The following is a 221317-nucleotide window of genomic DNA, read 5'->3' on the forward strand; positions in this document are numbered from 1 at the left end:
TGGTACAGCCACACAATAGACTACTACTCAGCTGTAAAAAAGAGCGAGCTACTGATACACGTAACAACATGAATTTCCATGTTGTTCCCTCTATCTCACTAATTAGGCTGAGTGAAAGAAGCCAGGTTAAAAAAAGAGTACCTATCGAATGGTTCCATGTAAAATTCTGGGAAATACAAACTGATCTATAGGAACAGAAAGCAGATCAGTATCAGTGGTTCCTTGGTGTTGGAAGTAGGGAGATGTGAGGAGGTTGTGGGGAGAGAACAAGGGAAGGGTTTACAGGAGGCAAAGATAAATTTCATTATCTTGACTGCGATGGTTTCATGAATGTATACGTGTCAACATTTATGAAATTGTACATTTGAAATAGATGCAGTTTGAGTTACATCTCAATAAAGCAGGCTTTTTTTTTTTTAAGCATAGGTCCATTTTCTTGTAGTCAGAATTTATCTTTCACCAATGTACCTGATGGAGGTAAACACTAAAATGGACTCAACGCACAATCTGTGCAAGGAACTGGGCAATGTAACAGAAGGCAAGTTATCTGCTTTTGTTGGGAAACTTCCAGTTTGGTTAAAATGTTTTGAAAAAAAAAATTCCACTGATTTTGTTTTCTTGAAAGACTTATTTTCCTTGGAAAATAAAGGCTAGTATTCTTTTTAAAGATTTATTTATTTATTTATTTGAAAGAGAGAGAATGAGAGAGAGAGAGAGAGAGCACATGAGATGGGGGAGGGTCAGAGGGAGAAGCAGACTCCCTGCTGAGCAGGGAGCCCGACGTGGGACTCGATCCCGGGACTCCAGGATCATGACCTGAGCTGAAGGCAGTCGCTTAGCCAACTGAGCCACCCAGGCACCCAATAAAGGCTAGTATTACAACTGAAGAGCTCACGCATCTTTTACTACTTTCAGGAATATCTTGGTATGGCAAAGGAAAGGATATTGGAACTAAGATTCCAGGGGCTCCTGGGTGGCTCAGCCAGTTCAGCGTCTGACTCTTGATTTTGGCATGGGCCATGATCTTAGGGTTGTGGGATCCAGCCCCATGTTGGGCTCTGCACTCAGCACGGAGTCTGAGATCCTCTTTCTGCCCCTCTCCCTCTGCCCCTTCCCCTGCTCGCTCTCTAAAAAAATAAAATTTTTAAAAAGAACAAGATTCCATGAAAAAAAACACACACCAAGATTCCATGAATGAGAGGGAGTCTATGTAAGATTGTCTTTTTCTTTTTAAGATTTTATTTATTTGAGAGAGAGCGCGAGAGAGTACGAGCAGGGGGAGGGAGAGGGAGCAGCAGACTCCCCACTGAACAAGGAGCCAGACATGGGCTTGATCCCAGGACCCCGGGATCATGACCTGAGCCAAAGGCAGACGCCCCACCGACTGAGCCACCCAAGCGCCCCTATGTAAGATTGTCTTATTAAATGATTTGTCAATGGTCAAATATGGGTGGTTTTTGAGACAATGAAGTTTGAGTTCTGTCATGCTTAACTAGCAAAGTGTGCCTACATACTGGGGAAACGTAAGTCTCATCATTTTTACATCTCAAAACAAAGGCCAGGAAACATTGTAAATGTAAGTAATGACATGTATGTGGCTTCCCCCCCCTTTTTTTAAGATTTTGTTTATTTGACAGAGAGAGAGCACAAGAGCAGGAACACAAGCAGGGGGAGTGGGAGAGGGAGAAGCAGGCTTCCTGCCGAGCAGGGAGCCCGATATGGGACTCAATCCCAGGACCCTGGGATCATGACCTGAGCTGAAGGCAGACTCTTAACTATTGAGCCACCCAGGCACCCATATGTGGCTATTTTTTAAGTTTCTTGTTTCCCAATCATAACCGAATAAAATCTGTAAGAGAGAAGCCAAGGTCTTGTACCATAATATGCTTATGTGACCAAGTGAAACGAAAATAATTTATCTCCGTTTTGCTCTTGTGATAGATTTCAAGTCTATGTTGGGAAGCTGAAGGAAAGGTTATGAAACCCCCTGTGGGCAATGGGAGGAACTACATAGTGAAATGGGGTGGAGATGAGAAATGCAGAGGCAGAATGATAGGGATATGGAACATACTGAACAATCTCAAGGTTGCTTACGGAGTGAGAGTTCCAGAATTGGGATGGGGTTTGAAGGGAGTGGAAAAGACTAAGGAAGGATTGGTAGGGGAGGCGACAAGGAGTTTTTAGAGAACACAATGGCAAGCAACAGAGAGGGCTGGGTGAGACCGGGTAACTCATATTACTTTCTTCTCCTGTCAATTAGTCCAGGTGGACAGTTTTCTCCAGTGACACTGAGAAGCTCCAGAGTCAGAGGTGTAAAAGTGTCCAGACAGAAAAGGGTTTTGAAGAAAGGCAGAAAAGAGTGAACAAGAAGTTGGGCAAACTGAGGCAGCTGAAGAGGGCTGCTCCAAGGATGAGTTTTTGTTAACAAAAAGAAACAATTTTTTGCAACAATAACAAATCTAAAATCTTAACTCCCTAACAAAAGGCTTTTTTTTCCTATGTTCCCTTCCACTTTTTGTCTATACCAAAGAAACCCAAGCTTGTCTCTTTTGATTCTCAATTACCCTGTCAACGTTGCTCTCTAAAGGGTTTTATTAATTCACATTGTCTGTACCAGTTTCCCCAGCACCAGCGGGTTAATTAACAGCTTACTTTCATTTGCAAGAGTTAATTGCCAGCAACAGTCAACACTTTTCTCATCTGGTATTTCATCTCCTTTTGTGTGAGATATGATATCGTTTGCCAAGGTAAAATTTTAGTAACAAGTATGGAAACTCAATACAAGAAATCTGCGTCCCTCTCTTCCCTCCAATTCTACTTCAAGATGATTTAGTGTGTCTCCATGTTACCCTATTTTTCTGCCCCACAGCACCTGTCAGCTTACTGCCATGCTCCTTCCCCCCAACGCCACCATCTGGCCCACACTCCACCCCTGATGCTTAGTAGTATCACAAACCTAGGGTCAACACCACTTGTCAAAGCTGAAACCCTGTACTCTTTCTTAGCTTCCTTACAGTTTGTCACAGCATCTTACTACCCCCCAATCTTGGAATTCTCCCTCAGCGCCAAGTCCCACCCCCCGCAAATGAAGAGGTTGGTCTGTGTTCAGTTTGCTCTCCTTGTGCATTATATCTATTAAATAATGGATTTCTAATCAGTCTTCCACTTGAGTTTGGAAGCTTGTTTAGTTCCAACCACTTAATGAATGTCCACCCAGTGCCAAGAGTTGTACAGATAACTAAGATATGTGTACTTGTCCAGAAATAGATGAATGTTGAACATATACCTGAATGCATAACACCAGAAAATAGAGAATTCGCCAGATCCCAAATTCCAAATAAAATATTGACAGTTTCAACTCAGCCCTTGCTATCTTCCAATCCCACAGAGCAGCTGACAACAGGGGACCCCTCCGGATCTTTAAGCACACCTGTGTTCTGGTAAGGGTGGAAATGAGTGTGTGAGATAGCAGGAAGGACACGTTCAATGATTTTTAAATAGTGTGAGGTGAAAGGGCCAAGGCTGGAGAGGGCCCAGAGGCAGCTCCCCAACTCTTCAGATCATGGTTTGGGAAACCCATCCCCTCACACAGGAAGATGCCACTCTGTTCTTCCATGCCTTTATTAGTGACAGCAATGGACAAGAACAATGCCAGGCATAACAGACACCCTGACCCAGCACCGGGGGTGGCAAGCAGGCCCTGTAGGGCCACTGGCACATCCAGCCCCAGTCCAAGATCCAGTCTACCCAGGCCATGTCCCCGAATGGGCAGGAGGCTGTCTGTCCAGTTTGTTTGTGTGGATCAGTCTGTCTGAGTGTCTGAGCCGCTGCCTGCAGGGCCCCCCCATCCTCGGCACGTGGTAGGGGCTGTTGGGAGCACAGCGTGGCATCCCCCGGTGGACCACTGGGCCCCGGTGCTGACCATGGGGGATAGGGCCAGGGACTGGAGGTGGCAGGGGGCCAGGCACAAAGTTCACTCCAGGGCCACATCCTACAAAAGAACCAGCCATTATCAGAGAGCGGGCTTCTGACCAGGTGAGCCCAGCTCTGCCTCCGGGCAGCTTCAATCCTCCAGGCTGAGCTTCTCTGGGCTTCTGTTTCCCCATCTACGAAATGGCAACACCGCTTCCCCTACCACCAAACCAGCAAATTATGACAATCAATGAGTTAATTAACGAGTCTACAGACGTTGTTGTAGATCCAGCAGTGACTGGACCCAACCCTGGGGCACAAGGAGCTATCCAACTCTTCTCGGTCCGCTTGGGCACGTTGGGGCAGGCGCACAGGGAGGCTGGGAGAGGTGGGAGGGGAGGCTGCGGAGGCACCTACCTAAGTGGGATGACATCGAGAAGTCTTCTGTTGAATTATAATTGAAGAATTCGTGGGGTGGGAAAGGCTGGCCTGGGAAAAAAGGGGTGTCCTGGGGCAGGGGTGGAAACAGGGGAGGTGGCGAGGGCTGAGGAATGGGGTAGGGGAAAGGCATGGGAGGGGGCAGGGGAGAGAGCTGGGGTGGGGGCAAGGCCAGCTGCTCCCCGAAGTCTGGGGGCTGCCCATGGCTCCCCTGGAACGGATGATCCGGCTCTCGCCAGTCCTCAATCCACGGGTCTAAGAACGGGATGGTTGTTTGTTTTAGGCCTGAGAGCCAGGCCGCCCAGAATTCTGGTTGTCCACACTCTTAAACCTCTCTTCCCTCCTCCTGGAGAAAAGGGCCACCAGGCGGGGGCACCCTCTGCTTCCTACCCCGTCTTCTTCATTCTCTCTCATCTCAGGCCAAGCCCAGGGTACGTTCCTTCTTCCTGGCCTTTCTCAAAGTCACAGATCTGCCTCTGCCCTGACCTCATGCTTCCCTCTAGAGCCTTCTCCCTTTGTATGCCCGGTTCCTCTATCTGTAGCCTTTTCCTCTCCTAGCTCCTCCCCAAGGACCAACAAATGAGCCTGAGAAGTCTTCTCTCTAGACACCATGACACCCTCTCATGTTGTGGGTCTCACAACCCACAGCACCTCAGAGGTCTGCCAGAACCAAATTCACCAATCACATCCTCCCACCTAATTCCTCCTTTTCACATCCCTATTCCTGGACCTCCAAACTGAGTTCAGAAGACCGAAGTCACCACAAACTAGCCTTACAACCGTTAGAGCACCCCTCTCTTTGCTAGGGATTAGTTCTCATCTAAAAAACAAGGAAACCTAACCATTATATAGTCAAAGTCCTAATCCACCTCCTCACGGCTCCAACTCCTGGCTACCAAGTCCTTGTTTACCTCCGTGACATTCCTGGCCTCTTTGTGCCCTCACACCCTCTGGTGCTGCTATAAACAGCCTTCTGACATGACTTGTGCCCCCAACTCAACAAACACTACCCTGTAGGTACCATGTACAGAGCAATTGTGCTAGACACCAACGTCAAAAGGGATGAGCTGGCAACAAGGTAGGAACCTCGCCCTTTGTGGACATGATCCAGGGGGAAAGCAGACATGGAAACAATCAGCCACCATGCTCCTTTTGAGAGCAAGCAGGAACTGAGAGGCTTGACAGCACCAGCTGAGGGGCTTCTTTGCTTCTGCAACATCGCATGACTGCCCTTCCTCCATTTCCATCGTTCCACCCCCCCACCCCATGCCTGGCTAGAAGTCCCCGCATTTCTTCCCTACTCATCTGTGGGATAGGGGTCTTTTGACACACTGCCTTATGTGCTCAAAGCTTACATAAACTCACTCACATACAGAGATGACTATAAGCTAGACCATACGGAACCAGAACTTAGATCAAAACGTTGCTCCCGTGATCTCACCCCCCCCAGGGGATGAGAAAGGTGCACTCAGGAGCTACAACAATCCTTCAATAGGCCTCTACTCCGAGGACTCTGTCCTATTCTGTTTCTGAGCCCTATGCTCTAAGAACCCCCTCTGCATCACTCTCCTACTCCCTTGTGGTAGGGCTCACCAGAGGGATAGTCACGCTTGGGCAGCTCCACGCCCCAGGCGTCGGCCACGTGGGTCAGAAGCAAGTGTGAGAGGTGGCGGTGCGCATGTTGGTCCCAGTGGACACCGTCCCGGTGACGGTGCTGTACCGCATGCCGAAAATGAAAGTGGAGGTCGAGGACATCAAAGCAGTGGTCCCCGGCCAGTGTTGCACTGTAGAAGTTCCCTTCAACCACATCCCGCCGCAGAGACCCTGCCAGGGGCTGGAGCTGAGTAAGAAAGTGCAGCATCTAAGAGCCGCACAATGAAGCAGGGTCGGGAGGGAAGGCTCTCTGTCTACCAGTCAGCTGCCTCCTCCCCCATCCTGAAGGGCCTCAGTCACTTGCCTCTGGCAGAAGGAAACCCCCAGTGACACGCTCCCCCAAGGGCATGGCCATGTTCCACACCAGCAGGCACGAGTCTGGCAACACCTGGTCCATGCGCACAAACACCCGCTCCAGGTTCTCCCGGTAGCTCTCCATCGAGCAGCGGCCATACCTGTCGGACAGCACAGAGGGTGGGCAAGAGGACAGGGCGGATAGCCTCTGAGCCATACCTCCACCCCCAACCAGTATTTCCCTCTCCCCCCGCCCCAACCTGGAGAGATCCCAGAGGCAGGAGTTGATGATCACCAGGTCCGGGGCAGGCCCATATGTCAGCTCCTCCAGGACGCCCTCGAGGTACTCGGAGTAAACGCGGGTGAGGAAGTAGAAGCGCACAAGGTGGTGGCCAGAACCCGAGCAGAACTGGCGGACCTCCCGGTACTGCGTCCCGTTGTGTAGCTCGCCCAGCTGACCCCCAGCCACCAGCTGGTCCTGTTCAAAGCTCAGCTCCCCCTGCCCACCCCCCCCACCCAGCTGGTCAGACCCTGCCAGGGAGGAAGACCCTGCCAGGCCAGGGTCTGTGCCCACCCACCACTGGCGTGGCTACCAAGCTTCCCTCACCTTGGCTTTCAACTGGGCGGCTGTGAGCAGTGAGTCCCTCTGGAGCAAGAGCACCAGGTCCTTGTACACAGCCCGCTGGACTGCAGGGAGACAGAGATCCTGAGGCTAAAACAAGCCTCACCCCACCCTAGCTCCTCCCAAGTCCAGGCCTCCCATCTTCCCAAGGTTGGGGCTGCCCAACACCACCTCTATGGAGTTCATTAGAGAGGCAGGAGAAAAGGTGAGGTTAAAAAAATCCTGGTACTACCTCTGCCTTCTGACAGTGCACGACCCCCAACTTAGTACACAGTGGCCCAATCACCTGGCAGAAGTAAGTCGGCCAAGTCACCCAGGAGACAGACAACACAGTCCACTGCTCCCATGAAGGAAAGTATGGGAGGCTGTCAGGGAGGAAAATGCTGAGCAAGGATGGGGTAAAAAATGTGACAGACTACATTGGTCAGGACACCTGTGGACGGTTGCATGGGGAAATAAAAAACAGAAAATCTACTGGACTGGAACAGACTAGGGGTCAGAAAGGAGGTTTCGGATGGTGACAAAGGGTCCAGTCATAGAAAACAGACTGAAGGTGCGAGGCTGGGTAGTGTGAACCTAGAGGGGCACTCACTTGAGTCCCCCAAGATGACCACGAACTTGTTGTGTAGCAGCTGCTGGACTTCCGAGGCCTGGAGGTGGACCATGGCGCTTCGCAGGGGGAGGCGCGGCTCCTCGTTCTCCAGACAGAAGACCATGCCGCCGCTGCCAATGACGGGCTGCGGGGAGAGGCCACTAAGCCGTGCGCGGGCGGGGACTCAGGACAGGTCGGCCCCAGGGCCCGCCCCGGGATAAATGAGACCTGCGCCGGCCCCTCCCGGGCTGCTCAGGGCTACGGAGGCGAGGTGGCGGCGGCAGAGCGGGACCCATGGTGGGGACCGGAGGCGGGGGGTCGTCAGCCCGCGGGCCACCAGGGCACCAAGGCGCTTCCCGCGCGGCGCCGCCCTGAGCCCCGCCACGTGCCCGCCGCCGCCCCGCGCATGCGCGCGCCCGCTAGCGCCAATTACCGAGTCCCGGGGCTCCGCACTGTTCACCCACGCCCGGGGCAGGCCCGCGCACCGCGCGCCTCGCCCTCTGGGGGCTCCGGGCCTAGCCTCATGTTCCCGCGCCCCGGGAGGCCAGTCGGTTCTGCACAGCCCGCGCCCGGCGGAACCCGTGCGTCCCGGTTAGCCGTCGGTGCGCAGCCCGGAGCCCAGCGCTCTCCATGCGTGCGTCGCGGCGGCCCCGACGGCGCCTCGGGCCTTGGGGCCCCGGGCGGCGACGCTCACAGCTTCCACTTCCGGTCACCCATGTCCCGCCCTGCGCGACCCCCGGCGCCCGAGGAGACAGGAAGGTGGCGGGGGTGGCCGCGGCGGCGGGCAGGGGCCAGGGCCGGGCCCACCCGGGCGGGCACGAGGCCCGGGTGTGGGCGGGGGCGCGGCGGCGGCCGAGTGCAGCTGCCCACAGTGGTGATGGCCGTGGCGGCAGCCTCGCCACGTGACCCGGACGGGCGGAAGCGGAAGTGTCGGCCCGGAGCCCGTGCTAGGCGGGTGTCCCCTCGGCGCTCCCCAGCCGCCGCCTGCACTAGCCATGGACTGCTACACGGCGAACTGGAACCCGCTCGGGGACTCTGCCTTTTACCGGTGAGCCGCCCCGCCCTGCCGCCCACGGCCCGGCTTACCCAGCTCGCCCGCCGGCTTGAGTCTTCGGGCGGAGCCGGCGGCGCGCGCCCCCGTCACTGTGGGCGCTGGGGTCCGCCCCTAGCCGGCTCTCCCCCGGCGTCTACCACTTAACGCACAGCGGCCTAATGACCAGGGGGCCGGGCCTTCCCCAGCTCCAGGAAGGAAACTGAGGCAATCACACCGCGGTCACACGAGTAGGGGCAGAGCCCAGAGCTGAAGCTCAGATCTGTCAGCCTCCGAAAGGATGCTCAGATCACGTTGAGGGAGACGGCCTGCGGGTGACAGCGAGTGTCCAGTCTCCTGCGGGGTAGTGCTGCCAAAGTCGGACTACAGGGGCGCTCCGCGGGAGGCGGGATCGCACGGCGGGTGGGGTAACAGCAAACTAGGAGAAGGGGGCGAATCCGGGGGCCCCGCGAGTGAGGATACTCAGCCCTCTCACGGGACTCGTAGAGTCCTAAACGATTGAAGTGAAGTGTAAACCGATCACATCATTACCCTGATAAGGATTTTTCAGTGGCGTCACTTCTTTGTAGGGTAACATACAAACTCCTATTGGAACATCTGTAAGTCAGCCTCTATTTGTCTCCAGCTCCTTCTGCCCCCCTCCTACCCAAGTCTTGCATTCTAGTTGCACAGAATTATAGGACCCCAGTACACCACAGTGTTTCATGGCTTCCCGTGTTTGCAACCAGCCTGCAGTTCCTTCTGTAGGTACTGCCATTGCCCTCTATCTCACTGAAGAATTTTTGCTCATCTTTCAGGGCTTAGTTCAAGGGTTCTTTCTAAAATCTTCCCTGACCCATTTCCGGTGGAATCAGCTGACTTTCCTTTGGGCCTCATGGGCCCAGTGTTATGGTCTGTTATGAATAGCACAGTAGGGCAATATTTGCATAGGATTCTTCTGCTAAACTAAGTTCCTCGAGGGCCAAGACTATGTTTATCTATGTTCAATGCATCTTTAGAACAGTGCCTGTTATGTAGTAGTTGCCCAATAGTTTTAAAAATACTTTATTGGTTTCGACTAAAGGTTATGAAGATATTGCACTGGGGTCGTATTTCAATACAAAGTACTCTTTTGTGTTAGTGAAACTATACCGTTGTTACTCACATATTAAAACTTTTCAGTGTAATTTTTGATACACAGAATGTCAGCTCTTAACACTTCCAAGAAGGACAAATGCTTTGTGGCAATTTTTAGAGATCTGTTGCATTTGCTGTTTATTCATAATTCTTATCTCTTATAAATATGCATATGAAATATGCAGTATGAAAAAAATGCCAAAATTTAATTAAAAAGCAGTAAGGTCAGTAGGAAGTAACAACGATTTCAACTGTTTTTGTGGAGAAGGTATGCCATTTGACAAAAGTAGCCATGTAACTTAGTGTTTCATACATCATACACTTTTAAAAATATGACCTTATATTACTTTGGAAAATACATGTTGCCTACAAAAGTTTGTTAAGCCAGAGAATGCTAAAGACAATTACCTCGTTACCACAGAACTCCTGTTTTTCACATGCAGTCTTAGCTTTGTTGATACACCAGAAAAGATTTAAATGCGAGTAAGTGTTGAGTGCATGCCATAGACATGACCTGTCTGGCTAGCCATCTTTCCTGTCCTGTGCTGACAGGAAGAGTAGAGGTCTAAGCCTTGCTGTGGAGGGAGGATGTGTGATTTTTGATAATGGCTGTTGAGCCGTTCTGTGTGCTAGACACTATGTTAAGTATTTTATATGTATTAACTTGTTTGTCTCACGACAAACCTCCTAGTCTATTATACTCCCTTAGGACCTTATAGCTCTCCTTTTACAGGAGAGGTAGGTATCGTTATTAGCCCCATCTTACTAAATAGGGAAACTGAGGCACAGAGAGGTTAGGTGGCCAGGTTACACAGCTGGTAAGTGGTGGAGCCAGGCTTTGAATCCAGTGTTCTTCTAGAACCTGTGTTAAACCGTAGGGTTTTTGGTTGTTGTTGCTGTTTTTAACAGGAAAATATAGCATATTCTAGCTTCACCAGAGTGGAAATATTTTAAATGCAGGTATTTGGTTTTATTCCTATTTGTGCATAGCTTTATGCCAGGACGTGTTCCAGTAAGTAAATGAATGATACAGGCATTGCATTTCGAGTCCTGTCTGCAGGACGGGATTCTTTTGTGTTGGAAGTAATGTTCTGGAAAGCTCACTGAATTTGGGAAGGAAACGAGCGGGCATGGTTACTAGTTCTGATAGGGCTCCAGAATTTAAGCCATTTTTATCTTGAAAACCAAACTTGGATTAATCCTGTTTATTAATTTTGCCCAACCCTTTGCAGGGCTGAATGTGTATCAACCAATAAAAAGACATGGACCCTGTCTGCTCTCATAGAGCTTATAGCCAGCAGGAGAGACAGTTGATAAACATTAATGACTCAGTATTTGTTTAATCATAATCACTGTAAAGGAGAGCTATAAGGTCCTAAGAGAGTATAATAGACTAGGAGGTTAGAGGTAAAGAAGACTTAATGAAGGAAACAATAATGCCTCGTCCAGGAGATGAGTCAATGTAGGTGCAGGGAGTGTGTTGGAAAAGAGCATATACAAAGGTCCTGAGGCTGGAAAGACTAGGACACTCTCAATCATCTAAACAAAGAGAGCCAGTGTGGCTGGATTGCCAGGGGTGTATGTGTTTGTGTGTGTGTATGTGTGTGTAAATAAGGAAGTTCCTTTTGGAAAGAGCAAGCAACAGGCCAGGGAGAAGTTGAAGATGGGGAACACTGGGGCAGTGATGTTGGAAATAGAAGGGGATGCGTCAGAAGAGTATTTAGGGAACAAAATCAAAGGAGATTGTCATGGGTTGCACTGGGTAAGAAGGAGGTAGAGCAAGGAATTGAGGATGACTGGATTTTTGGCTTAAGATGAGAAAGGAGAGTGAGTTTTGTGGGGAAGGGGTTAGCTTGGTTTTGGACACATTGCTTCAGGTGCTTTAGTAGAAACATCCCTTATGTTAAGGGAAAGGAGACAAGATACATTATGTACTCCTGAAACTCTTCTTAGAAGAGAGATTTGACTATTTTAGTAGGGTTTTTTTGGGGGGGGGCACATATAAGTACAAACATTTTTTTAAGATTTTATTTTTAAATAATCTCTACACCCAACGTGGGGCTCAAACTTACACCCCCAAAAGCAGGAGTCACACGTTCTACTAACTGAGCCAGCCAGGTGTCTCTAAACGTGAACATTTAAAAAAAGTTGTGGTTAGGGGCGCCTGGGTGGCTCAGTCAGTTGGGCATCCGACTCTTGATTTCGCCTCAGGTCATGATCTCAGGGTTGTGAGATCAAGCCCCGCGTCAGGCTCCCTGCTCAGTGGGGAGTCTGCTTGAGAGTCTCTCTCTCCCTCTCCCTCTGCCTCTCCCCCAGAAATAAAAAATAAGTCTTTAAAGATGGTGGTTAAATATACATAACGTAAAATTTACTACCTTAACCTTCTAAAGAATAGTCCAGTAGTGTTAAGTATATTCATGTTGTACAATGAAATCTCTAGAACTTTTTCATCTTGCAAAATTGAAATTCTATAACCATTAAATAATAACTCCCCATGTTCCGCCTCCCCCAGCCACCATTCTGTTTTCTGTTTCTATGAATGTGACTATGGTAGAGAGTGGAAGCATACAGTATTTGTCTTTTTGTGACTGGTTTATTTCACTTAGCATACTGTCCTGTCCTCAAGGCTTATCCATATTGTAGCCTGTATCAAAATTTCATTCCTTCTTAAGGCTAAATAATATTGTACATATATAACACATTTTATTTATGCAATATTCCATGAATGGATACTTGGGTTACTTCTATCTCATGGCTATTATGAATAATGCTGCTATGAACATGGGTGTACAAATGTCCCTTTGAGACTATTTTCAGTTTATTGGATATATACCCTGAATAGAATTGCTGGATCACATGTAATTCTGTGTTTATTTATTTGAAGAACCATCAGACTCTTCCTTGGCAGCTACACCATTTTACATTCCACCAACAATGTACAGGAGTTCTTTAGTAGTATTTATTTTTATTTTTTAAAGACTTTATTTTTAAGTAATGTCTGCACCCAATGTGGGGCTCGAACTCACAACCTTAAGATCAAGAGTTGCACGCTCCACCAGCTGAGCCAGCCAGGCGCCCCAATAGTATTTATTTATTCATTTATTTTTGAAGATTTTATTTATTTATTTGACAGAGACAGCGAGAGCAGGAACACAAGCAGGGGGAGCGGGAGAGGGAGAAGCAGGCTTCCCGCGGAGCAGGGAGCCCGATGCGGGGCTCGATCCCTAGACCCTGGGACCACGACCCGAGCCGAAGGCAGACGCTTAACGACTGAGCCCCCCAGGCGCCCCTGGGAGTGGTTTTTATTGGAGTTCTTATGCATTCATAGATCAATTTGGAATGTTTCTCCAGGTTTTCTGTATCTTTGAGTAAACTTTGATTTCATTTTTTTTAACTTTTTTTTTTAAGATTTTATTTATTTTTGAGAGAGAGAGAGAGAGAACGAGCACAAGTACAAGCAGGGGGAGGGATAGAGGGAGAAGCGACTCCCAGCTGAGCCGGGAACCCGATGAGGGACTCAATCCCAGGACCGTGAGATCATAACCTGAGCCACCTAGATGTCCCTCTTTCAAGTTTTTATTTAAATTCCAGTTCATTATCTTATAGTGTAATGTTAGTTTCAGGTGTAGAATTTAGCGATTCGTCACTACAGAAAACACCTGGTGCCCATCTCAGCGGTGCCCTCCTTAATTCCCATCACCTATTTAACCAACCCCCCCCACCCCAGCCCCACCCCCTGCCCACCCCCCTCCCGTCACCCTCAGTTTGTTCTCTATAGTTAAGAATCTGTTTCCTGGTTCACCTCTCTTTCCCCCCACCCCATGATTGTATTTTGTAAAAACTTTTGTTAGGTTTATTCTTGCATATCATCATTTTATTGCTGTCATGATTCGGGTCTTTTAAAGTCATATTCTAATTGATTCTTGCTATGATATATAAAATTTTTCAGTATAGGGCGCCTGGGTGGCTCAGTTGGTTAAGCGACTGCTTTCGGCTCAGGTCATGATCCTGGAGTCCCGGGATCGAGTCCCGCATCGGGCTCCCTGCTCAGCAGGGAGTCTGCTTCTCCCTCTGACGCTCTTCCCTCTCGTGCTCTCTGGCTCTCATTCTCTCTCTCTCTCAAATAAATAAATAAAATCTTTAAAAAAATAAAAAAATAAAATTTATCAGGATAGAAAATATGTAGATTTTTGTTGATCGCTCTTCTGAGCTCTTTTGTTCATTATTCCATAGCCTGCTTTGGATTTTCTGAGTAGACAATCACTTTATTTGTGAATAGCAGCAAACTCACTCCTTTTCCAAAATATAAACCTCTTTTTATTTTTTTTTCTTAAATTATTTTGCTAGAACCCCAAGAAGAATGTCAAATAGAAGATAATGGTAGGCATCTTTCGGATTCTTAATCAGGAAGGCCCCCGAAATGATACTGGAGGAAACACTCCCCTTAAATGCTGCCTTCTCTTGGCTTCCTGGGATAGGACCCACTCCTTTTCCATCCCTTGTCCCCACCTCCAGCCTTCAAATGATGGCATGCCTTAGGCCTGCTACTCCGTCTTCATGCCACACACACTCTTGGCGACCCACGCCCATCTCAGATTGCAGTCATCTCGTGCCAGCTTGTGATTTCTGTTACTCCCATAAGCTGAGCATTCAGAGATTGACATCTCTAGCCCAGGACTCTGTCCCCCCAGCTCTGGAGTCACCGAAGAGCTCCTCTGGGGTTTCTTTCAAGTACTTGCTAACTAACTCAGTGCCTCTAAAACGGAGATCGTTATCGACAAGCGTTGAGGGGGACCCCTGGCTGGACAACCTGCTTTGGTGTTAAAAACCAGAAATAGAAGAAAGCCTGCCTGCCCTGCGAGACCCTCCTTAGAGGATCTGATTTCCTCCTAATGCAGGCCCAAGCCAGCCACCCCACCCTAGTCCCACCTCAGTTTTAGCCCTGGATATTGACCACGTAGCCTGTCTCTTGTGCCAGGAGCTCCTGCCATCCTTGGACACTTGCCCAACGAACCACGTCCTGCCCTGCCAACACCCTCTGCTCCGTTACCTGCTGTCCCTAAGCATGCATGTGGTCAGTTGCCCGAGCTGTCTCTAGTCATCGCCCTCTCCCACCTGTGGGGGGCCTCGACTGCCCTGTGAAGGACAAATGGAAGCTTTAGGGGTTCCTGTGGGCTCACTCCATCTGGACACAGGGTCATGAGGAGGCTAATTTCTGCTTGCCTCTGTGTGGGCAGGAAGTATGAGCTGTACAGCATGGACTGGGACCTGAAGGAGGAACTCAGGGACTGCCTGGTAGCCGCTGCGCCCTATGGGGGCCCCATTGGTATGTCACCCCTCTGCCACTGCATGTTCTGGGACAATGGGGTGAACTCGAGGTGCACGACGCCTGGGGTCCTTGCTGTCAGGTGGTTCTTGCTAACGTGGCCACCCCTCTTCCCCCCCATTTCTCACCCCCTGCTGAGATGCTTTAAATTTTGGTTCTCCTGAAGCTTGCTTCATATGGGGTGGGCCTGGGGAGCTGGACAGAAAATCTCTTCTTCAACTACAGCACTGCTGAGGAACCCGTGGCGGAAGGAGAAGGTGGCCAGCGTACGGCCAGTGCTTGAGATCTACTCTGCTTCTGGCCTGCCTCTGGCCAGTCTGCTGGTGAGCACCCCTGATCCCCACTGGGGTTAGGCTGGGTCTGTGTCCCAAGGACAGCCTCAGGAACCTCCATCTCCTCTGCAGTGGAAGAGTGGGCCTGTGGTGTCCCTAGGCTGGTCAGCTGAGGAGGAGCTGCTCTGCGTGCAGGAAGATGGTGTAGTGCTGGTCTACGGGCTTCATGGCGACTTCCGGAGACACTTCAGCATGGGCAATGTAGGGGCTGCAGGGGGCTGGGGAAAGGGATGGAGTCTGGGACTCTGGCTCCCTCAACCCATGGCCCCTCTCCCCAGGAGGTGCTCCAGAACCGGGTTCTAGACGCCCGGATCTTCCATACTGAGTTTGGTTCGGGGGTGGCCATCCTCACTGGGGCCCACCGCTTTACGCTCAGCGCCAACGTGGGTGATCTTAAACTTCGCCGGATGCCGGAGGTGCCAGGTGAGCCCTGATATTCCTGAGACAGTCACTCAGCACCCACAGACGTGCCTCCAGACTGGGGGCGGGGGCGGGGGGGGCAAGAGAGGCAGAAGCTGTGGGCTCTGGTCATCCTGAAGTTGTCCCCTTCCCCGGCTGCAGGTCTGCAGAGCGCACCCTCATGCTGGACCACACTGTGCCAGGAGCGAGCTGCACACATTCTTCTGGCCGTGGGGCCTGATCTTTACCTCCTCGACCATGCAGCCTGCTCGGCAGTGGTGAGGGCCCTGAGTGGGTGTGAAATGGAAGGCAGGGAGTGGAGGAGGCAGTGGGGGAAGCTCCGAGAAAACATCTGGTGTCCTCCCTGGCCTGTCCCAGACGCCCCCTGGCCTGGCCCCCGGAGTGAGCAGCTTCCTGCAGATGGCAGTCTCCTTCACCTCCCGACACCTGGCACTCTTCACAGACACGGGCTACATCTGGATGGGGACGGCATCACTCAAGGTGTGATCCTGGGACAACATGGGGGCACCCTGCCTTACCCAGGAAAGATCTGTTAGCCGTAGGGGAAAGGGCTTTTTAACCAGACTGGTGACTACCGGGACAGGGCCGTGATGTTCCCTGCACCCTTTCAGGAGAAGCTGTGTGAGTTCAACTGCAACATCCGGGCCCCCCCCAAGCAGATGGTCTGGTGAGGATGGGGGTGTTGTGTTGGGGGCGGGCGCAGCCTTGTTTCCTGGGACACCTTGATTCATCTTGTCTACTGGCCAAGCCAGGTGGAGCTTGCATCTTATCATCTCTGCCAGTGCATGCTTGAGGGAAACCCCTGCCCCGCTGTGGGCCCCCGATGCCCCTGGGAGCTGACAGCACAGGGGGAGAGGGAAGCAGATGTTGGTCAGAGGAATGGGTTAAGGGGCAGCACGCATGTGCAGGGCTGTCCCAAGGCAAAGCAATGTAAGCAGTGATGTGGGAAGGTGGGAGAAGTGTCTGTGGGCCCAGGGTCCTGTATGTGTCCTGGATGTATGTGTGATGCTGCCCACAGGTGCAGCCGTCCTCGGAGCAAAGAGAGGGCTGTCGTGGTGGCCTGGGAGAGGCGGCTAATGGTGGTGGGTGATGCACCTGAGAGCATCCAGTATCCTTGGAGGGCTGCCTGCAGGGGGGTGGGAGGGGAAAGGAGGAGAGGGAGGGTCACCTCCCCCGCCGCATTTCCGTGTGCTCTTGGGAACCTTGACCAAGCTCAGGTTTGTGCTGGATGAAGATTCCTACCTGGTGCCTGAGCTGGATGGGGTCCGCATCTTCTCTTGTAGCACCCACGAGTTCCTGCATGAGGTTCCAGGTGAGGCCCTCACCGGGTACCATGGGACCCAGGGCAGGATCAGGGCATCGAGGCAGTGCTGAGGATTCCCTGCCTTCCCAGTACTCACCAACACTCTCTCCTAGTGGCCAGCGAGGAGATCTTCAAAATTGCCTCGATGGCCCCTGGAGCACTGTTGTTGGAGGCCCAGAAAGAGTACGAGGTAAAGCCCTAGGCTTCTCTCCCTGGATCCCAGGATGTTCTTCTCCTTCCCTTTTGTAATTGGCTCAGCCCCATGCCCCTGGCTGGGCAAGGCAGACTCAGCCAGGTGCCACTTGTCGAGAGGAGTCCAGGCAGGACACTGGGCTGGGGAGAGCCAGCTCAGGTAGACTGAAGTGACATGGTGTCCTCCATGTGGTGATGGGGAGATGCAGGGAACCCCTACTATCCCCAGCCCAGGCACCAATCAGGGCCACCATCAAGGCCCCTTGCCAGCAATTGTGGGCGGATATGGCGGGGGATGTATGGGTACCTCGGGTGGACTGTGGGCTAAGGGAGTTTGGGCTTTGGCCTCTGCAGCCCCTCCATACCAGCCCATTTGAACCACAGCCCAGAGGGGTGGGGGGACCAGACATGGGGGTGTTCTCTGTCATATTACCCCATCCCCGGCACCCCTCCCCCACCCCCTAGAAAGAGAGCCAGAAGGCAGATGAGTACCTACGGGAGATCCAGGAGCTGGGGCAGCTGACCCAGGCCGTGCAGCAGTGCATCGAGGCTGCGGGACATGAGCATCGGCCAGACATGCAGAAGAGTCTGCTCAGGGTTGGCCTGGCCAGTGGTGCTGGGGAGTGGGGTGCTGGGCAGGGGGGGTGCCCTAGCAGGAGGGGTGGGGCAAACGGTATGATCTCCTCTGTCACCCTGTGGCTCTTCTCAGGCGGCCTCCTTTGGAAAGTGTTTCCTCGACAGATTTCCACCTGACAGCTTTGTGCGCATGTGTCAGGACCTGCGCGTGCTCAATGCCATTCGGGACTACCACATCGGGATCCCCCTCACTTATAGCCAGTATCCTCAAACGAGCTGCAAGGATGTTTACAGTCAGTGGTGGTGGGGGAAGGGGAAGGGGCTGAAGATGCTGCCTGCAAGTCCTTGGCAAATAGGGCTCATACCCCAGCTGGATCCTTAACCAAGTAAAATGCAGATACAAGCAGCTCACCATCCAGGTGCTGTTGGACAGGTACAGCAAGCCCCAGGGTTGTGGGAGGAGGGCTCTATGTGGGCAGGTGTTATAGCCCCTGGTGGGTTCTTGTGGTCATTGCTCACCCATTTCTTTGAGAGCTGGGAGGCCTGAGTTACAGGCTGGGCCACTCTGCCCTCTCTTTCTATCCCACCTCACCCCCATACGTTTTATCCCTTTGCCTGCCAGGCTGGTGTTGAGGAGGCTTTACCCTCTGGCGATCCAGATCTGTGAGTACCTGCGCCTTCCTGAAGTACAGGGTGTCAGCAGGATCCTGGCCCACTGGGCCTGCTACAAGGTGAGGACGTAGGGTGGGCTTCAAAGTCATTTAGAGGATTCCAGGCCCCCATGGGATGTGGGAAATACAAAGTGTAGAGCTGAAGGGGGATGTCCTGATCCAGGGCCAGTGGGGTCAGGGGGGTGAAGGGTGAGATCCAGCTGTGTGTGACAACCCCCCCCATCTGCAGGTGCAACAGAAGGATGTGTCCGACGAGGATGTTGCTCGGGCCATTAACCAGAAGCTGGGGGACACGCCAGGCGTCTCTTACTCTGACATTGCTGCGCGGGCCTATGGCTGTGGCCGCACGGAGCTGGCCATCAAGGTGTGGGCGCCCAGCCCTCCCCAGATGCTCTGACACTGGTATTTGAGGCCCCCAGTCCAGCTCCTTCTCTCTGTGCCTTTCTCCCCACCCCACAGCTGCTGGAGTATGAGCCACGCTCTGGGGAGCAGGTACCCCTTCTCCTAAAGATGAAGAGAAGCAAATTGGCACTGAGCAAGGCCATCGAGAGTGGAGACACTGATCTGGGTAAGCAGGGTTTGAGAGAGGGCAAGGCTGGAGCCCCTGGGCTAAGCACGGGGCCGGGCCAGAGTCCCCACACCACCTTATCGTTCCTTAGTGTTCACGGTGTTGCTGCACCTGAAGAATGAGCTAAACCGAGGAGACTTTTTCATGACTCTTCGGAACCAGCCCATGGCCCTGAGTTTGTACCGACAGGTGTGTGCCCTGGGCAGGGGTGGGGCTGGAATCTCCTGAGCCCCTGAGCTGGCCTTGCTGACTGACTGCCTGTCCATGGCCCCAGTTCTGTAAGCATCAGGAGCTAGAGACATTGAAGGACCTTTACAATCAGGATGACAACCACCAGGAGTTGGGCAGCTTCCACGTCCGAGCCAGCTACGCTGCAGAGGAGGTCTGAGGTCCACAGAGTGGGTGGGGCCTGTGGGCTGGGCTGGCTGCTGGTCGGGCTCCTTCTCCAGGCATCTGGGCCTCCTCTCTGGTACACACCCCATCTGGTCCTCACTGTTGCGGGAGAGTCTGAGAAGATACGAGGCCAGGATGGTGGTCAGTCCCGGGGAGCTCGCGTCCCCTCTAGGGACACTGGGGTGGTGTTCCCAGCGGCTAAGGCTGGCCCTAGCGACCCCGGTCGCCCAGGGGGCAGGGATCGGGGAGAGAAGTGTAGCCCAAGTAGGGAAGGCTGATTTCCTTGGTGCCGTGAGCTCAGGCTTCCCTGCTTGCCCCTGTAGCGTATCGAGGGGCGAGTCGCGGCTCTGCAGACGGCAGCTGACGCCTTCTACAAGGCCAAGAATGAGTTCGCAGCCAAGGTTTGCCTTACTCTTTTCTGAGAACCTCCTCTGCTCCCAGTCTTGCCTCCTTGTCCCTGTTGGCCCCATCCGGCCCCATGTGGCCTCATCTCTGCCCCAGGCCACGGAGGATCAAATGCGGCTCCTGCGGCTGCAGCGGCGCCTGGAAGATGAGCTGGGGGGCCACTTCGTGGACCTGTCTCTGCATGACACGGTCACCACCCTTGTCCTTGGCGGCCACAGCAAGCGCGCGGAGCAGCTGGCACGTGACTTCCGCATTCCGGACAAGAGGTAAGTGAGGCTCGGGCGCGGGTAGGTCCTGGGACTGCCCACCCGCCCCGCAGCACCTGCGAGCCCAGCTTCCCTGCAGGCTCTGGTGGCTGAAGCTGACCGCCCTGGCAGATCTGGAAGACTGGGAGGAGCTAGAGAAGTTTTCTAAGAGCAAGAAATCGCCCATTGGCTACCTGGTGAGGCAGGGGCCCTGCGTCCACCCCACGCCCAGGGGGAGTAGCCCTGGGGAGGGGACCAGGCCCAGAGACGGGCAGATGGCCCTTTCCTGCATCTGTTCAGCCCTCCTGCATAGTTAGCACACTCGTGGGCCAGGTCTGTGGGCAGGTGGGCTCGGGTTAGCCCACAGATGTTGGCCGGAGAAGGAATGAGCTGCTCTCCCCAAGGAGGCCCACTGCCGGCACCGTGTGCCAAAGGGAAAGTCTTGTGGGAGCAGGGGGTGGAGGGGCACCAGGGGGGGCATGTTCGGGAGGCAGTGGACGAGACTGAGGGGGATTGTTTTCTGTGGCAGGTGGTTCAGTGGTGTGGCAGGTAGGTGGGATAAGGGCAGCCGTGAGAGAAAACACGGGCCCTGAGAAGGCAGGGGACTCCTATTGCGAGAGGGTAGCCTCGGATGATGGAGTGGCCGCATGGACAAGGCTCTAACAGATCTGTGGCATACGTGGCTCCTGCCCTGAGACTGCTGAGATCACAACTGTTGTACGTGTGTCGGGGCGGGGGTAGGACGAGGTTATGCACGCTGAAGGGCGAATGAAACACACAAGGACCATGCGTCCATGGGGCTTTTGCTCATAAGAGGACAGGAAGGCGCTGCCTTATCTTCTCCTTCTCCCCACCTTCTCCTAAGCCCTTTGTCGAGATCTGCATGAAGCAACACAACAAATATGAGGCCAAGAAGTATGCCTCCCGCGTGGGTCCTGAGCAGAAGGTCAAGGCCTTGCTTCTCGTTGGGTGCGTCGGCTGAGAGCCCTGTGGGTGCTGGGTGGCTGAACCAGGGGGCTGATGAGGGGCACGGTCTGTGCCCTCGGGCAGCCTGACACCATCTCCCCTCCTGCTCAAACCACAGGGATGTGGCTCAGGCCGCAGATGTGGCCATTGAGCACCGGAACGAAGCAGAGCTGACTCTTGTGTTGTCCCACTGCACTGGAACCGCAGACGCGGCCACAGCCGACAAGATTCAGCGGGCTAGGGCACAAGCCCAGAAGAAGTGAAGGGCTCACTCTGCACGTCACCCTGCACTCTAGGTCTGGCAGAAGCGTCACTGCTTATCCAGCTTCTTTAGAGCTGAGCTAAGCTGAGGAGCTGGGGTGGGGTGGGAGCCAGGGATCTGATTGTAAATAAAGTTGGGACATTTTAGAGCACTTGTTGCATGCAGTCCAGCCTAAGGGAAAGCATGCTGGAGGCAGAACCATCCAGACGCTTCGGCAAAACTCCGTGTGTTTGATTGTGTTGGGGCTGGAGGGGGAGCTCCTCAGCGATATTTACAAGAGACCTGCCCCTCTCCACAGTTACGGAAGACGGTCCTGTAACTAAGCTCCCAGCCCCTAGGAAGATTACGGGGAGCTGTGCAGAACTCCAGCAGCAGCCCCTCAAGAGCCAATCTGAAAAGCATTATACACATACACACAAGAACCATGCTAAACACTTCACCATTGCTATTTCATTTATTCCGTAAGACAGCCCTGTGAGATGGGTAACATCACCCCATGTTACAGAAGAGGAGATTGAGGACTGAGGAGGTGTGGTAACAGGGAGTATATGGCAAAACTGGGATTTGAAACCCGATGGCGCTTGTGGGGGTCTCAGAGCTTCTCAGCTATTGTGACAGAAGAGGCATGCCTGAAATCGGGCCCTCTGAGTGGAGGAGCCCGAGGAAGGCCCCTGTTCGCACTACAGTAAGGGTTGGAGGGCCGATGAGCGTGTGGCCAGTGTGTTGGAGGGTTAGAGAAAGAGCCTTCACGAACCACGCCCACCTAACAGTGGGGAGCAACTCCTACGTGGTCTCGGGGCTGACGAGAAAAGGAAGACGGAACATCTCAATTCTGCCAAGGAAGAACTACAAACGAGCGACGCCTGGCTCTACCTGACCCCGAACAGAGGCTCCATCCCCATCAGCAGCAGTGCTTTCTTGGCCCTGCAGACGCCCATCTCTGGCCTTCAGCATACAGTCCGGTTACGTGAGCTTCATGGCCTGTGCCCCCACCCAACACTGAGGGCATTTCCTTTTCCTCTTTTTGGGCCGTTCGTCTAGAAGGAGGACAAAGGAGGAAACCAAAGCCCAGAGGGAGGGCAGGCCTTCCTGGAGCTTCTGGTTTTCCCCTGTTAATGCCTTTACAGTTGACTTGCAATGAGTGCCTGAAAAGAGTGAGAGACTCGGGGCCTGGTAAGCTGTTTCTTTTTCTTCTTCTTCCTCCACCTGATTTGTAACTTTGAATTTGAAACTTTGAATACCTTCCAAGGGGATATACATCACATTGTAAAACAGCCATTTATTATGCTCACCTCTTACTACATGGTTCAAGAATCTGGACAGGATAAAATGGTGGTTTGTGTCTGCTCCACATAATTGGGACATCAGCTAGAAGACTCAAAGGTGGGGGGATGACCTGATAGCTGGGGGCCGAAATCATCGGAAGGATTGGCAACTCACAAGTCTGGCTGCTGAAGCTGGTTGTTGACTGGAACCTTAGCCGGGGTTGTCGGCCAGGCACCTACAACCCAGCAGAGCTCACAACATGGCGTTCAGCTTCCAAGGGCAGCATCCCAAGAGAGCTGGGCAGAACTGTACTGCCTTGCCCAACCTAGCTTTGAGTCGCACAGGGCCACTCAATACCTGCCACATTCTGTTGGTCAGGGCAGTCCCACCCCATTTCAAGTGGAGATCGACTCCATCTCTTGGTAGGGGAGAGGCGAGGCTCTGGAAGAGTGTATAGAACTGGCAATGTGGCCAGTTTTTGGAATCACAGATAGGCAAAGCCGCTCAGCCTTCTATCACAGAAATCAGCAGACCTCCAGGGAGAGGAAGAGAGATCCCAATAGTAGGTTCATTGTTTGGGACTCTTTTCCTCCCCAACCTTGCTTTCACAATTCCTCACTGCCCTGGCAGCGCTTTGATGCCTTTCAAAAATGTTATCTCCAGTTTTTCTAGCTGTTCTCAGTGGAAAAGGGTTGAGACTATAGAACCCAATGTGCCCTCTCTGGAAAGGGTGCCCTGAGTACTGCTTTGAGAATGTACACAATAAAAAGTCTGTACCCCCAAGTCACATGCCCCATATATACTCCTGCGATGTGCAAACATTAAGCACTGGACGTGGGAAGTTTTAGAAATACGTGAGAAAAAATAATGATGACATACAAATAAAGTGATTACAACTTCGTAAGAAGTGTGTATGTGGGGTAGAAGCACCAGAGTCCAACAGGAGAGTTGTCTGAAAAAGGCAGTGTACTTTTTTGTAAAGTTAAACCCTGATTTCCCCCCCAACATTTTATCACAAAAACTTTCAGACAAAAAAAAAAAACAAACTTTCAGACATACAGCTAAGTTGAAAGAATTTTATGGTGAACACCTGTATACCCACCACCTAGATTCCGCCATTAGTATTTTACTATATTACTTTATCACACATCTCTCCATCCCTCTATTCATCTTACTTATCCACCTTATTTTTGATGACTTCAAACTAAGTCGCAGTCCTTAATACACTTCCCTCTAAATACAGAATTTCAGTGACTAGAGGCTAGGATAAGGACTTGGGGACCTTTCTTCTAGTTGAGGATATCATCAGTAGCAGCCCTGGAGTGAGAGTCAGTCAAAGGCCTTCTCAAGATAAGGGGGCTGCAATCTCTTAGGTACAAAGCTCCAGCTAATGACCCTAGGAAGTAGAACAGTGGCTTGGAAAGACACTTGGCTTTCATTTACTCCAATTTTCTATCTTATTGTCTTGCTTTATTTTCATTACAGCATTTAGGACATTTTCTTTTCCCTTGTTTGTTTATTGTCTGTCTCCCATCCAGAATGTAAATTCCTGAGAGCAGAGACCTTTTCTGTCATTCCCTGCTGTGTCCAGCACACGGTTTGTACTCAATATTTGTTGAGCGAATGATTCATTGTTCCATTTACTACATGGAGAAAGAGGCCCAGAGAGGGGAAGTGATTACCTATGAAACAAGAGTCCTTTACCCCCATCCTCCAGCTCTTCTTCAGTCCAGTCCTTTTCTCAAACCCTGTGACTCCTTGGGGTGCTTGTGGCGTGGCTCACAAATGTCTACCTGTAGGTATATGCTCCAGTTAGCTGGACTTAAAGCAGGACTAGGAGCAGGGCTTCAGCCTCCCACATGGGTGGGCCTGAGTATAGAAAGCCTGCCTCCCCACTGCCTCGGTCCTCCTCTCTTATTCTGTCCTCTTCGAAGACAGCCCTTTGCCCTATGATGATGGGGCAAAAGTGTGGAAACCCTGGGCATCAGGTGAGGTGGGGAGGCTGGGCAGCTTTCCACACATGGGCAGATGAGGATGGGACTCTGTTCTCTCCCACGGGAAATGGTCTGCGTGGTTACCGAGCTGAACTCTCCTTCCCAGAGTCTCCAGGATGGGATACCCAAGACCTTGCCTCTCCTAGGTCTGAGGTTCTCTCACCGCCCCCCCACCACAAATGCTCTGACCACATTGCTGCTGTCTCATGAAGAGAAGGAACTGCATTTCCTGAGAATGGGTTACTTGCCAAGCTGTACATGCTTATAATTCTCAGTCCAGAGGCTGGGCGGTTCCAGGAAGAGTAGCAGAGGGAGATTCAGGTCACCCAGCCAATGGCAGAGCTTGAACCCCAGGCCTCTCTGACTCCCACACCCAACCTGCACTGTTTTTCCAAGTGTGGCCACATCAAGTATGGGGTGTGTGTGTGTGTGTGTGTGTGTGCATGCACGCGCACGGGGTGGGGATGTCCAGATGATCTTGAAGATGAACACTTATTATAATTTCTTTTTTTTTAAGATTTTATTTATTTGAGAGAGAGAGAATGAGAGAGAGCATTAGAGGGAAGAGGGTCAGAGGGAGAAGCAGACTCCCTGCTGAGCAGGGAGCCTGATATGGGACCCGATCCCAGGACCCTGGGATCATGACCCGAGCCGAAGGCAGTCGCTTAACCAACTGAGCCACCCAGGCGCCCTCATTATTATAATTTCTTAAGTAAACTCTACCCCCGACATGGGGCTCAAACTCACGACCCTGAGATCAGGTGTCCCATGCTCTACCCACTGAGCCAGCCAGGTGCCCCAACACTTTTTATGTTAATAGTTATTTTCACATATGTTAGAACATATAAGTAGCATGTCAAACATTTTTATGGTAATATAAGTAAAACTGTAAAGAAAGAACCAAAAGAGGCATACTAAGAGATAATAGGGCAGATGTACAGAGAGCAAAACTAAGCTGGTGGGGTTAGGTCTTAAGATGCCACGGCTACCCTAGGTACCCGGGTATCTCTTGCACATACAGTCATCATTTTTCAGGGTTTCTAAACGCTTTGAGTTCAGGCCTTTCCGTTTTCCTTTCGGTGTGCAGACAGATTGAGTTGGGACTTCCTGGGAAACGTGTGGAAGAACTTGTCCTCACTGGCTGCCCTTGGGGTCTAACAAGAGACTGGGCATGTGGCCTCTGGGCCTTTGGGCTGGAGTGTTTCTCGGGCAGCAGCGCCATGGGGTTTGGTCATTTTGTGACCCCTCTGGCGCTGCTGAGAGCAAGAGACACAACTCGGGCTAGAGAAGGAACTTCCCTGCCTGGGCAGGGCCAGCCTGAAGGAGGCCCACCGCTGCCTGTATTTCCAGGCCTTGGCTCAGCTCAGCACACACCCACTGATTGCACAAATGAGAAGGGAGAGTGCTAAATTGGCGCCCCAACTGCAGGCGGTGGTGGGTACGGGAGGTGATAGGGGCACCAACCCCGAGGAAATAGTTGCCAACGTGGGCTCCTTCTGCACCAAAATGTACCCCCAGGCACCCCTTGTCGTGAAGAAGAGTTGCCGCCGGCCACAGACTTCCCCTGGGGCGCACCACCCACCGCAGGCGGCGCGGACTCCGCGTCCGGGATTAAGGGTCCCCCCAGGAAACTCTGCTTTCACACTGCTGTGCAATCTGTCTCCGGCATGCACGCCCAACCACTCGCCCTGAGCCGGGCCCGAAGCGTCCGAGGGACCTCGTGTGGGGGCCACAACCAGGCAGAGTGTGTCACCAGCTACCCACCACGACCGTATAACCGGCCTTCAGCCGCGGACGCCCAAGTCCGGTAGCCTGGGAAGCCGCAGCTGCCGGACAGACTTAGGCATAGCTTTGGGGCACCACACGTAGGGCAGGGAGCCCTGGGGAAGAGGTCCGCGCGCAACCCCGACCCCGACACCGGCCCCAGGGGCGGGACGCATCTCCGGGTCCTCTCTGCGCTTTGAACCTCCCCTCCCCTCTGTCCTATCGCAAATAACACCCCCACCGCAGAGCACCATGTGTCGTATTTGATCTCGGCTCTATGGCAAGCCAGGCCCCTGTAGGCGCTTCTAGGAAGCGGGAGGGATTTCCCTGGGGGCTTGGGTGGGGATGGCGTGAGCTGACTTGATGTAAGACAACACCTACGGTGCCGGGATCATTCTAGGGGCTTCGCAGGTTCCTCTCCCCAAGAAAGCCTACATCCTTTGAATAACTTGCAGCAACTGGGCGGGGGGGGCGGCGGTTAGAGTCGGAATGGAATACATTTGGAGACAGCGGTGGAAAGACAGCTTTTGAGTTCCAGGCCGTCCTGGTCTCTAGACATTGGTGTAATTCGTATTTGGCCTCAGTTTCCTCATCTGTAAACTGGGAAGAAGGCCCACGTCCGGGGGGGGGGGTAGGACTGTAGAGAGTCGGAAAGCGCTGGTGCACGAGACGTCAGTGCTCCCGGGGTCCCGCTTCCCGAAGGTTCGGGCTGCCGCTGGGCGCACGCACACCGCCCACGCGGCGCAGGGGCCGAAGAGACCGTGGGACCCGGCTCAGCGCCCCAGGCGAGCGTGCGAACGCGAGCTCGGAGACGCGCAAGGGCGGGGCTCGCGAGGGCCGGGAGACGCCCGTTCGGTGTGGGCCAACCAGCGCCCGTCTCTGAACCGCCAATGAGGACGCACCTTACAGCCAAGGCCGGATCGGGAGCGAGGCTGCGGCGAGTGCGGCGCTGACAGAGACGCGCGCGCCAGCCACCTCGGACCCTGGGCCGCGGCCGCCATCACCGCCGCCCGCCCAGTCGCCCCTCAGCCGCTTCCCCTCGCCATGGAGGCGAGGCCGCCGCCGCCGCCGCGGAGCTCCGAGCCGCGGGCCGGGCGGCGGCCCTGAGGGCGTGTGGCGGGCCGAGACGCCGCCGCGGAGCCGCCGTCCTCGTTCCCAGCGGTCCCGCCCAGCGCCGGACTCGGTGAGTGCTCGCGACCGCCGCCGCCCCGGTGGGCTCCGCAAGGCGGGGGGGGGTGCGGGTGGCTCCCGGGAGCGGGTGGGAGGGGTCGCTGGCCGGAGCCCCAGGCCCTCTTTTCCGGGCAGAACCCATCAGGCGGCTCCAGTCCGACCCCGCGTCCTTGCGCTGTCCGTAGGGGGGTCCCCGGAAACGTGCCGGACAGGGCGCCGACCCTTCTCGACTGCCCGGGAACTTTGCGTGCGTCCTCCGGGGGCCAGGCCGGGGCGCTGCCATAGTTCATTCTGAAAGAAGAAACTTGCAACAGTGAGAACAGAATTTGCTCAGGTCCATTTAATGGGAAGAAAGAGGAAAACTCCTGGCATGAGAAAATTTGCTCTTGCGGAGACGAACTTTTCTTTCCTTTAACCAACACCCCCCCAGGCCCCTGGCCCAAGCGCCTCTCTTTTCCGCCCACTCCCAACTGTCGAGGCTGCTTAAGAAGGGAAATAGGGGCTCAGAGCCGCCCAGAATTCAAAATGAGCCAGTTGGGAATGCAGATCCCTTTCCTTTTTACTTCTGGTAAATAAAATAAAGAATATTGTTTTTTTGAAAATTGGTTCCTAATTGTATTTCCTGAAGATGAAAATAATAATGGCAGAGCTGAAGCTTTTTTGTTTTGTTTTGTTTTTGAGCTCGGTGATGATGTTTGTAAGATTGGAAAAGAGGAATGTTCAAAACCTCCTTGGGCGAGATGAATGTGTTCAGAAACCTTTACCTAGGGTAGGGATTCGTGCTCTAGAACCGGTCACATTTCCCAGGAGATGCCTTCATTGGCCACCTGCTTGCTCTTAAGGCAGCCTAGAACCAGAAGATGGTGGGCGAGGAGAGAACTGAGGGTGGAAGATGGGCGAACATCTTCCTGCCTGGCCACTCCTTCAAAAAACACAGATCTGATGCTGTCACTTGTTTACTTAAAAACTCCTCGCTCTCCCTTTTCCCGTGGGATGAATGAAGCCCAAAATGTCTTATCAAGTCATACAAGGCCCTGGACGATCTTGTCTCAATTTACTCTTAGCTTAATCCTTCGATTCTCCTTTCTCTCATCCCCAGCCATTCAGAGCTGCTTGACTGCCTCTTCACATGTTTGGATGCCTTTGCTTGTGTGATCCTTTTTCCTCCCCCACCCTTATCTGCCAAGCTCTACCTCTGTCTTTAAAGGCCTTCTGATTTGAGAAGCTTCTTGAGGCCAGGAGCTGTCTTGTTTACCTTTCCATCTCCCCTGCTAAGAGGATTCTTCCTCTCCATTGTCTTGTAGGTCCTATCCCGTCTCTTCCCCTGTATGTCTCTTCTCTGTTTACCAGGTATCCACTTGCTGAGAGAATCTTTTCCTGAGTGTTTCCTGAAGGCCTGCTTGGAGTCTTTGGCACATCTTGCACGTTTAATATCTCAGATTTCCCATCTCCCCGTGTCCATCTCACCCAGTCCCCATAAGTAGTCAGCGGGCAGGAGCCGGCAGGTCTCCTTTCACGATGGTTTCCAATCTGCTTGACTGTCTCTGAAAGCCTCAAAGCCCCGAGGTCTCTTTTCACCTCTGCCTGCCCCAAGTGACCTGGCTAATATATGCACTTTAAGGCATGTGGGATCCAGGAGGTTGTTCCTGGGTCCCTTGTAGCCACTTGTTTACCATCTGGATGAAATTCAGAACCAGAAAAGCCAATCATCTGATTTAAGTAAAGGCGTTCATGTGCTTCTATTTGCCAGGCGAAGTGCTTGGAATACAACATAAAAGCATGGAAGTCAAATCTTTACCTTTTAGGAGCTCACAGTCTAATGCAGGACAGGTGGATACAAATACCTCAAGTGCCATGGGAATGTAATAACGATAATAACTATTGTCTTTTATTTGCCTTGTTAGAGACCGTATAATAAATTCATTCCATGAATTATCTTATTTAATCCTTTGAACACCCAAGGCTTTTTCCTATTTGACAAGGGTGGAAACTGAGGCCATATAGGGGGCACATGAGGGAATAGTCAGGATTTGAATCTTGGCAGTCTAGTTCCACCACATCTGTCAGGCTGTATAGAGAGCATTCCTTTCCTGGGAAGGGGGCCTTTGGGTCACAGAGGATGCATATGAGTTTGTGTGTCACAGACAGAATATAGGAAAGAAGGAGCAGCACGTCAGGGCTTGGAGGTGGAAGGAGTCCATTGTCCTTGGGGAACCGGGAGAAGTTAAAACAACTGGATTGGGTAGAGGGGAGAAGGGTGGGAGATGAGAGTAGAGTGAGCTTGCAGGGCTGTATGTGCTGTTTTCGAGTTTGGGCAGTGGAGAGCCACTGGAGGATTTTAAAGACAGAAACCTTGGGCTGACTAGGCTTTGGAAAAGTCATTTAGGGGCAGTGTGGGGCCAGGAGCTGATGCCCCTGCAATTTGGAGGCAATGCTGAGGCCCTGCAGAGGTGGAATCGTAGCCTCAGACTCAGAGGGAGGCCTTGAGAGAATCCTCAGTTTCAAGAAAAGATAAATATATGTGAGAAAACACTCCAGTAGGAAAGGGGAGGGGGGAAGAAAGAGAACACACTCCAGCAGTATAAAAGGGAACATAGAGGAAAATAAGTCTCCCTCTTACTCTGAACTCTTTAGAGATGACTGGAGTTTCCAGTTTCAGTGGCCTTACATAGACACTGTTCCTTCATAAACATGAGTCTACCTATCCATATTCCTCGCCCCCCCCGTACATACCAGTCACACCTTTTTCCTTTTTAACATATTTAGGAAATCATTCCATATTAGTAGATATAAAGCTGTTCATTCTTTCTGTTGACATTTTTTACTTTTTTCATTGTGTGGTTGCACCATAATTTGTAACTAGTCTTCAGGTTAAACCATATTTAAGTTTCCAGGTTTTTCTATTACAGTGTTATAATGGATGTTTTTGTACATAGTATTTTGTAAGGAGCTCATATGTAAGGTTACCTGAACAATATATTTCTAGAAGTGAAATTACTGGGTTAAAGGTTATATGTGCATTTAAAATTTTCAGACCTCTAGCCAAATCACCGCCCTTTCAAGGTGTTTGTACTAAATCATTCTCCTCCCAAAAAATGTGAATGGGACTCAGTGGATCTTCATCAGAGTGTACATCAGGATCACCTGGGATGCTTTTTCGGCTATCATATGCCTACTTTTCTCTCACTAATCTTCTCCCATGTGATTTTAACTGATTTTTTTCAGTTTACAAAGGGAGACATTGAGGTTTAGAAGGATAAGTGACTTGTGTGACTTGTCAGTGTGGGTGGTGGTTTTTTAAGCAGTTGATATTTGTATTTGCCCAGCACCTTTCATTGGAGGCACTCAGTTGATTTGTAAACATTGTTACATTATTTTTCTCCACCTTCATGTGGAAAAAGTGAGATGCAGGTGAAGTTTGAATTTGAGTTATAAGCAGGAAGCTGGCCAAATACGGATCTTGTCTTTTTACTTCTAATGCAGTAACTAATAAATGTTCCCAAATACCAGAGCTGAAGAAATGTCTTTCCAGTGAGTCTGAGTACAACAAAAATAGCACTATATAACACTAACTTAATAAAACTGAACAGCAAACCCATAAATAACCCAACATTAAAATTTGTTTTATTTTTACTTATTTATTTTGTAGAGATTTATTTATTTTAGAGAAAGAGAATGCAAGCGCATGAGCCAGAGGGGCAGAGGGAGTGGGAGAGAGAATCTCAAGCACACGCCATGCTGAGTGTGGAGCATAACGTGAGGCTTGATCTCCATGACCCTGAGATCATGACCTGAGCCAAAACCAAGAGTCAGACGCTTAACCAACGGAGCCACCCAGGTGCCCCAGAATTTGTTTTACTATATTCTCTATAGGGACACCTGGCTGGCTCAGTCAGTAGAGCATGCAACTCTTGATCTTGGGGTCATGAGTTCATGTACCACATTGGGTGTAGAGTTTACTTAAAAAAAGAAATATGTGGGGCTCCTGGGTGGCTCAGTTGTTAAGCGTCTGCCTTCAGCTCAGGTCATGATCCCAGGGTCCTGGGATCGAGCCCCGCATTGGGCTCCCTGGTCTGCGGGAAGCCTGCTTCTCCGTCTCCCACTCCCCCTGCTTGTGTTCCCTCTCTTGCTGTGTCTCTGTCTCTCTCAAATAAATAAATAAAATCTTAAAAAAAATACGTATATATAGTCTCTATAGAAAGGAGAATTTACTAATGGAAAACTATATTTGCTTTTTTTTGTTTAAATTCCAGTTGACAGTTTCAGGTGTACAGTATAGTGATTTAGCACTTCCATACGTCACTTGGTGCTCCTCACGACAAGTGGACTCCTTAATCCCCATCACCTATTTAGCCTGTCTCCCTGCCCAAACTATATTTATTTATTTTTAAGTAGGCTCCACTCCCAAGGTGGGGCTTGAACTTAGAGACCTTGCGATTGAGAGTCACATATTCTACTGACTGAGCCAGACAGGTGCCCCTGTATTTACTTTAAATTCACATCCATTTGTGTCAGTATACAGGCATAGCTTTTTTTTTTTGTATTTATAATCAGTACATACAGAATATGATTGTCGTATTCTTGAATAGCGTAAAATATTTTTTTAAAAGATTTTATTCATTTATTTGACAGAGAGAGACACAGCGAGAGAGGGAACACAAGCAGGGGGAGTGGGAGAAGCAGGCTTCCCACGGAGCAGGGAGCCCAATGCGGGGCTCGATCCCAGGACCCTGGGACCACGACCTGAGCCGAAGGCAGACGCTTAACGACTGAGCCACCCAGGTGCCCCTAGCATAAAATATTTTATATTTACTCATTTATGTATCTAATTTAAATCACAGAATAGTAACTGTGCATTGATAACTAATTTGTACAGTCCTTTAAGTTTTTTCCTTTTTACTATTATACTTTTTTCTTTTTTTTTTTTTTTAAGATTTTATTTATTTGAGAGAGAGCATGAGAGGGGAGAGGGTCAGAGGGAGAAGCAGACTCCCTGCCGAGCAGGGAGCCCGATGCGGGACTCGATCCCAGGACTCCAGGATCATGACCTGAGCCGAAGGCAGTCGCTTAACCAACTGAGCCAGCCAGGCGCCCCTATACTTTTTTCTTAAGATTTATTTATTTGAGAGTTAGTAGGCATGTACTGGCATGAGAAGGGAGGGTGGAAGGGGTAGAGGGAGAGAGAGAATCTTAAGCAGCCTCCATGCCCAGCATGTGAGCCTAACCCAGGGCTTGATCCCGCGACCCATGAGATCATGACCTGAGCTGAAACCAAGAGTCAGGCACTTGACTGACTGTGCCACCCAGGTGTGTGTCTGTCCCCGCCAAATACTGCGTCAGTCTCACATGCTGGGCGTGGAGGCTGCTTAAGATTCTCTCTCCCTCTGCACAACCCCCCCACCCCACCCTCTGCCTTAAGAAAATAACTAAATAAAAAAAGAACTAAAAAAAAAAATTATTTTTAAGTAATCTCTACACCCACCGTGGGACTCAAACTCACAACCCTGAGATGAAGAGTTGCATACTCTACTTACTGAGCCATCTAGGTGCCCCATAAATGGTACTTTTGAGCATCCTTGCTCAGATACATCTTTTGGATTATTTTCTTGGACTCTTGCCCCTAAAATGGGTTCGCTGAGGTTACAGTTCCAGTGCCAAATTGCTATCTGGAAAGGTTGAACTAAGCTATAACACCATCAACAATTTATGTGGCCCTGTTTCCTAACAGTCCAGCCAGTACTATTACAAACACAACCTAATATTTTATTTTATTAATTCAACCGAAATATAATGGTACTTTGAATTAGGTTTAATTTATAGTATCCAAGAGTTATGTATCTAAAGGAAACTTGTTTTTGATGAAAGACATGGTTAATAGGTCAGAAATGTGGAAATTTAGGATAAGATCATATTGATACGAAATGTAAGACTGTAGATGTTCAACTGAAAATAGTAGACATTGTGCCAGGAGCTGGAGATATCCCAGAGTAACATGGATGTCATGTCTTTCCTTTCCCACTTGTGGGCTAATGCCAGAAAGGTTCGATGTTAGACAATACTTATGAAGTCCCTGAGCTGGAAAGGGGTTTGGTACCTTAGGGCATTGCTTCTCTAACTTAATGTTCACATGAACCATCTGGAGACCTTGTTAAAATGCCAAGTTCTGATTCAGTATGTCTGGGGTGGGACTTAGGAGTCTGCATTACTAACCAGCTCCCTGGTGAGGCAGATGCTGCTGGTGGGTGGATCACATTTGGAGTAACAAGGCCTAATTGAGACCTTGGTGAGTAAGAGGGGTAGTTCTCCGCACTGGCTGCACTTTAGATTTACCTGGGGAACTTAAAAAATCAGGGTTGCAAATACCCCACCTCCAGGTATTTTGATTTAATTGGTCTAAGGTGGGACCTGCGAATGTATAAATATTTTTAAGTCCCCAGGTGTTTCCCATATGCGTCCAGGGTTGAGAACCACTGGACTAGAGAGAGGCAGGAGCCAGAGTTGAGGGCCCTGTGTAAGATGCAGGGATTTTGGACTTTATCCTGAAGGTAGAGCTAAGTCATTATAGGATGATAAGGAGGAGAGTGAACTGATCTGATTTGCAGTTGTAAAAAGTTCACTGTGCCTGCAATCTAGAGCGGTAGTTTTCAAAGTGAGGTAGATAAGATGACTCACTGGGATGCTGGGGGAAATTTTAGAGCTTTTTATTTATCAAAAAAAAAAAGGTAAAACATTAAATTTAGGAATTGGGTCTGTAAGTCTGTGTTACTGTGAACTTTGGGTGTCCTGAAGGAAGAGAAGGGCGTTCTGCAGTGAGCAAGCACAGCCCTAATACATTTCCTTTCAGTGTATTGCAACATTGGTAACAGTTTATATCACCTAGTTTGTTGTTGTTGTTTATTTCATTAAACCTTCACAAAATGGACAAGTGGCTTAAAACAATTTCTGCAAAGAAGCCAGTGACTGAAGAAATGCAAGTGGAAACAAACAATGGCAGAGCTGACCCTTGTTCAACTCCTATTATAAACTGTCACTGAGCTATTAAATCAGTTTAAATAAGTCAGCTTTTATTACATTAGAAAGTATCAGGAAGCCTGTTTGAAACATGCATTTACGTCCTCTGTCATTAATAGGAATCTTATTTTAAGAGTGTGTAGAACCTTGTGATACAAAATAATAAAATACAAGGCTGTCATTAGTACCAGGACATTTGAAAACTAAGCATATGGAGCATAAAGAGGACCTCAGCATTTTTCTCTTTCCAGTGATGTTTAAAGTCATAGGCTATTCAATCAGATGCTATACACAATTTTACTAACCTAGTGATTAAAGTATATATTTTGAGGTTTCTTGTTTTTTTTTTTAAGATTTTATTTATTTATTTGACAGAATGACACAGTGAGAGAAGGAACACAAGCAGGGGGAGAGGGAGAGGGAGAAACAGGCTTCCCACGGAGCAGGGAGCCCCATGTGGGGCTCGATCACAGGACCCTGGGATCATGACCTGAGCTGAAGGCAGACGCTTAACTGACTGAGCCACCCAGGTGCCCTGAGGTTTCTTGTTCTTATGAAAGACAAAAAGGCACATACCATTGACAGGTTCTTCCTGTTGCACCCCACCCCCTAAAAGGCTTGCTTTAAAAAAAGACTGCAAAACAATATGTCAAGAAGCCAAAATGCATTCCTTTTTCAGCAAATACTCTTGCCTGGGGAATAGAAAATGTTGCTGAAGATTTGAACAATAATGGGACAAATTTTGCAGTGTGGGAGGTTTGCTACATATGTAGTTATAAAAGTATAGAAGCTTCTATCATGTCTTAGTATTTGCCAAATTTTCTTTTAATAACTAAATCCCCCCAAAATCACATCTTTTGTGAGCTACTGGAAGAAGGTTGTACTGGAGAAGATACATTCTTAATAGTAAATGACTGCCTCAATAACATTGCTTTGTGGAATAATTGTCTAAATGTGAACTACAGACAGACAGTTGCTTTGACTGAATAAAAGGATGAAATTCATTCACTGACACTTAATGGATTATTGAGGCAGATTATCATATGTTGGCTGTCTTGTAGTAAAGTAAAATTGATGTTATACATTTTTCTTTTATAAAAAATTTGACTTTTTCTGTGTGTGCTACTTGGCAAATATTATTTGAAAAATTAATATCCTTAATCTGTCTCTTCAAGTGAAGTTATTTTAACAGTGACTGAAAAGTAACTGCTTTTTTTCTTATAAAGAAATATGCTGTGCAGTAGTCTTTTCCTAGTAATTAAAAAATACCTTTATTGAAATATAATTTACATACCATAAATTCACCATTTAGGGGTGCCTGGGTGGCTCCGTTGGTTAAGTGACTCTTGGTTTTGGCTCAGGTCATGACCTCAGGGTCATGAGATTGTGGCCCCCCCAACTTGTGTGAGTGCGCTCGCTCACTCTGTCTCTCTCAGATGAATAAATCTTAAATAAATTCACTCTTTTAAAATGTACAGTTCAGTGGTTTTTAGTATATTCTTGAAGTTGTGCAATCATCACCACCATCTAATTTCAGAACATTTTCATTATCCCAAGAAGAAATTCACCCATTAGCTTCACTTCCCATTCAGCCCTCTCCCTAGCTTCTAGCGATCAGTTATCTTTCTGTCTATGGATGTGCCTATTCTGGACATGTCATATAAATGGAATCCTTCAATATGTGGCTTTTACTTAGCATAATGTTTTTGGGGTTCACCCGTGTTGTGGCATGTATCAGTACTTCATTGCTTTTTGTAGCTTAATAATATAATGTTCCATTGTATGAATGTACCAATTTTGTTACCCATTAATCAGTTAATGAACATTTGGGTTGTTTCCACCTTTTGCCTGTTATGAATAGTGCTGTCATGAACATGTACAAGTTCCTTTGTGGATGGACATATGTTTCCGTTTCTCTTGGGTATATACCTAGGTGTGGTACCTAGGAGGGTTGAATGGTAATAACTGTTTAATTTGTAGAGGAGCTGCCAAACTGTTTTCTAAAGCACCTGCATCGTTTTACAGTTCCCAACAGCAATGCACAAAAGTTCCAGTTTCTCCATATCATCATACTTGTCACTCTTTTTTTTTTTTTTAAGTAGGCTTCACGCCCAGTGTGGGGTTGGAACTCACAACCCCAAGATCAAGAGGCAAAAAGCACTCTCCACCTGTGAGCCAGCCAAGCTCCCCCTCTGTCTTTTTCATTATAGCTGTGGTAGTGGGTGTGAAGTGGTATCTCATTGTGGCTTTGATTTGCATTTCCCTGATGACTCATGATCTCATTGTTATTTTGTTACACCTATAAAAACTCTCATAATTATTTTACACACGAAAAACTTGGAAACATAAATTTGTTACCTGATAAAAATCTCCAGATGTATTTCTAAAAAAAATTCCAAGTGATCTAATGAAATAAAGTACCTAGACATTGATCATCAGTGGTTGCTAAAGTCATTAGGGAACTTTATAATAATAGAAGGATCAGACTAACAATCTTCTGATCAATCATGTTATCTCCAAAGTGGATACAGCCAAACCTTATATTCCTTTAGTGTGGTACAATAGGAAAAAATATAACACCATTTTGAAATACTCTCTCCCCTACAAAATCAAACCTGACTCTTAATTTAACCTCTAGATCTAACTATGAGTTTACAGAATGTAATTAGAAAATCATAATGTGAGAAATTCTACAGAAGAACAAACCCAGTTACTTCAAAATAAATGCACAAAAAATGGAGGAATTATTACAGATTAGAAAAGAGTAGAGACCTATTCACTCAATGTAATTAATGTGTAGACCTTGTTTAGATCCTGTTTCATACAAACCAACTGTAAAGAGATACTTATGAGAGGCGCCTGGCTGGCTCAGTCGGAAGAGTATCTGAATCTTGATCTTGGGGTCATGAGTTTGAGCCCCCTGTGGGGTGTAGAAATTACTTAAATAAATCTTTTTAAAAAAAGACATATATTTTTAAAGATTTTATTTATTTATTTGTCAGAGAGAAAGAGCGAGCGAGCACAAGGAGGGGTGCAGCAGGCAGAAGGAGAAGCTGGCTCTCCACTGAGCAAGGAGCTTGATATGGAACTCAATCCCAGGACCCAGGGATCATGACCTGGGCCGAAAGCAGACACTTAATCTACTGAGCCACCCAGGCGTCCCTTAAAAAAAAAACAACAAACATGAAACCATTGCGAATAATTTGAATATCATCTGTATATTAGGTGATTTTTTTAAAAAAAATTTTATTTATTTATTTGACAGAGAATGACACAGTGAGAGAAGGAACACAAGCAGGGGGAGTGGGAGAGGGAGAAGCAGGCTTCCCGTGGAGTAGGGAGCCCCATGTGGGGCTCGATCACAGGACCCTGGGATCATGACCTGAGCCGAAGGCAGACGCTTAATGACTGAGCCACCCAGGCGCCCTGTTTGGTGATTTTTAAACAACCACTTTAAAGTATGATTATATTAAAAGGAAAGATTCCTTTCTCTTAGAGATAAGTACTGAAGTATTTCTCTCTCTGAAAAAAAAATTCATTGTGTTTAGACGTTTATAGATACTTTATCATATATTGAGTTACTGAAGCTGGTTAATAGGCATAAAAGAGTTTATTATAGAGTTTGCACTTCTGTGTATGTTTCAAATTTTCCATAGTAAAAAGTTAAAATACTCCAAGTGAATAGTTTTAGTGGGTTTCAGATTCATTTGTTAGAAATAAATGTAATGTGTTGTTTAGTTTTCAAAAGTAATTACATCAGGGAAGATGGACATTTGCCACTCAGATTTTTTTTTTAAAAGATTTTTTATTTATTTATTTGAGAGAGAGAGAATGAGAGATAGAGAAGCACGAGAGGGAAGAGGGTCAGAGGGAGACGCAGACTCCCCGTCAAGCAGGGAGCCCGATGTGGGACTCGATCCCGGGACTCCGGGATTATGACCTGAGCCGAAGGCAGTCGCTTAACCAACTGAGCCACCCAGGCACCCTTGCCAGTCAGATTTAAAGGAAAATGTTTGGGGTTGGATATGGTTGGATATCCATATCCATAATGGTTGGGGTTGGAAAATCCCATAAATACCGCGATTTAGTAAGCACTGCCATAGCGTTCCTTCCTTTTGGTCCCATGTTTCTTTTTGACTATGCTAGCCATTAAAACCAAGTATTTTGACTATGATAGCCATTAAAACCAACTTTTAGATTGCTCTGTTACAAAGTATTAGAATGAGGTTTTTCAAGCATAGAGAGATATTTAATTATATGGGTCACACTAATATTTTAAAAATAAGTTTAATATTAATATATTAGTGATAACAGTAGTTTTTATACTTACCATATACTTAACCTATATGAAAACCATAATTGTGATCATTATTTTGTTACTTTTGAAAATGAATGTTTTGTAGCATTCACATGTATTAGTACCTTTGTCATATTTATAGGTGAACAGTTGTTGGGGTTGTGCACGTGGATTGATTGGCTGTTTTGTAGTCAAAACAGGTTTGTCATTACTGTGGAGAATGAACTAGACAGGGCATAGAGACTAATTTGGTGATTGTTAGAGCATATTTGGCCAGGAATGGTGGTGGTCTGGACTGGTTTGGGGTTGGGAGAGTGGGGATGGAGATAGGTGGTTAAGTATTTTTTTTTTTTTTAGAGATTTATTTATTTATTTTAGAGAGAGAATCTCAAGGAGAGTGCATGATGAACTTGGAACTTGACGCAGGGCTCAGTTTCATGACCCTGAGATCATGACCCAAGCCAAAATCAAGAGTCAGAAACTTAAGCGACTGCATCACCCAGGCAGCCCAGGTGGATAAGTATGATTTAAGCATTAGAAATGTTAATAGGGTTCCAGAACCCAGGCTTTTTAGGACCGATGATTGTTAATGAACTGAGCTGCTGTGTGTGGGAAGAACTTGGTAGCTCTGAATTGGTGCAGGGAGTTCTCAAACATTGATTGACAAGTAGCTTAACCAGCAATTAGCTTTCAAACATTGGTTGACCGGTGGCCTAATATAATACTGTAAATATTAAATACATTAATACTACCTGTTAATAAAGAGAATGTCTTCCATTGATGTACCAGCAGTACTGTTACCAGAGCAATGTGGAATAGTTCCAGGACTTCAACTGTTCTAAAAGGAACTGGGGGAGGGTTGCAGAGCTTTTATAGGGATGTTTCTGTTCTCCTGATGGTCCTTTCCATGTTTCCAGTGATGTGAATGCTCTACCCACCTTTCAGGCAGTGAGGCCAGTCCCTGATTCAGTGCCTCTCTCTGCTTTCTCTGTGAGACCACTGCTTTCCAGTGCTACTTACTGCCCGCCTCAACCTGCTTATATATTAACAGGAGCTAAATTCACAGTGACTTCCAGCTGGTGTTTCTCTCTTTTCTCAGTCTGGGGTGCTAGCCTGTCCAGGGTTTTGCTACGAGTTGATAGAAGTCATAGAAGATTCTTTTTCTTCTTGTAGTTCATACCCAGTTAGCAATAGTGCTGTTGGCAGCAGTTGTGAACCTCTAAGGCAGTGATTCTCAATAGTGGCTGTCTATGGTGGAGAGGAGGGAAGTCTGAAAAAGCATTTTTTTTAAAAAAGAAAAAAAGTTGGTTTTATATTTTTTAGTGTTTGTATTTTTAAATTTGGCTTCATTTAAAATCATGTATCATGCATTTGAATAATACATGTACATGTTAAAATATTCCAATATCTTTATTGTGTACTAAAAATATACAATAAAAGTTAATTCTCCCCCATCTTCTAAGTTCCCCTTTCCAGGGGGCATCCCCAAGTACTAGGAAACTTGTGAAACCTTCCAGAAATAAGACACACCCATACAATGTGTTTCTTTTCTAAGATTTATTTATTTTATTTTTTTTAAAGATTTTATTTATTTGAGAGATAGCACGAGAGGGAAGAGAGTCAGAGGGAGAAGCAGACTCCCCGCTGAGCAGGGAGCCCGATGTGGGACTTGATGCCGGGGCTCCAGGATCATGACCTGAGCCGAAGGCAGTCGCTTAACCAACTGAGCCACCCAGGCGCCCCAAGATTTATTTTAGAGAATGCCTGTGCCAGCGTGGGGGTGAGGAGGCAGAGGGGGAGAGAGAATCCTTAAGCAGACTCCCCACTGATCATGGAGCTTGACACTGAATTTGATCCCAGGACCTCGAGATCGTGACCTGAGCCCAAATCAAGAGTTAGTCACTCAACCATCTGAGCCACCCAGGTGCCCTCCCCTCCCCTTTTTTAAAGATTTTATTCTTTGAGAGAGAGAAGAGTACATGAGCAAGGGGAAGGACAGAGGGAGAGGGAGGGGGACAGAATCTTTTTTTTTTTTTTAATAGATTTTATTTATTTATTTGCCGGAGAGAGCAAAAGCAGGGGGAGCGGCAGGCCGAGGGAGAAGCAGACTCCCCACTGAGCAAGGAGCCTGACACAGGACTCCATCCCAGGACTCTGGGATCATGACCTGAGCCAAAGGCAGGTGCCCAACCAACTGAGCCACCCAGGCGTCTCAGGGGGAAAGAATCTTAAGCAGACTCCACACTGAGTGACAAACTGTCTTGGGGCCTGATCTCGTGACCCTGAGATCATGACCTGAGCTGAAACCGAGTCCAGTGCTTAACTGACTGAGCCATCCAGGTGCCCCCCCTTACAGTATTTGTTAAGTTTGACATTTCAGCTAACATTAAAGGAGGGTATGAGCATTTTATATTTATGAAAAAGGGTGTTATAGCAGATTGGGATGTGCTGTTCTTACCTTTGGGTAAGGGGTGGTGGGGGTTATGTGGAGTTCAGTTGTTTCTCCAGTGTTAGTGGGAGAGATTGCTTAAATAATATTTATTCAGTTGCACTTAGTTTTCAAAGGTTCTGTTTTGAAGGCTATTGTAGAACAGGTAGTGGTTAACAGCAGCTCACTTTTCTGTTTTTTAACATCTGACTGGGGCTTTTGTGCACAGAAAGGACTACTTAAAATTACTTGGGTTTAGGGGTGCCTGGGTGGTTCAGTCGTTGGGCATCTGCCTTCGGCTCGGGTCGTGATCCCGGGGTCCTGGGATCGAGCCCCGCATCGGGCTCCCTGCTCAGCGGGGAGCCTGCTTCTCCCTCTCCCACTCCCCTTGCTTGTGTTCCCTCTCTCGCTGTGTCTCTCTCCATCAGATAAATAAATAAAAATAAAATAAAATAAATTACTTGGGTTTAAATTAGTATTCAACTTATTTAAGTGCCAAATTAAAAATGTAGTTTTCCTTTAGTCTTGTTATTGTACTTGTAAACATTATAATTTTTTAAGAAGATTTTATTGAGAGGGAGGGAGGGCATGAACAGGGGGAGGGGCAGAGGGAGAAGGACAGGCAAACTCCCGACTGAGCTGGGAGCCTGATGCCAGGCTCCATTCCAGGACCCCGAGATTATGCCCTGAGCTGAAGTCAGACGCTTAACCTACTGAGCCACCCAGGCGCACCATAAGCATTGTAGTATTTGTATAGAAATAAGAGCAATAACTTGTACTATTTAATTAATGCTAATTCAAGTTTAACAGATTAAATTCCTCTGTATTCCTTTGTTAGTAAATTAAATTTCCTTAGATGTTGAAAGTACATTTATACTCAAGCACAACTAGTCCTTGATAGTTCAGAGTTACCATCTTAACGAGCAGAATCTCCTTAAACACTTGAGCAATACTGAGAAATTAAACTTACAAATTTGGTAATGCAGACTCTCTTAAGACTTCCAGTGCTTTTCATTAGCTGAATCTGAATTACCCACATGTAAAAACCACATATCCTAACTTAACCAAAAGTATCAGTACTGTGTGTTTGATATAGCTCTTCTTGTTGTTCATATCTTTTTCTTCCAGAGTTGTAATGTCATTTACCCAATAAAGGAGGAAATAGGAAAATGTAGAAGGGATGGGAGAGGGAAGAGAGAGGGAAAAGACTGTGTTATTATATAATGTTATTAACTGTACATTTACTCTCCGAACTATCTTTCCAGAAGTTCTGTGACACAGTGTCCTGGTTTTTCTCTACCTCTGTGGCCACTCCTCAGTTCCCTTAGGCCCTTCTTCTCTGATCACTTTTGGACTTACCAAATATTTCCATCCTCAGCCCTCTTGTGTTTCATCCTACATAATCTTCCTGGAGGCACATGCCTGTGCCCATGGTTTCAGCTTCCAGCTCCTTGCTAATTAGGAGAACATTTGTCCTCAGCACAGACTGGATGATAGCCAACAACCTACTACTGGTCATCTCTGTTGGGCTGTTTCCTAGGCACCAACAGGCTCAGAATTGCCCTCATCTTCTTTTAAATGTGTTATTTTTATATTCTCTATTTTGATGAGTTGTACAACCTAGTAACTCAGACCAGAAACTTGGATGATGATGTTCATCCGGTTAGTGATGCATTCCTGTTTTACCTTCAATATTTCTCAAATTTGCCTAATTTCTTCCATCCCTCCTGTCCCTGAGTTCAGGTTTTTTCTCACTTAGATGACTGCTGCAGGTTCCCTAGATGTCTACTCATCTTGTCTTCCTTGTTCCAGGTCATTTATCACATTGCTACTTTTTTGACTTCCTTATCTAATCACAGCACTCTCCAGTTTAAAATCCTCTGGGTAAAATCCAGATGCCTTATCAGACCAAACTTTTGTAGTCCAACCCCTCTTAGCCTTTTAATCTTACCTTTCTCCTGTGCCCACTGTGCTATACTCCTTCTCATCCTCTGCCTTCGGTTGGACTAACCATCTCCCACTTTTATTAAACTCTTTATATAAGGATCACCTGCTCCAGTGAGCATTATTTTACAGACTGCCCGATTCTGATGTATGTATAAATCCTATGCTTATTTCTGTCAAGTCACTTACCATGTTATGTGATAATCTATACATTTATATTGTATAATCACATATTAGCACATGCAGGTTAATGTTCTTAGAACGATGTTGGTGGTTCAAAATGTGTAGTAATATGTAATTTTGCTGAGGCACAAGTTCATATTTACTTGCACCTTGAGTTTGGCAGCAAGTGAGTTCACTTAGCTCTTCAATGAGCCTAAACTTGCTCAGCATCTAAAGCTGTCTTTTTATTATTTCCTGCTTTTTCCTGTTCATCTTTTCGTTTTGTAGGTATTATTTTTTGATTCAAAAACTGGAAAATAGTTTTAAACAAGAAGCTTTAAACCCCCATTATGCCCTTAAAACTCAGAAGGTTTTTGAGGTGCCTTTTTTTTTTTTTCCTCCTCCCATCCCTGTTATCATTGGCATTTAGTCAGGGGATGCAAACTCAAATATGTTTTTGGAGGCCAGGTAGGCAATGTGTGTGAGAGAAGTAGATAAACTGGGTCCTATACCACACTGGAGGTTCCATGGCCTATCTAAAACAGTTCACATTCAATTCTTTTTTTTAATACACTGTGCTACTAGTTTGTGACTGTCACTCTAACTGCCAAAGAGTGTACATATGATTCGGTTTATCTTTCTCCTTGAAATTGAATTCTTTAAACAAAAACTTTACCAACCATACCATTACTTATTCTTCTAGGCCCAGCTGGTGTATCACCTTAGTGAAGTTTCCTGAATTCACCCAGAGATCATATTTTTCTTTTAGGATTGACATAACAACTGTAATTTTTTTTTTTTTAAGATTTTATTTATTTGTTTGACAGAGAACACAGAGGGAGAGTGAGAGGGAGAAGCCAACTTCTTGCCGAGCAGGGAGCCCAATGCGGGGCTTGATCCCAGGAGTCTGGGATCACAACCTGAGCCGAAGGCAGATGCCTACCTAACCTACTGAGCCATCCAGGCACCCCACAACTGTACTGTTGATCACAGTATATTTTAATTACTTGTCTTCATGTCTAATTTCCTGGTAGTTTATTGAGGACAATTATTTATTGATGAGCATGTCTTATTTCTTTTTTAAAAATTAAAAAAAATTTTTTTTTTTTTTTATCATTTGAGAGAGAGAGCCAGTGAGAGTGAGAGCATGAGCAGGAGGGAGGGTCGGAGGGAGAGGGAGAAAGTGCTAGGCAACAGGTATTGATTAAAACCAAAATACGGAGGTCAAGAATATAATATTTTTTTCTTTTAATGATTTGTAGGGCTGTGTGTCTACGCTAAATATCAGCTTTGTTTCTTGGAAATTACCAAGAATATTAGTGATGATGTATCTGTATTATTGGATTTGATGTGGATAAATCTGTGTTTGTACAGATGGTGACTAAACAACTTACAAATAAACAGTGTTTTGTCCCCCTGAGAAAAGATCTATTGCAAGGGGAACTTCCTGCTTCCACTTTCGTATGGTTAAGAGAGATTAAACACCTGATGATTATGGAAAATGTGAAGGAATATGAGTACCCTTGGATGAAGAGGGACTTGGAATTGGCAGACCTCAGCTGTATTTCTGGCAATACTAATTAGCCATCTCTCTTTACGTAAGTCTCTCTGGGTCACAGTTTCTTCATCTGAAAAGTGATAAGGAACTTGACGGTTTAAGATCCTTCTATCTCTAAATTACTTAATTCTAAAACACTGTAATTTCTAAAATATTATGGCCAGGGAAGGAAGTACTTATGGTCTAGCTCATTCTGTCATTCTGAGGAGAATTTGAAGTAATTTGCTGAAATATACAAAAACGTGTGTGTGTGTGTGTGTGTGTGTGTGTGTGTAGAAGCTCTCTAGAAAGATACCAGAAAGATACCAGAGAAACTGGTAATAATAATAATTACCTCTGGGGGCTGGGGTAGTGGATGGCTGGTGGAAAGGATACCTTCTATTTTTTTTTTTTTTAAGATTTTATTTATTTATTTGACAGTGAGAGAGGGAACACAGGCAGGGGGAGTGGGAGAGGGAGAAGCAGGCTTCCCACTGAGCAGGGAGCCTGATGTGGGGCTCGATCCCAGGACCCTGAGATCATGACCTGAGCCGAAATCAAGAGTCAACTGCTTAACCAACTGAACCACCCAGGTGTCCCCTGAGCAGTCATTTAAAGAAGACTGTGGATTGAGCTCTCAAGTTAAAGTAGTCAAGGCTACTTAATTAAATAAATAGGCAAACAGAGAACAAAATATTCCGTTAAAAAAAATCACTACTGTAGGGTTTCTTGAATTTGAGAGATATAAATCCCTTTCAAAAGGAAAACAAGCCTTTTTTTTTTAAGATTTTATTTATTTATTAGAGAGAGGGAGACCACAGAGGGAGAAGCAGACTACCCACTGAGCAGAGAGCCCAGTGGGGGAATCCAAGAGATTCACTGGGCTTACATGCTATAAACCATCATCAGTAGTGAAAAACAACCTTTCCTTGGCACTAAGGTTTGTGGTATTTTCCTCTTAAAAGGGGCATTGCGTGATATGGTGGAGGATGTTTCCAGTAATACCTCTGCAGTCATACTGTAGTGCAGTATCTCAAATGGGGGTCCTTGGATATATTTTGGAGAGAAAGTTTTTTAAGTTTCAGTAATCTGAAATATAAGTGTATAATGATTACTTATCTTGTATCTGAGTATTGCCACACAATGTCAGTGCTTATGTTTGTTTGTATTTTTAAGATCATTGGTTATATACTTCTTAATTTGTAAGTAAGTAGTTTGTGGGACCAGTGGAAGGACAAGTTGTGCTGGGCACATAGGGCAACTTTATTGCAGTTGTTTGAGAAAGTGATGGAATTGATAGCATATGGCATGTTTAGGCATGCCAAGCTAAAAAAAACCTGTTATACCATATCCATGTTGTGAATGGTGATTTAATTTCAGAGTTAAATCTGTTGTTATCTATTAATGATTAATTTGAATTTCATTAGTTTATTTTTTATATTAAATTTGTAAATTTGTTTCAGTTATGTATCTTAGCTTTATGTTTATATTCATTAATTTAAAAATTTAACTTGCATCGGAGGTGTATTAAGAATTTTGTTTTCCAGGGCGCCTGGGTGGCTCAGTTGTTAAGCGTCTGCCTTCAGCTCAGGTCATGATCCTGGGATCCTGGGATCGAGCCCTATGTTGGGCTCTCTGCCCGGTGGGAAGCCTGCTTCTCCCTCTCCCACTCCCCCTGCTTGTGTTTCCTCTCTTGCTGTGTCTCTCTCTGTCAGATAAATAAAATCTTAAAAAAAAAAAGAATTTTGTTTTCCAGGGTGCCTGGGGGGCTCAGTTGGTTAAGTATCTGCCTTCCGTATCTGCCTTCCACTCATGTCATGATCTGAGGGTCCTGGGATCGAGCCCCACACTGGGCTCTCTGCTCAGTGGGGAGTCTGCTTCTCCCTCTGTGCTCTCCCTCTCTCAAATAAATAGATAAAATCTTAAAAAAAAAAAAGACTTGTTTTCCTTTTGAAAGGGATTTATATCTCTTAAATTCAAGAAACTCTACAGTAGTGATTTTTTTTAATGGAATATTTTGTTCTGTTTGCCTTTTTATTTATTTAAGATTTTATTTATTTATTTATTTGATGAGAGAGCACAAGCAGGGGGGGCGTGTCAGGGAGAGGGAGAAGCAGGCTCCCCGCTGAGCAAGGAGCCTGATACTGGACTCAGTCCCAGGACCCTGGGATCATGACCTGAGCTGAAGGCAGACCCTCAACCGACTGAGCCACCCAGTAGTGATTTTGTTATAGGTCTTGCTCTGCCTTTGTTCATTCTAACCAGAGTCCACAAATGCCCAAATTAAAGGCAGTTTTCTGTGCATCATTTCTCATTATTGACTTTTACTGATTTAGAAAAAGAAACTTTGAAATCATGAGTACAATTGCTTATTAATGGCAAATTCAACCTACTTTGAAAATGAAAGACTCTAAAGACAACACTGCTGGGGCGCCTGGGTGGTTCAGTCGATTAAGCATCTGACTTCAGCTCAAGTCATGATCTCAGAGTCCTGGGATCAAGCCCCACATCGGGCTCTCTGCTCAGCAGGGAGTCTGCTTCTTCCTCTCCCTCTGTGCCCTCTCTCTTGCTCTCTCTCTCACTCTCTCTCAAGCAAATAAGTTAAAAAAAAAATCTTAAAAACTTCAATAAAAAAAGTAAAGACAGCACTGCCTTGAATAGGTGGTGACTCTGTCTTGACATGGAGCAACTGTGGGCCTGACTGAGGTAGTTACCAGAAAGAGGTCAACTGTACCCACCTACAAATGAAAAGATAGACCAGACCCCAAACTTCTCTACAGTTGAAGAGAGGATGATTTGAATGAGTTTAGTCTGCAAAAATGTTAAAGATGAAGTACCCAGTTATTGTTAGTAAGTATAGTTATGGTATTACATCTTAACTGTGAAATGCTTAATTTCAAACAGCACGGTTTTCTCGTGAGTCTAACAAGACAACTCTTTTGGAAAAGGTAACTCTAGAAAACAGAATTCTGCTATTTAAAGAAATTGGTGCATATTAACTTCCTGCCCCAAATTATGATTTTGATTTTAAAGTTGTTGATCTTAAACCATTTTTTCTTTTTTTCTTTTTTTTTTTTTTTAAGATTTTATTGATTTATTTGAGACAGAGAGGATGAGAGAGAGAGAGAGAGTCCATGAGAGGGGGGAGGGTCAGAGGGAGAAGCAGACTCCCTGCTGAGCAGGGAGTCCGATGCGGGGCTCGATCCCGAGACTCCAGGATCATGACCTGAGCCGAAGGCAGTTGCTTAACCAACTGAGCCACCCAGGCGCCCTTAAACCATTTTTTCTAATAGTAGCTTAGAAGACCTGTTTTTCTGTTGAGGTCATTGTTCTTGACATCAAAACAATATTAGCACAGAGAAGATTTCTTTTTTTGTCTTTTACATTTCAAATAATTGTGATAGAGTTTTATTTTTTTTTTTTTATTGTTATGTTAATCACCATATATTACATCATTAGTTTTTGATGCAGTGTTCCATGATTCATTGTTCATAACACCCAGTGCTCCATGCAGAACGTGCCCTCCTCAATACCCATCACCAGGCTAACCCGTCCCCCCACCCCCCTGTGATAGAGTTTTAAAAGACGGGTGCAAGGTTTTATATTCCATGCAGTGTTACCTAATCTGGTAGTCTGTTGAATCCAACCCTGTGATTCTTAGGGTGGTTTGGCTGTAGATACCATATATCAGATTAAGGAAGTTCCATTCCTTTTCTGCAAAGAGTTTTTTATGAATGGTTGTTGGATTATATCCCATGCTTTTTCTGCATTTATTGATATTCATATGATTTTTAATTGTCAATTTGAGTTACCTTAATCAGTTTTTTAGGAGTAAACACTTTTTTTAATGTTCATTGTTTTATCTAATTTTTGCTTTTTTTAAAGATTTTATTTGTTTATTTGACAGAGTGAGAGAGCACAAGCAGGGGGAGCAGTAGAAGGAGAGGGGGAAGCAGCCTGATGTAGGGCACGATCCTAGGACCCTGGGATCACGACCTGAGCCAAAGACAGATGCTTAACCATCTGAGGCACCCAGGCACCCCTGTTTATCTAGTTTTTATTGTAAAATATACATAACAAAATTTACCATTTTAACTTTTTTTTAAAGAAATTTATTTACTCAACGGGGCCTTGAATTCATGACCCAGAAATCAAGAGTCGGATGCTCTACTGACTGAGCCAGCCAGGCGCCCCCATTTTAACTATTTATTTTATTATTATTTTTTTAGATTTTTAATTTGACAGAGCGAGCACAAGCAGGGGGAGTTGCAGGGAGAGGGAGAAGCAGGCTTCCCCTGGGGTTGTGACCTGAGCCACAGACAGACACTTAACTGACTGAACTACCCAGGCGCCCCCCATTTTAACTATTTTTAAGTGCATATTCACATTGATTGTTGTGCTACTGTCACCACTATCCATCTCCAGAACTTTTTCATCCTCCACAACTGAAACTCTGTACTGTTTAAATAATAACTTCCCATTCTCCCTCCCCTTTTCCCTGGTAACTACCTTTTACTAATTAATTCTTAACATTAAACACAGTTGGGTCCCAGTATGTACTGTATTATCTTTTTTATCTTATATGTTGATTGCATCAGATTACTAATATCTTGGTATGGATTTGGTAGGATTTTTTTTTAATACAGTTGAGACTTTTCTAACTTCTTTGTGGTTTCCTTCTTTGATCTGTGGGTTATTTATAAGTATGCCTTTTAGCTTTCAAACATGAGGTTTTTCTACTTATCTTTTTGTAATGGTTTTATAGTTTAATTGTACTGCGGTTAAAGATAGGACTTAGATGATTTCAGTCCTTTGGAAATTGTTAATATTTATTTGCTGTTTGGCCTAGTATATCCTTCCTCCAGATTCCACATTGGTGTTTTTTTTTTTTTTAAGATTTTATTTATTTATTTGACAGAGATACAGTGAGAGAGGGAACACAAGCAGGGGGAGTGGGAGAGGGAGAAGCAGGCTCCCCGCTGAGCAGAGAGGCCGATGTGGGGCTGGATCCAGGACCCTGGGATCATGACCTGAGCCGAAGGCAGCCACTTAACTGACTGAGCCATGCAGGCGCCCCCAGATTCCACACTGTTAATGTTAAGTTTGGCCACAGTTGCCTTATCTTTGCCACTTTATCCTTCTGTACAGTTTTTCTTTTTTCTTTTTAAAGATTTGAGTGTGTGTGCAAGTGAGCGAAGGTGGGGGAAGGGCAGAGGGGGAGAGAGAAAAATCCTTGAGCAGACTCCCCACTGAGTGAGGAGACCATCACAGGGCTTGATTGCAGAACCCTGAGGTCATGATTTGAGCCGAAATCAAGAGTCGGCCACCCAACCAACTGAGCCACCCAGATGCCTCTGTTTATACAGTTTTTCTGAATCATTTGAGAAATAAGTTGCAGACATAATGCTCTGTTACCTCTAAATCAGTGTGTATTTCCTAAAAACAAGGATACTCTCCTGTATAACCACACAGCACACCCATTAAAATCAGGAAATAAATATTGATATAATACTGCTGTCTAATTCACAGACACAACACCACTCACATTTCGCTGATCTCCCAATTATGTTCTTTATAGCAAAAACATAAATAAATAAATAAAAATAAAAAACTCCTCCCTCCAAAAACAAAAGCAGAAAAACCTCTTCCCTTTCTCCTTGTAACTCAGATTCAGAGACCATTCACAGCCATGCCTTTACTTGTCATGCCTCTTTAGTCTCCTTCAATTTTGAATAGTTCCTCAGTCTTGTTTTAGTTATCTTGGCAGTTTTGAAGAATAGGCCAGTTACTTTGTAAAATATTCCTCGGTTTAGGTTAGTCTGATGTTTCCTCATCAGTAGATTTAGGTTATGCATTTTTGGCGGGAACACCACAGCCCTGATGTTGTGTTCATTTCACTACATTGTATCAGGAGGCACGTGCCACCTTGTCCCATTACTGGTTATGTGAAATTTTATCACTTGGTTAAGATGACAGGTTTGTATACTGTAAGTTCAAAAGTATTTACCCTTACTAATAAGAAAATAATACACATTTTGTGGCATGATACTTTGAGGCTATATAAATAGCCCATTTCTCATCAAATTTTCACCTCCTAGTTTTTGCATCCATTGATGATTTGTGCCTGAATCAGTTACTAAGTGGTTGCCAGATGGTGAATTTAAAAAATTTCATCATTCCTTCCAGCATTCATAATTTGGCATTTCACTGTAAAGAAAAGCTTTCTCTCCCTGTTTTGTTTTTGTTTTTTAAGATTTTATTTATTTATTTGACACAGAGAGAGAGATAGGGAGAGAGAGATCACAAGCAGGGGGAGTGGGAGGGAGAGGGAGAAGCAGGCTCCCCGCAGAGCAAGGAGCCTGATGCAGGGCTCGATCCTGGGACTCTGGAATCATGACCTGAGCTGAAGGCAGCAGCTTAACCAACTGAGCCACCCAGGCGCCCCTCCCTGTTTTCTAAAAAAATCATTTAAACATATCAGCATGGACTCCTGGATTCCTGTTTTGCTAATCTTTCATTTGTTTTGATGCTCAAATTATCTCTGATTTGGTCAGTGGGAACTCTTTCAAGCTGGCTCCTATGCCTTTTCTTCATGTCCCCATCATTCTTTGATCACTTACTTTTCTTTTTTTTTTTAATTCTATTTATTTATTTATTTGAGAGAGAGACAGAGATAGCAACAGAGAGCAGGAGCTGGGAGGAGAAGGAGAAGCAAGTCCCCTGCTTAAGCAGGGAGCCCACCATGCGGGGCTCTATCCCAGGACACTGGGATCATGACCTGAGCCAAAGGCAGATGCTTAACCTACTGAGCCACCCAGGCATCCCAAATCACTTACTTTTCTTACTTTTTGGCACAAGGTTTTCTATGCCCAGGCCTAGAATCAACCATTTCATGAAGGAACTCTGATTTCTTTTGTTAGAGGTTGTATTTATTTATTTGTTTTTTTAAGATTTTATTTATTTGGGAGAGAGAACGTGTGAGAGAGAGCGAGCGAGCATGAGTGGTGGGAAGAGAGAGAAGCAGACTCCCTGCTGAACAGGAAACCCGTTATGGGGCTCGATCCCAGGACCCCGAGATCATGACCTGAACTGAAGGCAAATGCTTAACTGATTGAGCCACCCAGCTGCCCCGAGGATGTATTTAGAAAACAAGATCTGGACACCAGATGTGGTCCTTGCTACTGGGGTGTCATTGCTCTTAGGCTGTATTAGAAGTCAGACGTAGGATATTGTTTTTAAGTGTACCCAGCATTTAATTTACAAGTATGACTGAGTGATGCCATGAAGAGGTCAGTGCCATTGAAGGAAGTTTACTTATAGTTCCCCAGAAGCAGGAGGCACACCATTCTATGCAGGGTCCGTCACATGGGAAATTGTTAGGGGTATGTTCCTTTTTAGGCAGGAAGTGAAACACAGAGTTGTGCTTGTGGTTGGAAGATTTGTAATATTCTTATACATATATGTACATATGCATATAAACATATACAAGCATCCATATCTGCCCAAGAATGTTGAAAGCCATGATTTCACTGTGTTACCTTCACTGATTCCATTTTAACACCAGAGCATTTTTTTCTAGTCTTTGCCTTTTTAATTTGTTCCTCCTTTCTCTGACATTGAGAATGTGGCTTTCTGTCCTTTTGTGCTCCATCTCCCTTAGGTAACAATCCCCTGACTATGAGGGCCATCTCATTGGCCCCAACCCCACTGAGAGTACTAGCTGAGCACCCCCATCTGGTTCCATGAGCCATTTTTATATATAGACAGCTCTCACTTTGCATCATTCTCATGCATGAATTTCTGTTAACATGGTTTTTAATTTTTTATTTTATTTTTAAGTAATCTCTATACCCAGCGTGGGGCTCAAACCCACAGCACTGAGAGCAAAAGTTGCATGCTCCATGGCTGAGCCAACCAGATGCCCCTGACATGGTTTAATTAAATGAGACTAGTCCCCAAATAACAGTTAATGAAATACAAAATACAACCTGTGATCAGGAATAGCTCCTCCAAAAATTTTAAAATTTACTCCAACCCTATAATAGCTGATTAATCTCTCTCTAGACATCATTCAGTTGAAGGTATTCCCTCCCTTTTTTAAGGAAAATTACAATCTCTGCACTGCTGTCAGCTGAACTTTACACAGCTCTGCATTTCCCTCTGTCAGTTCCTCTTGGAATGGTGGGTGGGTAGCAGAAGAGAGGATATGTACAATAATGTATTTTTAGTTCTTTTGAACATAGGGGTTGCTTCAGCCATTGCTATTGATGACAGGAAGTATATTTATAGCTTCAAGGAAGGAGGGCCCTGGTTTAAGAAAACCTGGCAAGCTGTGCTTAATATATTTCATTAAAGTTCATTTGCACTTCATAGGAAGTTCTTGCTGTAGAAGTGTAGTTGCAATGAATGGATTTATGTTATGAAGTATAGGTATTTTCATAAGTATATTCAGTCTGTTCTTGGATTTGGAAAAATCTTCCATTTTGAAATTTCACAATTTGCAATGCCTAAAACAAAGGATACTACAGGATGTGTGTACGGAGAATTCAGATGGTGGCATGCAGTTGTATAGTAAGGATATTGAGGGGGTACTGAATATTGTCACAAGTAGATATTATTCATGAAACTCTCATTGGTCAGCTTCTGTTGTGATTTTCTTTCAAAGATTGAAATCAGGGTGCCTGGGTGGCTCAGTCGTTAAGCGTCTGCCTTCGGCTCAGGTCATGATCCCAGGGTACTGGGATCGAGTCCCACATTGGGCTCCCTGCTCTGCGGGAAGCCTGCTTCTCCCTCTCCCATTCCCCCTGCTTGTGTTCCTGCTCTCGCTGTGTCTCTCTCTGTCAAATAAATAAATAAAATCTTAAAAAAAGATTGAAATCAGATATTGTATATGGATCATAAGATAGTCTGTAAAATCATTTTGGGGTTTTCCACTGGGCATCACATAACTTTCTTATAAGTTTGATTGGGACAGGACTTTTGCCCATGACTATCATGTGCAATGGGCACATTAAACACAAGTTAAATTATTCTGAAGCATTTTCTCTCATTTTCCTACTCCCTTTCTTAATTGAGGGAAGCAAAGAGTTGGTTTCCAAGGATACGTCTTCTCTCTTATGCTGGTTTCAGATTGATGCAGTCATGGAAACCAGGCAGGAAACTTATTCTTGGCAGCTGCTTGCACTGGTCTGATCTTTTCTTTTAAAAGCATTAGATTCTTTAATAATACATTTTGAGAAGGTTGGTGCCAAATGATTCCAGGTCATCTCAAAGGGAGTGGGAATTTTGTTGAATAGCTTTAAGTGACTCAGTTAAATATTAACAAGTTGCTAAACAAAACTGCAGTGATCTCCCTAAAGATTTCTATGTCTAATTTAACCAGAAGGATTATAAATTACAGAATTATTAATGTTTAGTCATTTTTTAGAATACTTTAAAACACTCCTAATTTGAGGATTTTTTGTTTTGAACGTTACAAATTCAAAATATTAGGGGTTGTAGAGCTGAACTTTATTTAACATAATGAAGGTTTTCATCTAGCCCATTAAAGTCTATCTGCTGATGAAATGAAAATATGAAATAATGACTCTTTAAAAGTAATTTTAAAGGGCACCTGGATGGCTTAGTCGGTTAAGCATCCAACTCTTGATTTTGGCTCAGGTCATGATCTCAGGGTTTTGAGATCAAGCCCCGTGTCAGGCTCCACGCTGAGCAAGGAGTCTGCTTGAGATTCTCTCTCTCTCCTTCTCCCTCTGCCCCACCATCCCCCCCGCGCCACTGTCATGCACACGTGCATGTGTAGTCTCTCTTAAAAAAAAATTTAAAAAATAAAATATTTTGTGGATTCTGAAGCTGACTGCCTTGGTTCAAATCCAGCTCTACTATTTTTTAGATACGTAACATGGGACAAGCTACTTAACCTCTCTGTGCTTTAGTTTCCTTATCTGCAAAGTGGGGGATAATAACGTCATGGGGTTGTCATGAGGAGTAAATGAGCTAAACTATGTCACGTGCTTAATTCATAGGGAGCATTCAGCAAATGCTGACTGTTCGTTTACACATAAGGAATAAGGCTGAATAATAAATCCAGAAAAGGTTCGCACTGAATTCATTTATGAAGGACTTTAAAGAAGGAAGGTATTTTTGACACATGTATTATTTTTTAGGTTAACAAGAATGGTGGAGGACTTATGAATCTCTTCCCTATTGGAAATGAATAAATCACCTGTTTTTAGATCGCTTGTAAAGATTTAGTATTGGGTTTACATAATTTAGCAAGATATTTACTGATTCGAGAAACATTGATTGTTGGATTGCTACATGCTAAGTAGGTGCTGGGATTTCAAAGGTGAATGAGACACATCCTCTTCCCTGGGGGGCTTCCTGTTTTGGAGGGGTGTAGGTGGAGAAGGGTGAATAAGTGAAGATGACCTATTATAAAACTTAATTCTTTATACATTGTGTTAAGTGCTACACTAGCAGAATTTTAAATAAAAAAAAATGATATGGAAATAGGAGACAGCACAAATTAACTTAAACGTACAAGGGGCACCTGAGTGGCTCAGTTGGTGGAGCTTCAGACTCTTGGTTTGGACTCTGGGTTTTGTCTCAGGTCATGGTCTGAGGGATGTGGGATCAAGCCCCATGTTGGGCTCCCTGCTCATGGGGGAGTCTGCTTGTCGCCTTCTCTCTCTGCCCCTCTCCCTGCTTATGCTTCCTCTCACTCTAAAATAAGTGGGTAAATCTTATTAAAAAAAAAAAGAAATATGCAAGAGTAATATAAAGAAAACTGTAGAGCCTTAAATTCGATATTTATGCTGTGTTTCTGAATGTGAAAGACTTAAATATTATACAGATACTGTATAGAGGTTTAGTAGGGGTGTTCCCCAAATTATTCTACGGATTTAATGCATGTTTTGTAAGCCCAGTGGGGTACACCTTTTTGAAAGCTTGAGAGATTGCACAGCACAGTTCATTTGGAAGAGTAAATTCAATATTTGAGAAAATTTTGAAAAATTTTGAAAAAGAACAATAATTGGAGAGCCATAGAAGTGGGGAAGGTATGTGACAGTTGACTCTGAAAAAATATATCACAGAGTTAAAGGTATTAAAGGAAGTGCCTGGCTGGCTCAGTTGGTAGAGCATGTGACTCTTGATCTTGGGGTTCTAAGTTTGAGACCCACGTTGGGTGTAGAGATTACTTAAAATCTTTTTTTTTTTTTTTTAAGATTTTATTTGTCAGAGAGAGAACGCATGCACGAGCAGGAAGAGGCGCAGAGGGAGAAGCAGGCTCCATGCTGAGCAAAGACCCTGATGTGGGACTTGATCCCAGGACACTGGGATCATGACCTGAGCCAGAGGCAGATGCTTAACCGACTGAGCCACCCAGGTGTCCCAATTTTTTTTTTTAATTTAAAAAAAATTTTTTTAAAGATTTTATTTATTTGTCAGAGAGAGTGAGTGACCACACAAGCGGGGGGGCAGAGGGAGAAGCAGGCTCCTCGCTGAGCAGTGAGCCCGATCCGGGGCTCAATCACAGGACCCTGGGATCATGACCTGAGCTGAAGGCAGGCGCTTAACCGCCTGAGCCAGCCAGGCATCCCATCTTTTTTTTTTTTTTTTTAAGATTTTATTTATTTATTTCATGCCACGCATGGGGGGCCAGAGGAGGGGACACAAGCAGAGTCCCTATTGAGCAAGGAGCCTTGTGCTGGCCTCTGTCCCAGGACTCTGGGGTCATGACCTGAGCCGAAGGCAGACACTTAACCAACTGAGCCACCTAGGCGCCCCACAAATTTATTGATGAAATTAAAATATAGTAATTATTGAGTACAACTTTTTGTAATAATAGGTTTATTAATGAAAAAAGTGGAATTCTTTTTTAGGGTGATACAGTTTGCCTAATTGGGGTTCAGAGTTAGTATTTCCTATTATCAAAATTGATTATAAATGATATATGATTTTATATGTTTCATCTTTGAAAATGTCTTCCTACAGATGTATGCCAAATATTTAAGTTTTATTTATTTTAGAGAGAGAGTGAGCGTGCAAGTAGGGAGGACAGAGGGAGAGAGAGAATATCAAGCAGACGCCCCTCTCCAGCAGGGAGCCCCACACGGGGCTGGATCCCATGACCCTGAGATCATGACCCAAGCCTAAGCCTTAAGTTGGAGGCTTAACTGACTGAACCACCCAGGCACCCTAGCCATATATTGGTATCAGCCCCCAAGCATATGATTTTAATTGAGCACATTAATCACTTGGGAAGCGTTTATAGAATTATAATATATTTTTCTTTTAATATTTGCCTTTTAGCATGCCATTACATAGCAGATTAGTTACTTCTATTTGAAGGTTAGATGGAAGCTCCATAATTTCACCGTTAGACTTTGAAATATGGAAATTTTCTTTGCACTTATATTGAAATCCTAAAAAACTGTAGTTTTGAGCCAAGAAAATATATCCACTGCAAATTTGTTTGGGAATGGAGATCTCACTTATTTTAAATTTGAGGGTGTGGGAAGTGTATAAAGCAACTTTTGACATTGCTTATGATTCAAATACTAGTTTTTGTCTAAATGACTTAATTGAAGTTTAAGTTTCACATATAAGTGCTGTTCTGCCTGGTAATTTTATTTATTTAAAAAAATTTGTTAGATTTTATTTTTAAGTAACCTCTATACCCAGCGTGGGGCTGGAACCCACATTCCCAAGATCAGGAGTTACACGCTATATCAGCTGAGCCAGCCAGGTGCCCCCTGCCCTGGTAATTTTAGATTGAATTTATTAAATCTTATAAATCTGCAGCAAAAGCTAAGTTTCAGAGCCATTCATTATTTGATAATAGTATCTGCAAGAGGTCTTATCATTCTGAAAAATTTCATTCTCAGCCCTGAGCTTAAAAGATTAAAAATCACAAAATTTTACTACAGCAAATCACCACACTGCTCTGTGGTCAGGCGAGTCAGGTTATTCAGCTTTTATTTCTGGCAATAGTTAAGTCCATGACCACGAGTGAAATTCACCATCCACACTGTTTGTTTAATAACACATGATAAATTTAAATATTTTTCGGAGTACCTGCTGGTGAAAAATATAATGAATAAACTGTCTTACATCTTAACAAACGTTGTAAATTATCCAACTAAGCTTTTATCTACTCCACACATATTTTTACCATCAACACATTTTAGCAGATTCCACTTCAAGTTGTACTGAATTAGTATTTTCTCAACTTCTGACCTATAGTTGTTCAACAGACTATTTGTGGAAGCTAATTTTTCATTCACTTTATTGTTTTAAAGATATTTTTTTAATTTTTTAAGTAATCTCTACACATTGTGGGGCTTGAACTCACAACCATGAGATGAAGAATCGCATGATCTGCCAACTGAGTGAGACAGGTGCCCCTATTCATTCAGTTTAAATTTGGTATTGACTCTGAGTAAACAACTGAGCAGTATTGGTAACATGTCAACTCATTGGGAAACAGGGAATCTACATGAACTAATTTGCCTTTTTAAATAGATTATTAATCTTACTCCCTTTGTCCTCAACTTTTGGAGCAACTGGTCTTACTGAAAAGCTAGTAGTCTTAAGTTTATTTTCTCTGAATCTATTTCTTCAGCGCCTAGAGCTGAGCGTGGTTTAACCACCCCATCACTGGCAAATTACTTTCTTCGCTTGGCTAATAGACCAGCCTCTTGGATTTTTCAGACCATGGCATTCCTGTGAATTGGGAATATTGGGTGACTACTTAGTGTGCTAATCTTGATATAGATTGAATTCTCCTAGCACAGCTACAGTGTCATTGCATAATAAACACAAAGCTTTCTCATGTGACTTCATAACAAAGTAACCCACACTCTCTCCACTGTGCTTTATTTTTTATTTATTTTTTAAAAAGATTTTATTTATTTGACAGAGAGAGACACAGTGAGAGAGGGAACACAAGCAGGGGGAATGGGAGAGGGAGAAGCAGGCTTCCTGCTGAGCAGGGAGCCTGACGCGGGGCTCGATCCCAGGACCCTGGGATCATGACCTGAGCTGAAGGCAGACGCTTAACGACTGAGCCACCCAGGTGCTCCTCCACTATGCTTTAAATCAAGACATTGTACACTTTTCTTGTTTTGACATGATGGCCATCCACTGGTAATACAAAGAAGTAAACTATCACAATGCAGTATGCCAGTATGCATATGTGCCAGTCAAAACGCTGTTGAGTTATAGCTTCCTCACTGTGATTTGTGGTGCACTGAGCAGCAGTGCAAAGCTCTGTAAACACCACATATACAAGTAACCACTCAATTCTGCCACTGTAGGTTTGATGCCGTCCATAGGCAACATGTAAATGAGTGAGTGCAGCTGTGTTTGATGTTATTTATGGACACTGGAGTTTGAATTTCACATAATTTTCACGTCATGAAATAATCTTTTGATTTTTTTCAACCATGAAAAAGTGTAAAATCATTCTTAGCTTGCAGCCCTTACTAAAACAGATGGTTTGCTCTCTCCATTTAGCATAAAGCATTACATCAAGGCCAAAATCAAGAAGGAAAAGATAGCATAAAATTTGATTGCATAAAGAGATAATATAAACAAAACTAAAAGATAAACTGAAGGGCGCCTGGGTGGCTAGTGGGTTTAGCGTCTGCCTTCGGCTCAGGTCATGATCCCAGGGGCCTGGGATCCAGCCCTGCATCCCATCAGGCTCCCTGCTCAGCGAGGAGTCTGCTTCTCCCTCTCGCTTTCCCCCTTGCTTGAGCTCTCACTCTCTCTCTCGAATAAAATCTCTTTAAAAAAAAAAATAAACTGCAAATTGGGGAAACGTATTTGGAACCATATGTCGGGAAAAGGTTAATGTCATCCTAGTATGAAAGAGTACCTGTGGATAAGAAACAGACCAAAACACTATTAGAAAAATGGGCAAAGGATGCAAAAAGTTTACCAAATAAAACCTAATGTTGGTAACTATATCAAGTGTTGATCCAGTACTGAACCACAAAAGGCTAAAGAAACCATGGGAGGCTTTCACTTTATACTTCATACACTTTGGTATTGCTTGAGATTTTTTTTAGGCTCCCCATTTTTAAATTTTTCCTTTTATTTTTTTTTATATTTTCAAGATTTTATTAGAGAACACCAAGCAGGGGGAGTGGTAGGCAGAGGGAAGGGGAGAAGCAGGGTTCCCACTGAGCAGGGAGCCCGATGTGGGACTCGATCCCAGGCCCCTGGGATCATGACCTGAGCTGAAGGCAGATACTTAACTGACTGAGCCACCCAGGCACCCCTATTTTAATTTTTTTAAGTAAGCTCTGTACTCAGTGTGAGGCTTGAACTCATGACCCTGAAATTGAGAGTCACATGCTCTACCATCTGAGCCCTCAAGGTGCCGCATTGCTTGAGTTTTTTTGCAGCAAGTAGATACTACATTTATCAGTATTTAAAAAGAAAAAAAGTTTTCTTATAAAATTTTTGAATTGTTATTTGGCTTTCTGGTCCCTAAATTTTCTATTTTCCTAGCAGAGGTAGAGAAAAGAGGGTGAGTTCTTTCTCTTTCCTGCCTCTGCTATGCATGTTGCTCTGGCTTAGAAGACAGCATGCAGCTTAGGCCCTGTGAGGTTCTCCCACCCCAGTCCTGGCTTTTGTGTATTCTTGGGTGTTTTACTAGGCCAACATAATGGGCACTGCTTGCCGTGATGCCATGTTGATTTGGAAATCCCGGTTTGATTTTAAGATGGAAGTTCTATTAAGCATCTTCTAAATAATTTTGATGTTAGGGATTTTGAATTGCTTTTTAATTTTATTTTTGTTATTAAATAGTTATTAATAGAAGCCAGAGGGAAGGGGCATCTGTGACTCAGTTGTTTGGGTGTCCTACTCTTCATTTCGGTTTGGGTCATGGTCTCCTGGTTATGGGATCAAACATTGCAACGAGCTCCATGCTCAGTGTGGAGTCAGCTTGGGATTCTCTCTCTCCCTCTGCCCGCCCTCCCTCCCCCACACACACTCATGTTAAGTAAATAAATCTTTTAAAAAGGTAGAAGCAAGAGGGGTGGAGGGATTCTTTTAAATCAACTCTTAAAATTCTGTCTTTAGTGGAATTCTTGATTTTCCTGGATTTGTTAAATGTTTCTAAAGATGTTTGGCATAGGTATTAACTTCATGGACCTGTTGAATACAGTTTTTTTCTAGTTCTGAATTAAGTCAGTCATGAACAATAACAGAACCTCGTAGGTGGGTAATGCTACTGCATTCGCTCAAGGCATTTGGTTACCAAGGTGATTCACAAGGGATAAGAATTTTACTTTGCATTTGTTTTCAAATCAGGAGTTGTAGAATTTGATGCACATGAAGCATGCTGTTGTTCTTTTCCTATAGTCTATGTAGATGATGTCATTAAACTAGATTTTGGCTTTTAGACTTTGGTTTAAAATACTGGAATGATTAAGTAATAAGTATATTTCATGTGGAAAAGAAATACTGTAATTGTATTGAAATAAGCTGAACAAGAGGAAACTTAATTACCTTGAGAATAGCAGAAAATAAAGTTGTAATACCAGTTAATATACAGTGTAGCAGCTACAACTGGGGAAAGGGGAGTATGAGAGGGAGTAAAAGTAGGGTGTAAATTACAAGAAGTTTGGGAGAAAATGACTTTGTGATCTGTGAGAGCCAGAATTGGGAATACTAGGTAGACATGTTCATGTCCCTAGATTTTAAGAAGGCATACTTCAAGAAGTTCACAAGATATGAGTATGAATCAATAGGAATGGTATACTAAAAGGAAAGTCAGTTTAAAGAAAAACAAAAACTGCTCTTAAAGATAGGTAGGTGATTACTTCTTTTGGGGGGGCCAGAGAAAAAGGGAGAGAGAATCTTTTTTTTTAAGATTTATTTATTAGAGAGAAACAGCACACAGAGGGAGAGGGAGAAGCAGACTCTCCAGTGAGCAGAGAGCCTGATTCAGGGCTCCATCCCAGGACCCAAGATCATGACCTGGGCCGAAGGCAGACGCTCAACCCACTGAGCTACCCAGTTGCCCCGGAGAGAATCTTAAGCAGGCTCCAAGCCCAGCACAGGGCCTGACATGGGGCTCTATCTCACAACCCTGAGATCATGACCTGAGCCTAAATCAAGAGTCGGACATTTAACCGACTGAGCCATCCAGGTGCCCCAAGTAGGCAGTTACTTCTAATAGATACTCAGACTTGATTAAGAAATTTGGAAACAGGAATTTTGGAAAATATAGGTCATTAGTCTATCAACAAGCATAGAAAAAGTAACTTAGTTTTAAAATTTAATTAGTATTAAAACTATTTTTTAAATGAAAAAGTTCTTTAATCTTTTATGGCTTTTACTACTGTTCTCTAGTCCTGTACTTCCAATATGATAGTCCTCAGCCCTGGGTGCTAGTGTGTTGGTCAGCATATATGTAGAACATTTCCATCATCACAGAAATTTCTCTTTGGAAATGCTATGAAAATGAGATATGGGGCGCCTGGGTGGCTCAGTCGTTAAGCGTCTGCCTTCAGCTCAGGTCATGATCCCAGGGTCCTGGGCTTGAGCCCATCGGGCTCCCTGCTCAGCGGGAAGCCTGCTTCTCCTCCTCCTGTTGCTTGTGTCTCTCTCTGTCAAATAAATAATAAAATCTTAAAAAAAAAAAAAGAAAATGAGATATATTATTAGAAAAGCTAGTAAAAGTAAGTGAGGGTAGGGGTGCCTGGATGGCTCAGTTGGTTGGGCGACTGCCTTTGGCTTGGGTCATGATCCCGGGGTTCTGGGATCGAGTCCTACCCTGCTCTGTGGGGAGCCTGCTTCACCCTCTGCCTGCCACTCCCCCTGCTTGTGCACTCTCTCTCTCTCTCTCTCTCTCTCTCTGTCAAATAAATAAAATCTTAAAAAAAAAAAGTGAGAATAATGGGGTACTTTTCTATCCAGAAATTTTACTGAAGAATTATGTCTCATAATCCTGAGACATTGGTATGTGCTTTTTTGTTAATATTGCATTTTGTCCTTTATTTTGAAATAATTTTAAGTTTACAGAGAAGTTGGAGTAATGGTACAAAGAGCCTTTTCCCTTCCTGAGCCGTTTGAGAGTAAGTTGTTCACTTGATGCTCCATCAGCTTTGAATACTTCAGTGTGTATTTCCTACAAATGGGGACATTCTCCCATGTAGCCACAATACATCCATTAAAATCCGGAGCTTAACAGTGATACAGTAGTACCAGCTAGTCCTCAGATCCCATTCAGGTTTTACCAGTTGTCCCAATAATAACCTGTAAACAGAAGGATCCAGTTCAGAATCACACAGTAAATTTTGTTGTCCTGTCTTTGACTTGATCATCTTGATATTTTTGAAGAGCATAGGCTAATTATTTTGAAGATTATGTCTTCATGGTGCTAGATTCAGAATGTGCATTTTGTCAGGAATACCACGTAAATGGTGCTGTATTCTTGTTTTGTCAGGAGGTACACTGTTTCTATGTGTCTCGTTTCTTATGTTAATCGTGATCACTTGATTAAGATAGAGTCTGCTGGTTTTCTCTACTATAAATTTGCCTATTTTTTCCTTTGTGGCCAGTAAATACTTTGTGAGGAGGAAGCACTTTGAGACCATGTGAATACCTCGTTCCCTATCAAGCTTTCCCCCACTAGTTTTAGCATCATTGGTATTTCTTGGCGGGATTATTACTCCAATGGTTGCCAAATGATGATTTTTCTAATTTTATAATTTCTTTCACATTTGTCAGTTGACGTATCATTATAAGGAAAAGCCTCTTTTCCCCGTTTATGTATTAACTTAAATTCATATGTATTTATGCATTTCTGTTTTATTCAGTGAGTTATTATGTATTATTGTCATGTTACCTTGATGCTAAATTTGTCCCAGATTTGGCTAGTGGGTGCCTCTGGCTTCAAGCTGGCTCCTGTATCCTTTTAACATGTTCTCTTATTCTTTGATCACTTCCCTTCCTGATTTGTGGTACAAGATGTTCCAGTCTCTTCCTGTACTTTTCCTGCCCCAGCCCTGAAATCAGTCATTTCACCAGGAATTGAAGTGGTTCCTTTTATTGGAGGAGGTATTTAGAAACCAGGTCTAGATGCTAGGTATGATTGTTCTACTGGGGTATGGCTGCCCTAGGCCCTCTAAGTGAATAGAGCATACACAAACATGTATGTATACTTACATATGCATCCATCTGTGTGTGTGACACACACGCACATTAGGTAAGCTTTGTTCAGTCATAAAGTGCTGTTGGCTATTAGTTCAGTGTTAATGAATCAACAATGAGATATATCCAGAAAAAGGAAGATGATGCTTGCTGATCTGTACATGAGGTCATTCCAGAAAGTGCTAACGTATGTAATGCATGGTGAATCTGTGGAAAAGTGGGTAAATTTGTGGATTTGTGAGATGACAAACATAAAAAACGCATAGTGGATGGTGTTGTGCACTGTGAGCATTGTGAGTATTTTTGTGATGAAGGGGTGTCTGACTTTAAATGCTTTTTCTGCATTGAGATGATGTGTTTTGCTTCCTATTAATATGGTGTATAACACTAATATATAGACTTTTAAATAGCAATTAATTAGCTGTTAGCTTCTGTTTTTTCTCATCTTTTGCATTGTATGTTGGGTTTGTTATGAATACTCGGCAAGATTGTATTGCAGGTGTGTCTTCAGGATATCAAATATTAATGAGATTGTTTTTTAAAAATCAACTTAATTGAAGTATAATCATTTCTTTAACCCCAAAAAGTTCCCTTGTATCCTTCCCAGTTATTCCTCTCCATCCCCTTGTTGGGCCCCTGGCAATTGGGATCTGCTCTCTGTCACTACAGATTACATTTGTCTTTTTTTTTTTTTTTTTTTTAAGAGAGCGTGTGAGTGGGGGGAGGGCAGAGGTAGAGGGAGGCAGGGAGAATCTCAAGCGGACCCCATGCTGAATGCAGAATCTGACACAGGGGTTCGATCTCATGACCCTGAGATCATGACCTGAGCTGAAACCAGGAGTTGGAGTTCTGAGCTACTCAGAAGCCCCTACATTTGTCTTTTCTACATTGTTACATATAGTATGTACCCTTTTGTCTTGATTCTTTCACTGAGCATGATGGTTTTTGGGTTTTGGTTTTGGTTTTTAATTGTATTTGCATTTATTTTATGCAGAAATTACTCCTGGACCTTAACTTTTTGTTTCTTTAGTTTCTTCTGGGATATCTTTTCCTTCTGTGCAGCCTCCTCTTCTGGTTTAGGAACAGCCTGCTCTTTTTCCAGTAAGGAGCATCTCGGTGTGGCAGGGAGAGTCATGTATAGGTTAATCTGATTATGAGCTCTTTAAGTTCTACGCTGCATCTTGGAGGCTTTGTTCACCTGGATGTGCTCCATGACCAGAGGATCAACATCTGAACCCTTAAGTTCAGCATTACTCTCTGCATTTTTAAGCATGTCCAGTAAAAATTCAGCACTGTTTTTGGGCCACGGACCCTGTGTGCAGCCCCACCCTTTGCCTAGGCATGCCTACCACCTCCACCATGGTATTGATGGAATGGCACATTTTGCTTTTACAAAGTGACATTCTTCAGATACTTGGTGGCTTTTCAGATATGCATACTCTTGATGGCCTGGACAGTTTCACGTGTGTTCTTAAAGTGAACACGAAGATTTGAACTTCTTGATTGCATAATTTTGTAGGGTATTCTGGGTCAAGTGAATAGTGAACCATTTTCAGGGATCACCTCAGGCTGCTTAGGTTAAGAGTGAGCATGATATTTTTGACCTTCATCCATGTTGTTAGGTGTATTAGTAGTCAATTCCTTTGTTTCTTAGAAGAGAAGTATTCCATTGTGTGAATATACTATAGTTTATCTTCCATATGTTAATAAGCATTTAGGTTTTTTTAGTTTGATTCCCTTATGATAAATCTGCTAGGAGCATATGTGTTCAAGTCTTTGCTTAGATATAGGTCTTTGTTTCTTTTGGGTAAATCTTAGAAGTAGAATTGGTGCTGGGTTTTATGGTTTAAGTGTATGTTTAATTTTATAAGAACCTGCCAAATTGTTTTCTGTCGTTTTACACTTTACATTCTCATCAGCAATGTGCCAGAGTTTCATTCCCTCCACATCTTCACCAACACTTGGCATGTCGGCCTTTTACTTTTTAGCCATTATAGGTGTCTCATTATGGTTCTGTTTGCATTTTCCTAGTGATTAGTGATGTTTACTAGTGATCCTACCTTCGATATCTGTTTATGTCCTTATTGGCCATTTGTATATGTGCTTTTGTGAAATGTCATCTTAAATCCTTTGCCCATTTGTTTGTTGGATTATTTGTTAATAGTATCTTATGCTTGAATTGTAAGGGTTTTTTATATATTCTGGATACAATCATTAATTATGTATGTATATATGTTATAGATATTCTCTCCCAGCCTGTGGCTTGTTTTTTTAATTTTTAAAATTTAAAAGTTTTATTTAAGTAATCTCTATAACCAATGCAGGGCTTGAACTCATGATCCTGAGATCAAGAGTCATATGCTCCTCCAATTGAGCCAGCCAGGTACGCCTGTTTTTTTTGTTTGTTTGTTTGTTTTGTTTTGTTTTTTTAATGGTGTCTCCCAAAGAGGAGAAATTTGTAATTTTGATGAAGTCCAAATTGACCACTTTTTTTTTTTTTTTTTTAGAGTTCATGTTTTTTGTGTCCAGTCTAAGAAGTCTTTGTCTATCTGTAGTAGACTGAATTCTAAGAAGACCTCAGGGGTCTTAGGGACCTGCACTCTTTTGTATTATTTCCTTCCTGTGAGTGTGGGCAAGATCAATGAGTATGATGGGATGTTACTCCAGTGATTATGTTATATTACATGGCAAAAGGGATATTAAAGATGTAATTAAGTTATTAATTAGTTGACTGAGTCGGTTAAAGGGGAGATTATACAGATAGACCTGACCTGATCACACGAACCCTTAAAATCTGGGTCTAGAAGTCAGCCAGGAGAATTCAAAAAATTTGAAACATTTCAGCAAGAGGGAAGTTTTTTTCCATTGCTGGCTTTGAAAATGGAGGGGTCTACATGGCAAAGATTGCAGATGGTCTGTAGCAGTGGAGAGTTGCTCCTGGGTGAGAAGGAGCGAAGAAACACGTATCTTAGTCCTATAGCTGTAGGGAGCTGAATTGTGCCACAACTATGTGAACTTGGAAGAGGATCCTAAGCACGGATGAGAACACAGCCTGGCGACACCTTGAGGTTTATCTTTGTGAGATCCTTAGCAGAAAATCCAGCCATGGACTTCTTCTTCTTTTTTTTTTTTTTTTTAAATATTTTATTTATTTATTTGAGAGAGAGAGAGAGAGAGAAACAGTATGAGAGGGGAGAAGGTCAGAGGGAGAAGCAGGCTCCCCGCTGAGCCGGGAGCCTGATGTGGGACTCGATCCCAGGACTCCGGGATCATGACCTGAGCCGAAGGCAGTTGCTTAACCAACTGAGCCACCCAGGCGCCCCAGCCATGGACTTCTGACCTCTAACTTTGTAGTAATTTGTTACTCAGTAATATCAAATTAATACACTGTCTCAAGATTGTGAAGTTTTTTTTCTTATGTGTTCTTATGCTTTTAGCTGTTACATTTAGGTCCAGATCTAATATCCTTTCAAGTTAATGTTTGCCTTTGGCATGAGAATAAGGTGCAAAGTTCATTTTTTCCCCATATGGGTATCCAGTTGTTCTTGTTCTAGCCCTACTTGTGGGGCTAGAAAGATTTGTCTGCCTCCATTGAATTGGCTTGGCATCTTTGTAGAAAATCAAATGGTCATATATGCGTGGTTCTATTTCTGGACTTTCTGATCTATTCTTTTGATTTATATCTGTCTGTACACCCATAGCATACTCTTGTTTACTGCCAGGTAGTCTTCCAACCTTTTTTTTTTTTTTTATCAAAATTGTTTTGGCTATTATAAGATCTTTGGATTTTCAGGTAAATTGTAGAATCAGCTTGTCAATTTCTATTTAAAAACCTGAGAATTTGAGATTCCATTGACTCTGTAGATTAGTTTGGGACAAATGGACATCTTAACAACACTGAGTCTTTTGATGCATGCACAGATTATGTATCTCCATTTATTTAAGTATTCTGTAAGTTCAGCAGTGTTTTGTAGTTTTCAGAGTACGGGCTTGTACATCTCTTGTTAATATTCATCCCCAGTAATTTGTGTGTTTTTAAAATTCTCTTATAAATGGTATTTTAAGATACTTCAATTTCCAACTATTTATTGATAATATATAAAGATGCAATTGATATTTATGTATATGTTTATTTTGTGTTGACTTTATATTCTGCTACTTTGTTAAACTTATTTTTTTTCTAACTCTTCTGTAGACTTTTTATTTTTTTAAGATTTTATTTATTTATTTGACAGAGACACAGCAAGAGAGGGAACACAAGCAGGGGGGAGGGGGAGGGAGAAGCAGGCCTCCTGCAGAGCAGGGAGCCCGATGCGGGGCTTGGTCCCAGGACCCTGGGCTCATGACCCAAGCCAAAGACAGACGCTTAACCAACTGAGCCACCCAGGCGCTCCCTTCTTAAGGTTTTCTATCTGTAAGATCATGTTCTCTGTAAATATAGTTTTACTGTTTCTTTTCCAACATAGATAGTTTTTTTTAAAGATTTTATTTATTTATTTAATTGACAGAGAGAGAGAGAGGGAGACAAGAGAGAGGGAACACAAGCAGGGGGAGTGGGAGAGGGAGAAGCAGGCTTCCTGCTAAGCAGGGAGCCCGATGCCGGGCTCGATCCCAGGACTCTGGGATCATGACCTGAGCAGAAGGCAGTCACTTAACCAACTGAGCCACCCAGGTGCCCCCAACATAGATAGTTTTTAATGTATTTTTCTTGCTTTGTTGCACCGGCTGGGACCCTCCAATATAATGTTGAATAAAAATGGTAAAGTGGGTATTCTTGCCTTGTTCTTGATTTTGGGAGGAGGTATTCAGTATTTCACCATTAAATGTGGCATTAGCTTTAGTTTTTCATAGACAGTTTCTATCAAGTTGACAAAGTTTTTTTATAATTTCTAATTTGCTGAAGTTTGTTGGCATGGTTTGGATTATAGGGAGAAAGAGTGCAAAGTGGCCTTACTTTTTGAACTCATATATTCTTCCAGCTATTTCTCTCTTTTTTTAAATCAACATTGTTTTGGCTATTCTACGTTCTTTTCATTTCTATGTAAATTTTATAATCAGCTTTAGAACTTTTAGCTCTGCACTTATTTTTCTAGGTTAGGGTATATTTATTTCTCTGTGCAGCATTTTGGATAAATTCTTCAGATATATTTTCAAGTTTATTAAATCTCTCTTCAGCTATGTCTTTTCTAGTGGTTTACCTGTCTATAAAATTTTAGATTTCAATGAATATTTATATTTTGGAAGCTCTATTTGGTTGTTCCATTTTCTTCTTTTATAGTGTTTTATGCCTTCCTTATGGTTTTTTTTTTAAAGATTCTATTATTTGAGAGAGAGAGAGAGAGAATGAGAGATAGAAAGCATGAGAGGGAAGAGGGTTAGAGGGAGAAGCAGACTCCCCGCTGAGCAGGAAGCCTGATGCGGGACTCGATCTGGGGACTCCAGGATCATGACCTGAGCCGAAGGCAGTCGCTTAACCAACTGAGCCCCCCAGGTGCCCCCTTCCTAATGGTTTTGATGCTTTTATCTTAATCATTGTTAAACTCATTTTATAGTCTTTATGAGACTGTTCTGTTTTCTGAATTCTGTGCATTTTGTGTTGAGGGCTTGCCGTTCCACAGTGGGTTTACTTTTGTTTGTACTAAAGATGTCTAGTGACATCACTGGCACAGGTCAGTTTTGTTAATTTCCCATAGGGGAAGTGGGTCCTGGATCATAAGATAAAGTAAATTTAGACCTCAAATCCATATGAAGCATATGTCTGTGGTTTCAGATTGTCAAAGGAGCCTTTCTTCCTCTTGCCGCCAGCTCAAACTGAGGTAGACAAACTTTCTGGTCTTGTTTATGCAGGTAGATTTTTTCTTGGAGATTTTCATTGAAAGCATAGTCCTTTCAGGGCCACAGTTTTGCAAGAGGTCTTAGATCCAATTTCCCATCTTTCTCAGGAGCCTGCTTCCTGTGTCCTTTTCCTCTATTTGCCTTATTTATTCAAATGTCTTCACAGATGTTTCTGGGGCCAATACAGAAGTCTGCTCATACTTCCAGCTCTGTCTTTTGTTTTTTGTTTTTTGGGTTTTTTCTTTTTTAGATTTTATTTTATTATTATTATTTTAAAGATTTTATTTATTCATTTGACAGAGAGAGACACAGTGAGAGAGGGAACACAAGCAGGGGGAGTAGGAGAGGGAGAAGCAGGCTTCCCGTGGAGCAGGGAGCCCGATGCAGGGCTCGATCCCAGGGCCCTGGGATCATGACCCGAGCTGAAGGTAGACGCTCAATGACTGAGCCACCCAGGTGCCCCTAGATTTGATTTGATTTGATTTGATTTATTTTTTAAGATTTTGTTTATTTATTTGACAGAGAGATAGCGAGAGAGGGAACACAAGCAGGGGGAGAGGGAGTGGGTGAAGCAGGCCTCCCGCTGAGCAGGGAGCCTGATGTGGGGCTCGATCCCAGGACCCTGGGATCATGACCTGAGCCTAAGGCAGACACTCAACGACTGACCCACCCAGCCCCCCCCCCCAGATTTTATTTTAAAATAATCTCTACCCTCAGTGTGAGGCTTGAACTCACAACCCCGAGATCAAGAATCATGTGCTCCACTGACTGAGCCAGCTAGATGACCCCCAGCTCTGGTTCACATTTTGTTTCATGCCACTGGCAGTTTTGTTTACTTTCTTAGAACTTAGCTAAGCTTCTCAAAGTACGTTAGTATTTCTCCAGCATTTCTAGATTATAGTAACTGGAGATTTAAGTACATTTCCTAGATTGCTGTGTTGGAAGATAAAAAAGATGACTCTGTGCTTTAAAGATTGAGCTTAATATACAGAGATACTGGATGTCGGCCAAACCATAAAACTAATTTTTACATATTCATTTATTAATTTCTATTTTTAAATGGCAGCTCCTTTTTAAAAAGGAGATCAGGAGCGTGATTTTCCTGTCTACTTCCTGAGGAAGCAAAAAGGCAGAAACTTGGTGAATAGCAAGACCAGTGGTTGCTATAGTAAGCATGAGACTTCCTGGCACTGGCAATTCTATTAAGAGTAGGAAATGAAATCATGGCAGTGTCTCCTTAATTTGCCACAAGGTTTTGTTTCCCATCTTTGGAGTAGGAGATTCTGCTATATCAAGGAATTGGCTCTTCCAGTTTATTTTATTCAGTTAGACAATGATTAGAAAGTCTCACTGGCTGTGTACATTGCACCATATTTAGGAGTTTTGTAATTATATGACAGTTATGATACATTTCAAACAGGGCTTCAAAACTTTCCATTTAGCTCCTTTTGGAGGGAAGCCCTTTTCTCAAATGGCTGTTGATGTACATTGGTTAGAGGCCCTATTCAACCAGGGAGTGAGAGCATAGATTTTGGAATCAGTATCCCTAGATTTGAGTCTGATCTTTGCCACTTACCAGTTTGACTGCAGACAATTTATTTAACTGATCTGTGCCACAGTTTTTCATCTGCAAAATGAAGCATCTATTTCCTGTACTTGTTTCAGAGATAATGTTAAATGTACATTATACAGTTTGATACAGTGCCTGACGTAATAAGCACTTAATAAATGGTTATTATTCTGATCCTTGTTGAGCTGCTGCTTTTTCATGTGCCTGGTTATCTCTAATTGGTAATCAGCCACGGAACTGGCATCTCCCAAGATTTGACCAAGTCGATTCTTTCAAAGATCTAAGCAGACTACATCTGTGCCTTGAAAAGCAGAAAAAACTCCCAGAAAACAGAAACTAAGTAATTATTAAGTCATTGAATAGTAATGATCATTATTATTTATACTTAATAAGGTATATGATCCATGTTTGCCTGGGCCTTTATTTAATGCTTTTTAAAATTTGGTGTTTGGGCGCCTGGGTGGCTCAGTTGGTTAAGCGACTGCCTTCGGCTCAGGTCATGATCCTGGAGTCCCGGGATCGAGTCCCACATCGGGCTCCCTGCTCAGCAGGGAGTCTGCTTCTCCCTCTGACCCTCCCCTCTCTCATGCTCTTTCTCTCTCTTATTCTCTCTCTCTCAAATAAATAAATAAAATCTTTAAAAAAAATAAAAATAAAATTTGGTGTTTTTCTTTTTAAACCTTACTATTATCAAGTTCAAGAATAAGATAAACTAAAAAGAAACTGCTCTCTTAGAATAGGAAAAAGTCAAATTTGTAAGGTATACCATTAACTTTCTGTTTTGAAGTAGGGGAAAGACTTAGGAACAAAGAGCCTGGGGTGCAGGCTGGCTCAGTCAGTAGAGCATGCTGCTCTTGATCTCGGGGTTGTATGTTTGCGCCCCACATTGAGTGTGGAGATTACTTAAAAAATAATAATAAAAAAGAGCCCCTCTTTTTTTTAAAGATTCTATTTATTTGAGAGAGAGCACACAAGCGGGGGGGGGGAGAGGCAAGGAGAGAAGCAGAGGGAGACACAGGGCTCAATCCCAGGATCCTGAGATCATGACCTTAGCTGAAGTCAGATGCTTAACTGACTGAGCCACCCAGGGGCCCCCAAAAGAGCCTTTTTGTAGATTGCTTACAGTATGTATTCTAGGAATTCTGCTGAGCTCTATGAATATTAACAATTTTTTTTGAGAGAGAGAAAGTGAGCAGGGAGGGGCAGAGAGAGAATCTTAAGTAGGCTCTACACCTAGCATGGAGCCTCTTGGGGCTGGATCTCATGACCCTGAGATTATGACCTAAGCCAAAATCAAGAGTTGGGTACTTAACTGACTGAGCCACCCGGGCACCCCTCTATGAATATTATTAAGACATAGTTTTTAACCTCAAGGATCTTACTGTCTGTGGAGGGAGGCCATAAACAGTTGCAATAGTTTGTGACAAGTACTTTGCTGGAGGTAATTATGGACTCTGGTGACTAAGAGAAAGGAAGGAATTGGGACAACTGGGATTTCTGGTTTGGGCAAGGGGATAGATCAGAGCTGGCAGACTGTGACCTGCTGATATCTTTTGCACAGCCCAGAAACAAAGAACTGTTTTTACCTCTTGAAGTGGTTGAAAAAATCAGAAGTATATTTTATGACATGGACATGGGGAAATTACATAAAATTCAAATTTCAGTGTTTGTAAAGCTTTGTTAGACTACATCTATGCTCAGACTTGTCTGTGGCTCCTTTTGTGCTAAAACAGCAGAGCTAAATAATTGTGACAGAGGCTGTATTATCTGGAAAGCCAAATATTTACTGTGTGGCTCTTTATAGAAAAAGTTGGCTGACTCCTGGGGTAGGTGGTGATTTTTATCCACTGGGATAAGCAATTAGGGGAACAGGTATAAAATAAAATAACATATTTCTTTGAGTGTTGGTTATTTGAATCAGAGGTGCTTGTGAGATATGCAAGTCTAGAAGACAAGGGTATGCATAGATCTGGGGTTCTAAAGAGAACCGAGGCTGAAGATAGATGGAGAAGAAAGGATGAGATCCAGAAGAATGGGTGGGAGAATGGTTCTCAGCCCTGACTGCACAGTGGAATCACCTGGATTACTTAAAAACAAACAAACAAAACCCAAGCAGGACAATCAAAAGTATTTTCAGTCATTGCCAGATGTCCCCTAGAGGAACAGTACAGTAGAATAGTCCTAGTTTTGGGATAAGAGGAGGAGTACTGCCTTCCCTGGAAAGACCTGATTTCTCATTGAATTCAGTTCCCATGACCTCTTTAGGGATCTGAATTATTTAAGATGGAGCTCTATGAGACATCTTGTTAGAGTGTATTCCTCTCCCTGGGAACAATCCGTGGGTCTAAATTGGGCTGTTTTGTTTTTCTAAAGGTTTTTTCCTTTGCTAATTGCGGGTGACACACCAAAAAAAAAAAAAATTATTTATGGAATTCCAGTGAGTGGTGATGGATGATGCAGTTCAAGTAACTAAGGTAAGAAATAAAACCAGAGCTGCAAGGAGGCTTTGTCACCAGAGTTAGTGTCCTCACAAAATAAAGCTAAAATCAGGTTCTCTGCCACTCCATTTTATTTCGAAGCTGTAAGACTGGCTTATTTTTGTGTTTAAAAACCTTATAATTATCCTTTGAGAGAGTGGTTGTCAAACTGGTCATGATTTTGAATCACTTAAAGAACTCTTTAAGGGGCCACTGGGTGGCTCAGTTGGTTAAGCGTTTCCCTCTGGCTCAGGTCATGATCCCAGGGTCCTGGGTTCCAGTGCCATGTCAGGCTGCCTGATCAGCAGGGAGCCTGCTTTTCCCTCTGCCCGCTGCTCCCCCTGCTTGTGCTCTCTCATTCTTTCTCTCTCTCTGACAAATAAAATCCTTTAAAAAAGATTTAAAAAAAAGAGCTTTTTAAAAAAAAAACCGAAGTCTGTGCCCTGTCACCCTTCCCTTGTTGAATTAAAGTTTCTGTGAGTAGAGCACAGTAATCCTGATCTCCATACTTGTTGAAGAACTGATGCATGGAACAAAGAGTGCAATACTCTGTCTTATGTGTAGTATTCAGTAACTTGTATTAATAAGGAAACATGGATTTTTGTTATTCAACCTTCCCATTGCTCCAAGTTTTAAGTAGGAGTGTAAACCAGCACTACAGCTTTGGAAAACTGTTGGGTATTTTCTCCAGTTCCATTCCTACATATTTACCGTTGAGAAATGAAAATGTATGTCTACAAAAGGACTTGCATATAAATGTACACTGAACCTTTATTTGTAATAGCTTAAAAAATGGAAATAATCAAATGTCCAAAAATAGGTGAATAGATAAATATAAATTGTGATATAGTCATATAATGGAATTTTTTTCAGCAATAGAAAGGAACAGACTACCACTACACATAACAATATGGATGAATCTTAGAGATATAATGTTGAGTGAAAGAAGCCAGACACAGAAAAAGTGGATGTAGTTCAGTTACCAGAAGATGAGATATGATGGTAGTCAGACTAATGGTTCCCTTAGTAGGAGGTGGGAGGTCATGACTAGAGTGAGGCATGAGAGCCTCTGCAGCACTGAAAAGATTTTATAGGTTAATGTGTTTGTATACATATTTCTTTTTTGTTGTTTCTTTTGGTAAAATATACAGAACATACAATTTACCATTTTCATCATTTTTAAGTGTACAATTCATTGGCATTAAGTGTATTCACATTGTTGTGCAGCCATCACCACCATCCATCTCCAGAACTTTTTAATCATCCCCAACTGAAACCAACTCATTATACAATAAATCCCATTCCTCCAACCCTTCCTCCAACCCCTGGCAACCACCATTCATTATACTTTCCGTCTCTATAAATTTGATTACTCTAGGTAGTTCATGTAAATGGAAGTCTACAATATTCATCTTTTTGTGTCTGGCTTATTTCAGTTAGTGTAAGGTCTTCAGGTTTCATCCATGTTGTAGCATGTATCACAGTTTGCTTTTTAAGGCTGAATGATATTCTATGTATATACTACATTTTATTAATCCCTTCATCTTTTGGCGGACATTTGAGTTTTCTCCACCTTTTGGCTATTGCGAATAATGCCATAAGAATATTGGTATACAGGTATCTCTTGAAGTCCCTGCTTTCAGTTCTTTCGGGGTAGGTACTTAGAAGTGGAATTGCTAGGGCGCCTGGGTGGCTCAGTTGGTTGGGCGACTGCCTTCGGCTCGGGTCATGATCCTGGAGTCCCGGGATCGAGTCCCGCATCGGGCTCCCTGCTCAGCGGGGAGTCTGCTTCTTCCTCTGACCCTCCCCCCTCTCATGCTCTCTCTCTCTCTCATTCTGTCTCAAATAAATAAATAAAATCTTTCAAAAAAAAAAAAGTGGAATTGCTAGACCAGATGGTCATTAATTCCATGTTCAGGGATTTTTTTTTTTTTTTTTAAGTAATCTAAAGAACCGTCTTACTGTTTTCTACAGTGGCTGTACCATTTTACAGTCCCATCAGTACTGCACAAGGGTCCTGATTTTTCTGTATCCTCACCAGCACTTACTTTGGGTTTTTTTTGTATTCATTTATTTTTTAAAAATTTTAATTCCAGGGGCGCCTGGGTGGCTCAGTCACTAAGCGTCTGCCTTCGGCTCAGGTCATGATCCCAGGATCCTGGGATTGAGCCCCACATCGGGCTCCCTGCTTGGTGGGAAGCCTGCTTCTCCCTCTCCCACTCCCCCGCTTGTGTTCCTGCTCTCGCTGTCTCTCTCTCTCTCTCTCTCTGTCAAATAAATAAATCTTTAAAAAAATTTTAATTCCAATATAGTTAACATAGAGTGTTAAATTAGTTTCAGGTGTACAGTATAGTGATTCATCACTTCCATACATCACCCTGTGCTCATCACAAGTGCACTCCTTATTCCCCATCATCTATTTCCCCCATGCTCCCTACTCACCTCCCTTCTGGTAACCATCAGTTTGTTCTCTGTAGTTAGGAGTCTGTTTCTTTGTTTTTCCCTCTTTCTTTTTTTCATTTGCTCATTTGTTTCTTGAATTCCACTTTTGAGTAAAATCACATGGTATTTGTCTTTCTCTGACTTACTTTGCTTAGCGTTATATTCTCTAGCTCCATCCCATGTCCTTGAAAATGGCAGGATTTCATTCTTTTTTTAATGGCTGAATAATATTCCTCTGTGTGTGTGTGTGTGTGTGTGTGTGTGTATACATACACACCCCAAATCTTCCTTATCCATTCATGTATCAGGGACCGTTGGGGTGCTTCCATAATTTGGATATTGTAAATAATGCTGCCATAGGGGCGCCTGGGTGGCTCAGTCGTTAAGTGTCTGCCTTCGACTCAGGTCATGATCCCAAGGTCCTGGGATCTAGCCCTGCATCGGGCTCCCTGCTCGGCGGGGAGCCTGCTTCTCCCTCTCCCACTCCTCTGCTTGTGTTCCTGCTCTCGCTGTCTCTCTCTCTCTCTGTCAAATAAAATCTTTAAAATACATATATATATAAAATAATGCTGCAGTACACATATTCCTTTGAATTAGTGTATTTGTATGTCCTGGCTAAATACCCAGTAAGTGCAATTACCAGATCATAGGGTTATTTTTTGAGGAACTTAAACTTTTTGAGGAACCACTGTATTGTTTTTCACAGTGGCTGTACCAGTTTGCATTACCACCAACAATGCTAGAGGGTTCCTTTTTCTCCACATCCTCTTCAACACTTGTTGTTACTTGTGTTTTTGATTTTAGCCATTTGGACAGGTGTGAGGTAATATCTCATTTTTTAATAATAGGCATACAAATGGGTGTAAAGTGGTATCCTGTTGTGGTTTTGCTTTTCATTTCCTTAGTGATTAGTGATGTTGAGAGCATCTTTTCATCTGCTTATTGACCACTTGGATATCTTCTTTGGAGAAATGTCTATTCAAGTACTTTGCCCATTTTAAAAATTCAGTTATCATAATTTTTTTTGTAAAGGTAAGATTATACTATGCATGTTCTATAACTAAGAAAATTTTAATTCTTACTGTAATATGCATATACAAGGTTATAAAGAAAATACTGCAAAAGAGCCTGAAATAAACATGTTCTTCAGCTCCCTATCCCACTCTGCTGAGATAGGCTTTAATTGTTTTTGAGACTTTTTTTTTTAAGCTTTTATTTATTTATTTGAGAGAGAGAATGAATATGAACGAGGTAGCACAAGGACGGGGAGCAGCAGAGGGAAAGGGAGAAGCAGGCTCCCCGCTGAGCAGGGAGCCCAACACAGGGCTCCATCCCAGGACCCTGGGAACATGACCTGAGCTGAAGACAGACACTTAACCAACTGAACCACCCAGGCCCCCCAAGACTGGTTTTTGATGACCTCCATTTATAAAGCTAGATAATACACTTATATTGTTGTTTCTTTCTTTAACCTTTTTAAAAAAGTCACCTTACCTGATTTTCTACTTCTCCAGTATGAATAATGAGGATTTTTACCTCACCATCCTCTGCCCTCCAATTTGTTGTTTATATTATTTTTTTTCCTTCTTTTGTGTATTAGATTCCTGAGGCTGCCATAACAAAGGTACTGTAAATTGGGTGGTTCAAAGAACAGAAATTTATTATTTCACAGTTCTGGAGCCTAGAAGTCCAAAATCAAGGTGTCACCAGGGCTGCTTCCTTCTGAGGGCTGAGAGAGAGAATCTGTTCTTCCCTCTCTTAGCTCTTGGTAGCCTCAGGCATCCCTTGACTTATACATGGTGTTCTCCCTGTGACTTCACATCATATCCTTCTATGCATGTCTGTCTCTGGGTCCAGATGTCTTTTTTTTTAATATATATTTTATTTATTTAATAGAGAGAGAGAGAGAGACAGTGAGAGAGGGAACACAAGCAGGGGGAGTGGGAGAGGGAGAAGCAGGCCTCCCGTCAAGCAGGGAGCCTGAGTGGGGCTTGATCCCAGGACCCTGGGATCATGACCTGAGCCGAAGGCAGTCGCCTAACCGCGGAGCCACCCAGGTGCCCCAAATGTGCTTTTTTTTTTTCCTTAAGTATACCACTTGTATTGGATTAGGGCCCACTCTGATGACCTCATCTTATCATGATCAACTGCAAAGACCTTGTTTCCAAATAAGATCATATTCACAGGTATTGAGGGTTGGGACTTTAACATGTTTTGAAGAGACACAAATTAACCCATTACAAGTTGGGTAACTTTCTAATTACCAGAAGTGCTCTTCAACCTCTGTCTTTTGTTTTGTTAATTTTCAGCAGTATTTCTTTCTTTCTTTTTTTAAAGATTTTATTTATTTATTTGACAGAGAGAGAGACAATGAGAGAGGGAACACAAGCAGGGGGAGTGGGAGAGGGAGAAGCAGGCTTCCCACCAAGCAGGGAGCCCGATGTGGGGCTCGATCCCAGGACCCTGGGATCATGACCTAAGCTGAAGGCAGACACTTAACGACTGAGCCACCCAGGCACCCCTATTTTCAGCAGCATCCCTACCTTTCTATAAGATATAGTCTTCAGTTTCACCTGTCAAAATTTTAACCTCTGCATACTGTCCTCAGAACACCACCAAACCTTTTATGGTCTGGCCATAGGTTCTCTCTAAAACTGAAAAAGCCCATAAACAGCATTTACATTACTATAGCTAAGTAAATATTATTCATTGTCAGGCCAAGTATTGTTTTCTGGGTTTATATGTTTTACCCTGAAGGTTTAATGTACTGGACCCTGGGATGGACCCTGGGCTGTTCAAAGGAGAAAATGAAGAAAAAGTTTGTTCTTTTTTTGAAAGTATCAGTTATTTCCAGTCATATATTTTTTTTAAGCTTCTATTTATTTGTCAGAGAGAGAGCGAGCACAAGCAAGGGGAGCTGCAGGTAGAGGGAGAAGCAGGCTCCCCACTGAGCAAGGAGCCGGATGTGGGACTCGATCCCAGGACCCTGGGATCATGACCTGAGCTAAAGGCAGACACTTAACCAACTGAGCCACCCAGCTGCCCCTCCAGTCATATTTTTATTTCATATTTAGACTATTCCTTTCTCAATTTTTTTTTAAGATTTTGTTTATTTGAGAGAGTGAGAGCAAGAGAAGGAAAAGCAGACTCACCACTGAGCAGGGAGTCCGATGTGGGGCTCCATACCAGGACTTTGAGATCACGACCAGAACCAAAGGTGGATGCTTAACTGACTGAGCCACCCAGGCGCCCCTGTTATACAATTTTTTTCTTGGCGATTCTAATCTTCTTCCTTTCTTGTCTGTCTTTATTATTATCTCACTTTTTCCCAAGCTCAGTCATACACATTCTAGCCCATCAAGACCCTGCTCACATTTTATTAACTGTTTTTTAGGCTGTCTGCACAACTGCATTCTTGAGATTTTCCTTACATTTTTGAGTTGGACCCACTCCAGTGATCTTTGATCTTAGTCTTCCTTTTTTATTTTTTCCAATTTTATTTATTTATTTATTTTAGCCAGAGAGGGGGGGGGGGAACAGGGAGAGGGAGAAAGAGATTCCCAAGCGGGATTCTGTGCTGAATGTGGAGCCAATGCAGGGCTCAGTCCCATGAACCTGAGATCATGACCTGAGCCAAAATTAAGAGTTGGGTGTCCAACCGACTGAGCCACCAGGCACCCGATTTTTTCTTGTTTTGTTGGAGTTTATTCTCAAGTAACATCTTGAGAGAAAGGGTACATGGCAAATAAACTTTAATGCTTTCTGATGTTTTTCCCTCATGTTTGTGTGATGATTTGAGTATAGACTTCTAGGTTGCAGGTTATTTCCCTCAGAGCTTTGAAGTCATTGCTCTGTTTTTTCTGACATCCATTGTTGCTTATGAGATGTAGAAATTTAGCCTCAGTTTTGTTTTCCTTTAGGAAATTAATTTTCTTCCATCTCTGGAAGCTTATCTTCTAAAATATTCCATATATTCTAGAATTCCATAGTGGTATACTTACTTGGTAGACCCCCTTAATCTGAAGATTAATATTTTTCATGTTTAATGAATTGTCTTAAGTTCTTTTTTATTTTTTTAAGATTTATTTTGAAGAGAGAGTGCAAAAGTGAGGGGAGAGGGAGAGAATCTCAAGCGGACTTCCTGCTGAGCGCAGAGCCTGAGGTGGGGCTCTGTCTCACAACCCTGAGATCATGACCTGAGCTGAAACCAAGAGTCAGATGCTCAACTGACTGAGCCACCCACATGCCCCTTGTTTTCTGATTTTTAAAAATTGCATTTGGTTTTTGGAACCCTAGAGTGAGCTCTCAGCTCCTCCCTGCATTCCACAGTGGCTGTGGAAAAGAGGGACCAAGTGAGCTGTTATTACCAGTATAAGTGTGTTATCATTTCATTCTTATCACTACAGGTGCAGATTTTGAGGCTCGAGGAACATGTAGAATATTTCTTAGGGAAAAAGTTTAAGTGTAAACTGTTAGAATTTGGCCTTGTGGTATTTGTATGGAACTCCACATTTTGAAGGTGTATATTAAGGTGGTGGCTTGATCTGGGCTGTCAAAATCAAGTCAAGAAATGTATAATTTGAATACCAGTCGTCATTTTGGTCATGGTAAAGGATTAGTGAATACAAAGAAAAATAAGGAACCCATGAGGGAGACACTTGGATAGTGCCTACTGTGTACTAGACTCAATGATAGAGGTTTTACATTATTACATACAGATATGTTTACACGTATATTACATATTTTATAAACAGCAGTCCTCTGATATTGGTGGGGAGAGATTGCTGTTTTAAAGATGAAGAAATGAAAACCCAAAAGTTAAATACCAAGCTGTAGTAGTGACAGAACTAAGATTCAGATGTAAGTTTGTGTGACTCTACCCTGATGCCTCTCTAAGGAAATAATCGCTTTCTTAATTTCTCATGTGTGTCTCTAACCTGAGCAGTGTTAGTCTTTTGTTCTTCATATGTATTGGGCATTTGCTGAAGTAAGCACTTTTGAGGGGATTCAGGGAAGTAGAAGACTTGGATTCTGCTCTCAAGGAGTGTATAGTGTATGTTGGGGACACAAAAAAGATGTTTGCCTATGGGGAGCTCATTGAAGACAGGGACAGGTCTTAATTGGCTTTCTAAACCCAGCACGTGGCATAGTGCCTGGCTTTTCAATGAAAATTTGTTGAGTCAGTGGCTGAACTGGAAAATGAATGCATGAACTTAAGGATAAGGACTTTACCTTTTTCTTTCTTGCATCCCTAACATTTAATGCAATGCCTGGCCTGTAATGGGACTCAGATAAAATATTGATGTGTGAGTGGTAGAGGAAGAAAAGCTGTGGAAGCTAAAATTTACTTGTAATTGTGTCCAGAGAACCAGGAACCCAGGCAACGTTTGAGAAAGCAGATAACTCTCACATGTCAAATGCAAGTTAAGGAGAATGAAAACTGTTGGAAAAAAAATTGGATTTGATGAGAAGATTATTTGTAGATTTGAGAGTGAAGGCATTAAGAACACAATGAGGTCATTAAGGAGAGGTGGATAGTGAGGAACTAAAAGCAAGTACACTTTTTTTTTAATAGATTTTATTTGAGAGAGAGCATGCATGCACATGAGCTGGGGGGGCAGTGGGAGGGTGGGGACGGAGAAGCAGATGCCCTGCTGACCAGGGAACCTGATGAGGTGCTCCATTACAGGACCTTGGAATCATGACCTGAGTGAGCTGAAGGCACACACTTAACTTACAGAACCACCCAGGCACCCCAAAAGCAAAGTATATCTTACCCACGTTGGTGGTATGAGGAAAGAAGGGAAAAGAGAACGCTGTAGGGTTAAATGGGGGTAGTTATTGTGTTTGCATTTTTAAAAATCTGTTTGGAACATCTGTGCCTATTTGTAAACAGGAAAATGAGGGCTGAAGAGGAAAGTTTGAAGGTACCAGAAGGAAAGGCATACTGTAGGGGGAAAGATCTCAAATGGGATCAGGACACAGAGATTAATAGTCTTTGAAAGGATGAGGAAATCTCTTCTTCTGGTCTAAACAGAGAGAATAGAGGCTCTGTAGAGAAGAAGGGAGAGGCGATGTCCTCTTATCACTAAAGCCATCTGTTCAGAGGGAGCTTTGAGCTACTGTGCTAGAAACTGACAAAGAAAGGATGTTTTCTGCATAGCACTGAGACCCAGAGTGTGATACTTTGGAGTTATGGTTGGCAGCCTGAGACAGGAATGGTGAAACTAGATGGTGTGGATAATCCATAAATCAAGATGGCACTTTTTTGTAGATTAGGGAATTATGGGATGGAGCTTGTCTTCGTCCACTCAGGCTGCCATAACAAAATACCTTGGTGACTTAAACAACTGAAATTTATTTCTCAAAGTTCTAGAGACTGGCATTCCAACATCAAGGTGTTAATAGGATTGATGTCTGGTAAGAACACTCTCCTTGGATTGCAGAGACCTGACTTCTTGATATATCCTCATATGGCCTTTCTTTGGTGCATGGGGGGGCAGGGGAGGGGTGAGGGCAGAGAGATCTCTCTTCCTCTTCTTCTAAGGCCACTAATCCTATCATGAGAGCCTCACCCCCATGATCTAGTATAACCCTAATTACCTCCTGAAGGCCCTGCCTCCACATAATTCATATTGGGGATTAGAGCTTCAGTATGAGAATTTGGGAGGGAGACACAAACATTCAGTCTGTAACAGAGGTATATACTTTTGTTCGCTCTTCTAAATGGTTCAGAAGTTTTTATAATTTTCATTAATGTCATTAACCAACAGTTTGGATACCTGTTATGTGGAGGTTTTTATTTTAGTGTTGGTAAAACAACAAAGTAAGAAAATTCCTGCCTGGAGGTTTCTGGTCTTATTGAGGAGCTAGATCATATATATAAAAAGCTAAATTACCATATAGCACATAGCATTATAGACTAAGTGCCAAATGAGTAGAACAGACACATGTCAGAGATTATAGCAGTGTACCTTGAGGTTCATTTCCCTGTAGCTTATGAACATTTAAATGTTAACACTTTTGGGGCGCCTGGGTGGCCAGTTGGTTAAGCATTTGTCTTCGGCTCAGGTCATGATCCCCGGAGCCTGGATCTAGCCCCACATTGGCCTCTTGGCTCAGGGGGGAGCCTGCTACTCCTCCTCCCTCAGCCTGCCGCTCTAGCTACTTGTGCTCATTCTCTCTCTCTCTCTCTCTGTCAGTCAAATCTTAAAAAAAAGTTACCATTTTTATGAATATATGCCAATTTGAGAGGTGAAAAAAAAACCCTGATTGTATTAATTTGCTTTTTTGTTATTAGTAAAGATGGCTTTTTAAAATTTATCATTATAATTTCACATTTTTATGAATTGCCTATTTGTGCTTTTTGTCCATTCTTCCATGGATGTGTTTGTACTTACTGATTTGTACACACTTTAATAAGATTATTTAGCTCTTTGTAACATTTTGAAAATGCTTTTCCTAGTTTCTTACTTTGATTTAAATTTTATTTATGATGTTTTGTTGACATATAGGAGTTTAAACATTTTTTGTATTTGAAGTTACTCAGTTTCTCTGTTTATGTTTAGAAAGTGCTACTGTACCTCAAGAACAGACAAATATCTACAAATGTTTCCTTCAAGATGTTTTATAGTTTATACTTAACTTTAAACCATTTGGAACATTTTTTTGGAATATTGCATGAAATGAGCTAATTTACTTTTTGCTCAATTAATTTAGCAGTTTTCCTAGTACTGTTTATTAAATAATTCTTTCATTTTCTCCTGATTTGAAATTCTTTTTTTATCATCTGTGGAATACTTGGGTATATAAATTTTCTTGCTTGTTAATCTGTTTCTGCACCATTACCAGAGAGTTTTAATGAAGCTAATTATGTAACATCTCATAGTACAAATACCTTTTATTTGTTTTAAAACAATGCCTAGACTAAACTGTATATTTACAGTTTTTTTTTTTGTTTGTTTAAGATTTATTTTAGAGAGAGAGCACAAGTGAGAGCGGCACAGGACAAGGGAGAGAGAATCTCAAGCAGAGTCTGCATGGGGCTTGATCCCAGGACCCTGAGATCATGACCTGAGTCAAAACCAGGAGTTAGATGCTTAACAGACTGTGCCACCCAGGCGCCCTTTTCTTTTTTTCACTTTTTAATTTTAAAATAATTTAAGACTCAAAAGCTGCAAAATACTACAGGTTCCCATTACACATCATCCAGTATGCTCCAATAATATCTTACATAAATAACCACAGTACATTTTCAAAAGCAGGAAATTGATATAGGTATAATCCTATTAGCTAAAAAACAGACCTTATTTTGGATTTTTTGCTGAATTTTACCTGTATATATGTATGTTTTTGGTGTACATTGCTTTGAAATTTTATTACATACGTAGAATTGTGGGGTTTTTTTGTTTGTTTGTTTTAAAGATTTTATTTATTTTTTTGACAGAGACACAGCGAGAGAGGGAACACAAGCAGGGGGAATGCGAGAGGGAGAGAGAAACAGGCTTCTCGCTGAACAGGGAGCCCGATACGGGGCTCGATCCCAGGACACTGGGATCATGACATGAGCCAAAGGCAGATGTTTAACGACTGAGCCACCCAGGCGCCCACATACATAGAATTGTATAACCACATAACAATCAGGATGCAGAACTGTTCTATCACCACAAAGAAAAAATCCCTCATGCTACTCCTCTCCCCATACTCATACTCATCCTCTCTTCAGTCTTAAAACTTGTCAACTTATCACTATAAGTTTTTCATTTAGTGAGTGGCATTTAAATGGAATTATGCAGTATGTAGCCTTTAAAAATTTTTCACTTAGCATAATGCCTTTGAGATCCACCCAAGTTCTTGTAAGTATCAGTGGTTTGTTCTTTTTTTTTGCAGCTCAGTGTACTATTCCATTGTATGGATGTACCACAACTGATCCATCTGCTTGTTGAAGGACATTTGTGTTGCTTCCAGTTTGGAGCTATTAACGAAAAGACTATTATAAACATTCATGTACGTGTTTTTTGTGTGGACATGTTTCCCATTTCTCTGGGGTAAATGCCCATAAGTGCCATTGCTGGGTCATATGGTAAGTAAGTGTTAATTTTTTTTGTTTTTTGTTTTTAAAGATTTTATTTATTTGAGAGATAGAGCACGAGCAGGGGAGAGAGGGAGAAGCAGGCTTCCCGCTAAGCAGGGAGTCCCATGCAGTGCTCGATCCCAGGACCCTGGGGTCATGATCTGAGCTGAAGGCAGAGGTTCAACGAGCTGAGCCACCCAGGTGCCTCTAAGTGTTTAGTTTTTTAAAGAAACTGCCAAAGTTTTTTCCAGACTGGCTGTATGTAACATTTTACATTCCCACTAATATTATATGAGAGATTCAGTTTCTCTGTATCCTTACTAGCATTTGGCATGGTTACCATTTTTTTAATTTTTAGTCATTCTAATAGGTATGTAGCAGTATCTCATCCTGGCTTTACTTTGCATTTCCCTGATGGCTAATGATGGTGAACATCTTATGTCCATATTTAGCATCTGAATATATTTTTCAGTGAAATGTCCTTTCGTTGTTTTGCTCATTTTCTTTTTTTATTTTATTTTTTTTTAAAGATTTTATTTATTTTACAGAGACATAGCGAGAGAGGGAACACAAGCAGGGGGAGTAGGAGAGGGAGAAGCAGGATTCCCGCCGAGCAGGGAGCCCGATGTGGGGCTCGATCCCAGGACTCTGGGACCATGACTTGAGCTGAAGGCAGACACTTAATGACTGAGCCACCCAGGCACCCTGTTTTGCTCATTTTCTAAAGAGATTGTTTGTGGGGTGCCTGGATGGCGCGGTTGGTTAAGTGACTCTTGGTTTCTGCTCAGGTCATGATCTCATGGATGGTGAGATGGAGCCCCCATCAGGCTCTGCGCTCAGTGGGAAGTCTGCTTGAAGATTCTCTCCCTCCACCCCTCCCCCACTCGCTCCCTCTCGAAAATAAATAAATCTTTAAAAAATTAAAAAAAATAGGGGTGCCTGGGTGGCTCAGTGTCATGTCTAAGAACTCTTCACCTAACCTTAGGTCTCAGAGATTTTCTTCTAAAATTTTTAAGTTTTACATTTTATATTTATTTCTAGGATCCATTTTGAGTTAATTTTTACATAAATTACAAGATTTTAGTCAAGGTTCTTTTTTGTCTTTGCCTGTTTAAGTCCAGTTGTTCCAGGCCCATTGAATTCCTTCCTCCATTGAATTGCTTTTGTATCTTTGTAAAAAAATCAATTAAGCAAACTTGTGAGTCTTATTTGTGAACTCTCTCTCCTGTTCTGTTGATCTATGTCTATCCCTTCTTTAGTACCATACAGTCTTGATTACTGTAGACAAATAGTCTTAAAATTGGATAGTATGATTCCTCTAAATTTATTTTTCAAAGTATTGTTTTATTCTAATTCCTTTGCCTTTCCATATAAATTTTAGAATACACTTGTCAGGATCTACCAAAAACAAAAACAAAAACAAAAAACCTGCTTTGATTTTGACAGGTATTGTGTTAAACCTTTAGATCATTTTGGGGAGAATTGACAGTTGCATTAATGTTGAGTTTTCTAAAACATGAATACAGTATGTATCTCCATTTATTTTGGTATAATTTGATTTCTTTCATCAGTGTTTTATAATTTTTAGCATATAAATCGTAAACATGTCTTGTTAGATTTATACTTACGTATTTCCTATTTGGGGGAGTGATTGTACATGCTATTATGTTTTTTTAAGTTTGGAGTGTACTCTTCTCTCATTCTTGGGACTGTGACACAAATGTTCAATCTTTATTATTGTCCCGTAGTACCCTAAGGCTCTCTTCATTTCATTTTAGTCTGTCTTCTCTTTGTTGTACAGATTGGATATTTTCTCTTGATCTGTTTTTAAGTTCATTGATTGTTTCCTCTGTCACTTCCATTCTGCTGTTGAGCCTGTCCAGTGGGTTTTTCGATTGTATTTCATTGTATTGTATTTTTTAGTTTTAAAATTTCCATTTGGTACTCTTTATATATTCTCTTTGCTGAGTGTTTAAATTTTCTTGTTGGAGAATTTTGATAACAGCTGCTTTAAAATCCTTTTCAGGGGGTGTCTGGGTGGCTCAGTCAGTTAAACATCTGCCTGCAGCTCAGGTCAAGATCCCAGGGTCCTGGAATCAAGCCCCGCATTGGACTCCCTGCTCAGCGGGGAGCCTACATCTCCCTTTCTCCCTGCCTGCTGCTCCCCCTGCTTATGCTCTCTCTCTCTCTGTAAAATAAATAGAATCTTTAAAACAAAATAAGTAAAATCCTTTTCAGGGGTGCCTGGGTGACTCAGTTGGTTGGGTGGCTCAGTTGGTTGGGCGTCTGCCTTTGGCTCAGGTCCTGGGATCAAGCCCATGTAGGGCACCCTGCTCAATAGGGAGTCTGCTTCTCTCTCTTCTTCTGACCCACCCCCCTGCTCATGCTTTTGCTCTCTCTCTCAAATGAATAAATAAAAAACCTTTAAAAAAAATCCTTTTCAAGTAATTCCAACATCTGTATCATCTTGGTGTTGACATCTACTGATTGCCTTTTCTTCATTCAAGCTGAGACTTTCATGGTTCCTGATATGACAAGTAATTTTTTTGTTGTTTTTTTATTTTTTATTTTTATTTTTATTTTTATTTTTTTTAAAGATTTTACTTATCCATTTGAGAGAGAGAGAGAGAGCACATGAGAGAGGGGAGGATCAGAGGGAGAAGCAGACTCCCTGCCAAGCAGGGAACCCGATGCGGGACTCGATCCTGGGACTCCAGGATCATGACCTGAGCCGAAGGCAGTCGCTTAACCAACTGAGCCACCCAGGCGCCCTGTTGTTGTTTTTTAAAGATTTTTTTTATTTATTTGACACAGAGAGAGACAGCAAGAGAGGGAACACAAGCAGGGGTGTGGGAGAGGGAGAAGCAGGCTTCCCGCCAAGCAGGGAGCCTGATGCGGGGCTTGATCCCAGGAGCCTGATGCGGGGCTCGATCCCAGGACCCTGAGATCATGACCTGAGCCGAAGGCAGTCGCTTAACCAAATGAGCCACCCAGGCACCCCTATGACAAGTAATTTTGGATTGCATCCTAGACATTGTGATATTTTGATTCCTATTTAAATTTTTATATTTAACAGGCAGCCAACCTGTTTAGGTTTAGAGCACACACGCTGGCCCATCTTTGTTGGTTGTGGTTCAAAGATCAGATTAGTTTTCAAGCCTTGCTGTGCTATTCTGGTCTGCTGTACTTGTATGCTACCAAGAGTCCAACCTGAAATCTGGGTGGTGTTTTAGATCAGTTTCAGTTCTGAAACTTTTTGCTGTGTTGTTGCTGGTCATTTTTACACGAGTCGCGTGGAGGTATGTATAGGATTTTGTACATGTATTTTAGAGGATTTGTTTCTCTAGCTCCCTCTTCACCATAATCCTATTGCTACTGTCTAGTTGGGCTGGGGTCAGAATCCTGTTTTGTTACTCCAAGGTGGAGATGGAAGACAGGGCTCCCCCCATGTTCTCCACAGCTACAGTATCGGGGTGGGGAAAGGTGCTGTGCTGCCTCATTAATGCAGGACGTTAATGCAAGATTGGAAGACCGAACTCTGCCCACAGTTTCTGGGCTACAGAGCCTAGTGAGGAAAGGGAGGGGGGCGCCACTTTTTTTGTTGTTTGCCTGAAGTAGGACATGTATGGTCAAAATGTTTTTGTCTTGGCTGAGCTTCCCTTTTCCTGGTCCTTTGTCTATAAAAGCCAGTCTTTTCTTGGCATTTTTTTGATTGTGCTCATTACTGTTTTCAGGTTGTGGGCCTCTTCAGCTCAGACTAGGACATATTAGAAGTCAAACCAAACCAAATCAGACAAAAAGTAGGAAACTTCCTGCTGGGTCAGTCTTCATGTCCATGGTCTGTAGCCAATCCACCTTCTTTTTTCCCCTTTTCAGAATCTTCTTTCAGTTGCTTCATGAATTTTGTCTGGGATGTTTTTTTGTTGTTGAAATAGGGGAGAGATGCCTATTCCATATTGTCCTGGCCTAGAAGACCCCATTTCAGTTTTAAATTATGAACATTAGTTACATTAGTTTAAGAACATTAGTTTTTTACCTATGTACTTTTTCCTAAATGCACAGTCTTTCATCTGCAATTAAGTTTTGGGGGGATTTTCCCTAATGATTACATCTCATTTTGTTTTCTTTTCTCATCCTGTTAGCTAGAACTTCTAGAACAGAAGTCAGCCTACTATGGCCTGCCTGCCGTATTTAGCCTTCTGCCTTTTTGTGTATGACATATGAGCTCAGAATGGGTTTTACATTTTTAAACGGTTGAGAAAACCTCAAAAAAATACATGAAAATTATATTAAATATAAGTTATATTAAATTCAAATTTCAGTATTCATGTATAAAGTTTTATTGGAACACGGTCACATTTATACTTTCCATATCGTCCATGGCTGCTTTCATGACACAGCAGCAGAAGTGGGTAGTTGCAACAGAGACCGTATGCCAGCCTTTTGAAGATCAATAAACCATAGTGGTGATAGCCAGCATGTTTTTCTTATTTTCCTTTGGTGATAATTGATTTCAGTGCATACTGCCTTTCAGTATGTTGTTGGCCATTAGGCTGAGATAATATTTTCAGCTGGAAGGTTATTTTGTTTCTGGTGTCTAAGGATTCCTGAGAACATTCCCTCACAAATATGGTTCTTTTTCTCCATTCCCTGACTTGTTGAATGCGCCTGCTAGGTAAACGAGAAACCTAAGAGGAGTAGCACTCAGCACCTCTCTCTCCCTCGCCTCAAGAGCAAATCCACTATCAATGCTTGTTCAGTCTTACCTCGTAAATATCTCCGTGCTTGTCATGCTTTTACATCCCTGCCAGTAGCCTTAATCTTACTGGGCTACTTATACTTACATCCTGTACTCTGTCCTCCGTACCTAGCCAGAGTGCTCATTCCCTCATGCTTCCACTCTTCAAAGGCTTCTGCATGCTTGTAGGACAAAGAAAAATCCTTTTATGGTCCTGTTCTGCATACATCTCCAGCCTTCTCTGGCACCATGCTCTTCATGCTCCAGTTACAATGGCTTCTTTCAGGCCCAGCTCCCACCATTTCTGAGACCACTAGCTAGAACTGAGTTTCCTATCCTCCTTTCCTGTTTAACTCCTGTTTATTTTTCACATTCCAGTTCAGGAATCACTGCTTTAAGGAGTTCTTGACTGAGCTTTTTTTACTAGCTCAAATTTCTTATAGGTACTTCGAGTCCTGTAATTCTCCTCCTATCACTTTTCACATTTGTCCATTTGTTTAATGTTGGTTTTTTGTTCTTAGACTGTAAGTTTCATGAAGGTAGGGATTTAATTAGGTTTTGCTTGTTACTATTTCATTTCTAGTACCAGGAGCAGGACCTGACATAGTAGATGCTCAATAAATTTTTTTCCCTAATGAATGCATTTAAAAAAAAATATCAGGAGTTTTACAAGTAGCTTTTTTGGCATCCATCAGGGTAATCATGTGTCTTTTAATATTTTGAATTATTTTAATGAGGATTTTTATTAGTATGTTCCTTAATAGCCCATGGTTACATTTCTGAAGTAAACTCTAGCAGGCTGGAGACTCAAGAAAAAGTTAAGTTCAAAGACAAGTCTGCTGGAGAATTTTCTCTGGCTTGAGAGAGGAACAGTTTTTTGTTCATACCTTCAACTGATTGGATACGGCCTGCCCATATTATAAAGGACAGTCTGCACTAGTTTAAATGTAAATCTTGTCCAAAAATACCTTCACAGAAACATCAGACTAATGTTTGACCAACTTGGCACCTATATGCGTCTCCTTAAACCATACTTAATCTCTGAATAAGGACAATAACAAGGTCATGCTTCCACCCAACATCATACAACTACCCTGCATACAACCAAAAGTCAATAACCTTTTCCCTAGGAGAGGATGCAAAGTCCTTAGATGATGTTTACTTTTCTACTTGATAACTTGTAACTTAACTCCTGTGATGTAAAGTTAACAATACTTGAGTACTAGGATCAGATATTTTTCCCTGAAGAAAATGTTTACATATCTATTTTCTATTGCTATTTTCTTTTTTCTTTTTTTTTTTTAAGATTTATTTGTTTTTGAGAGAGAGTACACATGCCTGCACGCCAGAGTGTGGTGGAGGGAGAGAATCTCAAGCAGACTCTGCTGAACACAGAGCCCGAATGCTGGGCTCAGTCTCCTCACCCATGAGATCATGACCTGAGCTGAAATTATGAGTAGGATGCTTAACCTACTAAGCCACCCAGGTGCCCTATTACTGTCTATTTTTTGTTGCAGAAGACATTAAAACTTAGTAGTATAAAGCAACAACCATTTAATTAGCTTACCATTCTTTGAATCAGTAAACTGTGTTGGGTGAGCTGTTTGGTTCCTCTGTGGTCTGGACTACAGTCATTTGTGCAGCTGTAGTCAGCTCCTGGTTAATCTGGGGCTGACTCAAGCACATGTCTAGCAGTTGGTGTTGGTTGTCTGCTGGACCTCTGTATGTAAAAAAGTCAGGGCTTTTTACATAGCCAGGGCTGCTTCATATTATGGCAGCAGTGTTCCCAGAGAGCAAAATGGAAGCTGCAGGGTCTCTTGAGGTGTCAACTTGGAAGTTATACCATCACTTCTGCTGCATTTTCTTGGTTCAAGCAAGTCACAAGGCCAGCTCAAATTAAGGGGTGGGGAAATAAGCTCTATCTTTTGATAGGAGTACCAGTTTCTTGTTATAAAAGGTATGTGCAGAATTTTTATAGCGATCTTTAACAATCTGCCAGTCTTTTTTTTTTCCTTCCGACTGCTTAAAAAAATTTTTTTTAATTCTTTGGTTTTCAGAAATATTACTGTGGTATATAAAGACACAGATTTTATTTATCTGCTTGAGGTTCTTAAGATTTCTTGAATCTGTGGCTTGATGTCTTTTTTCAGTTTTGGAGAATTTTTAGCCTTTGTCTCTTCAAGTATTTCTTCTGTCTTATTTCCCTTATTCCTTTTATCTGGGACTCAAATTGTAGAATAAATCATCTCATTGTATTCTCTATATCTCTTACCATCTTTTGTATTTTTTATCCTTTACCTCCCTCTGCTTTATCATAGATATAATTCTCTCTTCAGCTGTATTTTATCTGTTCTTAAATCCATCTGTTGAGGTGTTTATGTCAGCTATTTTCTGTTTGAGAATTTCTGTTTGGTCTTTTTGTGTCTGTGTGTGTGTGTGTGTGTGTAGTTCTGCCTTTTTTTTTTTTTATGATTTTTTAAATTATTTGACAGAAAGACAGCCAGAGAGGGAACACAAACAGGGGGAGTGGGCAGAGGGAGAAGCAGGCTTCCCGCTGAGCAGGGAGCCCGATGCGGGGCTCGATCCCAGAACCCTGGGATCATGACCTGAGCCGAAGGCAGACAATTAACGACTGAGCCACCCAGGCACCCCCCCCCTTTTTAATGTGTTGATTCTTGGCTGAAATTCTTAATGCTATGGTACTGTTCTTGTCTATTTTCTGCTGATTCTCGTGTTATTTCCTCATGGACCAGACATTGCATTTTTTTTTAAGAAAAAAATTTTTTAAAGATTTTATTTATTTATTCATGAGCGACAGAGGGAGAGAGAGAGGGAGAGAAGCAGAGGGAGAAGCAGGCTCCCAAGGAGCAGGGAGCCCGGTGCGGGACTCGATCCCAGGACCCTGGGATCATGACCTGAGCTGAAGGCAGACGCTTAACCATCTGAGCCACCCAGGCGCCCCAGACATTGCATTTTTTAAATTGTTTGTAAAAATAATTTGAGACTTAGGATGATATCTTTTTCTAGAGAGGATTTACATTTGTTTCTGGCCTTGCCTAGAGGTCTTGAATCATTTTAATCCAGTTTTAGGGCTTGAGATTCTTTTAAATAGGAGTTTAGTCCCTACTTTAGTCCACTGTCTGGGATATCTATTATGTGTGGGGCACTTTGCTAGTGCTAGGTAGGTTCTGTGAGCTGAGGAGACATGGTCTTTAATCTACACTGGAGACAGTTTTGATTAAATGACAGATAAATGTATATACAGTCAAGTTCTGTGAAAACAATGAAAAGGTTGCTGTGGTAGTGAATATTTGGAGTGGGGAGGGTATGAAAATGGTCCTACCATAACTAACTTCATCAGGTTTCGTTTAAGCTGAGACCTGACTGATGTTGAAAGAACTGAGACCAGAAGCTCCCAGACAGAAGCAATTGCCAATATAAAGACTGAATAACACCCCCAAAAAGTGGGGGTAGGGGCAGTGGGGGTAGTGGAGGGGGAGTTGAGATTGATTTAGAATTATATTAATGAGTTCTGGGAGATGTCCCCTATCCCCCACCATTTTTTTCCCAATTTCCTTCAGAAGATTAGTGAATTAGGAGTTGATGAATTTAGGTTCTAGATCTAGCTCTATGATTTTTTTTTAAAGATTTTATTTGAGAGAGAGAATGAGAGAAGAGTGGGATGAAGGGCAGAGGGAGAAGCAGACTCCCCCCTGAGCAGGAAGCCTGACGCAGGACTTGATCCTGGGATCATGACCTGAGCCAAAGGCAGATGCTTAACCAACTGAGCCACCCAGGCGCCCTAGCACTGTGATCTTCCACTAGTTACCTGATTATTCATTCAAAGCAAAACGGATGGAGGGAAGGGAGGAAAGTGAGTATACCACATGGAAATAATGAAAGGAGTACGTGAGGCGAGACACCATGTCAGGTTTCTTCATATTCCTCACAAGTGTTTACACAGTTTAGCACATACAGTAGGCATTCTTTAAGTGCCCGTTGATTTAACAAAATTAGAACAGATCAGAGAAATTTTTTTTAATGGGGAATTAATCATAGAAGAGAAGAATGAGATAAGAATTTTCCCTCTTGCCCTCTATTTAAAGGAAAGAGAGTAAATGAATCAAAATGAAGAAAGACCATTTTTATCTACCTCCTGGATGATATGAGTTCTACTCACTAACCTGAAATGTTTTGGGTAACATGAGAAAGGTAGGTAAGAAAACACTTGAGATGTGAGCTCCTCAAGGGCAGGAGCTTTTATCTCTCCATCCTTGTGTGGTACGGGACAAGGAACTTAGTTGAACAAATGAGCAAATGATTGGTTCCCCACTTTAAAGGAACTTAGGCTGTCCTTCCTTTACAGGACGGGTCTACCATCCATTTGCTTTGTATAAAGTCCAGGAAGAGATTCCTCTCAATATTATTAGCTTAGCCCCAACTTCTGAACCGATTGATGGATTATAGAACTTAAATTTCCTCAAAGTCCAGCAGTAAGAGAACACATTGTTACTCTGAGGTAAACAAGAGTATACCTCTCAGAGCCTTAGGAAGTATATTCTATTTCTGGCTACAGACTGTAGGTCTTGAGCTGATATTTGAGAGGGAAAGATTGGAACTTAGTAACTGATTTATACTCCCTGTATCTTAACTTTCCAACCATTATGTAAGGCTTTCTTTTTCTAGAAAGAGACTAATGTGGAATGAGAATTAATTCTCGTCAGTAAATGCAAAGCTTTAAGTAGGTCATCTGACTTTGCTTTTGTGCACCACATTCACCCTGGTTATAAAAGGGCCTTTCATGAGTTTTCTAGGCTTTCATCACTCCCAGACTCTCTACAGGCATTGTGAAAGAATTAAACTACCCTCCCCCTGCAATGCCTGTCTCCTGGACTCTTCTGTAGAGTACACACTGCGCCATGTGTAGCTCAGCAGGGACTCTTTGCAGACACTGAGTATATGAACAGTCTTCCTTCCAGATAAGATATTTCAGTATTGATTAGTGTCACAGCATAGAAATTAGAGTCTGCCAGTATCTGATACACTGACTTGGCAGCCTAATTTTTGCCAAGTTTGTAGGCCAAAATTTAAATGTCTATATTAAAAAAAACTTTTTTTAAGATTTTAGTTATTTGTTAGAGCACACAAGCAGAGGGAGCGGCAGGCAAAGGGGAAGCAGATTCCCCACTGAGCAAGGAGCCCGATACAGGACTTGATCCCAGGACCCCAGAATCATGACCTGAGCCGAAGGTAGACGCTTAACCAACTGAGCCTCCCAGGCGCCCCCCACTTTTTAAAGATTTTATTTATTTGTCAGAGAGATAATTATTTTTATATAAAATTTGCCTCTAGATAATTTCTGTTTATAATCATTTGGGTAGGAGGCTGATGACTGCTTCAAATCTACAATTTTTTTTTAAAGGAGAGAATCAGCACTGCAGGCTTAAATAAGTTTTGCCTACAAGAGTAGAGGAAGAAAGTAAACATGGAATTATGGAGGGGTATTTAGCAAGCTGCTTGTGGCATAATCTGGAGGTAGTAAATGATTTGCATTGTGCTGGTGTTGAGATCCATACATCTCAAGGAAACTATAACTATATAGGGTTAACAATACTTACTGATTTTTCAAGGACTATATAGCCTGTCAATTATAATAGATTCCAAATGATTCTGGTGAAATTAGTCTCTTGGGGCCTTCCAGTTTATCTGTTGTTGCCACTATAAGATATTCTCTGACATCTTCTGAATTTTTAGTCACTTTAGTCCTTTATTTTTTTGAATCATCTTTAGTATCTACCAACCATTCCTATCAAAGATAGACTCTGGTTCAGCAGTTCAGCTATTTTCTTGCTAGTACTCAACGCTGTTGCTTATAGTTCTGTCACATTCAGCCAGCAAACCTTAATTCTGGCTTTTCCAAACCATTACTGCTTAGAGAATTTTCCAAAAAAGAATTTTTTTAAGATTTTATTTATTTATTTGTTTGTTTGTTTGTTTATTTATTTAACTAACAGAGAGACACAGCCAAAGAGGGAACACAGGCCAGGCAAGTGGGAGAGGGAGAAGCAGGCTTCCCACGGAGTGGGGAGCCAGCCTGACATGGGGCTTAATCCCAGGACCCTGGGATCATGACCTGAGCCGAAGGCAGACGTTTAATGACTGAGCCACCCAGGCACCCCCCCCAAAAAAGAATTCTTGAAAAGTGGTTCTCATCTCAGCTGGGCCCTTTTCTTTGATTTCCTGCCATTTTCAGCAGCAATGTTAGTCTTATCACTTCTCTTACAACTTTATCCCACTGTCTTCCCCTCTTTTTTTAGCCTTTGACTTTGCTACATTCTTCACAGGAAATCTCAAAGATGACAGATTGAAACTCCTTCACTTTTCCATTCTTTCTCTTATCTCGTCTACCTTCTTTTCCTTCCCACTAAGTCCTCCTTAGCATTTACATTTGATTAGTTCTCTCTTAACCTAACAAACCCTTTCCCAGTGCAAATCAGTGGCTAGTTTTGCTAGAGTATAAAAATCCTTTCTCTAGTCAACTTGGTACCCAACCCCCCCATTGTTTCTTAGGATTTGCCTGTAGGTTGTTGTGGGTTTTCTGTGTAAACGATCATATTTCCTGCAAAAAATCATATCCTATCTAATTTTTTTTATTATTTATTTAGAAAGAGAGCATGCACATAAGTGGGGGGGCAGAGGGAGAGGGAGAGAGAGAAAATCTCAAGTGGACTTTGTGAGGAGCATGGAGCCCAACACAGGGCTGAATCTCGCAACCCCAAGATCATGACCTGAGATGAAATCAAGAGTCAGGCTAACCAACTGAGCCACCCAGGTGCCCCTGTATCCTGTCTAATTTTTATGATTCTATTTCTTATTGCCGAGGCTAGGACTTCTTATAAATTTTTAAAAAATATTTATTTATTTATATTAGACAGAGAGAGGGCATGAGCAGGAGAGGCAGAAGGAAAGGGAGCGAGAATCTCAAGCAGACTCCACTCTGAGCACAGAGCCCAAGGTGGGACTCAATCTGAGGACTCTGAGATCATAACCTGAGCCAAAACTAAAAGACGCTTAACTGACTGTGCCACCCAGGTGCCCCTCTCATAAATTATTGAATAGTAGAAGTGATAATGGGTCATCTTGTCTTATTCCTAATTTTAAAAGGAATGCTTGCAATGTTTCCTTACTGAAGATGATAGCTGTACAGTGTTAGGGTTGTTTTAAAACAGGAACTGTTTTATCAGGTGAAGGAAGTCTTTTTCTAATTCAGAGGGGTTTTTAAAAAAATCATAAATTCATGTGTTTTTATCCAGTATTTCCTCTACAACAATTGAAATGATTATATGATCTTTCTTCTTTATTATAGATTTTATATCCACACATATTTGTACACTTTGGATAAACTCATATTGATTGTTGTTTGTCTTTTTTATATACCAGATTCAATTTGTTAGTAATTTGTTTAAGATTTTTGAATCTGTTATTATTGAGTAGAAAAGGGACTATAATTTATTTTCTTGTAATGTTTTTGTTTAATTTTAGTGCCAAGTTTCACTCAACTCTTAGAATGAATTGGAGATTATTCCCTCTTTTTTTTCTCATCTATCATCTTGGCATAGTGTTTTCTTTGTGAGGAAAACTTTTGATTCAGCTTCTTTAACAGTTATAAGAATATTCAGGTTTTTTATTTTTTTTAGGATTTTACTTATTTATTCATGAGAGAGAGAGAGGCAGAGGGAGAAGCAGGCTCCTGATGCGGGACTTGATCCCAGGACCCTGGGATCATGACCTGAGCCGAAGGCAGACACTTAACTATCTGAGCCACCCAGGCGCCCAGGTTTTTTAATTTCTAAGCTAATTTTAAGTTCTGTTTTTCTAGAGATTTGTCCATTTCTTTAAGTTTTCAAAATTATTTGCCTATAGTTGTTGATAATAGTCTGTTTTCATCTGCTTTATTTGTAGTTATTTCCATTTTTTATTTATAATATTAATTTGTGTCTTCTCTCTTTATCTGTTTTGTTAATTTGTCAAAGAACCATCCTTTGGCCTTGTTAAAATTTTTGTATATTTTCTGTATAATTGATTATTCCTATAATTTTAAACAGCTTTATAATTGACATACAGTAAAAGTATAAAATCTATTAAGTTTTGACATGTATGTGGTGAAACTATCACGACAGTCGAGGGTGTGAACATATCCATCATCCCCCGAATTTTTCTTGTGCCCCTTTGTAATCCCTCCCTCTTGCTGATGCCCACTCCTCTGTCCCTAGGCAACTACTGATCTGTTTCTGTCGTTCTAGATTAGTTTGTATTTGCTAGGGATTTATATAAATGAAATAAGGCATTATTGTATTAACTACGTGTTTTTGATGCTTTGACATCTAGGCCCTCGCTGCCCCCTCAGGGTTAGCCAATTTCTAGAGATCATAAACAGCTCACCTGCTAGTGTGCCTTTCATATGCAGACCAGCCAATTCAGATCCCATACCCCAGCCACCTCCTCCTTTATAGGGCTTTCACATTCTAGGTCACTATCTGCCTATTCACCCCCAGGCCAGGTACCAGGCAATTAGAGATAGCCTCTAAACCCAGAGTTTATTCAGATTAGCTAATCCTAACCTTTTTGCTTTGCCTCGCCTCTGCCTGTTTCTTTCTGCAGAAACCACAATAGCCAAATAACCGTTCTTACTCGTGTCTCCTTACCCCCCCTGCTTCCTAACCAACCCTGGTTCTTCCTGTGGCTCCTGTATGGCGTGGCATGCCACCTCCTCTTGGGAATTGTGAATAACAAACTGTCTTTTCAATGGCAATCATCTGATTTGTTGGTCTCGTCATAACTGAATAATAATAAAACCTGTTTTAAAACAAGTATTTACTCTTTTGTTTCTTAGCATAATTATTTTGAGATTCATCCATGTTGTGTGTATCAATAGTTCATTCATTTTTATTACTGAGTGGTATTCTATTATATGGATATAACAATATTTTTTATTGATATATTGATGGACTTTGGGGTTGTTTCCAATTTTCAGCTATTACAAATAAAGCTTCTGTGAGCATTAGTGTACAAGCTTTTGTATGAACGTACATTCCTCTTGGATAAATACCCAAGAGTGGAATGGTTGGATTGTATGGCAGGTTTATGTTTAACTGTTTAAGAAACTGACAAATGATTTTTCAAACAGGTTATACCATTTTACATTCCCATGAGCAATGTGAGGGTTGTGATTTCTTCATATCCTTGATAATGCTTGATATTATCAGTCTTTTAATTTTAGCCACTTAAGTGTGGTATTTTGCGTTTTATTCTGCATTTCCATAATGATTAATGATTTGTAACATATTTCATGTGCTTGTTTGCTTTACATATATCTGCTTTGGTGAAAATGTCTCTTCAGATTTTTTTCTTGTTATTTTATTGGGTTGCTTATTTTCTTATTGTTGTCTATATAATATAAAATTTACCATTTTAACCATTTTTAAGTGTATAGTACAGCATTAAGTTCCTCACATTTTTGGGTAACCATTATCACTGTCCATCTCTAAAACTTTTTATCCTGCAAAACTGAAATTCTGTACCTATTGAGCAACTCTTCACATTCTCCCCCCCCCCCACAACCCCTGGTAACCACTATTCTGCTTTCTGTCTGTATGAATTTGACCGTATTCTTAATATAATGAAATCACACGATATTTGTCCTTTTGCAACTGGTTTGTTTCATTTATTATTGTGTCTTCACGGGTCATCCATATGGTAGCATATGTCAGAATTTTCTTTTTAAGGCTGAATACGCCAGTGTGTGTATATACCACATCTTGTTTATCCATTCTTCTGTCAGTGGATACTTAGGTTGCTTCTACCTTTTGGCTGTTGTGAATAATGCTGCCATAAACATTGGTACAAAATATCTGTGTGAGTTCCCACTTTCAGGTCTTTGGGGTATATACCCAGAAGTAGAATTGCTCTGTCATACGGTAATTCTGTATTTTTTTGAGTAATCACCTTACTGTTTTCCACAGTGACTGCACCATTTTACATTTCCACCGACAGTGCACACAGGTTTCCAGTTTCTCCCCATCCTTGTCAACACTTGTTATTTTCCCCTTTTTATCTTTCTCTTTTTTTTCTTTTAATTAATAGCCATTCTAATGGGCGTGGAAGTGGTGTCTCCATATGGTTTTGACTTGCATTTCCCTAAGTATTAGTGATTTGAGCATCTTTTTGTATGTTTATTGGCCATTTTTCTTCCCTGGAGAAATGTCTATTCATGTCCTTTGCCCATTTTTTAATCAGGTTGGCTTTTTTGGTTGTTGAGTTATAGGAGTTCTTTATATATTCTGATTTTCAATTCCTTATCAGGTGATTTGCACACATTTTCTCCCGTCTGTTGGTTTCCTTTTTATTCTTTTGATAGTGACCTTTGATTGATGCACAGCTGTTTTTAATTTTGATGAAGTCCAGCTTACCTGTTTTTTTGTTTTGTTGAACTGTGCTTCTAGTGCCATATTTTAAAAAGCATTGCCAAATCCAGTGCCATGGAGCTCCCCCCCCCCATATTTTCTCCTAAGAGTTTTACAGTGTTAGCCCTCATGTTTAGGTGTTTGATCCATTTTCAAAGACCTAATGGTCTTTGAACCATTGTTCAAAGGCTAGGTGTTAGGTAGGGAACCAACTTCAATTTTTTGCATGTAGATACAGTATCCAGTTTTCCCAGCACCATTTGTTGAAAAAGCTGTCCTTCCTCCATTCTTGCATCCTTGTCAAAAATATTTGGGTATATTTGTGTGTGTTTTCTTCTGGTTTTTATTTCATAGGTCTGTATATTTATCCCTTTGCTAATACCACAGTCTTAACTATGGTATCTGTATACTAAGTCTTAACATTGGGTAAATGGATTTCTCCCATTTTATTCTTCCTTTTCAAAATTGCCCCTGGTTTGTTTTTGTTTGTTATTTTATGCAGGTAACTGTACTATACTTTGGTTTCATATATCCAGTAATTTATTCCAAGGTGTGCTTAAACAGAGCAAATACGTTTCCACATTCTTCTTTGTCTTAATCAATCTGCAATATAAATTTATACCAAACTAATTTGTTTACTGAAGTAATCTGATTGACTTCCTTGCCTCCAGGCTCATCTCTCTCCAGGCCCCAAAATTTAATCTTGCCTTAGGTGTAACTTACTCTATTTTATAGCTTTGGTAGTCCTGAATTTCATCAGTGGAAGTGAGCATCTCTTCAGGGTTTCAGACTTTTGCTAATTTTGGGGAAGGGGGGGTCCTTTTCCCTTTGTTTTGGACCTCTCTGCCACATTGCCTTAAGAGAAGACCTATAGTAATGAAAGTTGATTTCTGGTGTACTAGGCTGCCTTCAGAAGCCTTCAGCAGGTTTTCAAGCTCTTTTCTCTCCCTGGCAAGTATTCAGTGTGCTGTTCCTACCCCTCCCTCTCTTGATGGCATATATCAGTTTTCTACTCATCCAAACCCACCTACTCCTGCCTCCTGCGCTTGTCAGATGTCTCTTGCCTGGCTCTCTCATTGCTGCCTTTGTCACTCTTACAGCTGTCTTCTTCCTTTCTTTGGCTTATTGCCTGACTTCCGTGGCAGCTGCTCTGTCATTGCTTGTCTGCCATTCTGCCCCTTCTCCCACCCTCATACCCCACACCCCTGCCCCATGTAGATACGTCATGTGCACTCTCCATGTTCAGAACTAAGTGTATCACCTTCTCCATGGCATGTCATGTCCCCAGAGTGGTCATCCTCCTGCTTATAGCATTACGATTCACCTAAGTCAGACACCTGGACCCTCCTTACCTCTGGCATCTCATTGTTAAGTCTTTTGTTCTACCCCTGTGAAAGGGTTCCTGGATCCAGTTCAACATGTGTGTGTGTGTGTGTGTCGCTTTGCCACACCAGCAAACAATTTTTGGACACCAGCATTATGTTCAAGAATTCAACTCAATTCTGACACTGTCTACTCGGAGATAGAATCAGATTCCACAGGTAAAGGGCTCAGTCCCATAGGACCTCCCTCTGGTTCAGATGACCAGCTACCAATTGGTGGTTCCATTGACCCCTTCCAACTCAGGATGCCAGTCACAAGGCCAGATTGTTACCTCTACTTCTGACCAACTGGCTGTAAATCAAAGGTTCCCAGGACCTTGGGCTTGATTAATTTACCATAACAGCTCACAGTACTCAGGAAAACCTGTTTACTCACTAGATGATTGATGTATTACAAAAGATATTACAAGATACAAATCAACAGCCGGAAGAAGAGAGATACATTGACAAAGTTCCAAGCAAAGGAGCTTCTGTCGTTGTGGAACTTGGGGCTTGGCGGAGTGGCAAATGGAAGTGTTCTAGTTTCCCAGTGTGGAAGCTCTCTGAATCCCCTTCTTTTTTGTTTTTTTTTATAGAGACTTCATTACATGGGCACAGTTGATTAATTCATTGGTCATTGGTGATTGATTCAACCTCTAGCTGCTCTTCCCAAGAAATCAGGGTGGGACTGAAAGTTCCAACTTCCTATTCATGGTTGGTCCCCCTCACAACCAGTCTCCATTCTTAGGTGCTTTGCAAAAGTCACCTTCATTAATATAAACCCAGTTATGGTGGAAAGGCTTTATTATGAATTATAAAACACACATTTCACCTTTATGGCTGTGAAGCATTTTTAGGAACTGAGGGCAAGAGACAAAACACAACAAAAGATGCTCCTTGTTCTTGTCTCTCAGGACATTTTAAGGGTTTGGGAGCTTTGAGCCAGGAACTGTGAATGAAGATCAAATATATCTGAGAAATATATTTTGGTCATCTGAATGACCATATATATATATTTTTTTTTAATTAAAGTATATTTGACGCACAATGTTACATTAGTTTCAGGTATACAACAGTGTGATTGATCAAGTCTCTACATTTATGTGTATTTCTTATAAATCACAATGTCATGCCCTGTAAATCCTCTTATCAGAGTCTCTAGATACTCCTGCCCTTCCTTGAGGTCCTCCTGGTTTATTGGCTAGATTACTCCTGAAGGCTTCAGTCAGTGGCCCTCCTAACCTCAAACCCCACCAGTTAGTTGATCCTCCACCCTGCTGTCATTTTTTCTGAAATCCAAATTGTTCCAGTCATTCTCTTTGTGCTAAAGCCTTTGGTGGTTTCTTAGTGTGTTCAGTGCAAGATCAAAACTTTTTGTTGTGGGGGCACCTGGTTGGCTCAGTCAGTTGAGCAGCCGGCTCTTGGTTTCAGGTGGGGTCATGATCTCAGGGTTGTGGGATCAAGCACCGTGTCGGGCTCTGTGCTCGGCCCCGAGTTGGCTTGAGATCCTCTTCCTCTGCCCCCTACCCAACCTGCATGCCAACATGCACACATATACATGCACACTCTCTCAAATAAATAAAATAAATCTTTAAAAACTTTATTGTGGCATATAAGGCCCTCCAGGATCTGATCACTGATTCTGGTCACCTCGCCGCCTGCAGTACCTCCACATATCCTCACAGACCCCAATCTTTCATGTCTGTCATTTTCACATTCATTTAATGCATACTTATTGAGGTCCTGCTTGATGCCCTTACCCAGCTCTTTGCCATTCCTGGAACCAGATAGGTTTATTCAAGCCTCCAAGTCCTCTCACTTGAAGGACTGTTTCTGACCATTTTCTTAGCTCACTACTCTTTATCCTCCCAAGTTCAGCTCAAGCATCACCTCTCCTGAAAATTCCTTCTCTGATCTGCAATTTCACCACCTTAATGTTAATCAGCTAACATTATTTATGGCAGGTGATAATTAAGAGTTTGAACAAATTGTTTGTGCCTCACTACTGGCTAGGGAACTACTGGATGACAATGTCCATATCTAATCTGTCTGGTGGTATTCCCAACATTAGGTAAAGCGTGAAGGCAAGGACATGAGCTTTTGAGTTTTAAAAGCCTTGACTTGGAATCCTAATAGGCACTCAATAGGTGTGTGGCCTTGAGGAAATTCTTTAACCTCTGTGATTTTAGATTCATCTGTAGAATGGAAAAAGGATATCTAACTCATCAGGTGGTTGTGAGGATTAAATGCATTAAAGTATATAGAATGCCTGGTACTAGTGCCAAGCACATAGCAGCAACCAAGGATTGTAGTTGCAAAAATACTTTTTGTTCTTAATAATAATATGATGTTGATTGAGTGAACAATTAGCTGAAGGAATTGAATCCTCCTTCTAGGTGCCTTTTTCTCAAATCAGAGAACCTGAACAGCTCTAGGAGAAGGCCTGGGCAGAGGTTAACACTCCTAGCTGCCACTTCTTTGTCTCTCCCACACCTGGGAGACATCCTCAGTAAGGCTGAGAGTGGAATACATATCTTTCTTCCCGAGAGCTTCATCTCCGTGAAAGAGGTGAGTTTATTTAAATCAAGACTAGTACTTGAACAGTCATAATATATTGAATATTGAAAATCAGTGATTGATTAATGTGAGTACATTTAAAACATTCACTGCCCCTTTGCTTAGAAATATATAAAATGGAAATAATCAGTTTTAGTTGGCATTAAGAAGATTTATCTGTTTCTACATTTGCCTTTACACTTTTTTTTTTAAGGTTTAGTTATCTATTGTGGGGGGAGGGGCAGAAGGAGAGAGAGTCTTAAGCAGATTTCCTCACTGAGCAAGGAGCCCAACGCAGGGCTTGAACTCACGACCCCAAGATCAAGACCTGAGCCAAAACAAAGAGTCCAGCATCTAATGAACTGAACCACCCAGGCGCCCCTAGTCTTTATGGTTTTAAAAGAACAGATCATGATAAGATTTATGAAGAGAAGTCAGGTAGTCCTGGATTTGAATTCTACTTAAACAATTTAACAGCTATGTGATCATCTTTCAATTTCTTTATCTGCAAAATGGGAGTTAAGAGTATGTAACTTAGAGTTGTTATGAGATTTAACGGAGATAAAATGCCAAATACTGAGATAATTTGTACCTGACACTTGATCACATTTTATTAGTACTAATGTATTGAATATTGAATGCTTAACTTGGAATAGATATTCTCTTAATGGAAGCTATCACAGCCAAAGTCTATACTCTGGGCAGTGTGCAGATTGGCTGAGCTTTCCTTTGCTAGTGGGGGCTTCACAATATTGATTCCTTGAAACATTTTTTCTTTAGCAAATGGATGCAGCATTGTACTTAACTAGCAAGAGGGCTGAGAAAAATACATTCCAGAACACCTTCATCATTCCCATTCCTAGATCATCATAAGTCATAACATTAAGGGTTGGTCTTCTTATTCCTTATAACTAGCTGTATCAGGATTGGAGTTAGTTGTATAGATCAGAAAATAAAATAGGTTTTTTTCTTTCTAGTTCTCTCTTCTGCTATCCTTAGGTCACTTCAGGGTCCATAAAGGCTGCCGGGGCTCCAATGATCACGTCTAAATTCCAGGTTACAGGAGGAAGGAATGGGGGGTGGCAGGGGGAGCCCCTTCCTTCCCTTTAAAACCACCTTCCTAGAAATCTCATCATACATTTTAGCTTATAACTCCTTGGCCAGGATTTAGTCACTTGTCCTCAACTAACTTAGGAAGGGGCGTGTTCTTCCCTAGTATTAGCACCCAGTTTTCTTCCTTCTTCCTCTTAGGAGAGAATGGCATGTCTCTCGGGACCTCTCAGGGTCCAGGGACAGGGAGTGTATGTTTGGGCAAGGAGTGTTTCCCTTTGGCCTGAAGCCAAAGTAATCTTTTCTCTAGCAGATATTCAGTATGCCTGTAATGGTGCAAGTTGTATATTTAGAATAATTTACCCCTGAGATGCATGTAAGGATCTATAATTGCTTATAAAGTTAACATCCAAGATTTCTGTAGTTCAAGAGGAACACCCCCACCCCGAAAGGTACACAACACTGTAAGTTGCAGTAACACCAGTATCAGCATCAGAGGGTTGGGGAGGGTTAAGTGAGAGGAGGCATACTGAGTGCGCAGCGCAGGTGGGGCTTTGAGACGGGAGGGGAAGTGTGCGTGACTTAACAGCTAGTGAGCACTGCCCACCATCCATGTCTTCACCACTGAGTGCAGAGCCTCCACATGTTTCCATAGAGAGAATGTCTCAGATGTACGCTGAATTTGAATTTTAAGAACATTTAGGAAATGTGCTTAGACCCTCATAACCAGGAAAACAGCAGTTACAGTTTTTCAGAATTTTGTTTGTCATATATCCTAGGGCTTTTAAGTATTGTTAGTGGCATCTTGGTTTTCCTCTGTTGTTAGAATGTTAAACTTTCCTGAGCACCCTAATGTATGTGCAGTGGAACCAATTCTTTTTTTTTAAAGATTGTATTTATCTTTTTGCCAGAGAGAGAGAGAGGGAGAGTACAAGCAGGGGGAGTGGCAGGCAGAGGGAGAAGCAGGCTCCTCACTAAGCAAGGAGCCCGATGCGGGACTCGATCCCAGGACCCTGAGATCATGACCTGAGCTGAAGGCAGACGCTTAACCATCTGAGCCACCCAGGTGCCCCCCAATTTTTTTTTAACTAAGAAATGCTTTTGTGATGAAATAGGACTGTATATTGACCCTTTTTTCTGGGTGTGGTAGAATGGGAGAGAAAACACAATGTGTGTGCCATTGTGTCTGATAAATCGGGGAACTGCCCAGACTTCATGACTCATCCCCCAGAGCCTCCCTGCTCAGTTATTCTCTAACTTACCGTTAACCAAAGGATTATGAATCACAAGTGCTTTTTGAAAAATGAACAATGTATAAATTTGAGTTTCTTCCATTATCTTGGTTTTCCTGAAATATGTAATTCTGTCTTTACTCAGGCCAGTCTTGCCTAATCAAAAATGATGTATGGGACAGAGGAAGAAATCATATACAATTAACTCTTACTTAATAAAAGCAAACAGAAAGACTGGCTAAAAGAATTTATATATATAAAGAATTGATATATAGACACGGTGAAACACTGTGTAACCACTGAAAAGAAAGGTAGCTAGATGTATTAATATGGACTATGTCCAGGATTTATTATTTAATTAAAAATGAAAGCTGTAGGTAGTATGTGTAATATCCTTTTTATAGATTTTTTTTAAATGTATAGTTATATTCTGGTATAGCATAGAGAATTTCTAAAAGAATATAGAAGAAAGTATTGAGTGATTACTTTTGGGAAATGGACTGGCAGGAGGTGAATGAGACCTATGTTTTGCTTTCTATCCTGCTGTATTTCTTTTAATGAGCATAGTATATTGTTTTTTTAGAGTAGTTTATGAAAGAGAAGTGGGCCAGTGTCCTTCATATATAACAAAAGCAGTATTTTAATAGACTACATTAAAAGATTCCATTCATTTCAGCTAGAAGATGAATAAGGTCTGAGAATCTAATGTAAAACGTGACTATAGTTAATAACACTGTACTGTATAATTTAAATTTGTTAAGAGAGTAGGATTTAAACATTCTCACCAAAAATAAGATGTGAGATGATGAATGTGTTAATTAACTAGATGGGGGGATCCTTTCACATTGTTATGTATATCAAATCCCCATGATGTACACTTTAAATATCATATATGTCAGTTACACCTCATAGCTGAAATTAAAAAGATTTCATTCACAATGGCAGCATAATATAACCAGGAATTAATGCAGGAAGACATGAATAGGACAAAAAATAGAATAAGTACAGTTAACACTTTGAAGAACATCAAAAAAATAAATAAATAAATGAAAATACTGTCCGAAGAGTATAAAATTCAGTACCATAATATGCCGGTTCTCCTTGAACTGATTATTTTATCTGCCTTTTATTATAAAAAATTTCAAATATAGAGAAAAATTGAGAGAATTTTATATCCATCCTCACCACCTAGACTCTAATTAACATTTTATTCTACTTGTTTTATCATGTATCTGTCCACTGTCCCTGTGTTCATCCATCATTCATACTGTTTTTAATGTATTTCAAAGAAGTGCTTATATCAGTACACTTCTTCCCAAATACTTAAGCATGCATATAATTTATGATACTCATTTATGGGTAGAATCGTTTTCAGAGGTGAAATTTATGTGCAAATACACAAATCCATTTCCTTGTCAAAATAAGGAATATTACGGGCGCCTGGCTGGCTCAGTCGTTAAGCGTCTGCCTTCGGCTCAGGTCATGATCCCAGGGTCCTGAGATCGAGTCCCACATCGGGCTCCCTGCTCAGCGGGAAGTCTGCTTCTCCCTCTCCCACTTCCCCTGCGTGTGTTCCTGCTCTCGCTGTCTCTGTCTCTGTCAAATAAATAAATAAAATCTTAAAAAAAAAAAAAAAAGGAATATTACTATTGTCCAGGAAGGTGCCCTCATGTTCCTTTCCAGTAAATCTTCCATCTCTTTTCCAGGCAAGCATCGTTCTGATTTTTTTCCCCCACCATAGGTTAGGTTTTTAATTGTTTGTTTGTTTTAAGATTTTATTTATTTATTTGACAGAGAGAGACAGCGAGAGAGGGAACACAAGCAGGGGGAGTGGGAGAGGAAGAAGCAGGCTTCCCGCCGAGCAGGGAGCCTGATGCGGGGCTCGATCCCAGGACCCTGGGATCATGACCTGAGCCGAAGGCAGACACTTAACAACTGAGCCACCCAGGCGCCCCGGTTTTTAATTGTTTTTAAGATTTTTTTAAAATTTGGAAGTACCTGGGTGGCCCAGTTGGTTCAGCGTCCGACTCTTGATTTCAGCTCAGGTCATGATCTCAGGGTCATAAGATTGAGCCCCGTGTCAGGCTCAGTGTGAGATCTGCTTGAGATTCTCTCTCCTTTTCCCCACCCCCAACGTGCTTTCCAAATAAATAAATAAATAAATAAATAAAATCTTTTTGAAAATTAAAAAAAAATTTAAGTAATCTCTCTGCCTGATGTGGGGCTCAAACTCACAACCCCAAGATTAGGAGTCACATGCTCTACTGACCAAGCCAGCCAGGTTCCCCTCCACCGTAGAGTAGATTTGCTTGTTTTAGAACTTTATGTATGGAATCATACATTATATACTCTTTTGTGTAAGGCTTTTTTCACTCAGCATGATATTTTTTAGTTTGATTCATGTTGTGTGTATCAGTAATTCTTTCTTTTCATTGTTAATGTTCCATTGTGAGAAAATACCATTGTTTATATAATCTCTTATTGGTGGTTACCTGGGTTGCTTTCAGTTTTTTGTTATTATGAACATTTGTGTGCTAGTCTTTGTGGACATATATTTTTATTTCTCTTGGGTAAATATATAGGAGTAGAATTACTGGTTCATGGAGTAGGTGTATATTTAGTTTTATAAGAAGCTGTCAGACAGAAATAAAAATATCACAAATAGTAGCTCATCCTAAAAATCATTCTGTGAAAGGCGAAACCATTCCCACTATTAGAATTTATATACAGGGTTTCTGGCATTGAGCAGACTACGGCTGGCAGTGCTAGTTTCCTTCTGACATTTGATAGTACATATTTTCCTTGGATTCAAAGTATTTAACCCTTCATCTGTATCTGTATTCATCTAAGTAGATCTTTATCATACAACCAGCTTTTAAAATCAATTCAGAGAGAGGTGTGGGGAAGAGATGAATTTGGGAATGTATGGGATATCAGTAAATCAGATGTGACAGAGGGAGGTTGAGGGATTTAACACGAAGAGTTTGTGTGGGGGGGGGGGTAGGGGAGGGAGAGAGAAATACCAGTGGCTCCCCTGCCCCATGAATTTTAATTTTTTGAAAAGGTTGTTTTTAAGATCATTCAAAATCAAAAGGTGTCTTGTGTACTGAAATGATCTCCAAAGAGTCTCCTCTTTCTGTTTAACAGGCCTCATAGTATTCCATTTTATGAATATGCCATCATTTATTTAATCACATTCCCCTCTCCTGTTGGTAAACATTCAGGTTATTTCCAGTGTTTTTCTATTACAAACAGTGCTGCATTGAGTAACTTTGTACATAGGGAACTTTAAAAGTATGGGTAAATCTGTAAAATTCTCAAGTGGAATTGTTTCAAAGGGTTTGTGTGTTTGTAATTTGCTGAATATTTATAGATCATATGAGAGCACTTGATTACTCAAACACTTGTCAATGCATTGTTGTTAAAGTTTTTTATATTTGCCTGTCTGATAGGTGAAAGCTGGTATCACAGTGTAGCTTTAATTTGGACTTCTCTAATCATGAGTGAGGTTAAGCAATTTTTTTTTAAGAGAAGCATTTGCTTTTCTGTGCATTGTCAGTTTCATATCTTTTGCCCATTTTTCTTTTGGATTGTTGGTTCCTTTTTTATTAATCTGTAGGAGTCCTTTATATATTGGGAAATAAGACATTTGTGAATGAGTTAGAAATATTTTTGAAGAGCTCATTCTTTAAAAATTTAGAAGTAGTTAGTTGTTTTAGTGGAATGGTGAAAAAAGAAGCCAGATTGCCATGGAGACAACTCTTTCGAGAAAATTGGCTGCAAAGTATAGTAGAGAGAATGCTAGCTGAAGGATTGATATAGAGTCAAAGGAGTTCTCCTTTTCTTTTAGAAATTCTTGTGTTTAAATGCTGTTATGAAAGGGAGGAATTAAAGCTAGGAGATGGTGGTAGGGGGTCTACAGGACCAGCTTCCTGATGGTCTGAGGTTCTTGGGAGGAATTGCAGAGAAGGAGGAAATTTGTAAATATGTTGACTGGGAGTTACGGGTGTCATGCAGTCCAATGTCTTCTATTTTCTCTGAAGTGAAGAAGGCAAGGCTAGTAGCCAAAAGTGTGGGAAGAGGTGGTTGGAGAGGAGAGAGAGGTTCTTTGAAATCACTGCTATGGAGAACTGGAGAGAGCTGAATAGGGAAATACAGAAAGATTGCAGAAATTGTTTGGACTTCCGTCGAGGCAGAAATGGTATCAGCCTTATCCGTTGTTTGATTTTCTTAAGTAGCATTCAGCAGTCCCAAGTGTAGGACTAATGGTTGGATTAGTTCAGGATTGGGCTGTCTTGGTTTTTCCCCATGTAGGTAGAATAGAACAATGTAGCAAAGGAGTTTAGGATGTTAGCATTGTGATGCAATAGACACCAAGTTGTCTGGCTTGGGTAAAGAAGGAAATAGGACAGAGATACTGCATAAAAAAAGAGAGGTTCAGGGGACTGGAAGCTTAGGTGAGGTCCAAGAACAGGTGTAGGACTCATAAAAGAGAGAGAACTGCCAGGATAGGGAGTGTGGTTGGAGAGTGGGGAGGTAAGATTCGGTGTGAGTTTTTCCTGATGATGACAGAACCTGGAGTGAGCTGTTGTCATGGGTGGCCCAGGTAGAGTAGAAGAAGTGTGAGGTTGTTGGGGTTGAGGAAGTCAAGGAACTCATAGGCTGGCCGTCATCTGTGAGGATGTTGACCTGTCTTTCAGGAAAGTATCGGGACTTGGGGATGGGAAGAAAACTGTGAGCCACATTGCAGTTTCTTCAGCGATGAGTGCCTTCAAGAACAGGGACTGTTAGAGCAGACTCTAGGAAGAATGGTTTTGCATATAAGATCTTTGGAAAGTGAGGAAACCTCAATTTTCCTTCCTGACATGCAGCTCTGGGATACTTGGAATGGAAGATTTGGAGACTGGAAGAGGAAAGAAGGAAAGCATCGGTATGGATGCAGTTTAATCTGGGAGGCAGGAAGTAACAGGAATTTACCTGAGGGTCTTTATATCCTCTGGGAAGAACAGGCCTTGACTACGGTGTTTCTGGCTGCGGTCTGTAGATACACCTTGTTAGTGACATGGATCTTTTTACATTAACATACCTCTCACTCCCCAGTTTACCCATACAAATCCTCTCCAGCTTGCCATTCACTGTACACTCGTTCTTTTCCCTTGCAGCATCTCAGGTGAAGTACATCTTTCTCCAGCAGTTTCCTTTAGTTTTGATTCGTATATTCATGCTCTGTCGTGAAATCTGTTTTCTTTTTAACTTAATTTTATTGATTATTTTCATTTATAAAAATTCTCTGCATTTTTAAAATTGAGAGAATAAAGTACAATGTAAAGAAGAAAATAAAAATCATAAAGTGCTGTGCTAAATGTTTATAGATTTTTTTCCTTCTAGTTTTACTTTCATGCATATACATTCATACACAAAATGGGTTTAGTTGAGATCATATGGTATATGCAGTTTTGATCTGTTAAGCTTAAAAAAAAATGAAGGGCTTGTTCCATTTCCTTAAATTCTTTGAAGATAGCATTTTGAATAGTAACAGTATATCATCTTGAATAGCAGCATAGCACTTACTTCAACTTTTTCCTGTTTTTCCTGCTGCTGGATATTTGGATTGTTTCTGCTTTTCCACTTAATGAATATCTCTGTATCATTTTAGTCTGAGTTTCAGATTATTTACATTTACTTCAGAATAGAACCTTGGAAATGGGTCACAAAACAATATGGACATGTTTAAGATTCTTGTATAATCTTTCTGGGAAGGAATTTGTTGTTACAGGCTAATGGCCATTCCCACCAGTATTTGATTCCTTTTCATGAGACTCTTGCCAGCATTGAATATTTCATATGATTGATCTTTTCTGATTTGAAAGGCAAAAATGTTCTCTCGTCATTATATCCCTTTGATTAATAGGGATGGTCAACACTTTTTCATGTATTTTCTTAGCCGTTTGTTTTTCTCTTCTGTAAATTATCTGTTTAGGTTTTTTAGATTTTTCAAAATTGAGGTCTTAATGTTTTCTATGTTGATAGGACTTCTTGTTTTAATCTTTTGTCTTATTTGTGATAATTTTCCTAGTTTATTTCCTTTCTTAAAAACACTTTATTTTTTTAGAGCAGTTTTATGTTCATGGTAAAATTGAGCAGAAATTAGAGTTCCCAAATACTCCCTGCCCCTACACAGGCACAGCCTCCCACACTTGTCATCCTGTACCACCGTTACACTTACTCCACCAGATGCATCTGCACTGACACATCGTTATCACCCAAAGTCTTGTTTACATTAGGGTTCACTTTTGGTGTTGTACATTCTATGGTTTGGACAAATAGATAATGACACATATTTATCATTGTATTACCATACAGAATAGTTTTACTGCCCTTAAAAATCCTCTGCCTGTTCATTCCCTCCCACCTTCCTAGCCCCACAATCACTGATCTTGTTACTGTCTCCAGGAGCTTGCCTTTTTAAGAACGTCATGTAGTTGGAATCATACAGTATGTAGCTTTTCCAAAATGCTTTCTTTCACCTACTAATATGCACTTAAAGTTTCTTTATATCTCTTCATGGCTTGATAACTCATATCGTTTAAGTGCTGCATAATATTCCATTGTCTGGATGTAGTACAGTTTATTTATCCACCTACTGAAGGGCATCTTCAGTTGCTTCCAAGTTTTGGCAATTAAGAATAAAGTTGTTGTAGGGTGCCTGGGTGGCTCAGTTGGTTAAGCGACTGCCTTCGGCTCAGGTCATGATCCTGGAGTCCCTGGATTGAGTCCCGCATCGGGCTCCCTGCTTGGCAGGGAGTCTGCTTCTCCCTCTGACCCTCCCCCCACTCATGTGCTTTCTCTCTCTCTCATTCTCTCTCTCTCAAATAAAAAAAAAAAAAGAATAAAGTTGTTGTAAACATCTGTTTGCAGATTTCTGTGTATATGACGTAGTTTTCAACTTTCTTGGGTAAATAACAAGGAGCACAATTGCTGAATCATATGGAGAATGTTTAGTTATGTAGGAAACCACTAAACTGTCTTCCAGAGTGGCTGTACCACTTTCCATTCCCACCAGCAATGTAGGACATTTCCTGTTGCTCCACGTGCTCACCAATATTCGGTGGTGTCAGTATTTTGGATTTTGGCCATTCTGATAGATGTGTTGTAGTGTCTCATTGTTTTAATTTGCAATTTCTTAATGACATATGTTGAATATCTTTCCATATGTTTATTTGCAACCTCTATATCTTCTTCACTGAAGTATCTGTTAAGGTCTTTGGCCTGCATATTTTTTTTAATTTTTATTTTTTATTAACATATAATGTATTTGTTTCAGGGGTACACGTCTGTGATTCATCAGTCTTACACAATTCACAGCGCTCACCATAGCACATACCCTCCCCAGTGTCCATCACCCAGCCACCCCATCCCTCCCACCCACCTCCACTCCAGCAACCCTCAGTTTATTTCCTGAGATTAAGAGTCTCTTATGGTTTGTCTCCCTCTCCAGTTTCATCTTGTTTAATTTTTCCCTCCCTTCCCCTATGATCCTCTGTCTTCTTTCTCAAATTCCTCATATCAGTGAGATCATATGATACTTGTCTTTCTCTGATTGACTTATTTCCCTTAGCACAATACCCTCTGGTTCCATCCACATCGTTGCAAATGGCAAGATTATATTTTTTTGATGGCTGCATAATATTCCATTGTATGTATGTGTGTGTATATATATATGTATATATATATACACACACACACCACATCTTCTTTATCCATTCATCTGTTGATGGACATCTAGGCTCTTCCCATAGTTTGGCTATTGTGGACATTGCTACTATAAACATTGGGGTGCACGTTCCCCTTCGGATCATACATTTGTGTCTTTGGGGTAAATACCCAGTAGTGCAATTGCTGGGTCGTAGGGTAGCTCTATTTTCAACTTTTTGAGGAACCTCCATACTGTTTTCCAGAGTTGGCCTATATTTTAATTGGTTTGTTTTCTTAATTGTTGATTTTTAAGAGTTCCTTATAAATTTTGGAGAACAGTCCTTTATCAGATGTGCCTTTTGCAAATATTTTCTCCCAGTCTGTGGCTTGTCTTCTTGTTCTCCTGACATTGTCTTTTGCAGAGTGGAAGTTTTTAATTTGAATGAAGTCCAGATTATTAATTATTTCAAAGGATCGTGCTTTTGGTGTTATACCTAAAAGGTCATCACCAATACCTAAAAGATCATCGCCATACCAGATCATTTGATTTTCTCCTATGTTATCTTCTAGGTATTCTGTAGTGTTGTGTTTACATTTAGGTCTGTGATACATTTTGAATAAATTTTTGTGAAAGTATAACGTCTGTGTCCAGATTTTTTTGTTGTACACATATGCCCAGTTGTTCCAGCACCATTTATTGAAAAGACTGTCTTTGCTCCATTGTATTGCCATTGTTCCTTTGTCAAAGATCAGTTGACTGTATTTATGTGGGTCTGTCCAGGCTCTCTATTCTGTTATATTTCTTTTACCAGTACCACACTGTCTTGATTACTATTGCTTTATGATATATCTTGAAGTCAGGTAGTGTTAGTCCTCCAGCTTTGTTCTTCTGTATTGCATTGGCTGTTCAGTCTTTTGCCTCTTATCTTTAGAATTAGTTTGTCAGAATCCACAAAATAACTTAGGAATTTGATTGAGATTGCATCGAGTCTATAGACCAAGTTGGGAAGAACTGACATCTTTGACAGTATTGAGCTCCCTATCCATGAACATTATTTGTGATTGATTTCTTTTCCATTTAGTAGCTTTTATTTTTTCTATCAAATATGCCATTTTTACCTTTGTCATTTCTTACATCAGAAAATCCTTCCTTGTCCTAAGCTCACATAAATATTCATTTATTTCCTTTTAAAATGTGTTTTTAAGCATTTAATCCTTCTACCCATCTGAATTTATTTTTACTCTATGGAATGAGGTGACGGTCTAACACTCTCCCCCCAAACACATAGTTATTTTTCCTCAAACCATTTCCTATCAAGAATAGATATGTATAGGGGCACCTGGGTGGCTCAGTCGTTAAGCGTCTGCCTTCGGCTCAGGTCATGATCCCAGGGTCCTGGGATTGAGCCCCGCATCAGGCTCCCTGCTCTGTGGAGAGCCCACTTCTCCCTCTCCCACTCCCCCTGCTTGTGTTCCCTCTCTCGCTGTCTCTCTCTCTGTCAAATAAATAAATTCTTTTAAAAAAAAAAAAAGATGTATGCAAATAATCAGCCTTCCAATTTGTTTTCTAACCCTTTTGGAGGGAATTGCATGCTTTCCCTATTTTAGATTATGGTCAGACGGGAGGAGTGGGGAAGTAGTCAAATTTTATATGGTTACACCTTGGGAAGGCCACCTACTGAACCCATTTCCCTATTAGGCATGGCTGCTGCTATCAGAGGCAAACTCCTAGGTTGTGTATGAACCACCTTCATCTCCCCACCCTTCCTCAGAGATTCTCATGTACCCCTTGGAGAGGCATGTCCTGCTTCCCTTGGAGAATCACTACCATATTCAGTTACCACCAGGGTGTGAGTCTCCTGAAGATAGGATGTATGCGTGTATTCGTCCCCAGTTCTTCCCCTAGTACTTAGCTCACTGCAGGGCACAAAAATCTGAATGGACAAATGAGCCACTATTACCAATAGGAGTGCCATGGCTCTCTGATGTGTTTTGAGGTGAAATAAAGATTGGGAACAGCTGTATGAGCTCTGTTTCAAAGAGCATTACATTCTTGCAGTCACCCTATCTTCTCCATACTTCTCATGCTGAAGATGCTAAAGCTGCACATGGCGAACACAAGGGGAACTTTTCGCAGGACCTCTCCCTAGCTCTCACCCCCCCAGAGATACAGTCTGGCATGGGGATTTTTAAGCGTTCTTTGGGTGTTTCTAAAGTACTGCTAGAGTTGAGAATAATGCTTTAAAAGGTGTGTTCTTAATTAAGTTTTATTTTTATTGATATAAAGATTCAATTAAGAAGTTGGATTGCGGCGGCGGGTGGGGGGGGGTGGTATGTGCCAGTCAGACTCCAAAAAGGTCATTGGTCCTGTGTGTACATTTTATTGCTGGAAGATTTTACCCAAAATACTCCTTTGGTGAATATTTTGGACAAAGTTACAATAATGTAGGATCTTATCTAATATGGCTGTCTCTTTTCTAGGTCAGCATGGATTCCTGGTTCATTCTTGTTCTGCTTGGCAGTAGTCTGACACGTGTAGGTGCCAACAATGGAACCACAGGTAAATTGTCATTTGATAAGGCTGCTGTTCTGAATAGAATTTTGCTTTCACATTTAATGACTTAAAATTGGAGACCTGGGTGGTATTAAAGAAAGAAAAAATTAAAGTTTTACTTAAAAGTGATGGTATAAAATAAGTGTCTTTGGAAATCTCTGAGTCCTATTGAATGATCAGCATTGCTCTGTATACAATATACTACTTTAAATAACTAGATTATATGTTCATCCCTGAAAAGTTAAAAAAAAAATGTTGCTACTTAAGACTCCTATATATTGATTCTGAGGAAATAAGTAATGAATCCAGTTTTCTTCTTCCCTTAAACAGTAGTCCTTTGGAGATGATAGAAAGGGTCCAGTGTTAGATAAAAGAGTGTGTGTGTGTGTGTGTGTGTGTGTTTATTTTTTTAATTTATTTATTTGAGAGAGCGAGTGGGGGGTGGGGGATGCAAAGGGAAAGATAGTCTCAAGCAGACTCCTCAGTAAGGGTGGAGCCCAGCGTGGGGCTCAATCCCAGAACCCTGAGATCATGACCTGAGCTGAAATCAGGAGTCAGCCACTTAACTGACTGAGCCACCCAGGTGCCCCTCTTGGAGAGTTTATTAATGCTTGCTGCTTTGTGCCTCATAACTTTTGAGCTATCACATTCTTCATGGGGTGTTTTTCTTTCTTTCTTTCTCTTTTTCATGTTTATAGTTTCACCTTCAGTAGGCATTACAAGATCTATGAAAACATCAACAGCAGAATCAGTCAAAGAAGAGACCAAAGCTTCAAATACTACTTCTTCAGTAACTTCTCCCTCTGTGGCACCAACATTCAGCCCCAATCTAACTCTGGGACCCACCTATGTAACCACTGTCAATGCTTCAGACTCTGACAATGGGACCACAAGAACAGCAAGTACCGGTTCTGTAGTCACTACACTTGCACCGAATGGAACGTGGCTTCCAGAGAACCAGTTCACAGATACCAGCACAGAGCCTTGGGAGGGGAATTCCAGCACCGTGGCCACCACCCCAGAAACTTTCCCTCCTTCAGGTACTAGGGATGGTTTCTTTTTTTCTCTTTGAGGTTACTCACTGTTTTATTATTTTGTGTTTTCTAGCCACAAGATTTCTTGAAATAAAAATTGCAAACTAATGAAACTTAGATATAGAGAATTCTCAGGGATATCTGTTTAACATAGAGTTAAGAGGAAAGAAGAAATACTCTAGAGGATATCCTGCTTTGCCTGGCATTCTGGTTAGACTGGGGAGGCTTGAGTGTTAAAGGTAAAAGAAGTTTGAAAATACAAGAGAAAGGGGAGGTAATTGATGATGCAAGAGACTGAAGATGAAAGGCTGCAGAAGCTGAGTAATAGGATTAGCCTTAAAAAGAAGGGACCCATGGAGACCATGGGAAGGAGAATGGGTTTGGATGTCCATAACAGATAGAGAGTGGGAACCCTGTGGCCAGGGGTAGAGTTAGAGGAGCTCAGGGAAACAGTTAAGTTGCAGTGCCAGCTTGTTCATGGCCTCAGCCCAGCCCACTTCTTTCCTTCAGTCCATCAGGGGTTGAATGGGAAGTGGCACCGAAGATAGAATCAGCCCTGGGTCAGAGACCAGGTGGGGTGGAGCAAGTTTCTGACCCCTTGGAGCCTCAGGGTCCTGGTCTGTAAAAAAGAAAGGGGTCCCTCACAGGGTTTCTGTGAGGAGTAGAGGAAATTGTTCCCTGACAGCTTTGTAACTGTCATTCCTTTTCTAGCAAAAATCACTATTCCGTCTTCTGTGGTCTCATCCCCTTGGCTCAGATTTCTTCCCTGTTAGATGGTGAGGGCCCTTAGAGGAATCACATCTCTCTCATGGGGAGCATTCAGAAAGTATTTGCTGAATTGGATCTCATTTGGTTTCTACAGATGCCCTCTTTTAGCTGGACTTTACAACCCAGACCCTGCACCTGCCTGCTTTAATCCCGTATTTTCCACTATAAATGGTATACAGCATTTGCCATTAAGAGCACAGTCTACTGAGCCACACTACTTGAGTTTGAATCCTATCTCTGCCATATAGTGGCTATGTGGCCGCAGGCAAGTTTATTTAACCTCTGTGCCTCAGTTTGTTTTTTCATCTGTAAAATAAGAACAAGTGACAGTAATAATACTTACCTTGTAGGGGAACTATCAGGATGAAATGGGTTGATAGAGGTAAAGCATTTACAGTGCACACCTGCACATGGCAAGCACTATTTTTAAGTGGTGGGCATTGTACTGAGAGTTTTATAAAGTAATCCTGTGAAGTATCCTATGAATCCTCTGAAGTCTATTTTATGTTTTGCAGGTGGAGGAGTTTTACAATGATGAAACTGTAACTTAGGGAGTATTTTTCGAAGTACAGGTCATGACCAATTCATGAAATCAGTTTAGTGGGCCATCATGATTTGTTTTAAGTGGATGGTCCTGTTCCATTTCTATTCTTTTTGTGTTTCATATATCATTTTGTGAAACTTATTTCAGTTATACAGAAACACCTACTGAGTAACAGTGTAGAATGCATTTCTTGCTGTGAGTTATGGCCATTACTTCAGGAGGGAAGACAAAATAAACTTGTACAAGCTAAAATAGTCAGTGGGAAAGGTGAGACAGTAATCCAGGCCTGACTGACTGCATCCTGTGTTCTTCATGTCTGTTCTGTACTGTCTTCATTTATCAGTTCTGTGACATGACCATGGATAATTATTTCCCTTTAATAGATGTTTAATGTAAGACTATAGAGGTTAAATGATTTGTTTTAGATCTCAGGGCTGTCGAATAGCAGGTTAGGCCTATTTCTCGCTTTTGTGGTCTTTGCACTCTGCTGTTAGGGAATTGAGTTTTCCATTATCTGCCTTAGGTCCAAATTATGCCATAGCTAAGAAGCCGGTTATTGTACAGTTAACACATTTCATGTCTCAGGGGAGACAGACTGCATTTCACTGGTGACTTTTTCAAGATCAGTAAAACACAAGGAAACATTTATGGTACATCAGGATGTCACAGCCTGAACCCCCACATCCTCCTCCTCACTACCATCTCACCAGTCCTCTCATAATTGTTACATCATAATTTTTGGTTAAATCAGTATTTGATGTTTTATATTATTATAACTATAATGTTATTCCCTGCTGAGTTATATGTATAATGTGATGATTTTTCTTTTCTTGTACAATTTTTTCCTGGATTTTATAATTGCCTTATAGTTCTTTTTTTTAAATATTTATTTATTTATTGGAAAGAAAGAGTGTGTACACTCACACAAGTGGTGGGAGGGGCAGAGGGAGAGAATCTTCAAGCAGACTCCCTACTGAGCATGCAGCCCATCACGGGGCTGGGTTTCACGACCCATGCGCTCATGACCTGAGCTGAAACCAAGAGTCGGCCACTTAACTGACTGAGCCACCAAGTGCCCCAATTGCCTTATATTTCTGTTTTAGTTTTCTTTTTGCCTGTTGCTAGCCAATTCTTCTCATACTTTCCATAGCCTCTCAATACAGTTTTCAGTAAAGTCAGATCTGTAAGGTAATCTGTTATTTATTTTTTCCTAGAGATCTTCCTCCTGAGTTGTCCATTGTCTTACTCAAGTCTAGGCTTGATCATCAGGGCTGCTGCCCAGGTGTTGGTGTGGTATTTCCCTTCTCTATTATTTTGGAAATTCCCTTTGCTTCCTGACTTCTATATTGACCTCTTTCTTGGTTACCCCATAATTTGGTAGAACATATCTTCCAGTAGCTTCCTGAGATATAGGGGGTCATGGGAGGTACATTGCATGAGGCCTTACATGTCTAAAAATGTCTGTAGGGCTATGTATAGAATTAGAGGACGTATTTTTTTTCTCCAGAATGTTGAAAGCATTGTCCTGACTCCTAATTCCCAGGCTTGGAGGATTCTGTTGCTGTACTGATTCTTAATCACACTTTGGTGTGTTTTTGAAAGATCTTTATCATTAGTGTCCTGAAATTTCATGGAAATGTATCTTGATGTGGATATTTCTCTTTCATTATGCTGGATATTTGATAGGACCGTTGGAGCCTTGGTTCTTCGATTCTGGAAATTTTTGGTTCTTCAGGAAATTTTTCTTGTATTTGGAAATTTTCTTCCATTGTCCATTTTCTGTTTTCTTCTTCTAAAACTCTTTTATTATTTGGATATTGGACATATCCTAGATTGATTCTTTATTTTAAATTTTTCTCTCCTTTTGACCTTTGCTTTGAGTCTCTTTTTCCTTTTTATATATGTATGTATGTATATGTATACATATATATTCCTTTTTCTTGTATTTATAACAAATGATACACATACGTATTGTGTATATTTCTGCACATTGCTTTTTTTCGTAAGCCTGTCGTACCTGTTCTATATTACATTGAAGAGCTGCTTCATTGTATGGATATACCTTAATGTATTTATCCAGTCTTCCCTATCAGTATACATTAAGGTTATTTTCAGAGTACAAACAATAAAATTTGTCATTTCAAGCATATATGAGAATAGTGGTAGGATAAATTATTTTTAAGTATGCATTTGTAAACTGATGGATATTGCCAGATTTTCCTCTATTGGGAAATTGATTCCTATGAACAGTGTGTCAGAGTGCCGTTTTCCTAAGCTGTCTTCACTGCAGTAAATTACCAAACTTCTGGATCTGTGCCAGTCTGACAGGTGAAAATTAGCATCTCAGTGTAGCTTTAATTTGCATTTCACTGAGTGAGGGTGAGCATCTTTCCATATTTGGAAAGATCATTTGTATTTCTTTTTCTAAGAACTCTGTTGGTATCCTTTGCCTGGTTTTCTTAAGAGAATGTCAGGTTTTTCTGACTCATTTATAGAAGCTTTTTAATGTTAGGAAAACGAACCTTTGCCTACCTGTGATAAAGTTGCAAATATTTTTCCCCAGTTGCTCATCTAGCTTTTCTTCATTGCAGAAACTATCATAAGCAATTTAAAATATTTTTTAATTTAAAAAAATTATCAGTTTAAATGTTTTCTTGGTATTAGATCATATACAGGAAGACTTTTTTTTTTTAGATTTATTTATTTATTTTAGAGAGAGAGAGAGAAAGTGTACAAGTGGGAGGCTGGAGGGAGAAGGAGAGAGCATCTCAAGCAGACTCTGCATAGAGCCCATGGTGGGGCTTGATCCTAGGACCCTGAAATCATAACCTGAGCCAAAACCCAGAGTCTGACACTTAACCGACTGTACCACCCAGGCACCACTAGGAAGGCTTTTCTTACTCCAGTATTACAAAATAATTTTCCTAATTATTTCTTCTAGACTTATGGTTTCTTTCTTCTATATATGTATATGTGGGTGTGTGCCTAAATCTTTGATCCATCTGGAATTTATTCTGATGTGAAGTGTGAGCTATGGATCTGTTTTTTTTCCCCCCCAAATGGTTAACGACTTGTCCCAATACCTTTTAATGAATATCTATTTTTTTCCTCACTGATTCAAAATGCTACCTTATCATATATTGAATTCTGATATGTATTTAGATTCCCATATGTATTTGAGTTCTGTTTCTTGGCATTTGTATTTTCTTTTATTTTCTCTGTCCATGTCAGAACCTCACTGTTTTAATAATTGTAACTGTAAAATTATTGAGTATTTGATAAGGTTAGTCATCCCTTGTTAATCTTATTTTTCAGAATTTCGCTAGCAATTCGTGATTATTTTTCTTTATGAACATTAGAATCAACTTACATAGTAGGAGAAAAGTTTTTATTATGTCACATTTATAGATTAACAGGGACAATTGACATCTTTAAGTCTTTTTTTTTTTTAATTAAAGATTTTATTTATTTATTTGACAGAGAGAGAGCACAAGCAGGGGGAGCAGCAGAGGGAGAGGAGAGGCAGGCTCTCTGATGAGCAGGGATCCTGATGCAGGACTGGATCCCAGGACCCTGCAGTATGACCAGAGCCAAAGGCGGACATTTAACCAACTGAGCTACCCAGGCTCCCCATCTTTAAGTCTTTCTATCCAAGAATGCAGTATATTCCATTTGCTGATGTCTTACTTTGTATGTCTTGGAAGTGTTAAAGTTTTTGCCACTGAATGTTGCACATGTTTTGTTCAGCTTATTTCTAGATATTTCAGGGGTTTTCTTTTTGTTATTTTGGTGTTTTGTTAGTATAAATGGAGTATTTTCTTCTATGTCTTCTAACTGGCTGCTGTTAGGGCTATGAAGGCTATTGACTTTTTTTTTTTTTTTTGAGCTATAATTGATCTAGGTCATTATTTTAGTTTTGGGTATACTACATAAAGCTATTGACTTTTGTAGGTACATTTTATCCTGGTCATCTTAATAAATTTCCTCAGTGTTTGACATAGTTTTCTTCAATTATCATAAATCTTCAAATCAGTCTCTTTCTTTTTCTCTTTAAATGCATTGGTGAATACCTTCAGAACAAAATTAGGAAGTAGTGGTAAAAGCAGTGTCTTGTACCTGACTTTCAGAAGGATGTTCTTAATAGTTTTCCATTAACCATGGTGCTGACTCTTGGGTTGAGGTAAACATTTATCATGTTTAGGTTTTATGAATTTATTCCTGCTTTAAAGAGCATGTATGTCAAGAATGGGTGTTAAATTTTGCCAGTTGCCTGTTCAGCATCAATGAGCAAGATTGTTACGATTTTTTTCTTTTTATAATATGCTATGGTGAATCATTTTAATAGATTTCTTGACTTTGAACTATTTACATTTATGCAAAAACAACCCTACTTGGTCATGTTATATTTTCCTTGAATGAACTGTAGCAGTTTGTTTGATACTACTGTATTTGGGGTTTTTCCATTGACATTCATTAAGTTATTTAAATTGGTCTAGGTGTTTCCTTTATGTGTGCGCTTTTTTTTTAATTTATGTGTGCTATTTTTGATAAGTTTTAGTTGTCCGTGACCTAGAAAACTATGCGTCTCATTCATGTTTTAAAAATTACTTGAATGGATTTGAGGAAAAGTCATCTCTTAAGATTAATTTCCTACATAGCTGTTAATATTTGTTATATATTTATGTCCATTTTCATGCTTGAGTTGGATAACCATTTATGTTTCACACTTTGTTGTTTGTTTCTTCCAGAGAGTCTGCTATTGTATATTTATTAGTTCTAGAGAGTCTGCTATTGTATATTTATTAGTTCTACCATTTTTTAGTTTTTATTTCATTAATTTCTTTTTTATTCTTACTCTTCCTTCCTTCTCCCTGCTTTTCTTAGATTTATTTTGTGGTCTTTCTTTCTTCCTGAATTGAATGCTTGACTTGTTTTTATTTTCATTTTTCCCAGTTAATTCGTATATTTGATGCTGTGAATTTTTATAAGCACAGCTTTAGCCATAAAGCTTGCTCTTAGTCCCGTAAGTGTTCTTGTAGGTAGTTGTATTAGTTATGGTGCAGCCTAAACTACTCTGATAAAGGCATACCAAAATTCAGTGACTTAGGCAGACAAAAGTATCTCTCTCCCCTCTCACATTCCAGAGGTAGACAGAAGGCTTTGCCTTATCAGGGACTGAGTTCTTTTTTTCTTTTTCTTTTTTTTTAAAGGGAGGAAGGGGCAGAAGGAGAGAGAGAATCTTTTAATTCATGAGAGAGAAAGCAGGGCGGGGTGGGAGGGAGGAGCAGAGGGAGAGGGACAAGCAGACTCCGCCCTGAGTGCAGAGCCCAACTTGGGCCGAAACCAAGAGTCAGACACTCAACTGACTGAGCCATCCAGGCACAGAGGCAGAGACGGGGGGCAGCGGGGGGAATCTTAAGGAGGCTCCATGGCGGAGCCCAATGTGGGGCTCTATCTCACAGCCCTGAGATCATGACCTGAGCCAAAATCAAGAGTCAGCCAATTAATCGATTGAACCACCCAAGTGCCCCCAAGTTCTTTTTTTCTTATCAGCTCTGCCATCCCAACAAAATTGCCCTCATCTGCTTGGTCAGAAATGGCTCTCATCATTAGGTTCTGGTTCCAGCCCCAGGGAAGGGGGAACAGAGGAAATGGGGACAATTTCTTTTCCAAAGGATGTGATCCAGAAGTTACCCTTATCACTTTTGCTTACATCCTATTGCCTAGAATTCTTCATACAACTACATTTGGCACAAAGGAGTCTTAGAAATGCAGTCTCTAGCCAGACAGCTTTGTGCTCAGCTTAAAAAACAAAACAAAACAAAAACAGGGTTTCTGTACCAAAAGGAAGAAGAGACTATTACTGGGGGAGAGTTGGTGGATTCTGCCACAAGAATGATTTTATTATTTTTTAGGTATTTTACAGCTTGCCTTTGCTTTTAATGTTCAGGTGTTTTCTTTAATTTCTAGTTTTACTGTATCATGAAGAAGGAATACTGTCTGTATTATTTCTACAATGGGAAATAATTTATAAGGACTTGTGGGTATTCCGCAAGCCTTTGAAAAAGTTTACTCTATTAATATATAGAATTTAGTCTACACTAGTTAGTTTTTTTTTTTCAGACTGGTTAGATTTTGTTACCTGTTACCATTTAGGTCTTTTATATCCTTAATTTTGTGCTATTGCATTTTAATGGCCTAAAAGACATAAAGACCTCTAATACTGTTGTGTTTGTATTTTTTTGTGTTCTTGTACTTTTTTTTGAAGATTTCTGTTGTGTTGTTTTTGTACTCAGAAGGACAAATCACTGGTTAAAGTTTAGTGAGTCTGGGTAATCTTGTTTCCCATTTGTTGGAGGGTACCTCATTTTAGCTCCAACATATATAAAGAAGAAAGTTATCTGTTTTCCTAGAGCTTATTTTGTCTTAACTTAGGTTGAATTGTAATGGTTTTCTTTAATTTGAGAATGAATGTTTCTATTTCTCACTTATTACACAGGTAATTCTGACTCGAAGGACAGAAGAGGTGAGCCACTCACCTTATGTCTGTTGTCCCCTTTATAATGTACAATATTCATCATGTTTGCTCACAGTCTATGGTAACCTTGTGCATCTGTATGGTTGTGTGTTCACGTTCCCTTAAGTTGTTTCCATATTAACCTTGTAGAGAAGAGTAACAGAAACAAATATTCACTATGTTTTTAAATATAGATTATGGGTTCTAACAGTTATGACGTCTTTTAACAAGTCATAAAACAGCTGTATCTCACTTTATCATGTCACTTTGCTAATATCATCCTTTGGTAATATTAAGCCATAATTGCTACACCATAGTTAATTCCTGATGTCTAGTCAATAATTGCCTGTAAACATCCTAGCTTTTTGTGTTGTTTTCCCTAGTCTATAAAGTGTCGACCCTTTGTCATTTTATATGGATTTTATGGGTTTTCACCTCTCTGGTGTAATGTCCCTATGGCTGGAGATGCTATATCAGTGGTCTAAGCAGGCCTGCCAAATCCCTGGTCACCAGAGAACAGAATGCGCGGGTACTTACGTGTAGTGGCTCATTTTGCTTAGGACAATAGTAAGGTTATCATCAGAGGGTGTAAGAGAAAGAGATCACCCAAAAGTCTAAAAAATAATCATTGCATTTGAGTTTGGGTAATGTTAATCCATGAACCAATTTTTCTCCTGTGATTTCTTATTTTATTAAATGAGCTTTCTGGGGCTTTTTATTCTTATTCCACTATTTAACCATGCACAGTTTTTCCTGCCTAATTAATAAAACATTTGCAGGCTTAAATGAATTCCCACTAAGTAAGGGAGCGTTTGAATCAGAAAAGTAGATACTATAATCCTTTATGTGTTGTCCATCTGCCACTGTATTAGTGAGGTTTTCTACTGTGCACAGATTTCTTGTAATTCTCCAGCTCTCACTTTCTTAAACTCAGGAACTAGTTTCTATCAAGTAGTGTCTTTGCTATTCACATTTGCTTACTAGATTCTCACTACCAAATGTAGACTTAATAGATTTATATTGCAATAGATAACTTATATTTGCTCTCTAAAACTCTTAACCAGTCTTAAAGTCAAAAGTCAAAGTGTTATAGCTTTAAGATTAAACATACAATCTCTGCTTTCTTCCTCTACATAGTGTGTATTTTCTTAATATTCAGCCTTTTCTTGCCCCAATATTATTCCTTTTTTGCCTGGTTAACTAACATGGATTTGAGTAGTTCCAATATTGTTGTTAAAAAGAAATAAATTACCTTAATTATATAGAATATTGCTAATTGTGACATATTATTAATATGTATTAGCATATATCCTTTTTAAGTTAAAAAAAATGTATAATTGCTTTTGACCAAACAGAAAAATGAAGAGATGTACATATTCTCAGCAATATGTAAAGCGCCAAATGTAATGACATTTTTACCAGAGCAGACCTTTAGAAGTATTTCTATAAATTTTGATATCACATTCTGATTTTAAAACCAAATGCTTTCTGAGAAATGAGGCAAATTATTTTAAAATATTTGCATCATAATGGGTTTGCCAAGCAAAGTGTGTCTTATGCAGATGAATTAAATTGTAAGTTTTTCTGCACTGGTCTCTGGGATGCTTTTGAATAGCAATGGCTGGTGTTTTAATTGTCAAAACAGAAAGGAATAAAAAGAGATGAAGGGAGGCAGGGAACTTTGCTTCCTTTCTTTTGAAGTCTAAGAAACTGGTTATTTTCTCGTGTGTATTATTTTTTAAATATATCCCATGTTATTCAGTAGAACTAGATTTTTTTCTAATTGTGGTAAAATAGACATATGAAATTTTCCATTTTAACTGTATAGTTCAGTGAAATTAAGACATTGTTGTGCAGCTATCACCACCATTCACCTCCAGAACGTTTTTATCATCCCAAACTAAAACTCTAAACATTAAACAGTGACTACCCATTTCTCCCTTCTCCCAGCCCCTGGTAACCACTATTCTACTTTCTGTCTCTATAAATTTGTCTATCCTAGCTACCTAATTTAAGTGGAATCACAACAGTACTTTTCCTTTTGTAACCAGCTTTTCTTTTAAAGCATTTCTACTGGTGTTAATTCGGGTGATTTGTGTAATATATAGTAATGCATTAAATCCAGTTCTGTCATTATCTCCTGAGTGCCTCTTCCCCATGAAGTCAGTGGTCATGAGTGCACTCTCCCATTGTTCTTCAGTTTTCACTAATTTTACATCTTGGTTTTATTAGTTTTGTTCTAGAGAGAGCAGACTCTGAGATAACAGGCTTACTGGAGAGTCTATAGCACCTGCGAAGCACCGAAGGCAGTAGTGTTGAGGAGAGAGGACGAGAGATGCCACGTGGTCAGAGCAAAGGCAGCAAAGCCCTCAGTCAATCCTGCAACAAGCTCTGGAGCTGGAGTAGAGGGGGGCAGGGGCTTTCCCCTGGGCCAGGCTACTCTCTTAGGCCAAGGGCAGTTCCTGGGAAAGGACTTGCTGAGAACTGTTAGCCACTAACCCTCCCAGCAGCTAGGGGAATGGGTTCTTTGGTCTTGAAGGGGAATCTGTAACATCTACTTCCTGTTCTCATGAAGTTTGAGCGGGATAGTGATGCATACTCTCATTCATCTGTTTAGAGATTTTCCTGTGTAAGAAAATGCTATTGAATGATCTTGATATATATATTAAGGCTGGGGAGTGAGTGGCATAGTGGAATATTTGGAGAAGCCGTGAATGCAGTGGTTAAAAGCAGGCCCTGGACTCTGGGGCTAGGCCATCTGGGTTTGTGAGTTGACTCTTATTACTTACCAGCAGCGTGGGGTAGATATCTGACTTCCCTGTGCCTCTTTTCACCATTTGCAAAATTGGATAGGAACACAGTTTCCTTCATAGGGTTGTTCTGGAGAAAGGAGTAACACATATAAAGTGCTTGGCCTACTGCTAGGTCAGCACATAGCAGTTGCTCAGCAAGTGCTGGCTTTGACATTGCCAGTCCTACCATCGCACCCTTCTGTTACTGTTATTGTTGATGGGAGACTAAGGAGGTCAGGGACTCATGGACACAGGGGCACTGGTAAGCCTCTTGGAGGCTGTGTGTAAGGCAGCTCCCAAGGCAGGGTCATCTCGCAACAGTACTACTGTGACTGTAGACATTTAGCTGTTCTCCTGCCCTGTACCTTTTTTTTTTTTTTTTTTTAAGATTTTATGTATTTATTTGAGAGAGAGAGAGAGAGAGAGAGAGAGAGAGTGAGCAAGAGAGAGCATGAACAGGGAGAGGGAAAAGCAGGTTTCCCACCGAGCAGGGAGCCTGACACAGGGCTTGATCCCAGGACCCTGAGATCATGACCTGAGCCAAAGGCAGACGCTTAACCGACTGAGCCACCCAGGCATCCTGGTTTTTGTTTTTTGGGTTTTTTTTAAAGTCTGGAATAGTATCCTCTAAACATTTGTGAAGAAGGAGTCCTTGAACTACAGAGTTCTAGAAGCAGACATGATAAGCATTCTGTTGAACCCCAGAGGCTCATTCAGGTTGCTCAGCTCTCACGTCAGATCACCTGCTCCCCCGGCTTTCTAAAAAAGTATTTTTTGATCATCATAGTAAATGACATTATTATTGTGAACTCCATGGCTTTCCGTAAGTACCTTTAATTATATATTCATTCGGTACCCGTTAGATGCTAAGGATTCCAGAAAGAAAAACATATTACCTGTCTCATGGAAGAAACCTGTGAACAGTAAGCATCAAAGTCCACTCAGCTACATGTTATTTGGCTGTACCACACAAAGTGCTGCAAGAGAGTGTAAAAGACTCATGCCTAGAAGGAGGTGTGGGGGTGAACTTTGGGCAGTTTAAATTAATATAGTGACTGAGGAAAATGAGGATGTGCCAGGTAGGGTGAAAGCAATGAGCCATGAAAGAGCAAGTCAAGTATTTAAGGAACTGTGCACAGTTGAGACGCATGAAGTGGAGGGAGTGGCCAGAGCTAGCCTCAGCACAGTGGACCTGCTGGTGCAGTGACCTCAAGGGCCAGGGTGTCTCCTGGTGAGGGGAAGGAAGAAGTGACATTGTCAGATTTTTGTTTTAGAATGGTAACTCCAGAGGCCTTAGGGAAGATAGATGGGCAATAGAAATTGGTTTCTGAATGATAATTTGGCCCAAGACAAGATTGGGCTTAGCCCAGTGGTTTGGGCTCTTGAGGCAACCTGATATTTTTTGCTATTTTTAAAGCCAATAGGAAGCACTTAAAACATTACAACTCTACTGTTGAGAATTGATGAATACTAATATTGAAAAGTGTAGAGATGAAACAAACAGATCTTAGGAATTGAGGTTAAAGGAATGTGGCTTACTTCAGTGATTATTTTTGTAGTTGACCAAGGTGGTCTGAGTCTTTAGGTGACTCACCTGTCTGCATGTGAGCCCTTAGAATAACATGACCGTTTGTTTTCTTGCAAAAAGAATATAGCAACTAAGACATCTGTTGTCCCAGAACACCATTTTAGTATTTTTGAAATGCTATCCCCATAGCCTGAGTCTAGGAAGTGACATTTTGCTAGAATGGATAGTGGAGAGGAGGTGGGGGTTGGGCAAGGAATAGACCAGTGTGCTTGCCTTGCCTACACCTGCATCATGCAAGGCCACCTCCAGAAGACCTAGACCAAGACAAGCCTGAGAGATGAGATGATGATTCTGTCCAGTTAGGGAGGTACCCTAAGAGAGTGACTTGATCCTGAGCCTATCTCCAAGTCCAAAATTTGACACAGGGAGCTGTAAGTTCTCTCCTGTTTTCGTAATAGATGTGAGTCTTTCCCTCACAGAGGCCTGGGGACATCTTTACTATCTGTATTGTCCTTAACCGTATCAGAAACATGGATGTAATTCAGATGTCAAAAGGTAAAATCTTACTTCTATGACAGAGGGCTGTTCTGCCCTGAAAGCTTGGAAGAGTCAAAGTGGTGTTGGTCCTGTAGTTTATGAAGAATCTGGAGAATAGTGTAACTTTGTGATTTTGCTTTTGATTTGCAGCTTTGCAGTATGGGCAAGTTAATCTCTGTGCTCAGTTTCCTCACCCATAGAACAGGATTAATAATGATACCTATCTTAGGGTTCTTAAGATAATTGAATGATATGTATATGGTGCTTTGCTGTGTCTGCTATGTAAGTGCTAAAATATTAACTGTAATCATTTTTATTTCTAAGTTATCTGGCGAGCTCTCTTGTCATATTGCTTATAGTTGTCAACTCTACTACTGTTGGTCATAAACAATACTGGACTTGTTCTTGCCTTACTTATTCCATCCATTCATTCATTCAGGACTTGTTCTCACCACACCATCTTACATCACAGAACGCCTCCCCCATTTCCTCTTTTACCCTGCCTTATTTTTCTTCATAGCACTCATTACTACCTGTTGTTCTTTCTCCTCTACTAGAATATAAGCTTCATAAGGGTAAGGAATTTTGATTTATTCCCTACTGTACCCTCAAGACCTGCCTGGCACAATAAGTCACTCAATAAATATTTATTGAATGAAGCAATAAATATTGAGTGCAGGAATAGCTGAGTGTGATCTTGAATGCATGCCTTCCAGAAATTTGTAATTTAATAGACATATAATCAGTGACTTTAATTCAGGGGGATTAGTGTTGTAGCAGAGTAGGTATGTAGTGTTATGGATGTATAAGAAATGAGCAATTACCCACAAAAGGTGATATTTGGCCTAGAATTATTTAAGAGCAGAGGTGGTAATAACATTCTACATCAGGGTTCAGCAGACTTTTTCTATCAAGGACCAGATAATAAAGAATTTCAGTTTTGCAGTCATATTATCTCTGTCACATCTATTCAGCCCTACGTTTGTAGTGCGAAAGCAGTCATGGGCAGTAAGTAAATGAATGCAAACAGCTCTACTCCAATAAAATTTTATTTATACAAGCTGGCAGTGGGCTACATTTGGATTGTCCTTTCCCTGTTTTCAAGACAAAGGGATCTTCCTGATCCTAAAATCTGGACTGAGGTTTTCTGCTAGTGTGTGAGCTTCTGGATGCCAAAGCCAAATCTTTTCCTTTGATATCAGACACTTTTCAAATGTTGCTTTTTTTTTTTTTTAAGATTTTATTTATTTATCTGACAGAGAGAGAGAACACAAGCAGGGGGAGGGGCAGAGGGAGAAGCAGGCTCCTCACTGAGCAGGAGCCCAATGCGGGGCTCCATCCCAGGACCCTGAGATCATGACCTGAGCTGAAAGCAGACGCTTAACCGACCCAGGCGCCCCAGTGTTGCTTCTTTTAAATCATCCACTGACTGTAAGAGGTGGAGAGTGATAAATATTTGCATTTCATAAGGCATTCCACAAGGTTTCCAGGAGATTGTCTTACTACGACTAAGTAGGATAGTAGAGTTTTGAACTCTTAGGTTTGTCTGACCCTAAAGCCAGAATGGCTTTGTTTTGACCTCATGCTCAAATGAAAATTTGGCTAGATAAATAACTCCAGGTTCAGAGTCCTTCTTAAGAACTTGGTAGACAGTGGCATTATTGACTTTGGTGGTGCTATTTTAGATGTGCGGTCATACATAAATCTGATTCTTGTTTCTCTGTAGGGAGCCTTTTTTCTTCTGCTAGAAGTTTTTAAGGGTGGCTTCTGGTTGGTTGGTTGATTTCAATCCAAAGTTTCAAAAGCTTTGTCAGGATGTACCTAGGTAAAGCTCCTTTTTCAGTATTGCCACTCAAACTTGATGGTCCCTTTTGGTCTACTAAGAAAACTTTCTCATATAATTTCTTTCCCTCCTTCCTTACTGTTTTCCTCTTTGGGAATTCCTAGATCTAGTTAGTATTTGAACAGCTATTAGAACTCTTAGAGACAATCTAGCTTGTCTCTTTACTGTTGCACTTTCCATCTCACTCTTACTGCTCTGTGTTCTGGGAACTTTCATGATTTGGTCTTTCACATTACTAATTTGTTTTTCTGTTTCATCTTTTCTCCTTTTCAGCCTTTCTATTGAGATTGTTTCTCCCCCAATCATGTTTTAGTTTCTAGTTTCGTGTTTTAGTTTTAGCGATTCCCAAATTGCTCCTTTTTTCCCCAGTTTTTTTTATCGTGATAAAATTCACGTAACAAAATTTACTGTTTTAACCATTTCTAAGTGTACTGTTCACTGGCATTGAGTTCATTGACATTGTTGGGCAGTCGTCCCTACCATCCATCCCCATAATTCTTTTCATCTTGTAAAATTGAAGCTCCATGCCCGTTAAACTGTAACTCCCTGTTCCTCCCTTCTGCCAGCCCCTGGCAACCCCCATTCTTCTTTCTGACTCTATGAATTTCACTACTCTAGGCACTTCATGTAAGTGGAATCATACAGTATTTGTCCTTGTGTGACTGGCTTATTCACTTTGCCTGAGGTCTTCAAGGTTCATCCATGTTGTAGCATATTTTAGAATTTCCTCCCTTTTGGGGATGCCTGGGTGGCTCATTCAGTTAAGCATCTGCCTTTGGCTCAGGTCATGATCCCGGGGTCCTGGGATCAAGTCCCACATCGGGCTCCCTGCTCCGCGGGGAGCCTGCTTCTCCCTCTTTCTCTGCCTCTCTCTCTCTCTCTGTCTCTCATGAATAAATAAATAAAATCTTAAAAAAAAAATTTCCTCCCTTTTTAAGGCTGAAAATATTCTGTGTGTGTATACAACATTTTGCTTGTCTGTTCTCCCAGCAATAGACATTTATTTGGTTGCTTCTGTGTTTTGGCTATTGTGACTAATGTTGCCAGGAACATGGGTGTACATATATCTCTTTGAGACCCTGCTTTCGATTTTGGGGCATATACCCAGAAATGGAATTGCTCGATAATACAGTAATTCTATTTTAATTTTTTTGTGAAACCACCATACTGCTTCCACAGCAGCTGTACCATTTTTACATTTCCACCAACAGTGAACAAGGGTTCTAGTTTCTCCACATCCTGGCAAACACCTGTTATTTTCTGGTTTTGTTTTGTTTTGTTTTTTGATAGTAGTAGTTCCTGATAGGTGTGAGATTACTCCTTGTTCTGTACTGGCTTTTTAAAAAAGTCAATGCAGGGGCACCTGGGTGGCTCAGTTGGTTAAGCGACTGCCTTCGGCTCAGGTCATGATCCTGGAGTCCCGGGATCGAGTCCCACATCGGGCTCCCTGCTCAGCAGGGAGTCTGCTTCTCCCTCTGACCCTCTTCCCTCTCGTGCTCTCTATCTCTCATTCTCTCTCTCTCAAATAAATAAATTAAATAAATAAAAATAAAAAAGTCAATGCAGTGTCCTCTTGCACAGATTGCGATATATTTTTTTTAATTTTTAATTTTTTCTAAAAATCTTATTTATTTGAGAGAGAGTGTATGTGCGCACGAATTGGAGGAGGAATAGAGGGAGAGAGAGAAGCAGACTCCCCGCTGAGGAGGGAACCCAACATGGGGCTTGTGGGCTTGGTCCCAGGGTCCTGGGTTCATGACCTGAGCCGAAGGCAGACGTTTAACTAACAGAGCCACCCAGGCGCCCCTGCAATATGTTTTTAAAGATTTATTCTATTTCTTATATTATGTCTGTTTCCCATGACTACCATTTGCTGTCCTTGGTATTTGTGAAGGTCGCCTGTAAAACTGCGGTTGAACTTTGCTCTGGAGCATTGAGTGGATTAGAATGTGTTCACAGTAGGCATCCCTTTGGGAGGAGAAACAAGAACACATCCTCAACTAGGGGTTCAGTTATGGTTTAGGAAGTTGGATGTTGTTATCCTCTAGGTGGAGCTGCCTTCTTTTCTTCTTTCCCCTTAATTCATGTCTTGTGGCCTACTAGAATTACCTCAGGCCCCACCCTTGTCCCTTCTGTCATCAGGGCTGACCCAGGAAACTTATCTGTGGGCCGAGTGTACCTAGCAATCACGTGCAATGTAAAGACCCTCTCTGGATGCCAGTTCTAACCAAATCAGAAAAGACAGTTATGAGACAGGGGTATTTAAACAGTAACTGAATATTAAATCATATTAAGGAATTAATGTTGCTTTATAAATAGGATAATGGTACTATGATTATATTAAGAATCCTTATCTCTTAATGTTACATATTGAAGTAATTACAGTTGAAATGATATGTCACAGCTTTGCTTTAAAATAATCCAGTGGAGGGGCGCCTGGGTGGCTCAGTTGGTTGAGCGTCTGCCTTCGACTCCAGTCATGATCCCCGGGTCCTGGGATCGAGCCTCATGTCGGGTTCCCTGCTCAGCAGAGTCTGCTTCTCCCTCTCCTTCTGTCTCTCCCCCCGGCTTGTGATTTCTCTCATTCACTATCTCTCAAATAAATAAACAAAATCTTTAAAAAAATAAAATAATCCAGTGGGGTGGGCATAGACAAGTGGTTCTCAACTCAGGGTGGTTTTCCCTCCAGAGGACATTTGGCAATGTCTGCAGATGACTTTGGTCATCACAATTGAGGTTTTCTACTGACACCTAGTAGGTAGAGGCAAGGGTTGTTGTTAAACATTTTACAGTGCACGTGACAGCCCCTTACATCGGACAGTTTTCTGGCCCAAAATGTCATTATCATGAGGTTGAGAAACCCTGGTAGAGATGAAAAGCATGTAAGTGCTAACCCTGAAGTAAAGTGGTAAATACACAGGGATGCATTGTAGTGTTCTCTTTACACGTATGTGAGTTTGAAAGTTTTCCATAATACAGAATTTTAAATGTCAATCACAAAGGGGTGTACATTGTTAAATGCCAAATGTACAACTTCTGTGGGGGCGGGGGAGCCATCAGCACTCTCTTGACAAATCCTCCACTCTGTATTGGGTGCTGTTTTCTGAGCTGAGGCTGGATGGGGCCCCACAGCTTGTTACCCAGCCTGTGGATGTGCTGGCCCTGCACTGACAAAGCTTTGGTTAAATACCATCCTGCTACCCCAGTGCCCACTCTCATCCCCAGTCCTGGTTGACTCTAAGCTTGAGGTGTTTCAGCTGGAGGCTCTTTGGCTCTGATTGATCTCTGTAGCAGTCCGGTCACTCCTTCTGCATTGTTTTCTGCAAATCCCTGTTTCAGGTCTGCTAATGCCACTCTTTGTTGCCTTCCACATATACTTTTCATTTATTAGTATTTTTATATTTCTTATAGCATTTCAGTGTACTTTTGGGAAGAGAAAGAAGTAAACTTATGGATTCAATTCACCATCTTAAGCCAGATGTCTCTAATTACCTTCTTTTAATGCCTGGTGTACACCCCTTTGTGCTTGGCATTTAACAAAGACATATTTAGTGATAGATCATTAATCTAGTATTTGTTTAGTGCCAGATGTGTGAGAAATTCTGTCTGGGTTTTAGGTATATGGTGAGAAACAAAGCAGATATGTAATTCTTGGTCTTGTGGAATTTATGGTGTAAAGCAAGGGCACTCATTAATCAACTATACTCAAATAAATATATAATTACAAAGTGTGGGAGGTGTTATCAAGGGCAATAACTGTTTTGTGAGAATAACAAGGAGGATAATAGCTAATACTGACTCTGAGTACATAATGTGTGCTGCTTACTATGCCAAGAACTTTACATGGATGATCTTATTTAATCTTCACATAACTCATTTTAGCGTTAAGGAAACTAAAACTTAGGATCGTAAGTTAGTTTTAGGAAGTCAGACCTCTTTAGGAAGAGTAACACTTGAAGTGAGAACTAGATGACTAGGAGGTGGCCAGGCAAAGAATGGAGGGAGGCTATGTAGAGCCGAATGGAATAACATGTTTGAAGGCCTAAGGAAGGAATGAACTCAGCATGAAGGGTGCCAGTGGCTGAAGTGGAGTGAGCAGGGAGAGCGTAGCAGGAGATAGGGTGAGTAGGGACTGGTGGGGGAGGTTGTTCTAGGCCGGAGTGAGGGCGTTAGATTTCTTTCTAAAGGCTTGGGAAACCAAAAGTTCTTACAAGAGAGGAACATGATCTGGCTCGCTTTCTGAGACCACTCCGCCTGCTTTGTGGAGAATGGATTGGCAGTAGACAGGCTTATAGTGATCCAGTTGAGAGGCTAGGGATTGAGACTACAGTGATGGCAACAGAATGGAAAAAGGCAGACAAATTGGAGGCATTGATTTTAGCCCTAAAACCTATTACTTGCAGCTGGGTTGGATATAGATGGATAAGTAAGAGGAAATCAAGGGGATATCCACATTTCTTCCTTGAGCAGCAGGGTGGATGGCATTGTTCACTACTGAGTGGTGAGGGGAAGGCTTTAGACACATAAGGTTTGCATTGCCTGTGAAATTTAAGTGGGGTGGCATATAGGCTCAGAAGAGAGGTCTGACCAAGCAGTGCAAATGTGGGAATTGCTAGTGTGTCATTTGCGCTTACAGCCATCTGTCTGATCAGATCAGCTAGATAGAATGCAGAGAAGAGTGCTAGGGACGGAGCCCCAGGGAAGTCAGACACTTCGAGACCTGGTGTTAGAAGAGGAACAGCTAGCAAGTTAAAATGAGATGGAGCAGCCAAGAGATAGAAAGAAAATCAGAAGCATGCTTTGCTGTGGAAACCAAGAGATGAAAGCTCTTCAAAGAAGAGGGAGGGGCGCCTGGGTGGCTCAGTTGGTTAAGCGACTGCCTTCGGCTCAGGTCATGATCCTGGAGTCCCGGGATCGAGTCCCGCATCGGGCTTCCTGCTCAGCGGGGAGTCTGCTTCTCCCTCTGACCCTCTTCCCTCTCGTGCTTTCTATCTCTCATTCTCTCTCTCTCTCAAATAAATAAATAAAATCTTTAAAAAAAAAAAAAGAAGAGGGAGTAGTTAGCCAGTTTGAATGCTCATTTTCTGATGAGAGCCACATACCAGGGTGTGTTTGAGAATTGCCATCAACAAAGAAGCATGGTGGGGTGCCTGGGTGGCTCAGTCGGTTAAGCGTCTGCCTTTGGCTCAGGTCATGATCCCAAGGTCCTGGGAGCGAGTCCCGCATGGAGCTCTCTGTCAAATAAAATCTTACAAAAACAAAGAAGCATGGTATAACACCTCCCATCTCTTAAAAAAACAAAACAAAAAGCCCTCCATCCCACATGTCCCTCCAGTTGCTGTTCATTCTCTCTGCACCTCTATATGGTAGAAGTCCTCACCTCAAATAAAGAGTCAGTATCTCACTGTCTTCTCTTTCCATCTTTATTTCACTCCATTTATGCTTCCTCACCAACTACTCAACTGAGACCACTCTTTTTTTTTTTTTTTCCAACTGAGACCACTCTTAAAATAGTCACCAATAGCTGCTGTCTCGTCAAATCCAGTTTCACTTCTCTGTGAAACTCACCTACTTAATCTTTTGTAGTATCTGATTGAGTTGATTACTCCCTCCTTGAAAAACTCTTTTCTTGGCTGTACTTATGACACCATATTCTGCTGGATTACTTCCCACCTCATGACTACTGCTTATGAGTCAGTTTAGCTAGCTGATCTTTTAAAAGAATGTAAATCCAGTGATATTTCTGCCCTGTTCAGAGCCCTCCAATCACATAGTGCTTCTCATCACATTCAAAATTAAATCTGCACTGCTAACCATGGCCTATGAAGCCCCAAGTCTTCTGGCTCCTGCCCACCTCTCCAGTCACATCCTGTACTAAAACTGCTATTTCTTGAACCCACCAAGCTGCTAAGGGGTGTTATGCTTGCTATTCCCTGTGCCTAGAAAGTTCCTTGCCCAGATCTTTGCATGGTTTACATCTTCACATTATTTAGACCTCTGCTCAGTATAAGCACTTCAGACTTTCCCAGACCACTCTAAAATAACCCCCTCCAACCCATCAGTCTCTATCCCGTTACTCTTCTTCATAGCACTTGTCCCTGTCTGAAATTGTATGTTTACTTGTTTCTGAATAGTGTGCCACTGCTTCCCCCAGAATGTAGGCTCACGAGTCTGCTTAATCACTTCTCTGTTCCCAGAGACTGGAGCAGTGCCTGGCATACAGTTACTGGGCAAGAAGACAAGTCATTGAGGTGACAGTAATGGATGTAATCCAGACCATATGTGACAGGATTGACCTTTACATGGGAGGGACATGCCCTCCCTTTTAGCAGAACGGGAAATGGTGAAGATAGTTACAAACTCAGAATGGTTGTGTGTGTTCATGGTGGGGATGTGGGCCTGGAGGAGGATGAGTCAGCACCTGGTCAGCTGCCATGAGAAAGGAGGCTAAGTATTGGGTGGATAGGAAGCCAGGCCCTGTGGAATGAAGGGAGGAGTTGTTCTGTCTTCAAGCCAGATGTTGCTGTAGTTGGGCTTCTCCCTGGTAAAAGGTGGCTGTTGAAAGTGATAGAAAAGAGTACCCAGCATTTTTAAATACATAGTGCTTAAGGATCTAATAATGTCTCCTTGCTTTAATCAGGAACAGTATTCTCTGTGCCAGGAGACCATTTGGGTTTACAATAGGAAAATTGTCCTTTTTCCTTCCTCTCCCATCTTCCTCTAGATGGAGCCCATTGAGCTTGGGACAGAGCACATTGTTAGCCCTGCACACCCAGCTTGTCATCAGGATTGATGTGTTCATGCTTTCAAATATTTGAGTATTTTTTATGTGCTAAGCACTGTCTTAGGCTCTATAGCAATGAAGGAAATAAAGTCTCTGCCTTCAGAGGGTTTTTAATCTAATGCAGGGAGACAGAGTAAACAAATGTATAAGTCAGGGATGGGGTGGGTGTGTCATCTCATCCTAGGTGCTCACCCTGCCTTTTCCCCTTCCACCCACACTGGCCCTGGGGTGGCAGTGGGAAATGTTCTCTCACTCACTCTATCCATGCCCTGCCAGCTACAGAAGCATTGAATGAGCCCTTCTTCCTTATCTGGGTGTTTCCCCGAGCAGCTGACTTGAGCCCTCCATTGCACACAGTGGTAATGACATGTTTTTTCTTTTGATTTCAGATGAGACGCCAATTATTGCAGTGATGGTGGCCCTGTCCTCTCTGCTAGTGATCGTGTTTATTATCATAGTTCTGTACATGTTAAGGTGAGCATGCTAAATGCTAAGGTGAGAATGCTAAAGCTTCTGCATTTTCTTGGATTCTGTTTCAATACCCCAGGGTCTCATTAAGCCCACACAGTTCAGAAGATAGTAAGATAAGGACAGTGAATAGAGGGGAATGGTTTATGATATTAAGATTAAAATTCTATATAGAAACGGTTTAAAAGCTCTACATAGTTTTCTTCAAGACCCATCCCCTCCCCTTTGCTTCCATCTGCCCAAATCCAGTTCACCAACTCCAGTTTAACCTAAACCCCAGCATGGTAGTTTGAGGTTGAGGGAAAAGCTGTATAGTCTGTGTTATCACTGATAGGTTGTTTAAGACCCTCAGATCTAACCTTACTGAAGCAACCCCTAATAGTACCCGATTAGAGATGATGCGGTAAATAGAGACTTACTCTATTTCTAGTTGGGGGGGGTGGGGGTTGGGGACAAACCTAGGATCTAGGATCCCTGAGTCTGATGTGCTAAACTGAACCATGTGAGTTACAGAGTTCCCCTTTCTGACTTTTTTCAGGGTCCTCTAGATATTATACTCAAACAGGGAGAAAAGGCAAGGAAGGGGAACCCAGGGGAGAGAAAAGGGAGGTGCATTTGTCCTCTTCCTGCTGAAGTTACTGCCCTGGCTAATTGGGATTAACTCCACCCTTTGGTTTACGCTGCTCTCTGCTCCCTGTGTTCTTTTGCAGGGAGAAAGAGAGGGGAACCTGACACACCCCTACAATTTGTCAGGTGTCTCCACCGTTCTGCAGGAGACTTGTAGCCAGACCTGTGCCACCCAATCTGAAGCTCTGGGCTTGTCTCTGATTGCACTGGGGAAATACCAGGATTTTAGTTTGATAGGGAAATTCTTATCTCCCCTCCACTCTATTCTACCCACTTATCCGTTCCCCACCTGGTGTGGTGGTCATCTCCAGTGAGTCCTGGACTTGGAGCCACACAGAGGAGCCATACAAGCCAGAATATACTGTTATGGCACCTCAGTTGGATTCTAGTGTGCTGAGGATGAGCAGGAACATCCAGAGGCACTAGGTCACCATGAAATGGAGTTAGCTCAGCATGTGCAGGACCTGTCTGTAAAAGAACATGTTTATTTGGTAAAGGAGATTTAGGAAGTTGAATTGATATGTGGAAATATGAAGCCAGTGATTGGTCTCTCCTGACTCTGTGCTTACTTTTTCACTATGAACATTTTCTCATTAGGTTTAAGAAATACAAGCAAGCTGGGAGCCATTCCAATTCTTTCCGCTTATCCAATGGCCGCACTGAGGATGTGGGTAAGGCACCCCTCAATGACCTGCGGAACCTTCATGGAGAAGAAAATTAAAAAATTAGGGATTTCCCCATCCTAGAAGGGGTAGAGGGAAGACTTGAAGAAAGCAGTCCTAATTCTTGGAGGCCTGGTGCATGAGGTAGAATCCCCGGTTTGGTCTCCAGAGCACCTGACCAACCTCCCCCCTTGTATACTGCAGAACCCCAGAGCGTGCCACTTCTGGCCAGGTCCCCAAGCACCAACAGGAAGTATCCACCCCTGCCCGTGGACAAGCTGGAAGAGGAGATTAACCGGAGGATGGCTGATGACAATAAGCTCTTCAGAGAGGAATTCAACGTGAGTTCTTTGCTGAGGCTGGCATGTCAGCAGGGAGGAAGGCAGACCAAAGGTCAGGCCTTTTGGGTCATGAGGTAGAAAACAGGTTTCTAACGGATTAAGAGGTGAGAAATTTTCTACCAGGTTCATCTGACTCCTTTCCTATGTGATCATAGACAGGAAATGAAATAAGATTTGCCTTGCCTCTCTCCTATACCCACCCATCCATCCATCCATCCATCCATCCACCCACCCACCCATTCATCATTGTATCTGTTACTTTGTTTAATAAATACTTATCAAGCATCTAATATGCTAGGTGCCAGGGATTTGCTTGGGAACAAAAACAGATCCAGTCCCTACACTCAGGGAACTTGCCATCTAGTAGGAAAATCCCCATAAACAAGAACAGAAATAACTGTTTAAGTTCAGACAGCAATATAGGACATGAAGGACTGGTGTGTAGTTGTAGGAGTCTATATTAAGAGGTGGCTTTTTGGAGTCTGAAACAGGGGTCCCACAGTGTCTTAAGTAACAGACAATAGGAGTAAATCAGTATAGAAATGAGGACCATGGAAGACTACCAAGCACAGGCCTCATGTGGGGTAGATTTGTATTTTTTTTTTTTTTTTTTTTAGTAACTCCCTTAAGGAAGCTGAACATGTTTGTGGATCTACTGGTTGGTGTGTCCAGCCCACCAGTTCTGATCCCAGTTTAGAACTTCCTTGAAGAAATTACGTTTTAATTGAGGCCTAATCATAGGCAAGGGCATTGGTAAAGGAGAGTGGGGAAGGTTCCAAGCACTGGAAATAGCAAGGGCCAAACTATCACTAGTGAGGGTGGGTAAGAGAAGGGCACATTCGAAAAATAAAGAAAGGCTATGTGTGGCTGAAGGGCAAAGGCTTGGATAGGTGGCAAGAGAGGAAACCGAGGAAGAAGACTGGGGCAAACAGTAGACGTTGTGGATTATCTTAAGTGAAGTGAAAAGCCATGGACCAACCAGATTTATATTTTGGAAAAAATACCTCTGGCTGCTAAATAGAGAAGAACCCGTGGGGAGACAGAGTAGATGCAGGGAGTACGTAAGGGGCTTCAACAGTTTAACAGCAGAGGTGCTGATAGGTTGACATAAAGTGGTAATGATTAGAGAGAGGGGATGGACATAGAGGAACAGTTCCAGAGTTGGCTAATTCATCAACTTTGGGCATTATTAAACTCTCAGTTTCCTTTACGTCTCCCACTCAGCCATGTGTCAGCTTTGTCTCTTAGCCTAGCTCCCCTCTTGTTGCCAAAATGGCTTCCCCAGTTCTAAGTGCCACATGGAGGTATAACGAGGTCCAGTGGGAAAAGGATGACTTTCTTCCTGCGTGTCTCCCTTTTTCAGCGAGGAAAACTGTCCCAAGAGCTTCTGAAAACTTGCCTTGTTGCATGCTCCTTCTTAACTCAGTCACAAATAAGAGAAAAATAGGCTTACTGCAACTGACTCAGATCAATCCAGATCATTCCTGTGTCATGTAGGGGATAGGCAGTCAGCCCCACAGAATGGGAGCCATAGTAGCAAGGAGGAAGGGAGGAATAGTTATTGGGTAGGTGAGTCACCCCTCATTTCAGTTCTGTCACTGAAGAGCTTAGGGGAGTGGAGAGTGTGTGGTCAGATTTTTACTCTGAGAATCACTAGCTACAAGCGGAGAATAGATAGGAAGGAAGCAAGAGTTAAAGTAGGAGACCATTTACTAGGCAAGAGTTAATGGAGTAACTTGGACTCATTTTTTGGCTTTTGGAAAAATGGCACTGTTTAATGCTCATTATTGATTGAGAACATTTACCTCATCCCCCAAGATAACACCCCAGCCTTAGCACCAGAGCTAGATCCCCAGTAGGCACTCTACTGTTTCATAATCTATAGTGCCCACCGCTTCTGGGAAATAGGGTATGTGACCCCATGGCCAAACTTCTTTTTCTGTGAAGTGAGTTGTTTGGAGGAATATTGCCTGAGGAAAGCATTCCTACTGGAATGCTTTTTACAATTTACTAATCCCTGGATGGAGGTGGTATTCTAGAGGCACGGTAGGCAAATTGAAACAAATATTGTGGTGAGAGCCCATTGCCATGCTACCATGGCCACTATGTTCGTGGGCTCATTGGGCCAGCACTGGGGTAGTGAAGGAAAGGGCTCAGCAACATCTGCTGGGTTTTTAACAGTGAGTGCTGTCTGGTGAGCATACACATAGAGCATAAATATTGCCTGTCTGTCTTGTTCCAGTTATCCACCATCCAGGGATCGGCTTAGATCCTGACCTCCAGTGAGGTAGTGTGATACCTTACTTGAAGTTCTGTTTCCTGGAAGGATTTCTCTTTTATACTCATTCAGAGTCATCCCTTAAGTAGATTATCCCAAGGCAGTCCACTTCTACTAGAGTGGGCCAGTTTATCTCACAGAGCCATTTGTGCACTAGGCTGGACTTTTTTCTTCCGTTAACTGTTGATATCATTGGGAATTCATGTGTCTGTTGAAGGAGTGGCTATGTGGCAAGTGTTCTGTACATATCACTTCCATCTGAAGGTAGAATTCTTTTGGACATGTCCAAATTTGTGGCTTATGGAATCGTGTGATACTTAGTTGATGGACAGCTGAAGTCACTTGGATATCTAGTGACCCATGGTCAGGCATATAGTCTCTACCAGAGCCCAGTGCTAAGCTCGGAACATGATCTTGCTGCTAGGATCATGGTTTTGTCCCCAAATCCTAAAGTTTTTCATTATGATTTTCCTGCTCCAGCCTTAAGCACAGACACTTAGGGCCCCACAAGATCAACCAGAGCCTATTTTTCCTGTGGCCTGGGTTAACTGGACCGCCTTCTCTTTTCAGGTCACTTAATAAATGAATCAGGACACCAGCATGTGGTATATGCTGTCTTCAAAATCCAAAATGGCTCAATAAGCATCAGTCCTTCCTAAGGGATGGGGGGGGAATAGACAAGGAACAGCAACATGTCTTTTATGCTGGAGGGGATATCCTGACATGCCACAGGCCTTTGACTTTGAGAAAACTTGGCAGAAGTGGCAGGCCACTGTATTTTTATGTCCAGCATGTACATCTAACATACATAAATACCTGCTCTTCAAGTCCTTTCGGCTTGATGTCATCAGCATAGTTGTCAGGGTGATGTCCTGTGAAACAGACAAAATCCTGATGAACCAGATCACATCAGAGAGATGTCAGTATGATTTATCACTGAGGCTGCTCCTGCCACGAGAATGGGAACTGCTTCATGTAGTCTTTGTGCACCATAAAGGAAAAGAATATAGCTATTAATCAATAGCTATATTCCAGGTAGGAAAGGAGAGTGCATCTGGAAAAGCACCTGCAAATCAGCAGTTCTACATGATTCATATATTATAATCCACTGACATCCTTAAACACTGTTGGTCTCTTGTGCTAGTCTCTTTTATAGCTTGCATGTGGGGAGGTGGTGATAGAAAGCATCAGAATAGCTAATACTAGTAATCACTGGGCACTCGCTTCACACCATCACTAAACTCACACATGTAAATGTACTGTCTCATTATCCTGCACCTTGTAATCTTCTGTAGCCCTTAGGACCTCTGTAACTCACCTAGAGACTTAGGACTTCTGTAACTCAGCTTAGCCTTTTGGTAAAGAGATTACTGCTCCAGCTTGCATTTGCTCTTGCTATTTTAATGGTCCTTCTTGTCCATTGGCTTAAGAGACCAGTGTGAGTATTCTGCCACTTGTTGTAGATAGCTATCCATCACCTGGCCTGCAAAGGCTCCATTCTAACTAGCATAAAATAGTGGCATTCTGGGTTCCCAGGAATTAGGTAGCTCAAGGCTGGAACCTAGTAGATCCCCAAAGGTGTATTTTCCTTTACCCAGTAGAGTTACCATGGTAAATGGGTGTAGATTCTTAAGAGAAGAGGAAGAGGAAGTTCATGGTATATGAGTGTTGATGTTATGTGAAGTTCTTCCTTACACATGCCTAACATTGAAGGGTTCCAGGTCATGAACTGACCCACGCTGGCAGTTGGATGCAAAGGGACCCTTTCTCTAGCGTGGCAGTATAGTCAGGCCCCCTTAATTCACCTGTGCTGGCTGCCTCCCATTTCCATTGTTGGGAGCTTCACAATGACTTATCCACAACTAGAATTGTCTAAGCCCTGGTGACTATGGCCTCTGAGGCTCCTTCCATCCGAAGGGAGGATGAGAATCCCATTTTGAAGCTAGTCCCTTCCACGAGCATCTCACTCTGGTGAAGACAGTCACGAAAGCACTTCTGAAAGATTCCAGTGCTTTGCTCACATGTGTGCCCTCTCTGGCAAAGCACATGTGGTGGATCCCATCAGGGGCACAATGAAGGTGTCTGCAGGAAGGTTGAGCCTCTTGGAGCCCCGGTAGCACTGATAGCCCCCACTTTGTGTCAAGGGTTTTCTGGCTTTTCATGGTTACCTAGCTGAATTTAGCATTCAGTCCAGGTTTCACTGGCCAACCTAGCCTGCCATTTTGTGGCCAGTATCTTGAGCTGTTACATTATGTGCAGAAGAGTTAACCATATCATAAGTAGAAATTTGGCCTTATCCAAAAATGATGCTCTTCCCTCTGTGATCTAAGATCTCCAAAATCTGTATCAACAGCTGGTCCTACGATTTTTGATGATCCAACTCAAAGAATTCCTGCATTTTCCTCTAAGTATTAGCCCTTTGCTTTTCTTTTTGTTTATGTATTTTAACCTCCACATTGTGTTGTGCTTGCATCCTGATTGTCCGTGAGCGATGAGAGCTGAGTCGCGGGGCAGTTGTCTTCCTCATGAAAGCAGGGTGCAGTAGAGAGCATACTAGAGAGTTTTAGCAGTTGGCTTTCTCCAACTCCTCTGTTTCAGCACCACTGTCGTCTCACTTAAGGCCCTGGCTTTCACGTGAGCGGCCCAGGAAACATGGGATTAACATTCAGCAGCCAGCAAGATACTGAAATCTTAACCTTTGGTTCAGCAAAATACACAGCACGGTCAGAAAGGCCCTAGGTTTTGTGCTGTCTTTGGAGATAAACATTTGATGTTAGAGCTGGGCTTTTCCTTATTTCATTATCTGATATTGTCAGAATTACGCTACCCCTTGGTTTCAACATTCCATCATCTCCTTTTAATTTGGATTCCCCTACCTCTTTCCCACCAGTTCGAACATACCCCAGGCGATTGCAAACAGTAACTGGAGTAACTGTTGTGCAGTTGTGAACTAGGAGTGGCTTGCTCTTTCCCATCCTGAAAACTGGTTGACAGTTCCTTTCCCTTCATCTGAACCCAGTAATCAGGTTCACATCACCCACATTTCTCCCCTCAGTCTCCCAACCACAACACCTCTCTCATACAAAACTGCTAGGTCAGTTAAGATCTTTTATTTAAAAATAAGTCAACTCAAGCAAATTTAAAAAAACAAATAAAAAAACTCCAAACCATCAATTGGGAAGACTCTGGGGAAGCTGACAGAATCAAAACCTGAGGTAGACTACCAAACCTTGGGCAGAACAGGCCCTATCCTGGTGGCTCTGGGGCCCTATAGGGAAGCCTCTGTTCTTTGTTGGTTTCACAGTCCTGAGAATCCGGTTTGGCACAGTGTGGCCCAGATGCAGCCGTGCCTGCATCCAGCCCTGGCAGGGAAGACAACAACAACACTTAGGGCAAACACACCGATTTGTGTCTATTATCAGAATAATATGCTTATAATCATGGGGTTAGGAAGGCCTTTTTAAGCAGAACACAAGATTCAGAAGGCACAATGGAATATATTGGAAGATAATAAATACATTAAAATATTAATATTCCTATGAAAAAGGACACCATAAAAAAGTGGCCAGCTGAGCACCTGGGGGGGTCAGTGGGTTGAGTGTCTGCCTTCAGCTCAGGTCATGATCTCAGGGTCCTGGGATCAAGCCCCTCCTCAGGCTCACTGCTCCGTGGGGAGTCTGCTTCTCCCTCTCCCTCTGCTTCCCCCACTTGTGCTCACTTACGTGCTCTCTCTCTCTGGAATAAATAAATAAAATCTTTAAAAAAAAAAAAAGTGGCCAACTCTGAGAAACTGTTTGCCACAGGTAGAAAGAGACTTGTTCATAATATATAGCTGCTGCAGACCTGTGAGACAGTAAACATTGCAGTAGAAAACTTAGTAGTTTACAGGAAAACAAATGGTCTGTAAACCTATGAGAAGCTCAACTACATATAGTAATCAAGGAGCTGCAGATTAAAAATGACCATTATTTTGGGCCTGTTAGATTTGAAAATTTAAGAAGATTGGTATCAGGTATGGGCAAAGATCTGGGGATACAGATATTCTTATGCACAAGTAGAGCAAGTTTAAATTGATATAGCATTGGAAGGATGACTTGGCAATATCTATCAAATTTCAATGTTTACACTGACCTAACTTCTGGGACTCTGACAGAAAACCAAATATGTATTTGCACAAGGTTGTTCATTACAGCATTATTTATAATAGCAAAGAAAGTAAAATGAAAAGCAAATATCTATCAAATAGCAGATTGGCTAAATGATTTCTTGCATCTGTTATGAAATTCTATACTATCATTAAAATAAATGTCTTAACCTAGGTCTCTAAGTCATTGTTATGGGAGAAAAGACATTGCAGGGGACTATACCTGATATAATCCTCCTTTTAAAAAAATACTTTTTTTTTTAAGATTTTATTTTTTTAAGTAATCTCTATACCTAACATGGGGCTCAGACTCACAACCCCAAGATCAAGAGTCGCATGCTTCACCAACTGAGCCAGCCAGGTGCCCCCAAAAGTACTTTTTAAAGTCTGGAAAAATACTGTGAGCTATGAGCAGTGGCTTTCTATGAGGGGGGTAAAAGACATCAGAAACATGATAGGGAACTTCCACTTTTTACTGAATTACTTGACTTTTATAACAAGCATATTCTTTTCATAACATTTTAAAAAGCAGTTTTTTAATATGGTAAGTGAAACTAATGGAGCTTAGCTTTAGCATAATATCCACTGTACTTTAATGAATACATAAGATATAGAATAAAGAGTTGATGTCCCCAGCTTGAGTTGTGCCAGGAGTCTTGTGATCAAGTCTCTGTGAAAAGGAATATCATTAAATGCGAAGTTGTTGTGGAGAAAAATTGGACCATGGGGGTGAACAGCTGAAGGAGTAATAAGCGTAAGACATGACAGCTGTATTCAGATATTTGACAGGCTAAAAGGAGAGTGTGCAGCTTCTCCGTGAAGCCCCACCGTGGTTGAAATTTCCAGGCGATGGCCTTCATCCTAGAGTTATAAGCTGGATTTTTTTATTGACCAGCTTTTGTCTTAGAAGCAGTAAATTTATCTAAAAGAAACACTTTAAAAAGCCACCTATTGAGGTCCCTAGAGCATGTCCGAGGTATAAGAAAAAAGCGGCAAAATTTAGTTCCTGAGGAAAAGGGGATAGGACAGAGAAGAGAGGGAAGAGTGGAGCCAGTGAGATGATCCAGATGTGTGCGTTGCAAGATGTGACACCCTCCCCACTGCAAGTCTGCATCCTTGTAGAGACAGCTTAATTCTTGGACTTCCAGGTGGAGAAGCATGTGTGTGTATCTGGTGACAGAACTGTGTGGCATTGGAGTGAGGTGGAGGCCAAGTTGCCTCTACATTGACAAGTTGTCTTGAAATAAATGAATCAGAGCCGAAGGCCTGTGGGAATCAGCAGGAACTGTGTCAGGGGCTTTGGAATTCAACAGTCCAGGGAATTGGGGGTTAAGGGTTTCCAAGGGACAGAGAATGCTCCAGCTGACCTCTGGGTTTTCCACTAGTCAGGACAAGGGAAATAGAAAAGAAATATGTATCTGGCTTTTGTGTCCTTCTAAACAGAACTTTCCAAGATGTGATGAACTTCCTTAAAAGGGAATAGATTCCCCGTCATGGCAGAGTGCTCGGGCATTGATGACTCTGAAGTTAGAGTGTCAGAGTTAGAAAAGAATGAGATGCAGCACTGTACTGGAGATCTTAGGCAGCATAATGAGGCAAAAAAGGAAATGTATTAAGGATTGAGGAGGAAGAAACAAAATATGCATTTTTTTCAGAGGAGAATATTGTCCTTGGAGAAATCCAAATACTCATCAGATATATTATTAGAATTAATAAGTTACTTTAGCAAGGTTGATAGATACAAAAACAAGAAAAAAAATTAATGCATTTCTATACATAAGCCATGATCAAAAAATCTAATAATAATTTTTAAAAGATGCCATTTACAATAGCATCCAAAGTGTAGAGTACTTAGGAATAAATTTAACAAAATATTTATAAAATCTTTGGAGAAAATTATAAAAATATTTGAAGACATAAAAGAAAAATCCTAAACTAGTAAAGAGTTAAGGTCAGTGGATTAGAAGGCTCAGTATTGTAAAGATGTCAATTCTCCCCAAACTGATATATAGATTCAATGCAATTCCAATAAAAATCCCAACAGGTTTTTTGTGGAACTTGACAAGCTGATTCTAAAATATATATGGAGGAGAAAAAGATTCAAGAATAGCCAAGACATTCCTGAAGAAGAAGAACAAGGTGAGGAGACCTGCCTTACCAGATATAAAGAGTTATTATAAAATTAAGACAGTTCTGTATTGGCGCTGGGATAGATGCATTGACCATTGGAACAAAATAGTCCCAAAGCACTCATGTGTGGATGGAAACCTGTTATGGCAGAAATGCTGTGCAGTTTGGTGGGGGAAAGGATGGTCTTCACAATGAGTAGTGCTGGGACAGTTGGTAACCCTATGGGAAGAATGAAATTGAATTCTTGTCTCATCCCAAACAAAAAACTGGTCCCAGTTGGTGTAGATACTGGAATTTAAAAGACAAAACAGTGAAACATAGAGACAATAATGGAAGTATGCTTATGATCTCACAGTAAAAAAGGATTTCTTAAGATTTAAAATGTTGATAAAGGAAAGATCAATCAACTTGGCTACATTATAATGCAAAACTTCTGTCCATAAATAAACAAGAAAGGGCAGGCCACAGGCTTAGTAAAATATATTTGTAACGTTTGTACTGACAAAGGATGAATATCTAGAATATATAAAGAACTCCCACAGATTAATAAGAAAATAAACAATCCTTTTGAAAAATAGGGGAAACACCTGACTAGGTACTGCACAGAAGAGGGAACCCTTTTGACCAGTAAACTATGGAAAGATGGTGAACTTCATTAATAATCAGAGAAATGTAAATTAAGCCTACATTTGATAAATTTAAAGTCTGACAGTAGCAAACGTTGGTGAAGATCCAGAACAACTGGAACACTTCATATGGCTGGTGGGAGTGTAAATTGGTACAATTATCTCGAAAAAAGTTTGGCCTTATCTGGTAAGGGTAAAGATTCTCATACTTGAAATGCTTGTACATGTGCATGAGGAAACACAGATTAGTGTTTGAGACAGGATTATTAACTGTAAACAACCCAAATATTCATCAGTAGTAGAATGGATAAATAAATATTGGTATGGTCTCAAAACAGAGTGCTTCAGAGTAGTTCAAGTGAATGAACTTTGGATACCTGGAACAGCCTGAGTGAATCTTCAGAATATAATGTTGGGCAAGAAAAAAAAGCATTTGATTATGATTCCACTTTTATCAAAAAATAGACTGAACAAAAAATATGTATATTGTTTGAGGATACAAAGTATATGGTATACAAATAAAGTGATGATAACACAAAATTCTAAGTTTACTTGTGGGAGGGGAAAAAAAGAGGCTATGAAGAGAAAGGGCCCAAAGAGTGCTTCTAAGTTAAGTTGTGCGATGGATATCCTTCTTTTTTATAAATGTAAAGATTGAAAAACAATTTTTTAAAAAACTTGACATTTTAAAAAAATGATTTCATACATAGCCTTATCCCCAGTAAAGGCTTAAGCAAGGGATGAAATGGTCTTTGATGCCACCTAGTGTTTCTAGAGATTTTAACATCTGGTAGCCTTCTGGATCAACTGCTTGTGCCTAGCTCTCTGAGCTAGGTTTTTCAGAGTAGAAACTAAAAGAATAGGGTTCACCTTGTTTTCATCCCTGCCATAGGCTCTTCAGTCTGACCCTTTGCATGTAACACCAGGTTCTCTAGAGCAAGCCCTTTGTTTTCTCTTGCCAAACAATGGCTCCTGTTTTCTTCCTGACTTTCCTTTTAGGGGTCTCAGCCTGGGTGGAGACCCTAGTTTTTCTTCATCATGACTGTGGGGAGCTAGGAATGCTGATAGGACTATGAGGTGTGGTCATTGTCGTAACTGACCCCGGAGGACTATTTTCAAGAGTCTTGCTGTCACTACTTCTTTTCTACATCGTTTTAGACAAGGGTGTACAGGGAAAATAATGCCTCTGGCTTAGTTATGAGGGCATTAAAAACTTGTATCTCATCCTGCCCTGCACCAGGGCGGAAACCTATCGTAATCTACCTTGTCTGGAAGAAGGCAAACCAAAGGTGAATTGGGAAATTCTAGTCTTAAGTAAGGTCTCTGTTCTGTGCATAAGAGTCCAGCCCAGGAAACTCTCTTTTCCCCTTTATGTATTGGCAGCATAGGGTCCAAGGAATTGCCTCTCTCAGTAAAATGACATACAGAACCAGCAGCATTTTACCTCTGAAAGGAGACTCTCTTGAGTAACTGAAGGCAGACGGACTATGAGACCCTGACTCCTATTACGGTCTTCCACTTTAATTTCTCCTACCATTATCTTGCTGGTTCCCAGGAAATGTATTTGCTCCCTTCTTAAAGCTTTTGCATTTGTCTGGAAAAATAAGTTGCTTTTAGGCTGGCATTTCTTTTATTTAATGATATTTTTTTATTATTATCAAAGTTAGACACCCGAGAGTCATCCTTTATTCCTGTCTCTTTCTCTCCCCAACCCACCTTCCCTTCATTCCATATCTAACTCGAGAATGTATGTCAGATGTATCTTTCCTTATACCATCATCCTTCCATGTTCCTATTCTTGCCTTCCTCCTGGTCCCTTTTCCACATAGCAGCCAGAGTGATTCTTTAACATGTAAACTGGATTGCAGTTGAAAAACCTTGAATGGTTTCCTCATGCACTTAAGATTCAAACTCCCTAGTCAGGGACCTACATGGACTTGTATGGTCTAACCTTTCCAAACCCCTCTCGTCCACTTCCTCTTGCCATCCCCACTACCCACATTGTCATATAATACCCTCACTGACCTTTCTGTTAGCTCACACTGCCAGGCCTTCTCCTGCCTCTAGGTCATCATAGATGCTGGTCTCTGTGCCTTGAATACTATTTTTCACACTCCTCCTTCCTCATAGAGACCTACCCTTAATCTAAATTTGGGTATTTCTTGGGCTTTCTGATACTTCTGTAATAGCATTCTGTTCTTTCATTATATTTATCATGTTATGTAATTTATGTTTTATTTGTTTAATGTCTTTCACAAGTTTGTATTGTCCTTGAGAACAAGAACCATGTATATGATTGATTCACCACTATTTGCTCTGTATTTATCCTGGTACCTAATAGGTACCTAATCTGTATCTTGAAAAAACAAATGAAAAGTAATACATGAACCATAATTTACTTAACTGTTCCCCTACTGCTGAATACTAAGGTTGTTTTCAGTTTTGGGTCATTCCAAACAACGATAAATAATGTGAACAAAGAGATTTTTATTTCTTTAGGCTAGATTCTCAGAAGTGGAGTTGCTAGGTCAAAGTATAGATATTTTAAGGCTCATAAAACGTATTTCCAAATCACTTGTCAGAAAGGTTGTCTAGTTTGGAATTTTGAACTATTTCCTTTTTTGCTTTCTTATTTTTGAATATATGGAATACATAAGAGGAAAGTGGTTCAAATAGTAAAGCTTAGCTTCCCAATCCTATAAAACTAATTTATTGAATACTTACTCTGTGTTAGACTTGAGATTATGGTATTTACTTCTTACGTGGCAGATATTATTAACCCAGTTTTACAGATGAGGAAATGTGGTCCTAGAAAGTTCAACAGATTTTCTCAAGTTCATACAGTCCAGACTGTCTCATGTCAAACCATTTATTTTTATCCCCACGCTTCCCAGTGCTAGCTAATTTACATTTGCCCCAAAACTGCTGCAGGTTCAATGTCCCCTCACTCTAATCCTCTGCTTCCTAACTGCTGCATCCTTGTATATTCTCCCACCCACCTGCCTGTCCTTGCTTCCTTGCCGCATGATACTAGAAGCTGGGCTGTCATTCCCTTCAGGTCCTTAGAGAGGGCCTAACTCAGCTGACCATCCAGACCCCTCCTGTGTGGTTCACTCTGAGATGCTTCTCATCTTCGCATGTTAGTTAACATGGGGATAAATGGCCTATCCCTTCAGTTATGTGGCCATTCTTGTTTACAGGGGTGGTCCATTTTGACCCTGCATTGTAACAGGTCCCTAACCACACAGTAATCATAAAGAGCGTGCTGCGCTTATAGTAACAGTAAGGGCGTTCCGCCCCCAGGGGATTCTTGGTGTTAAACTCTAAGGAGCTTGCAGGCTGTTTAGAGGAGAGGTGCACTCTCTGTGTTAGGCTGCAAGTGTTTACCTGGGCCCATCTTTGTCCCCCAAGTTAGGGTAGAACTTGCTGTCAGGGAATGGTGCAGCATTTTGCATGGTTGTTGTTTATCCCTATTAGTAACTTCTTCTAATTTCTCTTAACCATTTAGGCTCTCCCTGCTTGTCCTATCCAAGCCACCTGTGAAGCTGCCTCCAAGGAGGAAAACAAGGAAAAAAATCGATATGTAAACATCTTGCCTTGTGAGTGTTTGCAGAGTTTCCTGGCATATAATCTGAAACTGCATCTCTAGCCAGATTTTTTGAGGGTGGGAAGAATCTTGTGGTTGATCATAGGAGAGCTGGTAGTAAGAGTGGGGTCAAGCCTTTGGGCTAGAAGAGCCTTTATGGTCACCCAGAGTGACCCAGGTGCTCATAAAGTTCAGTCAGGGAGGTTGACCAGGTTTTTGTGGCATGCCTAAAGTTTCTAAGTCAAGAGGAGCTGTTTCACTGGAACCAGATAGGATGTGCGTGGTTGTTAATGGTGTTTTGTAGTGCTTATGGCAAAGAAATCCTAATACAGAGTTCTCTTCATAGCCCCTTCCCAGAGTTAGTCATTGCTAATCAGTTGATTTATAACTTCGTAACAGACATTTGTCTAAGCCAATGGTCTCCAGAATGGGATATATGTATAATCCAGTGGGATATGACAGCAAAATGTTTGAACTTTGCTTTGTTTTTTTTTTAATGGCCTTTTCAAAAAAATTTATCCTTTAAAAGAATTTCTGTTGTGTTTTTGGGTGCATAATATATTAGAGACCACTATATGAGGCATTTATAGATACTTAATGCCTTCTTATTCACGTATGAATATACGTGTACATATATTACCCATATTTTTAAAATGTAATTGGTATCCTTATTACATTGCTCTGACTTTTTTCTTTTAACAGTGTATATTGGCAGGGGCGCCTGGGTGGCTCAGTCATTAAGTATCTGCCTTCAGCTCAGGTCATGGTCCCAGGGTCCTGGGATCGAGCCCCACATGAGGGTCTCTGCTCCACAGGAAGCCTGCTTCTCCCTCTCCCGCTCCCCCTGCTTGTATTCCCTCTCTAAATGTGTCTCTCTCTGTCAAATAAATAAATAAAATCTTTTAAAAACAAAACAATGTATATTGGCAGTTCATCTGTCAAGAAACAAATACTTACTTTTTATCAACTGCTTACTGTTCCATGTTATGGATCTATCTTTATTTAACTAGTCTCTGAATGATGGTTAAGATGTGTCCAGATTTTTGCTGTTATAAATGATGTTTTTTGTTTTTGTTTTTAAGATTTTATTTATTTTTTGACAGAGAGAGGGAACACAAGCAGGGGAAGCGGGAGAGGGAGAAGCAGGCTTCCCGCTGAGCAGGGAGCCTGATGCGGGGCTCGATCCCAGGACTCTGGGATCATGATCTGAGCTGAAGGCAGACGCTTAACGACTGAGCCACCCAGGCGCCCCTGTTATAAACAATGTTGCAGTAACATCTTAATACATGTGTGTCTCTGTGCATGCAGGCACAGATGTCTCAACTGGCCTGATTGTATCATTAACTGAAACATTAATTTTTTTTTTCCCTAGATGATCACTCTAGAGTCCATCTTACACCGGTTGAAGGAGTTCCAGATTCTGATTACATCAATGCTTCATTCATCAATGTAAGGAACTTAAGCTTTTCTCATTATTACCTTGAATGACTATTGGCCACCATCTACTGGCTCCTTCCCAGCTGCACATTAGAAAGAATATTTGTCATTTCAAGTTTTCTCTGAGGAGTCTAAATTTTTTAAGAGACCAAAAAAAATTTTTTTTAAGATTGTATTTATTTGACAGAGCACAGCAGAGGAGCGGCAGCTAGAGGGAGAATCAGGCTCCCCTGCTGAGCAGGGAGCCCAGTGTGGGGCTCGATCCTAGGACCCCAGGATCATGACCTGAGCCGAAGGCAGGTGCTAAATGACTGAGCCACCCAGGCGCCCCAAGACCAAAACAGTTTTTTTTTTTACAGATCAGATAGTTTCATATGTATTCTTATGCTTACCCTGTCGTCATTCCCAAAGATTTCCCATGCAAATCTAAATGTGTACTTTTCTGTAAGAGTCAGTGAATCCTTTTTGAGCTTATTCAGATAACCAAGAACAAAAGCAGGTCTTGCCATCTTTGGTAAAAGTAAGGGAGAAGAACAAGACAAGAATATCTGACACCAGGTAAGTCTGGTTAGTTATATTTAGTATGAACCAAAGCCTGAGGGAAGAGCTGAAACTGGGAGGAGGTTTTTTAGTGGTGATTTAGAGAATGTTCACAGAAATGGGCCAAGAGATTTGAATATGTTTTGTAGGCTGTGTGAGGAGCCAGTAAAGAAAGTAAAAAAGCGCACAAGTGAGCACAAGCTAGCAAGAGTAAGCCTGAGTACTGAAGCAGGATGTACGAAGAGAATACCTATAGAATTTGCACACCATGTTCACAGCAGCATTAATCACAGTAGCCAAAAGGTGGAATCAACCGAAGTGTCCTTCAGTGGATGAATGGATAAGTAAAGTGTTGTATATGCATATAATGGACTATTATTCAGTCTCAAAAAAGAGAGGAAATTCTGATACATGTTACAACTTTGAAGACATTCTGCTAAGTGAGATAAGCAGGTCACAAAACAACTTTATTGAGGTGTAATTCACATACCATAATTTTCACCCATTTAAAGTTTACGACTCTGGTTTTTCGTATATTCACAGATATGTACGATCATCACTAGTCTTTAGAATATTTTCATAACCTCAAAGAAACTTGCACCTCTTACTTTTTTTTTTAAGGTTTTATTTATTTGAGTGAGAGAAAAAGAGAAGGCACGAGTGGGGGGAGGGGCAGAGGGAGAAGGACAAGCAGACTCCCTGCTGAGCGTGGAGCCCAACACAGAGGCTCCAAGATATGACCTGAGCCGAAGTCAGATGCTTGACCTACTGAGCCACCCAGGCACCCCACCTCTTACTCTTAAAACATTTTGTTCACCCCAATAAGAACCTTATTGTCCATTTACAGTTAATCCCCATTTCTATGCTTGGCAATCCCTTACCAAACCCTTCTTGCAGAGAGCTAAGATCATATGGGCATCTTGAAGAGAAGTGGTACCCAGCACCATGGAATGGTGGCCACAGGCAGGGGAGAATGAGACCTGTGGTTTGGAAAACACAAAGGTCCAAAAGCAAACCTGACATTGGTCACAGGAGGTGATGAAACAGACAGTGACACAGTTGGCAAGTGGGCTTCCAGCCTAGAGTCTTAAGAGGGACCAGTTTCCTCACTTACCTCTAGATGTCTTCAGAGTAGGGTCTTTAGAAGTGTTTTAATTTTTAACTGATAGGAATGTAGCTCCCCCCTAGAGCTAGCTTAGGATTTAACTTTCAGAATCCAGAGACATCTCAGGAACCAGGGAGCCACATTTTTCTTTCCCTTGATCATAACACAAGAGCAGATTTGCCTCATTCCAGTTATACCTTATTGGTTAAACAGTGCGGCCATATCACAATGTCAGCATGCGTTCATAGGGGACATATGGCACACTCTTGGTTGGGATAGGAAGCACTTTGGGGCTGGGCCCTCCCAACAGTGCTTTTAAGCTGTTCATGGCCCACATGCTCCTGTGAGAAATTAGTGCCTTCTCGTGGAGCAGGGATATGATATGGCTTAACACATTCCAAGAGTTTCTCAGTTTTAATGACAAGTTTAGTTATAAACAAATTAAGCCTTTCTCAGTTTCTGTCTTCTAATGATTAAAAATATTTGTAGAAACTTAAATTCTCCTTCTCAAGAAAAATTTTAGGAAGCTTCTTGTTACTGACTTTAAATATGTCCATCTCTCGGGGCCTAAAGCTTTCTCCTTCTGTGCTAGGAAGCAACCCTGCCCTGCTCTTGTTTCAGCTGGAATAGGATGTGGCTTCTCAGACTCAGGCCCCTTCCTTTATTCTGCCACTGCCTTGCAGACTTGTATTTCACATCGTCATCTTGGTGTGACATGGTGTCCCATCTATGAAGCTGCCTCCTCCCTCATTGCCCATCTTATGGCTGTCTTCAAGCAGCAGAGGGTGATTTATAATCCTTAAATCAGATGATTTTTCACTTACCTAGGACTTCTCAAGTGAACACTACGTTTAAACAGTGAGGTTGAAAAGATGTATAACTAAAACAATAAAAACTGAAAAAGAAAGATACTGCCAGTTGTTAGTTTTTCCGAGGCTCCTTATCTATTAAGTGACATTCCCAGGCCCCTTTGCTTCTTGTCCTCCACAACCTGTAATGGAGAACCCTGTTGTCTGACACTGGGAACTGTTCCACATACCCACAGGCTCTTCCCCGAAGGTTTTTGCACCTGAGTAAAGCATTATCAAGGAAATAACCCCTTAGAAGAAACGAACCTCTTTTCCTTCTGGATGTGGGCCCAGCTTCATCCCTGGAACCACCATAATATGCTTCTACCTTGGAGGGTTAACACTAAGACCTAGTTGTCAGCTGCTCAGAAAGCATCAGAAACAGGGTCTAGCCTAGGTGTTGGTATTTGGATGTTTTTACACCAGTGTTCATTAATAATTTTTATTATTTTCATATTTTATTTATATTATTTATATATTTTATTATATTATTATTTATATAATTTTTTATTATAATCTTTGATTCCTGGTATCCAAAGCTAATCCTTTGGAAATTTCTAGAATGGAAATCTTGTTAATTGCTTGGACCTTTTCACAAGGGAAGCTTTGTTAACTGGTTGGGAGTCTGAAAAATTTCATTCCTATCCATTTTTGGTTCTGACTTTCTTTTTATCCCTCACTCCTCCCCCACCCTACCCTCAGGGCTACCAGGAAAAGAACAAATTCATTGCTGCACAAGGTAAAGTAATGATAATTTTTTACTTTCGGGCTTAACCATGAATTCATTAGTGTATTTGGATTTTTTTTTTCTTCCAGATGCTAAATAGATTAATCAGAACGCAGTAACTTTTCTGTAATTACTATCACCTGAAAGAAATACAATCTGCCTTGTACATTTATAACTAAGGGCCTTCATCTTGATGACTTAGTATCCAGGGATCCTGTTAAAGAAGTCCTTTTGTGTATGTGCATAAAAAAGACTGGAGAAGGCTACACACACACACACACACACACACACACACACACACACACACACAAACGACACACACGCACGCACACACGTACATACACACACACACACATACCACAGTCTAATAAGGTCCTCTGTCTTGAGGCCTGATGGGAACCTTAGGTTCAAGCCACGCTTCTCAGTGTGAATTTGGATTCAGGCTCCAGAGAGAGTTGGCCACCTCACAGGGTCCAGGCTGGCTCATCTCCTCCCCCAGTTGTTGGGCCTGAGCTCCTCTATTATTCACAGAAAAGTGGTCTAGGAACCCTCAGCAGGGACCTAGTGCCATTGCCTTATACATGCTCTGCACACATTTCCATAGCTCCAAGTTTTAATAAGTGTCCTCCATCCTTGGGATCCTAGTAAAAATATCTTGATGTTTGCTGCACTATAAAGTAATTGATGTTATTATGGCCCATCAAAGCCCATTTATTTAGCCATTCAGCAAATGTTTATTGGCCTAGGTGATAGGGGGATGTAGAGGAATAAAACAGGAGACGGCCCATGCATTTTTGGGGCCTTTAGTTGGTAGAGGACAGTTTACACCAAAATTAACGGAAGTTCTAGTAAGTGGCTATGCTGTTCAGTACAATAGCCACTAGCCATATGGGACTATTTAAAATTCAGTTTCTCAGTCATACTAGTAACATTTTAAGGCTTAATAGCTACATGTGGCTAGAGACTACCATATTAGTCCAGATATGTAACATTTTCATCGTTTCAGAAAGTTCTTTTGGACAAGTACCATGGTAGAGATAAAACAAAGAAAGAGGTAAAATAAGGTGGCTGAGAAAAACCTTAGATCCTTCTTGCCCTTACAGTCTCCCACTGGGGCCTGGCCATTGCCTAACCAGGCTTTGCTTTTTCTCACCCTCTGTAGCCATCCATCAGGTCAGGTCTACCCTCTGAAGCGCAGCTCAGCTGCCACCTACTTAGTGATCGTTCTAGCACCAACAGTCATGTGCAATCTCTTCCTCTCTTTATTTGCCATGGGACCTTGTTGATGCTAAGATATTCGTTGAATTAAGGTCACCTATCATTTTCTGATGGACCTTTTCTCAGACTCCCATCCTCTTGAACCTCTCCACAGTACTTCACACTCCTTGAAATTCTCCTGTTATTTCCTGACATTCATTTCTTGATTTTTCTCACTTTTCTAAATATTCCTTCTCTGGCTCTTATTCTTCTTTCTGCCTCTTAAATATAGTTTCTCGCCAAATCTGTGGATGATTACTTCCTTGAAACTCCCATTCTTGTTTTTCATGGCACCATTTCTCAGTTCTGCTTCTCCATCTGCTCGTCCTTAGTCTTCCTCCCAGGCTTTTTCTGTCTGAACTTGAATAATGCTGAAGATCTCCAACATTCTCTTTTTGACCCTTCTTTTTTTCTCCTCTGTATTCTCTTTGAGAGACCTCATCTAATACCCACCTCTGTTTGGCTGCTGACTCTCTTGAACTTCTGAGCCATTTTTTCTTTCTTTTTTTTTCCCCCTAATTTTATTTATTTATTTGGAAGAGAGAAGAGTGCACGAGAAAGGGGGTTAGGGCAGAGGGAGAGGGAGAAGCAGACTCCCCGCTGAGCAGGGAGCCCGACATGGGGCTCAATCCCAGGACCCTAGGATCATGACCAGAGCTGAAGGCAGATGCTTAACTGACTGAGCCACCCAGGCGCCCCTTCAAACAAATTTTCTACCCCACCACCTGGATACCTCCACATACTCTTCAACATCAAAATATGTCTTAGGGTTCCTGGCTGGTTCAGTCGGTGGGGCATGAGACTCTTGATCTCAAAGTTGTGGTTTTGAGCCCCACATTGGGTATAGAGATTACTTAAAATCTTAAAAAAAAAAAGAAAGAGAGAGAGAGAAAGAAAGAAGGAAAGAAAGAAACCTCACTAAAATATGCCTCTTGTTCAACACCCCCCCCCCAACTGCTTTTTTTCCTGTATTCTCTGGCTGTCACCATGAATGGAAGGCAGTTCATCTAAACAACCAGATTTGGGATCATCCAGATCTCCTACCTGTTCTTGCTCTGAGTATGAGTGGTCCTCTGACACACTGCCTTATTCCCATCTTTTTTTCCAGCTGTATTGTAGTAACCTAACTGATTGATCCTTTAGGTCCCAGCCTTGCTCCTTGCATTTCTTCCACCAGAAAGGCCTTTATTGATGCAAAACTCTTGTTAGGACTCATGAAAACCCTACGATTTTCCATTATGTATACAACAAGCCTTCCTTAGCCTGACCTCCACCCCTTTAGATTCTGATACGTGTCTTTCCACTTCTATCTACCATTCCATGTACCCTACACTGTAACCTCATCGAACTCCTTATAGTCCCTGGAAATGTCATGCTCTTTCTTGCTGCTGTCCCCTGCCCCTCTGCCTGGAGCATTTCTTCTCCCTATATCCCGTTTCTAAACTCCTATCCACCTCATCTACCCTAACATATGGCTCAACAGGTACCACTTCCAGGAGATTTTTCCTAACTTTGCCAGGCAGTGGAACAACTCTACCTCCGTACATCTTGTTGGCATGTGTCCACTCTGTCATTATTTGTTTTTCTTATTACGATTTTTTTTTATTTTTACCAAAGGGAATACAAAGTTTAAAAAAGTCAAAAAGGTATTGCAAGGCATATAAAAACAAAGTTCTCCCCCCTTTCCTCTTCATTTTTTTACTCTAATGCAACCATTTGTATCTGTTGATGACCTCTTATGATAGATGATAATTTACTTGTCTTACAGACTGTCTCACACTCGGACAGATATGCATACACATGTCCCTTTTCCCCATTCTCCCAGTAGAGTTAAATCACAATTTAGGGCTAAGAGAATATTATTTACAACTGAAGTATTAATATGTTTTATACAGTTTTTGATTTTCTTTTTTTCCAAGAGTTAATAATTACCTTTTTCCCCCCCGTTTACTTAGTTTTTTATATACCTAGCACTAGTTTTTTATATACCTAGCACTGAATTTCGCCCCCCCCCAGACTCTCCACTAGAAATATATATTTTCTTTCAGTACCTTCAGAAACATAAAGTCTAATTTTTTTAATTATCCTGGGGTCCTTTTAAACCTTCTTTCTTCAGTTCCATTTTGGATTAGTTGCTCTCTAGCCTCTGTCAGAGTTATCATCCTGAGCCTTTCCTTCACCAACACCCAGGGAATTCCATTAGCCTCTATCCTGTTAGATCCCTTTTCTTTCTCTTTGTTTGCTCCCTCATTTTTGTTTAGAAATCTCCCAGTGGCTTTTTGGAAAAAGCTGGATGGTAGTAAATTTTAAATTCTAGCTTGAGCAAGTCACCTAGCATCTCTATGGCTAATAACACCTACCTTAGAGCATGATAGGCAGGAGTAAATGAGATATAAAGCATTTAGCTCACTGGCTGGCCAATAACATAGGTATTTAGTGAGCAGTTATGATTTCTAATCTTCATCTATAATATCCTTGGGAGACATTATTTGTGTTCTCTTTACATTTTGAAACCTCCTATCCCCCACTTCACTTCCTCATGAAGTGTCTGACACATACAGGGTGGATGGGAAATGTTCACTTAGTAGGTGGGGGGATGGGTAGATGGATTGGATATTTAGCTGAGAACATGTGGGCACAGGCTTCCAGTAGTCAGGAATGAATGTTCCCAATTTCCCAGCAGATTTCTTCCCCTTGGTATGTGTTCTCCTCATCTTTGCTATTGGCTACTTTAGGACCAAAAGAAGAAACAGTGAATGATTTCTGGAGGATGATCTGGGAACAAAACACAGCCACCATTGTCATGGTGACCAACCTGAAGGAGAGAAAGGAGGTGAGTGAAGAAATTAGATAGGCATGACCAGCAGAGGAACTCCTCTGTGTTTGAGCCTGGGCTGTCCATTCTTTGTGGCTCCTGTGCCCGTCATTCATCCAGGCAGAATCCAGGCCAATGTGCTTACTAGACTTTCCTAGGGCCTGGAAGTCTCAGAGGAATCTCAGGGGTGTGCCTAGGGTCCATTCCCCATGCCTCGTAGTCAGACAACTCACCCTGGTTTCAAAACAACCTGGAAGAAAGACTTGGGCCATTTGCTAAGGAAAAGCTACAGAGGAGCTTTATTCCCTTGGCCTCTCCAATCCCTCATTCTCCTGGTTTCCTGTACCTCCTCTGAGTCAGCAGAGGGAGCTGTATAAACTGAGAACCTGTGGGGTGCAAGGGAATCTGAGGCCCTCGCCTGATTCCTGTGCCTTTTTCTTTTTGTGACTGTGGCCGTCATGTCCATGCCTGGACAGCCCCATCACTGTGTCACAGCCAGAACCAGTCCTGAGCTCTGGATCAAGCTCCGGAGAGGAACCCCCCATTCATGACAGTCTTTTCCCAAAATGGCCCTTAAGTTACTTTGATCCCCACCCTGGGGTGTTGGACGTGTTAATCAGCAGTTCTGCGGGGCTTAGGAGGGATAGCATTAGGGCTGGGCTCTAGGTTTGTTTCCTCCAACCTGACCTCTGACTCTTGGAAGCTGTTCAAGGCCCAGGCACCAGAGAAGGCATCATTCCGCCTTGATAACCCCCTCAGCAGGTTGCTGGTTCCAGGGGATCAGACAGGCCTGTCCCTAGATCATAACCTGGGATATTGTGGAAGGGCACATTTTGTAGGTAAAGTAATTTCCAATTTGCCCTGAACTGAGGGAACAAGGGTGGGAAAGAATGAGAAGTATAGGGCTGGGGCTATGTAAAAGTCAAGAGATACTGCTAAACAGGATGGAAGCCAAGAAACTTGAAAAAAGAACAGTTAAATAAGTCTGCAGTGACCAAGGTGAGAAAAGAGGCCTTCTCTGGGAACTTTCTGGGGACTTCTGTCTGGGCTTTTGTGGTCCTTTGCTTCACGTTCTTCACGTCTGCTGGGGGCGGGAGGTCTGAGGTCATCAGGGGATGCATGTCTGTTCCTTTCCAGTGTAAGTGTGCCCAGTACTGGCCAGACCAAGGCTGCTGGACCTATGGGAATATCCGTGTGTCAGTAGAGGATGTGACCGTCCTGGTGGACTACACAGTGCGAAAGTTCTGCATTCAGCAGGTACTGTCTCCTGCCTCCTTTCTCTGCTGACCACTAAGAGGGTAGAACAGACTGGGTGATCCCCCCCCTCCTGCTCAGGGTGGTCGGGAATTACTGAGTGTGAGGTCTGTTTGGACTCTGAAACCAGATATCTGGGCTCTCAGGGAACTCTGTCAAAGCTAAGGGAGAAGCATTTTCATGAGCAGGAGAAAAAGGTATTACTGAGATAGAGTTTGGGCATCATAGGTATGCGCCAAGTGCCTCGAGAGGTGGTATAATCTTCTGTGTACTTGACTTACCTCCTCTTGCTCCAGAGGATCCTGACATGAAGGATGTGGTGTTCCCTGCTCTTGGTCCTCCAGAGCGGCCCTGGAAGCTTGAGCACAGGCTGCCCTCGGCTGAGGGGCGGGGTGGCGCTGTAAAAGGAGGGCCCACCAAGAGTCAGGAGACCTGCATTTCAGTTCTGACCTTGCCATTGAGTAGTTCCTAGACCTTGACTGGGCCACTTCTCTTGAGTTTCACGTTGCACATCTGTCAGCTGAGAATAATTGTAAGAGCCCTGCCTTACCCCATAGGGTTCCTGGGAAGAGATCCTATCCCCATGGTTAACTCTTCCTTGGGACAGACTCTCACTTCCCCATTGTCACTGACAACCACAGCTGGCCCTGGCTCCTAAGCCTCCCCTCCCCTCCCCTTTCCTCCCCTCCCCTGGCACTGCCCCACCCCAGGTTATCAGGGCCAACGCACAGGATCTCCTCACTCCACAGGTGGGTGACGTGACCAACAGGAAGCCACAGCGCCTCATCACTCAGTTCCACTTTACCAGCTGGCCAGACTTTGGGGTGCCTTTCACCCCTATCGGCATGCTCAAGTTCCTCAAGAAGGTGAAAGCCTGTAACCCTCAGTATGCAGGGGCCATCGTGGTCCACTGCAGGTCAGTGTGGCTGACCCTTGGCTCCCCGCTTATACCATATTCCGTTCCCATGGTCAGAGCAAAGGAAAGCACAGGGGCCCTGGCTGAGGAGAGGAGGCTAACACAGAGCAGATAAGCTGTTAGGGTCCCAGGGCAGCAGCCAGAGAGACTCCTCAAGTTTTTGTGCTGGGTATAGAGCCTTTGAGGAAAGAGGGAAGGGCAGTCCTCCAAGATCTGGGGGTGGGGAGACCACTGCTATGAAGCCAGAAAGCTAGATTGAGTGCTGCTTTGTGTGCTTGGAGCCTTCACACCTTTCTAAGTGTCAGGGTTCCCTGGTCCTGATAACTAAAGGTACGGAGTCCAGGGTACAGCGGGGTTGTTGGCTCCATGAGTGTTCCAGCTATTCCCCATTCAGAATTAGAATGTAAGGGCCTGAAGAAAGAGTCCTGGCCTATGCTACCCCTTCCCTGTATGCTCCCACAAGGCATGGTGGCCATCTCAGTAACACCCCTGCTCTCTGGCTACAGTGCGGGTGTAGGGCGTACAGGTACCTTTGTTGTCATTGATGCCATGCTGGACATGATGCATACAGAGCGCAAAGTGGACGTGTATGGCTTTGTGAGCCGGATCCGGGCACAGCGCTGCCAGATGGTGCAAACAGACGTGAGTGATTTGTGGGTAAGGCGAGGGTGGGGGCATTCCAGGATCAAAACACCTACTAGCCTCGTGGATTACTCAGCCTCCTAGGTTATTGTAAATGATCATCATGCACTGTGATAAAGGACCCTTAAAAATTATGTATTAACAGAGGAGTTGGGAAGGCAGGTGTCATTTGCCCTAGACTCTAAGGATGAGGAACAGGTTCTGAGAGAAGTACGCATGCAGGCAGCTGAGAGAACCAGTGCCCACAGAGTTGTGACTCAGCTCAGCCCTGTCCAGGAGCAACAGTAGGATCAGCCCTGTGGTTGGGACATGGGGTTCAAAGGACACAGCACTGGGAGGGAGGCTGGCCCAGGTTTTGTATGTCACCAGACTTTGACAACCCCTTCAGACTGTTCAGTCTGTGCTGTCAGAATGAGCGGGAGTTGGATTTGTCCTTCTCTCCAGGCTTGCACTCTAGGAGGCTGCCAGAATAGGACCCTCCCTCCCAAGCTAAGCACCCCCCAGCGGGATTCATGCATTTGAAGTCCTACCTCACGGAACCGGGACAAGAGTGAATAATTATACCTGCTAGGGTCAAGGGAGAAGTGGACTGGAGTGAATCCGGGGTGGAAGGGGGTCATCTGGCACCCCAGAGACCATGCTGTGTGTAACTGGGAACTCGGGCATCATGGCATTTCAGATGCAGTACGTCTTCATATACCAAGCCCTTCTGGAGCATTATCTCTATGGAGATACAGAACTAGAAGTGACCTCTCTAGAAACACATCTGCAGAAAATTTACAACAAAATCCCAGGGACCAGCAACAATGGATTAGAGGAGGAGTTTAAGGTGAGTTGGAGCTGAACTCCCTCTTTCAGACTGAAGGATCCATGTGCTCTGGGGAATATTGAATGCCTGGCTCTTAGAGACTTAGCAACAAATGGGGAATCCCCTTGTAAGATATGTGCATGGTTAAAGCGGTGGGTTTCTGGACCTTTATTCATAACCTAGTTGTTTTCAACCTGTCCTGCACTTAGAGTTACTTGGGTTGTGTTAGGAGAAAAGAAAAAAACAAAAAACTGGCAGTGGTATTTTTTTTTTTTTTTAAGTCCCCCAGCCCACCCCAACCCCCCCCACACACAGGTATATTATTGTATGTATTACAATGGACAGCAGCAGCAGACCTTTCCTGTAAGCACCAGACAGTAGATATTTTAGGCTTTGCAGGCCATATGGTCTCTGTTGCAACTGCTTAACACTGTTGCTGTAGCACAAAAGCAGGCTGGTTGCTACATAAACAAATGAGCGTGGCTGTGTTTCCATGCAAGTGTATTTATAGGCAGCAGGCCAGATTTGGCCCAGGGACCATAGCTTGCTGACCTCTGCTGTATGCCATTAGACAGTGGTTCTCAGCATACCGAAGGAATTTGTCACACTCTTGGCAATATAACTGTTCCCAGAAGAAGAGATTCTGGGTCTCAGTGGGAAAAAACGCATCCCTTAAAACAGTTCTTCTCAAACTATAATGTGCACACGAATTACCGTAGATCATGCATTAACCTGCATTAACATGCAGGTTCTGATTTGGCAGGGAAAAACAGAGTTAGGGCCTGAGATTCTGCATTTCTAACGCACTGAGACAGTTGCTGGTTTATGGGCTGCACTTTAAGTAGCAAGGGTCAAGAAGGAGCCTCAGAATCAGGAGAAGGGAGCACGTGCATTTGAATAAGGTTTTCTAAAGAGTCCAAGACAGCCTCTGGAGTGGAACATCAGGGAGAGAGGAAAGGCAGGCACACTCCCTCCTATGAAGCTAAAATCCTTGCTCCAGGATCATAAAGTTTCAGCCCCAGGGAATCCCAGAAGGGTTCACAAGGAGCCCGCAAGGCAGTGTTTCCCAAACACTCTTGGCTTGTTCACTGAGCTTATGATTGAAAAAACGGTGTTCCAGCAAGAACATGTGGAAGTGGAGGTCAGGGCTCCAGTGAGGAGCGGTATGCAGCCAGATTAGCCTGAATATGCAGGTCTGACAGGCATAATCTTGCCAAGTTACAGGCATCAGGAACGTTTCCCCTTTCCTTCCCCATTCAGAAGTTAACATCAATCAAAATCCAGAATGACAAGATGCGGACTGGAAACCTTCCAGCCAACATGAAGAAGAACCGAGTTTTACAGATCATTCCATGTAAGAGCTCTCTCCCCACTGCAAAGCCTTAGTGCCCCGTCCCTCCTTCCACTTCTCAGGTACTAATTCATGATCAGCTTGGAGACCAGAATTAGGGCATTGCTCTTAGTTCTTTAGTGGCTTCTGGAGATGAAAAAAGCACGAAGGCCAAAAGGTTTCTCCCTCCTGGGCTGGGAACAGGCACGTTGTTGCCCAGCTGGGATTATACCTACCCAGGGCCTGGGTGGAAAGGAAAGATTGAAAGAGAGATAGGAGAGGACAGGTGATGTTGGGGAGCCACAGCTTCTGTCCTTCCTGCAGATGAATTCAACAGAGTGATCATTCCAGTTAAGAGGGGTGAGGAGAACACGGACTACGTGAATGCATCCTTTATTGACGTAAGTGGTGGCTGTGTCCCCAGAGCTCCCCACCCTCCGTGGAGATTTGGCTGGGCCTTGCAGTGCCACCCTCCCAGTGCTTGGAGGATTGTGCTTGTGTCAGTTCATCAAATACAGAACCAATATGCAGCCTGCACACTAGGTCTGTCAGGCCCCAGAGAGCAGGTGGTGGGGGAGACAGAGGGCACACACCACAGTAATAACTGGAGGGAAGAATTCATAGCACAGACCACAGCCAAGGGCTGAAAGCCTCTGGTCTTTCCCATTCTTACTCTCTTTATCCCAGCTCCAACCCCCCTTTCCCTTGCCCTCATAGAAAGAGACTAGCATGTCAGACAGGGTTTGGTCCTTGGCCAAGGGGGAGTTCCGCCTGGGATGAGTTTGCCTCCAAGCAGCCCCATCCCATCCTAGTGGCCTGTCTTCACCAGCCCCTCCCTGATTGAACCACCTTACTCTCCCACCGACCTGGCCTCCACAGGGCTACCGACAGAAGGACTCCTACATCGCCAGCCAGGGTCCTCTTCTCCACACCATCGAGGACTTCTGGCGAATGATCTGGGAGTGGAAATCCTGCTCTATCGTCATGCTAACAGAACTGGAGGAGAGAGGCCAGGTGAGCTCAACGAGATCCTGGGCTGTGGGAGATGGAGAGCACAGGAAAAGGGGTGGAGGGGAGCTGTGTTTGGCTTAAACTGTCCAAAGAGCCGTATCCGAGCAGTTGATCTGAGCAATCAGGAGCTCCGCAGGACTGGAAGAGCAGTGTGGTCTGAGCCCCCAGACAGTTCCTGCCTCTTACCTCTCTCCTGAAGACGGTTTACCCAGAGCCTAGCTTTGTGCAACACCTCCTCCTCCCACCTCCCAGGCAGGGCAGAGCTAGTGAAATGAGGGGTGCAGAGCCAGACCAAGGATCTAATGTGGAACTCCTGAGTGTCCCTAAGAAGAGGTTGCCTTCCAGGTCAGAAAAATGAACCAGAATACTGTGGGAAGATGAGTTGCCTCCTTGCAGACTACAGAAAAGAAAACAGTAGAACCTGAGACATAATAGAAGAAATTTATAAGTTAACATTCAGTAACAAGGAAATCTTTTAAAGAAAACATCCTCAAGTCAGTTAAAAAGTGGAATTGTCTGGGAACTCAGAATGTAAGGGACCTTAGAGGCCCCCTTGGGTCAGCCCCCCCTCAGTGTAGAGAATCTTGTACTGCTGTTCCTATGTCACAACCACACAGCCTCTACTGAGCACTTTCCATCTCAGGGGTCACTCTTTCTCTGCCTGCCTCCTGCCTCCACCTCGCGCTGTACGCTGGGTGGCGCAGTCTGTGTTCACACAGTGTTAGGATCTTAAACACTCCATTGTGGTTGCCCAGCGCGGTAAATGGGTGCTTCCTTATGCCTGGCACATGACTTAACAGGGATCAGAATCGAGAGAAGTTGCCTGGAGAAGCCAGCAAGGGCCTGGTGATAAAGGTCTTTCTGAGCCGTAGTGAAGAGTTTGGACCTTATAGAGCAGTTTAAGAGCCCTTGACAATATCAGATTTGTGGGGTTTTTTTGAAAGTCCCTCTGGCTCAGTGAGGAGGACAGATTAGAAACAAGCACACCACAAGCAGTGCTGCTAATGACCTGGACTCAGCACTGATGGTGACAAGGGGTCTGTCCCAAAAGATAGTGAAGAGGTGGCATGGTGACAGGGTGAAGAATTAAGATGGCACCTGCTTATGACTCACTGAATTTACAACCAATTGAAAAATCACTAAGTAGGGGCGCCTGGGTGGCTCAGTCGTTGCGCGTCTGCCTTCGACTCGGGTCATGATCCCAGGGTCCTGGGATCGAGTCCCACATCAGGCTCCCTGCTCGGCGGGGAGCCTGCTTCTCCCTCTCCCACCCCCCTGCTTGTGTTCCCCCTCTCACTGTGTCTCTCTGTCAAATAAATAAATAATAAAAAAAATCACTCAGGGGGCGTCTGGGTGGCTCAGTTGGTTAAGTGACTGCCTTCGGCTCAGGTCATGATCCTGGAGTCCCAGGATCGAGCCCCACATAGGGCTCCCTGCTCGGCAGGGAGTATGCTTCTCCCTCTGACCCTCCCCCCTCTCATGTTCTCTGTCTCTCATTCGCTCTCTCTCAAATAAATAAATAAAATCTTAAAAAAATAATTAAAATAACTCTTTAAAAAAAATCACTCAATATATTTTACGTTAGTTGTTACTAGCTACACCTTCTCCATTCTGTACTTGTACAGTTTAACTTTGATACAGCTTTATACATATTTGCACACCCTGATGTTCTGTATGTCAAGATTTTTTTTTTTTCAGTTTTAATCATTTGACTCATTAGCTATTTCCAGATTTCTATCATGTCCCTAATCAACAGACATACCTCATAGGTCTTCATCTATCATTAATAACAATACTGATGAGGTGAGAGGTTTGGGGCACAGTTCCTGGCTCTGCAGTTGGGCAGGGAGCTACTGTGTCACCAGAAGCTAGGTGTGTGTCTCCTGGCTCTCTATTATAAGCTGAGATGGAAGGTACAGATAAACCATGGACCTGCATGAGGTTATCCCCACACTGCCCGTCTCTAGATCTATGATGGGCAGGCCCATATTGCAGGGAGAAGCGCTGGGATGGCAAGCACAAGTATCTCTCAGCCCACTGCCCTGCAGTAAAATGTGACCCAGTGAATACCCCAACTTCGTCCCGTCAGATTTTCAGGCTCTTCCGTCCTTGAAGGAAACCTGGTGAGAGTAAAGGGTGGAGGTGGGGCAAAGGGCCATGCACATACACATACCCACTGGTCAAGCCTGCAGTCCCCTCTACCTACTGCTCTGCCTTATTGCCTCTCTGCAGGGCCCATGAAATAGGCAGCAGCTCTTACCCTCAGAAGCTTCTGAAATGAATCAGAACAGGATATTAATGGCATTCTTTATAAGGCCTCTCTGCCCCCCTAAGACAGGATTTCCCTTTTCTGTTCCATCTTGCAAGCCTAAATGATACAGTGAAAGGTATCTACATTTACACAACATGACACCACCACTCCCCACACCTGGTTTTAAAGTCCCAAGGAAAAAGTTTTAATCCTAAATTATCAATTTTATATACATTAAAATCCCAAGAGAATTAAAACTTAAAATCCTCTTTTCTCCCTGTTTCTCTCCCCACCTCCCCCGACTCCCCGCTCCATCTTAACCAGAGGCGTCCGCCAACATGCTTGGTAAAGCCTGCTCCCTCAATAGCTTAGGTTGGACCATTCATCCCAGTGGGCAGAGCAGTTCTAGCAGTTTCTGCATGGGGTCAGCCCAACCCAAGGTTGTGTTCCACTTATCTAAAGAGTCAGTAGAACGAGACGCATTAGACGCCAGCCTCAGACCATGCAAGACACTAGGTGCTGTCTAGGAGGAGGAGGTTAAAGGCAGCAGGAGAAAAGACACAAAAGCTTTTGTTGCACCTTCTTTAGGATATCATTATCTAGAATCCATAACTTGAAAACATAAATCTGAGATTAAAGTCCCGTTCCCAAGTATTCTGCTACTGGACTTGAGCACCTATTCTTGTCTCCCATCCTCAGCTACTGATGATTTTAACACCGGGCTTATTGCCCCTTGGTGACCCCTATGCCTGCTTCTCCTGAAGGCATAAGTATCCATGCAGGTGATCCATTTACACTTGGTCTTTCAGCCTCTCGGCTCCCTCAGCCACCCACTCAAGTCATTGCCCATATCTGTGCTGCCTTTGGGATCTCAGCACCAGGCACCCCACATCCTGCCCTGCTTACCATCTGCTGAGTGTCCACCTCACTACTTCCCTCCTCTTACTCCAATAAGTTTTTATCTTCACCAGGTCTCTAGAGCTGTGATCGGGGCCTGAGGGTGCAAGAGCTCCACGGCTCCCAAACAGCCAGATTTGGCCACTTGCCACTGACAGTCCAAAAGCAGAGAGCCCAGTAGAGGTGAAATAGAAGAGGAATTTATTTCAGTGAGGCCAGCACTGGAAAGACTGCGGACTCCTGTCTCAAAGACTGTGTCCAAAGTGCTGAGAATAGTTCTAGGTTCATATAAGGAAGTTGTGGGACAAAGGTCAGTGGGTACGTGCAGGTGGGCAGAACGGTCAGGTCGATCACTGTCTTGGGGTCAGTCCAGTCATGTGGGGTCTTGCTGAGGTCAGGGCAGTCGTCATTGCTTGAGGGGCAGTTTCAGTTCCCATCCCTAGATGCTCTGCCTGCCAGGTATTTTACCTGAGTTAAGAGAGAAGCTGGAGAGAAAAATTAATCAGAAAATACAGACTGAGGTCAAAGTAGAGGTGGTTGAAGTCCTCTTTTAGAGCCATGAACTCCTCCACTTCCTCAGCCCCTGACTCACCTTGTGTTCTCACCTTCCTCCTTACTCTCTTTAGAGGTTTTAGGATTTGTCATTATTATAATCCTTCCCTTGCTAACATCCGTTATTCCCTCCCGGTCTTTTATTTTCTTGGCACCTTATCTCACAACCTGGCTCAGTCTCCTCTTCAGACATCAGATGAGAACACACTCATCTTCCCTCCTTCAAGCAACCAGCCTCCTGCGATCCGTACCCAGTCTCTCTCCTTCTCTCCGCTTGCAGTGGGCGGGGGTTCCTTGGCCTCTCAGTCCACCTGTCCGCTGGGCCTGCGCACTGCCCTCTTGCCTTCTCGGGCCGCCCTTCTCCTCCCTCGCCTCCATCAGCAGTTCCTCTCCGCTGTGTTACCCGAGCCAGCCTGTGCCTTGTTGCGTTCCTGTCTATAAAACAAACATCTCTCTCCTGTCCCTCAGTTCCTTCCCTCTGTACCCCATTTCTCTGCGCCCCTTCTATCCCAGCACAACTCCTCTGAAGAGCTGGCTTTCTCCCTTCAAGTTCTCTCCTCACCCTGTTCCTTCTGGGAGTGCTGGAGTCAGGATCAGTGGTGACTGCCTTCTTGCCATTCCAAAGGCCTTTCTTCTCTTGTCTTTTCGGTCCTTTTATAGCAGCATCAGTAATACTGAACGCCGCCTTCCTCCTCAAAACACTTTCTTTGTTCGCTTGAATTGCCTGATATCAACCCCTTGCTGGCCTGGCAGAACTTTTGTTTTCTTTGTGACCACCTCCTCCTCCTCTGTGTGACCTCTAATCACTGAAGTGTCCTAGACTCAGGCCTTAACCCTCTGTTGTTTATCACGCTATCCCTTGAGGACCTCATCTAGTCCTGCGGCTTGGAATGCTATTTATATGCCAGAGGACCCCAAATCTGTGTCTCTCACCCAGCCCCCACTTCCCGCTTGTGGACTAGTGTATCCACGTGCCCACTGGATATCTTCACATGACTGTTAAGGATCTCAGACTCCACCTGGCCCAGATGAAACATGATTTCCTCCTTCCGCATACTAGTCTGCCCTGCTCTTAACCAACTAGGTAAGTGGTCCCGCCTTCTGCCCGTTGTTCATGGCAGAAGTCTAGTAGTTACCTTCATCACTCCCCTTTCCTCGGTCCCCACGTCCTCCTCCCTTCCCACATCCGTGAGATCTGACATATGCTGTGCATGTCCACCTCTCTCCAGCACAGCTATGGACCCCTCCTCGAAACCATTGTCCGCTCACCTGAGCCACTGCAGGAGCCTGACAGCCCATCTACCCACTTCCATTCCCACCCACTTTTAGTCACTCCTTCACCCAGCAGCCAGAGATCATTTCGAAAATAGAATTCTAGGGGCGCCTGGGTGGCTCAGTTGGTTGAGCAACTGCCTTCGGCTCAGGTCATGATCCTGGAGTCCCGGGATCGAGTCCCACATCGGGCTCCCTGCTCAGCAGGGAGTCTGCTTCTCCCTCTGACCCTCTTCCCTCTCGTGCTCTCTATCTCTCATTCTCTCTCTCTCAAATAAAAAAAATCTGTAAAAAAAAAAAAATAGAATTCTAACTATGGTCACTCCTTAAAATCCCCTTTGGGCTTCCTGAGATTGTGAGGGAAAGTCTACCCAGCATACAAAATTTAGGAGCCTTTCATGTTGACATCTAGTCCCAAGACTTGAATTGGGTCCTTCTTTCTCACAGTTTCACTTGCTTAATTTAAATCTCCTAGTTTCTAGGTGCCTGGGTGGCTCAGTTGGTTAAGCAACTGCCTTCAGCTCAGGTCATGATCCCGGGGTTCTGGGATTGAGTCCAGCATCAGGCTCCCTTTGCCTCTGCCTGCCACTCCCCCTGTTTGTGTGCTCTCTCTCTCTCTCTCTCTCTCAAATAAATAAAATCTTTAAAAATAATAAAAACAAATAAATCTCCTAGTTTTCATTTCCCCTCATTCCTTCTGCCATCTAGCTGCTAAGTGGGGCATGGCTTCTGAGATGGGTCACAGCCTACTCCTTGACAGGAGGGTCCCGTTTTGTCACTGCTTTGTGTTCTGCACAGGCCTGGTCTCCAGCTCTGTGCTCTCACATCTCACTCCTTAGCAGGATCCCCAGGCCTTCATAGCCCTGGGCACCAATAGGTACAGCCACTGCTGGCCCCTGCTCTGGATTCCTCAGGCCCACGTTCTACTTCTTAAGGAAGGGGGTTCTTCTCCTTTTGCCCAGAAGAAGGTCACCCCAATAGGTCTCTAAACTGAAGCAGCTCTTGTTGGGTATTCCAAAACCTCGCTCAAAACCTTCCTTTCCAGCAGCTTAACTCAGCCTCCTGAACTAGTGTTGTTGCCTTTGGCCCCACTCCTGCCATCAGCCTCCCCACAGCCATGAGAGGCACCTCTGGACTGCCATTTCCCTCAGTTGTTGCCTTTTTCTCTTAAATAGCTGGCTTTGTTTTTAAGTCCAGCCTGCTTCCTCTGTTTGTGTTGTGCCCACTCGGAGAGCCAAATTAAACCCTGTCATCTTCACCTGGCTGAGTGTAATGAGTTGCTGCCATTGGTCCAACATCTGTAATTGTCTTGTGTGGCTTCTCTGTATATCATCCCTTAAACCCTAACCCTGGGGCGCCTGGGTGCTCGGTTAAGTGTCTGCCTTCGGCTCAGGTCATGAGTTCAGAGTCCTGAGATCGAACCCAACGTCAGGCTCCCTGCTCAGCAGAGAGCCTGCTTCTCCCTCTCCCTCTGCCTCCTCCCTCCTGCTCGTGTGCTTGCTAGCTCTCTGTCTCTCTCTCTCTCTCCCTTAAATAAATAACCTTAAAAAAAGTTTTTTAATAAGTTTACAAAGTAACTTTATAAACTTTATAAAGCCATAAGTTTACCAGGCTTGTCTCCTTACCTGTTCACCTACAAAACTGTGCCACCTTGAAACTCACTCTACGGCATTGATCTAACCTCTTGGTTGGTCGGTCCCAACCACATGTAATCACCCTGGGGAGTTGTCCCCATTAGAGTAACCACAGCAGGCTCCCCATTTGCTTTTACTGTTGACTGACTCTCTGTCCACAGTTTTAAGAGAGGACTCTCTTAATAGTTCCCTAACTCTGTCCCTGATGACCTTCTTCCATTCGGCCCCTTTTCTTTGTTGTGCCTCACCTCCAAAACTAGGGTCTCAGATATCTGAAAGCCATCAAGTGGGGGACTATACTATTTCTTTTTCTAGTCATAGTGTGATTCTAGCTCATACACTCCATTTCTCTCAAGCCCATTTGAATCTCAGCACTTGTACAATGGTTTTAAAGTCCCAGTCTTCAGTCCTGGCTGGTAAACTGTGTGAGGGCAGTGTTGGGAGGGAACTGTGGTAGCAAAACTCATTCCACCCACCAGTGCCGTAAAAGCCAACATAATCTCTGTTTAAGAGCCTTAATTAGAATTTTTTTAAAGCTGTTCTAGTTAAGGAGAGGGCCCAGAGCCCCAACCCTCACAGCATCCCCAGAACTCCCAACTGGGTATACGTAGAAAAGACTGGTCTGTGACAGTTCCCTGATCCACCACTTTGATAAGTCTGTGTTTTAAAATGAGCTCAGTGTCATTTATAAAGGGGGTAATGAATGATCACACATGTGAAAAGCAAGAAGAGTCACTAAAATGGACCTTTAATGATTTTATTTGGACTAAGAGACTATCAGTGATTCTTATTTTTCCTTTTCATAGTTTTCCCAATGAATGTGAAGTACATTTATGGTTCAGGATTTTAAAATTACCAGTAGTGAAATATTTAAGATCTTCCCCAAAATGCTCCAAAGAAAAGGACAGCGTAACTGTATTGTTTTATTTATGTATGTATAGCCTGACTTGTTCTGCAAACATGGAACAAATTCATTGAGCAGCTACTGAGAGCCTAGCACATGCAGGCAGCGTGCAAGGCGTGGGGAGACAAAGGTGAACAGAGGCAGCCCCCGCCCACAAATAGCTGTGGAGGAAATAGAGCCAGATGCCAGCAAAGACAGGCCATAACCCATCCCCCACTCACTCGCAAGGACAGAAATGGGGGTGCCATTGCAGATTCAGAAGACCAAGAGGAAAGGGTTGGAAGGATGCAGTGGCCTGAGCTCTAGTGAAGCACCACGGCCGGCTGGCATGTCAGTGGGGTTCAGTTTTTCTGGATTAGCAGTCTGACATATGTAAGCATCTCTGCAAGGTAGAAACACCCCAAGGGGGCAGAGAAGGGGAGAAAAGGAATTGGAGCAAAGACGTTCCTCTCCTTCCACCGTGCCATTAAGTGTTGGACGTAGCTGAGGTGATGGTCAGAGCTCTTCAGAGATCCTATCATGTGTGGCAACTTAGACTGTAGATAAGTAACACGAAAAGGTTAAGTGATTATGTCAGTATGGGAGTTAAGTTTTTAAATATACAGTTGACTCTTGAGCAACACGGGGGCTAGGGGCACTGACCGCCAGCCCCCTCCTTCTATCTTGTACAGTCAAAAATCTGTATATATCACAGGGATGAAAGCTGCAGCGTAGGGAATATAGTCAGTGGTATGGTAATAGTGTTCTCTGGTGACACATGATGGTAGCTACGCTGGTGGTGAGCATAGTGAAATGTATAGACTTGCGGAGTTACTGTATTGTACACCTGAAACATATGTAACATTGTGTGTCAACAATACTTCAGTTAAAAAAAAAAAATCCGTGTAGGGGCGCCTGGGTGGCTCAGTCGGTTAAGCGACTGCCTTCGGCTTCGGGTCATGATCCCAGGGTCCTGGGATTGAGTCCCGCGTCAGGCTTGTTCCCAGTGGGGAGTCTGCTTCTCCCTCTCCCACGCCCTCTGCTTGTGTTCTCCCTCTCTCTCTCAAATAAGTAAAATCTTTAAAGAAAATTTGTGTATAACTTTTACTTATCAAAAATGTAATTTTGTCTACTGCTGACCTGAAGATTGATCAATGACACTAACAGCACATATTTTGCATGTTTTATGTATGATATACTGTGTTCTTACAATAAAGTAAACTAGAGAAAAGAAAATGTCATTAAGAAAATCGTAAGGAAGAGAAAATACATTTATACTACTGTACTGTATTTATCCAGAAGAGTCTGTGTATAAGTGGGCCCATGCAGTTCAAACCCATGTTACTCAAGGGTCAGCTGTAGACGTCCTAGTGAGGATCCTAGTGAAGTGAATTGGAGTGACATTAAGTAATGTAATGACTCTGGGTTTTTGATAACCTTGGAGATGAATGTGTCCTGTAAGAGGTGGCTACCGTCAGAGGGGAGCAGGCCACTCAAAGGACAGCCCCACCTCTACCATACGTGGTATTCCAAGCCCCTCCCCTCTCCCATTTGTCCCTCCAGGAGAAATGTGCCCAGTACTGGCCCTCTGATGGAGTGGTGTCCTACGGAGACATCACAGTGGAGCTGAAGAAAGAGGAGGAATGTGAGAGCTACACTGTCAGAGACCTCCTGGTCACCAACACCAGGGTAAGGTGGCTGGGGGTGCGGCTCCTCCCACAGGGAAAAGCCAGGCCACCCCGCATCTCTGATTGCCCTTCTTCCAAAGGAGAACAAGGGCCGGCAGATCCGGCAGTTCCACTTCCATGGCTGGCCTGAAGTGGGCATCCCCAGCGACGGGAAGGGCATGATCAGCATCATCGCGGCCGTGCAGAAGCAGCAACAGCAGTCGGGGAACCACCCCATCACCGTGCACTGCAGGTACCACGCGCCCCAGCCCTCGGCGGGGAGGGAAGGCCATAAGAGGCAGGCAGGGGGAGCGACAGTGGGGAAAGCTAGACACAAGCAGGCTACTGGGGAGCAGCACCTGGCAGTCAAGTTTGGTGGCCAGCATAGGGCCAGATAATGGGAGAGGGTTGTGGTGGTCGAACTTCACATTAAGTGCTAGGGAACCAGTGACATGAGAATATCGGGCTGGGGAGCATTTGGGATAGTGATGGGGTAGAGGCGAGCAGCAGGGGAGACTGACAGTGGAGAGACCGGTTGGGCACTGTGGGGGTGAGGGTCTGGCCTCCTTAAGAAACACAGGAAAAGAGAAAAGGGCAACTATTCTGAGAAGAGTTTGAAGAAAAATGAGCAAGACTGAAAACATAGATGTGAAATAGAAGAGGAATCAAGGCTGTAGGGTGTATCCCGAGTTTAAATCAGGGTTACTGGTAATGGTTGCTGTCACTAACAGAAGAAAGATGATAAGGGGACTCGTTTTGGGGGGCAAAGGTGAAACAGAAAAGTGAGCAAAGGAAGTTCTAGGAATGTATCCAGTAAATGTGCTTCAACTGGCCAAAAGGAAATAGTCACCACAATTGAAGTACTGCTTATAATAGTGAAAGATTATAAATTATCTAAACATATTAATAGAGGGCTGACTCAGTAAGCTATGTTTATGAATTTCATGCTCCGGAGCTCCAAAAATTAATGAGTCTGCTTATATACTGGGTGTGGTTAATCCTCTAGATGTATTGCTTTGTAAACAGAAGCAAATGGGAGATAGGGAAAGAACATGTGTTGGCAGGCACCTGGCTGGCTCAGTGGATGAAATGTGCGACTCTTGATCTTGGGGTTGTGAGTTCAAGCTCTACGTGGGGTGTAGAGATCATTTAATTAAATAAAAGACTTAAAAAACGTAACATAATATTTCTGTTGGTATATGCATAAAAATACCTCTGGAAGGACAGGCGAGGACCCGAGGACATTGGTGCTTTCCCAGGAGTGCATCTGAAGGCGAAGAAATGGAGTAGGAAGGAAACCTTTTCTTGTTTGGGATTGTTTTGAAATTTGAACTATGATAATTTATTACCTATACAAAAATAAAGCATTTAAAAAATATCTTGAAGAAAAAAGTGGCAAAGTGCACCAACTAATACAAACGGACAGCGGACACAGAAAGATGCTACACTTTACTAGTAATATTCTGAGAAATGAGAATGAAAACAATGCAGTGTGCTTTGTGCCCATTGGATTGGCAAAATTAAAAGAATTCCTTGGTGGTGTGCCTGTCTGGCTCAGTCAGTAGAACATGCAACTCTTGAACTCGGGGTTGTCAGTTTGAGACCCACATTGGGGGTAGAGATTACTTTTAAAAAAATTAAACTAAAAATTTAAGAAAAAAGGATTCCTTGGACTGCCCAGATAAATATTTCCTTCCCTACACTTTTTCTTTTCCCTTGGTCACCCTTTCTTGGCAAATCCCAGATTCTCTAGCTAGCCTGCATCTGCACTGTGCTGCTGAGTGTGGCTGAAGAGAAGCATCGGGTTACAGGCCTCAGTTTACATTCCTGACCACTGACCTCATGGTTGGCCCTTACTGCTGCCTTGCTATCCTTCTGTACCTTCCATTCTTCCAGACCACGGCTGGACATACTAGGGTGCAGTGCCAAATCTGGCCTACCACCTGGTTTTGTGTGGGTCTGCAAGCCAAGAACTATTTTTACATTTTTAAGATTTTATTTATTTATTTATTTGTCGGAGAGAGAACAGCAGGGGGAACGGCAGGCAGAGAAGCAGGCTCCCTGCTGAGCAAGGAGCCCAGTGCAGGACTGGATCCCAGGACCCCGGGATCATGACCTGAACCTAAGGCAGCCACTTAAGCGACTCTGCCACCCAGGTGTCCCCTGTTTTTACATTTTTAAATGTTTTTTTAAAAATCAAGACTAGGGGCGCCTGGGTGGCTCAGTTGGTTAAGCGGCTGCCTTCGGCTCAGGTCATGATCCTGGAGTCCCGGGATCGAGCCCCGCATCGGGCTCCCTGCTCAGCAGGGAGTCTGCTTCTCCCTCTGACCCTCTTCCCTCTCGTGCTCTCTATCTCTCATTCTCTCTCTCTCTCTCAAATAAATAAATAAAATCTTTTAAATAAATAAATAAATAAATAAAAATCAAGACTATTTCATGACATGAAGATTGTGTGAAATTCAAATTTCGGGTGTCTGTATGTAAGGTTTTATTGGAACACAACTATGCCCGTTTGTGTGTGTATTGGCTGCTCTCATGCTCCAGCAACAGAATTGAGACCAGACATGGAGCGCTCCGTGCCTCACACTGCTGCTCAGCACATAGGAAGTCAGAGTTGTACGGTTAGAACTGATTTTGTCTCTTCTCAGCAACACCCAGGATATTTCTTTTCTTTTCTTTTTTTTTTTTTAAACACTTGTGACATTAAGAATTTATTTAGGTCATAATATTTTCACATTGTTTTTAATCATTTGCAATGTTCTGAGTAACACATTTAAACATTTTTTTAAGACATGAGACAATGGTGTGTTTTTTTGGTTTTTGTTTTTTAAGTACAACCACAACTATAAAGTAGAGGAACTTAAGACAAAGACCAAATCTGCTCATACACAAGAGGGGGCAGTCTAATACACAACACAACATGAATCTTTCCAAACAAGTTTGCTAAGAAACAGCTCCCATGTTTAGTGTTAAAAATAAAGCAATCTTCTCATTTAGAAAAATCAAGACATCATTTGACTAATAAAGCCTATTCTTCCCCCCGTTTTACACTTGGCTTGTCTTCATTTAGAAACTGTAAATTCAGGAGAAAAGAACAGTTTTGTTATGGTATAAAAATCTTAGGAGCAACAAATTACAAATATTCAATTTTTTAACAAACAAAAATGTTTGCCTTCCCAAAATGTAAACATCCAATAAATACAACAAACATAATATTCTGGCTATAGAAACACCAGTAATTGACTTATGAAAGAGGTGTACTTGGTGGTAACATTTTTGTTTAATACAAAAGCACTTTACCAAAAGAGTCTGACCATTATTATCTAAAGTCTTCGCCCTCACCCAGTTTCCTTATCTGAGTAGAAACTCATCAATTTCTATAGAATTTTGGCTATAGGACCAGGCCAAGGAAAGGTCTGAAGTATCTAAGAGTCATTTGTCTGGAGAAAAGTGTTTTCTTGAGACTTGGAGGCAGTTAGTTATTCATCACTTTGTGCTTAAAAGCATTCCTCAGTGAACTTCTTCCTTACAGCCTTTAGAATAAAGCACAGGATCTGGGCTCCCGGAAGGGGTTGCTTCCAGCTGGAACACCTACCAGCAAGGCATCCTTGCAGGCATTCTGCATGCAGTACTGTTGAAGCTCTGCAGCTGCCTGCGAGACCTTGATCCTCTCCATGCCAGCCTCCAGCTTGAGCTGCTCCACCAGGTGCTGCAGGGCGTTCACGCAGGGCCCCGGAAGACATGGTGGTGGCGCTGGGCTCTGAAGGCCACCCAGGATATTGCTTGTCTGGCCCTTTACAGAACAGCTTGCCAGCCTTTGTCCTAGATGATTATTTCACACCTCCTCTCAAACCTGGATACCATCAGCACCTCTTCTGTCCTCATATTTGAGAGAGGACAGTGTTTTCTGTTTGACTAAGAAAGGAGAAGCAATCAGAACTTCCATGTGCTCCTAGCACATAGCTGCCTATCTCTCTGCATTGGTGCTGTGGACCCTGCATCCCTCCTGTTCAGTGGATGAGTTGTCTGACCTCTCTCTGAAGCCAGTTGCATTAATCATCTGTTGTTGTGTAATAATATTACACAAACTTAGCATCTTAAAACAACACATTTATCTCACAGTCTCTGTGATCAGGAATCTGAGCACATCTTAGGTGAGTCCTGTGCTTCAGGGTCTCACAAGACTGCAGTCAAGGTGTTAGCCAGCCAGGGCTATGGTCCCATCAGGCTCAAATGGGAAGGATCCATTTCTTTCTTTCTTTTTTTTTTAATATTTTATTTATTTGAGAAAGCGAGAGAGAGAGCACAAGCAGAGGGAGCGGGAGAGGGAGCAGCATACTCCCCACTGAGCAGGGAGCCCGATGCGGGGCTCCATCCCAGGACCCTGGGATCACGACCTGAGCTGAAGATAGACGCTTAACAATCTGGGCCACCCAGGTGCCCCAGGAAGGATCCATTTCTAAGCTCACTTGGTTTTTGGTAGCATTCAGTCCCCTGCGGGCTGCTGGGCTGAAGTTCCTTGCCACATGGACCTTCCCAGTGTGGCTGCCTGCCTCCTCTAAGCCAGCAAGAGAGTGTCTCCTTTCAAGACAGGCATTATGATCCCATGTAGCATAATCACATACATGTAGTTACATACATCTCATCCCCCTTGCTACTGTCTGTTGGTTCGAAGCGCACACTCGTGAAGAAGAGATTGCATAAGGGCATGAACACCAGGAGGCAGGGATCTGGGGGCCGTGGTAGGGCCTGTCTGCCACAGCCACCCTCCTCTTGGACATCAGTTCCATCCCCTTTTGTCTCCTCGGGGACCTGACTTCACTATCCTACATCATCAGGTTTTCCTCTGGATAACTACCATCTTCGTGCAAATGGGCTATAATTTCTCCCATCTTAATATTTTAAAAACTCTTACCTCTCATTCCCCTCCAGGTACCCCTCTATTTCTCTGTTTTCCTTAATAGTAAAGTTTCTCAAGAAAGATTTGTCCAGACTAACTCCCCAGTTCCTCTCTTCTCACTCTCTCTTGAGCCCATTCTGGTTAACCTCTCCCCTCCACACTCCATTGCAGCTGCCCCTGTGAGGCCTACCTGTGACCTCCACATTGCTGCGTCCAGAGATCCTTCTGTCTTCTTACCCTTGACCTTCATCAGTATCCAACACAGTTAACCAATCGCTTCTCTGTGGAATGCTTTCAACATAGCTTCTCTCCTGGTTTATGTCCTCATTGGCTGATTCCTCTCCATCTGAGGTCCAGGGCCCAGATGGACCTCATTGTTGACTAACAGCCACTCCCCTAGGCAGCCCATCTTGTCTCCTGGCTTTCGTAGCAACTCCTGTGGTCATTATCACCAGTTCACCCTCTCCCTAAACTCCAGATTTAATATGTCTACTTGCCCACTCAACATTTCCACTTTGGCATCTTCAGGTTCAGATCAGAACTTCTCGTTTTTCTTCCTAAGTCTACTATTTGCCCAGCCTTACCCCAGTCAGTGAGTGGCATTTTAGTCCCCCAGCTAACTCAGATGAGAAGCCTCGGAGCCATACTGTTCTCCTCATTTCCTCACATACGCACATCTAATGTTCGACCTTGCTCTACACGGAAAGTAGTTTCAGAATCAGGTATTTCTCACTCCCTCCACCAGCACCCCTTTGTCTGAGCCACCACCTCCTCTTCCCAGGAGTTATACTGGCCTCACGTGTTTCCCTGTCGCAACACAGCAGCCTGAGAGATTCTTCTAAAAACTTCAGTCAGGCCACGTCACTTAGCATCCTAACAACAGGGACGCCTGGGTGGCTCAAGCATTTAAGCGTCTGCCTTCGGTTCAGGTCGTGATCCCAGGGTCCTGGGACAGAGTCCCACATGGGGCTCCCTGCTCAGTGGGGAGGCTGCTTCTTGCTCTGCCTGCCCTCTCTGACAAATAAGTAAATAAAATCTTAAAAAAAAAAAGAATCCTAACAGCTTATAAGGCCCAACTTGATCTGAGGGCTCTTACCCAGGCCAGGCAGGAAGTATACCAGGGGATTGGCATTCTCCCAGAGGGCTCTGACCTCACCCACCACTCTCCTTCTGTCGTGTCCTTCCATCCATCAGATTCCGCTACAGAGCTTCCGCACCTAGACATCCTGCCTTGTGCCTGAGATACTCCTCTCCAGACAGCTGTTGGGCCTTGCCCTCACCTTCAGGTCTCTGCTCATGTGACACCCTATTAGAGAACCTTCCCTGACCACCCTGCCTAGAACCCCTGTTCCTCTTTTTCCTTCCCACACTACATATCTTATTGTCTGGAGGTGTTGTTCCCCACCACAGCCCCTGCCACACAGCAGGCACTCAGTAAGGGTCTGGTGAATCAACTGATGACATTGAACAGGGTAGATAGTGTCAGTGTCAGAGTCAGAGTCTGGATTCCTGGGACTTAGGAAGCAAATGAGAGGCATGGAAAAGAATCAGTGCACACACAGCACAGAAGAGCAGGGATTATCAGGAAAGGAAAGAGACTAGAATCCCAACATGAGTGAGCAGCAGATGAGGGCAATTCAGGCATATTTGTAGGTAGACGGTGAAGGCTCAGTAAGGTTCTTCATCACTGTCCTGTGGGCGAGCCCCTCGGCAGCCAAAGTGGAACGTACAGGAAGGGCAGCGGGGGTACCCCTTCCTCCCCAGAGCAGTGTGAGCGTGGGGCTTATGGAGAGAGGAGCAAATGGGCCCCTGCCCTCACGTCACCCCAGCATCTCCATTAGATGATAGCCCTTCCCTTGAGCCCCTCCACCTCGGCCTTTATGTGCTCATTGACACTGTCTTCACCTTACCAGCCCAGTGGGCTGTAACAGATGTGTCTGCTCTATTACAGCGCGGGGGCAGGACGGACGGGGACCTTCTGTGCCCTAAGCACAGTCCTGGAACGGGTGAAAGCGGAGGGGATTTTGGATGTCTTCCAGACCGTCAAGAGCCTGCGGCTACAGAGGCCACACATGGTCCAGACACTGGTACGCTGCCCACACCACCACCACCCATCCACAGCCCTTCTCTTTCAGGGCCATCTCAAGGGGGAGGCTCTTCCAGGGGGCCCATCATTCCCCAAGGTACCCCAGATAGAATGAGCCTTGGTGACAGAGCAGAGGGGCACAGCCCTGTCACCAGTAAGAGTGGCCTCTCTGAAGGCTAGAAGGGGGTGCTGGGGTGCCCCCACGGGGCCTTGCACTTCTCCGTGGGTCCTGGGGTAGGAAGACTCAGGAGTGCATCCTCTTCTCAGGCTCCCGACTGTCTCAGTGACCAGTAACCACTGGGTATGGGGACAAGCATCCAGAAGGGCACCAGAACCTTGGAGAGCTAGACATGCCTGAGGGGAAAGAAAAATACATTTTAAGAGGTTTGGGAGTTGGTGAGGCTTTGAGAGCCAGGGCACCTGCAGCCTGGCAAGCATGGTGAGATGCAGGCCACACAGAGTCATCTCCCCGCCTGCTTGGTCCACCAGCCCAGTGCACTCACATCTGAGTGCTGCAGGCCTAGGGCCACATCTTCCTCTCGGGTCACCTCCATCTGGACAAAATTAGCTGTACTCAGCCCAGAAGGGAAATGCTGTCAGAACTCGGGCAGGCAGGGCAGGACTCAGGTACAAGCCCAGAAACATCCACTTCCCCTCAGGTTTCCATTTTTTTAAAAAAAATAGGCCTGTCAGGAACTGCAGGTACCTTGTTGTCTTCAGTAACGTTGGTTTTTTCCCCTCCCTTTGTTCTGCAGGAACAGTATGAGTTCTGCTACAAGGTGGTGCAGGAATATATTGACGCATTCTCAGATTATGCCAACTTCAAGTAAGAGGTGATGAGATCGGTGGACAGGAAAATTGCCTTTAATATTTTGTAATATTCTGTTTTGTTAATATACCCAAAATTGTGTATATATCTTATAACTGTTTTAGAAATTGGTACATAGGCTTCTATTACCTATTAGGTGGAGATTTTATATGTAAATGTGTTAGCACTGATAGTCCTTTTTCCAATGTTTTATTGGGGAATTAAATAGTGTGATGTTTGGATTGATATCGTGAAATCCTCTGCCTGGAAATTGGGCTGTATTATTCTTTGGTTTAGACATCTTTTCCTAAAGAAGGAACACAAAATTAATTCCAGGTAGCTCAGCATCAACTAAGAAAAAAAAGCACAAAGTTCTCAGAGCTCTTGAGGAAGTTGGTTGTCCTGGTGCCCCCTTTCCCCCACCCCTTTCAGGCTGTTGTTCCCTCCCTGCTCTGTAAATAATCCCTCCCCTCCCCAGCCTCTCCCCATCACCACCACAACCCACTGTGGGGAGTAAAGGGACCAGAGCGGTATCTCTGGCACCACACTAGGGATTATCAGGTAATAAAAGCTTTGACTCCCTGAGGACGCGTCTCCCTTTGTCTGGGGTGGGGCAGCCGGACCAAGGCTGAGGCTCTCCTAGGCCACGCCTGGCCCTGCTGTTAGTGTTCTGTCTCAACTGGTCTCAGGAGCCACTGTCCTCTCAACTCCTTTCCAGCTGGCACAGCCTCTCCAGCTCTCAGCTAGTTGGCAGGACCCACCCTCCATTCCCAGCACATCTTTGGTACATTGATCCCAGCCAGCCTTGCTCCCTGGAACATGGTCAGCGTCCTCACTGCCCCCCTAGCGCAGGGGCATGGAAGAGAGAGGAGGTAGCTGGCTAAGGCCAGTCCGACTTCCCTGGTGCTTTGCTATAAAACTGTCTGGACTGTGTCCTCTGTCCAGGATAAGTCTTTATATCCACACTTACTAGATTAAATAGCTTTTGTTTCCTTTTATATCTGTCTACGTTTCCAGGACTTTTATGTGGAAGTGCCTCAGATCCAGAGGCCAGGATGGTAGGCGTCTTCAATCCCAACTTGATATCAAGCCTAACATTATACAAAAGTATCTAGCGTTTGTGTCTTAAATAACATGGATGTTCATTTATTTCTCATGTAATGGGGTGCCCAGTCCAGAGACCCAGTGTTCTCCTGTCTTTTGGCCCCAGTATCCCTTAGAATGTTATTCTTGTCCTCATGGCTGAAGCTGGATCACTGTCTTTTCCCATGGAGAAGCGAAAAGAAAATGGAGAGAAAGCAACTTCATTTTTAAGGACATGAAGCAAAAGCTCTTCTTTACATTTTCCCCCCTGTTGGCTCAAACCTAGTCATAAGGCTACACTGTGTGACTACAGGAATGCTGGGAAATGTCATCTTTAGTTGGCACAGCCGCCAGTGCGGGGTTGAGAGAGTCTTAAGGCCCATGGGGCCTTTCTCAAGGAGCAGGGGCAGGCCCTGGGCGACTTAGGCCGTCAGGAGTCGAGAAGTGGCACCCCAGCCTGGACCGTGGAGGCACACTCAGAGGTCACTGCTGCTCTGCTTGTTGGCGGAGTTGGGACTTGAACTGGACCCAAGGGATGCTGGAAATTTGAATGAATGAAAGGAGGCAAGGTCACATGGAGCCACATTACAGAAGGCCTCGGGACCCTACAGAAGGTGAACAGATGCAGTGGCTCCAAGATGGGAGCCAAGTTCACCACCACATAGGATACCTACGGGAGGCAGGGCCACTGTGACAGACCACCTCTGCAAGTTTCTGAGAAGTGAGTGTGCATCAGAAGTACTTGGTCCTTCTGTAAGAACTAAGGAACTCCAAGCGGCGATAAACTCAAAACTCGGTGGTTTTCAAAGAAGCATGAGTAAATTAAGCGATCTGAGAAGGATTTCTGATGAGAGGTACCATGTTTGGGAAGGAGACCCTGGCTCTTTGCAAACTACCTTTTGGTGCCTCTATGACCAAGTCCTGACAGATGGAGGAGGGCAGGCCTTGGGTCAGCAAGCTACATGGCAGACTGATAGGAGAGCCCATCATGTGCCCTGCGCTGCCTCCCTACGTCCCAGCAGGCTGCCTACCTCCTGTTGCTCGGGCTGGTGTTGAGCAGCTTACACACCAGTGTGTACCAGGGTTCCTACAGAAGGCCTGAGTACCTCTACCTACCCACCAGTGTGGCCTGGCCACTTGCTGCTGAAGTCCATGCTGATTTGCTTGGTGGCTTGGCCAATTTTTTTTTTTTTTAAGATTTTATTTATTATTTGAGAGAGAGCATGAGCGGGGTGGAGCAGCAGAGGGAGTCTGCCGTGGGGCTCGATCCCAGAACCCTGAGATCATGACCTGAGCTGAAGGCAGAAGCTTAACCAACCAAGCCACCAGGCGCCCCTTGGCCAATATATATATATATATTTTTAAGACTTTATTTTTTTTTAAGAGAGTGAAAGAGCACAAACAGGGTGAGCAACAGAGGGAGAATGGAGAAGCAGGCTGCCTGCCGAGCAGGGATCCCAATGCGGGACTCAATCCCAGGATGCTGGGATCATGACCTGAGCCGAAGACAGATGCTTAACTGACTGAGCCACCCAGGTGCCCCTGGGTCAATATTTTAAATATCATCTGGCTGCTGAACAGATGTCTTCAAGCAGGACTTGTATGGTTGCAAGAGACATAAACCCAACAGGAACTAGTCAAGGCTAACGGGAAGTGGATCAGGGCTCACACCGAACAATCATGTGGGAACAGCTGGGGTGACTGCTTCATCCAGTGCCGGCCCCTCAGCTAGTTGGCTGTGCCCCACAGAGTTGGAGCTAGAGCCGGTGAGGATGTCTCAGAAGAGGGAGCGAGGCATCCAGTGCCCACTGTGCTCAGACCTCACTTAAGTCAGCGCACTCCTGGTTCAGTTTCCTTCGCACTCCACCACCATCACCACCAAATGCACAAGTCTTTGATTTTAATTAAAAAAAAAAGGCACTTTGCCCCCAGGCTGATAGTCTCCTGACTCACTCTCCCCTCTTCCACCCTTCATCCCCACAGATTCCTTTCTTACCGCTCATCACGGACCCACTCTGTGTCCACTAGTCACTCCCTTTATCCTCACTCTGTAGCCTCTGCTGCTCCTCTTTCTCCTTCCCCAGAGACCGGGCATTCCTGTGGTCGGTATGTGGCAGACCCTCAGCCCTTCTCCAACCCTGAGCTCCCGTCCTGGGCTCTGGGGCGGCATATCCTGCTGCCAGCCAAGTGACTATATGGGGTGACCCACGCGCACCTGCCTCACACTCCCACCGCCTAGAGGTTCACCCAGTCTCTGCAGAGTCTCCCGTCCCTTCCTACGGCCTTCCAGCATTCTCTGCACCTCTCTCCACTGGCAGTTCCTGTGTTGACTCTTCTCCATTTTTGTTCCTTACGTGGGAGCACCAAGCCACCCTGTGTGCAGATTCTGGCTAACTCACTGTCATCCTTCACCCAGACCCTCTGATCCGGGGTTTGTGCCCCTCTGTGCTCCAGCAGCACCTGAGCACTCAGCTCTAAGCCTCTGCTTTCCCAGCTGACTACAAGCAGCTCCCAGACGAATAAAGTCCTATCCTCAGGGCCGACCATTAGTTGGAGCTCAGTGGTGAACAAATGGCTTTCTGTGCCCTGCTGAGAGGGATAGGAGGATGAATTTCTGAGTCTGTAATCTGGAAGGGGACAGCAAACGTTCTTGAAAAGCTACGGATGTTGCCAGAAAGGAACCAGAGCATCCCCTGGGAAGCTTAGTTCTGGTTTGGATTTTTTTAAGGAAAACCACAAACAAATTACAGAAAAAATAAGGGCACCCCATTCCTCTTTTAAAATAAACACAGGGGACTTGAATAAAACATTCTGTAAACCCAAACCAGAACTAAGCTAGTTTATTGAACTCAGTCATTTTCACTAAACCACAAAACAAATGTTTCCCTAAAAATTACTTGGTTAACCAACACATATAAGAACAAAGTGTATTTCCCAAAACAATTTAACTGAATATACAGTCCACACATGGCTTTGGGTCCCTGCTAAAGATAAGTCATTTTGGAAGTTCATGTGTGCCTTCCTGGCTGGGCAGCTGAAGTCCAGGCGCCCTGTAGATGACTGCGGTGCCCGTTACGCCATCCCCTCCCCCATCTTTACCGCAGGATTTGACGCACCTGCTCTCCTAACGACTGGCCACCCCACGCCAAGCCTGACCCTGGCCCTTGCATTTGCTGTTCAGCCCAAATGTGGAGATTGGCTATTAACCCTGTAAACAGGCCTCTGCCCTCCCCCTGACCCCCAGGCTAATAGCTGGCGGGAGAAAGCTGAGCTGACGCAGATTGAGAGGTGGGGGCACGTTTTGAGTGTCCTAGATTAGCTGTGCCCAACTGCATGAATAGTCCTGGGTTGAGCACAGGGGAAGGCTTGGAACCTTGAGAGGCAAAACTATTCCTACACCCTGCTCTTTCATAGGCCCACAGATGCTGCACTGCCCTCTTAGCTGGGCCCCGGCTCATGGGCCTCCTGGGAGGAGAGAAAAACCACCTGGGGGTAGGTGTGCCCCACCCAAACCTACCTCCGTCTGGAGTGACCCAGCCCTGGTGCCCAGGTGTGTGGATGAGGACCACTCCATCAACCCGGTTTACAGTGCGGCAAACAAGCCCTCAGGCCCTCATAGTTTCCCCCAGACCTCTTCACAGGTTGCTGGGCTCCCCACTCAGGCTGCCAACTGTGTGGGACTCAGGGTCCCCAGGCATTGCCACCTCCAGGCCACAGTTTACTTTTTGGGTCAGAGAAGACTGAGCGCTTTGTAGGCCAAAGGGCAGGAGCTTGAGGATGCCTCCTGGGAAGTGGGAAGATGATTCTTGAGGGCCTGGCCAGGCTGGAGCAGGAGTCTTACCACTTCAGATCCCTGGGAAGATGGAGAGGGAGCAATCTGTCTGGTGACCTAGGGCCACTGGCTAAAAATACACTAGGAACACACACTGGTAAGGGAAGGGTGTTGGGTGGCAGGCTGCCCCCTTCCCTCTCTGAGACGTCACGGGAGTGCGTGGACCAGGAACGGGGTGGAGTCAGCTGATCAATAAATCCCAGAGCTGGCTGTCTGGGGGTCCTACTGTCGCCTGGAGGAGCCACCTTAAGGAGCCACCTCATCCACAGCTTTCCCTTGGTGAGTGAAAAGGCTGCTCTCCCCAAGGGCTGGGGCTTCTGGATGGAAGTCTGTCCTGGGTGTGTGGCACACTGTTCCTTTTCTCCCCCCCAAGTCCCTGTCCTTCTACCCATGAACCATGTCCCAGGGGAAAAAAAAACCACCTTTCCCTTTCTCTCCCCAATGCTGTTCCTCTGCCTGCTGCCTCTAGTGTAGGAGGGACAAGGGGTAGAAGCACTTGCCCCTGTCACCACCACACATCCATTCCATATCCCCACCTGCCATGGAAGAGATGGCAAGCCACAGAGAACAGAGGCAGCGTGCCATGCACCAGGTGCCCCAAATGCCCTTACATTGCTGCTACTCTTGGAGAGCTCCCCTTACCCAAGTCTCTGTTCCTCTTCCCAACCTTCTCCCACTTCTGGAATCCCTGAAGGAAGGAGGGATAGGCCTGATGGACTGAGGACAGTCCTCAGCTGGCAAGGCTGGGATCCTCTGCACCCCAGGGGGCTCTGGGGAAGGCTAGCTGCCAGGAGCCTTTGGGGTGCAGATCCCTACAGTCCTGGGATGAGGAGCAGTGGCAGAAGAGGGAAGGACATTAGGAAACACTAAAGCTGCCCCTGAATTGCCAGTTGTCCGAGGGGGCCCTGAAAGAAAAGGAAGGAGGTATGGATGGAAGTGTCTCGTCTTGAGTGCTATCCACTCTCCATGGGAGCAGCCCTGCCATGGCCCATTGCAGGCTAGGCTTTCTGCTGCTACTGACCGTCCACCCTGGATCCTCGAAGGCTCAGCACTGGTCCCATGGCTGGTACCCTGGAGGAAAACAAGCTTCCAGCTCAGCCCAGCACCCCCAGCATGCCCCAAGGCTCCTAGGTGGGTTAAGGGTCTCCCCAGTCTAAGTGGGAGGAAGAAGGCGCTGGCTGGGGCTCCTTCACCTCCTGTGATCCTGGGGTGGGAGTAGTGGGCAGGCCGCAGCCTCAGCTCCTCCCTGAGGAAGGGCCCTGGGCACCGCAGCAAGCAGCCCAGACCAGACTACCCTTGACTTCCCAAGCGATCCCCTGGCTCCCCCCAAGAACAGTGTGGGAGGGCAGAACCACAGGCTGGTGGCCTCCGCTGGAAGCAGCACCTGGTGCAGATACTGCTGGTAAGTACAGGGAGAGGCCCGGCCTTGGCCAGGAGGGGCCATTGGGGCTAAGGACTTGGCAGCTGTGGGGACAGAAGAGAGGGGTAATGAGACAACAGAGACACCCCCTGCCAAGGCAGGCCCAGGCACATACACGATGCTATCTGCTATCCTTCCTATTTCCCAGAATTCTAGACAATTTATAAGATACTTAGGTGAAAGTAAAAGAAGTCACTAGTGGAGTGGAGATAATTGTACTGAAAACCTCCATAAATAAGACTGACTGTAGTGGGGTCCTCCAGGCTTCTTTCTTGTCAAGAGAAGCCAGTGTGTCTGTAGGTGGGCAGGCCCTCAGTCTGTGGAAAGAGGTGAGGGGTACACCAAGAACCAGGTGGTCACTGACACGCACTAGGAATGACAGTGATTGCGGAAGATTGGTGTGCAGAGATGGATTGTTGATATTTTGCAAATTTAAAGTGCACCGGAGAGCGGTAACTGAAGAAGTTGTAAATTCCTATAAGGCAAAAACTTACCACCTAATTAAGTCGGTGTGAGTTCAGGTTTTACAAACCAGGTGTGTTAAGGGTCGAGCTCGCCCAGGGAGCTACAGAGCCCCCAGCTGGGTCTTCTAGCTGGCAGGGGGCGTCCGCCTGGCGACAGCATCCTCCACAAAACCAGGTCAAGAGGGGTGGGGGTGGACAAGGTCGCAGCCGGGCGGTCAGGTGACAAGGGCGTCTGCTGGAATGACCAACCCCTACCCCCCGCAGACCGGACGTAGAGCGCCGCGCCCTGTCGCCCTCCAATAAAGATGTGAAGTCCCTGACGCTGCTGCCTCGAGGTCTCTCCTCTGTCCCCTTCTTCGCCCACCCTCACTAAGACCCTACCCCGCGTGGGGGCTGGAGGGACATAGGCCCGGCCCGCAGGCGGGAGGGACACGGGGCGGGGCGGGAGGGACACGGGGCGGGGCCGATCCCGCTGGGAGGGGGCAGCCAGAGCCAGTGGGCCTGGGGCGGGCGCAGAAGTGTGCAGGCGCGCGACCCACGAGCGGACTCCAGGGGGTGGGAAGCGGGGCCCGCGGACTACGCGTCCCGTGGTGCCCCGCGGCCGCTTCCGGGTCCCGTGATGCCCTGCGGCGCGCCGGACGCCGGGCAGCCTGGGTCATGCTGCACGCGCTGAGAGCCCTGGGCCGGGGTTCCCTATGCGGGCCCCCGGCCCAGTTGCTGCTGCCCGTGCGCGGCCGCAAGACCCGCCACGACCCTCCGGCCAAGTCCAAGGTTGGGCGCGTGGCGACCCCGCCCGCGGTGGATCCTGTAGAATTCTTCTTGCTGACGGAGCGTTACCGGCAGTACCGCCAGACAGTGCGCGCCCTCAGGTGTGTGTGACCAGGGGGAGGTGGCCGTCGGCGCCGTGGGCGGTGTATCGGAGCAGCCGGGCGTAGAGGGTGCCGACTTTGGGCGCGTCTCCGCCCAGGCTGGAGTTCGTGTCCGAGGTGCGGAAGAAGGTGCACGAGGCCCGGGCCGGGGTCCTGGCAGAGCGCAAGGCAGTGCAGGATGCCACCGAGCACCGCGACCTGATGGCCTGGAACCAGGGGGAGAACCAGCGGCTGCACGAGCTGCGGTGAGTGGGCCGGGAGGCGGGGCGGGCCGCTGGCTGGCGCGGGGGAGACCCAGCCGCGCTCAGGGTCAGCCTCTTGCCCCACCCCGCCCCACCCCACCCCAGGTTAGCCAGGCTGCGGCAGGAGGCGCGGGAGCTGGAGCAGCGGCAGGCGGAGGAGAAAGCCCAGCGGGCCCGAGAGGCGGAGGCCTGGGCGCAGCTCAAGGAGCAGGAAGTGCTGCAGCTGCAGGTGAGCCGCGCCTCCGCGGGCGGGGGCTGGAGGCCGGGAACTCGGCCTGGGCGCGGCGCAGTGGGGCACCCGCTACGTGCACTGAGAGAGCGAGCAGCCTTGAGTCTTGAGAGTTAGCTGGTGAGGATTTGGGAGAGGAGTGCAAGGAGACTGGCTGGCAGGTGTAGAGACCCAGAGGTGAGAGTTGTTAGAAAAAGTATTCCAGGGGCGCCTGGGTGGCTCAGTCGTTGAGCGTCTGCCTTCGGCTCGGGTCATGATCTCAGGGTCCTGGGATCGAGCCCCGCATCGGGCTCCCTGCTCAGCGGGAGGCCTACTTCTCCCTCTCCCACTCCACCTGCTTGTGTTCCCTCTCTCGCTGGGTCTCTCTCTGTCAAATAAATAAATAAAATCTTTAAAAAAAAAAAAAGTATTCCAGTAGTAGGTGGTGGTAAACCCACATCTGTGGGAGGGACTCCCGTTTCCACAGGGAGTTTGGATTTTGCTTTGCGGGTGATAAAGTCATTGAAGTGTTAATATTCTGGGCTAGGATGGCAGATGTGAGACAGTAAAAGCAGGGAGACCAGTTAGGAGTGATCCCGCAAGAATGGATGAGGTCTGAATTAAAGTAATAGAGGGAGGGGCGCCTGGGTGGCTCAGTCGGGTGTGAGCGTCTGCCTTCGGTTCGGGTTATGATCCCAGGGTCCTGGAATCGAGCCCCACATGGGGCTCCCTGCTCCGCGGGAAGCCTGCTTCTCCCTCTCCCGCTCCCCCTGCTTTGTTCCCTCTCTCACTGTGTCTCTCTCTGTCAAATAAATGAATAAAATCTTTAAAAAAATAAAAAATAAAGTAATGGAGAAGGACAAGTTTGAGAGAGATTAAGAGGGACATTGAGGCAACATTGAGGAACTGATTCCACCCAGTGGGACATGAGATTGTCACAGCTGGTGTGCTTGGATTTCTGGCTGAGATGTCCAGTGGATAATTATCTCAGAAAGAGGAATATGGTAAGGCTGCCTGATGTTCTTCCACGGGAAGGTCATTGGGGCACTCACAGAGGACCTGGGCTCCAGGCATCCGTCCAGGGGGAGAGCTGTAGCCTCTCAGTGGGCTAAAGGCCAGCAGGTATGTGCTTCCATTCATCTGGCCTTCTGTCTCCCAATAGGAGGAAGCAAAAAATTTCATCACCCGAGAGAACCTGGAGGCACGGGTGGAAGAAGCCTTGGACTCGCCAAAGAGCTACAACTGGGCTGTCACCAGAGAGGGGCTGGTGGTCAAGCCACAGCACAAGGGCTCTTAAGGGCCCAGTAAGGACAGTGCCCACCCAGGGACCGTGTGTGTATGGGGGTAGGAGGGTTGGGCCTGATCTGCAATAAATCTGTTGATGTTTCTTATGAAGAAGGAGACTCAACCTGTTCCAGTGTAGCCCTCACATTCTGGCCTCTGCACCCACCACTTGGTCAGAAATTCCCATACACAGTGACCTCTTCTGCACCCATGTACAACTCAGCAAAGCACCAGACCTCAGAGGTTCCCATCTCACAGAGGAGCAGAATGGACCATCGTCACCTCAGGCAACTGGCTCATCTACTAAGTGTCATCGAGGACAAGGACAGTGGTTGGCAAATTACAGTCCTTGGGCCCAGTCTGGCCCGCTGCCTATTTTTGTAAATAAATTTTATTGGAACACAGCTACACCCATTCATTGACTACTTTCACACTATGATGGCAGAAACCAGTAGCTGCAATAGAAGTTTGCCAACTCCTGATCTAGACCTTTAGGACTCCAGCCAGAGTAACCAGATACCACCCAGTACCTGAGATACATGCTAACCGCTGGCCTGCTTCTGCGTGACCCTGAGATTTGCCCTCTAGGGTTTGGTGTGCCCAAGACACAGAAGGCAAGGAGGAGACCCCATTTCTTTCGGTGGCCCTTTCCACCCATGACTTCAGTGACCCACATGTGCCCTGGCACTGCCTGCTTCCTTGGACCACACACCAGATTGGTACTGGCAGGGAGGCCTGGTTGACCTTTACAAGGTCAGTGTGGTTTATCCAGCACTTGAACCAAACCCTACAGTGCCAGAAATACTTGTAATTGAAGTTCACGAGGTTCACCAAGTGAACACAGAGATGTATGGCCCCTCTTCAAGCACAGGTCCTCGTGTTTCTCAGAGCCAGAGCCGCTGCCCCTTTGTCACCCTTCACCTGAACTTGCCCAGATACCACCAGGGGAAAGCAAATAGAATCCTAGTTTCTTTCCCCAACTCCCATGTAGTAGAAACGGTCTGGAAACCCCCAAAATATGAAAGCCTTTTAGGGAATATGGGCCATCCCTCAACATCCAGGTGAGGAAGTAGGTACAGAAGTACAGGCAGAGAGCCAGTGGTTCTCACAGTGCCTTGCACCCAGCCTCCATCAGGCCCTGCCCCCCTGAGGACAATGGCCTCCCTCCACAGGCTGATAGTAGGTCATCTTTTCCCAGGCACTGGGCCCAGGTGCAGGACAATGCAGTCCTTGGTTTCAGGTGCTCAGTGTAACGTCTGAGGTGAGAGCTGATGGGTGCACGTTATGGGCCATGGATTGAGGCAACTGTGCCCATAGCCTTGGGCTTTGTTGTGAGAAGGGGACCACCTGGTACTCTGCAGTGGAAGTGTTTGGTGAGCTTGGGAAGTCCAGTTGCATTCTTGCTAAAGGCCCTGCCCTTCTGCACCAGGATTCTGACACAAGCTATTTGTCCTCGGAAGACTGTGTCCTACTTTCTTGAAGCTCTGTCTTTGGGCTACGTTTCCTTCACAGCCGAAGGAAATGGAAGGAATCCTTCAATGCCCTGCATGGGGCTGTAAGTCCTTAGCATCCACTGCTGATGCCAGTATGTCATGTAGAGACACCCATAAACCAGGCCTCTGTTTTTATCCTTTACGTACAGCCCTCTTACTGGTATAGACACAGGCAGCTTACCGGTACCTTCAGGGTTAAATCAAGACCAGTCCCATCTGTACCTGCATCTAATGGATCATAGAGTGCTGTTAGGTGCACATGTAAGCTATCAGATCCCACATGGTCCAGGTTGCAGAGTTTGGTGTCCCATGGAAGAATGCCTAATCTCTAATAGAACCCTAATCGTTAACCTGATGACCTCAAAAACCCCAGGGCCTCTTCTGATCTTTACCTCAAGTTCCAAATATGTTTTGGGTCTGCTATACACAGTGTGAGCCTGGACCTCTTAGAGAATCTTCTCTTGCTCAAGGCCCCACTTGAGCATAGTAGATTTGAGGGCTACCCAATAAATGCATCTGGTAGGCAATACCCAAACGTAAGTGCTTTCACCAAGACTTGAAGAGGCCTACCTACCATGGTTTGTGCACTGTGTTGGGTAGATTGAGGGACAAGTGCAATTTGTGTTTCACCTAGGGGGAGAAGTATGCTGACCCCCCAGGAATTTTGCCGGGGAGGCAATTTTTCCTCAGGATTTATCTCCCCAGTCAAGCATAGGTGTTTTACACCTGGATTCCTGCCCCTTCAAATTCTCCAAGATAAGCAACATGATATCAATGAAGTAGACCACCATGATGTCCTGGGGTGGGTGGTCAAGGTCTTGAGGATTAGGTTGTGCAAAACTATAGAGTGGTTGGGGCGCCTGGCTGGCTCAGTTGGTGGAGTGTGTGACTCTTGATCTCGGGGCTGTAAGTTCAAGCCCTACAATAGAGGTTACTTAAAAATAAAATCCTTAGGGCGCCTGGGTGGTTCAGTTGGTTAAGCGACTGCCTTCGGCTCAGGTCGTTATCCTGGAGTCACAGGATCAAGTCCCGCCTCGGGCTCCTTGCTCAGCAGGGAGTCTACTTCTCCCCCCCACCCTCCCCCCTCTCATGCTCTCTCTCTCTCAAATAAATAAAATCTTTCAAAAATAAAATAAAATCTTTAAAAACAAAAAACTGCAAGGGTGCCTGGATGGCTCAGTCAGTTAAGCGTCTGCCTTCCGCTTGGGTCATGATCCCGGGGTCCTGAGATCGAGCCCCACGTCGGGCTCCCTGCTTGGCCCTCTCCCTCTGTCTGCAGCTCCCCCTGCTTGTGCTCATGTTCTCTCTCTCTTGGTCAAATGAATAAATCAAATCTTTGAAAACGAACTGCAGAGTTGTTCACCTCTTGGACTGGGCGGCAATGGTTTACGGCTGCGGGGCGGGGAGCAAACTGCTTGTACTAGTCCGGGTGGAGGGGAAAAGAGAAGAGCGTGTTTGCCACATGAATGGGCACCGGGTGACTCCTTGATCTCTTTCATCAAGGAGACCACACTAGACCTGAGTAAGCTTAAGGTCATTCCCCATACTTTCCCAGTAAACTCCAAATTTTCTGTGTGGAATACAGTTACAGGTATCCGATATTCCCTGAAATCTTTGGGAGGTTCCCCCTGAACTTAACCCCGTGGTTGTGTCCCTGACACAAGTACAGAGGTGAAAAGGCCCCCTGGGAAACAAGGCCCGCCGACTGCGGAAATCAGGGCCGTTCTGAATTCTGGCAGGGAGTCAAGCCTGGAACTCTCTTGCATTCCCAAAAAGGAAATCAAAAGCAATAATTACAACCCCAAATCCTGAGACCGGCATTTCTCTTATTGGTTGCTTCGATGAATATTTCCTTAGTGCAGGTAAGTAAGTGCATAATCCATAAATGTGTACATCCCTGCCAAGAAACAGAACACGGGGGGCGCCTGGGTTGCTCAGTCGGTTAAGCGTCTGCCTTCCGCTCAGGTCATGGTCCCAGGGGTCCTGGGATCGAGCCCCGTGTCGGGCAGCCTGCTTCTCCCTCTTCCTCTGCCCCTCCCCCCCGCTCGTGCTTTCTCTCTCTCCCTCTCTCTCAAATAAATTAAAAAAAAAAAATCTTGCCAGAGACTCCTAGGTTATTGTCATAATGGAAGCCAGCTGGTGAGGAAGCCTGGGAGCGTGGTGTGCACACCTCCAGCCACCTGTGGAGCTGAGGCTTCTGGATGAACAACCTGGAAGCACTGTTTCTCACAACTTACAGTACTTTGAGCAAGATAGGCAGAAATGTTTTGCAGGGACTTCTTAAAAATAAGGTGGGAGAAAGATCAGCTGGGCCTCGGGGCGGCTCCGGGCGGCCATGGCCTTTACGTTGTATTTGCTGCTGCAGGAGGCCCTGCTCTGCGTCAATGCCATCACTGTGCTGCACGAGGAGCGCTTCCTCAAGAACAAAACTGACAACTGCTCCTAAACGAAATGGACCCAGAATTGCCAAAACAATTTTGAAAGAGAATACAGTGCCCAGAACTTACTCCCAGACCTGCATTTAAATTTTCCAGAAGTGAAGTTCAGCAGTGTCTTCTCCAAAATTTCTGCAGTGGGCTGGGGAGCAGACCAGGGAATTGGTGGTTTTGGAGAGGAGCCAGGAATTAAATCTCAGCTAATGAACCTTATTCGATCTGTAAGAACTGTGATGAGAGTGCCATTGATAATAATAAACTCAATTGCCATTGTATTACTTTTATTATTTGGGTGAAGAACAGTGGGGGAAATGGAGACTCAGAAGAAGAGACGCCAACAGAAGTTATTACTTCAGTCATTATTGGAATATACATGTCTTAGCTGGTCATCCTTGCACTTGACAAAAATGTAAACATGACAATAAAGCCAGAGTCCCTATTTATCTGTTTTTTTAAAAAATGTTGCACTTATAGTTTCATTACAGAAAGATTAGGTCATCAGAGGCAGTAACTATCCAGGATTGGAATACATTTGATTGCTACCTGTTAATAAAAGTTCATGCTATGATAAAGATTGTTAAAAGGGTACAGGACTGTCACTTGTGTGGTTTTAGAGATTTTTCCTCTCTCACTTCTCAGGGATAAATTTTTTTCAAGGTTTTGAAGTCCTTGTGACTTAGCTATGATGTGAGAGTGATTATCTTCCTACATAAAATTTAAAGGATTTTTAAAAAGCAATTACTACATATAAAATGATAAATTGGTAATTTGGATAATTTTACTTTGAACACTTTATTTTGTCTATATATCGTTTTGGCCATGACAAATTCAAATTTATAGCAACTATTAAGCAATACTCTCTGACTTCAGGGAGAATTTAATTTTGTAAGTCAGATAGTCACATGATAATTGTGTTTTTAAGTTCTTTTCATGTGTTTGTTATTTTATTAGTTGGCCTGAATGATATCAGACCACTATCCAAATATTTCCATTGGTAGAAAAATCTGTGTAGAAAAGTCTATGCCCTTTTTTACAATAATGACTTATTGCTTAAAATCAGCCTAAATATTAGCCTGCAAGAGCAATCCTAAACAGTCACAATTAAACTATGCTATGTAGGAAGACTATTGTGAAGCATTTACCTCTCCCCCAAATTATCACGTTTCCATTTTCTGGAGTAGCACATTAAGGGGTATAATTCTTAATTCTTCATTCTGTCTGTCAATAGAGATTCATGTTAGATAAGTTTTTTGTTTTGTTTTTATATTCTTAGACCATTCCATATTTGCTCATTCCATAATACAGTTTTATGCAGGAAGATTAAAATTATGTAAGTGGTTTTCCTAGGAAATTGTCAGTTATTATAGTTTAAAGGGATAGAGTGGCATCATTGTTTATAGGAGAATATTTGTAAATAAAGTTAAATTTCCAAGTCAAAAAAAAATAAGGTGAAATGAATTTTGAGACAGTAATAGATTCTGACAACTAGGGATTTATATTTTCTGAAATTCTGTAAAAATTATTAATAGCTACATCACTCGTGTTTTTTTGTGTGTGTGTTTAAGGGGTTGGGGGAGGGGCAGAGGAAAAGGGAGAGAGAGAATCTTTTTTTTTTATTAAAGATTTTATTTATTTATTTCAGAGAGAGAGAGAATGAGAGACAGAAAGCACGAGGGGGAAGGGGGTCAGAGGGAGAAGCAGACTCCCCGCCGAGCAGGGAGCCCGATGTGGGACTCGATCCCAGGACTCCAGGATCATGACCTGAGCCGAAGGCAGTCGCTTTAACCAACTGAGCCACCCAGGCGCCCGAGAGAGAGAATCTTAAAAAGGCTGCACACCCAACGTGGAGCCCAACAAGGGGCTCAATCTCACATCTCCCTGAGATCACGACTTTAGCTGAAATCAAGAGTCGCATGTTTAACTGACTGAGCCCCCCAGGCACCCCATTGTCTTTTTGATTCTAGCCATTCTGACAGATGTAAGGTGGCATCTCATTGTAGTTTTGATTTGCATTTCCCTGATGATGAGTGATGCTGAGCATCTTTTCCTGTGTCTGTTGGCTGTCTGTATGCCTTCTTTGGAAAAATGTTCCCATCCTCTGCCCATTTTTAATGTGATTATTTGGTTTTTTGTGGTGGTGTTGTTGTTTAATTGTAATGAAACTAGAGAATGGCGTCAGATCATACCATGGACCAAGAAGAATTACTTGCCAAATACAGTCGAATTGGGAACGAATTGGGGCGCCTGGGTGGCGCAGTCGTTAAGCTTCTGCCTTCGGCTCAGGTCATGATCCCAGGCTCCTGGGATCCAGTCCCGCATCGGGCTCCCTGCTCGGCGGGAAGCCTGCTTCTCCCTCTCCCATTCCCCCTGCTTGTGTTCTCTCTCGCTCGCTGTGTCTCTCTCTGTCAAATAAATAAATAAAATCTTTAAAAAAAAAAAAAAAACAACTGGTAACGAACTGCTGGAAGAGGCCAAGATCTGACCTGCAGCTCCCCTTATCTCCAGCGGAGGGCAGTCTGATCAAGACAGTGACACGGCCCTCCAAAGGGTATAATTTGACCACTGTAGTCCCTGACTCAGGAAAGTTCGACTTTACATTGGTGTTGTGCAGCAATACACATTCGGTAGAAACCGTGCTTTGATTTTTGAATGTTGATCTTCTGTCGGGCCAGCGACACGCAATCCGACACTCTCGTGTTGCTGGGCAACAACCGCAAGCATTCCCCTCCCTCCGAAGTTTAGATGCCCGTCTGGGTGCTTCTGCTTTGCTGTCAGTTTTTCAGCACTTCCTGCAGCATCAGGGGGTGGGGAGTGGGAAAAGGGGACTTCGTCGCTCTCCCTGACTTTAGGAGAAAATTTCCCTGCTCCTCAAACCAGAGAGGACTTCTCTTGGAATAATTTCTGTCCACACCTGGTGCCCGCTTTGCGTCCTGGCTGGGCAAAACCAGAGGGGGATAAAATGTCCACTCATCGCCCGGTCCCGGAACTTCAAATTCCACTCTCCCACGCCCCCTCCCCTGCCGGCTACCATTTAAATTAGGAGTCCTCATATAGCCACTCCATGCATTTTGTCCAAAATTAATAGCATACTAGCTTTCAATGAGAGAGTCAGGGTGGAGTATACTTGTTTCATCGTCTGCAGAACAAGAAACGTCTTTTATTTTAAACTTTTTAACTGAAATATACATGCTTAAAAGTGCACAACTCTCAAATATATTTAGCTAGTTTTCACAAAGTAAGTCTACTGCAAAATCAACACCAGATCAAGAAATCGAAACACCTGGGACACCTGGGTGGCTCCGTCGGTTAACTGAATGACTTGATTTCAGCTCAGGTCATGATCTCAGGGTCATGGGATCCAGTGTGGCGGTGGGTTCCGAGCTCAGTGGGGACTCCGCTTCTCTCCCTCTCCCTCTGCCCCTTCTCCCCATTCTCTTAAAAAAAAAAAAAAAAAAAAGCACCTCTCATGCCTTCCCAAGCAAGACCTCCTGAGGAGAGCCCTTCTCCTCTCACTACTTTGTGTGTGTGTGTGTGTGTGTGTGTTAAAGATTTTATTTATTTGAGAGAGAGAGCCCATATGCAAGAGCAGAGGGAGAGGCAGAGGGAGAGGGAGAAGCAGGCTCCCCACTGAGCAGAGAGCCCCAATGATGTGGGGCTCGAGCCCAGGACCCTGAGAGCAGGACCTGAGCCGACTGAGCCACCCAGGCGCCCCTCCTGTCACCTCTAACACAAGCTGAGCATGCCTCTCTTTGAACCTCATATAAATGAAATCACACCTTTCTATTCATACACAGTCTTCCACTTAACACAATGACTGTGAGATGTCTTCACACATAGTAGTAGTTTGTTTCTTTTCATTGCTTGATGGTGTTCTGTTGTGTAAATTTATTTAGTCCACTTTGCTTGTTTCCAGTTTGGGGCTGTTACAAATAGTGGCCCGGTGATAAGCACTCTTGGAGGTCTTTTGATGCTCAGGCATAGGTTTCTGGAGTGGATGTGCTGGGTCATGTGGTGAGTACATGTTCAGCTTTGGTTAACACTGCCAAAGAGATTTCCCAAGTCTTTGTACCAGTTCACATCTCACCAGTAGTGAATGAAAGTTCCTGTGGTGGTTTTCACGTGGTAATGCCAGCCTTTTAAATTTTAGCTATTCGTGCAGGCGTGGGTCTCCTTGTGATTTTAATTTGAATTTCCCCAATAACTAATGGGATAAGTCCCTTTTTGTTTTTATTGGACAATTGTATAGCTTCTTATTTTAAAATTTTTTAAAAAATTTTATTTAGTTATTTGAGAGAGGGAGAGAGAGCATGAGCAGGAGGGAAAGGGAGAGAGAATCTGAAGCAGACTCTGTGCTGAGCTCAGAGCCGGACATGGGGCTCGATCCCATGACCCCAAGATCATGACCTAAACTGAAACCAAGAGTCGGACACTCAACAGACCGAGCCACCCAGGCACCCCTGTATAGCTTATTTTTTATTTTTTTTAAGATTTTATTTATTTATTTGACAGAGAGAGACACAGGGAGAGAGGGAACACAAGCAGGGGGAGTGGGAGAGGGAGAAGCAGGCTTCCCGCTGAGCAGGGAGCCCGATGCGGGGCTCGATCCCAGGACCCTGGGATCATGACCTGACCGAAGGCAGACGCTTAAAGACTGAGCCACCCAGGCGCCCCTGTATAGCTTCTTTTAAAAAAAAATTTTTTTTAAGTGTACTTAAGTAATCTCTACACCCAACATGGGTCTTGAACTCATGATCCCCACATCAAGAGCCGCTCCCTCTTCCAACTAAGTCAGCCAGGCACCCCTGAACAATTGTAAAGCTTCTTTTGTGGTTTTCTCTTGGCTCATTTGTCTTTTTTAGTTATTTATAGGAATTCATTTTAGACTGTGACTATGAGCCCTTTGTTGAATGTGTATACTGTGCTAATAAGAATGGTTTGATCCACAGCGATCTTTGGGATGTACTAATTGGTCATGGGTCTCCCAGGATGGAAATAATCAGGAAGCCCACAAAGGTCCCACTTATTCTAAATGACCAAAATACTCTGTGTGTGGTGAATTGGGGCCTAACGTGCACCACTGCAATATAGTATCGTAGGCCCTTACCCAGTTACCAGACCTGTTTTCATTCATGGACCAGAGCCCCTGGGATAAAGGAAAAGCCCTGCAATAACATTATATATTTGTACTATAAATCTTCCTCCTATAGTTTGCCAAAGAGACCTGTTACCTGTGACTGGAGTAGGGAAGGAAAAATGCCCAGACCTTCCTGAAATTTCTGGCTACACTAATCCCCAGGAACCCAGAGTTCCCCTGGGGCCCAATGATCAGAGCCAAAGCTTGCTGCAGTCTGGAGATGAGTAGGACCTAGGAAGCAGAAAGTAGCCTCATGCCTTTATAAAATATATGTGTGTTGGTGGGTGAGCGACAAATCCCATGAAAACACAAAGGCTTGCCATGTCAGTGACATTTCTGGGAATCACTGGTCTGGGGCATGCTGGGATGTCCTGTCCAAAGTGAAAGGATTCTCACGCTGTGCTGATAGGGAAAGCTAAACATACAAAAACTCTTGAATCTAGCAATTCCACTGCAGGTACGTACCCAAGAGGAATGACACTTATGTCTGTCAAAAGATGTGTAGAAGAATGTTCATAGCAGCGTGGTTCATAAAAGCTAGAAACTGAAAACAACCCAAAAGTCCACCAACAGAGTAATGGACAAACAGATTCTAGTATATTCTTACAACTGAATACTAGTCGGCAATGACAAAGAATTGAACCACCGCTGTATGCAGCTGCTCGGGTGAGTCTCCGTGAGATTGTGTAGATCAGAGGAAGCCAGACATAAACCAGTACCTACTCTACGATTACATCTAGATGGGTTCAGAAACAGGCAAAATTAATCAGTTATGATACTCACTTATGATATTAGGCTAGCGGCTGTCTCAGGATGCTGAACAGGAGAGTGCATGGGGAGTCTCTTAGGGTGCTGGTCATTGTGCTATTTTCATAGTGTATCAATAGGTAAAAATCCGGGGCCCCGGGGTGGCTCAGTAGGTTAAGCATCTGCCTTCGGCTCAGGTCATGATCCTAGAGTCCTGGGATCGAGTCCCGCAAAGGGGACCCTGCTCAGTGGGAACCCTGCTTCTCCCTCTGACCCTGCCCCCTCTCGTGCTCTCTCGTGCTCTCTCTCTCACTCTGTCTCAAATAAATGGATAAAATCTTTTTTTTTTTTTGAGAGAGAGAGAATGAGAGATAGAGAGCATGAGAGGGAAGAGGGTCAGAGGGGAAGCAGACTCCCTGCTGAGCAGGGAGCCCGATGTGGGACTCGATCCCAGGACTCTAGGATCATGACCTGAGCCAAAGGCAGTAGCTTAACCAACTGAGCCACCCAGGCACCCGGATGAAATCTTTTAAAAAAACAGGTAAAAATCCATTGAACTGTACACTTAAAATTTATGCGCTTTATGTAAATTTTACTCTGGTAAATAAAAGTGAAGGAAAAAAAATTTCCCATCCCAGGACAAGATGGCGTAGTGAGAAGTGACTGAATAAATGTGTTGGCCATGAAAGTAGAGAGGGCATTATAGGAATGCCTTCTTTATATAAATATGTGTATTGCTTTTATAGTTAACTACCCCAAAAAATGATGGACAAATTGCTATGCCTTGCACCTTTTTATCCCTGAAAAGGGGATGCAGTGCACAGTGACCCTCTGGATTTTGGAGTCCACATTGGCCATGCTTGAATGGACTGCTCTGACCCATTTCCCAGAAGCAGAATGGCTGTGGGCTCTGAGAGTCATCTAGGGCAAGAGGCCACCACGGGCAATCTGGCTGCGTGATGACAGGCAGTTCTGCCTTTTAGGCCTCATGACACAGAGGGCCCCCTCCTGCAGAGGGCTCGAGAGATGTCCACAGTTGATCAGAATGCTGGGGAAGCCTGCGGCAAGCTCCAGTGGGATCTCACATCAGAAGTCCCCAGGGTTTTGTTTTATTTTATTTTATTTTATTTTATTTTATTTTTTTATTTTATTGTTAGAGAAAGAGAGCACATGCGTGTAGAAGGGAGTGGAGGGGCAGAGGGAGAAGGAGAGAGAGAATCTTAAGCAGGCTCCACACCCAGCACAGCATCGACGTGGGGCTCGATCTCACGACCCTGAGATCATGACCTGAGCCAAAATCAAGAGTCAGATGCTTAACCGACAGAGCCACCCAGACGCCCCAGAAGTCCCTAGGGTTTTAGAACAAAGCTATAACCCTTTTTGACAAGTCACTAGCTCCTTTGGAAAAACAGATCTTTGGGGACACCTGGGTGGCTCAGTTGGTTAAGCGACAGCCTTCGGCTCAGGTCATGATCCTGGAGTCCCGGGATCGAGTCCTGCGTCGGGCTCCCCCTACGCTATGGGGAGCCTGCTACTTCCTCTCCCTCTGCCTGCCACTCCTCTGCTTGTGCTCTCTCTCTGTCAAAGAAATAAATAAAATCTTAAAAAAAGAGAGAGAGAGAAACAGATCTTTCCCAGTCCCCCAGCCCTGTTAGAGACTGCCTGATGTTGAGACTCCGGGTGTGTATCAGTTAGCTTATTCTGTATAACAAACCACCCTAAACCTCAATGGTCTGAAACAATAAATACCTATTGCTGCTCGATTCTTGGAGTGCAGGATCCTTCTGCTCCTGGCTGGGCTCACTCATGCATCTGTGGGTCAGAGGGCAGCATGTGCAGATGGACTCCTCCTGAACCCAAGCCCCATCCTCAACTCCTGTCTGTGATCTCATGGGGAGTCTTAGGTGGCCAATTGACCAAAGAGGGGGAAATGGAGTCCTGTTTTCAGATGGCCCGTAATGCCGATGGCAGCTGGTTGTGGTGTTGTTGTTTTGCTCACGAGTGGCCCTGAAGGACGGGAAGGAGATGACTTGTCCCAGCCAGCAGTCCTTCAAACACAGCATCACAACCACTCTCCCAGAACCAGAGAGACAGCCTTAGGGACAGACAAGTAGCTACAGATTTGGCTGCGTGATAAGTGCTGCTCCACCCACTTGTGTGCTTGCTCTCTTTCTCTCTCAAATAAATAAATAAAATCTTAAAAAAAAATAAGATTACTGCTCTACAGTATTCTATTTCTATTTTATCTTTTTTTTTTTTTAAAGATTTTATTTTTGGGTAATCTCTACACCTAGTGTGGGACTCGAACTCAAAACCCCGAGATCAAGATCCCATGCTCCACTGATTGAGCCAGCCAGGTGCCCTTATTTTATCTTTATTTGTATTCCAGTATAGTTAACATACAGTGCTATATTAGTTTCAGGTGCACCATATAGTGATTCAATAATTCTATACATTACTCAATGCTCCTCATGATAAGTGTCCTTTTTTTAAAAAAAGATTTCTATTTATTTCTTAGAGAGAGAGCATGAGTGGAGGAGAGGGGCAGAGGCAGAGGGAGAAGCAGGCTCCCCACGGAGCAGGAAGCCCGATGTGGGGCTCTATCCCAGGACCCTGGGATCATGACCTGAGTCAAAGGCACACGCTTAACTGACTGAGCCACCCAGGCGCCCGATAAATGTCCTCTTAATCTGCTTTACCTACCTCACCCATGCCCCCACCCACCGCCCCTCTGGTGACCATCAGTTTGTTCTCTATAGTTAAGAGTCTGTTTTTTGGTTAGTCCTTTGTTGCTGTTGTTTGTTTTGTTTCTTAAATTCCAATGAGCGAAATCATATGGTATTTGTCTTTCTCTGACTGACTTATTTGCATTATATTCTCTAGATCCATCCATGTTGTTGCACATGGCAAGATTCCATTCCTTTGTAGGGCTGAGTAATATTCTATTGTACATATTCACACATTTTCTTTATCCATTCATCTATTGATGGACACTCAGGCAACTTCTGTAATTTGGCTATTGCAAATAATGCTACAGTAAACATAGGGGTGCACGTATCTTTTTGACTTAGTGTTTTCATATTCTTTAGGTAGATACCCAGTAATGGAATTACTGGATCATATGGTAATCTATTTTCGATTTTTTTTTTTAAGGAACCTCCATACTGTTTTCCAGAGTGGCTGCCCCAGTTTGCATTCCCACCAACAGCGCACAAGGGCTCCTTTTTCTCCACATCCTCACCAACACTTGTTGTTTCTTGGAGTTTTGATTTTAGCCATTCTGACAGATGTGAGGTGATAGCTCATTGTGGTTTTGATTTGTGTTTCCCTGATGATCAGTGATGTTGAGCATCATTTCACGTGTCTGTTGGCCATCTGGATGCCGTCTTTGGAAAAGTGTCTGTTTATGTCTTCTGCCCATTTTTAAATTGGATTATTTGGGGGTTTTGGTGTTGAGTTTGATAAGTTCTTTATATATTTTGGGTACTAACCCTTTATCAGATGTGTCATTTGCAAATATCTTCTCCCATTCAGTAAGTTGTCTTTTAGTTTGGTTGATTGTTTCCTTTGCTGTGCAGAAGCTTTTTTTTTTTTTTTTTTTAATTTGACAGAGAGAGACACAGCAAGAGAGGGAATACAAGCAGGGGGAGTCGGAGAGGGAGAAGCAGGCTTCCCGCTGAGCAGGGAGCCCGACATGGGGCTCGATCCCAGGACCCCGGGATCATGACCTGAGCTGAAGGCAGACGCTTAACAACTGAGCCACCCAGGCGCCCTGTGCAGAAGCTTTTTATTGTGATGTAGTCCCAATAGTTTATTTTTACTTTTGTGCCCCTTGCCTCAGGAGACATACCTAGAAAAATGTTGCTACAGCCGATGTCAGAGAGATTACTGCCTGTGTTTTCTTCCAGGATTTTTATGCTTTCACATCTCACATTTAAGTCTTTAATCCATTTTGAGTTTATTTTTGTGTATGGTGTAGGAAAGTGGTCTTTCATTATTTTGCATGTAACTGTTCAGTTTTTCCAACACCATTTGTTTTGTTTTGTTTTGTTTTAAGATTTTATTTATTTGACAGAGATACAGCAAGAGAGGGAACACGAACAGGGGGAGTGGGGGAGGAAGAAGCAGGCCTCCCGCGGAGCAGGGAGCCCGATGCGGGGCTCGATCCCAGGAATCCGGGATCGTGACCTGAGCCGAAGGCAGACGCTTAATGACTGAGCCACCCAGGCGCCCCCCAACACCATTTGTTGAAGAGACTTTTTCCCATAGCATATTCTTGCCTCCTTTGTCAAAAATTAATTGACCATATAATTGTGGGTTTATTTCTGAGCTCTCTATTCTGTTCTATTGATCTATGTGTCTGTTTTTATGCCAGTACCACACTGTTTTGATTACTACAGCTTTGTAGTATAGCTTGAAATTTGGGTTTGTCATACCTTCAGCTTTGTTCTTCTTTTTCAAGATTGCTTTGGCTATTTGGGGTCCTTTGTAGCTCCATCCACATCTTAGGATTATTTATTCTTGTTCTGTGAAAAATACTATTGATATTTTTATTTATTTTTTAAAGATTTTATTTATTTGACAGAGGGAGACACAGCAAGAGAGGGAACACAAGCGGGGGAGTGGGGGAGGGAGAAGCAGGCTCCCCGCGGAGCAGGGAGCCCGATGTGGGGCTCCCTCCGAGGACCCTGGGGTCATGACCTGAGCTGAAGGCAACCCCTTAACGACTGAGCCACCCAGGCGCCCCCTATTGGTATTTTTATAGGGATTGCATTAAATCTGTAGACTGCTTTGGGGAGTATGGACATTTTAACAATATATGTTCTTCCAATCCATGAACATGGAATAGCCTTTCATTTGTTTGTGTCGTCTTCACTTTCTCTTATCAGTGTTTTATCATATAGTGCATGTTCCCACCACGTTGGTCCAGCCCACTGTCATCCCTCGCGGGGATTGCTCCAGGAGCCTCCTCACTCTCACCTTTGCCCTGCAGTCTTTTCACAATAGCCAACGTTGTCCTATAACAGGTAAATCCAATCACGTCACTCCTCTATGCAGAGCCCTCCTGGGTCCCCATTTCATTTGGCCCTATGTGACCCCGTCCCACATTACCGTTCTGACCCCAGGACTTTGGTCACTCTGCTTCCTCCCCTCTGGCTTCCTTGCTGCTCCTTGAACATGCCACACATATTTCTGGCTCATGACCTGTGCGCTTGCGATTTCCTCTGTCTAGAATACTCCCCTTCCATGACAGGCAGAATTCTAAAACGACCCCTGTGATTCTTACTCCTGGTAGCCACACCTTTGTGGAATTTCCGGTTGCATATGGATAGGACATGTAACTATTTTTTTTTAAAGTTATTATTTATTTATTTTAGAGAGAGAGTGTGTGTGTGCATGAGAGCAGGGGGAGAGGCAGAGAGAGAATTCCAAGCAGACTCCGAGCTGAGTGTGGAACCTGACACGGGGCTTGAGTCGATGACCCATGAGATCATGACCTGGGCTGAAATCAAGAGTCAGATGCTCAACCGACTGAGCCACCCAGGAGCCCCAAGGACATGTAACTTCCTTCTAATCAATAGAAGATTATGGTGAAAATGATGTGGTATCATTCCCATGATTATACTATATTATAAGGTAAAGGTGAAGGGATTGCAGATGTACTCAAGGCCCTAATTATCCAAATTAACCAGTTTCACTTTGAGTTAAAAGACTGGTGGATATTTCACTATGTTGTACACCTGAAACTAATGTAACATTGTGTGTCAACTGTACTCAAATAAAGATATTTCAAAAAAAGAAGAAAGAAAAAGAACAATAACAAAAATGTCAGTCATGGTGGGCCTGGCCTAATCAGGTGACGCCTTTAAAAGAGGCTTCCCCATGCTCAGAGACTTGAAGTACCAAAGAGTCTCTCTCCCTCTGGTGCTGGCCTTGAAGAAGCAAGCCATGAGTTCTACAGCTGCAAGGAACTGAATTCTGCCAACAATCTCCCAGGCTCCAGGATGGAATGTAGTCTGGCTGATATCTGGACCTGACCTGCTGTGAGACCCTGAGCAGAGGACCCAGCTGAGCCGTGCCCAGACCCACAGAAACTGTGGGGTAACAAGTGGGTGCTGTTTTAAGCTGCCCAACTTGTGATTTGTTATGTAGCACTAGAAAACAAATCCACCTTTCAGATATCTACCTGGCTTGTTTCCTTAGGTCCTTTAAGCATTGCCATCACCCTCACAAGAGGCCTGCACTGAGCCCCCTGAGAAAAACTACAACATGCTCCCCCTTTCCTCCATTGCACTGACTACCTCCTAACCTACTGAGATATGTTTATTGTTTGAGGCCTCCCCCACTCTACTAAAATACAAGCCCCCGAGAGCAGGGATTTTTGTCTGGTTCACTGATCTTGCAAACATCTGTCCTGGGACCCCATGCATCTTCAGATGAAGAGTCCTTGAACAGCTGATGGAGTGCCAGCCCTGGGGGGCCATTATGCTATGGTAATTTATGTGCATCTGTTAACTTGGGTGAGGTCAGTGTGCCCCAAGGACAGGCAGGAGGCCTTTCTGGGGCTGCCTCTAGGATCAAGCCCTTGGCCTTCTAGCCCGACAATGCCAATGAGCTGATCTGGGTGAGAAACAAGATGAGCTGCTGACGGGGAATCAGGTCAGCCTGACCAGCTCCTCAGTGCCGGGCAGCTCACATGAGTGGCTCAGGGTCAGCCGGGCCCTGTGACCTGTCCAGCCCCAGTGGCCGCAGCACCCTCTTTGAGGAGGGTCAACAAGAGTGCCACAGTGGCTGGGGCCAGCCCAGTCAGTCTCCTCTTCCCCAAGGGTGACAGCTAGGGACGGGCCCTGCTGAGTCTGTTCCTTCTGACATTGGCCTCCTTTCTTCTGTGCTATCACAAGATGGGCTCCCCCCGGGGAGCACTCGGAGGTGGAGTTTAACCTGCAGGAGGTTTATTACCAAGGGCCCTGGGGACCCACAACTGTGAGAGCGAAGGGGCAGGACCAGGATTAGGTGGAGGGAGAACTTCCATGCGGGCCTCAGTTGGCCCTATGGGGAGTTCAGAGCTGAAATAGTCCTTCATAGTTGCCCACCATGGGGCCAGAACAGGTATTGGGTGTGAGCCACCAGGGAAGGGTGTGACCTTGGGCTAGGCCACTCTCTGAAGCTGAGGCAGGCCCTGGGTGGGCTGCCAGCCAGAGTTTATCGGCTGAGCACACTACCAGCTTCTGGGGGCAAGTCCCTTCCTTTTTTTTCCCTAAGATTGATTGATTGATTGATGTAATCTCTACACCCAGTGTGAGGCTCAAACTCACAACCCTGAGATCATGACCTGAGCAGAAACCAAGAGTGGGACTGAGCCACTGGCATGTCCCTTCTTGAAGGACGATTGGTGCTGAGCATCTCCCTGTTCGTGACATTGACCAACATCCCCTCCACTGAGGCACTCTTTCTTTTATTTGTAATTATTTTCATTTTAAGATATATTATAAATGTGGGGCCCCTGGGTTGCTCAGTCGGTTAAGCGTCTGCCTTCTGCTCAGTTCAGGATCTCACGGTCCTGGGATCGAGCCCCTGCACTGGGCTACTTGCTCAGCGGGAAGTCTGTTTCTCACTCTCCCTCTGCCCCGCCCCCATCCTGGCTCCTGCTCCCGCTCTCGCTCTCTCTCAAATAAAGAAATAAAATATTTTTTAAAAGATATATTAAAAATGCAAAAAAAAGCATTCTTTAAAATCCATAAAGTTGGGGCACCTGGGTGGTTCAGATAGTTAAGCGTCTGCCTTCGGCTCCGGTCATGATCCCAGGGTCCTGGGATCCGGTCCCGCATCGGGCTCCCTGCTCCTTGGAGCCTGCTTCTCCCTCTGTCTCTCTCTCTCTCTCTCTCTCTCTGTCTCTCATGAATAAATAAATAAAATCTTTAAAAAAATCCATAAAGTAAAAGACATAAGATTACAAAAGAAACCAAGTGTATTTATATTCAGGTATCAAAATGTTAAAACAAATACGTGATATAGTCACAAATATTCTTCTTTAAAGCATTAGGTATTGGGGCGCCTGCGCGGTTCAGTCGGTTAAGCGACTGCCTTCGGCTCAGGTCATGATCTCAGGGTCCTTGGATCCAGCCCATATCGGGCTCCCTGCTCAGCGGGGAACCTGCTTCTCCCTCCCCCTCTGCCTACCACTCCCTCTGCTTGTGTTCTCTCTCTCCCCCTCTCAGAAATAAATAAATAAAATCTTTAAACGACGTTTAGAGACATTTGGAATAGCTGTAACATGATAGGAGAATATCTGTCATTTTGATGTATGACAAAGCCACACGGGTTGCAAATTCCACTGTGGGTAATTGGCCACCTCACAGTCAAAGCGAAGGCTAAATTTCAGTTACAAGTTAGAGAAAATAAAGATCTTTCTCTGTACAAGGTCCAGGTGCAGGGATGTGGGTGTGGGGGTGAGGGTGGAAGGTGGGTTCCAGGAAATTTGGGTTCAGGCAGGGGAGACCTCCCTCACAAGAGAGACCAGGCTGCAGCGCAACCAGCCAAGAGGCACATGGGGAGTCTTGCCCCGCCTGGCCTGGCCTGGGGGAGGGGGCGTCCAAGTGTCTGCCGTGTAACCCCTCCCCCACATACTGGGAGTCCAGCTACATAGTCCTTGGTTGGGCCGCAGACCCCCAGACTCCCTGTCCCACCCCAGGGGGGCCCAGGCCACCGCCCAGGCCACCCGCCCCCGCACAGCCTCGCCTTCTGCCTCCCCTGCCCCCAGTCCGCCAGCCGATGCGGTGACGGTGACCCGGCCAGGCCCTTGCAAATGAGGGGGGCGCGCCGGGCGCCCAGGGCCTGACCCGCAGCGACCTGCTGTGACCAGTCATGCGGCGGGCCTCTTAGACAGTGCTCCGCCCGCGCGGCCCCGGCCATAAAAGGGCCGGTCAGGGAGCCGCAGCCGCCGCCCCCGACCCAGCGCGCTCGCACCATGGCCGGCCCCGGCCTCGCCTGCTGCCTGCTGGGCCTCCTGGCGCTTACCTCCGCCTGCTACATCCAGAACTGCCCCCTGGGCGGCAAGAGGGCCGCGCTGGACCTCGACGTGCGCCAGGTAAGCCCGGGCCGCGGCTCGCAGCCCCTGCCCGCCCCGCGGGTCCCGGGGACTCTAGTGGACGTGCGCCCCCCTCCGCGACCGCGGCCCCCGGCCTCGCTCGGCCCGCGCTCACCCCCCGCCCTCCCGCCAGTGTCTCCCCTGCGGCCCCGGGGGCAAAGGGCGCTGCTTCGGGCCCAGCATCTGCTGCGGCGACGAGCTGGGCTGCTTCGTGGGCACCGCCGAGGCGCTGCGCTGCCAGGAGGAGAACTACCTGCCGTCGCCCTGCCAGTCGGGCCACCAGCCGTGCGGGAGCGGGGGCCGCTGCGCCGCCGCCGGCATCTGCTGCAGCCCGGGTGAGCCGGGGGCCGGGGGCCGGGGACAGGGCCGGGGCCGGGAGCCGGCGGGGCGGGCGCTGACCCGGCGTCTCTCCTTGCAGACGGCTGCCGCGCCGAGCCCGCCTGCGACCCCGAGGCTGCCTTCTCCCAGCGCTGAGCCGGATGGCCCCGACGGTGGCGCAGCCACCCCCAGAAATAATGAAATAAAATAAAGCAGAGTTTTTCCCCTCCAACTCGACTGGCGTCTTGGTGTCAGAAATGGGAGGGAAGGCGCTGGGGGAGCCCCGACGGTCGCGCCCGGCGGGGCCCGCGTCTCTGGCTCTGGGCGATTCAGAGACCGAGCGCCGTGTGTCTGAGCGCGCCGTTCGTGCCGCCGCAATCCCGCAGCGGGTGGCGAGGGAGGGAGAGGGTAACGGACGCCAGCTTCCCGCTCCAAAGAGAGCTGGGAACCTACAGCGGGTGGACTTAAGAAGAACTTGCAAAGAACCCAAAGGATAGGGCGGGGTGGGCCTGAGAGGGACGCAGACGAAGAGGGGGCAGGCCAGTGGCGGGTGAATGACTTCCCTACATCTGGAAGGAGGCTTGAGCCCCATCTGAGGGCTCGCTTTGGGGCCCCGGAGGCTGAAGGGCCTTCACGTTTCCAAGGAGCGACACTCCGGGCCACCGGGGCTCAGAAGAGGGGGCCAGGCCGCCGGGCACCCAGCTGGCCTGCTCCTGCCTCTGCAGTAAAGGAACTTGGCAGTGCTGGGGACCCTGCAGGACAGGGGGTCCGGAGAGCCCACCGCTACAGAAATGACCTCAAAACGCAAAAGCCGCCCACAAACAGAATCCTCAACCTATTTCTCATCTGTTCCTGGACCAAAAACCCTCTTGGGAATCAAGAGAGCCTATTTCATCTTCCCCCGAGCATGCTGTCATTCACTTACGCATGCCACTGGGCAAGCAGTTTCAGAAGGTCCGTGGCCACACTCCCACGCCAAGTAAAACAGGAACAGATCACTCTCTGTTAGGGAGAGAAAAGGTAATTTCTACGGCTTCCTCTCACACTGGAGGACGCAGAGCAGTATGTGGAGAGAGAAAAACTATGCTGAAGAGGACTGTAAGATTTTCTTTATATAAATTACAGAAACAGGCAAAACTAAGCTATGGTGCTGGAAGTCTTGTGTCGCGGGGGGGTGACTGAAGGGGGTCCAAGGGCAGCTCTGGGTACTTGGTCATATTCTGTTTCCTGGCCTTCGAGCTGGTGAAACAGGCGTGTTCATTTTCAGAAAACAACACAGCGTGCACGTGATTTGTTGTCTTTTATATGTATATTATATGTGAATAAAAGGTTTTAAAAATGAAAAAAGATCATTACTGCTAAGATGTACGAAGGGAATAGAGATGAGGCTTTTGGGTTTTTTTAAGTGCTTATCGTTTTATTTATTTATTTTTTTAAGTAATCTCTACATCCAGTGTGGGACTCCAACTCATGACCCTGAGATCAAGAGTTGCATGCTCCACGGACTGAGTCAGCCAGGCATCCCTGAGATGAGGCTTTTGAAGAAAACCCCAGTGGCCAATAGCAACCTGGACTATAGTTCCTTTTTTTTTCTTTGCTTTTTTTCTTGCTTTTAATTTATTGATTTGTTTTGTTTTAGATTTCACATATAAGTGAAACCATACAATGTTTGTCTTTTTCTGTCTGACTTCTTTCCCTTCACCTAACACCCTCTAGGTCCATCCATGTTGTCACAAATGGCAAGATCTCGCCCTTTTTCATGGCTGAGTAATAGTCCACTGTATAGACTGTGGTTCTGGCTGAGACTGTGAGAGCAGCCCCTCCTTCAACCCCGCATCTGAGGGGGATTAGTCACCCAAAGGGACACGAGATGACTCAAAGCGGAGTCCTGTTCAAACCAACTATGGTGAAGTGTGTGAGGCACATCAATGAGTATTTGAGGTTTGTCACAGAGTTCTATGTCCCTCAGAAACCACACAGCCGGGGACGACTGCAGTAGAGGTGACCATGCTCCTCAATGACAGACGTGTCGTGATGGGTCTGTGCTTTTCCAAGCTGGAACGTCCACCCTCCGCCTTAGCAGGAAGTCTGGGATCTCCCCCTGGTATCTCTTTCTCTCCCCTGAGTGTCTTGGGGTGCCAGCCCAGCTGTTCCCCCCCGAGGAGCGAGTTCAGGTCCCCTCACCCACTCAGGCACCCACTTCGCTGTTCCACTCTTTCCCTAGAATCCAAAGGTGACAGTATTTTCCGGCCCCAAAACACAGGGTCGGATTGACACGGCTTTTCCCGGGTATGTCCCAGAGGTGGCATCAAGCTGGGTCCAGTGGCCAGACTGGTGCAGCAGCAAGCTTGCTGTCATTCTTCCTTCTCCTTGCTTGCTGAGTCCCACGGCTTTTGGTCTTTGTTGGAATGACTCCTTCAAACCTCCAAAGTGGGGGCACCTGGGTGGCTCAGTGGTTAAGCATCTGCCTTTGGCTCAGGTCATGATCCCAGGGTCTTGGGATCCCAGGCCCCCCCATCGGGCTCCCTGCTCAGCGGGGAGTCTGCTTCTCCCTCTCCCACTCCCCTTGCTTGTGTTCCCTCTCTCGCTGTCTCTGTCAAATAAATAAATAAAATCTTAAAAAAAAAAAAAAACCCTCCAAAGCGCTTGAGGGTTTGTCCAGGGTGGTGGTTCCCAGCTCCCACTTTGCATAGCTTTGTTCTTTGTCCTTCTACTACCTGGAAATGAAATTCCTAGAGAATATGCCCACCTACACTCAAAAAACATATTATTAGTCTGAGCAGTAAGATAGAGAAAAGGAAAGTAATTTAGTACAAAATATTACTTTAAATGTGACTAAATAGGCAAGCCTATGCTAGGTGACACGCGCACAATACAGTTGTCTGATAATTACATCTACTTAGAGCAAATATAATAAAAAGAGATTGGAACCCATTCCCTACAAGAAGTTCAGGAAAATAAAAAGGTAAGAAAATAAAAATTAAAAAAGGTAGAAGGGCAACGAGGATCAATACTCTCTTTTGTGGGGCACCTGGCTGGCTCAGTCGGTGGAGCGTGAGAATCTTGACCTTGGGGTCATGCGTTCAAGCAGCACGTTGGGAGTTGGGAGTAGAGCTTACTTAAAAAAAAGTTCTCTTCTGGGGCACTTGGGTGGCTCAGTCTGTTAAGCATCTGCCTTCTGCTCAGGTCATGATCCCAGGGTCCTGGGATCGAGTCCCGCATCCGCATCAGGCTTCCTGCTCAGGGGGGAGTCTGCTTCTCCCTCTCCCCCTGCCACTTCCCCTGCTTGTGCTCTCTCTCATCTTTTTTAAAAAATTCTCTTTTGTGCCTGAAGAAAGACTCAGATATCAATGAATTGCAAAGAGTACACTCACAGAACACTTACGGAAATTTGAATAGTGCCTGAATACTTCATGATACTAATATATTGTTGAGATTTGGTTTGCAGCTTGTGTGTGTGTGATAACAGTCTGTGGTCATGTTTTTTAAATTATTATATTATCATATTATCATATACAGTTATTAATATATTACTATAGTATTAAAATTAATTTTTATTTTAATTCCAGTATAGTTAGCATACAGTTAGTATGTTAACATATTAGTTTCAGGTGTACAAAAGAGTGATTCAGCACTTCCATACACCCCCAGTGCTCATCAACAAGTGCTCTCCTTAATCCCCATCACCTGTTTCACCCATCCCCCACCCACCTCCGCTCTGGTTACCATCTGTTTGTTCTCTATACTTAAGAGTCTATTCCTTGGGGCCCCTGGGTGGCTCAGTCAGTTAAGCATCTGCCTTCAGCTCAGGTCATGATCCTGGGGCCCTGGGATCGAGTCCCGCATCGGGCCCGCTGCTCAGCAGGGGATCTGCTTTTTCCCCCGCTCCCCCTGCTCCTGCTCTCTTTCTCTCTCAAATAAATAAATAAAATCTTTTTTTAAAAAAAGAGTCTATTCCTTGGTTTGTCTCTTTTTGTTTCCTTTGTTTTGTTTCTTAAACTCGACATATGAGTGAAATCTTATGGTATTTGTCTTTCTCTGATTTCTTTCTTTTTTTTTTTTTAAAGATTTTATTTATTTATTTGAGAGAGAGAATGAGAGACAGAGAGCACGAGAGGGAAGAGGGTCAGAGGGAGAAGCAGACTCCCTGCTGAGCAGGGAGCCCGATGCGGGACTCGATCCCGGGACTCCAGGATCATGACCTGAGCCGAAGGCAGTCGCTTAACCAACTGAGCCACCCAGGCGCCCTCTCTGATTTATTTCGTTTAGCATTATACTCTCTAGCTCCATCCATGTTGTGGCAAATGGCAAGATTTCATTCTTTTTTATGCCTGAATAATATTCCATCGTATATACACACCACATCTTCTTTGTCCGTTCATCAATAGGTGGACATTTGGGCTGCTTCCACAGTTTGGCTATTGTAAATAATGCTGCTTTGTGTGGTCATGTTTTTAAGAAGAAATCTTCTGAGATACACACTGGAATGTTTACAGCTGAAATGGTTATGACAGCTGGGATTGGTGTCAAGATAATTCGGGGGTGGGAGGAGAGGGTGGGGTAGAGGTGAAACAGTCAACCATGTTGTTGATAATCACTGACGGTAAGGGGGTGTGGACCTGAGGAACTTTTGTTCTGTTGGGTCTACTTTTTCATATATTTGAAATTTCTCGTAACAAAAGCTACAAAACAGAAAGATTGTGGTAAAGGTAAATGCTTTGATATGAAAAGATGCCCCAAATTTACTTTGTTAAGAATGATGTAAATTAGGACATATGGATTATGTAAATAATACTAATTTGTAAAACAACAGCTGTGTGAAGCTTTTTTTTTTTTTAAGATTTTATTTATTTATTTATTTGACAGAGAGAGAGCAGAAGCAGGGGGAGCGGGAGAGGGAGAAGCAGGCTCCCTGCTGAACAGGGAGCCTGATGCGGGGCTTGATTCCAGGATCCTGGGATCATGACCTGAGCCGAAGGCAGACGTTTAACCAACTGAGCCACCCAGGTGCCCCTGTGTGAAGCTTTAGGACAAAGTGTTCCAGTCTGAAAGCAATAATTGTTGTTTTTAATGTAAACTCTAAGCCCAACATGGGGCTTGAACTCACGTCCCGGAGATTGAGAGTCACATGCTCCACCAACTGAGCCAGCCAGACCGCCCCAGTCTGAAAACTATCAACATCAACTTCATCACTGAACATGTATCACTACGACTGATTTTTCTGTCATACTGTATTAGCGAGGACCTCCAGTACAATTTGGAAGGGCAGCAATTTCATTTTTTTTTTTTAAAGATTTTATTTATTTATTTGAGAGAGCGAGAATGAGAGAGAGAGAGAGAGCACATGAGAGGGGGGAGGGTCAGAGGGAGAAGCAGACTCCCTGCTTAGCAGGGAGTCCGATGTGGGACTCGATCCCGGGACTCCAGGATCACGACCCGAGCCGAAGGCAGCTGCCCAACCAACTGAGCCACCCAGGCGCCCTGCAATTTCAGTTTTCTTAAAAAATAATAATAAAATAAATTTTTAAAAGTTGAGTTGTTTTCTTAGTATGGAGTTTTGAGAGGCCTTTATGCATTCTGGATATCAATCCTTGATAAACTTTGTGAGTTGTAAATCTTTACTTCCTGTCCATGGTTTGTTTCTTCATTCTTTTAAAGAGCAGAAGCTCTTAATTTTGGTGAATTCCAAACGTATCAAATTTCTTCTTTTATGGATTCTCCTTTTGGTGTCAGAGCTAAGAAATCTTTGCAAAACTCAAGGTCATAAATGATTTCTCCCACAGTTTCTTCAAGATGCTTTAGAGTTTTAGGTTTTACATTTAGGCATATGATCCATTTTTATTCAAACCAGCTGCCTCTTTCCACCTCCCTGTGTCCTGAAGGGTTACTAAGTTCCTCTTAGGTCTGGTCCTGCCCTGGTCCTACTAAGACCTGGGGACTGGCCCCAGGTGGGCCACACCAGGGCAGAGGCAGGAGGTCATGGCAGGGATAGAGGCCCACAGGGCTCCTGTTCTCCCTCTCCCCTTAATCACTCTGGGCACTGAATCAGGTCAGGGGTGACAGCAAACGGAACTCTAAGACCAGGAAAGAGCCTGACCTTGGCTTAGCACCAGGACCCTGGCCACGCCTGACGGAGGCTGAGTCATGACACTCTGCCCTAAGGCAGGGTGTTGGCATCAGGGCTCAGAGTGACTTCTCTGCCTGCCCTCCCTCCTGGCCTCCAAGTCAGTGGAGGATTCTGGTGAAGATGCAACGTCTTGTCCCAAGGCCTGGAGCAAGAAAGCCCAAGCACAGGATGCTGAGAACAGAGGGGGCAGAGAGAGAGGAAGGGAAGGATGTAATGGGACAAGGAGGGAAGCAAAAGAGGGCCAAGGAGCCGGGGGGTGGGGGAAGGGAGGGGAGTGAGGCTCAAAGGGATAAAGGAATAGAGGAGACAAAGAAGGACATAGGGACACAGAAGAGCAGCGGCCAAATGCCAGTGGATGTCGGCCCTGAGGCTGCGTGTGTCAAAGGGTCGAAGGTCCTAATGTGAGTGTGCTCGTGTGTGTGTGTGTGTGTGTGTGTGTGTGCGCGCCCACCCGTGGTTGAGTCTGTTTGTATCTGTGTTTCTCTGGGTGTTTCTGTGGTTCTGAATGTGTATCTCAGGGTCTACAGCTGTGACTGTGGTCAAGGATCCCAAGGCATGCAGCTCATGATTATTTGCTGGTCCGTGTTTGTGT

At 44.0% G+C, this 221317-nt stretch overlaps 6 protein-coding genes across 18 annotated transcripts; 5 read left to right on the top strand and 1 right to left on the bottom strand.

Annotated features, from left to right (window-relative positions):
- Nucleotides 1-3605: 3605 nt before the first annotated feature.
- PCED1A (PC-esterase domain containing 1A) lies at nt 3606-8697 on the bottom strand. Of its 5 annotated transcripts, none has more exons than XM_025875955.2 (8): nt 8598-8697; nt 7512-7656; nt 6905-6984; nt 6558-6796; nt 6308-6458; nt 5944-6211; nt 4330-4605; nt 3606-3991 (listed from the first exon to the last, which is right to left on the bottom strand). In XM_025875955.2, the coding sequence occupies exons 2-8, from the start codon at nt 7633-7635 to the stop codon at nt 3744-3746; spliced, it is 1386 nt and encodes a 461-aa protein (XP_025731740.1). In that variant the 5' UTR covers nt 7636-7656; nt 8598-8697; the 3' UTR covers nt 3606-3743. The 5 variants fall into 5 exon arrangements, with proteins under 5 accessions (XP_025731740.1, XP_025731742.1, XP_025731741.1 ...); XM_025875957.2 differs by lacking the exon at nt 8598-8697 and adding an exon at nt 7945-8348 and having other exon boundaries at nt 5944-6190; nt 6368-6458; XM_025875956.2 differs by lacking the exon at nt 8598-8697 and adding an exon at nt 7945-8348 and having other exon boundaries at nt 5944-6190.
- Nucleotides 8424-23510, top strand: VPS16 (VPS16 core subunit of CORVET and HOPS complexes). 2 transcript variants are annotated; one of them, XM_025876494.2, is made up of 24 exons: nt 8425-8559; nt 14916-15004; nt 15230-15327; nt 15409-15537; nt 15615-15759; nt 15898-16013; nt 16114-16236; nt 16368-16423; nt 16775-16864; nt 16974-17068; nt 17173-17249; nt 17717-17848; nt 17961-18088; nt 18225-18260; nt 18450-18558; nt 18728-18862; nt 18958-19066; nt 19158-19255; nt 19341-19448; nt 19783-19860; nt 19961-20130; nt 20210-20306; nt 20975-21078; nt 21194-23510. In XM_025876494.2, exons 1-24 carry the CDS (start codon nt 8507-8509, stop codon nt 21336-21338), a joined length of 2520 nt encoding a protein of 839 aa, XP_025732279.1. In that variant the 5' UTR covers nt 8425-8506; the 3' UTR covers nt 21339-23510. The 2 variants fall into 2 exon arrangements, 1 of the variants encoding a protein (XP_025732279.1); XR_012374100.1 differs by lacking the exon at nt 20210-20306 and having other exon boundaries at nt 8424-8559; nt 21194-21332.
- A 3773-nt stretch (nt 23511-27283) lies between these two features.
- On the top strand, nt 27284-186566 carry PTPRA (protein tyrosine phosphatase receptor type A). Of its 8 annotated transcripts, XM_073878317.1 has the most exons (23): nt 27284-27544; nt 104442-104613; nt 117060-117138; nt 117831-118172; nt 125978-126004; nt 139869-139953; nt 141172-141245; nt 141441-141577; nt 154264-154354; nt 155714-155790; nt 158974-159010; nt 162991-163088; nt 164208-164327; nt 165035-165240; nt 165747-165882; nt 166562-166711; nt 167951-168044; nt 168345-168421; nt 168900-169034; nt 178084-178209; nt 178289-178440; nt 185039-185174; nt 185929-186566. In XM_073878317.1, exons 3-23 carry the CDS (start codon nt 117066-117068, stop codon nt 186001-186003), a joined length of 2448 nt encoding a protein of 815 aa, XP_073734418.1. In that variant the 5' UTR covers nt 27284-27544; nt 104442-104613; nt 117060-117065; the 3' UTR covers nt 186004-186566. The 8 variants fall into 8 exon arrangements, with proteins under 8 accessions (XP_073734418.1, XP_073734417.1, XP_073734419.1 ...); XM_073878316.1 differs by lacking the exon at nt 104442-104613; XM_073878318.1 differs by lacking the exons at nt 27284-27544; nt 104442-104613 and adding an exon at nt 56276-56299.
- Nucleotides 186567-188455: 1889 nt separating this feature from the next.
- On the top strand, nt 188456-193189 carry LOC112827797 (progonadoliberin-2). The gene is given in 3 exon segments (XM_025876597.2): nt 188456-192027; nt 192148-192232; nt 192234-193189. Coding segments are annotated over 3 exon segments (483 nt in total). The 5' UTR covers nt 188456-191879; the 3' UTR covers nt 192484-193189.
- A 208-nt stretch (nt 193190-193397) lies between these two features.
- MRPS26 (mitochondrial ribosomal protein S26) lies at nt 193398-195787 on the top strand. Its single transcript, XM_025876752.2, has 4 exons — nt 193398-193649; nt 193748-193894; nt 193997-194120; nt 195262-195787. The coding sequence occupies exons 1-4, from the start codon at nt 193438-193440 to the stop codon at nt 195394-195396; spliced, it is 618 nt and encodes a 205-aa protein (XP_025732537.1). The 5' UTR covers nt 193398-193437; the 3' UTR covers nt 195397-195787.
- Nucleotides 195788-214123: 18336 nt separating this feature from the next.
- OXT (oxytocin/neurophysin I prepropeptide) lies at nt 214124-214830 on the top strand. The gene is made up of 3 exons (XM_025876674.2): nt 214124-214280; nt 214414-214615; nt 214699-214830. Exons 1-3 carry the CDS (start codon nt 214161-214163, stop codon nt 214752-214754), a joined length of 378 nt encoding a protein of 125 aa, XP_025732459.1. The 5' UTR covers nt 214124-214160; the 3' UTR covers nt 214755-214830.
- The last annotated feature ends 6487 nt before the right edge of the window (nt 214831-221317 follow it).

The sequence above is a fragment of the Callorhinus ursinus genome, unplaced genomic scaffold (assembly GCF_003265705.2).
Source record: "Callorhinus ursinus isolate GAN/ISIS: 27379988/994484 unplaced genomic scaffold, GSC_fseal_2.0 scaffold29, whole genome shotgun sequence".
NCBI lineage: Eukaryota > Metazoa > Chordata > Mammalia > Carnivora > Otariidae > Callorhinus > Callorhinus ursinus.

Coding starts and splice junctions, on each gene's coding strand:
- PCED1A (XM_025875955.2), bottom strand. CDS start 7,635: ATGGTCTTCTGTCTGGAGAACGAGGAGCCGCGCCTCCCCCTGCGAAGC. Junction 6,212..6,307: donor GGGGTTTCCTTCTGCCAGAG/GCAAGTGACTGA, acceptor TGCGGCTCTTAG/ATGCTGCACTTTCTTACTCA. Junction 4,606..5,943: donor CAAGCGTGACTATCCCTCTG/GTGAGCCCTACC, acceptor TCCCGTTCTTAG/ACCCGTGGATTGAGGACTGG.
- VPS16 (XM_025876494.2), top strand. CDS start 8,507: ATGGACTGCTACACGGCGAACTGGAACCCGCTCGGGGACTCTGCCTTT. Junction 17,069..17,172: donor GTTCCTGCATGAGGTTCCAG/GTGAGGCCCTCA, acceptor ACTCTCTCCTAG/TGGCCAGCGAGGAGATCTTC. Junction 18,261..18,449: donor ATCCAGGTGCTGTTGGACAG/GTACAGCAAGCC, acceptor TTTGCCTGCCAG/GCTGGTGTTGAGGAGGCTTT.
- PTPRA (XM_073878314.1), top strand. Junction 141,578..154,263: donor TCTTCAGAGAGGAATTCAAC/GTGAGTTCTTTG, acceptor TTAACCATTTAG/GCTCTCCCTGCTTGTCCTAT. Junction 163,089..164,207: donor ACCTGAAGGAGAGAAAGGAG/GTGAGTGAAGAA, acceptor GTTCCTTTCCAG/TGTAAGTGTGCCCAGTACTG.
- MRPS26 (XM_025876752.2), top strand. CDS start 193,438: ATGCTGCACGCGCTGAGAGCCCTGGGCCGGGGTTCCCTATGCGGGCCC. Junction 193,650..193,747: donor CAGACAGTGCGCGCCCTCAG/GTGTGTGTGACC, acceptor GTCTCCGCCCAG/GCTGGAGTTCGTGTCCGAGG. Junction 193,895..193,996: donor CAGCGGCTGCACGAGCTGCG/GTGAGTGGGCCG, acceptor ACCCCACCCCAG/GTTAGCCAGGCTGCGGCAGG.
- OXT (XM_025876674.2), top strand. CDS start 214,161: ATGGCCGGCCCCGGCCTCGCCTGCTGCCTGCTGGGCCTCCTGGCGCTT. Junction 214,281..214,413: donor TGGACCTCGACGTGCGCCAG/GTAAGCCCGGGC, acceptor CCCTCCCGCCAG/TGTCTCCCCTGCGGCCCCGG. Junction 214,616..214,698: donor CGGCATCTGCTGCAGCCCGG/GTGAGCCGGGGG, acceptor CTCTCCTTGCAG/ACGGCTGCCGCGCCGAGCCC.